This window comes from Rhineura floridana, chromosome 4 (assembly GCF_030035675.1).
Source record: "Rhineura floridana isolate rRhiFlo1 chromosome 4, rRhiFlo1.hap2, whole genome shotgun sequence".
Lineage (NCBI taxonomy): Eukaryota > Metazoa > Chordata > Lepidosauria > Squamata > Rhineuridae > Rhineura > Rhineura floridana.
The window spans coordinates 25,668,408-25,956,765 of NC_084483.1; the positions used below are offsets into that span (position 1 = coordinate 25,668,408).

A 288,358-nucleotide genomic window follows, 5' to 3' on the forward strand; every position below is an offset into this window, starting at 1 on the left:
GCTGGACTACAACTCCCATCATCCCTGACCTATGGCCAAGCTGACTGGGGCTGATGGGAGTTACAGCCCAAGAAATATCTAGAAGGCTACAGGTTCCTCCTATTTGTTCTATGGAGATTAATTTTCCACAGCCCAAAACCAAAAGAACTACATTTGTCATTGGTTCTCCAAGGAATCCTGGGGAATGTATTTCTGTGAAAGGGACAGAGCTCCTTAACAGGACAGGGAACCTGTTGGACTCCAGTTCCCATCAGCCCTGGCCACCATGGTGGAAGGGCAGGGATGATGGGAGTTGTATTCCAGCAATACCTGTAGGGCCATAGGCTCTTCATCTCTGTTCTATGATAAGTAATCTCTGCAGTATCAGAACTGCAGTTGCCCACATTCCTTGGAGAAGCAACCAGCCTAGTTTGTAATATTGATGTACCCTAGATCCAGGAGCCATAGCCCAACATACGGAGGCCTGACTGGTTCTCGCTGGGTGTAAAAAACAGGAATGTCCCATTTCATCGGCAGTGGCAGATGTCAGGATTTATTTGTCCTCATGCCTTTTCGATTCAGGAGAGGGTGGGGGGAATCCTTCAAAACTGTAAGTGCCTGGCCGCTGATCCCCACTAAGGGCGGCGTACCGGTACGTTTTATTGCCCTCTCTCCGTCTGTAATGGAAGCATTTCGGTGGAATTGGTTAGAAAAAGGCCGCAGCCATGTGTGTGTGTGAGAGAGAGAGAGAGAGAGAGACAGAGAAAGAGAGGATACGCTGTTCTCCTCTCGCCGCCGTCCTCCCTCAGGACGCTCCTCCGAAGGCTCCAGTCAGCCTTTGGCGCCCTTTTTTTCACCAGCATGCGCTGAGCCTCTTCTGCCTCCCTCTCCACCTAGCGTCGGAGGACCAGGCATGCGCGACGCCTCGCTTCGAGCCAGCGGCGGGCAGGAGGCAGTGGGACCTGTCGGGGGCGGGAATCTCGCGATGATAATGAAACGATAATGAAAGGAGCGGCCCGGCTGCGTCGATCTCTGTCGCGCTGAAGGGGGAAAGCGCGTGAGATTCTCGGCGATACGAGAGCGGGGAAGCCCCAGTCACCCCTGCCCCTCTGATGATTTTGATGAAGAAGACGAAGAAAGCGCCCAACTTGCGAACAACTCGTGCAGCGCGGGAGGCCTCCTGAGTGACGGTGACAGCCGCCTCAGTTACCTCGTGGACTTTTCTCTTGTCACTGGCAGGGCACAGTTGCGCTTGGCAATCCAAAGCCGCTCGGGTCTCCTTCTTCCGGCAACCCTCTTTCCGCGAACACCCCTCCATTCTCCGTTTCTTTCATATGGATGTGTTCTAACCGTTGAAGAGGGTTGTAGGAGGAAGACTGACGACTTTCTCTCCACGTATACCGCTATAACAGTAGAACCATAGAGAGAAAGTGTGTGGTGTAGCTGTAGAGTGTCAGATTGGGACTCAGGAGTCCAGGGTTCAAATCCTCGCTGGGCTGTGAAGCTTACTGGGTGACCTTGGGCCAGTCACTGTGCCTCTCAGCCCAACCTACCTCACAGGGTGGTTGTGTGGATAAAATCAGGAGGGTGAGAACCATGTTTGTATGTCACCTTGAGCTCCTTGGAGGAAAGGTGGGATATAAAGGTAATAATTGTTGGAATATTTGTGGTTCAACTCCAGCTTGTGGGCTGAGGCTGCATGTGGTTAAAAAGGGTAGCTAGAGAGGAGACCCTCTTGCTAGGCTATACCTGTTTGATCTCCTGCTGTCTCTTCCTTCCTGCTAGACTGATATGCAAAGGATGTTGATCACAGTTCCTTCCCTCCTTCTTTCTCTTGAGAGGGGAGCAGACATATTCCTTTGTCTCGCCCACTCCTCCAAAGCATGAGGGCAAGCACTGGGCTCAGTGTTTGCAGCTCCAAGTTAGCTAGTTAGCTAGATAGAGGACTCTTTCCTATTAAGCATGTACCAGAATAAAGTAGTTATTTCTTATTTTAAAGCTTAAAGTCTCTGTCTGACTAATTTGCAGGGAAGGTATAATATTTAGCAAAGATTCAAACACACACACATAAGCTCGCTCAGAAACTCTCCTGTTCCCAGCATCGCGACTCTCCGACAATAATTAAATAAAAATAAATAAATAAATATTGGGTAGAAGTAAAAAGCAGCGGTGAAGGGCAGTGCCCCGCCTCTGCGGGACTTAAAACCTGCTATTCCAGTGAGAACAGATATCCCAGGTCAATCGCATTTTGGACTGCCTGTGTAAACTACAACCGCGACTTTTCCTGCACCTTAGAGGACTAGCAACCATGTCAAGCCCTACTGAATTCAATGGGCCTTACTCCCAGATAAGTGGGGTTAGAACTGTAAGCTGCAATAATCGTTCTCTCCTCCCCGTTTACCTGGGAGAAAGCCCCACTGAACTCAGTGAAACTTCTGAATAGACATGGTTCGGATTGCACAGCCAAGCTGCGATGTTACCTTTTCACACTGACTTGGAAGTAAATTCCACTGAAGCCAGCGGGACTTACTTCCCAGTGAGCATGCTGTAATAGATCTGCTGCGGCATGAGCATCCATGTACGGTACTGTATAGTGACATTTCAAGCCAGCCCCTCGCCCAGTCTTTTACGAATTTACTAAGAAGTTGCCCATCGCGTCACTTCAGAAGCAACTTTTAAGTACAATGTTCTCTGGTCTGAAATGAACTGCGTTCGCTCCAATTTGTTCAGGATTACTCGAAAGGAAGTTCCAAGGTGTCCAGGTACGCGTGCATAGGACTGTCTTGAACCGACAGGCTGCTCAACTGAAAACCAATTTTGCTGAACTAACTTTGAAGCTCCCTGATTCCAGCAGAGGAAGTTCTCTCACAACCACGGTGTTGGCTGCCGTTGCCGCTTGAATGTGGAGCCGAAGCCGGCCGTCTAGGCTCGGGTTTCACGTGCAAAAGTAAATGTTATTGAAATCGGCGAAGTTGAATGAATGAATGGATTCATATGCTGCCCTTTCAGGATTACTACTGCAGGGCTGCGTACACACCATACTTTCAAAGCACCTCCTATCCCCCCCCCAAAAAAATCCTGGAATCGGTAGTTGATCTCTCTCACAGAACTACGATTCCCAGCACTCTTAACCAACTACAGTTTCCAGGATTCTTTGAGAGGAAAAATGTGTTCTGCATTCTCTGGGACGGGCTCTAAATCGTGTGGAAAATCAAGCACTTCCGTTCTGGATTGCGAACTGGGTTAGGAGGCTGGGATCGTCTACACAGGCTGGAAAAGCGTGATGGGACTGTCGGCAAAAGTGGCTGGCAGCCCAAACCTCAACTCTGTTTAGCAAAAAGGCTGTTCTGGGATTCTAGCCGACGTGGTCTTGGTGCCTTCAACCGGGCCGGGACTATCCTGAATCCAGTCATGTCGGTTTTGCTGGATATGGGATTGTGGGCTGCAATCCTTTGTCCCTGGCTCCCTAATTGAATTGAGTGGGAGGCTGCCCAAACTGGTTTGTGGGCGGACTGCGATCCGGAGCGCGTGAAAATGAAGCCGTAGGTTATCAAGACGCTGAAAGGCGTTCACACGTGAGGGCTGCTGCCCCTCAATTTATAAGGGAGAGATCTGAGGCGACGTTTCTGGGGTGTCGTTCAGCACCGTTTCGTTTGCTGGGTTTCAGTTTAGGACTGAAATGTGACGGGTCTCGCTTTGTTCTTCCTCTGCGATATTCCGCAGGGTATGGTCTGAAAGCAAGCGAGCCCGCCCTGTTGCTGAAGCTAAGCTGCTCTGGGTCTGGTCCAGCCCTGGGATGGGAGACCTCTTGAAAGCCGCGTGTATGTCATCCTGAGTTCCATGGTGGAAGAAAGGTGAGAGATGGAAATGGAAGGCAGGGATAATAGTAAAAAGCCCCGACTCTTGTCATTCTGTGGGGCCGTGGCAGCAATCTCTTGCCTTCTTGAAGCCCGTAGCTTTGCCCCAAAGAGGAAAGCGCAGAGCTGATGGTGGCACACCCAGTGAAACACACTGAAGGATTTTTTGGAGTAAATGAATTTAACTCGGAAACCGCTTCAACCTCCATGTTAATAACAAGCTCCCCGCCCCACTCCACCCCCAAACCCTTTGCCTTTCCAGCTGTCATTTTTCACCAGACTGCCAATTACGCAGCAATCCAAGCAGACGAACAAACGAACAAAAACAGACGCAGAGCAAATGATTTTCCGAGGATGCAGCCCTCAACCACTACCACGCGGCTGGGCACGGAAGGAAGCGCTATCGAAATCAGTCGATTACTACCCAATGAAATGAAATTTGGTTGTGTGTGTTTAGGGTGAACGGGCTGGAAGGAAATTCTCCCCACCCTTCAAACCTCCCATCACCTCTCTTATTACTGACTGGCCTGCATTTTTTCAATCGTTCGGCACCCTTTCACCGGGAGCTCGACTCCGGAGCTGCTTCGGAGTTAAGGAATCCAATCCCGGCTGCCAGATCGGGGTTGAGAAAACAACAAAACCAGCACCAGCAGCCACGGAACCGCACTGTGGCGAAAGGGCTGGCAGAAGAAAAGGAATTACGGTATCTCAGATATGTTCGTGAGCGGCGCATTAGATAAACGATTGATTATGTTGGCTGCACAACCACATTCCCTTCAAATAAATCACCGCCGATCTTGAGAGCCTGGGTGTTATTTTATTATTTGTGGAGAAAACAGACATCCCCTCCTCTGTCCCCCACAACCCCACAAAAGGCTGAGAAAACTTGAAATAACATCCTAGTCAATATCGTGGTTTGTTATTTTAATCAGGATCCAAGGAAACATCTGAATTTTACCAAGGAAGGCCTCCGGAGAAGAGAAAAAACAGAAGATTAACACTCAGGAAGGCGGGAGGGCGGGTGCGTGGGTCGGCAGACATGGGGAGAGAGAGGGTCGCTTGGCTTCATTTCCCCCCTCTCCATTTCCAGCGAAGATCCTGAAGCTCTATCCTAAAGTAAGATAAACGACCCTTTTCTGCAAAGGGCTTTCCATTTGGGGACGGTGCCTTAATAAGCCTTGGAAGCCTGGTGGTGCCGAACGGGGAGGGTACCTTCCGAAGTACTTTCTTCTGGTGGAGGACTTTAATGATCCCTTTCTCAGTCCGATCCTAAACGTGTATAGTCGAAAGGAAATTGGTTCCACTGGATTCAAGTGGGAGTATATTTATGACAGCAGCTTCAGGGTGGGTGAAAGAGGAGGAGGAGACAGTCAGCCCACTTGATCTTACACTGGACTGGTCTGAGGCCATTGAAACGAATTAGCTTTATTAAGTGGGCCAGCCCATCGTAGGATTGGGCTCCTGATCTCCCTGAACACATCTTTCAGGGATGGGGCACCTGTGCTTCTCCAGATGTTGTGGGATTCCGACTCCCATCGGTCTGGCCAGCATGGGCAGGGATGATGGGACCTGTACTCCAGCAACCTTTGGAGGGCCACAGGTCCCCCAGCCCTAAAGGATGTCCCCCAACCCTGCTAAAACACACCGAGTATGGTCTCAGGCTGTAATCCTGACCTCTACGCCACAGTAATCGCATTGCTGGGGACAGTAATGCCAGGAGCAAGAGTTTCTTTCTTTCTTTCATGGCAAAGCCTTCCCCAGGCGGCTCACAAAGGAGAATTCAAACCACAAAACAGGTGGTTGTTTCTTTCTCTTTTTTTAAAAAAAGACAAAATAAAACTATCCAGTCGCAAAAACGAAAAACAGCAACGGTTGAAAGCGAGTAGCGCCTCTCCTACTATGCATGCTAGAAGCGCTGCTCTGACACAGCTGCTCATTCTGATGGCGTTTACTCGGGAGTGACTCCCAGTGGGGCTTCCCTCCCATAGGGCTACAATATATGTACTGTAGCAGAGAGGGGTAGTGCTTTTGCTTGCCGCCCTGGGCTCCTTCTAGGAGGAAGGGCGGGATACAAACAAACAAATAAATAATACTAACATCACCGCTGCTGCTCCTGTCTCTCTCCCCCCCTTCTTTTTTCTTTTAACACCCTTTGCTGTCGTTGGCAGTGACATTATCTCTGATATCTATCCAAAGGGACAGAGAGAGAGAGAGAGAGAAAGCGAAAGGGGGAAATCAGCTGAGGGAGCGAGTTTCCTCTGCGAGTTCAGAGACGTTTATCAAGTCTGTGCAACTTCCTCTTGGGTGAGTTCAATTCCTGTCACCTTGAGAGAAGCGGGACCCCCGCCCACTCGTGGAGAAACCCCTCTCTCGACTTCCCCGCCGCCTCTTTCTCTCACACAGCCACGTTTCCAAAGTGTCCGCGCTCCTGGCACCAAGCGCTGCTCTGTCGAGTTGGCAAAGCAGCCTGTCAAAAAGCCTCGGGCCAAGTTCTGCGCGGACTGAGGTTATTTCCGACGGATTTAATCAAAGCATTTTTTAAAAAAATAAATAACTAAAAGAGAGAAATTAAAACCAGGGGGTAGGAAGGAAGGAGATCTTGAAAAAGTCAATATATGACTCAACTTTTTTTGCGCTTGGGGAGATTTTGTTTTGTTTTTTGCGCGCAGCGAGCAAAAGCCCCAAAAGAGGACTTGAGCGTCGTTGCCAAGCGGCGGCCGCTCGGCAGGGGGCGCTGCGCGGGGTCCGAACAAGCCTCCTGCCGCTGTCGGCTAGTCGGCGTTCGATTCTTAACACAATGTTAAAAAGCGGCCGGGGAGTTCGAGGAGCCGTCAAAGCCCCTGCGCGAGCCGCCCGGAGCCCGCCGAGCTGCGTGCGCTGCTGCTGCTGCTGCAGACGACGGAGACGACGACTACGAGGAGGAGGGCATGGAGCTGGTGAGGGCGGCCGCGGCGCTTTGCCTCTGCTGCCTCTGGAGCGCCTGCCGCCTTCGCCACGGGCAGTTGGACGCCGCAGCCGTCCGGCCCTTGGCAGCAGCAGCAGCACAGGAGGACGCCGCCGCCGCCGCTTCAGCCTCAGCCTGGAAGCAGAAGGAGAGCGGGCGCCGCAGCAGCGCTTTCCGCAATGGCACGGTGGTGCCTCACGACTACATGGTGGCCCTTTACCACAGCCTGGCCAGGAGCAAGGAGCCGCCGGCGCCCGCCGCCTCTGCAGCAGCCGAGGAAGAAGAGGCCCGCGCCGACACTGTCACGGGCTTTGCAGACCAGTCGCAGCCGCGAGGTGAGCCGACGGGGGCGCGGGGGTTGCTTTCTCCGCGCGCGAGCACCTGCGCTCTTGCGCTCCTACGCAGGGCGCATCCCGATGCGCTCGCGAGGGATTCTTCTGAACTCCACCTAATCAAGTCCCGCTCTGGATGGGACGCTCCAATCCGCATTAGATCCGTTTCGAGGGAGTCGGTTCTAGGCCTGTTTGCTAAGAAGTAAGCCCGCAAAGGTTTAGACGCTTCCTTCCTTCCTTCCTTCCTTCCTATGTGGTGTACCCCTAACCCCAAGGGAGCGGCTTGCGTAGGATTGCCAGGTTTACCCTCCCCTCACCAATCTCTCTAGGATTGTCCCCGTTCAGCCGAGGCTCTTGCTTTGCAGATGTGGGGGCGGATGGGGGATTTGGGGGGGGGAGAGGAAGGACCGTGATTTGCCTTCGCTCATGGAAAGAATTCAGCTCAGTCCAGTCCAGACTTCAGGGCTGGCCCTCAGTTTTGCCGGGGGTTCTAATTCGGATAGGATCATCTGGGCGAATTCCAGTCTACCGCAATAATTCAGGATTCTTCCTCAGGACGATCAATTTAAAGTGAAGATTCGGGTCCATTCTCAGCCTCGTGAGATAATGTAGTCAAAATGTGACGTGAAGTGATTGAAAAAGTCCCTCTCAGTTTTCCCAGTCTCCAACTAATCCGATTTCATTTAAACGGTTTAAAATATTAATTCCAATTTAACTCCAAACGACAAACGACCCACAATTGTCTAGCGTTTCCTTCGCCTAATCCAATTTGACCGATCCCATTCTCTGTCTGAACTCTGCGAGTGAGCGATTGCTTTAACTGCACATCCGATCCTAATTCAAAAGAAAGAGAATCGCTGCTTGAGGGGTTTTGGGGGGGCGGCGGGGGAAGGGGAGGTTTAAAATAGCGACACATTAGGAAAAAAGTACGTTTTATTTAAAAAATAATAACTCAACCCATATATTTTGAGAAAAGTGTACCGCTTTACCCGCAGACTGAGGGGGAAAACATCTTAATGTGAACCGAAGTTTAATGTTGACCCCAAGCAAAGAATTATAAGGGGATGGATCTAGAGAACTCACTAACTGGCACAATCGTAACAGGGTGTTATTCGACCATACAAAAAAAGGCCAGTGTCAGAGAAAAAATGGCAGCGCTGGAAGTAGTCTTGAGTTCATTCCAAGCCTGCCAAAGCCCTTCTGTAAACCCAGAAAAATATATTGAAATCTGCGGCCAACCAAACGCTGTTTGCGACACAGCCCCCAAACTGGCGAAACGTTACAGACCCTCGCCCTCCCCAAGTTCGAGTGATTGAATGTGAAGTCAAAACGTGGGAGCGCCACGCATGGCTCCAGATGACCCGGTGTAACTGGGCTCTGACAATCGGCCACTGTTGAGATATCTGAGCCAAAGGAAATGGCAGGGGGGGAAGAAAGAAAGAAAGAAAGAAAGAAAGAAAGAAAGAAACTAGACTCACTTTTTTAAGAAAAGGAACAACGAGAGAGAGAAAGAGAGAGAGAGAAAAGACCAGGTTTGTCAGGAGGGGAGGAAAACAAGAACAATGTGTGATCGATTTTGCGCCTCGATCAGCGGCAGAATGAAGAACACCGACCACCGCCCCAATCCCCTTTCCCGGCCCTCTCATTGACCGGTGGGCGGGCCACGTTTGGGCATTTGGCAGTGCCTGGAGAGGCCACCTGGCGTCGGGCAAAGAGGGTGGAGGTGAATGGCTGGCGGATGGAGGGGGTGGGGATAGCAGGTGTAAGGCAAGAGAAGGAGGGGCAGGCTCCTGCCTGGCGACCAATCCTCGGAGGCATGCAAATCCAACTCCACTGCGGGACAGAAAACAACCTGCCGCGGAGGACTCCCCGCGCAGATCAGGAGGGTTTACCGCCTCCTTCCCCAGCACCTCGTTTGGCAGGCGTGGCTCTTGTCCCGCGCTTTCTCCACTCCTCCCACCCCCACCCCATGGTCGCGCGCGCATGTAAAACATGCTCTGCTCCAGCAGCCCAGTTAGGCTCACTCAGCTCATTCCTGTGTGCCCTCCTTCTTCCTGGGCTGGAGCTACCCAACTGGAGGGGGGGGGAGAGGTATCCTTCTTTGCCAGTCGCGGGTATTGCCTGGACAGTCACGCAGAACCACTATCTCCTCGCCCGCCCATCGCCTTCACCCCTCCTCGCTTCCCTTCCCTCGCCTAGGGGAATCCTAGCCTTGGGTGGTGGCACTCCTGTTTTCCCGACCCTGGCAAGGTAGGGAATCGGTACGGTTGGGGTGTGTTTTGCTTTACCGTTTGGGTCATCTGGTTCGCATTAATCTCCGCCGGAGGAGCCATTAAGTGGGGCGAGGTGGAAAGCGCCGTAAACGCGCTTCAAGTTGCAGAGGCCGCAGAAGGCGCTTCGGCCTCCCCCTCTCGCCTGCCCTGCCTGGAGCCATTTGGTGCGCGACCCCTCTCGGGAAGAAGAAGACCGAAGAACCGAATCGAGCAGCCTTTTTTCTACCAAAAAACCAAAACAAAACCCCACAACCGCGCCTGCTCTGGGGTTGAAATTGACGAACTAGCGTCAGAATTTCGTTTTGAGTGCTCCGCTCTGCTCTTGTTGCTGTTCGTAGCTATTTACTCGTTAGGGCCACGATCCAGCTAGTTTTAAAAACGAATAGATTTAAGCGGGATAGATGCGAGCATGTGCATTAACCGTGGCTGGTTTGCTATACTGTACTACTTATTGGGTCTCCTAATAAATTTGTGCTGAGGTTGACGCGTAAAACCACACACACACGTCAAAAGACAAATATACATACTGTATATGGTAAAACCATAGCCACGAAAGAGAGAAAGAAGGCATGTTAAGCATTTGTATGCGAGTGCTTTTCCTTGGGATGTATCGTGCCCTTCCGTAGGCCACTCCGTCAAAGGAGTCCCGGACCATAAAAATGTTACCAGTAGATCCGCGTTCATCCGACCGAGCCCTTCGGTCTTAATTCATCTTTCTGTAGTACTCAGCTGCAGTACTAAACATACACTTATTGGGAAGTAAGCCGCACTGAACACAGTGGGACATAACTTGCCAGTGAACACGCGCAGGATCGCGCAGTTCAGCTCCACGATATTTTTAAACGAATTTCCTCGGGAGGGGTGCCGTAGCTGGGGAGAGAAGAGACAAATACGTCCGTCATGAATTCGGACTGCGGGGAAGGAAGCGTCCGAGCTGCCCGTTATTTCTAGCGGATCGAAAACCACCGTTTTTCGGGCTGATTGAGGGCGTTTGCACGCAGGCAGCTGGCTTGTGGAGAGACAGAACCATCAGGAGAGTTAACTGTGCTTTAAAACAGATCATATGCAAGGGGAAAAATGGATCCCAGGCCATGGAGCTGAAAAGAAATGCGCTGAATTAGTCTGGCGAAGTCTGTTGACTTTTGCAAGCGCGCGCGCATGGTGCCTCCCCCGCCCCCCCTTAATGAAGACGATCTGCCGCAGGGAGGCAGAGCCCCGGGCTGCCCAAGGGAGCAGAGCTGGCGATTCCCTGGAGACGCAGGAAAGGGCCCTTCCCAGGTTCGACCTCCCTTGCAAAACTAGGGCGTCTCAACAATGACCATATCTCCGCCGCGTTGCTTTTTTTTTTTTTAAGGAAAAAAAAACCGAGGGCCGTTGGCTTTTTGCAGGAAAACTGAGTTAGGAGACTCTCCCCTCAAAAAAAAAAAATTCCTTCCAAAATTCTCCTATCGTGGAAAAAAACCGGCAGTTGTTGTTATGTGCCTTCAAGTCGACTACGATTTATGGCGACCCCACGAATCAGCGATCTCCAACAGCATCTGTAGTGAACCACCCTGTTCAGATCGTGTAAGTTCAGGTCTGTGGCTTCCTTAGTAGGACATCAAATAAGAATTACATGTACATCTAGCAAAGACCCCAATTTACACTTGCCTTACAGTCTAGCAATCAGTGTGTTTGTGGTGTGTGTATGTGTGCTCGTCCCTGCTTAGTCAAACAAGCGCAATCCTAACCGTGTCTACCCAGGAGTAAACCCTGTTGAATGGGGCTTACTTCCAGATAAATGGGATTAAGATTGCAGCCCCAGATTGTTTAGCTGTGTTTTTAATTCACAGTCCCACGTTCACGAATGATAATACAGATATCTAGAGGTCAAATCCAGCTCTGAGTTATGCATGGAGGGTAATTTCCATGGAGCTCAACTTCCTAGTGAGTATGTTCAGGAATGCAGCCTAAGGCTATATTTATGGATGTAACCGAAGGATCTATTTGCGGTAGTTTTTATAAAAGTTGTCACTATTAAGGATGCAAGCCAGGGGGTCTGAAATGCTCCTGTTAAATCTGTTCCTGTGAAGGCTGCAGCGCTGAAGTCAACGAAATCAGACTGATTCATGTTCTGGAACTTCATTAGAATCCGTGGTGCTCTGACCTGATAAAAAGGGATCTTAAGTCACACGATCTAGTCGTTCGATCGATAGATTTAATTATGTTTAGATATGCATATGAATAAAACAATACATGTGAAGAAGAAAAACAAAATTAGTTTTTAGAGGATGCAAGCGGGCGTGATCACAGGCACCATCTTAGAAATTCTTTGCCTCCTCGGTGAAGAAGGGGGAAAGCCTCTTCCGAGATGGGAACTGCCACCCACATTTTGTGGGTGGGGGAACTGTATTAAAAACAGATAGGCATTTTTTTAAAAATGAGTCTGCTGCCTGATTAATGGGACACTTTAAAGTCTAATCATTTTTTAAAAAATGATTAACAGCTAAATCCAGGGGACACGTTGGGAACACGTGCCCCCTCCAGATGTTGTTGGACTACCTGACCATTGGCCATGCTGGCCGGGGCTGATGAGAGATGGAGCCCAAACATCTACCACATGCTCCCCACCCCTGTATACATGTCTAATAAACCGGCTGCCTGGCCGAACATGCCTGTTAGGAAATATCGCAAGAACCAATTTATTTTTGCAGGAAGGTAAACACAAAGATGTGGATCTATTTGTATTCCGGTTTGCGAGTTCACACTCACTCACACCTCCCCCCAAAACTGAATCTCATTGATTCAATGAGGGAGTTGAATAAATGTTCACATCTCTCCCACTGAAATCAATAACTACTTAGTCTTGTGGCACTTTAAAGACGAACAAATTTATTACAGCAAAAGCTTTGGTGGGCAAAGTGGACCGCGATTCACCAAATCTTGTACCACAGTACATTTGTTAGCCTTCCAGGTACCACAAGACTTTTTGCTAATGAAAGCAGTACTTAAGAGTGCATGATTTTGGTTGAATTGTGGCCACTTTCATCAGTTCCAACTGTCAAAAAAAAAGCGTCTTCAGAAACGGGAATTGACGTTTTTGGTTTGAGGCCTAATCGTGCTTTCGTGGCAGCCGAGCCTATCCAGTGGTGCTGAAACTGAAAGGCCCTGGGCAGACCCGCTGCCTTCCGACTCTCCTCGATAGGAAGGACTTCGCGGTTCCGCCAAAGGTTTATCGGGCTGGGCTGCCCGCGTTGCCTGCAGATGCCCTCTTGGGACTGCGCTGCAAGATTGAGCGCAGCGAAGGGTCCCGACACATCCGCCCGGCCCCGGTCTCCGGGGGTTTGACAGCAAAGCTGAAACCAGCGCCGTTCTTCAAGGGGCTCTCCTCCTCTCGCCGTATCTGCGCCTCTCAGGACTTTCAGATAGGCTGGGAGGGGTGGGGAAAAAACCGAAGAACAAGCCCGGCGTCCGCGGCGTGGCTGGCCTGGAGCGGGAGAGAATCCGGAAAGGGGTGTCGTCGTGGAGGGCGGCAGGCAGAAGTCAAGACAACCTGGGAAAGCATTTAGGCCCCAGCGGAGAATTGCTTTCAGCATAGTCGCTATTCTGAGCTCCCCAGGAAAGCCACACCTACGTCCTGGGGTATGGGGTACGTACAATAATATTAAGAGGGTGCTGCTGAGCATGCACAGAGTGCCTTTTTGCCGCACCGAGCAATCGCCCCCATCCTGTATTAAAGAGCCCGGCGGAGAAGGTTCAGCTTTCGGGTATCTTCTAAGCCAGGCTGTCTTTGACAAACGCTCGGCGCCTCCCATTCTTTCCCGCGTCGAAACCGAGCGAAGTCTAATCTGAGGGGCAAGGATGGGCTACCACGCCCTCCTAAGCGAAAGCTGATTGGCTGGCAAAGGGGGGAGTGGAGGAGCGGTGCCCACAGGGAACGAGTCGGCCTCGAACAGGCACTCTCCCAGCCGCTCGGGAAGCCGCTTCAGCTGAAGCACTGATGGCGGAGGGGCGTAAACAGCGGCTTCACTCCCTCCGGGTGGGAGTGACTTAGCTTAGGATGGGGACCCGGAGGCGAGAGCCCATTGGAGTCAATGGAGCTTGCTTCTAAGTAGACGTGCATAGGATTGCCCTGCAAGAATGCGTTCCATGGCCGCCCACCACATTTGTCAGGGGAGGATTCCTTTTCTTCAGCGACGCGTTGTGTTGCCCGGCTTAGGGAGCCGCGTTTGAGAATCAAGATTTTTTAAAAATCCCCCTTCTTCCTTTTACTTCGTCTCCTCCCTCCTTTTATTTATTTTAATTCAATTGTGTTTATGTATTGCCACGTCTGATCGGTTTAATCAAGCCCAGGAAAAGCTCACCTCCGGCTTGGGACAGAAAAGCCGCCCTGGGCTCCTGCTGGAAGGGCGGGATATAAATCAAATAAATAATAAATAAATAATAAATAAATAAATGGGCTGGGAAGGGGTTAATAGGCGAGGGATTCAACAACCAGAATGCGAACCCTTTGCTAACTTCGCCCCCTTCTCTGTCTCCCCTCTCCGCTTCCCAAGAATACAGATGAACACACAACACACGTGAACAAAATGATCCTTGACAGATTGGGAAAATGTTTAACTTGGCTCCGAGTATGGAGCGGCGGTTGGGGGGAGGGGGGAGAGAAGAAAGACATGAAACAATCTTCCCGAACCTGCTCAGTCCAAGGGCTGAGAAATAAATACAGATGGTTACTGTAAAGGTCTTTCCGAGTTTTCTCTCTTTGACGGAAGGCGGGGGAAGGGAGCGTTCCAGGCTCCTCAGTTTCAAAGGCAACCCTCTCCAGTGCTTCATTTCGGAAATGAGACGAAAAGCAGGTCCTAACTGCTGTGAAAAAGTTAAGACTTACGGACTTGAAGGCCCTCTTTTCCCAGCCAGCTTCAGCGGTGAGGAAGAGGCACTTTGCACACGCTCCATGGCACTATTTTTATGGCGACAGGGCTGTGCAGTGAAGAAGAGCTGATCTTTCATAGGTCGCGTGTCCTACAAGCGCCCGGCGAGCCCACTCCGTCTATATACGTTAGAAGAGTGGCGCTTAATCAAATTGCGCTGTCAGGGCTAATTCCGTTTCCTTCCTCAGAAGGCTTTTAGAAAAACCCTGGCAGCAGTGACCGAAGCGCCTCTGGGCGTGTTCAGAACGCACTTCTTTCCTCAACGACAGAAAACCACGGACAACACTAAGCTACTGGGATCGTTAGACTGGTGGTTTAGAGCTCGCAAAGGAGAAAGTAGAGCTCACCTCATGGGCTGCAGCTGCCTCCAGCTGCTGGGAGTAGCCAGGGCCAATGACAGTGGCAGCTGGGAAATGACCAGCGCCTGATTAAGGTGATGTCAGGCCAGGAACGGGGGCCCTGACGCCCTTTACACGTTGTTGGATGACAGCTCTGTCATCATCCTTGATCGTTGACCATGCTAGCTGAGGCTGATGGGAAGTCCCACAACATCTGCAAGGTTTCCCCCATCCTTGTTTCAGGCGTTCCCAGACTGGGCGGGTAGATCGCGCTGGAGGGAAGGAGGGAGAGGCCCAGTCCCATTTGGCGAGCTGGCGAGCAGCTTCTTGCGCCAGCTAGCCGCTGATCTTAGGGCGCAGCTAACCAGAGCAGGCAAGACATCCGCCACCTATTCATCCGCGTTTCTTTCTGCTCTACTCTTCTCTTTCCAGATGACTCTCGCTCAGAGGCCGGGGAGCGATACCTCTTCGATATCTCCAGCCTGCCCGAGCTGGACGAGGTGGTGGGTGCCGAGCTGCGGATCTTGCGGAAAGCCCCCGAAAACAGGAGCCTGGCTTCGTCTCCGGAAGGCCTCCTCCATCGGCTGCTGCTCTCCACTTGCGTAGGCCGAGAAGAAGGCCGTGAGCCGGATCTCTTGGATTCCAGGGTTGGCGACCTCTTGGACTCCGCCGTCATTTCTTCGCCCCAATGGGAAGTGTTCGACGTCTGGGCAGCCTTGAGGCGCAGGGCTGAGAAAGCCAGCCAGCAGCGAGTGCTTTGCTTCCTCCTGAGGGTGGTCTCGGATCAGTCCGGAAGGCTTTTACCCCCCGGGCAGTTAGGGTTCCGTAAGGAGCAGCCCTCGCAGCCCCACGAGAGAGCCCTCCTGGTCGTGTTCTCTCGCACCAAACGGAAGGAGAACCTTTTCAAGGAGATCCGCGAGAAGATCAAGGCTCTCAGTGGGGGGCCCGGTCTCCTGCTGGAACTCCCCAATTCAGGCCAAGACTCCCTGGCCAAACAGAGGCGGCGGCGGAGGAGGACCACGCTGGCGGGCAGGGCGGCTGGGGGACGAGGCCACGGCAAAAAGGCCAAGAGTCGCTGCAGCCGGAAAGTCCTGCATGTCAATTTCAAGGACCTGGGCTGGGACGACTGGATCATTGCGCCCCTGGATTACGAGGCGTATCACTGCGACGGCGTGTGCGATTTTCCGCTACGCTCCCACCTGGAGCCCACCAACCACGCCATCATCCAGACGCTCATGAACTCCATGGACCCCGAGGCCACGCCACCCAGCTGCTGTGTCCCTTCCAAACTCAGCCCCATCAGCATCCTTTACATAGACTCCGGCAACAACGTGGTTTACAAACAGTACGAGGACATGGTGGTGGAGACGTGCGGCTGCAGGTAGCGGTGTCTTTAGAGCGCGCCCCCTTCTGGTTCCTAAGTGAAATCCTCTCCTCCTTGCCTTGTTTCCCCGCCCCCGCCTGCGCCCCCCTCTCTGTGTGTTCCTTCAATCGCAGCAAGTTAGAGGATGCATTGCATTTCCAGCAACCTGCTGAGGCCTACCTTGGTTGCTAGGCCTGCTATTTCATAGGGGAACTCCTGATCACTTGTGGAAAAGAGAGATGGGTGGATTCTGCAGTCTCTCTCTCTCCCTTTCTGGACGTGCTAGAGACTTTCTCCCCTAGACAGTGACCTGGGCATGCTGCATCCTTCAATAAGTCTGCTTCCCACCAAAATGGGCACTTTAAGAGAAAGAAAGAAATGGAATTACAGTCTCCAGAATACTTTTGCAAACATTTGCTTTATCACCACTCTAGGTGGTTAGCTAAGGTGAAAGACTTGTGGCAATAATTTAAAGTGGTGGTTTTCAACCATTTTATCTTCAGTGAACCCATTTAACACCAATTTTCCCTCCACACGGTTCAATCCCGTTCACTTTGGTCATGATTTTTTTTTTTGGCGGGAAATGATATTCTAGGTGGCACACAGTTCTCATTAGTCAGTGGGCAAGCCACTGAAACTCCACTATGTTTCCTATGTGAACTGAATGTGTGTGTCCTGGTACCCACCAAACATATCACTGTGGCTGCATATTATGGGGAAAGATTGGGAATGATGGACCAGCTGTCTTTAGAGGTGTTTGTCTGTCATTACTATTCCATGATAAATTTCTGAAGAACGCCTGAATAGAGTTTGGATACCACTGCTCTGTGGCATCTCACTTTCACTCTGCTCTTTACTCATCACTTCTGTTGCTCTTTCCTCCTACTCTTTTTGACTTTTTCTTTTGGAAGACAGCTTACCACAATCTGTTCCTCTAGTGCAGCCTTTCCCAACCGGTGTGCCTCCAGATGTTGTTGGACCACAACTCCCATCAGCCTCAGCCATTGGCAATGCTGGCTGAGGCTGATGGGAGTTGTGGTCCAACAACATCTGGAGGTACACTGGTTGGGAAAGGCTGCTGTAGTGCCATATCAAAGAAACACCAACTAATTATCAAACAGCACAGTCTTATGCATATTTACTAAGAAGTAAATCCCTCTGTGTTTAGTATGTAGAGTGTGTTGGATACTACACATTGGTCTGCTCCCAGGTGAAGTGTGCTTAAGATTGCTGCAATTTTAAACTCACTTGCATGGGAGCAAATCCCATTTTTTCAAGGAGGTCTTACTTAAGTACAAACATTTAGGCTTGCACTGTATGGCTGACATTCTGTATGCACATAACTGAGTGGGAATAAGTACCATTGAATTTGGTGGGACTTCTGAGTAAACACGCATTAAGACTGGCCTGCATGTGAATCAACAAATCCTTGCATACAGAATCCCCAACACAGTGGGTTTCAAGCAAAATCAGTCTGATTCTGTTCCCCTTGTCTTTTCGTAGGGTTTATTTTGGGATGAAAATCTATTGGCCATGCTTCGTGGGTGGCCAGTTTCTGAATTCTCAGGGCTGCTCTGTTCTCCAGATGATTGTCCTGGCCTGGACGTGTATTTTGTGTATAACCCTTACTCCTTTTTAGGTATAAAGTTGCTACTTGTCAACAAGTATTTGACAGTTATGGAGCACATGTATTGAATATTCAGGCATGCCTGGGGAATGACTTACAACATGCAAAGACAGTAACAATGAAGTGCAGAATCTTTGTCTGCCTATTTGTCAACTTTGAAAGCTATTTCCTTTTTCATATACAGTAAGTGATATATGTTACCACATTTTAGTAAAAAGACTGCCAGAATGGGCAAAAGCTACAAGTGACCAGAGAAAATTACTACATGGGCTACATTTGGTTCATAGGGTGCTGGCTGGCTATTCCTACTTTAACTCCTGGACTATATGCCAGTTTACAATTGCTAGATGCTTGATTACTAATCACTGCCCTATACAGAGATTAGTAATTAAATATTACAGGTAAAATAGGAACACATTAAACAGTTCTTGGGGCTGAGGGCACAAGTTACTGCTCAGGGTCCTCCAGATGTTGTTGGTTTCCCATCAGCCCCAGCCAGCATGGCTAATCGGCAGCGATGATGGGATGTGTAGTCCAACAATATCTGAATGGCTGCAGGCTTCCCATCCCTACCATAAGACATCCCTCTCATCTTGGTGTTGACAAAACTGTATAACAAATTGTATAACTAACAGCAAAATGCCTGCCATTGTGACTGATAGGGTCTATGTGGGGGGGGTAATGGAGGTGTGCCACATTTTGGTGTGTGTGTTGCAACCTCACCATCCCACCTACAGGATCCCTCCCTAAGCACTGCCAGGGCTGGAGGGGAGGTTTTGCCCTCTCAGCAACAGTGTTGGCTACTGCACTCCATGTCCCCACCCCTGTGGACTGACATCTATTCACTTATCAGGGAGAAAGTCAAGTGGTGAGAGTGGTGGGAGCTAAACAATGTTCTTTGGCCCCAGGTGACCTCAGCTATTGTTAATAGCTTTATCTGCCTAGCCTCATCTTGGTTTTCTGTTTCTTGGCTATGCTAAAGCAGTTTTCAACCAGACCCAGACCCACTTTCAACCCAAACATGAATTTGGGGACGCATTTTGTTTTACCATATATTTGTATGGTGGTAGTGCTGCTGTTGCAACCCACCTTAGATCAGGCTGTGACCATGTACTGGGTCCCAAACCACCAGCTGAGAGCAATGCGCTGAGTGTGATGGATTATTAGGAAATTACTCTTATCTTACTTATCCATTGATATTGATATAGCAGAAAACCCACATTCATGGCTATATTTATTGTCATGTTGTTAAGAGGAATGTGTTTGATAGCCCTGATAGCTTTTAAATCTAGTAGCCCTCTCTTCTTAAATTCTATTAAACAAATAGATGAAGACGTTTAGATAGAGACTTGGATGATTTCCCCAGTTGAAGAAGTAGAGGGTCTGTTGGTTATCCTCTCCTGCTTATACGTAAATGTTACAGAGGACCAAACATGTTCTTCCATCTAGAACAAGCGATGTCTTGATGGTTCTGTCCTTTTAACAGTGAGTGGGTTTTAAACACAAGACACTGAAAAGATATGCATGAGTTATGTAGTAGTGGGATTGCACTGCATCTCTGTACTCATGTTAACAGTTGCAGAGTACTTAATTTATACTTAGTTTGAAGTACACATCATTTGCCCATGCTAATGGGCCAGGGAAGATAGACTTATAGCAGTTCAGCCCTTTGAGGACAAGAAAAGACTTCCCTAAGTATTTGGAGGTGTGGAAAGTAGTGGCCAATCTGATCAACAAGCCAGTGTACTGGTAGATATTGGGATTTAATTAAGCTAGAAACATTGGAAGCTGAGATAGCAAGTTAGCTCATTGGTCCACCTCACTCAGCACTGCCTATAGTCAACACCAGGGATGGGGAACCTTTGGCCCTCCTGTTGGGACTACAACTTCCATCAGCCTTGGCCATGCTTGCTGGGACTGATGGGAGATGTAGTTTAGTAACATCTGGAGCACATGTTCCCCACCCTTACCTGAAAATGTGGAGATTAAACCTGGGACTTCTGGCATGCAAAGCATGTGCTCTGCCACTGGACTACATGGCCCTTCCATTAGCTGCAACTAAGAGCTCATCTGCACAAGTAGGAGGAGATGTGGTAAAACTATTACTGGAGGACTGGACCACTTAGGCGGCCGGAGGAGAATTGCAGGCGTGAATGTTTCCATAATTGTTTCTTATGAAAATAAATCCTTTTTTATGGCAAGAGAAAAAGATCCCACCCTTGTGTTTTCTGGGATATGCTAGTCTTCTAGGGGAAAATATTTTTATTTTAGTTTTGGTGGATAATCAGAGAAATATGTAGCTCTGACTGCTGCTGTAGCTTGGTTCTCAGACTGCAACCCTTAAGAATACTTACTAGGAAGTATGGGGCTTACTTTAGAATAAACATGTTTATGATTCAGAATGTTTTCCACAAATCCTGACATGCTTCCCTTGTCAGTCTATTAAAATCAACAGATGTACTTCCACATATATTTGGAATTAGGGTTTTTGGAATGCAAACTTTATATTTTGATCTCCTAGCCACCCAAACAGGAATACTTAAGATTTTCAGCTGACTCAATGCAGCTATGGATGTAAGTCGATTTACTGAGGGCTGCACTTTGGAGCTTTGTGGTTCAGGCTGTTGGTTTTCCAAGGACTTGGATCTCATTTGCATTACACTCATTTGCACTGCCAAAATCAGGCAATGTTAGTCTCTGTACTTAATGATGTTATGCAGCCCCCCCACATATTTCATGGTCTTCCACTGTGGAGCGCCCTCTTTAGGTGATTGGTGGTAGAGCACATGCTTTGCAGCAAAAGGTCCCAGGTTTAATCCCTGGAATCACCAGGCAAGGTGGGGAAGCTGCTGCTGCTGGGTGCTGAGTACGCAATACTAATCTCGAAGGGCCAAGGGTCTGATGCGGTATGAGGCAGCTTCATATGTTCCAGAATATTACTTGTGGTAGTAGAGGGATGTCCTGTTTTAAACTGGGCAATTTAAAAGTCTTTTAATGTTTTTTTTAAAGCTGGAGCATGTTAATTTCATTGGGTGCATTCTACTTCTAGAATTACGTGAAAGGGTAAATCACATTTTACTATTCACGATTCATTATGATATGACAGAAAATAAAAAATATTTTTTTGGATCAGAATTAATATGCATGTGGTAGATAGAAAGACACATGGTGATCTATTGTCCTTTGTGTGCTGGCAGGGGATGTACCAGGATCATGAAGGTGGTTTTCCCAGGGTGAGGCTCATCCATTGCACTCTGGGTGTGTTCATCCCTGCGATTTCCCCATATGTGGGAAACTCAACTGCATAATTTGTGGTAATGGGTGAAGGGGGCAGTTCTTAACATACGTCTCTTCGCACAGTGGTGGGAAACCTATGGCCTTCCAGATTTGACTCAACTACATCTTCCATCATCCCTGATCACTGGGCATGGTGGCAGGTGGTTGATGGGAGTTAAAAGAGTACAACAACATCTGAAGGGCCGCAGCTCCCCATCCCTATCTTAGCAGGCCAGGAGTTGCCATCTCAGTTAAGAGGAAGGAAAGTGCTTATGCGTCCTTTGAACAGGAGTGCTTGCATCTCTAAGGGCTGCTGGAGAGGAGTGATAAGTCTTTTGACAAGATTCTTCTGAAACACAGGGGAAGGTTTGCTCGATTAGGTGCTTGGCTTCAAACTTCTGCTTGGCGTTATGATCTTTTCCTGCTAGTTCTGAGTCTTGGTGTTTCAAGACACCTAATTAATGCTTTACTAGGGAAGGTGGTTTTTTTTCAGGAGGAGAGAAACAAATTGTAGCAAGCATTTCCATGGAAGAATTTACAAATTTGTTTTGACGCTTCCATGTGAGGCAAGAGATGGTGCAGAACACCCACATCAAGGAAAGTAGCCAATGCAGATAGGAAGCCTCTGTAGATGAGTTATGTTTGTGCCACATATACTGAACACTACTTATTGCAGGGCTGTCACAAGATATTTTACTGCCAGAAGCATAATAGCCACTACCACCCCGCCACGTAAGCCAAGGTGCATAATATCCAAGGCTTGTCAAGTAATTTTGGCACCTGACACAGGAAATCTCAAAAGTACTTCTGCCTCGGAGTAAAAATACAACAAAAATAAATGAAGTAACTCCCACTTTGTCTTTTCATGACATCAGCAGCCTGAGGCAGCTGCCTCACTCTGCCTAATGACAGGCTACTCCTGATTGATCCCTCAGTTTCCCTCCCCTTCCCTTCCTGATCCAAGAAAGTTTTTTTCTTTTTTTGTCCCAATTTCTTCTTTGTGACAAAGACGTGCAGATTTCAAAAAAGCTTCATGACATCGTTATGAGTTTCCAAGGACACTGTGGCATAAGAGGGCTGTGCCCTGTAGAGCTGCATTAGCAACGTTTTAACATAATCCCATTCTAGTGAAGATAATATAACTTGGGCTCCTTCAGATGGCTGCTTGTCAGCTGGTCTGCCAGACAGCTTCTAAGGTTGAGACCCAGCAGCATGACAGGCTTGAAGTTAAGCTTGAAGCTTATACCATCACTGCAGCTGCATTCCAGGAAACATGGCAACCTTCACTGGCCCAGATGCATTTAATTTCAAAAGCAGGAATATATCAAGCACTTTCAGAATTTTATATGTGCTTGGTCCCTTCAGACTTTCCCTGACACTAATTGGGTAACTGGATTGCAAAACCGTCTTAAGGTTATTGACAGATGGAAGCAAGCCCTGGCATATGCTTATTATTTGTGTCTCTGCCTGCATCATAATGCTCATCCAGTCCTTCTCACTGATCTGCCTACATCATAAGGTAGATCAGGGTCTGATAGTAGATCTCTGGGTGATTTTAAGTAGATGAGCAAGGGTTTCTGCTTTCCAATTGTTTAATAATAGCAACAGCAAAAAAGTTTCGCCTCCCCAATTTGTGATTAAAAACCCCAATTAGTAGAAACTCAGATGTAGATTTGTACTTACATATTGACCATTCCAGTGCGGTAGATAATTGTTGCTGTACCTCGTAGACCATCATTTTACATCTGGCTGGTTTGGTCCACCATCCCAGCCACTAGTTTGCGCCTGGCTTTGGCTGGTGGATCTCAGGTTTCTAATAAAACCCCCCAAAGTAGATCCTGTGAGCCTAAAGTCTGCCTATCCCTGAATTGAGTCATTAGATATGGGTGGTAATGGACTTCTTTGCACTACTCACTTGTACATGACTAGTTGCACCAGTTAGAGCTGGATCTGGGTCAATGTGTGAATTCTCACATATTCCTTTTCACTCCAGGTCTGCATGAATATTTTTTGTTCTTGCCAAACCCTTGCAGAGCTAATAAATCTGAATTGAGAATAAAGATGTGCACATAGCCATACATTACTTATATTTTATAAACTTTTACTAGTACACTATTCTCCCTGTTGGAATACAAAACACATGGAGGTACAATGAAACCTAAGGCTTAGTGTGACTCCCTAAAAATGAGATTTTTCACTAAAGGCCTTCTGGCAGTTGTATACCAAAAATTTGTCCATACATTACCAGAATTTGGGATAAAATTGTTGGCTATAATGGCTGGTAGACCAGTTAGAGTTTTAGTAAATTAGCAGAGTTTAGCTTAGTGTTGCTTGCCATATGGGTATGATTTTACCTGAGAGAAAACAAGCTTTTACTATGCTTTGTATCACTGAAGTTTAGACTTGGTTTCAAAACAAGAAAATACTACTTTATTAATAGAAATACATACTGGATAGGAAAGATGCTGCTTCTATCTTGATAACTAAGTTGGTGGATGCAATGACCATGCTTGGACATTACCCCTCATGGTAGAGGAGAGGAGACAAAGAGAACATGGCTCTTTCTCCTCCGATGGTCAGCAGAGAAGAGTAAACAGGATGGTGAGTCAGAGGTGAGAACAGTGGTGAGCTCCCTGGGATACATCAGTTTACACATGGAAGGAAGACAGACAGAAAAGATGAGTACATGTCAGTGGCAATCTAGCCACCTAGGAGGACGGACTCTCTCCATGCAAAGAGAACCAAATGGAGTTGGGGCTCATCTACACGGTGGTTTACTGTGTGTTTGGTGCTACTCACATCTTTAAATTTGCATAGTTCACATGACATTACCGGCAAACAAAAGCTGTCACATCATTTCCCCCCTGTAAATCTGTACTAACCTAATTCACTGATAATATGAAAAGGGAAGAAAAAAAGTCTTCAATCCATTTCTCTAGTGCTACCAGATGCTTTGCTCTGATGCTTTTAGGTGGGTGTGTCAATCATTCCCCTCTCTTTGTGCACTATCTCCTCCCCCCTTTCGTTTCCTATAGGCTAACAACTTCCAGCTGCTCTCCTCCGTTCTGCTGGCCTTTTTTTCTGTTGCCACAAATTGTGCCTTTATTTTCTTTTCCTCCTAACTTCCCTCCTTCCACTGTTTGAGCATAACACTGCTCAAACAAAGATTTGTATTTCAGCTGTATCCTACAAGGGAAAACTCAGATATTTGCACTTTCATGATTTTCTTTAAAGGAACCTACTGCAGCTGGTAGAACAGACTGAGCATGCTCAGTCACCTAACACCCAGAGGGAGTGGAAATGTATAATTAGAGGGCAGGGCCACAAGGAAAAAGCAAGACTAATCCTCTCCAGAGGAATGCTTACTGTGTGAATGGGAAAAACCGATTGGAACTTAACATTGAGCAGGAAGTGTGGAAAGTGTAAATCTATTATGAAGGTAAATGCAGTGTATTTCCTATGAAGAAATGCTCCCTTGTAGATGAGCCCTTGCTCTTGTCACACTTCTGACAAAAACAACCATTGGTTAAGGAAACTCAACTCTTCCTTTCTGTTAAGAATGTTTTGATGGTGGTTATTTGCTCTAATTTAACAAATCCCTCTTTGATCACTCTGAATAGAACTGGAAATTACAATTTGTACATTTTATGAATATATTTACTATTTGCACACTTGCAAAGGAGTATGGGGTTAGATATGATACACACTCCTGCCTTCTATACCTTCCTCCTGCTTTATCACCAGGACAGCATAAAAATGATTAACTAACTCCCCAATTATGGTACTAGTAGTCATGTAAACATATGGAAAGGACCTGATATTGATCCGAAAAGCTGTCTTAGTATCATTAAGTTCTACTGATTTTATGCTGAAATCCTACATACTAGGCGTAGCCAACATGCTGCCCTCCAGATGCTGGGCTGCAACTCCCGTTGGACCTACCCAGCATGGACAACAGACAGGGATAATGGGAGCTGTATTCTAGCAACATCTGGAGGGTACCACATTGGCTATCTCTGATACACACCTTTACCAGGAGTATATCCCATTGAATTCAACAGGACTGACTTCTGAGTAGACACATATAGGATTGTTAGGAGGTTCTATGTGTGATCATAGAAGTGAATGGTAAAATTTCTCTTGACAAAGTTGGATTGCATCCCCCAGAATTTAAATCCCTGCTTGAACAAATCTTTATTTTCTTGCTATAAAATTGGATCTAGACCTTTTGGCGTGGGTATGCGTGTGTTCCATGTGGCATGCTCATTCTGCAAGACAGAGGCCTGCCAGGCTCACACCTCTGAGACACAGCCTGGCCATAGCCCCTCCTGGACACATAGCAGATAAAGGGTATTCTAGGATGTGCACACAGATAATGCAGTACACACAAAGAAAAACAGCATTGCAGGTGTCCACAAATTGGTACTTTTTCACATCAGAATTCTTTTCTACACGAGGCGAGAGGAGGCAGCCAGCAAGCCTGTGTGCACCCCAAATTTGGGGAAGGGGAGAGGCCTTTATCTATGCCTTGAAGCCAGCATTGGAATTCACATCTTGTCAGCTTGTTTGATGCCAGCCAGTTGGTTCCAACAGCAATACTATAGTAGGTGAAGGGACAACTTTTTTCAATCATGTTCCACCAGCAAAGTCATACAACCTTTTGACATATGGACCCCTTGGTGTGGATGCCTTTAGAATCACTGTCCATATTCTTATATAATTATAGAGGTTTGTTTATCAGTACTTTTGAAATATCAAGTACAGTGTGGCCATTCTTTGCAGGCATAAACACAGCATGGTCTGTACTAGAAACTGATCCTAATGCAGCAAAGCTGAGGGTGGATCCAAGTGATCTGACTGAGAGGGGAAAACTGCCCAAAGAGCTAGAACTTGTTGCCTTGTGTGTGTGTAAAATAACATGTTTTGCAAATGGTACGACAGCCCGTGAGAAAGTACTAAGAGGGAGTAACATATTGGTAGGCTGGTGATGGAGGAGAATGGGACAAAGCTGGTTTGGATGAAACATTACTGGTAAGCTAAAACCTGTGATAAGGAAAGGAAGAATGACAATAAGGATTATTTAACTTTTAAAAAACGTTCCCAGTAGGAAAATAATTTTAGGATAAGTCTCTGTTTTGAAGAACCACTTTGGAGTATGAGCAATGTTTCATTTTGTCATGACACTTAGAGCTCTATCATACTGAAGGGTGCTGGAGTCCTAAAAGCTAGAGGGCACCAGGTTGGAGAAGTATGGGTGTTGCATATAGCATGTTCATTGCTAGTATGAAGTTGTTGTGGTTGAAAGCCTGCTTCTGATGAAGGGCAGAATCCCCACTGAGTTCCAAAGGGTCCAAGAATTCGTCGAGTGTGTGTCCATATACACACAACCCACAAAGCTCAGTTCTCACATAAATGGCCTAGAGAAAGTTAGGTGTATGTAAAGGCTGCTCCACACAGTATGAATTTCCTACATAGGTGTCGTGTCAATATAGATTGATTTATCCTCACCAATGATGAACAGGTTTTACACAATGTCTCATGTTAAAGAGTTATCAGTCTCACAGAAATCATTGGAACTCAACTGTGCTTAACTTTTTTCCCTTGACCATGCCCATTGAAATGAATGGGAATCATCTAGAGCTCAGAAGAAGCCTGTGATTGCAATCTGGAGAATTATGCAGCCCACTCCACACAGGCACACACAATGGAGATTTGCCTTTTTAAAAGCAGCAACCTTTCATGCCACATAATAAGCAAGCTGCTTTTGAAATTTGGCAGGTTAACAAAAACCTACCCAGAAAAACAGTTTGAGATGTGGCTTGGGGATCAGGGGGAATTGCCGTTCAAAGTAAGCCATGCTAGGTTCACTTATGGCACATGCATATGCTCCTTGGACATGCCTAAAGAAGCCATAAAGAAATGACAGGATTGCAGCCTGTATATTTTCTGAAGACACCTGTGATGTACTTAATCTTGCCGCCTCAGTGAGTGTTACAGGCAATATTTTGAAGGACCTTTTAAAAAAATGTTAAACATACTCCATCCTCATAGAGTATGTATAAACGTGTGCAGAGATACTGACATGGGTGCCCCCACCCTGCTTCCCTCACACACACACAGTGGTTGGAATCCATCATAATTTTATTGACTTTGGTGGAGATACGCCTGATTTACTGTGAGATTGGAATCAGGTCCCATGAATGTAACTTATCTCAAAATATGACTAGAGGGTGAAAATATCTAAAATTAAAAATAGTGTTGCACATCTTGACATTTTTTACATTGTTGGGTTCCAAATAGTTTTAACTGTAACTGTGGTCAGACCTCAGGAATGCCTCCTCAGTTAAGAACTCCTGTTTCAGGGCTTTGGCAACTCTCCTGTGTTTTTATCAGCATTTTCTCCTGTATCTTTTTATACATTCATGGTTTCTTTTTTGCAATGAGTGCAGCTACTGTTCACTGGAAAAGCTGCACAAAGGGCTAAGCAGGTTTGGAAGCCAAGCCATCGGCAAGTGGGTTCTAAAACTCAGTATTAGGACCCAAGTCATTAGCATCCACATCTGACAACTGTGGCCAAAGTTTAGACTGTTACTCTTTGTGTTTTTCTTTCCTCCTTATCAAGAAACTAGATTCCATTTTTGCAGGAAACAGGCTGCATTCTCGTTGCTCCGTAATTTTAATGACCCCGAGAGAAATATTGTCGGAACATATTTATCCAACTGGCTAAGGCAAATGCATTTACTACCGCCATTGTTTTGCAGTTTTACCAAGAAAACAAGCTCTGTGCCCACCAACCCACATTTTAATTTATACATTTCCTTCTCTCATGTGTAGAAAACCACAAAGAATTTTCTTTTTCTCCATCTGTCCTATATTTCATTCCCAAGAACTATCATTCACTGTATTTCCACATGTGTCTGTGCATAAAAATAAATGCCTATTTTTTTTCTGGATTTTTTAAAAAAACTATTTGGGTCTAAATGTGTGAAATGTTCTATGGAAGACAGCTCTGTTAAGTAATGATGTAAATGCATTGTGTGTATCTATTCTAAAATTTAAATAGATTGTACATATTGGATTGTAAATGAACTGTAAACAATATATATTTTCTGGAACATATATAGTGGTATATATTTGTTAAATAAGTAATCTTGTATACTCTTAACCTTTTAAATATTTTGTACAGATAAGTTTATTAAATATTTTATTGATATGTTTTTATTGAATGTTTTCTTTGGAATTTGTTTCTGATGCCAGAAGCAACAGCTGATTTTAGTTTCTGACTAGAAATGCAATTTCTTTTTATTGATTGCTACGTTTTCCCAATAGGAGCCTCTTAATAATTATCCATTTTAGACCATTTTTCATGTCCAAGCTGCTTTACAATTGTTTACCTTGCCAACAACCCTGTGAGGTCAGACACTGTTTTTATCATTTTACAAGTAGGGGACAGAGCCTAAAAAAGTATTACCCAGTTTAACTATTTGCAGGGTTGCATGTCTAGGAGTCTAGTACTAAGCTACACCAGTTGTAAAGATCCTGCCCCTTATGTGTTCTTGAGGGAAGGATGAAGACTTGCCACAAAGTAAGTTCCACTCTAACTACCTCACATGAGCTCATTGCTACAATTATGGGTGTGGCCCAGGCAATTCACAGCGGTTGACATTCATCTCCTTCCTGGTCTCATTCATTCTAGTTCTCAGGGCCAAGTGTGACATTATGTAACTTCTACATCTGTGCCTGTAAGTAACATTTTATACATTTTATATGATCCCTTTACCCCCTGCTATGGTCCGGATTCAGATCCCACACACAGAGGGCCTAGTTCCAGGGCTCCTTACCTCTTTCCTCCTCAAATCACACTCCTCCTCTCTCTTGGCCTCAGCCCTTTTAAGTTAAACAAATCTTGACCAATATAGAAACCTCCATTGTCAAAATAAAGTACAAGCTTTTGAATATCACTGGTTGCCTTTTTAACCTTTTTTGTGGACAATGTAATTTGGAGGCATAGCTTAATCAGTAATCCTATACTTCCTTACCTGGGAGTAAGTCCCATTGAAGTCAGTGGGGCTTACTTCTGTTTAGGCATGTCATTTATTGGGATTATTTACTTCTCTTAGAAAACCAAATTGGGGGGCAACATGAAGATGACCTCCTTCTCTGTAGCAGAGTCTCAATTGTCCCAAAATCATTTTGAGAAAGGGCCATAGCTCAGCGGCAGAGCACCTGCTTTGCGTGCAAAAAGCCCCAGGTTTAGTCATTGGCATCTCCAGGTAGGGCTGGGAATGCCCTAGTCTGAAACCCTGGACAGCTGCTGCAAGTCAGTGTTGACAATATTGAGCTAGGTCTAACTGGTTATAAAGCAGCTTCTGTGCTCCCGTGTCCCTATTTCTTTTAAAAAATATGGTTATTACTTTTAAAATGCAGATAATCTCCCTGGTTTCTCTAATTTGGGAAAGTGGGAGGGCTGAACAGAGAGGATGGAAAAGATGGAAATTAAAAATATAAAATGATGAGGAAGAAGGCAAGGCAGGGGGAACACGCTAGAAAATTAAAATGTCTACATAGAGCTGAGTGTTTGATGGACTTTGCAGTATAGGCAGAAGTGATTTTGGGAAGCATCAGCCACCAGCTCCAAAGTCCCCTCCCCCTTCCCCTCTGCTAACCATTCTGGCCCCACCCCTTAGACTCACATCAGTTGCCAGTTAACAGCAGCACCACCTCCTTCTTCTCCCCACCATATTCTGTGACTTTCAGCGCCTGCACACTGCCAATTGGGGCCCAGACTGAGAGTCAGTCGGAGACTGGACTCATTGCCTGGGCAGCCAGGGGGCAGAAAGCAAGGCCTGTGAGGGTGAAGAGCTCCTGTAAGCTCCTGGGCCCTCAGCCAGTGCCCACCTGGCTGCCCGCTAGTGCTAGGACTACATACAAACCCTGATGGTTTATATATGGGAAGTTACTTTCCTATGCAAATTGTTGGTGTGCCCTCCCATTCTCTATCTGAACCATAGTAGAGGGTTAACCCCCTAATTCCCTATGCTGGGTCCCTAATCCAGATCAGGACTTCGCTACTAGCAATTTGTAGTAACACCCCCTCCCCCCCCAGTTGGCACAGATGGCCTTCATCTGTCTTAACAGCTTTGCGTGGTGCCACTATACTACATCAGGTCTGAACAGTGCTGTGCTATGATTTTATGCATTTCAGCACTGGTTCGCTTTTGTTTTATGGGCACAGGTGTTATTATCTCTGTGTTGCTTGCTGGCACAGAGGCTCTTAGGGTTGGCCAATATGAAAAATACCAACATACATGCAAGTCTGCACTGGCCAGTTTTCCAGTCATATTCTCCATGCTGACACTGAATCTTGCCATCTTCCTATGTCCACCCCCAAGTTAGCACTGAACATCTGGGTCTTCAGAACAGCAAATCTGAAAAGATGTACCAGCCTTTTTGATATTCCTTTGTATTTCCACAGGATGTTTGGAATCCGCAAAAAGGCGATTCCTCCACCTGCATACTCTTACTTGCACTTCCTTTTAAGGAATTAAGTACATAGATCCAGAGGTGGTGGTGGTGCACCCAAAACATATGGATCCACTGTGATTATATGATGGTCAAGGAACACAGCAAGATTATAGAGTAACTTCAACACAAGTGAATGGTAATTTATGATTGTACTCCAGGCAGGCATAACATAATACAACTAATCTATGGAATGGCTAGTATATGATAAAGTTGTTCCTAGATTGTGCCAATCAAGACTGCAAGTATGGGTATGGTTGTAGCCTGTATTATTTAGGAAACTAGGCATCAGGAAGAAATTTGAGAGTGAAGTGAAAGGTGATATAGTGCCAGCAGTTTTTTTTTAATTTTAAAAATGGTTCCTAGCTTGGCAACTTCTTCTAATTTTGCTAAATTTGTACAGTTAAGCATCCTTGAACTCAAATAAAAGTGAAGCTCAGAGAACCTGTTATAAGAATGTCTTTACCAGTTGTTGAGCAAGTCAATTCAAGGCACAGTAAAAGGTAGTGGTGGGACCTGTGCAATGGGATAGTGGAAAATTCTGAAGCGCAGATGCTCTTCATGATAACCTCCATGCCTCCCTTCTAAGACTATACAACAAAAATGCATTTTGACCAACGCAGACAGTATGGCTTCAATAGGAAGCTAGCTTTCCCCCCCCTCACACCCTCCTTCTTTTGTTGAACAGCCAGCCTGATCTTGCTCACTATTTTGTGATGTTTTGGTTGGGGATAATAAAGGGACTTTGGAATTTTTCAAAATAAAACTTGCAGTTTAACCCTTAGCTATGCATGCTAATGTAACCTACCTCTTCGTCCCTTCAGTGGATTTTGAGAAAAGAGTATTTATGCAGAGGACTGGCATACAGCACCCCAGGAGATTACATCATTATCCCTTCTGTGAAATAAGTGGTGGCACTTTATCCCTGCTCCACTATACCATTGGCCTCCAGGTGTTGCTGGACTAGAACTCCCATCATCTCTGATCATTGGCCATGTTGGCTAGGACTGATGGTAGCTGGAGTCCAATAACAACTGGAAGGCCAAAGGTAAGGCTTGTAAGGAAACTGAATCAATGTTGGAGAGAGGCAGACAATAGTTTTAAAAAGCATTGAAAGTGCTTAGATTCTCAGTGTGTACTCATGTATATCTGTTATCCTGCGTCTCCTATATTAAAATATGGTTTTTGAAACAATATCAAAGCCCAGAAACGCTGTTTACTAGGAGCAAAAACGAGATGATGGTTCAGTAGTCATACCAAGAGTGGTGGACCCTCTTTCAAACCATCTTAATATCTTTGGAAAAACAACTGTTGTTTAAAATATCTAATGGGGATTTCCATTTTCCCATCCAAATAAGACTAGGCCTGCCTCTGTTTATTTTCTGAGACTGGACATGTTCAGGATTGCTCAGACCAGGACTATTTCAATTCTGAGTAACTTTGCAGATGACCTTTTATAATGGACCAAAAAGAGTGAAAGAAAAATAATAATTAAAGCACAAAAACTGAATTCTAGGATTTGCCCACCCCAAGTCTATAAGCAACATTTAAATGTTTATTAATATTAATAATTATTAAATTTTCACAGTGATATGAAATAACATTTTAGTCTCTTGCAAACACTTTGGTACAATACACAAAATGGTGAAATCCATTCCTCTTATCAGGAGCACCAGCAGACAAACTCAGATATTTATCATGCCTCGCTCTATAGCGCCAGTGCTGAACGCCAACAGTTTTTTGAAATTATGCCTCCCTTATAGCAAAGGCAATGGCATTTTTTCCTCAGTGTTTCACTTACAGACACATGCTGTCCTGCTCCATAAACTCTGCATTAGCACTGCTTAGAGAGCTGCCACTTCTGGCAACTACCTGGTATTCTTACTATATAGCTTTCTCTTTCCGTCTTATGCACTGGCTTAATCATTCTTGGTCACTAGGAAACTCTCCATGGATTCTTATTTTGTCTAAGCTCCAAGAAAGAGGCTCAGGGGCTCATGGTAATTGCTAGGCTTAGCTTGACCCTATGACACTGAGAGTAAAATGACAGTCTCCAGGGCATAGCAGGTCTGTACCATTCCAAAAAAAGTTTTAAGCAACTCTACTAACAAAAATTCTACTCTTGTCTCTTACTCAAGCAAATGTTTCTTGGTGGACAACTTTGAGGTGGGGAGGGGGGAAGAATCAAATGTGTAATGTATATACAAAATGAAATAGGTAAATGGGAACAACTGCAACTGATAAGTTACCTGTTGAATGTCCTTCCTGCAGAGGGAATCTTTGTTTTGTTGATAAATATTGTATCTCAGTCACATCTCTTGGGCATATATACTATATATTAACAGCATGCCCTGTAACCATTTTAAAAGTTGCAGAGGACACAGATTGTGAAATATACAGCATCTACACTTACACCTTTCCCACAGTTTTGAGAATATTGTGGGGGGGTTTCGCTCTCAAAATCAAGTTTCTCATCCCCTGTAATTGCAAAGATAATCAGAAGTTGTGTGAATGAACATAAGAAGAGACCAAAGTTCCATCAAGTCTAGCATCCTGCTTCCCACAAGTTAAGCCAGCCAGACGCCTCTGGAAAGTTCACAATCAGAAGATGAAGGCAGCAGCCCCCTCCCACAGCTGAATTCCATCAACTGGTATTCAGTGACAAACTGCCTCTGAACATGGAAGTTTAGAAATTCCTTCATGAATTAGTGGAGTAGTCCCTTTTTAAAGCCATCTCTATTAGCTACCATCACTATATCATGTGGCCTCTTGGCCAACTGAGGAGATCTTGTATTGGTTTCTCTGAAAGACTCAGAACTTTTGGGGGAGTGAGTGGATAAGAGGGGGCTAAAGACCCTCTCTTGGGCTGTGAACACACTAGTCACGAGAGCAAAGCTTTTCCATTAGCCACACCTGGAGGGGGAATGGGTTGATCTGCCAATCAGTTGCAAAATCTCTTTGAAGCTGAATTTTAAAAAAGCACTCAAGCTGTTCCCACCAGGTTTTACAATAAAAAAGGGCAGGGCTTGACTAGTGTCATATACCCCCATTTTCAGAAAAGAGGTGGAGACACACTGGAACCGGCAGAACAATGAGTGTGTCAGACTGTCTCTCTACCCTTAGTCCCTGTCCCCCTTCTCTAAACACTGACTGCCACTAAGCTCTAAATACCACATTCCTTCTTTTTAAACCATTATGAAAACAATTTCCATATTAAGGTAGATTTTAAAACTAAATTAAATAGGACACAGGGTGTATCACCAATGAATGAGAACTCCAAGAGCATATAAATATTTTACATCAAACATTTAGCATTTTTTGTGCAAGTTTTGCAAAATTGTATTTAATCTATGAACAATCCAATATGCGTAACTTGAAACATCTGAATAGCTCAATTCCTAGCAAGAATAACATTCAGCTGTGCTTCAAGTCAAGACAACAGAAGTTCTCCTATGATTAAATTAGTGTTGGAAAACTTAGATGCATAGGGGCTTAAAGTAAAACTCCTGTGATTATTCCAAGTTAAGCTTACTGAGATGATGGAGAACAAGGACTGTAGCAAAATGCACGCCTTGAGTAAGGCTTCTTGGCCATTGTTGCAAATGGATAAGATTTCATTGCATTAAAGTGTCAGAATGACATTCTACGTAGGCAGGATGTTTTCACCTAATTGCTGAACGTTTTAAAGACTGGATTTCCCTCTTCTATTACAGTACTGTAGGTAGGCAACTCTGTTCCTATAAACACACAAATATTTCTCTGCCGACCACATCTAACGCACAGAAATATTGTAGGAATGTTTTTTTAAAAGGCTGAGGAACATGAGTGCCTAATGAGGTCACACTGAATAGAATAGGACACACAATGTGCTATGCAGCTATGTAAATATCAATTCCTACACAGAAGAAAAACATGCTTAAATTCCAAAAACCCTCCTTAAAATTAAAATAACATATTAGTCAATACATTTTTCTAGCACCCAGATTTCACTAAAACCAACCAATCACATTCTTATTTGCACAAGCAACAAATATTTACTTACATGAATCAAGACACTTAAGACAGCAAACAAACTACTTGGCCCAACACTGTGCCCCCTTGAAGCACTGATGCAAAGGTATCATCTTAAATATTCTAGCACTGATACAAAGGGACAAGCTACCCCTCTTTCTCCTTGCTGATGCTTATGAACATAGGAATATGACTTATACAGACTAGAGTCAGGCCATGTAGCTCAGTATTGTCAACACTTGTCCAGGGGTGAAGTTTCCTGGGGTGATAGGGGGATGCAAACCCCTCCTTCTTTGGGAGCACTGTCCCAGCCAGGTCCCTGTGTATGAGCCAATGAGCATGAAAGGGGAGTGTATTAGTCACTGAGAAGAGCCCTTGTCCTTTCATGCTGACTGGAGCCAATCAGAGTGAAAGGGAGTGAGTCAGCCACTCAGAAGACACTTCTCAGTAGCTAACATACAGCCTCCCCTTTCATGCTCATTGGCTCCTAGAGACATCTATTGTAGAGCAAGGGAGATGAGGGAAAGTGGAAAAGGGGGTGTGGCTTTGAGGAGGTGTGGTGTGACTATCATGAAGGGATCCCACATTTCTGAAATTGCCACTAAGCTACTGCACTTGACTAGCAATGGGTTTCCAGAGTTTTGAGACGGGCTGGTCTCAGCCCTTCTTGGAGATGTTGGGGACTGAACCTTTTGTATGCAAAATCTGTGCTCTCCCACTGAGCTGACACTGCTCTCCCCAACTGGTACAGCATTGGCCAGCAATGCTGCTGTCTGTCAAGTGCTTTTGTGCTATGTGGCTTTTCCAGAGCTGGGACCCGGACGCAGGAGGAGACAGATGTTATGTTCCTGTTCACAGCATTCTAAAAGCCCTCTTCCCCCACCACATGGCTGTATTGGTTGTGGCAGTGGTAAGCATAAAACAGTCCTTGATTCCACAGTACAGGATACTGCTTTAAGCTGCTGCATAGACAGACCTTTGCTTGACATAGCATCTAAAGTGGCACGCTGCCCAGTAGCTCTGTTAAATCTGCTTGCATGGAAACCAGTGGGACCAACGGCGAAGTAAAAGTGTTTTAGGGATTAGGATGTCAATTCCTGTTCTAAAAGCAGCCCCAGCATGGTGCAGTCTCCAGATATACTTCTCTGCTTGAGGCACAAGACTGTCCATACTGTGGAAAACATTATGCAGGTCATCAGGAGTTTTTAGGGATGAAGGGCTTTGCTTCAATGCAAGGAGCTGGATTAGATAGAATGTGTATTAGGTATAAACCGAATCCTTGTGATGCTGTTGTTACATGTTCATTATGCTAATCACTGCTGGTTGCTTTGTTCTGGTTAGGTTTAAGGATTCCATCACTTGAAGTGACCATAGAACATTCCTTATATATATGTATGAGAGCCAATTTGGTGTAGCGGTTAAGGTGTTGGACTACAACCTGGGAGACCACATAGCCATGAAGCTCACTGGGTGACTTTGGGCCACTCACTGCCTCTCAGCCTCAGAGGAAGGCAATGGTAAACCCCCTCTGAAAACGCTTACCATGAAAACCCTATTCATAGGGTCGCCCATAAGTCAGAATCGACTTTAAGGCAATCCATTTCATTTTTCCATATATATATGGAACTGTCTTATATATATATATATATATATATATATATATATATATATATATATATATATATATATATATATATATATACAGATAGATATAGATATGAAAGATTCAATAATATAATATTGACAGTGTAAGCTGAAACAGCTTGAGTTGATTGCTGCTAGAGTTCTGAATGTGCCAGTTCCAAACACTTAAAATAGCCTTCTTTGATGCCATTCTATGTTTCATTTCAGAAGTGACATTGCACATATGAGAAAATTCATGAGAATGGCTTCAACACAGGCTGGTTCTATGGTCCACTTGAGCAACAGATAGGATAGGACACAATTATTGCAATACTATTATAATGTCCTTGTGGATTGAACTGTACTAGTAGGTAGGTTGTTACTACTATGTCAGAACATTCCAGCAGCGGCTACACCATTGTGTCTCCTCATACCACTGTGAAGTGGCACAATAATAGCTGAAAATGGGGCATGGGATGGATGAGTCATGAATGGAATCATTTTATGCACTGATGTAAGCGAATCTAAGGGCCAATTCACACTCATGTGGCAACAAACCCACATTTTCCACCAAATGTACATTTGATAAGAAGCCATGACCCATCCTGACTCCATGTCCTGGAGAAAAGTGTCAGTCACTATTACCTCTTTATATTTCTAAATATACAATGGAAAAAATAAACATGTAATGTGTGAAAAGTGCACCATAGCAGCGCACACGTTTGATATGAGGAGTAAACATTTGGAATTTTATGGAGTATTGACAAAAAGGGACACAGATGCCTTGATTGCTTCACACAGAATCCTGGGCTTGTAATATCACTACCTGCCATTTTGAGTGCCACTGTTGGCAACTAATTAAAAATATTTGGTCTTCACTTAATAATCTTAAAAACTACTCTCTTTCTCAGAATCCCTATTCCTTGTGTCCAGAATTATTTTCATTCTCATTTTTAATAGCATCTTGGTTATCATAAATACTTGTACAAGATTTTAAGGTTATTTTTGTGTATTGTATTAGGGAAATACATTTTTAGGGCCTACATCTATATAATAGTAGCAAACATAATGCATTCCAGAGATAACCACTGACTAGTGGTTATTTTTCCCCAGATGAATGAGTAATGATATACAAAGTCAGGTATCAATTGGTCAATGTCATTAGCATTTTGAAACTGGAAAGAGTGATCTGGAAGGTATAGTGAATCACAGCCTGGTCTGAGGAGGCAACCATTCAGCATCCATATCTTTTAGGCCTGCTTGCACTTAGACAGATATTAGAAAGGCCTGTTGATGAAACTGACAGCGGAACTAATAAACATCTATTCATTTAATGCCCAGTTATCACAGCAGATGAGGAGGTAAACTTGTTTCTGAGTAAAACCACTTTACACTTCCGATGAAGGCTCACATGATTGAATGCTCAACAATAAAAAAAAATACAACTTCCACCCTGCATTTGGAAAATTAGCATGTACGAAAAAACTAGGCTAAAGATCCCCAATGTCTATTTGCTGGCCATGTTTTTTGTATGGAGGAGCATTCAATCAATCATGTGACCCTTTGCACAGTCTCAAGTAGTATGATCCAGAAAGAGGCTTACCTTTTCACAAGCAGTGAGAAATAGGCCTTTAGGAACTGAGGGCTTAAAGATACTCTCTCATCCAACTCATTTTCTTTCTTCTGCCTCGTGAAAAGTGAATATTTGTAAAGGTAGTTTGATACAAAAGAGATGGGAAAGGAAATAGCAGACTTTTAAAATGGTTTATATGAACTCTGAACTGTTTCAAATACTTTGAATATGTATGTATTAAAGTTTCCCCCGTGTCTGTTTTTTATATTTAAAAAACCTTTTCAATAAAGCATTTGTAGAAAAATTAACCTTACTGGAATTCTTTGAGAATAACATTTTAAAACATGAGCTATAAAGGAATTTAGAGCTTAGTGCTGCAAGCAGATGGTCATCATCAGCACATTAGTTTTAAGCATTTCAGTGTTTTGCTACTTCATACTGAAGTATTTTAACACTCTGTACTTATGCCTGCTTCACACATGCATATACATCCACTGACATCCCCTCACACTCAATGGGTTGTATTCAGCTAAATCCTACTCAGAGTAGATCCAGTGAAATTAATGAACCTAAGTTAGTCACGTCTATTAACTTCAATGAGTCTACTCTGAACAGGACTAGCACTGAATACCACCCAATGATTTGCTGCTGAATGCATAAATTCCCAGTATTGCATTTGAGGGGACACAGCTTTATCTGCAATGGCTTTCTCACTCAAGTCTATTGAGGTTGAAAATACCCCTAATTGCATATGCATGTGTGGATTCAAATTTAGTCACTCCTTCCACCAGTGGGAAATTGCCCATAATTGGTAGCACTGATTAGTCACATGCTACTTTAGTGTTTAGAAGCCACAGCCAGCATCTTATATGTAAATATGTAAATAATAAATATGTTTGTAAGGTCCAGTTTTACATTTGACAAAATCCATTCAAGGCACTTAGAACCACATCTTGGGCATTCAGTAGGGACTGCAACGTGGGCCACAAAATCAAGCCACATCCTTCAGAGGAAACAAGCCAAAATGCACAGACAAAATTAGGGACACACCTTTTCAAGTACAATTACACATCCCCAATACAGTTGAACATTTCCCACCCTGTTTTTTATTTACAGTCTGGCCAGATCATCCTGTACCCAGTCTGTAATCATTTCAGCAACCTCCTTGCTGGCGTCCAGGACAAATGCATGGCGAATCCCTTTCTCACACAAACGGATGTCTCCATCTGGGAACTCCATCTTCATCTCTTCATAGTACTGCATAGGACACCACATGTCTGTAACTCCGTAATAAAAAGTCAACTAAAAAAGTGGAGGTAGTAAACAAAACAAAACAAAACAAAACAAAACACAAAAAAACCAAGTAAGAATCTTAGAAGAAGAAAAGACAGAGATAAATCCAACTGTCAGATGGAAAACAAAAACTTGGCAGTGGGATACCACTGTGACTCATTGGACTGCCTTAGCCTCAGTTTCTATTTAATGAACAGACATAACAATGACCTATACAACAGCACTAGGGCAGATTATAAAGCATTATATATATTAGAAATACTATACAAATTATTACTTATAAATGATGCTGCTCAAGATTCCTTAAATGAAGAAGACCAACTCTATAGAGCACTTTTCAACAAAGGTCCCAACCAAAAGCTAATCACAAGTTGCACATGGCCAATAGCCAGGAATGGCAAGTGGGAATGCACAGCTGCATTGTAAGTCAGTTAAGAATCTAGACCTGAAATTTTTGTAACTAGTTACCTTAAAAATAATTCACTTAAAAGAAATATGCTGCTCAAATAACCAGGAGCCTATTTTCAGTTGATCAAACATTCATTTAGACTGATTGTCAAAACTCTGTAGCCCTAGAAAGGTTATGGTGAAGGAGATCCATGTCACACCCCGAGCTTCTCTGAAACATGCAGAAATGCCCTTAAAGTTTATATAGCAAAATACATAATAGAAAATTAATATAAACAACATCTCAGCAGAAGCCCATGCAGTCAGCAAAGTTCATGATTCTGTACTGAGATGAGAAAAAAAACCATTCAATTTTAATCTTAGTGAACTTGACTGAGCCCCTCCATCATTACTGAAAAATCAAATAAATGCATAATAGAATAAAAGCTAAAGCTGCAATCCTAATGATGTCTACTCAGATATAAGTTCACTTGACCTCAGCAGAGCTTGTTCTCAGGTAAGGGGGGTTAGGATTGCAGCCTAAATCTTCAAAGTATGCCATTAGTTCTACAAACCCAGCCATGTGGATACCTAATTTGTGAATTAGGATTCATAAGAATAGCCAGACATACTTTCAATCTGTACAACATTTCATGATTCAGGGCCACCAATATAAATTAGCTAGCGAAAGAATACTTTTCATTTTAGACCTCTTATATCCCAGTTATTCCCATCTACTTTATGCCTTAACCCAATTCCGAACCCTCCCCCCCTTTTTAGTCTTGGACACATTATCAAATGCAATTTCCATAAACTATGGAATGGGGATTGAGATATACACAGTGATGGCAGGTGCTGTGAAAACACTGGAGGAATCTGAGATTGCTATCAACAGGATGTTTACATTTAAAGTGTTTCTAAGAAAATAATGAAGATTTCCTGCAGTTCATTCTTTAGGCATTAGTGTTACAACAACTCTAACAAAGTGTAAATTACAGACAAAATATTTCCTTCTGCCACAGATCCAAGGTGGAAAAAGAAAGCAACCATTTAAATGTATGGCAAGCATAGCCCTAAGTCTTATGTCCTCAGTTCAGATATGGCAACTAGATGAAACAGCATCTGTGACTGGGTGGTCAGTTTTTAAAATAGGAAACCTAGCTGGGGGTTTCAGATAGGAACTGTGGCATGGAAATAGGGTTTTTACAAGCACTTTCCTCCTGCAGCTGCACTTTGCATTTTAAAGACATGTGGGTGATCCAGTCATGAACCTCTTCCTGATTCATCAAGTTGTAACCAACATTTCCAACCTTGGATCTACCTTTTAACCACAGCAAAACCCATTTATCTCTGCCCTTCTTTCATCTGATTTCTGGTTGCTGGGAATAGCAGGTGAGGAGAGTACTGTTGCACTCAGGTTCTGTTTCCAGGCTCCCCATGGGCATCTGGTTGGTCACTGTGGGAACTGAATATTAGACTAGAAGGACCTTTGCCCTGGTCTGGTAGGGGTAATTCTTATGATGTTCCTCCAATCTTTCTTCTTGCTCTTCCTTTCTCTTATGTAAAAGAACCCAAGCAAACACACTAAATACTTTACCAGCAATGAAAATGGGCTTCTTAATTTGGGGAAACCCAGTTGTGGCTCACAACCAACGACATAAAGGATGATGCCTTATATATAGCACTCATAGGCTGTTTTCACACTGCACTTTATTCTGTTATTCTGATGATTTCTTATCTGGTAATTTGAGCATTACATTTGATCTTTCACACAATGTACAAGCTAGTTCTGGAATTCTAGTGGAATATAGTGGAAGTTTAGTGATCATTTTTGGGATAAATGATATCAGAAATAATCCGTTTGCAAGCTTGGGAACGCGGAAAATCACTGGAGTTTTTCGCTAGCTGTGGCCACTCACGCAACAGGCATCCCAGCATGCAGTAAGTTCTCATCCTTAAGGTGCACTTTTTTTTGCCTGACAAAAATTGTACTGATATTCCGGCATAGGTGTGGGTAGCAGCAACATTTCCCACACACTCCCCTGTGTCTATACAACTAAAACAAAAAAGTCAGATGCTAAAGGGAGAGGGGTTGTATGGTGCCGGACGGGATAGTAGACCTCCTACACAGTGGGGGACTACAGTGCATATGTGTTCATTGCAGCTGTGTGAAAGACATTTGCACGAAATGCCAATATATTGGCTGGAAAAACTACTGTTCCTTAACGCTACAGGTACTGCGGTGTGACAGAAATTTTAGGGAAAGAAGTGCTACCATTTTAATCTGTTAAATTAACGCAATAAGCCCCATGTGTGAAAGCAGCCATAGCTAACAGGAGCCACTCCATATTATTATATATTAATCCTGTCAAAGGCCTGATGAAATCTGCTTCATGAAGCTTTAGCAAGGAATAACTTTCCCTTTTTTCAATAAAGATATCTAACATATATCTTTAGCTATTTTATCATTGTGGGATTCTCTCTTCTTTCTCCTTATAGAATAATGAAATAATAATAATAATAATAATAATAATGAAAATGAAAGAAATCTGCTGCTTTTGGAGATTCTACTTACTGTATTTTGGGCTCAATGTAAGCCGTACTTTGGCATTACGAGTTGGATGTGAGTTGAAATGCTGGTGTTAGTGCAAGAACACTTGACATAACAATCCTCTTCTAAAATACCTCTGCCATATGGAGATCAGCTGGTGATATCTTTTTTCTGTCTTCCTTAAACTGCCAAGTCCAATTTGTTCATTAAACACACAAAACAACTAATGCATGATATCCAATGGTGTCTGATCCTCTGGTAGAATGAACACACTTTTGGAATGGACTCTCCCTCCTCTTGCAGATCCCCACATGTCCCGCAAATCTGTTCTAAAGTGTCGGGGGACTCTTTGGAGCAGATCTGTGAGAACACAAGGGGCTACAGGGGGTGGGGAGGAGATGAAAGGGAAGTCATGTTGTGCTAGCATAAGTCTGCCTGTACAAGATTGGATATTAGACAATCAAGTCCCGTAAATGTAATTTAATTTCCAGGTTCAACGCCACATTGACTTTTTCTTCCATGCTCTGAAGGGAGAGAGGGGGAAGATTACTCATGGATCAGGTGAGAGATGGGGTGGGGCCTTTGGATGTTTGAAGTCTAAGTCTTACATCCAAACTATTGGATACATCTGCATTGTCTGGAACACTGTGATGCTTTGTAAATAATAAATAAATAAATAAATAAATTTAATTTATGCGTCGCCTATCTGACCCATGGCCACTCTAGGCGACTTACATGTGAAAAATTAAAACACAATACAATAATACAAAATAGAACAGTGCGACAGCAAAAGCAATAATAATACAGGGCACGAGGCATTTAATCATAGCATTTAGCCCTCCCCGGAAATCCCGAAGGCCTGTTGAAAGAGCCAGGTCTTTAAGGCTTTTCGGAAGACATTTAGGGAAGAGGCGTGCCGTCGATCTTGTGGGAGGGAGTTCCAGAAGGTGGGGGCCGCCACTGAGAAAGCCCTCTCTCTAGTTCCCGCCAATCTAGCTGTTTTTGTTGGCGGGATTGAGAGAAGGCCCTGTGTGGCTGATCGAGTCGGGCGGCATAATTGGTGGCGTTGAAGGCGCTCCGTGAGATAAACTGGGCCGAAACCGTATAGGTTGTATACTACTATTCTATTTTTGTGTTGGTATTATTCTTTCTTCTGTTTAGTTCAAGCTACTAAATCAGGTGACGTTATTCATATCGATATATAAAGCAGTCAGTCTGCAAGCACCTTGAAAACAACAGAGTGATTACCAGAAGCCAATATGGATGTATCAAGAACGAATCCTGCTAGACTAATCTTACCTTATTTTTTGATCGAGTCACTGCCCTGACAGACTGTGGGAATGCTGTGGACATAATATATCTCGACTTCAGCAAAGCTTTTGACAAAGTGCCCAATGATATTCTGATTAGCAAGCTAGCTAAATGTGGGCTGGATAGAACAACTATCAGGTGGATCCACAGTTGGCTACGGAATCGTACTCAAAGAGTGCTTATTAATGGCTCCTGCTCAAACTGGGGGAAGTAAAAAGCAGGGTACCACAGGGCTCGGTCCTGAGCCCGGTGCTCTTCAATATTTTTATTAATGACTTGGATGAGGAGATGAGAGAATGCTTATCAAATTTGCAGATGATACAAAATTGGGAGGCATAGCTAATACCGTGGAAGACAGAAACAAATTCCAGAGTGATCTTGATGGGCTGAAGCATTGGGCTGAAAACAACAGAATGAAATTCAACAGTGATAAGTGCAAAGTTCTACACCTAGGACAAATAAACTAAGTGCACAGTTATGAGATGGGGTATACTTGGCTCAGCAATACTACATGCGAGAAGGATCTTGGAATTGTTGTTGATCACAAGCTGAATATGAGCCAACAGTGCTATGTGGCTGCAAAAAAAGGCAAATGCTATTTTAGGCTGCATCAACGGAAGTATAGTTTCCAAATTGTGTGAAGTACTACTTACCCTCTATTCGGCACTGTTTAGGCCTCATCTTGAGTACTGCATCTAGTTCTGGACACTGCACTTTAGGAAGGATGCGGACAAACTGGAACAGGTTTAGAGGAGGGCAACAAGGATGATCAAGGGGCTGGGAAAAAAGCCCTGTGAGGACAGACTGAAAGAACCGGGCATGTTTAGCCTTGAGAAGACTGAGAGGAGATATGATAGCACTCTTCAAGTACTCAAAATGTTGTCACACAGAGGAGGGCCAGGATCTCTTCTTGATTGCCCAGAGTGTAGGACAAGGAATAGTGGGCTCAAGTTACAGGAAGCCAGATTTTGACTGAACATCAGGAAAAACTTCCTAACTGTTAGAGTGGTACAACAATGGAACCAATTATCTAAGGAGGTGGTGGGATCTTCGATACTGGAAGCATTCAAGAGGCAGCAGGAGAGCCACCTGTCAGGTGCATGCTTTAAGTTGCATTCCTGCTCAGGGGCTGAACTCAATGGCCTTATAGGCCACTTCCAACCCTAGTTTTCTATGATTCTATACAATGTTATTTAGCTTAAGCTGTTAATTAGGTCAGCTTACATGTATTGCTTCATATGATGTTACATGGATTGATTTTTTGTATTTACTTATTGATACTATGATTATTTCTAATGTGTTTTTTAATTGTTATACTTACTGTTTATTTGATATGTTGTGAGCCACTTTGGGCACAATTCTGTGGCAAAGTGGTATACAAATAAACTGATTATAATGATGATGATTTTGAAACCTATTTTGATTCAATAGGCATATCAACCAAGACTCTAGTTTAGGATATCGCTTTGGACTAAGCAAGGCAGCCATATTTGACCAAAGATATTAGAAATAAAAATCAACCCCATTAAAGTCTTGGAATATCAGTTCATGTGAGAGAGGAGACCCCGGAGATTGGAACAAACGTGGAACAGGAAAAAGATTTGGAGTCTATGGACTTTAGAAACAAAATCTATTGTTTGGAGACACAGGAGATTAAAGACATAGGGGTCCTTGTGAGAGAGGAGACCCTGGAGACTGGAACAGGGGTCCCTGTGAGAGAGGAGACCCTGGAGACTGGAACAGGGGTCCCTGTGAGAGAGGAGATCCCGGAGATTGGAACAAACGTGGAACAGGAACAAGATTCGGAGTCTATGGACTTTAGAAATAAAATCTATTGTTTGGAACTCAATGTTATCTCTGAAGAAATTAATGAAGATTCTAGAGATAAAGTTATCAATGGCATGGATAATCTTCTGGACTGGAATGATGTGATGGAGCCCAATATAGAGAAAATCTATGGAATTAACTGCAGCCATGTGACAATGGAAAAACTTTCAAGAGATGACCCAGTGTATTTTGAAAAAAAGAACAGAGATATGATTTTACAGCAGTATTTCAGCAACCTATTCAGAATGGATGGCAAGAAAATATTTGGGATAGAGGTAATTCCCATCAGACTCTTACTATATGACTATGGCTTTGACAGCAAGATTATTATGGAATACTGATAATGGAAGATTGGATACTGAAATTACTGGACTTAACAAGACTACTGAAGATGGAAGATGGAAAATGGAACTAATAGGGATAATAGAACAATGGCTACTGAAATTACTGAACCTAACAGATTCTGATGTGATGGATTAATTGAAATGTTTATTTTGACTATGGTTATGACAATAAGATTATCATAATTAGTAATGAGATGGATTAATCGATATGCTTATCTGGAAAAAAAAATTGATAGATATATTTCTTAAAGAATTGAAACCTCTCTTTGACTTTTTGTGGAAAGAATAAAGTAATGTTTATGAGATTTGATGATTAAGTAAGATAACTACTGGAGGAAAGTGATTTTATAATATGACTTAAGAGACAGGATTGTTATATATTATAGACTTATAACTGATTTGATCTTTGACAAATGGGAAGTCAATATTTTACTCTTTATTTTTTATTTTTTTTTTTATTTTTTTCTTTTTGTTTAACTATTTTTGATTTTGTTTTTTGTCTTTGAATGTTTTATGATTTTGTCTTGTATGTTTTATGAAAATCTGAATAAAAATTATTGAAAAAAAAAAGGAATATCAGTTCATGACTTGTGTTTTAGTTTCACTATCAAACAGGTTCACCAGGCCATGCCATTTATCATTGGTCCATAACTTGGTTTGTTTAGATGGACAACACAATTATTTTGCCTGTGCTGTAGATTTTGTTTCCTGTTTATTCCATGAATAGGCGTTATTAATTTTTATGTGTATTGCAGTCCATGTTTATGCTATTTTAAGTTTGTTTTTTTTAATGTGAAAACTGTAAAAAAATCCTTTACAAATAGAGGGCATAAAAAGAGTTCTTTCTCTCTGAAAGATTTGCAAATAAGAAAAAAGCTGTAAAGCTTGAAAAAGCTGTAAAGCTCTTCAACATTTTTATTAACGACTTGGATGAGGAGGTACAGAGCATGCTTATCAAATCTGCAGACGATACAAAATTGGGGGGCAGAGCTAATACTGTGGAAGATAGAAACAAAATTCAAAGGGATCTCAATAGGCTGCAGCAGTGAATGAAATTCAACAGGAATAAATGCAAAGTTTTACACTTAGGAAAAAGAAACCAAATGCACAGTTATAAGATGGGGGATACTTGGCTCAGCAATAAGACATGTGAGAAGGATCTTGGAATTGTCATTGATCAGAAGCTGAATATGAGCCAACAGTGTGATATGGCTGCATTAACAGAAGTATAGTTTCCAAATACTTCCAAATCAAAGTATTAGTTCTCCCCTCTATTCAGCACTGGTTAGGCCTCATCCAGTACTGCATCCAGTTCTGGTCTCCACACTTCAAGGAAGATGCAGACAAACTGGAACAGGTTCAGAGGAGGGCAGCAAGGATGATCAGGGGACTGGAAACCAAGCCCTATGAGGAGAGACTAAAAGAACTAGGCATGTTTAGCCTGGAGAAGAGAAGACTGAGGGGAGATATGACAGCACTCTTCAAGTACATGAAAGGTTGTCACATGGAGGGCCGGGATCTCTTCTTGATTGTCCCAGAGTGCAGGGCACGGAATAATGGGCTCAAGTTGCAGGGAGCCAGATTTCAACTGGACATCAGGAAAAACTTCCTAACTGTTAGAGCCATATGACAATGGAATCAATTACCTAGAGAGGTAGTGGGCTCTCCGACACATTCAAGAGGCAGCTGGACAGCCATCTGTTGGGAATGCTTTGATTTGGATTCCAGCATTGCGCAGGTGGTTGGACTTGATGGACTTATAGGCTCCTTCCAACTCTACTAATCTATGATTCTATGAAATGTTTATCATGCTATTTTGTAAAGATATACATAATGCATTCATTGACTTCTGAGCACTGCTGTGCATGTACAGACTCCTAAACATGTAGATTTCTCCATTTGTTTCAACAGAGAATGCAGATCTCTGCATGTATCCTACTCCATGTGCAAAACTGCTATTATCGTTAAAATGAATGAGAATCTTTAGGAGTGAGGAACCTTGGGACTTTGTGCTCATAGCAGATGGCTGGATCATAGGTCCAATGTTTACAAAGAGTAGTTATTCTTGATATCAAAAAGGCACTCAGTGTAACAACATCAGAGCCTCACCTAAGACAGGTCGCACCAGTGGCACCAGAACACATGCCTTAAATACATACACAAACAGGGCAGGGGTGTCATGCCCTCCACTGTCCCAACCCCTGAACTAAATACCCATGAAATTGTGGTTAGTGAGAGTCTGAAAAATTCTTTGTTAGAGATCTACTCTCCAAACTACAATTGCCAAGATTCCCTAGGGAGAAGTAATATTAGGCCAGTATCTGAGCAGTGTAGATATGCCATGAGAAAGACAGACTGAGAAGGAAGCGGGGAAGTTGGAAGCTGATAGACGGTATTGTGCAAGTTCTCTCCTTGTATATTACATTTCTTATGTGAATAAACCACTGGGCCTGAGCTATTAAATACACACTCAAGTGGCCGAAGGTAACGTATGAATCACCACTTCTTTTGTAACTGAACAACAGTCACTTTTTTTTTCATCTTCTATTTTTCAAGACCTCAGTTTCTGCCTACTCTTGTGTTTCAATGCTATTTTTCAAATCTTGTGTATGTCACAGAAGGACTAATTTGAGCATATGGGAGAGAACGTTTGGATACTGCGACGTGTGCCAGAGCATGGTTAAATGCTATGTACAGTAAAATCCTCATGTGCAGCTTTCCTAACTTCCACTCTGAACTTCATCAGAATGGAGTCCAAAAAGCATACAGGGCCTGCCAAAATAAAAGGTGTTCCTGGCTATGGAGGGCATTTTAGACCTATTCATACAGTGTATTTGGAAGATTTTCCACAACTGGAGGCAAGTAATTTACTTTGGCTGCGGGCAGAGAATCAGCATCTGTGGTGTCTTCCGTACTGCTGCATTCCAGATTATGATCCTTTCAAGGGCAATAACTATTAAACCACTATGGACAGCTTTGGACACTGGGTCAAGAAAACTGGGCAACACCAGACCAGCTGTTTCAATAAAACTAGCTCAAGATTGGTTTTGGCTGTTTCAGTTTGCAATTTTCTTCAAGCTGGTTGAACAAAATGAGCCCGTGCTTTAAAAAGAACAGAGAGACGTTAATATGAAAAAAGGGAGGCTTCTTCAAAGGCATTTGACTTAATTTTTGCATTGCTAAATAGAGTCATCTTTATGAAAGGCCTGGGGTCATGATTGAGAAGAGTCCCTTAGCTGCTGGGGAACATAGGAAGCTGCCTGATATGGAGTCAAACCATTGGTTCATCTAGCTCAGTATTTTCTACATTGACTGGCAGGAACTCCCCTGGGTTTCAGAAAGACTGGACCTGAAAATAAAGGGCTTCTATACATGCAGCAGGGGTTCATCCTTTTCCTTCTACTAGCTGCTGATCACAGGAACATGCCTTATATAGACTCAGACCATTGGCCTATCTAGCTCAGTATTGTTTACACTGGCTGGCTGCTCTTAAAAGAAAATGGCAGGGACTAAACCTGGGATCTTCTGCATACACAGCATGTGCTCTGTCACTGAGCTACACTGGAAACCATTTTTCAAGTTCCTTCAAATCCTTTGTGGAGGGGTAGTGGTGGTGAAAGGAGGTTTCCTCCAGAAAGGAAGAAACCAGAAGCCTAGCTGCGTGCATGATGTTGGAAGTGGGGCAAGAGCAACTCCTGTTTTGTTCTTTTGTTTATGTTCCAGAAGGGAGATAAAGTTAGGGTCCTCCAGATGGATAGGCTTGATTACCTTTACCTGTGATGCTCTGGCTGACTCCCTTCCGTCGCTAGACTGATATTATTTATTTATTTATTTTATTACATTTTTAGACCGCCCTATAGCAATAAGCTCCCAGGGCGGTGTACAGCATAATAAAACAGGTTAAAATACAAGTGGATGTAAATACAATACACAATAAAACATAATTAAAAATTTTCAATTTTAAATTCAAATTTTTAAATTTTTAAAATGCCTGGGCGAAGAGGTAGGTCTTTACCTGGCGCCGAAAAGATAACAAAGAAGGCGCCAGGTGTATCTCATCAGGGAGGGCGTTCCATAGTTCGGGGGCCACCACTGAGAAGGCCCTAGCTCTAGTTATCGTTCTCCGTGCCTCCCTATGCGTTGGGACACAGAGAAGGGCCTTCGACGTTGAGCGCAGCGACCGGGTAGGTACATAGCGGGACAGGCGTTCCGCCAGGTATTGCGGTCCGATGCCGTTAAGGGCTTTATAGGTAAGAACCAACACTTTGAATCTGGCCCGGAAACATATTGGTAGCCAGTGCAGCTGGGTCAGGACAGGTGTTATATGATCAATTTTTTTTGTCCCAGTAAGAACTCTGGCCGCAGCATTCTGCACCAGCTGAAGTTTCCGAACCGTCTTCAGAGGTAACCCTACGTAGAGTGCATTACAGTAGTCCAATCTAGAGGTTACCAGAGCATGGATAACTGTGGCAAGGTTCTCCCTATCCAGATAGGGTCGTAGTTGGGCTACCAGCCGAAGCTGGTAGAACGCATTCCGTGCCACCGAGGCTACTTGAGCCTCCAGTGACAGGAGCGGATCTAATAAGACCCCCAAACTACGGACCTGCTCCTTTAGGGGGAGTGTAACCCCATCTAGGGCAGGTCGGACATCAACCATCTGGGCACAGAGTCCCCCCACCAACAGCATCTCAGTCTTGTCAGTCCATTATCGCGGCCAGGCAGTGGTTTAGTACATTAACAGCCTCACCTGAAGAAGATGAAAAGGAGAAGTAGAGCTGCGTATCATCAGCATATTGCTGGAAACGCACTCCAAATCTCCTAATGACCTCGCCCAGCGGCTTCATATAGATATTAAAGAGCATGGGGGACAGAACTGAACCCTGTGGGACCCCATATTGGAGTATCCAGGGACTCAAGTAATTCTTAGGGAAGCTTATCTGCCCCTCCTCCTTCCGTTCTTTCCCCTCTTCTCTTCTTCGACTGTCCGAGAGAAAGGAGACACCTTTGTCTCTGCTCTCTCTCTCCTAGCCATGAGGTCAACTCCCATGCCTGGGCATTGCACCTCTAACTTAGTTAGTTACTTAGAACTAGGTATGCCTTTCTATCTACTATGTATTTCTATAAATAAAGTAGCTTTATTTATTTTACTAAGTCTTAAGTCTCAGTGATCTCAACGCAGGGTAAAAGCCTGCTTTCTTACACTGGCATACTCGCATTTCAGACTGCTGTTACTCTGCTTAACTAATTTCTAGCACCACAACACATGAAGGCAACTGTATCGCACTATGAATCAGGAGAGAATGTTTACATTCTACATCCATGGTGACATTATCCACAAAATAATGAACCTAATGAAGATTAAACCTGCTCAGCTCATGCCTGGGAATTCAGAAGACTTGCAGGCTGAGTACTTCTTCACTCGTTTGCTACCTGGGGATCCTATACATGCAGTTTGAGTGGCAGATGCACCTAATACTATGTATACATAATAATGTACATCCATATATATTTGTAAACTTAATTACCATCATCACTGAAACATTTTTTTAAAATGAGTATCACAATTGTGAAAATTTGAAGCGCAACCAACTAGCTACATTTGTACATTGCTCATTTTGCAGGCTACCTCCATACGCCTTGCGGGGGCACATTGTTGCCCATTGAGTGGACAGGATCCCCACTTAAAGAGGGCAGGAAATGGTTTGGAGCATATGAGTCAATATGTCTCACATTACTTGTTTCGAGTTTTGTGTTTTATCAGAGTTTGTCATAATGCAGAAAATGGTGGATCTCCATGAGTTAGGAATCAACGTTTGGGCTTTAAATGGTCTACTTTCATGCTAAAAAACAGGGAGGCAACTCTTCCGTTTTGCATATTTGATGCAAATAGTTTCTGACTTTAAACCGAGTGACCCACTTCTGCTACTGGCTTAAGGATGGCCCCAGCCTCCTTACCTGACAGCATTGCTGTGCCTGAGACACCCAACTTTGCAAAGGCCCACATTTTCTCTTACTCCTTGACTTGTACTAATTATGCTGTAAAAACTGGGCTTGAAAAGACAGGAATAATTTAGTGTCTCTTCTCTCACCTCCTTCAGCACAAAACATGCAAATGGGCTCCAGAAACAACTTTTCTCTTCCCCAGCAACTGGCACAGTCAGGTGTTAAGATTGGCTTTACACTTATGATCACACTGACTAGTAAGCAGCATAAATTTTTCAAAGCGACAACTTGCCAACTCTATAGCAAGTTGGGCTCCAGGTCCTGTTCTCGTACGCTTCCAACCTTGTATTAGTCAAGCCCTGCTTTTACTGTCCCCTTCAGGTTGAACTCTGTGCCAACTCACATTTCACCCCTAATTTTCACATTCCCATAAATTATTAAAAGGAAGAATTAGGAAAAAAGAAGTAAAGGCAGTGGGTGGGGTGGAAGGAGGAAAGGAGAGAAGAAGAGGCATTTAACTTTTCACTTGCTTCTGCTCTGTCATGGATTTGCCAGCTTTCTATACATTTGCCTCAACTTAAAAAAAAATTCCCTAGGTACAGCACACCACTTTAAAAGTGCAATGACATAAACGAACCAATAAAACACAAGTTTTCAAAGTAGACCTCCAGGTGCGAAATCACTCCTTAGATTGACATAGATAAGAAAAACAGATGGAAATAGACAAAAGCACCTGCAAGGTACTTGCTGCTTACCATAGCCTTTAATTTAGAAAGGGAAGTAAGCATATTTCACAACTATAATGAGTGCAAGGTGAATCACACTGAAGTTAAATTGCCTTACACATTATGTATAGAGATATTATGAGAACATATTGAGAAAGTAGAGCTGGAGCAATTGTTAATCAAATCATATCAGGCAAATGTGAGTGTTTTAAAATATTCATAGCAACCCCCCTCCGCAAATTCTGTTCTCTTGCAAATCTTGCTTTGAACTTACGGTATCAACAGAACACCAAAGAAATGTGCTATTAAAATATTTGTATCCTGCTTTTTGCCCAATGGGTGTATAAGGAGATATACAAATTTAACTTATTTTAATATATTTAATATATTTTTAAAAGCAGTCAGAAAATGCAATGCATTATAACAAATGGACATCAAAAGGACAACTCAAGCATAAGCAATGAGACTGTACACCACATCTTTTTGAAAAAGGACAGATTTAGCCAGCAATTTAAAAACCAGGAACAAAGACGTAGAGCAGAAGTCCCCTGGGAACTAAGGTGGCTGGTGCCCACTGGGACTGGCAAGATGGAAAGCAAGGAGTCCAAACAGCAGGTGAGCCACAGCCAATGACAGGGAGAGCCAACCAATTCTAGTTTTGTTTCCATCCTCTTCCCTGCTGCGTTATTGGTGTTATTACTGAGACTGAGGAAAAGGGAGCTGACAGCCAGTGCCACCCCCTGGCATGCGGGTAAGTAAGAAGGCAGGCAGGTGGGGGTGGGCTGAGGGCAGACTGAGGTTGGTGGGGCAGGGCCCCGTTTGCACTAATGGATTAGGCTTCACTGTCTGGAAGGGAGTTCCTGAACACGAGTTCCCCCGCCATAAATGCTCTGTTTTGGGTCACCATCCACTGTACTTCACATGATAGAGGAACATGGAAGAAGACAGAACTGTTGGGAGACAGACCTCCCCAGTAGTAATTCATTACAGCAGACCAGAAGGATGCCACAATGTAGTTCACAGGTACTAGTCAAATCAACTTTAATTAAATACTATCAGTAGCAGTGTAATGCTCTGTGCGTGGGGCTGCCTTTGAAGACAATTCAGAGGCTTCATCTTAAGAACATGAGGTTCTTGACAGCTTTTTATTAGCTTCCAGGCCCAATTCAAAGTGCTGGAATGAATCTATAATGCACTTCTCAGATTTGGCTCTTTCCGCTTAGGAGCTCTTCTGCCTTTTAAGAACTTCCAGAAAAGTAATTCCCATAGCCTATCCTTTGAGGGAGGTGAGAATAGCAAGGAGTAGAAGCAGGGACTGTGGTGGCCCAGAATCTCTGGTTCCTTATTGAAGTCCACCAGTACTCATCCCTGCTATAGGGTGGCTGGATGAAAAAGAGGATGGCTCTCCAGCACCTTTAACAAGTTGTGTAGAAGTCCTTTAGAAAGCAGTATAAAGCACTGCTGATTAGGCTGGCTTTCCAAGATTTCTTTTCCTTAAAAAATGGGTAGTATAGCAGCTGACAGTTTCAGATAAATTATCTAAATACATTTAGCTAACCTTTCTGGAATTCGTTAGATATTTGTGTTATGTTGTTTTTATGCTGTGATATTTTAAAATATCTATTATATCTATAAAATATCTATTGAATATTACAAGATAAGGGGCGGTATTCAACTACTTTGTCCCATCAGTGCAAAGATTTCCACTTACACAGTGGGACTTCTGCCCTTCCTCCCCTGCAACCTCTCAAATGTGCTCCAGAGGGTTGGGAGAATCCCTAGAACAGATTTAGGGGGGAAGGCAGGGGGAGGCACAGGGAAGAATGTTCCATTTCACAAGTAGAAATAATTGCGCTGATGGGACAAGAGATTTAGCTCTACATTGAATTCTAACCAAGGTGAGGAACACAAAATCTTTCTAACCAATAAACACAGACAAACTACACAAAACTGGTGCAGGATCAGAATAGAATAGTTTTGATTTTCAGAAGTGTAGAATCTGCAAATGGATAACTCCTTTAAGATGGGAAGAGTAAAGAATTACCTTCTTTAAATGTTGTCTTATAGTAGTGCTATCTCTCTCTAAAACCTTCCTCATCTCCTGACTTGCCAAGTACATGATGTTTGCTGCAAAGAAGAGACAGAGAGAGAGAATAAAAACAGTTTGTGCAGAACATGAAAGACGCTAGCTACAGTCTCCAAATGAAGCTACGTGAGGCCCACTGCGTTAACATGTCCACCCTCAGACAAGCTGTTTTGAGACCTGGAGTTCTATATGAGATTGTCCCATTAGCAGTCCAACTGAATCCTTTATCTATTAACAATAGCCAAGTTCAGAGACTCACCTAAAGCAGACCCTCTGTACTGAGAGTAGGGAAGTGCAAATGCTGGCACAATGTCTATAACATAATGTGTACCATGGCAAATTCATATGACCCTTTCCCCTCATGGACAGGGGTGTATGAAGATGACACAAATCATCAATGGATAAAAGCTTCATGAAACCTAATGCAATGGGGGAGTGCTTTCCCACCAGGCCTGGTTTTTGACACTTCTTGCATGTGAAGTGTGGTTTTCCCATTGTCAACCAGTGAGAGGTAAGAACCTTGTGCACTTCCCAGAGCTCAACTTACTGTGGTTGGCAACGAGAGGTGGTGTGATTTGCCCTCTGGATGGCAGACAACTACACACAAGGACACCATGTGCCAGTTTTGATCTAGAAAGTCCTAAATGTCTTTTGCCTACGCTCCTCATAGATCAAGTTACTTTATAACATTTGAAAACAACAGACAGCATCATCTGCAAGTCTATGTTTGAACAGCAAGGCTACTTCAAAAGATGTTTTGGCAATTGCCCCTCAGTTATGGAACTTCACATGTGTCTAAATTTTATGACTATTTGATAGTGAAGGAAAACTTTCTGTTTATACAGCCACGAGAGTGGCTGTATACTATAGCCAGTGTGGATTTTTTCACATTCCGCAATGTTAAATTGAAAATACCCCCCAAGACATTCTGATGCTTCCCATAAGCTCATTTCAAAACAAAACCTTACAAAACCTATAGTCCTGAACTCAGAAACGCTTGCTTAACAACACCCTCAATTTTCATGGTGATACACAAAACAGTCAGAGAGAATCGAGAGTTCAAAGTCTGAAAAGAGAGAAAAAAAACCCAGAGCCCTTTTGGACTTTTTTCTCTTAGAGTTCTCATAATCTGTTGAAATTCATTAAAAATCAGCCATCTTCACAGAGGACCTGTAATCCTAATACTGACCTTGCCCCATACTCTGACCTTCATCTTCTGCAGTTTAAAAGGTAAAAAAATGCCTGGCTGATTTTTAATTAATTTAAGAAATTTTGGCTGGCACCCTATGATAACGCAGGGCATGCTCAGTAAGAACCAACTGTCAAGAGTTCTAAAAGCCAGACTCACAGCTGCTGGGCTTGGCTAATCAGGGGGCCACACCCACACCAGACTTGGATTTCACTTGAGACAGGCATTGCTTCCCTCAGAGAATCCTAGGAAGTGTAGTTTGTGAAGGGTGCTGAGAGGAGACTCCTGTTCCACTGTTCCACATCCTGAAAACATGCATCCTTTCCCCCCAACAGCTAAGAGTCATTGCTGAAGTAGTAACATATTATAATCAGTCTGATTTTACATCAAACTGCAGTTTCAGATTCAACTGTTAATTCAGCCAAAACAGAAATAGAGCATAACCTCCTATTTGAATCACAAAAGGCTGTCTTCACCATCATATGACATTGACCAATAAAAAGGCTTTGAAATTAATAAAAATAAATTTGACACAGATTTCTAGGATGAACAATGAGGGAAATAAAATTTTCTCGTTTAGATTCTCTGTAGAAACATTAGTAACACAGGAAAGAAGCAAAGTAAGAAGAACACCAACGAACATACAAAAATATAATTCTCTATCTTTGGAGTTGGCAGGTGTTGCCACCACTCACCATATGCTCAGAGGCACGTGTTACCATATTCTTGCAAGCTACACAGCAAGTGGATTGGACTGTGAAAGACCAACCCAAATGGTGTTTGCATTTTGACCAATTTGTAGGGCAGTACAGTATCTCAGAGAGGAGGTCAGGTCTCCTGCACCCCGGTGCATTCACTATAGCCATCCAATTTCCCTGGTTTTTAAAGTTTGATAGAAATATCTGTGGGCTATACGTATGTTCTTAAACCACAAGGATTTTTGCCTATTAGTGAATTAGGCTTATATTCAGTAACCAAGATAAGAAATATGGTTGATGAATTTATAATTTGGGAAGCTCAAAATATCACCCCCCTCCATTTGAAAGGCCTCATTCAATTGCAAGCCAGGTGCAGGTCCCTTTGAATTTAGGCCTCTTTAGAATGGCGTGTGATCCCATTCCTTCTGCCAGGTTCCAATTTTTCCTAAGCAAACACCACTTAGCACTGCGTAAGGTTTGGAAAGGGCTGAGAGAGAGAAGACATCTCAGTGGCAGAGCACATACTTTGTATGTAGAAGGTCCCAGATTCAATTCCCTAGCAAAGGAAACCTTTTTGGCCTGGTGGACTAGATTTTTATCTCCCCTGACTCCGGAGGCCGACCTTGGCAGTTGGGTGGGGGCCACCCACCTGTCAATCATCTGGCATAATAAAGGCATCATGTGACTACTAGGTGAGTGATCCTGACCACCTGTCAAAGTTGGCCCACACAGCAGTAAGAGGAGTTCGCTTTGCCAGCACATTCCCTGCAGGGAGTGTACTGGCAAAGCAGCACTAAGCACCCAGCAGCATTGAACCCCACCCACCAGCTGACATCACCCAGCTGATTGACAGGTGGGAGTGGTTTGGGAATCTGGCCTCATGGGCCAAACTGGACCCCTGGTGGCCAAGATTGGCCTGCAGTCTGGAAGTTCCCCACTCCTATTCTAGCATCTCCAGTTAAGTGACTCAAGTACAGTAGGGCCCCGCTTTTGGCATTCCGCTAATACAGCAGCTTTTAATTAGAGTAAGACCCCACTCATACGGTGCTTGTTCCGCTTTTATGGCATTTTTTGGGTGTCAGGCACCATTTTATTGACGGAGTTCCGCTTTTTGGAGGGTTTCGCTTTTAGAAGTTGGTCTGGAACGTAACCTGCCGTATGAGTGGGGCCCTACTGTAGTAGGTGATGTGAAAGACCTCTCTTTTTCTGATGCTCTGCAGAGCCACTAGTAGCCATAGTACACAATTCCAGACCTAGATGGCTAAATAGTTTTACTTGTCATAAGGCAGCTTTTCTAGTGTGAGTTCACCCATCATTATTTTAAATCAGTTTTGATATATATTCTTTTTTTAACAGATAGTTTTGTATTAACACTTATGTACTCCAAGCCCTATAGATGTATAGACAGATGTATGGACAGAAACTGAAATAAATAAATGAAATAAATCTGAGTTGTACCCAACACTGCAGTTCTGTTAGTGGAACAGATAATAAATTTAAAGAAGAAACAGAAGTAAATAGTGAAAGGTGATCAAACCCTTTAATTCCTATCAATTAGTTCCCTTCAGAAAACAAAATTTCTTAATTTCTCATCTAAGTAATGGAATACGTGGTTTAGGTGATAAACTTAGATTACTTAGATGAGAAATTAAGAAATTCTGTTCCCCCAACCCCTGGGAGCAGATTTTGAGGGTGCACTGGGGGATGCAGGAGAGGAAGGGGAAGTTCCGTTGCTCACATGGACATCTGTTCTGTTTCTTCTTTAAATTTATTATCTGCCCTTTCACCCAAAAGTCCCAGGGCAGGTTATAACAGTTTTAAAATACATTTAAATGTAACTAGCCTCCCACAAGTCTCTTGTGCCATGTAATGGCTAACTGTGCCTTGGAACATTAAGATTTCTGATGGATTTCTCCACTGATAGGCAAAGGGAACTTTCACTCCATGTGTCTTGTGCCTGGGACTAGCAGGTAGTGGAGTTTCAAATCACATGCCTCTGGCATGGATAAAAGCAACATACACTCTCAACAGGCAGAGAAAAAGGAAACAGCAATCAGACAGATCCTTGTTAGTGACCCCAAAACATTACAATGGTCAAATTCCTGCAGCACTTTGAGGAAATGGAAGCAAATAACACTATGGAGGGAGAGATGGCAGCTCAAGAGATCTGCATGCCGTAAGTTAACTCTGTAGGTAGACACACAGTCTACAGAACCCAAATCCAAAGCTAAATTAACAAATTGCTTGGAACTACTGTGGCATCAGAAAACTGAATAACTATGTTTGAGCATACACATTGACACTAAGGAAGAACTTTGATACTATTCTCCTGAATGTTCCTTCCCCAACCCTGAAAAGCATCCTAGGATTGTGACTGAGCAGGGAGTTAAGATGACACCATTAGCTTAATATCCCTATTTACTTAAAAATTTGACAGCTACACAATAGTGATTTTTATTTTTTTTAATCGTATAGCCTAATTATAAGCCTAAATTTCTTTACAAAATAATTTCAAAACAGCTCAAAGAAAAAAAAGAACACAGCACCAGAAGCAATACAGCAGCGATAATAGACCAAACCTAACAACAAGGATGGGAAATCTGTAGCCCTCCAGATACTGCTGGACTACAACTCTCATTAACCTTGACCACTGGCCATGCTGGCTGGAGGTTGATGGAAGTTGAAGTCAAAAGCATCCGTAAGGCCACAAGTGCCTCATCACACATAACAAGAAAAGCAGCAACAGGAAATTGGCACCCAGAGATAGCCTCAATTCCTCCCAAAAGTCTTCTGGAAAAGCCAGATTTTCATTTGGCACATGAAGGCATACAAGTGTTGGGGTCAGATGGGCCTTCCTGGGGAGGCAATATCTATTTATATGTATACAGATTTTTTTTCCATGGGGCTTGGTCCCACAGAAGTGTTGTGAAGATTAGGATTTTAATATAATGATTACTCAGCCTGTGGATAATGATTAATCAGTGTTTCGCTTGGGCACTTCAACAACTTAATAAATTTATCTTAAACTGACAAGACCCATGAAAACCACATATTTCTAGTCATTCATACATGTCATATGGAAGAAGGCAATGAAAGGCTAGCGACATGAAGGCTTTCATTTGCTCGTAGGTCAGGTCCAGTGCACTTAGCTACAGAGAAAACTTCACTCCATGGTCCTGCCAGTGACCTTTCTCCTGACCTGGAAGATGAGATTGCTGGTTTCCACCTCTCCCCCTCCCCCCAAGTAGAGGTGATTAAGCATTTGTGTCAGTTTAGTCACATGCCTTTGCTAAACAGAGACTGCTAACTGTGCCAAAATGTGTTTGATTTATTTGCGATGGCGCAACATTGATGGGACTCAAAATCAAGGACCAAGAGAAGAAAAGAAGGCTTTATATCACCAGTAGCTCTTTAACCTGAAGTGTCACAGCCAAAGCTTAATATCCACATCAGCTAAATTAATAGTTTTTCTACTCCCTCCCTCCAACAAAGCATAATGACCAAAATCAATCAAGTTCCCCCCTCCCCCGTCAGTCTTTAGGGCTATCTGACACTGATTCAATTAACCACCAATTGTCAGACAAAAATACTTGCACATACCCCACTGAAGTTCAAAACCATTCATACGCCCAGACTACACAAGGCGGCAAGGAAACAAAACAAAACAAAATTAAACAAAAGATGGCCTGTGCTTTGACACAAGTCTGGTATAGAAAGATTTAGCAGTCCAATCTTCAGTTGGCATATCTCTAATGAGCTTTTATAAGAACTAATAGAGATACACTGAAGGACTGGCTTTTTTAATTTTTGTTTTCATGTTCTTATCCAGAAAGCAAACAAGAAATCCATTACATTTCAATTTAACATTCCCTCTAAGCAGAGCTTGGAAAAGTTACTTTTTTGAACTACAACTCCCATCAGCCCCAGCCAGCATGGCCACTGGACTGGGCTGATGGGAGTTGTAGTTCAAAAAAGTAACTTTTCCAAGCTCTGCCTCTAAGGCTGCATTTCCCCTCCCTAAACTTGAAAGTTTGCCAATGGATAGTTTTCAACTTGCATACTGTACATTAGAGCGACTTGTGCAAGAGAGCAGTCACCATTTCTCTTCCTCTGGAAGAAGTGGTAACTTCCATTCCCTCTACCGAAGGATTCGTCCAGCCATTTAATCTACAGTCTGAACTCGCTCACATGGTCCATAGTTATATCAGCCGCAGTATACATGTCATTCTCTGGAAGCCCTCAGGTTTTTGCTTGATTACAGCAATGTCCAAATGCCACCTGGTTGCTGGTTTGCAGCAGAGAAAAATTGTGTTAGCAGAGAAGTTAACTGAAAACTCTCATTGGAAGCTGAACAGTCATAATGTGTTGCTTGCGGCTATGTGCACTGTAAGTTAGAAGCTTGTCAGTTAACAGGAAAAAAAATCCAAACAAATGTGGTCTACACATGTCAAACCACTTTAGGAATACAGGAGGGTTAAGTATGACAGACTTAACTCAGTTAAATTTAGAAGTGGACATAAGCCTTGAGTTAGACAAAAATAAAGAATGTTCACTACCACAATCCTTGCTCTTGCTCTACACAGTATAGCAGCGCAGGAGACAATAAATAAATGAATAGACAAACAATATCATATCCAATTGCTAAGTCAAGCCTCTGGGGTCCTCTTTGACATAAAACATAGATACAAAGTGATGTCACGCTCATGGAACAATACAGAAGTTCCAAGCAAGATTGTTTTCCAGTTTGTTAGTCAAGCATTTCGGGGGGGGGGGGGGAAGAAAAACACAAAGAAAATTCTTTTCTGACAAAGATGATCACGATTGCTCCAGTTTTCTCTCTTGGTATTCAATAACTAAATTATAGCACCTTTTAGAAGTCATTCTCGCAGATATAGGCACACTTGACAGTTTTCTCCATAGACTAAAGGAATTTGGAGGACCAAAGAGCTACAACAGCATAGTGACTCCCCGTTGAGCAAGAGTGGTTTTTGGAGTTTCTGAGGCTGGTATTCCTAGGCAGCCAAGACGTATTGAGGAGGTTTTCATTATTTTTTCATATTTATAATCAGTTGTGTCCAAAGGGATTTCCTTAAGTTGTATAATATATATTCATCAAATTTTGTTGCTGGGTTGACTAGCACAGATATGAGTTTAGCGCTCAGTCAGAGTGGGTCAAATGATGGTCAAAATGTTGGGAAGTAATGATGGTGATATTGACAGCATCCTAATGACAAAACGCACCAGTCCCTGGGAAGAAAATATTGCATACACACAGAAATGATGAAAGATTTTTCAAAGATGAAAGGAACAGTTAAAATGGCATCACTCTTCCATTCTTTCTTCTGACTTATAGATATGGAAGTCACAGGAAGGGAAATGGCACTCCCTCCACTATACAATGCTTTGTTGAGAAGGTGGCCTCTGTGCACACAGAATTAGGAGTCCTGAATTATACGTTGCACTGAAGGCTATAGTATACTGACAGGTAGCTAGCGGGCTGTTGGTGGACATTTGGCATAGGACTGCACATTTCAAAAATGTTCTTCCTTAGTGGAATGTACCACAATCTGCTAACTTTTTTGCCTGGTAAGCTGCCCATCTTATTGAACATTCAGAGAGTAACACCAGTTTCCTTTCCAGATTGTCTTTCAATTCCAAGAAGACATGCTCTGTAATTCCTCAGAAAACCTTAGACTCCCCCCCCCATATATAGAAAACTAGCATGTCAGAAAGTCAAGGATCCTTCCCTCTGACATGCTAGCTTTCCAAAAGTTTTTGATGTGGGGAGGTATATATGATCCCCCCCCCCAATCTACATTGAGAAGTGGCACAGTCTCAGGAATATTGCAAATGTTTTATAAGTGCTATAATTTAGTTATTGAATACCAAGAGAGAAAACTGAAGCATTCACTGGATTCATTCTGGGCCTGTTTGAATTTTTATCTGTACTAACATGGAATTTGTACTTTTCTTGACAACTTTCTAGCTAAGTACTGATTCACATTGCTATTTTCACATGGTCAAAGTCAACAGAAGTTGACAGGTTTAATGGATAATTTTTAATCCAATCCAGAGCTGTAAATGTTCCCACTTTCTGGGTCACCACTTAGCATACCCAGAGTAGTGAGGTAGAGCCATGGAGCCACCCTCCTAACACCAGGGTCACTACAGCTTGCCTGGACAGAGTTGGGGCAGAGCAGGGAGACAGTGAGGTCAAGGATGGGTGGGTGCACCAGTGGAAGGCATCTGCTGCTCTTGCGGGTATGTCCATGTTGCCCTGACCTTACCCCCACCCTACTCTTTCCCATCCCAGGCCCATACAGGTAAGGTGTAATGATGCTGGTGCTGAGAGGCAGGGCTGTGGAGTCAGAGTTGTGGAGTCAGAGCAATTTTGGGTGGAGTTGGAGTCGGTAGAAATGTACCGACTCCAACTCCGATTCCTTCATAAATGGCAAATGTATATTAACTAGTAATAACAAATTTACTGTAGTAAAATGGTAGCACAAGGCATTTCATCACCACCACGTGAATCCAGAGCTTGGAAAAGTTACTTTTTTGAACTACAACCCCCACGAGCCCAATCCCTGGGGCTGACGGGAGTTGTAGTTTAAAAAAGCAACTTTTCCAAGCTCTGGATTCATGTGGTGGTGATGAAGTGCTACCATTTTACTACAGTAAATTTGTTATTACTAGTTAATATACATTTGCCATTTATGGTCGGAGTCGGACAGTAGAAAAATAGAGAAGGTCTGGCGTACCGACTCCACAGCCCTGCTGAGAGGGTGACTCCACAGCTCTACTTCTCCACACCAGATGCTACTGTCCTGGTTTAACAGGGATTCTGAATATTTTTTTCAGAACTAAGCAAGTCACATGATATAAACTGAGTATTCAGAAGATTGGATCAACATCAGATGGTGGAAGGAAACTATATAATTGAGCTGCTATATTTAAAATCCTTTGTGTGAATCAGCCTTGCATTATTCATTTAGCTCCAAAGTTCAGAGTTACCATCTGGGTCATTGCTGTCCTGAAGATGTCCTGGGATAAACACTTTGAGTGGCCATGCTCATCCTTACTGGTTCTTTTAGTAGTTAAAATACTGGCTGGTGGTAAAGGCATTTTACATTTCCTCCCTGAAAGCTCATGTGTTATGTGAAAGCTCCCTGAAAGCTCACATGTGTTAAATAGCTTGTTTGATACCAGGGTTTGTGGTAATATGGACTATATTTGCCCGTTTTTGCAGCTTAAAGGAAGACCAGGGCCACCTTGTGCTTCACTTGAACCTTCACAAACCTCAATTGAGCTGGATGGCCCTAATGGGGCTTTTTGTGGTTGATCAAACAATGAACCCAGTGTCCAACTGGTTTTGTCACCTGGTGGCTTGGGCTTCTAGGAAGGACTAAGCTGCCACTGTCATAGAAAATGAGATTGACATTCCTTTCTGTCTCTCCCTCTTGAGCTCTCTGTCTCTGCTGATGTGAAACTTACGATACTTGGAGGAGAAGGGATAGGGTGAGCCTCAAGGCTTCCAGTTGGAAACAGACATTCTTCCAACGAGTCATTCTTCCAACAAACTCCTTCTCCATCCTAGGAAATTTGAGATGCCGGAAAGGAGGCCTTATACACATTGGCTATGCCAGTGGCAGCAGCAAAGGTGAACTGGGGTCTGCTCTAACACTCCTCCCTCTCATACTTGAGCATTGAGAATAGCTGCTTGCCCTGCTCTGATAACTAGGGCCAATCTCAAAATTTAACTCAGGTAAATAAAGCCTTGAACATAATGTTCAATTGTTGCCAACACGATTCATTATTTATTTTGTTTAGAAAGATTTATATACTGCTTAATTAAGAAATAACAATCTCCGAGTTGTACTTGAGTTCTTGATCTTAAAGGAAGCAAAAGCTGAGTGTAGCCACATGCGTACCTTGAACTTTAGGAAAGCCAATTTTAATAAACTTAGAACAATGATATGTAAGGTCCTATGGCAAGTGACCCTAATGAGAAAAGGAGTCCAAGATGGGTAGGAAGTGGAAGGAAGACCAGGCCAGAAAGGAAGAATACAAAATTGCAGCGATGCTCTCAGCAAGCCTACACCTGAGAATGAGCTGAGGTTAGCAAGGTATGCTAAAAGCAACAAAAAAAGCTTTTTTCAGGTATATCCATAGTAAAAGACAAAGAAATGGTGGTACAGCTACTCAATGAGAATGACAAGATAACAGATGACATAGAAAAGGAATCAGTGCTCAATTCTTACTTTGGCTCAGTATTCTCCCAAAAGAGCGTCTATGATACTCCTGGCAAACGTTAAGCTGAAGGAGCAGCATTGGAGCTTGAGACTGATACACAAATGGTCAAGGAATACCTAATTACTTTGAACGAGTCCAAATCTCCAGGGCCTGATAAATTCCATCCTAGAGTAATTAAGGAACTAGCTGTCTAATGTTGTCCCCATCTTCTAAAAGGGCAAAAGGGAGGAAATGTGGAGCTACAGAGCAGCCAGTCTGACATTAATCCCTAGGAAAATTCTGGAGCAGATTATAAAGCAGTCAAAAAGCAAACACCTTGAAAACTATGCAGTGATTACCAGAAGCCAACATAGATTTGTCAAGAAAAAATTCTGCCAGATTAATCTTATCTCATGATCGGATAACCTCCTTGGTAGACTGTGTGAATGCTGTGAGTATAATATATCTTGACTTCAGCACAACCTTTGACAAAGTGCCTCATGATATTCTGAGTAGCAAGTGAGCTAAATGTGGGCTGGATGGACAACTGTCAGGTGGATCCATGGTTGGCTACAGAATCGTACTCAAAGAGTGCTTATCAATGGTGCCTTCCTAAAATGGGGGGAGGTAATAGAGGGGTACCACAGGGCTTTGTCCTGGGCTCAGTGCTCTTCAACATTTTTATTAATGACCTGGATGAGGAGGTGCAGGGAATGCCTATCAGATTTGTAGATAATACAAAACTGGAAGGGATAGCTATTACTCTGGAAGAAAGAAACAAAATTCAAGGGGATCTTGATAGGCTGGAACATTGGGCTGAAAACAACAGAATGAAATTTAACAGAGATAAGTGCAAAGTTCTGCACTTAGGAAAAAGAAACCAAATGCACAGCCTCTTAGCCTCAGAGGAAGACAATGGTAAAACCACGTCTGAATACCATTTACCATGTAAACCCTATTCAAAGGGTCACCATAAGTCAGGATCGACTTGAAGGCAGTCCATTTTCATTTTCAAAAGTGACTGCACAGAAATAAATCCCATTGAACTCCAAAAGTATGGAAATGATCCCTCTCATTCTGATCTCTCTTATTCCCTCCCTCTTGCCCCTCCCCCTTCCTTTGCCCCTCCCCCATCCCCTTCCTTCCTTCCCCTTCCCCCTCCCCCCCATGGTCAGTTGTACCTATCTTAAGCATGATTGTACCTTTGAACTCTATAAGCATGCAAATGATTAAACCTGCCCTCCCTTCCCCCTTTCTTTGCCCCCCTCCAATCCACTCCTTCCCCCTTCTCAGTCAGTTTTATCTATCCTAACCATGATTGCATAGGAGTAAATCCCACTGAACTCAATAAGCATGCAAATGATCAGACCTGCCTTTCCCCTCCTTCCCATCTCCTCTCCCTTCCTCCTCCCCTCCCTTCTTCTTTCTTCCTCCTCCCCTGCCCACTCCAGCCTTCCCTCTCTCCCCCCCTGGTCAGTTTCACCCATGATTTTTAACCATGATTGCAGGGAATTAAATCCCACTGAACTCAATAAGCATGCAAATGATCAATCCATTCTCAGCAAACTTGCACAGGATCCCATTTGTTACCTCCCTGATTAAAAAGCAGAGAAATTCATTCACTAATAGGCAAAAAAATTTGCACTTTAAGAACGTACCTATAGCCCACATATATTTCTATCAAACTTTAAAAAGCAGGGAAATTGGGCAGCTATAGTGAATGCACCAGGGAAGCAGGAGACCTGACCTACTGTACTGCTCTACATACTGCTCTGAGATACTGTACTGCTCTACAAATGCAAACACAATTTGGGTTGGTCTTTCACAGTCCAATCCACTTCCTGTGTAGCTTAGAAGAATTTGGCAATACGTGTCTCTGAGCATATGGTGAGTGGTGGCAACACCTGCAATCAGACCAAATAAGAGAAACAAGACATATGTTGTGCTGATCTTGTTTTAGCAGGGAGGAAGCAACGTTATTAAGACAGTTGATATAGTTCAGATGGTCACTTTAAATATGTCTGATTTACTTTGCAATCTTAGTGACGTTTCCTATAGGAAATCATTTTCTTTTGTTTCTGTTTCTGTATATATGTGAAGTACAGCAACACTGCAAAATTTACACTAAAAAAACTCCAAAAATAATTTTGGAATACTGGCACTGACTATTCTGCAGAATAGCCTCCAGTGGACATCAGGAGTGTCTCAATTTGCACAAGATGAAACAGTGGGAGGTGAAATATATTCTAGCAAAATTCTAGGTGTGCTCTATGTTTTTAATTGACTGTGCCCACCTTGCCTTAAATAAAGTGGTTTAAACACAGCAGGCTGAAAACACACATCCCCTTTTTTCCAACAGCTAGAGTCATTGCTGAAGTAGTAACATATTGTAATCAGTCTGATTTTACATCAAACTGCAGTTTCAGATTCAATTGTTAATGCACCCAAAATAGAAATAGAGCATAACCTCCTATTTGAAACAGAAAAGGCTGTCTTCACCATCATATGACACTGACCAATAAAAAGGCTTTGACATTATTAAAAATAAATGTGACACAGATTTCTAGGATGAATAATGAGGGAAATAAAATTTTCTAGATTAGATTCTCTGTAGAAACATTAGTAACACAGGAAAGAAGCAAAGTAAGAACACCAACAAACATACAAAAATATAATTCTGTTCTGTCAAAAATGTAATTCTCACCATATGCTCAGAGGCACATGTTACCAAATTCTTCCAAGCTGCACAGGAAGTGGATTGGACTGTGAAAGACCAACCCAAATTGTGTTTGCATTTTTACAATTTTGTAGGGCAGTACAATATCTCAGAGAGAAGGTCAGGTCTGCTGCTCCCATGGTACATTCACTACAGCTGCCAAATTTCCCTGCTTTTTAAAGTTTGATAGAAATATCTGTGGACTACAGGTACGTTCTTAAACCGCAAGGTTTATTTGCCTATTAGTGAATTTGTCTATGTTTGGATACATTTGGATGCTATTTTGCAACAAGATGGCAGACCTGTCCTTGTAAAACAGTATTGATTTAACCACTGATTTCAAAACTGCATTTTTTTTGTTTCTTAGAATTTCAGTTGAAAATAATTAAAAAGCAGTAGAGATAATGAAATTATCAAAATATAGATAAAATAATAAGATTTTGGAACAAATGTACATAATAAAATTAATCAATATTAGGAGCAGTGGCTCTACAAAACTCAGAAATGTTAAATCAGCGTATGCTTATTTCAGGATTTGCATGCTTTGAATTAGTCATTCTATTATTCCTCCCTGGGCTAGGGAGGAACAGCAGGATATACATTTCGATAGACGGAAAGACAGACAGATGGATAGTACTACCAAGAAATTCAGGAGTCAAAATGTGAAAGTTGGAACCTATGCATTCAGGGCTAGATAGGTACATTTTGGTGCTTTGCAGATGTGCTGCCTCAGGACTTCTTACAGTTTTGGAGCTATCCTGGCACATACACTCTCAGATGACATGTTACTCCACTGGGACCCCCTAATACTACTGCCCCAAGAGGGTGCTTGATGTGGTTAGGCTGGTCCTGCCTAATGACCCTTATTTGACAGAAGCCTTTTTGCATATGGGTATTTTTCAATATCTTCTCAATCTCACCTCTCTCTCTCCTTCCTTCCAGTTTCTAAACAGCACATTGCATGAGTCACTGCAAGTGTGTTCTCCTTCAAATGAGAACCTCAGGAAGGATGTTAGAAGCCCCCAAACTGTGCTTCGTATTTCTTGGAAGTTATGAAGAGTTTTCATTATCAAAGCATTCATGCTTCATGAGTAATATTTATGATGGAAATAAAACTGACAGCTTTTAATATTTTTTATTTGAAGAAAAAAACCCTAATTATGGAAACCAAACCAAAATGGATTTTTTTTCCACACAGGGCATCTGTAGGGAAATCAAAGCTCTTACCAGCAATAAAGTGACCTTGTTAAACTTTTCCCCCTTTCTCTCTTTCGGAAACAGGGCAAATTATAAAGCAGAGTCACTTTGACAAATGAATAGGTCTGTAAACATAATAAATCCTTTTACAGTCATTCGTTTCTCTCCACTAAGTGAATGTGAGCAGCATACCCTTAAATAAGGAAAACTTTAGTTCACTTGCAAAAAAATAAAGGGGGGGGATGACAACGACATAACAGATGTGCAGTTCTTTCAAGCCATGCTTAAGTGCCTTCTTGGGAAGGTGAGTTGTCCGACAACATTAAGTAAACATTTTAGTCAGGCATCACACAGGAAAATAAACAGTAGCAGAGGAAATGTGAAAATAGTAAAGGTTGTTATTCCTTGGTCTCCTTTCCTGGAAGGCAGGTGATAAAATATGTGTTTCCACAGGTAAGGAAAAACCCTCCTTTGAAAATATATATTATGGAATATCATTTCTAATGTCAAACAGCATAGGTAACAACAACTGTGCAAGAACAGGAACATTCAAACCATGCGGATATGGATTTGGGCCTTCTAGCTAGCAACGCATTAGATAGAGATGCTCTGATAAAGATGCAGAGGTACTCTAATAAGGCCAATCTAATTTGTAGAAGACCATGGGCATATCTGAATGTTGCTTTTTTTTTGAGATGGGTGGAACTGGGTGTATTTATATAACTGCTCAGATGAGGTTTGGAGGATAAGTATATGGGCTCCAACTGGGAGCAAGGGCAGGATATAAATCAAGCACATAAATAAATAAATATACGCCATGACATTCTGAAAGCACAGAGCATGTTAAGTGAGAGGGCACCCTTGGTTATCTGAGTGGAACACACATGAAGAACAACAACATGGGAATGCTTTTACATTACCATGGGAAGGGCCCTTTATAGCAAGATTATGAAAACATTTCCTGAGTTTGTGTCTTTTTCCAAATGTAAACTCATGAAACCTTTGTAGCAGGTTATCTGAAGCTCGGCTCCTTGCTTAGATACTTTTCTAGAACTTCCGTTTGGGGGTGAGGGGTGAGATTAGTTGTCATTACACAAGAATACAATCTGTATAAGCCCATAGTCTGAGTCACTAGTCCTGTATTTTCCTTACAATGGAATAGAGACTGTGGTTGGTTACCTTATTTTAAACCATGAACCTGGACTCAACCTTAATAAAAGTGTGATTGGAGAGAGAAAAGGATTAGGGAAAGTGTTGTATCATCAAGCTGTGATCCTAAATTTACACAGTTCTAAATTCTTCTTTCATTCTTCATTGTTCTAATGAAATGAGCAAAATGTTCTTCCAAGTAAATTTTCTGAAGACCAGAGTTTTACTATCTCATATTGCAAAGGATTTAATTAACATGCACTCTTCTTTTTACAGTTCTCCTTTGTGAGCTCTCAGTGTCACACAAATGACATATTTTTTCTGCACTAGACCCACCTATTTTTCATACAAATAAACTGCTGCTGTGCAGATGAAGTTAACAAAAGTTAAGACTGTGTGTTACTGAGCCATGCATAAACCACAGTGCTATCTAATGAACTTCATCATGATTAACACATATAAAAATACACACCCAGATAAACTTGCATTCCCCCCACCCTTATTTTTTTTTGGGGGGGGGGAATCAGTTACAATAAACAAATAAAAGACCTATACTGAAAATACAAGGTTTAAAATGTTATTTTCCCAAGTTAGTTTTTCAGGCTTTAAAATAAAAATGAAAGTATCTGCTACTATAATCACCTTGACCTTATACTAATGGTGGCAACAGTAATGTCACTGTATGATTATTATTTTTAACCAACTCTTAAACAAATATTTCTCCTGATAAATGCCACTTCCATAATGATAGCTGAACCTTAAAATCGTATCTGAGGACTGGCAGTGTTTAAAAAGCTCTGAACTAGAAATGATAACATTCACCCACCATTGTTTTGCTCTCAGCAGAGCTATCTGCACATAACGTTGGGTCAGCGAGACAGACTGGGAATACTGTTGGTGTACCGTCCACCCTGCTGCCCAACAGCCTCCCTAACTGAGCTGACAGAGGTGGTCTCGGATCTATTGTTGCGTTCCCCCAAACTTTTGGTATTGGGGGATCTCAACATTCATGCTGAGGCCGCTTTATCTGGAGCAGCTCAGGACTTCATGACCTCCATGACAGCCATGGGGCTGTCTCAATTTGCTACTGGCCCTACGCATGTGTTGGGGCACACTCTGGACTTGATTTTCGCCACTGGATTAGGGGATGGTGATCTGAGAGTGAGGAATTTTACATCTATTCCTTTGTCATGGTCAGATCACCGCCTATTAAGGGTTAGACTCACATTGTCTTCTCCCCTCTGCAAGGGTGGAGGACCAATTAAGATGGTCCGTCCCCGGAGACTAATGAATCCTGAGGGTTTTCTGATGGCTCTAGGGAATTTTCCGGCTGATAGAATTGACGGTCCTGTCGAAACCCTGGCCACGCTGTGGAATACGGAAATGGCCCGGGCAGTTGACACGATCGCCCCGGTGCGCCCTCTCCGTTGCAGAGCTCAGTTGGCTCCCTGGTTTACCTCGGAGCTAAGAGTGATGAAGCAAGAAAGGAGATGGCTTGAGTGCAAATGGAGGCGAACTCCCGACGGCTGTAATCATGCACTTGTGAGGGTCTCTACCAAACTCTATGTGAAGGCAGTGAGAGCAGCAAAGAAGCAATACTTTGCTGTCTCTATTCAGTCATCCCTTAACCGCCCAGCGGAACTTTATAATGTTGTCCGGGGACTTTTACACTCTGGTCCCCAGGATGCAATAACACCATCAATTGCCCGCTGTAATGAGTTTGCGCGACACTTTCGTGATAAGATCATGAACATCCGCTGGGACCTTGACTCCATTATTGTAGCAGTTGATCCTAATGAGGTGTCCAGAGCACAGTCTTGTCCTGTTTTACTGGATGAGTTTCAGTTGGTACAGCTCGAGGATGTGGACAAGGTGCTTGGACAGGTGCGGGCGACCACTTCTGCTCTGGATCCTTGCCCCTCATGGCTAATAAAAGCTAGCAGGAATGGAACAGCCGGCTGGGCCAAGGAGGTGATTAATGCCTCTTTACGAGAGGGAGTGGTCCCACCCTGCCTGAAACAGGCGGTGGTGAGACCGCTCCTAAAAAAACCCTCCTTGGACCCTGATAATTTGGACAACTATAGGCCGGTAGCAAATGTTCCATTCCTGGGCAAGGTCCTAGAGCGTGTGGTCGCTCGCCAACTCCAGGCTCTCTTGGATGAAACTGATTATCTAGATCCATTTCAATCGGGCTTTCGGCCGGGGTTTGGTACAGAAACGGCCTTCGTCGCCCTGTATGATGACCTCTGTCGGGAGAAAGACAGAGGGAGTGTAACTCTGTTGGTTCTCCTTGATCTCTCAGCGGCGTTTGATACCATCGACCATGGTATCCTTCTGAAGCGACTTACGGATTTAGGAGTGGGAGGCACTGCTTGGCGGTGGCTCTGCTCCTATCTCCGGAATCGTCTCCAGAAGGTGATGCTGGGGGAACATTACTCGAGTCCCTGGGTACTCCAATATGGGGTCCCGCAGGGTTCAGTTCTGTCCCCCATGCTTTTTAATATCTATATGAAGCCGCTGGGTGAGGTCATCAGGAGTTTTGGAGTGCGTTTCCAGCAATATGCTGATGATACGCAGCTCTACTACTCCTTTTCATCTTCGTCAGGTGAGGCTGTTGATGTACTAGACCGCTGCCTGGCCGCGATAATGGGCTGGATGAGAGCTAATAAACTGAAACTCAATCCTAACAAGACTGAGATGCTGTTGGTGGGAGGGCCCTCTGCCCAGATGGTTGACGTTCGACCTGCCCTAGATGGGGTTACACTCCCCCTAAAGGAGCAGGTACGTAGTTTGGGGGTCTTATTAGATCCGCTCCTGTCACTTGAGGCTCAGGTAGCCTCGGTGGCACGGAATGCATTCTACCAGCTTCGGCTGGTAGCCCAACTACGACCCTATCTGAACAGGGAGAATCCTGCCTCAGTTATCCATGCTATGGTAACCTCTAGATTGGACTACTGTAATGCACTCTACGTGGGGCTACCTGTGAAGACGGTTCGGAAACTTCAGCTAGTACAAAATGCTGCGGCCAGAGTTCTCACTGGGAGAAAGAAATTTGACCATATAACGCCTGTCCTGGCGCAGCTGCACTGGCTACCAGTATGTTTCCGGGCCAGATTCAAAGTGTTGGTTCTTACCTATAAAGCCCTAAACGGCATCGGACCGCAATACCTGGTGGAACGCCTCTCTCGCTATGTACCTACCCGTTCACTACGCTCGACGTCGAAGGCCCTTCTCCGGGTCCCAACTCATATAGAGGCCCGGAGATCAACAACTAGATCTAGGGCCTTCTCGGTGGTGGCCCCCGAACTATGGAATGCCCTCCCAGACGAGATACGCCTGGCGCCTTCTCTGTTATCTTTTCGGCGCCAGGTAAAAACCTACCTTTTCGCCCAGCAATTTAAACATTTTAAATTTAATATTTTAAACCAAATATGGATCTTAATTTATAAACTCAATGGCAATTCTATTTCAGACTTTTATCATGTTTAATGTTTTTATAATTGTACTATATTTTTCACACTTGCTCATATTTTAATTGTGATTTTATTTGTTGTACACCGCCCTGAGAGCTTTCTGCTATAGGGCGGTCTAGAAATGTAATTAAATAAATAAAATAAATAAATAAATCTGTACTTGAAGTACTTGAATTACAAAAGTACCAGCTTACATGACAAAACTGTCATATTCAACATGGGCTGAATGGATCAACTCAGAGATGGCTATCTGGTGAAGCAGTCATCTACTTGCCTTGCCTCATCTTCAACACATAAGTTAACCCACATGTATTATGGAAGTTCTGCCAAATGTGTATAAAGTAGTGGCATATTAAGAACATAGGAATCTGCCTTAAATTGAGCCAGACCACTTGGAGCCACCTGAAGACATTTTGCGACCTGTGGTAAAGAGCAAAATGCCCTCCCATTTTCCATGTAGAGACGTGAACTCGACAGGCACTAGAATCTTACTTCAATACTGGCAACAAGACAGCATCTCCAGCACACTTGAGGGCAGCAGGCTTGTTTAAGAGATGAAGGACAGGCTGTGTGGCAGGAGTCTTTCCTTGTCCTACCTGGAGATGCCAGGCACTGAACTGTGTGCTCTAATCTACAGCCCTTCACACAAATGAACTTTAAATCCACATTGAATATGGCATCGTGCAGGTTGTAAATTGGCCTGCTGTACTATTCTGAACTGCCACTTTCATGTACAAACTTTATGTAGCACGTTGCCAATGACTTGTGTATATGCAAAGACATATTTTCCACAGGCATGAAAGGGTTTCCATCACTTTAACCTTCGGATCCACGATTTTTCATATTTTTTTTATCATTGAACATAATTTTCTATCTCCTTTCCAACTACTCCCACCCCTTTTAATACTTGGCAATAATTTATTTTATGCCTATGTATTTTCATAGTCCAACATCTAACTCATCTGTACTCAACACACTAGGTTGGAAAGTCTCTGTAAAAAAAAAAAAAGTACAGTTGTAGCAACTTATCTCAATGTGCCCACAAATCCTTTGCTTCAAGGGTCTTACATTACACATCACCAGCATTTGAACGATTTAGAGTTAAGCCGATCCCAAGTGGACATTTATGATGTCTCTCACACATCCTTCAATATTAAAATAAAACCAGACCCCCAACTGTGTAACAAGTTCCACTCCTGCGTAAATGTAGATCACATCCTTCTCTTAATGTCATCAACAGGAAAACAGCAGTCTGTGTACCACCCACCCACCTGTCCCACCACTAAATCATGCCCTGAAACAAATGAAAGGGACATTTTAGCCTCAGCTAATCTCTTAACTGTACAGCTGGTATAGCCCAGTGGGGAGGAGAGCCTGGCTGGGAATCCAGAGTCTGTGAGTTCAAATCCCTGCTCGTGTCTCCCGGGTATCAAGGGCCAGCTAAAGATCAACCGCATAGTGAGTGGCTCAGAGGTTACGTGCCCTGCCACCTGTGCAGCTGTGGGCAAGCTGCATAGTCCCAAGGAGCCCAGTTGCCCCCCAGCTGGCAGTTGCAGACATGGAAGGGGCTGGCTTGCGCAGCTGTGGCAAGCTGAGCAGGCCCTAGCCAGCTGGGGAGGACTAGCCTCAGAGGGAGGCAATGGTAAACCTCCTCTGAATACCACTTAACATGAAAACCCTGTTCATAGGATCTCCATAAGTTAGGATCGACTTGAAGGCAGTCCATTTCCATTTCAATCTCTTAACTACAGGCATGTAGGCTTTCTGAAGTCTCTACCTGCAGCCTGGAAAAGTGGTGCACTGGCTTTTAACCTCACCACAATGCTTAAAGGCAAAAAAGAAGAAAAGGAAATGAGAAGGGGCTTTGCCCCTTGCCCCTGCCCAATATAGCCAGCAACTAGATTTGTTTTACACCCATCATTATGCTTTTCTTAATGTAAAGTAGGAAGAGGACTGTTATTTAAAAATGGAGTAAAAATCTATTTCAAATGCTGTTTCCCAAGATAAGATTTCCCTCCCCCACAGTCCCTTCCACAATTTCCAAGTATCATAAAATAAACCGTCTCCATTACTCCCCTGGTCAATAAACAGGTTATACAAACAAGGAAATTCCTCAAGAGAAGCCACAGATTCAAGATTGCAAAGAACAACCACATATAGGCTATTCAGAGGGAGGTGTTTTTTTTTTTTTGCTTACTGTGCTTATCTGTATCTTCATTGTCATCCAGACGTTAACCTCTGACCTACAAGCCTGCCTCTCTAAAAAAGACTTGCAATGTTTACCCATTATGTAATGTCTGTGCTTTTGTGGAAATTTTACAGAAACAAATGGAGGAAGTTTGCCAGTCAAGCTAGTGGACAATAAATTCTGGGCTGTATAGATACAGACCCGTCTGCCTTCACCTGAAAATGAAGACCTACATGTCTGCTGAAAAAGATTTGTTAAAGATGGTAAATTATGAAAATTGATAAGAATATTTATTGCTCTTTTAAAAGATACTGCAAGTAACAATGAATTGCATCCAACTATGTCATACTCAGAATAGACTCATTGCAATCAATTGACACAACCAATTATGGTCCATTGATTACACTAGATCTACTTGGTCAGATGCAACCCAAACTATTTTTGCTTCTTGATTTCTTTTTGTGGAAGCTTACTTTCTAGCTTGTATGTAAGAATTTATACACAACTGGAGAAAAATCTTAAGTTGTCCATTTTTCTCTTTCACCGGCTTCATTCCTTTTGTGTTCTATATGACAATGAGAATTTGTTGGTGCTCAATAAATGTTTTACCAATATTAACAGCAACAGTAACATGGTATATCACTGTTTTCTAAACGTTTAGGGCTTCTCACTGAATCCATTTTGATTGGGATTAATGCTGGTTTTGGTACTGAGACTGCCATGGCCATCCTATGACTTTTACTGGGAGAGAGACAGGGAGAGTACGACCTTACAGATTCTCTCAGGGACTTTCAAGACCACTGACCATAGTATCCTTCTGGAGCAGCTTTCCAAGTTGGAGTGGGCAGTAAAATGTAAGAAATATATAATTTGTATATGGTTTGAAGAAATAATCATTTTAATGTAAACATTATCTGGATTAGCATCAAAGTAGGTAATGAGCAGCACAGGGATTTTCTCCTAATACAGGAGAGTGATTTCAATTGTTGACTCTTCTTACACACCTAGGAGCAAAATCTTGATTCCAGTGAAACTCTCCCATTAACTACAACACAACCAGAATTTTGCTTTGGGCCCTGCTCCTTCTTAATGGGGCTTTGCTTTTTGGCCTTGGTGGAAACAGGGCTGGGTGCTTAGGTCTTGTTATAATTAAGTTTTCTAAATCTCATTTCCTTTCACGAGGAGAGAAAACATATTGTTGTGAGCAAGCTCCGGACGTGGTAACAAGTCCCTGGCAGGTTAGTTTGTGCTAACAGATGCATAACTTTTAAGGAAACTTTTACCATCTATTCTGCCCTTCCTCACCGTCTTTATTGCAATTACAGCAATGAGACAGATGCTAATGCCAAAGGTAACATACACACATTTTTAATGAGTTGACACAAACTTCCTGGAGAGGAGGAATAAATTCATTTGCTGAATATTTCTGAACCATACCTAACGGGTTCTTAAAGGGCAAGAGGATATGCTTCTAACAAAGTTTGTTCCCATTTTCTTTCACCGTACAAACTCACAGAAAGGCTAAACCCGAGCTAAAATAGGCAAGATTGCTGACCAAGATAGTGTCAGTTATTCTAATCTGAAGCATATGCTACAGGCCATGCCACTTCCTAGATTACTTACCTATACAGGAAGGTCTAAGAGTTTGTTACTATATAAAACTTTTTCACTCTCAAAGTCTTAATGATTGTGGGCATTTCCTTTGAACTCAGTCAACCGCAATGATTCATTTCCAGGGAAGGCCATTCATTGAAATCAACGAGTACTTAATTTTATTTAAAGGCAGCTAGTGAAGTACAGCCAAATAAAACCAGTCACTCTCAATATGGGCTAATTACATAAAGAGATTTCGAAATCCGTCAGAGAGAGGACCAAATCCTGAAATGGTGCAATGCTACTAGATTCAAATGAGCTTTCACTGTATTGCACAGGCTAAGTTTCCAGTGCTTCAACCAAATACTATAGCGTTCCTTCTCCTTGTGTCTGAAACCATTCCCTTAATCAGAACAAAACAATTTCTGCCCTTGCTTTGGATTCCACTGTGCTACAATGAGGACCATCAATGAACAAGGGCATGTTTGGGCTCTGAAAAGTATCTCAGGCATGGACTACTGTCAACCTGCGGGCCCAGTACAGTCACCAAAGAACCATTATCTGGTCATCCAGGTTTTATCTTGTCCTTCCTACTAAATTAATCAAGCTGTGTTTAAAAAAAATATGTTCATAATCTCACTTGAGCAGTAAGTCTGCATGCATGTTGTTCAGTCAATATGACACATGAAGGGGTCTTTCAGGATACATGTTTGTTCCTTTGCCATCCCAATGGATGATCTAATACTAAGTGAGTGTATTTGGACATATTTAGGCTTGTATCCAAAGTAGCTCCAAGTCTCTTGTTCCATCAGTGCAAGGATTTTCAACTGGGCAATGGAACTTTCTCCCTTCTGCTCCCCGCATGTGCCCCCTAAATCTGTTCTGGATTTTCTCCAAACACTCCAGAGCAGATTTGGGGAAAGCATGGGGCGTGGACAGGAGGAGGAGAGGGGGTGAAGTTCCATTGCGCAAGCACAAATCCTTATGTTAATGGAACAAGGGCAATGGATACTGCCCAAAACACAGTTGGATGAGCTTTTTCTGGTCTCTATACTAGTGACTGGAGAATATAGACTCTTGCAGTTGTCCAAGCCTGCTCAAGTATGAAAGTTTAGCTGCTCAAATATATTTTTAAAAAATGTATTGGCTTTTGTGAAAAGCACCTTTGCATACAATCTGCAGTATGAGAAGGAGCAACACATTACAAAAGATAAATCAATAGCTAACTTTCCCTCATGACTATAGGCTATACAGAAGTATAGATAATTATCCTAGTAGACTGATATCACAAGTTATAGCCCTTTCAACCACACATTTAACTGAGAAAAAATAATCAGCAAGGGTTGAGGGGTGGAAATATAAATTAGGGAGGTAAAAGGACCAGAGAGTCCTAGAGAACAGGTGTAGTAAAGATATGATAAATAAAAGATAAAGGAATCTTCTGGCTTAATATTTGCAAAATAAATAAACAATCCTTCAACACATGCAGTTTTTTAGGTGAATTCCACATCTCCCTCAAAGTGTTTATTTTTCCATTTCCCCTAAAAAAACCCCACCACATTTTTACTTACCGCTAATTTTCTTACATCCTCTAGCCAGTTATAAGTCTCCATAATGGTAGTGGTTGAAATTTCTAATTGCATATATCAAGCTATTCAACTATAATACAAAGGCTCAGGCAGAGCTTGGAAAAGTTACTTTTTTGAACTACACCTCCCATCAGCCCAATCCAGTGGCCATGCTGGCTGGGACTAATGGGAGCTGTAGTTCAAAACGTAAGTTTCCCAAGCTCTGGGCTCAGGAAAGCCCTTCTGTTGAATAGACAAACTATACTGGCAAAAAATGTTAACTTTAAGGCAGTTTTTTTGAACCTTTGGGTACCCGCAAGTTGCTGGACTACAGTTCCCATAATTCCTGGCCATTGGCCATTCTGGCTGGGACTGATTGGAGTTGTAGTCTAGTTCCAAAGACTGCTCTAAGGGCAAGGAACAGTGTTCTTTTCATCCCCTGAATTAACTGATTTCTCAAGGTATCAATGGTACTACTGAGGTTTACCTGAACACTAGTAGTACACTGGGTCAAACAGACAGCTGAAATTGTGGTTGTTCCACAGCTACCCATAAAGCACTGGTGAGGAGAGAAGTTCAGGTTGAAGACACTGGCCTGGTTTACACAGAACACTAAGCTAAACCATGTCTAAGCGCAAATAAGTAAATGTATGGGTAGTCACAGTAAAGTTGTGGCCACTTTATTTCTTCCTTGGTTGTCCTGCTGCTGCACTATCCAGAACTAAGCCATAGTTTGGCTTAGTGTTACATGTGAACAGAGTCTCATGGTTTGTGTCACTCTAAGCAAACAATGAGCATAGCCAAGTTTTGTTCTTGGCTTACCAATTGTAATTTGTCTGGAGAAGACAAACCATGAGCCTGGGTTTGGATGTAATGCTAAGCCAAACCATGGCTTAGCTTTGGGTAGCATGGCACAGGACAACCAGCATGAAGTGAGCACAGTCTTTACTGTGAGTACCCTCACACACACATACTCACGTTTAGCCATGATGCGAACTGGGCCACTGTAGGTTGCAGAGGCTGGATATGTAGAGGGAAAAGTGCTAAAGAGAAAGAGATTAATATCTTCTCCAAGATTCCAAAACCTGATAGGTTGCAACCTCTCATCAGTTTCCATGGCTACATTGTATTATAAGGAATTTGAACCCAGAGCAACTAAGAGTTAAACAACAATCACAGCCTGAAGCCAGCAAGTCACACCTTGTATGCTATGGGGTTTAAAAACTTTGTAGGCCACAGACAACTGATTGGCCACTGTGGGAATATAATGCTGGACTAGATATACTTCGGTCTGATTCATAGGCCCCTTCCAACTCTACTATTCAATCAGTCTTATGTTCTTAATTAAATATTGTAGATCATTTTACATACGGAAAGAATGGCCCTAAAAATCTATTTTGTAAATCTATCATTTTGCCATCCACTAATTAAGTATTCTTTTTTTGAAGACAAGGCATTTTCATTTCCCCTCAATTCTGTATTGGTGAACAACCAGAACCATTAAATAAATCATTTAAAAATCTTATCACTAGATTATTGTCAGCAAAACATCCATCTCCTGCAAAACAGCATGTTAGACAGGAATATTTAGGGGGGAAAGAAGAAGTATTGTGCACTGACTCTACTCACCAACACAATCCATATTAATCAGATCTATAGACGTTGCAATTGAAGATTCATCGTATTTCGGTCCTTGTAGTGCGAAACGCAGCAGGGAGCTTTTGACTCTTTCTGGCAGAAGAGTCATCAGGAATATGGGCATGTACAGAATGTAACGTAGCTGGCAGAGCAGAGGTGTCATGAACTTGCCTTGTGGGGATTGAGCCATGCGCTCTATTGTAGGGAACAGCAGCATACTGCGGAGAATCTGAAAAGCCAGAAACGGGAACACTGTCAAACAATGTACAACTCAGAAAAGCTAAAATTCATATTATTTGAGTAGTCCTCCACCCTGAGTTGTGTATTCCTGAACTGAAGCCTATTACTTAAGGTGCAATCCTATATATACTTACCTGGGAGTAAGCACAATTGAGATCCATGGGACTTACTTCTGAGTAGACAAGAATAGCATTGTGCTGTAAAGCAACTATAGGTTATCCAACTTTGAGATATAAGTGATCACAGTACAGCTTGAATTTTTAGAAAAAAGCCATTCCGAAACTTAAGTTCACTTTCCCCTAAGAAAAAAACTAATATAAAATTACATATATTTGCTTGTGATGTTATTCATCCCTTTACTGCTCTATTAAAAAACACCTTCTGTATTCAGAAGTTCAGGAACAAACACGAATGCATGAGTGCAGATCATTGTCGTATCTCCCCTGCCAACACTCTGCCTTGAGCAGGTAGAGATACTTTATTGCACTAAGGGTTAAATAAAGCTGTTACTAGGGTCCTTATTTATTCCTCCCAGCTCTTGCTTACAGACGGCTCTGGCAAGAGAATGCCCCAACCCCTCTAGATACTTTACTGCCAATAAAGATCCCAGCTATGGGTTGCTCCTCTGAAACCAGTAACTATTTCACTCCACTGGGTAGTTAGCTGCCACCATAAATAACTGTATCCGCTTATATTCACTCTTTATCATCCTGCTTGTTCTCTATGATAGCTAAGCCAAGAATCAGACATGTGTTAAAATAAAATAGAATTTATTTATGAAACAGAAGGAACAAATATAAACAGGATTACTTAATATGTTGGTTCTGAAAGCACATGGCTACAGCACAGTGTTGACTAGTTTCTTATTTGTTGCACTTGGTAAATTCTCCTCGGGCAACGACATTAAAATCCTACCTAACCTACCCTTCCAACCATCACCCTATATAATCCAAACCTTTCTCTCTCAAGTACTCAGCCCCAACTGTCAGGTCTCTAACACCAACAGACACCCATACCCCATTCAGCACATAGCATTCCTCAACATTCTAACTCGCTGTCAGGCCCAGGATGCGATTCAGGAACCAGACCAGAGGTTGTAGTTAATTCGTGTTTTATTAGAGTAATGTCCAACAAAGACTGCGCTTTCTCATGAAGCAATACAGGGATACAGGTCCTGTGACATTGGGAGAAAGTTGACAGAGCAAGGGGCTGCTTCCCGCCTGTTCTTTAAGAAGGGGCTAAACGGGCGTGCAACCTTTCGCTCCTCCTTAACTCCCCCTCAGGTACTGCCCGCCTTCCCCCCCTTCTCTCCTGTCTTTTCAACCGTCTGCGTGTGCGTGGTGAGGGGGGAGGCATCACCTCCTCCTCTTCTGAAGTGTCCGATTCCCCTATGGGTGATAAAGGAGGAGCTGAGGGTAAACCATCTCTCCGCCTTTCTGCTGTGATCAGCCCTCCCTCTTGCTCTGAGCTGCGGAGAAGGGAGGGCCTGGGAATGTCTGGGGGGGATTCTAAAACTTCAAGGCTCTCAGGCTCCCCGTTGCTAGGCGACCCTATCTCTGGCATGTCCTCTGTTTCGGCTTCGCTCCACAGAGGGTAAGTTCCTCCCTCCTCCCTCTGCCAGCCATTTGAATCCTCTTCTGACAACCCCCCAGGAGCCCAGCTCATCCTCCCGACACTCGCTCACTCCCCCCTCCTTATCATACGTACTCTAACCCCATACAAAGCCTTACCTTATTAACTGTTTATACAACCCAAGTAACAATGAAACATCACAATCATCCCCTGAGTGTTTAAAACAGTGTCTCCTCCCTGTTTAACAGAACTCTACTTCCTTGATCTAATAACCTAAATCTCCTTCTTCAATATAACAATGCAAATTCTGGTGACCTCGTTGCTCACTGGAAGGGAAAAATGGTATGGAAAAATGCAATATAATTTTCATTTATTATAAACAGTATTTTCCATTTGTTCCATAGGTTCTTCCCAATAGGCTTCAGTCCCTGATATGCCAGGAGTCACCTCTTAGCTCCCATGTTGCACACCTAGTATTTTAGGATCCAAAGGAGCCATGCCAACACAAAGGAGAGTAGCTTGCCAAAGGCCACTCACGGCTCCTTCAAATCTTAGTGGTATGGAAGCCATTGCAATTTTATGTCCTTGGACCACAAGAGGCTCCATGTAACAAAGATGGAGCCCAAGTTTGGTTCCTTCTAGCTCCTTTTGCCTTAATACGTGGGAGGGGCAAGCCTGGCGTGGGTAGGAGCCACATTGCTACTTCTTCCCATATTACCAGTGACTTATTTATTTATTTAGTTTATTTATTATTACATTTATATCCCACGTTTTCTTCAAGGAGCTCAAGGTGGTGTACAAACATAGTTCTTCCCCTCCCCATGTTATCCTCGCAACCATCCTGTGAGGTGGGTTAGGCTGAGAGAAAGTGACTAGCCCATGGTCATCCAGTGGCTTCATGGTTGAGCAGGGATTTGAACTCTGGTCTCCCAGGTCCCAGTCTGACACTCTAATCACTACAACGCACTGGCTCTTCCAACATGATCAGACCGGGTTTGGCCAGACATGCTGCAGCAGCTCTGATGCCACAAAGGGTCTCATCAGAATGAGCCACTGAAGAATTACGTCACTAATGATCAGGAGATGGAGCCCTCTTGGTAGTTCCAATGCCTTCAGAAGCATAGGTGGTGGCGGCCTAGGAGTGGGTGTTCTCTGTGGCAGCCCCTAAGCTGTGGAATTCCCTCCCTACACAGGGGTGTATGGCACCTTCACTATACAGTTTTTGTTGTATGCTGAAGACACACTTCTTTACCCTGGCCTTTGACACCTGAGATGCATTTTTTTAGGACCCACCCTATTCTTGTGATTGTAATTTGCTTTAAACTCTGTTTGATGTTGCATTTTAAATTGCTGTGACATGTCCTGGGTGGGTAATATATCATGATGCTGTTGTTGTTGAGCTGTCTTTTTTCTTGTTTTGCATGGTGCTTGGTTTTCTGAATGATTCTGAATACACGGATGTCAAAGCTCCTCATTTCTTTGCTAACCCACATTTCAAATATTTGTCTCCCCAGAAACTCAATCGATGCAGGAGTAATCAGCCACGTAAATATCCTTGCTCAAATCACTGTAAGCAGAATTGAGGCTAGCACAGCCCACCCCCTGCCTCAATTCTGTTAGTGCCATTGCTCTGTGCTGACTATTGCCCCTCCCCCAAGGACAAAAGACCTCCTTTACCTTGAGGAAGAGGGACAGGATAGTAGATACCAGACGGCTCCAAATGATGAGAGGGGCCCAGTTCATCTCCTCTCCTGGGAGAAATGTTGATCACAGGGGATGAGGAGTCTGGACTACAATCCCCCCATCATGCCATCTCCAGTTGGGGAATCATTTGTTTTTAAGATTATTAAGCCAGCCATAGGGCTTGAAGTACAGCCCATGATTCTACCATGGAAACAGATACTCCTGCTGCCATGTGCTTTGTAAAGAATGTAGCAAGTGCCCCTGGGAATGATGGAACTTGAAGATGTCCCATTGCTCTCAGGGGAAATGCAGGGGGGAGGAAGAGAATGGCTGGCCCCATAGGGCAAACATGTTTTTTTTTTAATTTGTACAGTATACCCTGAGAGTGATAGCACATCATGATGCCGCCCTGGGCTCCTACTGGGAGGAAGGGCGATATAAATCAAATAATAAATAAATACATAATAAATCATCAGGTCCCGTCACCCACAAAGTGCATTCTCCACCAGTTAGGAAATCTATGTCCCAATGCAAGCTGAGCTCAACCTTTGCCCTACTGCCATGCCAACCCCGCTTTACTTGCTCTTATCAATAAAGTTGTGGCCTTACTTCACCCATAAACCTGTGTCTGGCTGTGTTATTCCCATTGCTAAAGGGGGCGCAACATGCTCCTACCACACAATTGGTAATCTCTGTTGGAATGACTACAAAACTGATCAAGTAGGAGAGCATGTTATTAGGGAGTTTGGGCACCAAGGGCAGATTGTTGATCAAGGTTCAGGAGCTGCATTCATGTGTGCTGACAGTGAGAACATGGTGTGTTTATGTGTGTCCTATTCTCTTCTATAAGAGCAAACTGTTTTGAATATGAAATAAAAAACATCTGTGGGTGTGCAGATCATTTCCCTCTCATAGAAGGGAATGCAGAGCCCTGCTTTTGTTACAAGTTGGCTTGGTGGGGGAAGGGATACATAAAAATGCTTGAAGATTGATATGAATTCCTAACATTTGCAGATTTCTGAATCTGCATGAAGATTTTGTTGAGATCTTGCTTGTTCAGAACTCTTGGCTTGTGGCCACCACTTTGGGAAAACAACCCAGTCCAGTTTCTGCCCTCTACAGTAGGGCCCCACTCATACGGCGGATTACGTTCCAGACCCCACCTAAAAGCGAGACCCATCAAAAAGTGGAACTCCGTCAATAAAATAGTGCCCGATGCCCGAAAAATGCCGCAAAAGTGGAACAAGCGCCGTATGAGTGGGGCCTACTCTAATTGAAAACTGCTGTATTAGTGGGCCGCTGAAAAGCAGAGCCCTACTGTATATGTTATCTTGCCCGTTCTTCTAATATTGGGTGGCAAATTCTTGAAAATACCAGCATTTATCCAATACACATTTATTAATAACTAGGGGTATTGCCCCTGCACGCTTTGCACCTCACCCCTCAGCACCCACCCCACAGGCCTTGCCCCACAGGCACTCCCACAGAAACACACACATTCACAGGTATTCCCAAACACAAGCACCCCTGACTGGAGATGGCATGATGGGAGTGTTGTAGACCAGACCCCCCAGGCAACCTGCTCTCCCCACAATACCCTGGTGCCTCCAGGCATTGGCACATGCTGAAGCTTCCTCTTCTCCTCCCTGCTTCCAAATGGGTTGTGAAAATTCCTCCTCTTCCCAACAGGCCACCAACTAGCAGGCCTTGTGGTTGCTCTCCCTCTGGCTGTGGTGCCCCCCCCAATGGTCTCCAAGCTCCCCATCCCATCCCAAACAGGTCTCCAAGTTCCCCACTCCCCATGGACGGACAGACTGTCTTCAAGTTGGTCCCGACTTATGGCTACCCTATGAATAGGGTTTTCATGATAAGCGGTATTCAGAGGACGTTTACCATTGCCTCCCTCTGAGGCTAGTCCTCCCCAGCTGGCTAGGGCCTGCTCAGCTTGCCACAGCTGCACAAGCCAGTCCCTTCCTTGTCCGCAACTGCCAGCTGGGGGGCAACTGGACTTCTTGGGACTATGCAGCTTGCCCATGGCTGCACAGGTGGCAGGGCATATAACCCCTGAGCCACTCACCATGGGGGTGATCTTTAGCTGGCCCTTTACACCCAGGAGACACAAGCGGGAATTTGAACTCACAGACTGGATTCCCAGCCAGGCTCTCCTCCCCACTGTGCTATACCAGCTGTTACCCCACCCCACAAGGAGTCTCCAAGTTCCCCCCACTCCACATGGGTCTCCAGGCTCCCAACGCATCGCACACAGTTCTCCAGGCTCTCCCACAAACCCTTAAAGGGTCCCCAAGTTCCTTCCCCACCCCCACAAGTCTCCAAGCTCCTCCCTACAACCCAAATGGGTCTCCAAGCTCCCCCTTCACATCTTAAATGAGTTTCTTAGCTCCCCACCTACCCCACATGGGTCACCAAGCTCCCTGCTTTGGTGAACACTTGCTGCCCAGGCCAGCAGCTGGCACTTCCTGCTCACTCATTCTCTCACTCGCCACTGCCCAGGTCATCACGCTGTAGGTCACAGCGCCATCTGGGTGCTGTGATGCAAACTGGAGCATTAATGCTTACAAAAATATAATATAGTAGATAATGTCATTTATTCAACCAAGATTGACACATTTTAAACTTGTCATTGTTAGGGAGCACTCATACTTAAGAGTGAGCAGGGGCCTCCAGGATAACAGACGTTTAGTAGATACCCTGCTTGGTGATTCACCTTTCAAGAAACAGGTCTTATAATTAGGCAAAAGAAAAAAGAAAATAGAAAATGCACACAGCCTATGCCGTATCATGCTTTAGGAGAGAAATATTTTTGCAGGACTTAATTTTGTCAGCACAAAGAAGGAGGACAATTATATCTGAATAACTCTGTACAATATCCAACACACACTATGATGGTTCTGGATGAAGAAAAATGCATTCTGGATGAAAAAAATCTATCTTGGGCCTCCTTTTCTTCCTTCAAGACATCCAACAGCTGAAGTAGAGGAATGCAATACTGGTATTAGATTACACTGTAGTTTTGTACCACTACAGCTAGAAGCAGGTCTGCTTCTGGCAGAGGCAGATTTTGTCCTGTTCTTAGGCACATCATGGTCTACAGATGTAGTGACTAGCATGCTGCAGTTACCATTGGGAAAAAACTATCAGACATTCAAAGAAATGAAGGCTACTGAATACTAGTAAGCCCTAAAGTGGTCTGTTGTAGCACCTTATTTTCCACATATTTGGGGTGATGTCCAACTAATGCATCCTGTCAGTGCAAAGATTTCTGTGTACTTTCCCCATCTTTCCCTCCCCCACCCCACAGGCCCTTCCCAAATCTGCTCTGGAGGGCTGAGGGAACTCTTAGAACAGATTTAGGGGGTGAATGAAGGGAGGGGGAGAGTCTTGTTGCAGAAGTGGAAATCTTTGCATTGATGGGATATGATACTCAACACTACTTTGGATACAAACCTTGGATTCATAGCTGATTCCTTCCAAAACGTTTGCAAGAGACCTCAGTAACATAAATGTAAAACCAACTCACAAACAATAGTTCACAATAAATCTTGAATGACTGAAATCCTCTGGCATCCATTTAACTATGCTCATTAAAAGCCAGTTGCACAAGATGGGCTTTGGCAAGTCTTTATCAGGAGAGATTCCATAATAACAGAGTAACAAAATGAGAATTAACTTTTTATGTTCCCTAATTCAGTGATTCCCAGTCTTCCTCCCCCCCAACCACTTGAAAATTACTGATGGTCTTGGCAAACCACTTAATGATTTTTCTGTCTTGTTGTAGCAATTGTAATGCACTGTGCTAGGTACAGTATGATTTTTAATTGCATTTTTATTTCTTCTTTTAGTTCTTATTATACAGCTACGAGAATCAGTGTGGAATTGCATTCCGCAATGTTAAATCAAAAATACCCCCATGCCATTCTGATGCTTTCCATAAGCTCATTTCAAAACAAAACCTTACAAAACTTAAGTCCTGAACTCAGAAAAGCTTGCTTAACAACCCTCTCAATTTTCATGGCGATACACAAAACAGTCAGAGAGAATCAAGAGTTCAAAGTGTAAAAAGAGGAAAAAACCAGTTCTCATAATGTGTTGAAATTCATTAAAAATCAGCCATGTCCACAGAGTACCTGAATCCTATTACTGACCTTGCCTCATCCACTGACCTTCATCTTTTGCAGTTTAAAAGTTTAAAAAATGCCTGGCTGATCTGTAATTAATTTAAGAAATTTAGCATTGAACTCAATGATAAGGCCGGGCATGCTCAGTAAGAACCAACTGTCAGTGTTCTAAAACCAGACTCACAGCTGCTTGGCTTGGCTGATTAGGGAGCCACACCCACACCAGACCTTTATTTTACTTTAGAAAGTCATGGCTTCCCCCAAAGAACCCTGGGAAGTGTAGTTTGTGAAGGGTGCTGAGAGGAGACTCCTATTCCCCTGACAGCCGCTCTGGTTAAAGCTCTGTGAGAATAGGGCATCACCTAGCAACTCTCAGCATTGTATTAAATTATAGCAATTATTCCTAAAGTTCCATTTATACATATAAATTAGCATGTGCAAATATTATGCAGATCATCTCCCTCTTTTGTCCTTTTTTGTGATGATGCATTCCCCCCCTTTTTTTGGTGATGTACAAGTTGCCACCCTATTGTTAGGGATTGGGGGGCTCAATGAACCCTCCAGGCCTCTCCATCCGGCCCTCAGGACTCTCCCCAGCCACATCCTCTAACTTCAGGCCACAACCCATACTGGACCTGCTTTGCATATCTCTTGAGTATTTTTGCCTGGCTGGAATGTGTTCTTGAACTCTGATAATGCCTCTTGTTTGCCCAGATAGAGGATACAGAGTAGTCTGTGAGTGTGTGTAGAAACAAGTGGACTGTACAAAGGTAAAATTCAGATTCATTGCTCTGCCTGCTTTTGCTTCTGGCCCTGCAGACCATTGCCATGCCCCCCTTCCCCGGTTGTTCAGGACCCTTAGTCTAGAACATGTGATGCCCCTCCTGAAATCCCAGACAGGTTCTCCATCTGCTACTGCATCCTGCTCAAACTCCCTTTCCTCATCTTTACACTTTTCCATGTCATTGCCCTACTTTATTTTTCTGCCCTTATTTCCTGTCTATCTTTCGTGCAACACATATTATTCTCATTAATCTTGCTTCTCCCTTTCCTCCTATTCCCCATGCTATGTAACCCATTGTCACAATTTACAACATGAACTCTTCAGGGTGGGATCCAGTTTTTTGTTTGTTTTTTGCTTATCTCCTTTACAAAACTCCATGAATAGTGGTACTGCTAAAAAAAAAAACAGAAAAGTGACAACAACGTGCTATGCATAGAAAGACAGGCCCCTGCCTATAGGCCTTAAATGGCAGAGCAGACAAGGATGCAGGGAGATGTCAGGCAATGACTGAAAAACAGATGCTCGTTTCTAATGTTTTGAGGCCTGAGCTATACATTGCTTCTGAGCAATGAAAACATTCAATCAAAATTCAAACAAAAACCTGAACTTAAGCAAATAAACCAACAGAGTGTCTTGCGGCACCTTAAAGACTAACAAATTTATTATGACATACACTTTTGTGCACCACAGTCCACTTTATCGTATACATGAAGTATAATCCTAAATTGGCAAGGACATGTACACATGGCTGGGTCAGAGGATGAGTGGGAAGGAAAGGAAGGGGAGTGAGGTCAGACGGAGATGAAATTAAAGAAACACTGTCATGAAAGCAGTTTTTGAACATGTTTAATTTTAAATGATAAAGTTTATAAAGATATTTTAATGTGTTTCATTTAATTATGAACATATATAGCTAGAACTGCAAGCATACGTACTGATTACTACAGAACTCTCCCCTCATAGAATCAGAGAATAGTAGAGTTGGAAGGGACCTATAAGGCCATCAAGTCTGACCCTCTGCTCAATGCAGAAATCCAAAACAAAGCATTCCCGACAGATGGCTGTCCAGCTGCCTCTTGAATGCCTCCAGTGTCAGAGAGCCCACTACCTCTCTAGGTGATTGGTTCCACTGTCGTATGGCTCTAACAGTTAGGAAGGTTTTCCTGATGTTCAGTTGAAATTTGGCTTCCTGCAACTTGAGCCCGTTATTCCGTGTCCTGCATTCTGGGACGATCAAGATGAGATCCTGGTCCTCCTCTGTGTGACAACCTTTCATGTACTTGAAGAGTGCTATCATATCTCCCCTCAGTTTTCTCTTCTCCAGGCTAAACATGCCCAGTTTCTTTCAGTCTCTCCTCATAGGGCTTGGTTTCCAGTCCCCTGATCATCCTTGTTGCCCTCCTCTGAACCTGTTCCAGTTTCTCTGCATCCTTCTTGAAGTGCGGAGACCAGAACTGGACGCAGTATTCAAGATGAGGCCTAACCAGTGCTGAATAGGGGGAAACTAATACTTCACGTGATTTGAAAACTATATTTCTGTTAATGCAGCCTAATACAGCATTTGCCTTTTTTGCAGCCACATTGCACTGTTTGCTTATATTCAGCTTGTGATCAACGACACTTCCAAGATCCTTCTCACATGTTGTACTGCTGAGCCAAGTATCTCCCATCTTATAATTGTGCTTTTGGTTTCTTTTTCCTAAGTGTAGAACTGTGCATTTACCCCTGTTGAATTTCATTCTGTTGTTTTCAGCCCAATGCTCCAGCCTATCAAGGTTCCTTTGAATTTTGTTTCTGTCTTCTACAGTATTAGCTGTGCCCTCCCAATTTTGTATCACCTGCAGATTTGATAAGCGTGCTCTGTATCTCCTCACCAAGTCAATAAAAATGTTGAAGAGCACGGGGCCCAGGACCGAGCCCTGTGGTACCCCACTCGTTACTTCTGCCCAGTTTGAGAAGGAACCATTGATAAGCACTCTTTGAGTACGATTCTGGAGCTAACTATGGATCCACCTGATAGTTGTTCCATCCAGCCCACATTTAGCTAGTTTGCTAATCAGAATATCGTGGGGCACTTTGTCAAAAGCTTTGCTGAAGTCAAGGTATATTATGTCCACATCATTCCCCCAGTCTACAAGGGAGATTACCCAATCAAAAAACAATGTAAGATTAGTTTTGCAGGATTTGTTCTTCATAAATCCATGTTGACTCCTATCATTTTGTCATCATTTTGCGATCTTCACAGAGTAGCTGTGCCACCATTTCTTTTATCTGTTTTTTTTACTAGGGACGTATCTGAAGAAAGCTTTTTTGTTGCTTTTAGCATCCCTTGCTAACCTCAGCTCATTCTCAGCTTTAGCCTTCCTGACGCTATCCCTGCAATTCCGTGATACCTGCCTGTACTCTTCCTTTGTGGCCTGGCCTTCTTTCCACTTCTTGTATGTGTCCTTTTCTGTTTTCAGGTCAGCTTTAAACTTTTTGTGAAGCCACATTGGCTTCTTCTGCTGTTTCCCCCCTTTTCTCCTTGTTGGAATTGCTTACCATTGTGCTTTTAGAATTTCCTTTTTTAGAAACTCTCAGAGATCTTCGACTCCTTTTCTCATTAGGGTCGCTTGCCATGGAACCGTACTTACAATTGTTCTGAGTTTATTAAAATCAGCTTTCCTGAAGTCCAGGGTGCGCGTATGGCTACTCTCAGCTTTTGCTTCTGTTAAAATCAAGAATTCAAGTATGATGTGGTCACTTTCCCCAGAGTTCCTGTAACTGCCATTTCATCCACCAGATCATCTCTATTGGTTAGAATCAAGTCCAGGATAGTGATCCTCTAGTTGCTTCCTCCACTTCCTGTAGGGGAAAGTTATCTCCAACACAAGTCAGAAATTTCTTGGAGGGGCCGTGTTTGGCAGAGTTTGTCTCCCAATAGATATTGCGATAATTGAAGGCCCCCATTACTACTACATCATGCCTCCTTGAAACATTGACATTTTGCTTTTCAAAAGTTACATTCTCATCTTCTCCTTGATTGGGTGATCAGTAATAGACTCCAGGCACTTGTTGCACATGTATGCCATGTTGTTCTCAGGCAAGAAAACAAACATGACACACACCTTGCAGGTCACAACCACTGGAGTATCCTTCCCGTTCATACTCTCTTCTACCTTTTGTTTCTGACTGCTTGTTTTGGAGTGGCCTGTGCTTTGTCCTGTCCTACTTCAGGGTAAACTGGAGAGTCCCACTGGTATGTGATGCACTGTACAAGGAGAATTTTTTTTTTTAGGGACCTCCCCCTTGACCTCCTTTGTCAAACTCCTGTTTGCTCTCCCTGTTCGCTCGCTCTCTGAAAGCTGGCTTGCTTATATGTCCTCACCTGTGGACCAACTGGGACAGCTCGCTCTGCTCTGCTCTACTCAGTTAGGAGTCAGGAAACAGAATTAAAGTCCCAGCACACACAGCTGCTTATTGCTCTCAGCAGTTCTCAGGCCACGCCCTTAAGCCAATAGCTATCAGACCATACCCCTTCCAATCAAGCTGCTATGGAGCCCTTTGTGACGCCCTTCCCTGGCTCTCCCTGTCAGGTTCCTACCTGCTCGTGGCTACTGCCTTTCACTAGGCACCACCAGGGACTCCACCAGTCCAGACTGTCCTTTTTTATGGTTTCTCTCTCCGCTCTAGCACAGATCTCAATAGATCCCCCTGCTAGGCAGCACCACCAGTCACGTTCTACAACCAATGTTCCCAGAGACCTTGCCTGAGTCTCTCTATCCGGTTACATTCGTGACTGCGTGCCTATGCTGTTCCCAACCCCCTTGTATCAATGCAGATAACTCATAACTCGGGGTTGCTCTGGATACTTATAATGTTATCTTCTCCTCTTCACCGCTGCCACCATTTGTTACTGTTTCCCTTCAGCCTTGGTTATTACCTTACCCTCCCTTCTGGTCTGTGAAACCCCAGCCAAGGATCAGGCCTTCGGTAAACCAAAATAGCATTTATTAAATAACATTAATAACAAGATAACTTTGATAATGATCTACAAGCTTATGGTTTCATCTATTACTGTGATATTTGACTTATTACTAATCCGAACTCCACCTCCCTCTTTCTCCACACTCTCCTGACATACACCAACTCACACCCACCTCCAAACTCCACCAAAACAACCCACTCACGTCCACCAAACACCTCTCAAACAACCCACTCACGTCCACCCAGATTCAACTGTCATCCTTCCATTTATACTCTCAGCCATCCAGACACTCAGCCAATCATCCAGCATTCTACTGCTCATTTACTCCCCCCTCCTCTTTCATTCCACTTACCACATATCTTCTATACAAACAGCACTTACCATATATACATTAATACAGGAACATCACACCCTTCAGAGCACATGGCTTAGAGCACACGGCTTCACAGCCCTCTTGGCCTTTTTCCTTTCCTCGCTACAGCTTCGTCAAACTCCTGTTTGCTCTCCCTGTTCGCTCGCTCTCTGAAAGCTGGCTTGCTTATATCTCCTCACCTGTGGACCAACTGAGACAGCTCCCTCTGCTCTGCTCTGCTCAGTTAGGAGTCAGGAAACGGATGTTTCCATGGATGTTTCAATTAAGTAAAAGGAGAAGTCACACACCACTGCAACCCGTCTCATATGTTGCCTTGGTGTTTGCTGGAGTGCCCAGATGCCATTATGAGGTAGACTTTGGACAGTGTATTTTGACTATTAAATGCAGAAATGTTTCAATTAGTAATTTTGAAATATATGTATATCAGATTTTAGCTTTTTGTATGTTATGGATGTAGCCCTAAAATTTTTGATAAGCAGTGAGACCCAAGTGTCTTTAAAGACATGTCTGTTAATAACAGACATATATTTATATGCTCATTTTAGGGATACCAGACCTCCGGCCTTCGACCAGAGACTCTGGTTTTTGAGGGTCCTCTCTGGGCCTCCAGGTGACTCTCCTTAATCTCCGGACTTTCAGCTTTCATTTAAAAAAATTAAGTTTCTAGTTGGTCTGGTTCCCGAGATATACACCAAAATGTCAGCCCCCCCCCGCAACTTCTGTTCTAAGTTCTGCTCTAATCTCTGCCCTTTCAGGTTTTTAGCCAATAAGAAGTTAGAGTTGTGATGGACAATAGTAAGAGCTAAATGCATTTCAGGTTCTGAGAACAGTTTCCTTTTCCTGTTTCCTTTCACATCAGGAATTCAGGAAATATATACCTTTCAGCAGTATAAAGAGTACTTTCTCTGAGGATTGGGACTTGCTTCTGAGTAAACATATATAAGATTGCACTACAACAGAAGATCACAGAAGGATCTTGGTAGGCATAAAAGGGTACACGTAAGGTTTTTTTTAATTATCTACAAAAATGGTATATTATACATTTTATTTTTCAAATAACTTTTGAACAAGTTTTAAAAAGTGCACATGCTTCAGTGTTATACTTTTCTAATTAAGGAGTCAAACAAAGTTTAAATTTGTCACTAGAGGCCCAGGTGACCTCCGTGGCTAGGAGTGCGTTTTACCAGCTTCAGCTGATAAGACAGCTGTGGCTGTTTCGGGATAGCCTGACCACTGTTGTCCACACACTGGTAACCTGCAGGCTGGATTACTGTAATGTGCTCTATGTGGGGCTGCCCTTGAGGTTGGTCTGGAAGTTGCACCTAGTGCAAAATGCAGCGGCAAGTTTACTCATTGGGGCAGGGTATTGCCAACATGTCACTCTCTGCTGACAGAATTGCACTGTCTGCTCATTTGCTACCGGGCCAAGTTCAAGGTTCTAGTTTTGGTGTACAAAGCCCTATACAGCTTGGGACCAGGATACCTGAAAGACCGTCTTACCCCTTATATACCCAGTCGAACACTGCACTCTGCAGGTGAGGGCCTCCTGCATATACCATCTTATCAGGAGGTCCATTCTGCATAACATAGGAAACAGACCTTTAGTGCGGCAGTGTTGAGCCCAGCCTCTCTCCTGAGGATCAAGGAGGGGGAAGGCATGAGTTGCAGGCGCCTCAGCTGTCAGCGGGCATGGATGATCCAGCTGTTGTTGAGTCTAGCCCAGACCTTGAGGAAGAGAGCGAGCTAGCCGCCCCGCCAGTTCCCACGGATGGCCCTGTCCTTCAATGGGACAGCGCTCAGCCATCAAGCACCCCAACGGAACCGTTAGGGGAGGATTCCGAAAGAGCAGTAACTCCTCCTGTGCCAAGCAGTATCCCAGAGACGCCCGATGCTTCCCAGCCCTCTGCTTCCCCGCCTGCAGATGAGAACCCTATTCAGTCAGATGAGCCCGTGGAGGCTCGCCCCCCTTCACCACGCTCACAACGTAGAGAGAAGCGGACAGGGCAGAGGGGGTGTGTGCGAAGGAGTGAGAGGTTACTCTCCAAGACCTCTCCTATTTAAGACTGCCGTGCTGTGAATGGGGTGCTGAGTCAACTTTCATCACACATTGCAGAGCATGTCTAGAGGGTAGTTAGGGACTTGTAGTGAGTTAGCATAGGGTTTTTTTATGAGGCGCTCAGCCTTTGATGTATCCATTACATTAATAAAGCAAGAGTTCCTTGCACCCTCATCTCCGACTTGTGGTTTCCACTCTGAACCTGTCAGGATGCAGGATTGGGATCCTGGCACTTCAGACGATGAGGAGATCATTTTCCCAGAGCTGTGTGAAGAGGGGGAGGGAGGCCTTGAAACTCCAGCAGACACAGATACAGACTCTGCTCAGGAATTTCCCATGCTCACCCCCCTTCCCGAGCCAGAGCAGTTAGAACAAGAAGGAGGGGGACTTCAACTCCCTCATCAGCCAGAGAAAAGCCCGCCTGATGGGCATGACGTTCACCCCCCTCTTTCCCCAATACCAGAGGTAGAATCTTCAGAAGGGGAGGGGGCAGAACTTCCCACTTCACCACGAACCCGGAGAAAACAAAAACGAGCAAAGGGGAGAGAGAGGAGGGGCGGGGAAGAGAACACCCTAAGGCGGAGTGAGAGAATTTGCGCCAGAAAGCCCCCTTTATAAGGAAAGGGGGGGCTGGGATTCCTTGTTCTGTCAACTCTCTTGCATGTCACTGGACACGTGTTATTGTGTTTCTTCATGAGAAGGTGCAGCCTCTGTTTGGATATTACTCTAATAAAGACTGAATTGCTTTCACAACCTGGTCTGGTTTCTGAGTCCAGTCCGGGACACGACAGAACCGGACAGGCAGCAGCTACACTGTGGCATTCCCTCCCTTAAATATTAGGCAGGTGTCATCTCTGTTATCTTTTCAGCGCCTATTGAAGACTTTCCTCTTTCAACAAGCCTTTTAAGTTGAGATCTATCCCAGTTTGTGTTAGAATTGCTTTTTCAGATTCTTTTTTAACCTTTTTGTTCTAAACAATATGTTTTTTTAACCCTTTTTATTTAAGGTGTTTTTAAAGCTTTAAAAAAAATGTTTTTAAAGTTGTTTTGTTTTAATGTTTTTTAAGGTCTGTTTTTATGATATTTTAAAGTGTTTTTAGTGCTTTTGTTTGCCACCTTGGGCTCCTGCTGGGAGGAAGGGAGGGATATAAATCAAATAATAAATCAAATAAAAATAAATAAAATAAAAAGGGCTGTAGCTCAGTGGTAGGGCACATGCTTTGCATGCAAAGGTCCAAAATTCAATCTCTAGAAGAGACTATTGCCTGGAATCCTGGAGAGTAAATGCTAGTCCATGCTATCAGTACTGAGCTAGATGTTAGTAAATGGCCCAACTCGGTACAAAAAAGGAAAGAGACCCACGTGTCACAGTGACTCCAAAATTTATTTATTAATTTTATTTACAACATTTATATACCGCTTTATTGTAAAAAACCTCAAAGTGGTTTATAGCAGGAATTAAAACAATAAAATTATTGGCAAAAAACGTTAAAGACAGGTTTTTTAAGACATTCCAAATAATAAAACCAACAATGAGTTAAAAATAGATAAAAAATAATAGCTTCTACATGCCTGGGTACACTTGCCTAAACAAAAATGTTTTAGCAGGTGCTGAAAAGAGTACAATGATGGCATCTGCCTAATGTTAATAGGCAGGGAGTTCCAAAGCGTAGGTGCTGCCACTTTACAGGACTGATTTCTTACAAGAGCAGAACAAGTACTATGTGGCACCCCTAACATGGAAAGCACACCTTGAACTTGGCCTGGCAGCCAATCAACAACCAGTGCAGGTTTCAGAACAGAGGTATTATGTGCTGATAGGCTCTCCCTTATGTCAGCAATCGTGCTACAGCACACTGTGCTAACTGCAGCCCCTGGGTCAGGTTGTGCTGCATGAGGCTTTCTCTGACCGAATCCTGACTGGTGATGGGATGCTTAGTTTTCTGCCTTACTCATAGGAATCATAGGAATCTTGTTGTGGTTGGTACGGTATTGCATTTAAGAAATCACTGTCTTTTCTTTTTCTTTTTGCATTTCATTTACCTTTATCCTCACTCCCTTTCATCCATAGAAGCAACAACAGTGGTTCCCTGCGCTCTGCTCAACAGAATTCACATATTGGGCAGCGTGGCTGCAGTTGTTGTTCCCAAGCTACTGCCTATGAAGGTAGACCAAATCATGTGTGCTTTCTCTCTGTCAATTATATTCACTGAAATCGGGTTGGCTGACGAAGTAAGTTTATAGCAGCCCGCAGGGGAGACGGAAAAGGGTAGAGAATCTTCTTACTCATTTCTCAAACCTCTGTCTGAAGTAAAGGGTCAAATCTGTAAAGAAATTTGGATGTTAAAAGGCAGGGGTTGCCAACCCTAACTTGATATGGATATCTTTGCAGAGGATCCCAAGTCAAGCTTTACCAACAGCACAATCCAAACCATATCTACTCAGAAGTAAGTCCTATCGAGTTCTATTGGGCTTAGTCCCTTAGTAAGTGTGTTTAGAATTGCAGCCTTTAGGGCATCCATCTTTACTCCTGAGTGCTCCCATCTCCACAACACAAGGCTCCTTTCTTCCTACAGTGGCCTTCTGGTGACTGGCCTGGCCTGAGGGCATTTAAACCCTTTTTGCCAGAAGCGAGTTGGCTAGATTAAATGTTCCCTACCCAGGCTCCATCTTTTAGCTAAGATTTCTATCTTAAATTTCCAATCAGAGAAATGTTTTTGTATGAATTGTATGCACCAAACAACTGTGGTTGATGCTTAATGTATCATTCTTAATGACATCACTTGGGCCTGCCCCATGACATCACTCAGGTATGCCCCATGGCATTGCTTGGGCCCACCCCCCAAAATCTCAGGGTTTGGAATGCTTCTGACCTGGCATCCCTAGTTCATTTCCATCTCTTTACAGATGAATCGAGAAGAACACAAGTCTATACAATATCCTAAGCAGATACTCCAAAATTGTATTTTTTTTTAGAACCCTACACATTCTTTTAATATTTGCAAATATAGGTTAGCCAGCTATCTGCCAATTCTAAAATCCAACCCTTTCAGGAAATAACATTTTTTTGTTACATCTAATGTTCAGAGGCATACAAAATAAAGTCCTACCATACCACATGAAATGCATCCAATTTAGCTCTGCCTTAAATCAATTGTAAAGAAAGTGTAATTTTTTCCAAAGTGGCATCATTCCAGGTATTGTTATACTAAAGGGAAATGTTCAAATTATCCAAAGTTTTCCATGTTTGAACAAGTGAAAGACAAGCAGCACATAAAAGATTCATTACAAGTTCTTTAAATAAAATATCAGTTACAATCACATCATTGACTACATACCAGGTTTTTGTTCACAATACCTAAGAAGAATTATCAGAACTCTAATAACAAACTCTAAGGATTGTACACTATGACTCTGAGCCCACATTGTCCGAAGAAGTGTCTACCTTAAAGATACTGATGAAAAAATAACTTACCTTCATTCTTACATCTAAGACTCATTGTAAGACAATTGTTTATTTGAAGAAGTCACCTATTCTAAGGGTGGAATGAAATTCCCACATTTTAAAAAACCCCAATTTCTTATTCAAATTAACCTGCTGATATTTCTGAAACTATCAGAGTACTTGATTTTAATCATATCTATCCTTTTTCTCTAATGCGGCCACAGTGCTGGTTCCCTTTAATTTGCAGTGAATTGTGCTTTTAAAAATTATCTAGGGCAAGTTTGCAACAGTATAAAAATCGTAACTTGCTTAAACTTCAGCTAAGATACATTATCAGCTTTACTAACAATTATAAATGATAAAGGTGAATTTGGAAAATTTATTCTCTTTGCATTGGTCTTATATAGCTTGTCTCTAAAGCATATTCTATGGATTTCAGCCAAAGAGATTTCAGAGGCATTTTAGAAGCCCCACAGCCCCAATAATTTGATTTCTCTAAATTCTATCAATATGGTCAAATTCCTGAAAGACGATGGAAGGGGGAAGGATCTGAAGCCTACTGATATCATTTTGGTGTAAGCATGTCTTTCTGGCTCACAAATTACTCCTTTCACATGAACGTGAGGATGGATATTAATGCATACCCTAATTACATTCAACAGTAGCATGAAATGTGTGAAAATATAAACTTTGGAACTGTTTCAAAGCATTGTTGTATTTTTGGTTGTATTTTCCTGCTCTTCATTTCTATGGCTACACCTTACAGAAATTTTAGCATAAGGAATTCCTAGTACCACCTACTTTCTTATGAACAATGTTCTGCAGTCTGTATGCATAGGATGAATAGTGGGATATGTCATATACAAGTAAGACCTATGCAGGTGAGATATGTGATCAATTTTCCTTTATAGACTAATAAATAAATCAAAATTTGTCAAGGCTGCAAGACTGACATTCAATTGTAGCATAATTTATCTCCATTCATCCGATTTCCTTGCACTAGTACTTTGACAAAACCTTCTTCTCTTCTGACTGTGCTTTCTCACCTTAGAAAAATTGGCAGAGTCCGATTTTCTTTCTGCTAACCTTATCTCACAGATGCCAATTTAGAGATATCTGGACTGAAATTTAGACCTGCCAGTTTCTTGAGTTCACTGACAAAACCTAACTACTCCCTACATTGTCAGAACCTGGAGCCAAATAGCTTGCTGGCTCACAGAATATCAGCAACAGACTCAATGGTGGTTGAGGTTCACTTCCATTCCTCAGGAAGAAATTATTTTGGAGCTTGGTTGCTTTTGCTGAATAACCTGCTTTGAATTATTTTTTGGTGTGTGTGCATGCACAAACTGTAATAATCATCAACCCAAAAGAATGTATGACTTGGACTCTATGCTATGTATGTAACTTGCAGTTCCCAATAAACTTCAGGCGCTGATCAAATCAGCTGGCAGAAACAGGAAGCAATCCATTATTTTTATAACTGATCCACTGTGATGACCCCTAGGAAAAAAGCTTCCTCCAAATACAGTTCTTATAGCTGCAGAGCACTGATCCATATCAAAAAAACTCTAGCATGTAAAATGAAGGCATAATTCAAAATCAGACAGAGGAGGAAACATAGTGAGGAAATTTTATAAGCGCTCATAATAGATCACTAGTGATTGCTGACTCTTTGAAGAAACTATGGAAACCAAAAGGTTGTTTCTGTCAGCTATAATGCTTAATTTTGATATATTTCCATTCACTTCCATGTTCACCAGCTGTGCTGGCAATAGGAAAGTTCTTATCTGTCAGGTGAAATCTGCTGTTTTAAAGATAACATAATGATGCATTTAATGGTAGTTTATGGACTACTTTTGACTTAGGGTGTCACATGAATCACCTTTTTGTTTAAAGCATACAGAAACCAGTAGCCAAAATCATTAGGAACAAGTAAACATACTTTTGTTCTAGTATGAGAGCTGTGTGATGAAAGTTTCTACACTTTAAAATATTATCTAACACTGATCTTTTATCAGGTCAAGATTACTGTTGGTCACAACAAGATTAAAATGTGATCTACAATTCATATATGGTTGAAAGTATACTGACTACAACCCAATAAACCAGTCCAACCAGTTAGGAAACAAATCACTTCACAATGAACCCATTCTATCCCGCAATACAGCACATTTTCTGTACTACAGTTCACACCCTACCTCACATTGGTCACAGATACACCTACAACTACTAGCTAATAGACATCCAAGGTCAATCAAGTTCGAGCAAGGGAAGTAACTTGGAGGTTCATCTCATCCACTAATCTAACAGTTCAGGTCAACAAACCTACTGGCCAGTGACCAGATCCCCTGCCCACTGAACAATAACTATGGAGAAGCAGTCCACATCTCTATCCTCCTCAGCAATAGGTTATCTAATGGATGCTAAAGAGCAGACAGTGTCCTAGAGAAACTAGACCATATGGCCTGGAGTAATGGCTTCTGTACAGGACAGCAATGCTACATCACGGGGAGTAAGAAGGGGCACAGGGTGTCAGCTCATGCACTTGCATAAGGATTGGGTGTTGAGTTTTAGTGGTGTTGCAAGTCCATCTGCTATGCCCTTGTACCTGTGCTGGGAACAGCAGCACTCTTTTTCATGATGCCCTTGAGCAGCAGTGCACAACATAAGAAACAAAGCAACTAGATTCTCATCTAATTTGTACCAGTATATAAGCATAAAATGAACACCCCATTCCATTCTTATAATGTATTTCTCAAAATCAATCATGTCAGAGAAGCAATATAGTTGACATGGAAGAAGACGTCCAAGAAGGGCAAATTAGCATGTCCTTCCAAGTCAGGATCTAAATGAATGTGTGAAGAAACTTAAACGATTGTTCTCAAGTAGCAAGACTACAAATACAAGTGGTGGACAGATTGCATGGGTAAGAATCATACATTTAAGATTTTTGCATGTAGGACTGAAAAATGCTTTATGCTCTAAATGTATGCATGGGGCCAAAAATATACTCCCTTATTTCATTGCACATTGAACATACAAGTCAGGATCATGTGTCCATAGGCTTACAATGTGCAGCAAATATTACTAAGGTAATGATACATTACTTTAATAACTACAGTTTTTATGTGAAAACTTTCAATGTCAAACTAGCAATGAAAATATTGTCAGATTTTTGTTCTCTCTCATGCAGCTCTTAAGAATATGCATTCCTTATACTGGCTGTCTTCACTTTACATATGATGTGCGAAACCAGCAGAATGGTGCCTCTGTGTACATAAACAAATCAATACCACCCCACAAGCATAAATTGAAAAATTGTATTTGCATCTGGGTTTGTATGCTAGGCTATCAAGACATGTTTATAAACAGTAAGTCAACCAAATCTTACTCTGCCAATGAGTGATCCAAATGTTAATATGCTCAGAACATGTTCATCCAACTAAAGAAATTTTGTTTGTTTTTCAAAAGCAATCAGTGAAGATTTCCATAAAAAGAGAAACTACTGTTAAGACTATACAAGCCAGTTAACAAACTTAGTCATTCTCAATTATCCACGCAGTTGTTTCTCTTGTGTTTCTAGAAGGTGCAGCTATTTGATTTTCTTTCAGCCCATCTTTGTACAATATGTAAAACTTAGATTAGCTCTCTCGGGATACCCTTAGGACATACACACCTGTGATTCTGTGGACCTTTGACAATACATTTGCTGCTCTGTGTTAGTATACTTGAAAGAAAAATATTTGGCATAAAATCAACTTTCTTTGGATCTGACAGAAAGCCTGAAACCTTTCAATTCCGATTTCAGTACTAACTTAAAATGACTATGATTTATTTCACAGAAGAAGCAAATCTTTTATTGGAAAGGTCTCCCTGCAAACCACAAATGTATTTTGTTACCAAACTCAAGGAGATATGCTGCACTGTGGCATTTTACATGTTATTACCTCGTTTTACTTAGTGATGCACCAAAACTTGAAATTAGGCAGTTTGTAAGTTGCATTTAGTAGGCTCATAATTCCTGGATATATTCCTGGTTTTGTTCCAATTATCTTTTAATATTTTTGTACTTCAAACCAAGATGGATTTTGAGTTCATGTATATTTTCTGTGTCTGTGTGGCAGGGGCGTCACTACAGCGGTGACGGGGTGACACCACAAGCCACCCCCCGCCCTAGGCACTGCTGCCGGGAAGCGGCAGGCACGGCCAAGGAGAAGAGAGAGAGAGAGGAGCGAGCGCGGCGACTGCCCTCTTCACTCAGCACCCGCCCTGCCGCCTCAAAGGCTGGCAGAATGGTGCGATCTCTCTCCCTCTCCGCAGTTCCAGCAGCCTGAGGCCGGGCATGCTGCCAAGCAACCCAGAAAATCCATCCGGGCTTTAGGCTGTGTGTGGCGGCTGCTGCTGCTGCTGAGGGCTGGTTGGCTGGACGCCGGCCTCTTGGCGGGCCAGCCAACAAGCCAGCCAACGTTCAGCCGCCCACGTGGGGCCGGGCAGTGGAGAGGCGGGAGTGACGCAGTTCTCTCCTTCCTTGGCGCAATTGCCGGCCAGGTGGCCCTGCCTGGCCCCGCTGAAAGGAAGGAGGTGGTGGGGGGATGGGAAGCGTGAGAAGGATGCACTGGCGTTGGGAGCTACCGGTTAGGGACAGCCCCGAGCAAGCAGCCGGCCAGCTCAGGTAAGTCATGATTCCCCAAAGCTGCTGCTTGCCTAGTCTCACTTTCCCTGGTGGGGAGCCCCGTTGAGCTCCACAGGGGCTTACTCTTAGTGGAAGGGTGCGTAGCAGCCCTACTCAGAGTAGAGGCATTGAAATAAATGGTTTGAAAAGAGCCCAGGGCGGCAAGCGCATCAGCAATAAAGCACTGGGTTGTGTTTTATTTAGCCAATTCACTTCTACTCAAAGTAGGGCCATTGAATTGAACTGAATGGATCAAGTCATGCCCCATATTTTCAATGGGTCTACTGCTCAGGCTGCAAACCTAGGTACACTTACGTGGGAGCAGTGCTGGAAATTTTGGAGGGGGAGTGCCGTAATGGAATCTCAAAGCCCTTCCCCCCCCCATTTTAGCCAAATCCTTCTTCCAAACAAGATTCTAAACATACTTGTAGTTGTTTCAATTGTTTTAAATGTTTTATTTTGTTTTTAATTGTATTGGGTGGTATTCAGTGCTAGTCTTTACTCAGTGCAGACCCATTGAAGTTAATGGACATGACTAAGGCTGCAATCCAGTACACACTTGTTGTTGTTGTTATGTGCCTTCAAGTCAATTACGATTTATGGCGACCCTATGAATCAGCTACCTCCAAGAGCATCTGTCATGAACCACCCTGTTCAGATCTTGTAAGTTCAGGTCTGTGGCTTCCTTTACGGAATCAATCCATCTCTTGTTTGGCCTTCCTTTTTTTCTACTCCCTTCTGTTTTTCCCAGCATTATTGTCTTTTCTAATGAATCATGTCTTCTCATTATGTGTCCAAAGTAGAAAAACCTCAGTTTCATCATTTTAGCTTCTAGTGAGAGTTCTGGTTTAATTTGTTCTAACGTCCAATTATTTGTCTTTTTTGTAGTCCATGGTATGCGCAAAACTCTCCTCCAGCACCACATTTCAAATGAGTTGATTTTTCTCTTATCCACACTTACATAGGAGTAAGTCCCATTGAACCTAATGGAGCTTACTTCTGAGTAGACATATATTGGATTGCACTGTAACTTGGGTCCATTAATTTCAGTGGGCCTCCTCTGAGTAAGACTGAGTTGAGTACCACCCATAGAAGGCTGCCTTATGTCATCTGGTCCATCTAGCTCAGGATTGTCTACACTGACTGGCAGCGGCTCTCCATGGTTTCAGACCGGAGTCCTTCCCAGCCCTAACGGTTACATGAGGTTCAGGTTTCGTTATCAGCGTCGAGGAAAGCTCTAAATATTTCTAAAGTCTTCCTAGGAAGGGAGCAATTAAGGGACAAAATAAGCCTGGCTCTTTCACCTCTATAAAAATTACACAACAGTAAAAGTTCCTAAATCTGCACTACTGCAGGGTGTATGTGTGGAACCATGGTTCTCATATGGAATGCGATTAACTCCCAAAATAACTGAGGGGACGACACTGAAGTTCCACTGGAGGCTGATTCATTAATTAGGGCAAGTAGGGCACCACCCCACCAAGCTAAGTCTGCCCTCAGCCAACCCCCATCTGCCAGTCTGGCCTGCCTACCTCTTTACTTACAACCAGTCTAGCGACGGCCCTGCTTGCCATATTCCTTCTGCTCCCTAATCTCAGTGGTGAATTTTCACTTTAACCACATGAAACTATGTATAAATGTAAATACATTTAGGCTGTGCGTATGATATTGTAATTTAAAGGTGTAATTTTAATTTTGCTAGTTGTTTATGTCACTACTATTGCTATTACATTCAGTGATATACTGGAATTACGATTTACGAGTAACAGTAGTACAAAAAACATTACTAAGGATTCTGTATGGTCTAGTACAGGAGGAGATCCATGGGGTGACACCATGAGTTACCGCACCGGGTGACACCAACCCTAGTGACGCCACTGCTGTGTGGCATACAAACTCTACCATTTTTGTGCATGCTCAGACGTTAAATGCTATAACCCTTTACTTTCCAAAGGAAATGAAAAAGTCCTGTTTGCAATGCAAATGCACATGGAATGATTCTTCTTGAATCCCATAGATACTATTTATCGAGAGAACCAATCAGTTTAACCGTTTGGATCTGAAACTATAAAGGAAGCTATCACATTCTTGGTGGGGGGAACCTGGTCATGTAGATTGGTATGCACCCCTTGTTCTACATTTCTCTCTCACTCGTGGTTGGACATTCATTTCTAATCTAGATAGCAGACATTTAGGTGACACTTCCTTTAAGTATTATGCAGAAAGACTTCTGTTGGTTTAGATAAAGCTTATAGGTCTTTTATAAATATGTTTAATTGTGGAGAAAAACAACTAGTTTTCTGTGTTTCTGACACAACTTCATATCTGTGGGGAGAGAATAGCACTTTATGGTTTGGGGTCCTGAGGTTGAAGAACTGTGATCTAAAGCAGGGCTGGGGAGCTTGTCTTCCACCTTTGATGTTGTCAGACTCCAACTCCCATCAGCCCTATCCAACATGGCCCATGGTCAGGGATGATGAGACTTTAACATCTGGAGGACCACAAGTTTCCCTTCCTTGATCTAAAGGCTTGAAATGATCTTTTGCAGTAGAACATGACAACCAAAAAGTAAAATGCATGTTCTCTGAGCATAAAATGAATGATATCCAACTAAATCACACTCAGAGCAGACTCATTGAAATAAACAGGCTTAAGCCCACTCTATGACTAACAATGGATATTAACCAAGTCGACTGAAAGGATGCAGAATGTTGTTCAAAGAGGATAAGTAACTAGCACTCCAGTCCGAAGATGTCTGCCTGATGCACCATTGTTACATCAGTTTTGACAACGCAACTGCACAGCATGTCTCCTTCCAAAGCAGCATGTAAACTGTTATAGTAGCTGAAGAATAATTTTCAATGATCACTTTCAGAGTGTGCTAAAACTGGAGCAAGGGTTATTACTGAAGCCTTACTCTGAATTATCTCATGGCTCAGGGTCCCCAGGCTGCTTGGTTTATAGCCTCCATAATGTCCTTCCTTAGCTCTTCAACCTTGGGTCCCCAGATGTGGTTGGACTACAGCTCCCATAATCCTTGGCCACTGGCTAAAATAGTTGGGATTGATACGAGTTGCAGTCCAACAACATCTGGTAACAGGCCTCTAGCTGGAGGGGTGTGCAAACGGGGGCACGCACCAGAGCTGTGCTCTCCCCCTAGAATACATGACAGACAATGACAATCTCCAATAAAAGTATGATAGCTTGTTTTAAGAACAGGAGCAATTTAAGAATAGGATCCTCTGAAAAATTCAGTGAATAAGACAAGGCAAGTGCACAACAAAAGTCTCATCTGGAAGACCCCCAAAAGTCTGCTCACTCAAGACTTTCCCTGACTGAAGGTGAATTTTCCATAATCTCAATCACCCTATAATAATCTAAATGATCCTGAAAAAAATCCTGTATTATAGCAATATGACCCTTGAAGAGTTAAATATTAGAACTCTGTATTATGGGCTACAGTTAGACTCCACCCCTTGGACTTTCCTTTGCTCTGCTTTTCAGTTTCAGATGTGCTGTCTACTCAGCCAGCAATAAAGAAGCATGTTTGCTTGCCTGCAGTAAGATGAAGTACAATATTGTTTATTCTGCAGTTATAATAAGTAGACCAGGATTGGGTGCTTATTGCTAAAGGATGAAATAAAGAGATAACTTAAAGTGATCTCAAAAAATGGCTATCTTTTACTATTTTATTCACTATACTCACAATCATAGTGGCTATTTCTTTTCTTCTTTTTCTTGATTACTTGATGGCAAAGGATGCAAACAGCACTAGGGGAATAGAAACACTGCTGTGCGTGCTACAGTTAGCTGGTTGGCGGGCCACCTAGGCTGTAACTCAGGCCTAATTTCTGATTTTCCCAAAATGTGCCTCTCAGCATGAGGCCTTTTCAGAGTTTCTGGACAGAAAAGTCAACCCAGCAACCAATTTTTAAAAAATCCAATTGCTTTCCACAGTTAGTTTCCTATTGCTTAGTCTGTCCTTTATATCGCAGTCAGTTAAAAAGTTTTCCCTTGCTTGTCAAACAGGAAGGAAAATCTAAAGGCCAGGAACAAGACTAGAAGGACTGTCAAGGAGGAGCAAACAAACATACCCTAAAGTATTTATTTTCCCTCTGCCATTCCCTAAAATTGTAGTATGGACAAACAGCAGATAAATTCAAATGATGTAGCACTATATTGAGAATCTAGACAATGCATTTGGTTGAACTGATAAACTAGATAGAAAATTAGCTCTCATTTCCAGTTTATATGTGAGGGAAGTTCTGCAGAATATATTTCAAAATCTCTCTGCAGCAAAATAAATCAACAGCTTTAATAGATCTCTACACTTGATTTTAGGTAGCAAATCTGGTTGCTACTCGTATCTATTAGTCACTATTTCCTCCAGTGCCTCTAATGTACATACATACAAATGCTTCAGGTGAAAGTGAACATGCATCCAACATCTGAGGGCAGCTACAGTTACAACATCATCATGGTGAGCCAGTATTTAAACAATATTGAAATAATCCATTTCCTTTGATTCTATTTTCTCATTTGCAGGAGTTGGCTCATTGCCTCATGCACTTGCAAAAGCTGCTGTCCCACCTTGCAGAGCTTAGTATTTTTGAGCAGGGCTAGCCCTCCCATACAGACAAGCAATAAAATCCATGTGGGATTTCTCCACCCACCTATAACCTAAACAGATAAGACTATGATGTGCAGGGAGAATATATATGCAATAATAAGCTGCCATGTTTCCTTCATCCTCCTCATCTCTGTTGCAGATTTTTTAAAAATTCAACCAGCCTTTAGCATCTTTCAATAGGCAAACAACAAGCCAGTATATATCTTACAAATGCAAAGCTGAAATGATGACCATCTTCACAAACTTTCCACTGTTTTTCTTTGGCAAGGCTGTCACTTAAGGGTCAAACAAGAGCAAACTCAACTAGAGCCAAGGGAAAGGGAAGATGGTAGCCAAATGCAGGTCAATTGCTCCTCTCGAGATTTGAAAAGATAAGTAACATGGAATGCACAACATGCTTTTAACAAAAGAAAAAGAAGTACTCCTCTGCTATGTTGCACAGCACACACAGTCAGCTGGCTCTTTCTGGGCAATCTATGTTTTGCCTGGTGTCAGAGATAGGAACACAGAGAACTCTCTTACACCACATCAGACCATTGGTCCATCTAGCTCAATATTGAGGTTGGGGATTTGTAGCTAGATGTTGTTGGACCCCAACTTCCATCATCCTAGACCAATGGTCATTGAACCTGGACTGATGGGAGTAGTAGATCAGCAACATCTGAAGAGCCACAGGTTACCTACTCCTGATCTTCACTGACAGGCAGGAGCTCTCTAGAATTTTGGACAATGCACTGCCCTACTCAGAGATACCAGGAATTGAACCTGGGAACTTCTGCATGCAAAAAGCATCTGCTCTGCCACCCCCTTCACATAAGCAGAGATGTCTGTTTTTTGGTATTGCATATATACTGTTTTGTCTCACACCTAACTAAAAATTGAGTAACGTTACCTCTCAGGGTAAATGTCGAGTAACTAGACTAAAACAACTTTTACTGTTAGGTGAAAAATGATGAGGCCTGTTTTCAAGCTGTCCTTGAAAGCTTATCAGATGTTTAGATCAGGAATAATGGGCAACGTTCTCCAAAAGGAGAGAGAACATCAAAGCTGTGTAAAAATAAATGTATTGCCCAGTGCATTCTGAACATTATTCAGTTTTTTTTTCAAAGACAAAACAGAAATGTTTTCCATGCTATCTCTACAATGTTGCTTTGTCTTTGAATAGGCTGAATCAGAGTCACTTCTATGGAAAGGTTATAAGACTTGAAATACTCTGGCAGTAAATTACCTCTTGTGTACCTTTAGGTTTCCTCCCCTGTTGTTCCTGTCATTTGGTGCCTTCCTTTCTTCCCTTTCAAGCATTCCTGCAAAACAGCTTGCCCATCACTACCAATCTTGTGCTGTAATGGATGGCAGCAGCGGGAAAGCACCAGCTGTGTTCTAAGGTACCTTCTCAGTTTGCACAGACTAACTAAAAAAGCCCAATATGCCTGGCTTTGATTTCTGTGAACAGACCATAGTAAATGCTCCAGAATGTTCTACAGTGCACAGGGACACCATGGTAAGCATACAAAGTCTCCTCATTTGAGATAAAACTAAGTTCAGTCATGACTAAACATGAATTAGCAAGAATGTTGATACTCAAGAGACAAAACTGGGGGAGGAACAAGGCAGACATGATTTTTCTACTGAGTACCTGCTTGTTTGTTTTCACTAAACTAGGGTTTGGCTTAGCATTATGTGAAAACTGGGCCATAGTGGACAGGCAAAATAACTTGATAATCACTGCAGAAAATAAACAGATGAAATAATACTAATCCATAGTGGTTTCCGGTTGGAACACATGTTTTTCCAGGGCACTTAAGGCTCTGTCCCCAGGATGGGGAGAAGCCAAGAAGACATGCACCTGGAAAGATAGTGTAGGAGGAGACACTTGGGAGATCCAAACTGGCAGTATGGAAGCTGTGGTAACCTTTGTCTGTTCCCAAGAGCAAAATGCAGCCCCCACTGCTTATTGGAGAAGGCACGAAGGAATTGTCCAAGGGTTCACCAGGGACAAGGGAGAGAAGCAAGAAACTCAGCAAGAGCTAGAAAGTGCATCCTTTCTCACATCCTTCACTGGAGCTTCCCCTGTCTTTCCAGCTTGCTGGAGGATCAGACAGCTCTCGCCAGTAGCAACATGTGCAAATGTGATGGAACAGTCAGGTACATGACATTCACACACAGGAATGTACACCCCTTCTTTCCATGAAGGTAAAAAAACATGTATGTAGCAATTTATAACAATCTATTCATATCAAAATCTGAAATAAAAAAATTAGGATGGTGTAATCATACACGAAGAGAAGGGGGTGGGTGAGTAGGGACGAGAATCTAAAGAGCAACAATTTTAAAACCTTGTAAATGAGAGCACCTGGTGCACAGTCAATTTAGCTTTTAATATCCAAGACATTTTGATACATTAAACCATGTGCTGACTTATCAGATGATCTTACTCCATAACTGCAGAATTTGGCTAACTAAATCAAAATTTTGTACATATATTTATCATATATTAACTCATTCCTAATGGAAAACTACAGACCCTCCGTGGCGCAGAGTGGTAAGCGGCGGTAATGCAGCCGAAGCTCTGCTCATGGCCGGAGTTTGATTCCAACGGAAGGAGGAAGTCAAATCTCCGGTAAAAGGGGTCGAGGTCCACTCAGCCTTCCATCCATCCGTGGTCAGTAAAATGAGTACCCCGCATATGCTGGGGGGTAAAGAAAGGCTGGGGATGGAACTGGCAATCCCACCCCATATATACGGTCTGCCTAGTAAACGTCGCAAGATGTCACCCTAAGAGTCGGAAACAACTCGCACTACAAGTGCGGGGACACCTTACCTTCTTTAATGGAAAACTGACTTTTATTATTAAATGCTTAAAAGAATCTATCTGATAAAAGAAGCCAGTAAGTAGCATCCTGTTGAGAAATCTTCACAAAAACATTGAAGATTTTTGTCCTCCAAGAGCTCATTGGATGATTTTTTTCAATCAGGCCAGAATTGGCCAATGTGAAAAAGGAAGTGTTTCTCCCTTGGTCACCTCTCGGGTTAGTTTTCCAACAATGGATATTAACCTTTACAAAAGATGCAAAAATAATTGTAACTTTGCTTCAAATACAATTCATGGGGATTGGTTTTTGGTTTTGGAGGTTAGATTGTTATCTGCCCACCCACCTCCAGCCAACTTCGACAGGAGAATGGAGCAACCCGCCTGTCAATCACATGGCATCATTATGGCATCACATGATCAACAAGAAGGTTGTCCCGTCTACATGTCAAAATTCTTTGTACTTGCAAAGCCCACCTCACACCAGTCCTTTCAACCTCTAGTTTCAAAATCTCTAGTTCCAATTCAGAGGTTAAAAGTATCAGTATGGGGAAGCTTCACAGAGCAGCTCTAGCAAGGTGCACTCCTACTGCTCGTCAGCTGATGGGCAGTTGGGAGCAGACTTGCTCCAGCAAAGGAGGAATCAGAAGCCCACTCTAAGCTCCTGATTGCTCCTTTGAAGCTCCACCCTTACCTGCCCTATACCTGATGTCATATATGATGACAGGTGAAGGGCAGATGGGCATGGCTTCTCCTAAACAGAGGAAGTGGGGAGACCTGGCAGGTCAGCTTTGGCCCACAGGCTGGAGGTTCTTGTCCTTGTTTAAGGTTAACATTAAGAACATAAGAAGATTTTGGTGGATCAGGCCAGTAGCTCATCTAGTCCAGCATCCTGTTCTTATGGTGGCCACCCAGATTAAAGAGCACTCTCCCTTCCTGCAGTTTTCAGCAACTGGTGTTTCGTTATTGCTGCGTCACAGGTGACTGAAGTTACTAGCTGGGCTTGCCACTTTTGTTGCCTTATTTACATGGCTATGGTCTATGGTTCTTTGTTATATATGGTTCTTACAGCAAAGGAGCACAGGCCAAAATAAGGGTGCCTGAATCCTGGCTGTAGGATATTTGCTTATAAAAATCCTCACAATGTGGGCAGTTTGAAGATTTATATAAGGAGATGCTTCCACCTTGTGCTAGAGCTTCAAAGGTAAGTTCAGGTAAGGTTTCTTCCCAGGGCTACATGGTAATACTGTTGTGTGTGGTGCTTAGAGAAGAATTAAACACCTTTTTATGCCAATACAATTGAAATCTGTTCTCTTTACCCAAAATGCCAGTACCATTTTATTTGCAGTCTGTAAGAAAATGTGAACTATTTAATACAGATTGATAAGCAACAGATTATGAAACTGGATAAGAAAATACAAAAGCAAAATTTGTACAAAGAAACCCACAAAAGAAAAAGAATTCCTTGATGCTCTTGTGAGTCTGATTTTTTTTATGAAACTTGTTCCAAATTGCTATGCATGCTGAAGAACTGCTGCATTTCTGCCACAGTCATATGATGCAGCTCCACTATTGGTGTGCATTGCAGGGAAAAAGGGACAATGGTGGGCAAAGCCACGTTATAAGGAAGGTTACCTGCAATTATTGATTTTTTGTTGACTTATTGTCAACTTCTGAAGGCCCCAAGGGCTTGTTGGAACACACTGAAAATGTACTTGGCATCACACTATTGGGGGGGGAGAGTATATTGAACTACTGGCAGAGTTCTTAAAATAGGTTTTGGTTTTTTTAAATTCAATATTCCTGCGTGTGAGTAGCATGGATGGAAAGATCTGTTAATTTCAGTTCTCTGAGTTTCTTATTCTTCCAATCTTAAATTCAGTTCTCCACCTTTCTGCAGCTATTCCTGGTTTTTTTGTTTTAAAAAGAACCTCATGAAAATTCTCCAGCATTTTAGTGGGAATTTCTCCTAATCAACACATTTTTGCACAGCAGTTTCGACTAACATTCACCTTTTTTCAAGCAATTTCTCTTCATCTACTGCATTTTTGCATGTTATTTTCACTCATATTCATTCTTATGCACACTTTCCTCTAATATATTCATTTCTGTAAGCACTGATTGGCAAACTGCATTGCAAAATTCCAATAAGTGCAAATTTCAAAAGAAGGCTATGTTTCGGCTCTCATTTTGGAAAGTATGAATTTGATAAGATTTGTCTTGAAATGCAAACTAAATCAAATTTCTCGCCCATCCCTAGTGGGTGGGCACACATATATATTAACAGGTTTCCTGTTCACTTCAGAAGGGAAGGAAGCTCCATATATGCGAATGAAGAGGCTTGGGGCCTTACTACTGCAACAGACTGCTTTAATGGAGCAAGAAACTAAACCAGATCACATGCATACTGGCTTCCCATCACTGGCTGTGTAAAATGGCAGAATCACTTCAATGCATTGTGTACTTTTCATCCCCAACCCCATTCCAGAATGAAGACATGAGGCATGAATAAATGGGTCACAGCTTTATTAATAATGATCTGCAACAAGCAAGGCATGTTAGTAATAGACTAAGCCACTGGGGAGAACCATGTACACCACTTTGAGCTCCTTGGAGGAAAACGTGGGATATCAATGTAAGAAATAAATAATCTATGGGGGGAGTGTGGAGGTGGACAGGGCTGCCTGAGGAGGTGACAACAGCTACTTTTTCAGGGAGCCCTAAACCTTCCCTCTTACCACTATGTGCCAGCATTCTGGCACCTCACCAGTGATGGCTGGTGCCATTTGTGACTGACAGGTGGAAGGTAGGGAGCCCAAACAGTATATGGAGCCAGAGCCGACAACAGGCAGAGCCAGCTAATTCTAATCTCATCCACATCCTCTTGCCTGCTGGATTCTACAAGAGACAATTATGTATCCCCCTGCTATTACTCTGCTTTAAACAGGAAAGGATATTATTTATTTATTTATTTTATTATTTATTTAATTTAATTTATATACCGCCCTAAGCCCGGAGGCTCTCTGGGCGGTGTACAAAACGATAAAAACCAGCACAATATATAAATACAATAAATACAATAAATCAAGAAACAAAACAAACAAACAACAAAAGAACCAAACAACGTCCAAAATACAGAAATGCTGTTAAAATACACTTTAAAATGCCTGGGAGTATAAAAAGGTTTTCACCTGGCGCCAAAAAGATAGTAGCGTCGGCGCCAGGCGCACCTCATCGGGAAGATTGTTCCACAGTTCGGGGGCCACCACTGAAAAGGCCCTAGCTCTAGTCACCACCCTCCGAGCTTCTCGATGGGATGGTACTCGGAGGAGGGCCTTAGACGTTCCGTGCCACCGAGGCCACCTGGGCCTCAAGAGACAAGGAAGGATCGAAAAGAACTCCCAAGCTACGAACCTGTTCCTTCAAGGGGAGTGTAACCCCATCAAGAACAGGATGAACATCCACCATCTGAGCAGAGAAGGCACTCACCAACAGCGTCTCGGTCTTGTCTGGATTGAGCTTCAGTCTGTTAGCTCCCATCCAGTCCATTATCGCGGCCAGGCAACGGTTTAGCACGTTAACAGCCTCACCTGAAGAGGATGAAAAGGAGAAATAGAGCTGCGTGTCATCAGCGTACTGATGACAACGCACCCCAAAACTCCTGATGACCGCACCCAGCGGCTTCATGTAGATGTTAAAAAGCATGGGGGACAGTACTGATCCCTGCGGGACTCCACAATGGAGAGTCCAGGGTATCGAGCAATGTTCCCCAAGCACTACCTTCTGGTGACGACCCACCAAGTAGGAGCGGAGCCACTGCCAAGCAGTACCCACAACTCCCAACTCCGTGAGTCTTCCCAGAAGGTACCATGGTCGATGGTATCAAAAGCAGCTGAGAGATCAAGGAGAATCAACAGAGTCACACTCCCCGGTCCCTCTCCCGACAAAGGTCATCATACAGGGCGACCAAGGCTGTTTCTGTGCCAAAACCGGGCCTAAAACCGGATTGAAATGGATCAAGATAATCAGTGTCATCCAAGAGCCCCTGGAGCTGGCCGGCAACCACCCGTTCCAGTACCTTGCCCAAGAACGGAACATTTGCCACAGGTCTATAGTTGTTCAGGTTATCTGGGTCCAAGGAGGGTTTCTTCAGGTGCGGTCTCACTATTGCCTCTTTTAGGCAGTCAGGGACCACTCCCTCTCTCAAAGAGGTGTTTATTATCTCCTTGGCCCAGCCGGCGGTTCTGGTCCTGCCAGCTTTCACCAGCCAAGAGGGGCAAGGGTCCAGAACAGATGCGGTCGCGCGCACCATTCCAAGGATCTTGTCAACATCCTCAAGCTGTACAGACTGAAACTCATCCAATAAATAAGGACAAGACCGTGTTCTGGATGCTTCATTAGATCTCACTGCCATAACATTGGAGTCTAAGTCCCGGCGAATGCATGCGATCTTATCCTGGAAGTGCCTCGTGAACTCATCACAGCGGGCTGTACTTCCTTACACAATACTGTTAAAGCAATACCTCTGCTTGCTACTTGGTTCAGGCAATAGATAGCCACAATCTCTCTGGTTCCTTTATTGCCCTTACAAAACCCAGCTATGGATTGCTTCCCTGAAACTGTTTCTCTCACTGGGGAAAAACTGGCTGCCATCATAAGTTACTGTTTCAACCTTTGTGTTCTGTTTGCCAATGTGTGTGTTCTTTCTGATAGCTCGTCAAGAACCAGGCATGTGTTTAAACAAAGCAGAATTCATTCAACAGATGTTGCAAACAAAAATACTTAATGCTCAGGTTTTAAAAGCAAGTGCTTACAGATTAAAGTTCCATAGTATCCTTTAAATTACAATTATTTTTTCCCAAATGATGTAATTAAATCCTCCCTACTCTACCTTCTGCTAATCTCCCTCCCAAACTAACCCTCTCTTCCCAAGATCAAGCCCTGTCAAATGTCATACACAGAGAAAAGACACCAACCTGCATTCACTCAGCCAATCCTAAACATTCCAGCTCCCTCACTTTACTTCCCCCACTCTCTGCTTACCAAATTTAACCCAATACAAACCTTTATCAAACTTTACTGTATAATAGCATATATTATTACATTTTTTTAAAACTTTACAATCATAGATCCAAATACATACAAAAAGGAGTTTAAAATCACATGAAATCTAAAATAATTTACTCGGTAGAGCCAAGGGATAATACCTGGATTTTTTGAATGGATTGGGCTATATATAGAAATTTTGCTACTTGTACAGTCTTAGTTTTATCATTGTCTGACAGAAGATATTGTAATAGCCACTCTGTAGTACTACATATAACAATAAATCATCACAGACAACACAGACTAAGGAGAAGGAAGATGACAGGCAGCGCTGACCCCTGCAGTGGTTGTACGTAGAAAGACAATCAGGTGGGGGTTGGCCAAGGGGAGTCTGTGTTTGGTGGGGCAGAGCCCCATTTGCCCTACTAGACCAGCCTCAACAGTACCTCACTCTCCCTTCCTCCAAGAAGGGAAGGACAACAATCACTCCTGACCACAAGACATGGATTGAGGGAACATGATTTCCCCAGTCAACCACAAAAAACCTCCAATTATGCATGTAGATCTGTGTTGCTGAATGGCAGACAGAGTGCACATTACAAAAGTCACATATGAAAATCGCACTACATAGCATGTGCTTGGGAAACTGTGAGGAATTGGTGGGATTTTATTGCTTTTTATTCTTCTATAGTGCAAACGATACAATAAAGAAAATCTATTCTGAAAAATTCTGACCAGGATTGAAAAAATATTTTATTAGAGACAGCATTTAATAACTGAGAAGCATTTGACATCCAGAGTTAAATTCCCTTAAAAAAGTGAGCATTATCATGCTGAGGAATGTGGGGGAAAGGACCAGAATTCACAATGGTATGATAACATCAACTGCGAAGGACTTGTTGCTGTTATAACTAAACATATAAACAGTAAAAGATTAGAAGGCGGCAGAATGAGAAAGGGGAAGGACAGTAGTGCATGGCTGGAAGACGGACACAGAGAAGCTTATGTTGGAATGTGGTGTCACAGTTACATGCCATAAACCTTTCAGTCACTCCCATTACAGAAGTCCAAAAAAGAAAGAAAATCAACCATCACTTTCCAGGAGGCATTCTGTCCATTTTCATTTTGAAAGTACATGATGGGATTTTATTCTCCCACCAAGTGCAGCACTCCCACAGGATGGCTGTCCTGGATTTTTAACATTACCAGGACATCCCCTTTCTGGGTAAGACAGAACATACTTGCACTGCTCCCTGTAGGGTCTAGAGCCTCTCCAGTGCACCCAATGGAAAAGATGAGTGATATACTTTTGCAAGGAGACACATTTAAGCAGGGGTAGGGAACCCTTTTGGCCCCACGGCTCAGATCCTTATTAGGATTGGCCTTGTGAGCTAAATGTGACAGATGGAGAGGACTGCCCACTGTCAATCAAATGATGACATCACATACGGACAGGCAGATTGTCCTCCACCTGTCAAAATCCCTTGTGCAGGGTTCCCAAGTGTCCAACAGCCAGCTGGCTGGCAGGCATTTGGGAACCATAGCACAAGAGGCATTGCTAGCCTGGGGTACAGAGAGAGAAAGAAGCCTGCATTTAAAAGTCCTTACTCGACTGCAAGTGCCTATTCTCAGCACAGAACAGACACACCCAGTCAAAGGACACCTTTCAAATACAGGCTTCTTTCTCTTCTCGTGGGGTGGTGACAAGTGCTGATCCTTGCAAAAGGGATTCTTTTTCTCCTCCCCCTGGGAGCAGAACCTAGCAGAGCAAACTTTAACCCCTGCTTGGCACATGTCTCCCAGCTTTGGGAAACACTGATCCAAGCAGAAGGCAGGCATGCGTGCATGCGTGTGTAGCGCCTGCATGTGGCTTTCTTTGGCTGTGCATGCCTGTTCCCTACTGAGCAGAATTTAACCCTTGCTCATCAGCTAATGAGCAGGGATTAAATCCTGCTGCAGGTGCCTGCTCACTGCTGGTAACACACACCTGCTGAGAACATGCACCTGAAGCTAAATGGCGGGTGGGATGATTTGGGAAAAATGGCCTTGTAGGCCAACTTGCACCCCTTTGCAGACCACGACTGAGCTGTGTGCCAGAAGTACCCCATCCCTACATTTAAGTATCAGTTCTGTGTCACAATTATTATTTTTTTGTACTCATTCCTTTCACCACTGTAGTGAGCATAGATGGTACAGAACGTTAATGCTACTCAGCTTCCTGTAGATGGGTGCACAGTCCATTTATGGACAGCTACTTTCAGGCTTAAGCCCTCAAACTTGCTTTCAGTGCCTGGACCAAGCATGTGAAACAATACTGAAGACAAAAGAGAATGCTTTGAACATGCAAAGAACGTCTTTCCTTCATCATGAGCATCACATACAGCCTATTCCTATTTGAAACTGGAACCAAATAATTCATTAAATACAGCTAGCTGGAAGGAATACAGAGAACAGGAAAGTTCTGAAATACTGAAGGAGATAGGTTTGTTTAGCCTTGGGAAGGGAAGACCGATGCAAGCAACCAAAAAGCTGCCTTTCAAAGGATCAGGATCACTTGCTTTTCTCCTCATCTGGAGATATCAATAATTAATTATTTCAAACTGCAATTAAATAGGCCACTAGGAGTACTGGGGCAACGGAAAAGACTGTTATGAAAAGAATCCCAGTAACGTTGATTTTAAAGTCACCGGAGTAATCGCCTGACAGAGGAGCCCAGCAGGTACAACACAATCAAATATGTGTCCCAACTTATTCTTGGGTCCAACCCATACATTAGGCAATTGTTGTGGTTGTTATTTCTTCATGGCTGCACCCCATAATGCTCCAGTAACATCTGAAGGCCAGCATCACATGTTTAAAAGCCAAGCCAGCTTTCCTGCAAAATTCTGTCTTCTTCGTGCCTTTTACCTTCCGGTGAAGCCAAAAAACTAATTGTTGAGCACATATGTTCTCATTGACTCAAACAAGGAAGCTGGCATAATCGTAATTTAAGTATAATTGCGGGCTGCATTTCCCCCCTTTGACCTTTTTCCAAAAAGCTTTGATGGAAAATAATGTTAGATGCTTTTACTATTGGCTACTTCTCTCTGCTTCTCCCAGTCCACTGAAAATGGGAAAACCCACCTGGAGTTGCCATGGACATTTTCAGGGCTACAGGATGGAGGGCAGGAGGAGTTTGAGCAACAGAAGAGTTTCATTCAGTTCTTCACTCACTCCATTATTTAACTGATAAATTACATCAAGAAGAACAACATTTAAAAATGAAAAAGTGTCTTCCATTGTGCTGTTGAGCTATTGCAATGGATTCACTGACTGTTCTTGGCCCAGTCATTTGTTGCCGCGTCAGTGTTCCTTTTCTGTAAAATGGGACCAATGCCTTATAAATGATATATAAGTGCTTATATTTTATTCATTATTTATACCCCACCATGTCTCACTGCTTTTGTCATTTGGAGTCATCTGTTTGTATGCACTTTTAATTCCTACTTTCTGCTTTCGATATATTCTGTTGGTCTTGCCAACTTGCCACTGCTGCTGGGCTATGAACTGTGTAGGGTAGTATGATATGCATGAATACCCAACTGTATGTACCCCCACCACACACACATGATTTTCAGTTTAGGAAAATGTGTGAATCAGCCCTATGATTCTATCAAAAATAAAGGCAAATAGATTTCCAACTTTAAGAAAAAGAGATAAGCAGAAAGAATATGACAATCATGTGTCAGTTGGGGAAAATCCTCTTGTGCTTTGGGAAGCGTTTCTCTCATTTGAGCATAAACTTTTATTCTTTCCCTCCTGGTTAAAATAGCTAGTTTGGGAGGCTTATTTTCTGAATAAAAAACAGCTTCCTTATGCATCTGATTCAAATTAATCTCCACTTATTTATTTATTTTGCTACTCTGTGCTTTGCATTAAAATGTCCAGTGGCATCTCCCTTTTTTTCTATTCCGACATACATTCTATGCCTGTTCTGGTTCTCTCTTCCATTCTTCTGCTATATATTTTGGAAAGTTATTTACCAGTTAGCTATGCAGTTGGACAGCTCTTAAGATACTGTAATCAATTTTTGCATGATGGTTCCTGAGATCAAGGAGGAGCTCTTCTTTTCCGCTTGGATACAATTGGACACCACTTGAATCGAGATGATAGATGAAACCTTTCAAAACTGCACTGATTTTAACCACCAATTTCTAAACTGCATTGATCTTAGGTAGAATGCCCAAGCAGCACTGAATACGCTGCTGCTAGTTTTTTATATATTTTAAAGTCACAGAGATTGTCAAATACAGGGAATATAGTTCATGGTATGAAAATGAATTTAAAAAATCCAGTAATTTAATTAGCATCCCTATACAATTTTATTGTGTAAGCAGGCTAAATGGCATGTTTTAGTAAACAGGCAATTTAATAGCCCAATCCACAAGAGATATTTTCCTTGCTATGGCCTAAACTCTCTTTTTTAATGTATATATTTAGATCCTGGATATTACAGTGTTGCAACTAATTATTTTTAGCCACCAACCCACATGAGGGACCTTTATGGAATTGTATCTTGCTACTTAGAATGTGCATCAATGAAATTTGACAGAAATGTCAAGATGCAGAGGAGCATCCAAACTTTGTGGAATTCTTTTGAAATATTTCACCCACATTTATTAGTACATCTACAGCACCAGAACAACATTATGGAAGTCCAAATATAACCCCAAGTCAGCCAGTGTGATTTTTTTTTTTGGCCTGGTCTGCATTATGGTTGTTAAGAGAGATTTACAGTCTGAGTACCCCTGATCAATGCTCTCATATTTCTGAATTACAAAAGGTACATTGTAATTTCATTCTGTATGATATTTTATTTTGAAACACTGAAACTCAAAATCAATTATTGTAAGGTGACATTGGCTTTATGTTGGGAAATGTTTGTAAAAAATTATTAAAAATAAAATATATAGAAAAAATTACAATGTACCATTTATAATTCAGTAATATGACAGCATTGGTCAGGGGTCTGAGTACTTTTGCAAGGCACTGTATCTGGCAATACCAGTTACCTTTACTGCATCACGGTGAAGACCTTTTTCTTTGCCTGGGCTTTTTAGATGTCCTCACAGAGTTATTTTACAGGATTGGGTTTTACTACTGAACATCCAGTCATTTTCTGCTGTGTTATTTTAATGCAATCAATGTGGATTGTATCATGTAATATCCCTCGTGCAGGCAGAAGCTTCCATCAGTGGAATGGGTGAGGGGTGGTTTTTCTTGATCCCCACCTGCACACTGCCAAAATCAGCTCCAGAGTGCTGGCAGAGTCTTTCGAACAGCATTGGAGATGGCAGAGGGGACTCCACAGGGAAGTCCCTCCCTCTCCACCCTGCGCTGCACTGATGGATGCCTCTGCTAAATCAAAGAATCTTCAGTCAGTGCACACAATACCAATGGTTGCACCAATGGCTGTAACCCAATGGTTTCAACTGTTAGCCACTCTGGAAACTCTTTTAGAGTTGAAGAGTGGGGTAAAAACATTTGCTGATTTTCTGCTTTCATCTTTCTAATATGAGGAATATATAAATGTGAAGATGAAGGGAAGGGTGGGTTCATAAAAGGAAGACTCATGGAAGACTAGAACGAACAGTTCTCTCCACTGTGCCCCACTCCTGCATCATCTTTCCTTTCTCTCCCACTACTTCCATGAACTTTAGCAATGTCTTAGGGGAAGTATCAGGGGTCACTTAATTCCATGCTCCCTCACACAATCCAAAGACACACGTGCAAGATAAAGAGCTGAGAGGCATGTCACTGTTGCCAATACCAACTTAACAACAGAAACATAGAATGGTAACTATTTTCCAATTGCTAGTTTTGGGAGGAAACTTCACGTGTTGCATTGGCTACCTCATCTCCAATATATACACTAATCTATGCTCAGTTCACTAACCTTTTGGTGACAATCAATCTGCCATTCCAAAAAAACCAGGCTTTCTCTAGAGCATGCACTGTCTGATTGCCCAGATGTCAACTGTGTCATGTCACAATGGCCACAGCTTAAGTTCAATCTTTTCACGTGTTTTGTTACATGCGTGTCTATCGAATTATTTTGACATTACAAAGACTCGTTTTTAAACATTTGCTCTTGTGCATTTTGAAATGCATTTTCTAGCCCAGCCACCCGTAAGTTGTAGTTTTTATTTATTTATTTTAAATGTCACTATATGCACACACACACATATATGTTATAAAAAGTGGTTTATAACATATCTTAAATCATCATAAATAAATATCAAATAAAAAGTATTGGAGAAAAATTAAGTGTGATAGAACACCACAATTAACAGCTAAAATGGGCATTCTCATACTTTCCAATAAAAAAAGGACACACGAGAATGACAGACAAGTATGACCACACCATACTTGAATTTGTGATTTTAACAGAAGCAAAAGCTGAGAGTAGCCATACACGCACCCTGGACTTCAGGAAAGCTGATTTTAACACAATTGTTCTGAGTTTAAGTATGGTTAAGTATGGTTCCATGGCAAACGACCCTAATGACAGGAGTCCAAGATGGGTGGTGTTTCTAAAAAAGGAAATTCTAAAAGCGCAGTGGCAAGCAATTCCAATAAGGAAACAAGGGGGGAAACAGTAGAAGAAGCCAATGTGGCTTCACAAAAAGCTTAGAGATGACCTGAAAACAAAAAAGGACAAATATAGGAAGTAGAAAGGCCAGGCCACAAAGGAAGAATACAGGCAGGTATCACGGAATTGCAGGGATGGCGTCAGGAAGGCTAAAGCTGAGAATGAGCAGAGGTTAGCAAGAGATGCTAAAGGCAGCAAAAAAGCTTTCTTCAGGTACGTCCATAATAAAAGACAGAGAAAAGAAATGGTGGCACAACTGCTCAATGAGGATGGCAAAATGACAACAGATGACAAAGAAAAGGCAGAAAGAAGAGTGCCCAATTCCTACTTTGGCTCAGTCTTCCCTCAAAAAAGGGTCTATGACCCTCCCGGGAAATATGAAGTAGAAGGGGCAGGACTGGAGCTTGAGATTGATAGACAAATGGTCATGGAATGCCTAATCACTCTGAACGAGTTCAAATTGGCAGGGCCCGATAAACTGCATCCTAGAGTATTGAAGGAACTGGCTGAAGAACTCTCAGAACCACTGTCTATTATCTTTACAAAATCGTGGAGGACTGGTGAAGTGCCGGATGACTGGAGAGCTAATGTTGTCCCTATCTTCAAAAGGCAAAAAGGAAGAACTGGGGAACTACAGACCAATCAGCCTAACATCAATCCCTGGAAAAACTCTGGAGCAGATTATAAAGCAGTCAATCTGTAAGCACCTTGAAAACAATGCAGTGATTACTAGGAACCAACATGGATTTATGAAGAACAAATCTTGCCAAACTAATCTCATTTTTTGATTGGGTAACCTCCCTTGTAGACTGTGGGAATGCTGTGGACATAATGTATCTCGACTTCAGCAAAGCTTTTGACAAAGTGCCCCATGATATTCTGATTAGCAAGCTAGCTAAATGTGGACTGGATGGAACAACTATCAGGTGGATCCACAGTTGGCTCCAGAATCGTACTCAAACTGCTTATCAATGGTTCCTTCTCAAACTGGGCGGAAGTAACGAGTGGGGTGCCACAGGGCTTGGTCCTGGGTCCAGTGCTCTTCAACATTTTTATTAACGACTTGGATGAAAAGGTACAGAGCATGCCTATCAAATTTGCAGATGATACAAAATTGGGGGCACAGCTAATATAGTGGAAGACAGAAAGAAAATTCAAAGGCACCTTGACAGGCTGGAGCATTGGGCTGAAAACAACAGATTGAAATTCAACAGGGATAAATGCACAGTTCTACACTTAGGAAAAATAAACCAAAAGCACAGTTATAAGATGGGGGATACTTGGCTCAGCAATACGACATGTGAGAAGGATCTTGGAATTGTCATTGATCACAAGCTGAATATGAGCCAACAGTGCAATGTGGCTGCAAAAAGGGCAAATGATATATTAGGCTGCATTAACAGAAGTATAGTTTCCAAATCGCATGAAGTATTAGTTTCCCTCTATTCAGCACTGGTTAGGCCTCATCTTGAGTACTGCGTCCAGTTCTTGTCCCCACAGAAGGATGCAGACAAACTGGAACAGAGGAGGGCAACAAGGATGATCAGGGGACCAGAAACAAAGCCCTATGAGGAGAAACTGGAAGAACTGGGTATGTTTAGTCTGGAGAAGAGAAGATTAAGGGGAGATATGATAGCACTCTTCAAGTACATGAAAGGTTGTCACACAGAGGACTGGGATCTCTTCTCGATCGTCCCAGAGTGCAGGACACGGAATAATGGACTCATCTTTAGATGTGTGTGGAAGGAGATTATAAAATAGAATTACTGACAGCTAAGTAAAAGAAAAATAAACTCACTCTTCCCAAGCCATTATATGCCCAATGATACAATTAAACAAGGCAATCCCCAAGTTAAATTCCCAGCCCCCTTTACAAGCTTAATTTTATTTATTTATTTAATTACATTTCTAAACCGCCCTATAGCAACAAGCTCTCAGGGCGGTGTACAACAAGATAAAACCACAATTAAAATACAAGCAAGTGTAGATTATAAAACATATTAAAAACAAAATTAAAATAAAACTTAAAAATAAAAATACAATAAATACAATAAAAATTAATGTAACTCCAAGGACTCAGTTCCACTCAAGCATACTCTTACATAGCCACACTTAGGGTTGTATTCAACGAGATTCCACTCAGAGTAGACCCTCTGAAATTAATGAATCTACATTAGTCATGTCTATTAACTTCAGTAGGTTTACTCCGAGTAGGACTAGCATTGAATACCACCCTGAATAATTAAACATATATATGATATAAACCTATATACTCATACTTCTCTCTTCTAGCACATCCTTCCATCATACTATCCATACTCTGCAATTGCTTCCGTAATTCAATCTCACATCCAGATAGTGACATACAAAGCAAGCAACAATGCACAAATACCCCTCTAAATAAAGCACTCTTATTAACCATTCCTCCTCACCTCTCAATCAGGGGAGGGGAAGATTCTATTTATTTTATTTAAGATATTTATATACCTTTAAATCATTAGCATTTCTAAATGGTGTACATAAAAATAAACCACACAGAAAACAAAAAAAAATTAATCATAAAACCAAACTACCTTAAAATGCCCACTGAAAGCCACAAGAAAGTCTTAGTCATATGCCTGAAGTTCAGCAAAGAGGGGCCTGTTTAATCACAGCTGGAAGGGAGTTCCACAGGCTATACCCAACAGCAGACTTATATTCTGGGGAAGGGATATATTCCTATTCTGGGGCGAGGATATAGCAATCACTATTTTCAACTATGTAACAGTGAGGCAAAAGCACTTTATTTATTCCCCTTTCAAAAAAACTGCTGCAAAAATGAGTGCCTCATATAAATACCACCCACTTTCCTCGTCTCTTAACCTGGTGGACCCCAAGCTACCTGAATATCAGACTACTGCCCTTGGAAAGTGTAGAATTCACTACAAATAAATGTAAAGACAGGGTGCATAATAAAAACACTGCTATAGATTTTGGAAGTATTTCATTTTAAAATTTATGGTGTTTGTAAAGACTAATAACGAAGGAGAAAGACCTTTGAAATAGCAAATATATATTTGAACTCTACTTACTTACTTACTGACCTGAGCGATAGGGTTTTTGTCTGAACCAGCAGGGTGGTTCTTAACTGGAGGATCATGGGCTAGATGCCATTGACAAAGCAACGTTATCTGATTCTAGTGGCCCCTGCCAAATTTTAAACCAGGTGTGGCTTGTGGATTCACTCATAGGGATAAGATGAATGTATTAAAAGCTATGTGTGAGTGAGTGAGTGAGAGAGAGGGAGAGAGAGAGAGACTGCCTTTCTCTTCTCCCAGGCATTTTAGCATGTGTTTTTAAATTGCTTTTTAAAAAATGTGTTTTTAAATTTGTATATTTGTTTTTAATGTGTTTAATTGTTGTAAACTGCCCACAGAGCTTCGGCTATGGGGCGGTGTACAAATGCAATCAATCAATCAATCAGTCAATCAATATTTCTTGTCTTTTGTCTGAATCTTATTTTCAATAATTATTTATTGACCATATTTCTTAACCAGACTTCATCAAAAGATTCCAGGGCAGTATCCAAAAGCGTGGATAAAAATTCACACAACAAATAAACTCTTAATATAAAACCAGCAAACATACGTAAGAGAATACAAGACAAAATAAAAAAGCTAAGAGTTAAAAACGGAATAAAAATTCAAAAAATCATATATAATCTAAAATGCCTGGATGAATAGGAAGGTTTTCACCTGACACCAAAAAGGTTCTATTGTCAGTACCAGGCCTTAGGGAGGACATTCCAAAGCTGAGGCACCACCAGAGAAAGTCTTGCTCCTTTGTGGAAGAATAATGTACCACTATTAAAGAAGGTACTTGGAGCAGGGAGTCTCCAGAAGACCTTAAATCAGGTGTGGGGAATTTTTGGCCCTCCAGATGTTGTAGAACTACAACTCCCATCAGCCCCAGCAAGCATGGTCAATGGCCAGGGATGATGAGATTTGTAGTTCAGCAACATCTGTAGGGACAAAGGTTCCCCACACCTGTCTTAAAGACATGGACAGGCTGATCTATGCCTAACACTCCTAAGGAATCACCAAAAGCTGAATACAATTGGTTCCATAGCAAAATATGCATCGGGCATTCGTGCACTGAGGGAAAATGTTGAGGAGCTTAGTATTTGACTGTTACATTGGTCAAACAATCTAAACTTTAATTAAAAGGTTCATTGCTGATGCCAGATAGTGTCTTAGGAATTCAAGCAAAATCCTAGTTTCAACCTAGCTGGAACAAAATTGGACCAGACTCACCATCTTTAACACTGTGAACCATGGGCAAATATTATCCATGGGAAACTAAGATCTATTTCCCAAAATCTACTAAATTAATAGGGGTGAAGCAAAAACATCCTGTCTCAGTACTTAGGAACATGGGAACAACCACTGTGTTTCTTAGTAGAACTCAAGGTCTTCAAAACAGGCTTGAGATCCACTAGCAGGCAACCAAACAAGAAGCCTTGGCCCATGTTCTATGACGACTTTGTAGAATCCATAGTTAACCAGCTATCTACTTCAAAACAACAACAGATGAGAGGAATAAGGCAGGAAATACAATCTGAACCTTGTGGAAATTATTCTGGGAAACAACATAACCTTTGATTAGCCTTAGTGGCTCATAGTCTATATAACACAAAATGGATTTAAGCAAACACAGAGACTAATTGGCTAAAAAGGTTTGAACAAAGGAATAGAATGTTAATAGACATGACAATTGGCACCAATGCGTAGGAGGCAGGAAAAAACAGCAGGCTGCAGAGCAATGGAATGACTCTAACCACCACCAAAACGACTTCTAATACAGTTGAAACAGATACATTCTAACAGCAAAATGCATGAATCCATTTTGCCACAAATTATTATTATTTATTACATTTGTATACCGCCCCATAGCCGAAGCTCTCTGGGCGGTTTACAACAAGTAAAAACATTAAAAACAAATATACAAATTTAAAAACACATTGTTAAAAACAATTTAAAAACACATGCTAAAATGCCTGGGAGAAGAGGAAATGACACTCAGAAAGAGAACTGTTTAAGATAAATGCTTGAACTAAAATGTAAAGGATTCCCTAAAGCTTTGGCTTTTTATACTCTGTGCCTCCTTTATCCTCCCATCTGTGGTTTGATCACTTTAATGGGCAAGGGGAACAGATTTGAGATTCACTAGCTGCTGTGACTAGATTCTCATTTTTAGACATTTATACATTTTGCTCAGCAGCTAAAATAATAGCATTAATTAACATCACCCCCCCTCTAGGATGCACACCTTAACATGGTGAGGGGGTTTGAGTGTGTTCAAGAAGCTAAAAGCAATGCCGTCAGGAGTCTAGACCAAGAGGCTAGACTCCAGACTAAGATGCATCCAAACTCAGAGGAAGGCAATGGTAAACCACCTCTGAATACCTCTTACCACGAAAACCCTATGAACAGAGTATCCAAAATGCAACACGAGATAGTGCTGGAAGATGAGACCCCCAGGTCAGAAGGCACTCAACGAGCTACGGGGGAAGAACAAAGGACAAGTACGAGTAGCGCTGTGACTAATGACGCAGCTGGGTCAAAGCCAAAAGGAAGCCCAGAGGCTGATGCGCACAGATGCGAAAGGAGAGTCCAGAGTTGTATGACGCACACAATAGGAACATGGAATGTGAGAAGCATGAACCAGGGAAAGTTAGAAATTGTCAAGCAAGAAATGGAACGCATCAACATTACAATACTTGGTGTGAGAGAACTAAAATAGACAGGAATGGGACATTTTCAATCAGGCAACTACAAAATATTTTATGCAGGAAGTGAGAAATTAAGAAGAAATGGGGTTGCTTTAATAGTGAGAAGTGATGTAGCAAGAGCAATTAGGAACTACAATGCAAGGTCTGAGCAAGTTATATCAATAAGATTAAATGGGAAACCTATCAACATAACCATCATCCAAGTCTATGCTCCAATGGCAAACGCAGAAGAAGAAGAATTGGAGAGATCTTACGCAGAAGTACAGGAGGAAATTGATCACACACCAAAACAAGATGTGCTGATAATCGTGGGAGACTGGAACAGAGACGAATTAGGAATTGTGGGGAAATGGGGCCTAGGAGACAGAAATGAAGCAGGAGAAAGACTTATTGAATTCTCTGAAGCCAACAGTTTGTTTCTTGCAAACACATTTTTTGAGCAACCGAAAAGACGACTGTACACGTGGACATCACCAAATGGTCAATATAGGAATCAAATTAATTATATAATTGGTAGCAGAAGATGGAGAAGTTCCATACTTTCTGCGAAAACAAGACCAGGAGCAGACTGCGGTACAGATCATGAACTGGTCGTATTGAAAATCAGAGTAAAGCTAAAGAAGAACAACAAAGCACTCATAATGCCAAAATACAATTTAAATAACATCCCAGAAGAATATAAAGATCAAATAAGGAACAGGTTTGAGGCTTTAAACTTTGTTGACAGAGAACCAGAAGAACTATGGAATGAAGTCAGAGACGTTATCAGGGAAGAATGCAAAAAGACAATACCTCTTGTTAAAAAGAAAGAAAGACCTCAATGGATGACGGAAGAAACTCTTAAAATGGTTAAAGAGAGAAGGAAAGCAAAAGGGGACAGAAACACGGTTAGAACCCTAAATGCAACAATACAGCGACTAGTACATAGGGACAAAGAGAACTATTACTACTGTATAGAAATAGAAGAGGACAACAAAAAGGGTAGAACAAAAGCCCTGTTCCAAAAGATTAGAGAAATGAAAGGGAAATTTAAACAAAGAGTAGGGATGTTGAATAACCAACAGGAAAACACACTGACTGACCGAAATGAAATAAAAGGAAGATGGAAGCAATACACTGAAGAACGCTATAAAAGAGATGCAAAAATGACAGATTCATTCATGGAGGAACCGTATGAGGAAGAACCAGAAATTTTAGAATGTGAGGTGAAAGCTGCTCTTAAAATACTTGGAAGAAACAAATCACCAGGAATAGACAGCATACCAATAGAGGTGCTACAAGCTACTGAGACTGAATCTGTCCACATTTTGACAGAAATCTGTCAAGAAATATGAAAACTAAACAATGGCCCACACACTGGAAGCGTTCCATATACATCCCACTTCCAAAGAAAGGAGATCCCAGGGAATGCAGTAATTTTTGAACTATTGCCTTAATATCCCATGCAAGTGAAGTAATGCTCAAGATTCTACAACAAAGGCTCTTACCATATATGGAGCGAGAAATGCCAGACGTCCAAGCTGGATTTAGAAAGGGAAGAGGCACCAGAGATCATATGGCAAACATACGTTGGATAATGGAATGGACCAAGGAATTTCAGAAGAAAATCACCATGTAATTTATAGACTGCAGCAAACCCTTTGACTGTGGAGATCATGAAAAACTATGGAATGCTTTAAAAGAAATGGGGGTGCCACACCATCTGATTGTCCTGATGCACAACCTATATTCTGCATAAGAGGCTACTGTAAGGACAGAATATGGAGAAACCGATTGGTTCCCAATAGGAAAGGGTGTGAGACAGGGGTGTATTTTATCACCCTATTTATTTAATCTGTACGCAGAACATATACCGAAAGCATGATTGGACCAAGATGAAGGAGGTGTGAAAATTGGAGGGAGAAATATCAGTAATTTAAGATATGCAGACGGCACCATACTACTAGCAGAAACCAGTAATGATTTGAAATGAATGCTGATGAAAGTTAAAGAGGAAAGCACAAAAGCAGGACTACAGCTGAACGTCAAAAAGACTAAAGTGATGACAACAGAAGATTTATGTAACTTTACAGTTGACAATGAGGACATTGAACTTGTCAAGGATCAATACCTTGGCACAGTCTTTAACCAAAATGGAGACAATAGTCAAGAAATCAGAAGAAGGCTAGGACTGGGGAGGGCAGCTGTGAGAGAACTAGAAAAGGTCCTCAAATGCAAAGATGTATCACTGAACACTAAAGTCAGGATCATTCAGACCATGGTATTTCCAATATCTATGTATGGATGTGAAAGTTAGACAGTGAAAAAAGAGGATAAGAAAAAAATCAACTGATTTGAAATGTGGTGTTGGAGGAGAGCTTTGCAGATACTATGGACTGCGAAAAAGACAAATAATTGGGTGTTGGAACAAATTAAACCAGAACTATCACTAGAAGCTAAAATGATTGAGGTTATACTTTGGACACATGAGAAGACATGATTCATTAGAAAAGATAATGCTGGGAAAAACAGAAGGGAGTCGAAAAAGAGGAAGGCCAAACAAGCGATGGATTGATTCCATAAAGGAAGCCACAGACCTGAACTTACCAGATCTGAACAGGGTGGTTGATGACAGACACTCTTGGAGGTTGCTGATTCATAGGGTTGCCATAAGTCGTAGTCGACTTAAAGGCACATAACAACAACAAGAACAACATCATCACTGCATAACTAAGCTCACACTTCACTGAAACTAATGGGATCAATTCACACTCAAATGTCATCCTTTTCTAAAAAAAAATGCAAGCCCCATAAGAACCCTAGGCCAAGAACAGGCGTAAAATGTATTTCTGCAGCGAATACAGGTATACATTTTTTAAAGGTGAAACCTGTGGTTCTGAGTTGCAACCCTGTAGGAGGACAGGATACTTTTATAATCCTTTTACACTGGTTTAGATTCCTGGGTTTTAAAATGACAGAATTTAATTGATGAGGAAAGGGGATCAATGCTCATAAACACAATGAACACTTCCGGGAAGGGTGACTTAGCCTGTGCCTGCTTTTGAGACGGGCTCCTGCCTCAAAAGAAGCTTATTCAGATATATCAGTCAGATTTTTTCTTTTTTTGACTGATTAAACTTCTCCCGGGTAGGGAGAAACGAAGAGATTAACCTCAAAGCCTATTTTTGTTGGGACGACCAGATCTCATTAATTTATGGGACGAGGTCCAGCCGACGAAGGTGGGACGGATTTTTAACAACAAGCTCTATCTGGAAAAGCGAACGTTCATCTTATCTTCTAAGAGAGAACGCACTAACAGGCAAGCACCCTTCTTTCTATATTTTTCTTTTACTTGACTTAAATTGTTGCTGTTTAAAAGAGATTTGCCAGATTGATCGGTTTTTGACATCTCACTGGGGAGCCATAACTTCTCTCTGCTACTCACTAATTAATAGCTTATCTCTGTTTTTGTTGCAAAAAGCTGTCCTGGATTTGCATTCTAAAGATATACACAGAAGAGGGATTTCTATTCCAGATTTTTATTTTGAAGAATATTATATTGTCTGAGACTACTCTCTTTTTGGTTTATTTTATTTTGACGAATCTGTTTTCTGACGACCGCCATTAATTGTTTCGATCCTGGGAACTGCATTTTGTTTACTTTAGCATGGAGAGATAAGGCTGTCTGCTCTGTTTATACTGTGATGTCACCAAGTTTGGAGTATTAACCCAATTGTTGCTGAAATAAGAAGTGGTTTTCCTATATTTTTCTTTTAAAATGGCAATTAAGAAAGTGGCTGAGAAGCTGGAAATAACTATGTTTCAGAAAATAATGGATGAGATTGAGATAACGAAACAAAACCTGCGACAGGGTTGTAAGGAGCTGAAAATTGAATTGAGTAAAATGAAGCAGGAGATTAAAGATATAGGGGTCCCTGTGAGAGAGGTGACCCTGGAAGGGGTCCCTGTGAGAGAGGAGACCCCGGAGATTGGAACAAACGTGGAACAGGAAAAAGATTTGGAGTCTATGGACTTTAGAAACAAAATTTATTGTTTGGAGACACAGGAGATTAAAGACATAGGGGTCCTTGTGAGAGAGGAGACCCTGGAGACTGGAACAGGGGTCCCTGTGAGAGAGGAGACCCTGGAGACTGGAACAGGGGTCCCTGTGAGAGAGGAGATCCCGGAGATTGGAACAAACGTGGAACAGGAACAAGATTTGGAGTCTATGGACTTTAGAAATAAAATCTATTGTTTGGAACTCAATGTTATCTCTGAAGAAATTAATGAAGATTCTAGAGATAAAGTTATCAATGGCATGGATAATCTTCTGGACTGGAATGATGTGATGGAGCCCAATATAGAGAAAATCTATGGAATTAACTGCAGCCATGTGACAATGGAAAAACTTTCAAGAGATGACCCAGTGTATTTTGAAAAAAAGAACAGAGATATGATTTTACAGCAGTATTTCAGCAACCTATTCAGAATGGATGGCAAGAAAATATTTGGGATAGAGGTAATTCCCATCAGACTCTTACTATATGACTATGGCTTTGACAGCAAGATTATTATGGAATACTGATAATGGAAGATTGGATACTGAAATTACTGGACTTAACAAGACTACTGAAGATGGAAGATGGAAAATGGAACTAATAGGGATAATAGAACAATGGCTACTGAAATTATTGAACCTAACAGATTCTGATGTGATGGATTAATTGAAATGTTTATTTTGACTATGGTTATGACAACAAGATTATCATAATTAGTAATGAGATGGATTAATCGATATGCTTATCTGGAAAAAAAATTGATAGATATATTTCTTAAAGAATTGAAACCTCTCTTTGACTTTTTGTGGAAAGAATAAAGTAATGTTTATGAGATTTGATGATTAAGTAAGATAACTATTGGAGGAAAGTGATTTTATAATATGACTTAAGAGACAGGATTGTTATATATTATAGACTTATAACTGATTTGATCTTTGACAAATGGGAAGTCAATATTTTACTCTTTATTTTTTATTTTTTTTTTTTCTTTTTTTCTTTTTGTTTAACTATTTTTGATTTTGTTTTTTGTCTTTGAATGTTTTATGATTTTGTCTTGTATGTTTTATGAAAATCTGAATAAAAATTATTGAAAAAAAAAAATAAACACAATGAACACTTTTGATCAGACACATAGGAACAGTGATATGTCTCAAATGCTGCTCCTTCTAGACTAGTGTCCTCTCTTTTGACTGTAGTCACCCCTTAATTCAATACAGATAGTCCGATATCCTGATCCAAAAGATATGCTAGCCTATGAACTTGGCATCTAATACCATCTTTTTTGTAACTCATCTGGCTTACAATGCTTACACATTAGCAGCTATCACACTAACTTCCTTCAAGAGATCTATGGAGCTAACTGTACCACGCTGAAGAAATATGGCAGGGCCTGACCTCAAACTTATTCTGCCACAATTCCAGGGCTGTGGAGTCGATATGTCAAACCTTTGACTCCGACTCCTCTATTTTTCTACTGTCCGACTCCAACTCCTTCATAAATGGCAAGTGTATATTAATTTTTCTACTGTCTGACTCCGACTCTGACTCCTTCATAAATGGCAAATGTATATTAATGTATTAATATCAATAAATTAATATTAATATTAAAATATTAATTTTATTTTGAAGTCGGAGTGAGTACATTTCTACCGACTCTGACTCCACCCAAAATTGCTTCCGACTCCATGACTCCAACTCCACAGCCCTGCACAATTCACATGCCAGTATTCACAACAATAGTTAAAGATAATTTTGAAAAACCTATTTTGCTACATTTGTATTGTATCCTCCTTTCACAAGAAAGTCAGAGCAGCATTGCAGTTTCCTAAAAAAAGGAAAAAGGAAAACCCTTGAAATATAGTGATTTACCCTAGGCCACTACCAGTTTATCCATCCATTCAACCAGGGTTTCCTATATCCAAACCTTGGCGACTACATCATACCTAATCTTCCTCACTCTGATTGTACTGCATTAAAGCTCTATGGATGAAAGCAGCTAAAACTGTGTTTTTTACTTTGCAACTGTTATGTCAAGAGTTCTGATATTACATTTGGTCCACATGATACCCACATTCTGGACATCACATTTGCACAAGGGCCTACAGGTGTAAACTCCAATGTATGTAAAGCTTCACCTGTGTATCCCTGAAGGGTATTGATTGCACAACTGGAGGCTACTCTAGGGATGTTCTAGAATTCCACCCAACTTAGATTTGGCGCCAAATTTTTCGTTAATTCACTTATTCTCAATTGTTGAGGATTGGATTTCAATGTAGTGAATTTTCGCGGCTATTTGTGAAAACAGACTTTTAAAAAAAAAAAACCTAGCCTCTCTAAACATTGATTGTAAGAATGTTAATTTATCAACATTTCCTTCAAAATATCAATAAAATATAAATAATGTTGATACTTTTTCAAAGGGAAAAAACCTCAGATCAGTAAAAGTGACTAGCAGATAAAGAACGAACTCAAAAAAATTCCAATGTTAGGTTGACGGAATGCTTTTGAACCGGCATCAGCCAACGGATCCCATCCCTAGGCGACCCCAATGTCCCCTATATAGATACTGTATACGCAACATGGGCAGCTGTCAGGTGAAATGACGGGGCAGAGTCAACTGACATGATTATAACTCCCAAAGCATTCAGTTAGAACATTTGCATAGAGTGTGCATGTATCTCAGAGCAAACATGGGATTGCTTTCTTTTACCCTAACTGGTAAGAATTGTTTTCTTCCACATAGTCCACTGAAGGATTCTGAATTTTAAGACACTCTCAAATAAAACTTTTTAATAGGTGCACAATGAGGATAACAACATAGAGAGTGACTAAAATAATCAATATAACACATCACATTCTAGTTCAGAACATTAAAACCTAACATTGAAAGTCTCACAGTGCATTTAAGAGTAAAACAAAAACTGGACTCCTATAATAAAAGAATATAGTGAAAGTACTCACAAGCACACACACAAATAATCCAGCTACTAAACTATACACATGAGCTTGAAACCTCCTGGGAATAAAATATTCCAGTAAAAATAAGAGAAGAGATGGAAACACAAGTTTCTTATTATCAGACTTCATATGTCATAAAACATAACAGTTAACTTATTTTTGGCAAATGGACAGAACTTGCGTAACAATTTGGCTTACACAAATATTTTCTATTGTTGAACACATCTTAAATGCAGCGTGTCATAAGTTAACTTCAAGCACAGTGCTCTCTCAAATCACCTAAACATACCTATAGTTTCAACACACTAACAAATCATTACTCTGCCAGCAACATGCATGGGGCCAAGTGAAAAAAACAAAAAGGAAAGAAAAGAGGCAACTCAATAATTCAAATATAATTGAAACCAGGTAATACTATTTGAGCAAAAGATCCTGACCAAAGAAACATTCCTATTTTCTAGATTACTCCATTCTTTCATATTGAATATAATTAAGTTCCCAACCCCTTAAAGATTAAAAGTTTAACTCTTTTGTGAAAAATGAGCTTTTGAGTTGGACTGCCTATAATATATTTTAAGGTCTAAGGATATATGACATCACCACCTTGCTGAAGCTAAGCAGGTCTAGATCAGTGACCCCTGCAAACCACATGTACACTGCCATGGGTTCCGTGAGGGAAGGAAGGCAGTCAAATGCAATAAATAAATAAATAAAATAAAATTTATTTAATAAATTTAATAAATAATAAATAATATAAATAGTTGGTCTACTTTGCATGCTCAGTTACAACAAAATGTAAATCTTCACCTTTGGGCTTGCTGGAGGGGGGAAATAAATGCTACATTGTATTTTATAAGTTTGTAGTTTCAATTGGGGAGGGAAGGAAGATTTAAGAAGAGAATGGTTTACAAGGATAAATTATTTTATATATATGTATGCTTATCTTACAGCTAAATGGAATATTTGGTGAAGCCAACATACTTTTTTTTTTAAAGCCACTTATTTTAGTGAACAAGCAACAACATAAAAAGGCATATTTAGTAGACTAGGACTTCCCAAACTATTGTCCATGGACCACCAGTGATCTGTGAGCTTCATTCAGGTAGTCTGCAGCAAGTCCACATTAAATATTCATATTGATTTTCAATTGTATTTCTATTCCTTCATTTCTTACATTGTATTTTATTGTATTACTATTTGAATTCTATGGAATACAAATTATAATACTATAAGAATAAATATGAAATTAAAGAAGCAATAAAACAATTAAAAATCATACAGCATCTAGCATAGAGCATACCAATGGCTACAACAGGCAGCGAAACCATAAAGTCTGTCAGCAGTTTTCAAACGGTCCGTGGCAGGGAAAGGTTTGGGAACCGCTGGCTTAGACAAACGTTTTTGCCATACCGTCCTGAGTTTTCTCACCATTCTCTCCTGCTTCCAACCCACTTGGCCTGTTTGTGGAAACCTTCTTTCATACAGGCAAGTTTTTTTGTCTGTGTGACAGTACCCACTGACAGCACCTCTTTTTTTGCTACCCATGGCAAGCATTTTGTTCTGGCACCCCCAGCACTTTTACTAAGATATGAGTAATGGCCCCTCATTTTATTATTATTATTATTATTATTACTACTATTACTACTACTACTACTACTACTACCAAAAAAGCACCACATAGAGGTATTGCATAAGAGGATCAATTGGCTGGGGTTAAAGGATATCCAAGGTTGTTTTAATAAGTGATCCTTCCCCCCTCACCACCAATCTCTCACCCAACTCCAGACCCACCTGAACTGGTAATTAAAATCCACTTCAGACAGCACACAGTGGCTTAAGAGTTTCCTCTTGGACCAATCACTGTGATAGTGTCAAGGTACCCCAGATGGGCAACTGAGGTCATTGTGATAGTGCCAAGTACCCCAGATGGGCAATTGGGGTCATACAGACTGTGGCACAAGCACACACACCGCAAAGAAGACTGAACAAGGCTTATGGTCAGGGGCTAGATAAGCGAAACCCATTTTTGTGCTCAAATTCTGGGACTGACCACAGAAAACTGGAGGCAGTATTGTGTTCCTTGAAATGACACCAGTGCTGCCAAATGAATCTGAAAGACAAAGAAGCCACCTTTCTCCAGGCGGGGAGGCAGATTTGCTGTGGGGCTGGGAGGGCAAAGGCACTGAGATTGACAGAACCTACTGCTCTTCAGGCCAGTTCCCAGTGCAGTTAACTGAGCACCTTTTCTTTCAGCTGCTACTTGTAGTCTCAGAAAGAGAGAGGGTGAAGAGAGCATGCCCATACATACGTGCAGGAATGTCTGTGTGTGAGTGAGAGAGTTCCCCCAACCACTTATTTTCTGATGGATGCATATTGCAGATGCAGAAACTGTGATCCCTCCCCTCCCCACTGTTTAATGTCTCTCACACGTTGCAGAATAGACTGTAAAATGAGACACAGCCCTGAGCCTGAAGAACTGAGCACTTTGGAGGGCAGCCTTGCTGTCTTAGAGCCAAGGCATGGCTTGAAAAAATGGAAATGCCTTCAAGTCGATTCCAACTTATGGCAGCCCTATGAATAGGGTTTTAATGGTAAACGGTATTCAGAGGGGGTTTACCATTGCTTTCCTCTGAGGCTGAGAGGCAGTGACTGGCCCAAAGTCACCCAGTGAGCTTCATGACTGTGTGGGGATTCAAATCCTGGTCTCCCAGGTTGTAGTCCAACACCTTAACCACTACACCACACTGGCTTACTTTACTTAAAAACAAAGTAAATTGCTACTGATTGTGAATGGTGCACACCCATTTAAATAGCCAGGCTTTCCTCCATTAAGCACAGATGCAGTGATCTGCAAAGCAACAGACCCCTTGTTTTAATATTTATGCTAGGGAACCTGACCCTTTAGACAGATGTGTGCTTCTCAAATGAAACCTGTATGGACTCCCAAGTAGTAGTACAGTTTGAATCAGCTTCCAGTCCCCACAGTAACTCTCATGATATTTATTTTTCAGATTTATATCCTACATAATAGTCAGTTTGAAATAAGCATTACCAAACCATTAAATAAACCAAAAGGTTCTTCAACCAGTGCTACAAAAATACACAGTCAGTGTTGGAGGGGTTGTGTTGAGGGGATGGGAAGAGCTCAGCAAGTTTAGGCATCTCTCACATACCTCCAGTTCTGGTTCATGCTTCATCATTTCAAGGGCAATATAACAACCAATGGAATGGCCAACAAGCACAAGCTTCACATCCTTGGGCACATTCTTTCGAAGAAAGTTCAACTTGTGTTTGATTTGCCCTTCAAGTCCGAAGACGTCATCTAGTTTGTTAACATCCGTCTCTATAAACAACCCAAAAACATCTTTTATTTCCTTTGCTTTGAAGAGGTTTCATTTCATTCAGACTTCTTATACTTTTTTTAAAAAAATCAAAACTTTTCAAAACTTATTTTAAGACTACATTAGTGATATATATGCTCCTCCATCAATAATTGATTAAGGGATGAAAAGACTGAGTTCCATGGGCTTCAATATACAGCAGAGGCAGCCAATGTGGTGTCCTCTATATGTTGTGGACTACATAAGAACATAAGAAGAGCCTGCTGGATCAGGCCAGTGGCCCATCTAGTCCAGCATCCTGTTCTCACAGTGGCCAACCAGGTGCCTGGGAGAAGCCCGCAAGCAGGACCCGAGTGCAAGAACACTCTCTCCTCCTGAGGCTTCCGGGCTACAACTCCCACCAGCAGAGTCAACAGTCAGGGATGAGGGAAGTTGTAATCCAAAACATCTGAAAGGCACACACTACTCCCAATATACAGTAGTTCCTGAAATGATGCCACTTCCATGCTGTGGCTTCTCCCCCATTCAATTACATTTAATATGTGTGTGTGTAAAAAAAGGTAAAGGTGTCCCTGCACTTATAGTGCGAGTCGTTTCCGATTCTTAGGGTGACGTCTTGCGACTTTTACTAGGCAGCCTTCCATCCATCCGTGGTCGGTAAAATGAGTACCCGGCATATGCTGGGGGGTAAAGAAAGGTTGGGGAAGGAACTTTTTTGTGTGTGTGTGTGAGGGCGCCAATTCATGAACTCTCTCGTTAGCCCAGCGAAAACTCTCACCCTGCTTTAGCAGTGTTCAAACAATATATATCCAGTGTGGTGTAATGGATAGAATGCCAGACTAAGGCTATAATCCTATACCTGCTTAGCTGGAGTAAGCCGCACTGAATTCAAAAGGATATACTTCTGAGCAGCCACACATAGATTTGTGCTGCAAGACCTAGGGTCAAATCCTCACTAAGCTATGAATCTCACAGACAGGAACTTGGGCTAGTCATCATCTCTTGGTTTTTCAGCAGGAAAAGGAAATTGCATATACTGCCCTTGGACAAATTGCTGCAACCAACTGTATAGGTCTGCCTGTGATACAGTGTACAGAAATGTTAATATGATGTTCAGCACATGAAGAATTATAATTATTATGTATTCTTTCACTTCTAATCTTCTGCATGAAATGAGCGACCCCGTCTATAATCTAGTACTTTTAAAAATTAGCATATAAAATGCAACTGTAGGGTATAATTGCTTCAAGAATTATTCTGATGATTGATTTTCAGCTTTTTGTTCAAATCTTAAGCAAATGAAGCCAGCAATTGGCACAGAAAGAGCTTTGAGCAGACCAATTAATATGGGTAGTAAAGCTTTCTTAGTCACATCCCAGCATGATTGTTGTTTTGTTAAATGAGAATTGGCAAGGTGAAGAAGTTGAAGGGGAAAGTGAAGCATATAGATGTATGCAACCACCATACCCCCCCCAAACAAAGATATATGAGAAGCAATATTTCACCTATAAGGCTTTAAAGCAGGTAATAGAAAATGAGGAAGTTAGTTCTGTAACAAAGAACAAGACCAAAACATTGGTTTCAAATTGTCTATTTTTAGTTCAAGTTGCTTTATTTTTTAATCTATTCTATAGCCTAGTCTTGTACATGAGTTAGCTGACCATCTAATTCATCCCATTAAAAGTATATGTGCTGATGGAAGTTAAATTATACATGAGGCTTGTAGAAGTAAGGCATTGGCGTAAGAACCATGAAATAATTTTTCTACTCACATGCTTTATTAATGATGACATCTTGCTTGATCAACCCAGCATTATCATGTATCTGAATGGTATGTGGTTTATCCATGGAATTTGAAGTCTGGGTGAAAAGGAGTTTTAAGCTGCAGTCCTATGCACATTGCCCTACTGAACGCTGTGGCTCTTGCTTTCAAATTAATATGCTTAGGATTGTACCATTAAGCTACACACAATGACAATTACATGAAAAGGAAACGAGCCATGAATGATAGCACTGGAAGAGTTGAATAGTTGATACTTTTAATGGAAGCACTACTGTACCTAAACTGGAAATCCTTCAAGACAGGGGAATGGAAAATCTAGAATATTAGTCGTCAGCTGGTAGGCTGCGACCCACAACTTGGACATATTCCACTGAAGGTGGGTCCCAACAGCTATGCCCTTTTTTAGGAAAAGAAGAAGACACACATAGTAATAAATTAAAGGTGGAGTCCATGTTGGAGTTAGAGTTAAACACAGATCTGCTCCAGATTATAAACAAAGCAGGGGATCATCCTCAGAAAATACTTAATCCCCCCCTTCATCTCTTTTCCCCAACCAACAGTCATGGTACACGAGAATTCTCTACACTTGATTACTGCAGCTGAATGTATGAAGTGGCTCACTGAAAAGCCCTGTGTTTGCCATGGAGATACATTAAAGTTCAATTTGTGGCAATTTCCCAAGCTTTTAAAATAAAAGTGTGATCCAGCTGACTGTTTTATGCTGCATTTATGATTTTGTGGCTTTTAGTTCGTGTGTGTGTGTCTGAATGCACAAACTTACATTTTAAGTGTTTTATTCGTTTTGTAAATTGCCCTAGGAATATAATTGAATAGAGATAAAAATATACCTCAGCAACTCTAGCGCTAAATCCAGAAGTAGAGAAAAAGATATATTACCCCTGTGGTTTTGGGGTGTCAATCAATTCAATCTAATTGATCAACAATTAGAAAATCTTCTGCTTGGGAACACTTTTAAGTACAAGAGAGTCCAGTAGACAGTAATTCATTCAAACGGTCTGGGCATTCCTTAGAGGTATGTTTCAGAAAGTGACGCTGGATAACTTTTCTTTGGCCCCTTGGCCATTGGTGTATGGTGTTCTTCAGGGTTTGAGCTTGTCCTGCATACTATTTAATATCCACATGAAACTATTGGAAGAGCTCATCCATGGATTTGGGTGTGCTGTTACCAAAATGTAGATTACACATAACTCTATTTCTGCTTTTCATCTACCACAAGGAAAAGTATCAATGTTCTGAATTGATGTCTAGAGGCACTAATGGACTGGATGAGGACTAATAAATTGAAACTTAATCCAGACAAGACAGACGTGTTCCTGGTCAGTAGCAGGGACAGACAAATCTGTCAATTTTGATTATTCTCGGTTGCTCATTTTTCCAGTCAAGTTTGGTCTGCCCCATTTCAACTAACTTTTGTTATGTTTTGAAAAACATCTGTATAAAAAATTGTATTCATTTTTGGGTGCATTTCTTCCATGATTCAACTTATTGTTGAATTCAGTTTTTCCTCGTATATGCATTTTTGTAAGCTATTTCCCCTAAATTGCAGTTGTGTATGTTATTCTCGAGAGCCAGTGTGGCATAGTGGTTAGAGTGTTGGACTAAGACCTGGGAGGCCAGGGTTCGAATCCCCACACAGCCATGAAGCTCACTGGGTGACCTTGGGCCAGTCACTGCCTCTCAGCCTCAGAGGAAGGCAATGGTAAACCCCCTCTGAATACCGTTACCATGAAAGCCCTATTCATAGGGTTGCCGTAAGTCGGCATCGACTTGAAGGCAGGCCATTTCCATTTTTTCATGTCATTCTCACTAATACACATTCTTTGGTTGGAGAACTGCATTGCAGAATTTGGAGAAGTGCAAATTTAGAACGAGAGCTGCACTTCAGTTTGTGTATTGGTTCAGCAACTGCAGATTTGGCAAGTTCACATTAAAATGCCAACTGAATGAATTTATCTCCCAGTCTGGTTTAGGAATTCAACCTATTTTGGATGGGGTAGCATTCCCCTTGAAGGATCAGGTTCTTTTTATTTAATCCTCAGTTTAATTATTTAATGCTAATTAATTTCTATCCATCAAGCAGGAGTTGGGTGAGGATGAAGAGAAATAACCATGAAAGAATGTTTAATAAATAAACTTTTAAAAACTCCTTACTGATATCAGAGAACAAGTCTAAAAGCACTGTTTTAAATTAACCCTTTGACCTTAGAAGAGTCCTCTCACCCTTGGGAAATGTTCTTGTGACTTTCAATGTAAACACACTCTTCATTAGTGTTTACTGAACTAATTACTTTTTGTAAAGGTATCCTCCACAAATAAATGAACATGTGCTCAGGATTCTGAAACAGAGTGCCATGTGAATCCTCATGTTCACCGATGAATGCAGACCTTCTTTTCCTAACCTCTATTATTATTAACCATAAAGTTTAGTTTTCAATATTGGTGACAAAATTGTGCAGCACCAACAGTTACTTCACACATGGAGATTCAAAACTGTTCGTACTACTTTGGATTTATATTAAATGCTTTCCCTATGTGCTCAGAACACCCGGATTAGCACAGCATTCCATACAGCGATACAGTAAAGGATTGACAGATAATGGCTTATATTACACCCAATTAGTTTAGGGCTGAGATTTGAGCAGAGGATGTCTTGACTGGATCTCAGTCTGTATGCTGCACACCAGTTCTAGCAAATTAAATGCCAAGACTTATACAAATGTTCAGCAAACAAATTAAGAGCTAACAAAAAATTACACCATAACTGTATGCAATGGTAACCATCCTTCCTTGCAAAAGTGCCTTCAGGACAAGATGATCAGCACATAATGGACAGAAGTCCAAATTCATATGACGTTCTCTCCATCAGCTGCTCCCTCTCATCCTTGACTTGCAAACTTGGATGCGGGAGAAAGTGTTTCAAATGAAAAATGGATCTGGTAGAGAAAGTGTTAAGTACCTTCTCCTATCCCCCTCCCACTGAAAATTGCTGCCCTGCACCAGGGTGCTTTGTGAAGAAGAAAAAGCCATGAGGCCAGTATGTACAGCCACATTTTCATATGTAGTGTGGGGTAAAGGCTTCAAATCTGACACTTCCACAAGCAAGTACACACATTCTTATTTTTATTACCATTACAAGCAAATGGAATGGGGGGCAGAGAGAAAGAGGAATAAATTTAAAATTAAGGATGGTATTCAATGCTACCCCCTTTAGGATGCACACCTTAACATGGTGAGGGGGTTTGAGAGTGTTGAAGAAGCTGAGAGCAATGCCATCAGGAGTCTAGACCAAGAGGCATTTTCCTAGCAGGGGCACCCATGGCGGAATGGTCAAAGCTGAGACACCAGACTAAGATGCATCCAAACTCAGAGGAAGGCAATGGTAAACTACCTCTGAATACCTCTTACCACAAAAACCCTATGAATAGAGTATCCAAAATGCAACACAAGATAGTGCTGGAAGATGAGACCCCCAAGTCAGAAGGCACTCAACGAGCTACGGGGGAAGAACAAAGGACAAGTACGAGTAGCGCTGTGACTAATGATGCAGCTGGGTCAAAGTCGAAAGGAAGCCCAGAGGCTGATGCGCACAGATGCGAAAGGAGAGTCCAGAGTTGTACGACGCACACAATAGGAACACGGAATGTGAGAAGCATGAACCAGGGAAAGTTAGAAATTGTCAAGCAAGAAATGGAGTGTATCAACATTACAATACTTGGTGTGAGTGAATTAAAATGGACTGGAATGGGACATTTTCAATCAGGCAACTACAAAATATTTTATGCAGGAAATGAGAAATCAAGAAAAAACGGGGTTGCTTTAATAGTGAGAAGTGATGTAGCAAAAGCAATTAGGAGCTATAACGCAAGGTCTGAGCGAGTGATATCAATGAGATTAAACGGGAAACCTATTAACATAACCATCATACAAGTCTACTCTCCAACGACAAACACAGAAGAAGAATTGGAGAGATATTACGCAGAAGTACAGGAGGAAATTGATCACACACCAAAACAAGAAATGATGATAAACATGGAGGACTGGAATGCAAAAGTAGGGAACAGAGAAGAACTAGGTATTGTGGGGAAACAGGGCTTAGGTGATAGAAATGAAGCAGGAGAAAGACTTATTGAATTCTGTGAAGCCAATTTGTTTCTTGCCAACACATTTTTTTGAACAACCAAAAAGACGACTGTACACGTGGACATCACCTGATGGTCAATATAGGAACCAAATTGATTATATAATTGGAATACCTTCTGCAAAAAACAAGACCAGGAGCAGACTGTGGTACAGATCATGAACTGGTCGTATCGAAAATCAGAGTAAAGCTAAAGAAGAACAACAAAGCAATCATAATGCCAAAATAAAATTTAAATAACATCCCAGAAGAATATAAAGACCAAATAAGGATCAGATTTGAGGCTTTAAACTTTGTTGACAGAGAACCAGAAGAACTATGGAATGAAGTCAGGGACATTATCAGGGAAGAATGCAAAAAGACAATACCTCTTGTTAAAAAGAAAGAAAGACCTCAATGGATGACTGAAGAAACTCTTAAAACGATTAAAGAGAGAAGGAAAGCAAAAGCAAATGAAGACAGAAACACGGACAGAACCCTAAATGCAACAATACAGTGACTAGTACGTAGGGACAAAGAAAACTATTACAATAGTTATTGTATAGAAATAGAAAAGGACAACAAAATGGGAAGAACAAGAGCCCTATTCCAAAAGATTAGAGAAATTAAAGGGAAATTTAAACCACGAGTAGAGATGTTAAATAATCAACAGGGGAACACACTGACTGACCGAGATGAAATAAAAGGAAGATGGAAGCAATACACTGAAGAGCTCTATAAAAGAGATGACAGGATGACAGATTCATTCATGGAGGAACCATATGATGAAGAACCAGAAATTTTAGAATGTGAGGTGAAAGCTGCTCTTAAAATTCTTGGAAGAAACAAATCACCAGGAACAGACGGCATACCAATAGAGGTGCTACAAGCTACTGAGACTGAATCTGTCCAAATTTTGACAAAAAATTGTCAAGAAATATAGAAAACTAAACAATGGCCCACACACTGGAAGCGTTCAATATATATCCCACTTCCAAAGAAAGGGGATCCCAGAGAATGCAGTAATTACCGAACTATTGCCTTAATATCCCATGCAAGTGAAGTAATGCTCAAGATTCTACAACAAAGGCTCTTACCATATATGGAGCGAGAAATGCCAGACATCCAAGCTGGATTTCGAAAGGGAAGAGGCACCAGAGATCTTATCGCAAACATACATTGGATAATGGAATGGAGCAAGGAATTCCAGAAGAAAATCACCCTGTACTTTATATGATGAGTTTCCGCTGGGCCTTGAAGACCTGGCTCTTCAGGCAGGCTTTTGGGGTGGGCTAGATTTTATCTTCATTGTTTTTAGATTTTCAATGTCTAGGTATTATATGCCTATGTTGTATGTCGCCCAGAGTAGCTGGACAGCCAGCCAGATGGGCGACTAATAAATTCTATAAATAAATAAATATAGACTACAGCAAAGCCTTTGACTGTGTAGATCATGAAAAACTACGGAATGCTTTAAAAGAAATGTGGGTGCCACACCATTGTGGACATCTGATTGTCCTATACTCTGCACAAGAGGCTACTGTAAGGACAGAATATGGAGAAACCGATTGGTTCCCAATAGGAAAGGGTGTGAGTCAGGGGTGTATTTTATCACCCTATTTGTTTAATCTATACACAGAACATATCATACGGAAAGTGGGATTGGACCAAGATGAAGGAGGTGTGAAAACTGGAGGGAGAAATATCAATAATTTAAGACATGTAGACGATACCATACTCTTAGCAGAAACCAGTAATGATCTGAAACGAACGCTGATGAAAGTTAAAGAGGAAAGCACAAAAGCAGGACTATAGCTGAACGTCAAAAAGACTAAAGTAATGACAAAAGAAGATTTATGCAACTTTAAAGTTGACAATGAGGACATTGAACTTGTCAAGGATTATTAACACCTCGGCACAGTCATTAACCAAAATGGAGACAATAGTCAAGAAATCAGAAGAAGGCTAGGACTGGGGAGGGCAGCTGTGAGAGAACTAGAAAAGGTCCTCAAATGCAAAGATGTATCACTGAGCACCAAAGTCAGGATCATTCAGACCATGGTATTCCCGATCTCTATGCATGGATGTGAAAGTTGGACAATGAAAAAGGTGGATAAGAGAAAAATCAACTCATTTGAAATGTAGGGCTGGAGGAGAGCTTTGTGGATACCATGGACTGTGAATAAGACAAATAATTTGGTGTTAGAACAAATTAAACCAGAACTGTCACTAGAAGCTAAAATGATGAAACTGAGGTTATCATACTTTGGACACATCATGAGAAGACATGATTCACTAGAAAAGACAATAATGCTGGGAAAAACAGAAGGGAGTAGAAAAAGAAGAAGGCCAAACAAGAGATGGATTGATTCCATAAAGGAAGCCACAGACCTGAACTTACAAGATCTGAACAGGGTGGTTGACAGATGCTCTTGGAGGTTGCTGATTCATAGGGTCGCCATAAGTCGTAATCGACTTGAAGGCACATAAGAACAACAAATTCAATGCTAATCCTACTCAGAGTAGATTGACTTACAGGTTCATTAATTTCAATAGGTCTACTTTGAGTAGGCCTTCACTGAATAAAACATTTAGTCTAGTAAATCTTGTTTGGTCATAAGCAGTTACAAATTTCTAAAAATAAAACAAACAACTCAACACAAGGTGAGTACAGGTTCAATCGTGGATGGCATCCAAAACAGATTAGTTCTCCCTCTCTAGTGCTGCTTGTCTCACATCTTTTTCAAATGGCTGGAAGCCACCATTTATATATTACCGATATAGAGTCCAATTTAACCATACTAGCAGGGCAAAGAAATGACATTAAGGATGCTGTTGTCATTAAAGCATAGGAGGGGACAGGACATGAGGTGGACATTGTTCCTATCTCAGAAACAGCCTTCCTGAGTAATTGTGTGAAGGCAATAAATCTGTTTGTCCCAGTCCACTTTTTTTTTTAAAAAAATATGGTGTTAATTGTGCTTCCTTTATCTCAATTATCTGCTTAGAAAGTAGATAAGTACAGGAATTGCACACCAAGTATCTGGCTCAGCAATTTGGGTGCAGCTACCAGATAGTAAAGTAATAGAAAAAGAAATCATACAGCTAAAATGACATGTTTTGTCATTCTTCTATCTTATTACCTCCACTTGAAAAGAATAGTTTTCATTTGGTATCTCGTTACATGGGTAACTTGCCAGAGGAGTTATTTAAACCAGCTGGATGAAGAAGAAGAGAAGAAAATAAATTATCTCCTAGCTTCAGCTCCTGAATCTGACTTTGGAATTCAAGGTTCAGTAGGAATTTAGTTTATTTATTATCCTATACAATTCCTTTAGGAACCATCCAGTGTACTTGTTCTCTCTCCCTGCTAGACTAACATAAGCACACCCCTGTTTTAGCAGATAAATTTATATCTTTGCTATCTATCTTTGCTATCATTTATCATTAAGGCATGGAATACATTATTCCAGCAGCAATTGTCTCCAACTAGATATATATACACATGCACAGTGCAGACACTCTCACCCCATCCTTAAGAAATTTTCTGGTTAGAATAGAGGAAATGTAAGATGAGAGATAACAAGGTATAAGGCTGCACTTCAAAGTAACAGATGAATGCATCAATGTGAAGATGAAGTTTAACACTTTCTGTTTCACTCTAACGCCCAATGGGCACATATAAAGATATCTATATATTAGTAAACATCAGGAGAACTTAAAGATGGCAAGTGCTTGCTATCAAGTGGATGTGATCAACCTCATCTCACCAGACCATTAGCTTGATTTTTGTTTGCTGCTTTTTACTCACTACTGAAGTAGCCAAATGCAAACAGGTAACCAGAGTTCAGCACTTAATTTTGTAAACTCATGTTTCTTAACTCAGAAGTTAGCAAATTATGGTCCATGAATAATCTGAATTGCTTTTTTGAGATATCTGTGAAAATAACTAATTTAAAGATCAAACCCAGTTTTGGAGGACTATCCTGTAGTGAACTTGAACTCTTAATACAGGAGGGCAATTATGACTTGATAGGTATAACTGAAACTTGGTGGGATGACTCCCGTGACTGGAATACAGCAATTGAAGGATATAACTTGTTCAAAAAGAACAGAAGGAATAAAAAGGGAGGTGGAGTCACGCTATATGTTAAAAATATATATCCCTGCACAGAAACACAGGAAAATGAGCTTGGTAGCTCCACCGAGAGTATCTGGATTAAAATTAATGGAGCAAGTAATAAAAGGAATGTGGTGCTTGGAGTCTATTACCAACCACCCAATGAAGGAGAAGACGAGAATGTAACTTTTGAAAAGCAAACTGCCAATGTTTCGAGGAGTCATGATGCAGTAGCAATGGGGGACTTCATTATCCCGATATCCCGAGGGAGACAAATTCTGCCAAACACGGCCCTTCCAAGAAATTTCTGACTTGTGTTGGAGGTAACTTTCTCCCACAGGAAGTGGAGGAAGCAACTAGAGGATCAGCTATCCTGGACTTGATTCTAACCAATAGAGATGATTTGGTGGATGAAGGGGCAGTTATAGGAACTCTGGGGGAAAGTGACCACACCATACTTGAATTCTTGATTTTAACAGAAGCGAAAGCTGAGAGTAGCCATACGTGCACCCTGGACTTCTGGAAAGCTTATTTCAATAAACTCAGAACAATTGTAAGTATGGTTCCATGGCAAGCGACCCTAATGAGAAAAGGAGTCGAAGATCTCTGAGAGTTTCTAAAAAAGGAAATTCTAAAAGTGCAATGGCAAGCAATTCCAACAAGGAAAAAGGGGGGAAACAGCAGAAGCAGCCAATGTGGATTCACAAAAAGTTTAAAGCTGACCGGAAAACAGAAAAGGACATATACAGGAAGTGGAAAGAAGGCCAGGCCACAAAGGAAGAGTACAGGCAGGTATCACGGAATTGCAGGGATAGCGTCAGGAAGGCTAAAGCTGAGGTTAGCGAGGGATGCTAAAAGCAACAAAAAAGCTTTCTTCAGGTACGTCCATAGTAAAAGACAGAGAAAAGAAATGGTGGCACAGCTACTCAATGAGGATCGCAAAATGATAACAGATGACAAAGAAAAGGCAGAAGTGCTCAATTCCTACTTTGGCTCAGTCTTCTCCCAGAAAAGGGTCTATGACCCTCCCAGGAAACACGAAGTAGAAGGATTGGGGCTTGAGCTTGACAGACAAACGTTCAAAGAATACCTAATTACTTTGAATGAGTTCAAATTGGCAGGTCCCAATAAACTACATCCTAGAGTATTGAAGGAACTGGCTGAAGAACTCTCAGAACCACTGTCTATTATCTTTGCGAAATCATGGAGGACTGGTGAAATGCCGGATGGCTGTCCCTATCTTCAAAATGTTGTCCCTATCTTCAAAAAGGACAAAAAGCAGGAACTGGGGAACTATAGACCAGTCAGCCTAACATCAATCCCTGGAAAAACTCTGGAGCGGATTATAAAGCAGTCAATCTGTAAGCACCTTGAAAACAATGCAGTGATCACTAGGAGCCAACATGGAGTTATGAACAGCAAATCCTGCCAAACTAATCTTGTCTCATTTTTTGATTGGGTAATCTCCCTTGTAGACTGGGGGAATGATGTGGGCATAATATATCTCGACTTCAGCAAAGCTTTTGACAAAGTGCCCCATGATATTCTGATTTGCAAGCTAGCTAAATGTGGGGTGGATGGAACAACTATCAGGTGGATCCATAGTTAGCTCCAGAATCGTACTCAAAGAGTGCTTATCAATGGTTCCTTCTCAAACTGGGCAGAAGTAATGAGTGGGGTACCACAGGGCTCGGTCTTGGGCCCAGTGCTCTTCAACATTTTTATTAACGACTTGGATGAGGAGGTACAGAGCATGCTTATTGAATTTGCAGATGATAAAAAATTGTGGGGCACAGCTAATACCGTGGAAGACAGAAACAAAATTCAAAGGGACCTTGATAGGCTGGAGCATTGGGCTGAAAACAACAGAATGAAATTCAACAGGGACAAATGCAAATTTCTACACTTAATCAAATGCACAGTTATAAGATGGGGGATACTTGGCTCAGCAATAAGACATGTGAGAAGGATCTTGGAATTGTCGTTGATCACAAGCTGAATATGAGCCAACAGTGTGAGGTGGCTGCAAATGCTATTTTAGGCTGCATTAACAGAAGTATATATTCAAATTGTGTGAAGTATTAGTTCCTCTCTATTCAGCACTGGTTAGGCCTCATCTTGAGTACTGCGTCCAGTTCTGGTCTCCGCACTTCAAGAAGGATGCAGACAAACTGGAAGAGGTTCAGAGGAGGGCAACAAGGATGATCAGGGGACTGGAAACCAAGCCCTATGAGAAGAGACTGAAAGAACTAGGCATGTTTAGCCTGGAGAAGAGAAGACTGAGGGGAGATATGATAGCACTCTTCAAGTACATGAAAGGTTGCCACACAGAGGAGGGCCAGGATCTCTTCTCGATCGTCCCAGAGTGCAGAACACAGAATAATGGGCTCAAGTTGCAGGAAGCCAGATTTCGACTGGACATCAGGAAAAACTTCCTAACTGTTAGAGCCATACGACAATGGAACCAATTACCTAGAGAGGTAGTGGGCTCTCTGACACTGGAGATATTCAAGAGACAACTGGACAGTCATCTGTCGGGAATGCTTTGATTTGGATTCCTACATTGAGCAGGGGGTTGGACTTGATGGCCTTATAGGCCCCTTCCAACTCTACTATTCTCTGATTCTATGATAAATAAAGAGGCACAAGTGCAGAAGTGATGGGGAAGGAAGCACCAGTGGGGAGACAACATTGTCTGTGTGGATGACATGAGATTCTATAGAAAACTGTTTCAAGTTTCTAACAATTGACCGCAATGAAGTCAAAACAGATATTGACTCTTGTGGATCTTTCCTGGGATTCATGCACGGCTTGATAAGTACTGAATTGCAAGTAGGACACCTTAGCCAAGAGCAACAAATGCAATCCTGCATTTAAGCAGATTCCTAGAGACTGGACTTTGTAACAATACTACTTCAGGTTCTTTAGACTTCAAGACATGAAAACTAACACATTCTCTATATATGCAGTCTTTGCTGAGGTTTGAAGCCTCCTCTAATGTGCATAACTGCATAATTTTTGCAACCTAATTCTACTTCAACAGAAATGAATTTTAAAAAATGGGGATTTGCATAATGCTTTTAAAATACCCTAAACATGGCTCAGAAAAAAAAAAGAACACTCCAAACAAACTTTCAACTCAACAGATAAGGAAAGTGAAGTATCCAATGTGCAATGCCTTAATGTGCAAAGATTTTGGAGTAGTAGGCAAGACAAAGCTAAGAAAAGGCCATTTTTGTAGAACTAATGACACTTGAGGAGGAATTTAATTAGGAAAGTGAAGGAGATTAATAGAGGCACAAACGTCAATACATCCATTGGCAACAAGTACAAAAAAAGCACAAATGCGGGAATGGACAAGAAAAGTGACAGCAAATCATGTGTAAAGCAGGGGGGGGAGGAACCAAATCTTCCTCATCCTCTGTGGGACACCCTATCTGTCAATCACCTGATATTACAATGATATCACGTAATTCACTTGTCTGCATGGTTTGAAATCAAACGGTGGGCAAAGACACAGGCTGCAAACACTGATGATCAGCTAATGGTTGGATCTCGTAAAGCGCTGTGTGCTGGGCTCTGCATGACCTGGTGATCAGCTGATTGTCACTGCTTAGCAGGCTGTGCCTTGCCCATATGGTTGAAGCCTGTGCATAGTTCTCCATAAGACTTGGCAATCAACTGGAGAGGAAATAAAAGGATATCAGACGACAAAAGAGATGAAAGATCAAGTATGTGGAGGATTAAACAACATGCTTTAAAGTCATAGTGCTTCAATATTATTTACAGCGTTTCTAAAATAAAATGTGCTCAAGGAGTCTTTACACACAGGAAGACAGGCCAATTCCTTTGTATGCGTGGATAGCCCACAACATGCCGTTGATTTGCCATTAATTATCTGGACCGGAAGAATATTGGGGTGGTTGATCTTCCAAAAGGCTCCCACGGTACTTAGAATTAGTGGCATATTATACTTTAGCATTAGTACGTCTCAGACATACTAACTTGACATTTAAGCTCTTTAAGGGTTTACTGTCCTAATGTGAACATAAACATATATTTGTAAATATATTGGTATTGCTATATTCTTGTAAAGCAGGAATGTTAGGAATTTCTTTTTTTTTTTTTAATGGTCAATTTATTCGCTATGGTTGCAGTCCTGCACAGAGAAAAGTTTCCTTAAGCCCTATTGACTTCATTGGGATTAAAGCAGTCCAGTCACACGGAACAGTGGAGTCTGCACAGTCCTCAATCCATTCTAGTCTTGGTGCAAGTCTAAGACAGACATTATGATTATGTATACAGGTGATTTACAGACCTTATGGCAATACTGCATGCTTGACATTGAAATAATTTTACACACACAGAAATGAATGAATGTGGAAAATGAAGTTCTGTAGCATTTCCCTGACTGTTTGCTTTCACACATCTCAGCTTAATACTTAGGACAAAGTATCTGACCATTTCCTTAAAAATAGACATTGGGTAATGAAGTCCAACAAGAAAGTGAAAGGTGGCGGCAAACAAATATTTGGATCAGTACTAATGATTTCCTATGATGCTTTGAAGTATTCTTTAAACTTCAGAAGGGACAAATTGCCCAGCAGAGACTGAAGAAGGGCAAAAACAACTGCTAAGACAGTTCCTGACACATTCTATGAAAACAACCAGTTCCTTTACACACATATTGATGTGGGATACCTTATTGTTGATGAATATCTTGCAAAATGCTCAAAGCGAATAATTGCTCATTGCAGACAGTTTTATAAACAGGAAGCTCACCCTCTGTATTGAAATACCAGAAATATTTTGCAGTAAAAAAACATTTTCAATTATTTGTGGCACACTATGTAAAAGCAGACATTTCACTATAAAAAAGTGATACAATACTTATTAATGTACTAAGAATAGCACCATTAGGAACATATAAAGTTCAGGAAAAGGTAGGGGGATCTATAAAATGGGAGCCTTAAGCATGAGGACCAGCACAGTATATTGTTAGGCATTAATATATATTATAAATAGTTTGTTTATTATTTGATTTATATCTTGTCCTTCCTCCCAGCAGGAGCCCAGAACTAGTATATATGCACTTATATATTTATATATTTTTTGGGTGCTTATAGGTAGCAAACTCTCTTCCTACCTTCTCATCATCTGTTCCATCAGGGTCAAAGTCAAGGTGATGGTAAACATAGGTCTGCTGCCAGTGTACCTACATGTTCAACACAATGTTCCAGGCTTCCCTGCCCCCTGCTGGTGGTAACCAATGATATGGAATGGGGAAGGAAAATTATATCGAGACGCACTTATGTTCTATTAGAGGTCCTGAGGGATGAAGGAGTTAAACATGCTGTTTTCAGAGTTTGCCACCTTCAGTGTCAGATGCATGTTTAACATCTAGTAAGTTTAACATCACATCTAGTATGGCCAACCTTATCAGCTTCTTTCCTTTCTAATTAATTCCCCTGTTCAAAGAGGGCTGCTGCGTGCATAGTCCTACTTGTGTGATTTCCATATGCACGCAATTGGCCACTGTGGGAAATTGGATTCTGGATAGTCCTTTGGTCTGATCCAGCAGGGCTCTTTTGAGGTCCCGACTGCACAAGCTCTAATAGTGTAACAATACGTGTATCCATACTTTATGTCATGCTGAGTGTCATATCTGAAATTTATTTAAATAAATTACTATGTATTTTACAGCAATAAGACATCCATTTGATTTCAATTGGAGGTCATGGGTTATATTCAATATTAGTCCTATTCACAGTAGACCCATTAAAATGAATGACCACAACTACTTTAATTTTAATGGGTCTACCCTGAGTGGGTATGACCCTCCGTGGTGCAGAGTGGTAAGCAGCGGTAATGCAGCCGAAGCTCTGCTCACGGCCGGAGTTCGATTCCAACGGAAGGAGGAAGTTGAATCTCCGGTAAAAGGGGTCGAGGTCCACTCAGCCTTCCATCCATCCATGGTCAGTAAAATGAGTACCCGGCATACGCTGGGGGGTAAAGAAAAGCCGGGGAAGGAACTGGCAATCCCACCCCATATATACGGCCTTTCTTATTGCACACAAACAAGATATATTCATTTTAAGTGTTAATGCAAACATTCTGAAGAAGAAAACATAAGCTGACAGTAAAGGCAACTGAACCCTGAGAACTGCTTCATTTTTACAAAGGAAAGTAATGAGGCTTCCTACAAAACTAATTTAAAAAGCAGGGACACAGGTCAGGATAACAAAAGATTATTATAAAAAAGAAATATGCACAACCTGAATGAAGTCTTTGGTGGTCTGAAAGTGAAAGAATCAGCTGGGTTGAGTTCAGAAACACAAGGTTATATTTTTGAAGACTAAAGAAAAGGGGAAGAGGAGATGACAGCACAGACCCGAGCAACAGAACTGTTAGCTTGACATCTAGGCGTGAAAGCAGATTTGATGGCGGCCACAGGTTTTCTAAAAGGTTCCACATAATTGAGTCCATCCAGATGTAAATGGATACATGTGGTATCTTTCTTCAGTTTCTCATTTTTCCAGTCTTGATTTCAGTTTTTCACATTTCTGCAGCACTTTGTGATTTTTTTTAAAAAAAAATACTCATGAAAAATCTTCAGCATTTTAGTGCAAACTTCTAACACACACATTTTTGTACGCAGTTTTGACTAATATATACATTTTGCAAGCAATTTTTCCTAATATAATGCATATTTGCATGTTATTTTCACGAACATATTCATTTTTATGCACCTTTTCCCTTAATATATGCATTTTTGTAAACATTGTTTGAATGGAGAACTGCATAACAACTTTCACGTGAGTGTAAATTTTGAAGGACAGTTCTGCTCACATATTGTTTCAGAAAGCACAAAATTGATAGATTCAGCTTTAATGGGAACTGAAATGGGTTTCTCCCCCAACACTAGTCCCAGATTAGTGCATACTGATTACCATAACTGTGCATACATGGCCAATGGAAATATCTACACCTACTCTTAATGTTGAAGAGAAATGACAAACTTGCAAAATTTGTTAGAAGTTAGAAAACAGGCAGGAAAAGGCTGAACTACATTAGCATTGAGCAATTAGTTCTCTGTGGCAGCTAACATACCCCGTCATGGCCACTCATGGAATGCTATTTAAAATAAGCATCTTACACCATTTGTTATTTTTCACTCTAATATTTTGTTGGACAACACTGTCAACTATATGCATATAGCAGTAGATGTACTTATATACCCTTTTTGATATTCATGTCATGTTTAATTTTTGTCATTTGGTAAGCAGAAGCAGGATTTTTCTGTGGCTGGTCAAATACAGCAGTGAAGGTTATAGAGCAGCCTCACGAACTCCAATTAAAATGACTCTGGCTTTATGTTCCTATAAAGCAAGACAGTATTTTGGGCCAGTACTGTGTGTATACAGTGAATTTGGAAATGTAACTGAAAGTACTATTTCAGATGATGGCACACACAAGTATATTTCAGAGGTATTTAGTTAAATAACTTTTACAGCAACTAATTTACAATCCAAAACTTGAAATAATTAATAGTTCAACTTTTATTGGCCCAAAGGCTATATTTGGTATTGACCAGTCTTCCAAGGGCTGCATCCAGGGTGAATGTAGCCAAAGAAACAAGTGGGCATGACCACCTCCACCCTCCCACACACACACACTCACACACCCAATCTCTCAGGAATCGCTTAGGAAGGTGGCAGCAGCAACAGAACCAGCATGCTTTAAAATTTATTTTTACATTTATATCCCATCTTTCCTTCCAAAGAGCTCAACATGGCATACATGACTCTCCCACTCCCTTTTTTATCCTCATGACAACCCTGTCTCCCAAGTCCTAGTCTGAAACTCTAACCACTACACTACATTGACCATGGTCTCCACAGCAAAGACACCCGTTCCCTCGAAATTGATCCATGAATGCTGATCCTTAGACTGGGAGTTAGACTTCCATGCAGCTACAGTGGGATTTTGTGCTGTGCGGCAGCCAGCAATTTCTTGAGTAGAGCACATAAATTCACTCAGGGAGCTGGATCAGGCTCCTAAGCTAGGGGTTCACCATCCCTGGTTTAGGCTATACGGTGCCATCAAATCCCAATGTATGACTAGTTTGACACTTTTTTACAGTGACTTTCTCTAATGGTTAGTAACAGCTAATAACAGTTAATCCTATGATATGGCTGGTTTATGGCCACTGTATAAGACTTGCAATGCGGTTGCTTGAGCACAAAGCACCTGACATTCCAATCCCTCTGAGCAAGTATTAATAAATAAGAGTTCCAAAATGGGAGCATTAAGTTAGGAAGAAGCTTCATATTCACAAAAGTACTGTGCTAACACAGAAGAAAATGAAAGGACTAGGTCTACCAAACAACAACAAGCAATCCTTCTAAACTTCAATAACACTACTTCAAAAACAAACTAATCCTTACATTTCAATCTTGATGTGTACCAAAGTTGTCAAACATGGGACTTACAGAGGTCTTCTTGAGCTGATCATATCAAAATTTCACATACATCACCTTTGAATATACTGATAAAGGTTTTGAGGATAATGACAGAAAGTAAGTCTACTTAAAGAAGCACACACAGACAAAAGGAAGATTAACACCTCCTCTGACTTTAATCAGTGCATGCATGCTAGGTAGGTATAATTTAAACCTCCACAGGCGCACACACACTCTATTAATTAATGCGACAGAAAGGCTACCCATTCAATCCCTAGGGATGAACATTAGTTTACTGACACCCATTCGTGATCAGTAGCCTCTGTTTTGATAGCAAGGGTTCTGAGTGGCAATTTATTTTTAAAAGCCTCTGACAGGAAGTACTAACCTGCAGTTTAAATAAACTTTTGCCAAGCCGCTATCCCAAGTTTAATAGTAAGAGAGCAGATTACTTCACCACCATCACCCAAACTAAATGCGACTCGAATTCTCCAAGAAAGGTAGTGACAGTTTTTCCAAATGTTAAGAGGCATGTTAAAAGAAACCTTACAATCTTGCAAAAACTAATGCACTGTGGACAAGCTTTGGTTTCTTATTTTAAGTCAGGAGGACAGGAATTGCTATATTGTGCTTATAATAAAATCCAAGAGATGACAATAACTTTGCTCCCTTTGGTTTCTTAAGTCTTCCAAAAGAAGCCTCTAAATGCTTTAACATCTGATGAAGGAGTGACACATAAAAAATAATAATACACTGGTCGTAATGGACAAAACTACAGGATATAAATAAGAACTCAGTGTTTATAAGATTATAAAAGAAGCTGTTCATAAGTAGCATCTGCACACTGAGTCAAGCAACTAACCCATAGGAAAACGTATGAGTCAAAGTGTCAATATTGGGCAATGAAAAGGAAAAAGCAACATTTAAAGATTCTGCTAATGTTTATTCAGGATGTATAGATGGTTGATTTTTAAGCAGGATAACAAAGCGTTGGCAACTTCCTCTCTTCCCTGTCATCTTAAATACTTTAATACAAGCATGTGTGTGCAGATAGAAGTTTACAGATGCATATACAGACTTAAAAATGTAACTAATCTATAATATAGCTGTGTATAGCAATAGCACACACCGCAGGTCAAGCAAGAAGATCCATTTGGGATAGAAACTGGGAGGGTAACTGGCTGAATAGTCAGTGGTAAATTAATTATTCTCTTTGGAATGACAAGCATAATTTGTATTTACTTGGCCTTAAACTCTGAAATTGATTAAAAAATAAAAAGCTGGTTAAGGAAAAGGTGCTGGATAACAGTAGATCAGCTGCCACTTAAAAAAAAAATCAAAATCAAATCATAATATATAAATCAAATAATAAATAAATAAATAAAATCTTGCTACTGAATTTCCATCAAATTATTACACTAATTATTTTGAAAAAGGTTGAACATGTGGTTACTTGGCATCTTCCAATACATCTGGACACTTTTTCATTATCTACAACAGCGAAATGGCACTTTGTGGGTTGACTGCTCTCAATATGACAGGACACAATTAGTCCTATCAAATTTTCATTTGACTTTTTTCTGAAGCGCTTATAAGTGGGGATAGATTTTTCAGGTGTTATCAAGACCTCTTCCAAAATATTCGAACAGGAAGGTCATCCAGGATGTCAATACAGGGCTGCTTATCAGCTTTCTTGGGGCATTTTCTGGGCTCAGTTGAATTTGTGATCAAGTTTCTAGAAAGCAATGAGAGAATTAGGAGGACATTATGGACACAGTGAGTGAAGCAAATTATCTCCTATGAGTTATTAAAACAGAGTAAACAAGAAAGGCACCACTAAAAACAAATCTCCAGCAAATAACCTACTGTACAACTGTAAAAGCTTTCATGCAAAGCTGAACAAAGAACAGAGCTATTCAAACAGGCATAAGCCCAAGGGCTGACAATGTGAACTAAAGACACATCACATGAAAAGAAAGCTACAGAGGTGCAAGATTCAACTGTTACAGAATCGACATGAATCTAGCCAGTTTGGATTACATTTGTATATGGAAGCATTTGTGCATCTGCATCAGAGTACTTACAGCGTGGATAGGGAACCTGTGGCCCTCCAGTCATGGCTGAACTCTAGCCCTCATCAGTCCCAGCCAGAGATTATGAGAGTTATAGTACCGCAACATCTACAGCAGCCTTTCCCAACCTTTGGGTCCCCAGATGTTGTTGGACTACAACTCACATGAGCCCCAGCCAGCATGGCCAGTGGTCACGAAAAATAGGAACTGTAGTCCAGCAACATCTGGGGACCCAAAGGTTGGGAAAGGCTGATTGAGAGGGCCACAGCTTCATTATCCTTGTTTTACAGTGGAATCCTAACTGTGGGAGTAAGTCCTAGGGTATTTAATGGGGCTTGCCCCAGGTAAGCAGAGTTAACTGAGCCATCAACTAATACACGATGACAATGTTAGGGGTGAAAATATTAGTAATTGTGGACTGTCTACATGCAGATACTTTTACCAAGATAAATTGTGGGTTGGCTTTAAAGTGTATTAGTAGGTTGTGTATTCTTGTTTAATTTGACAAACATTTTTAATGTGTACTTGGGGCAGAGCTTGGAAAAGTTACTTTTTTTGGACTACAACTCCCATCAACCCATTCCAGTGGCCATGCTGGCTGGGGCTGATGGGAGTTGTAGTTTAAAAAAAGTAACTTTTCCAAGCTCTGACTAGGGGCTACTGCCCCTGATTGCTTTGCTCACCAACCCCATCTGCTATCGCCAGAGAAAGAGCTCTCCTTCCCACAGGTGTTGCCAGAATCCTCTCCTCGTCCCCCACAGGTTGCTGAAGCTCCACCTTTTGTAAGTGTGACACAAAATGTATATATAGGAAGATATTTAGTATGAATACACAGAATTATCTTTGCTAGGATTGTAAACTTAGGAACTTTCACCTGACTGACAGAAGTTGTATACCTGCACTACGTGGGGTAACCCCTTTTTAGAATCTTGGGAAGGGGAAGAAGCTGGTATAGTGAGTTGAGAAGAGTCAGCTGGTGAGGGGTAAAGGGCATGGTGCGAAGGTACATGAGGCCACCACCTTGCTGAAGCTAAGTGGGTTTGGGTCTGGTTAGTGCCTGGATGGAAGACCACCTGGGAACCCCATATATGCCGCCTTGAGTTCTATGATGAAAGAAAGGTGGGGTAGAAATGTAAGGAAATATATAAATAATAAACAAATAAAGGTTAGAAAAGAAAGATTTAGTCTTATGGTATGGAAGACGTTTTATGTTAAAGAGAAAGATGTAGTATCTGAAATGGTTATATGTAAAAAACAAATTGAAAAACTGCAACAAAATAAAAAAAAGTTATTTTCTTCTTCTGCCATTGCAGCAGCATGGACACGCTAAGGCTCTCATAGATGTCAAATGCCTTCTTCTGAGATAAAGGACCCCAGGGGACATGTGGCCATTCCAGAGTGCAGTATGTGGGGTGAGGAGGCTCAGAAGAGTGCCTGATCCGCTGCCACTTTGCCTCAGCTGATGAACAGGACAGGACAGGACAGATATATAGATATATATATATATATCACACACACACACACACAATGTTTTTAACCATTGTTTTGTTTTAATGTATTTTAAGGTCTGTTTTTATTATGTTTTAAAGTGTTTTTAATGCTTTTTTTTGCTGCCCTGGGCTCCTGCTCGGAGGAAGGGTGGGACATAAATCAATCAATCAATAAAAAAATATACATTTAATAAATAAATAAATAACTACCTGGACAAGAATGAACAGCACTTCAGTCAGCCACTGCCTATTTTGCCACAAGATAATTTACTACCCTTTCCCCTTTGCTGGCAATATGAGGGTGAGCAGAGAAAGAAAGCTCATAGAAAATGCTTGTGTGCACCTATTCTTGTGTTTACATTCATTTTAAAGTTACCAATCAAGCAAAGAGTGGATACACAAGGGTACATGCACAAGCATTTTCTATCAGCTTTCTTCCTCCAAGAGCACCTAACAGTTTATTTCTCTGAACAACCCACAAAATTTGGAAAGATTCTTTTAAGGAAATTATTTCCCCATTGAGGTATTTCGGAGGATTGACACAAATAACAAATACAGGCAAACAAGCTAAAAGCTTTCAGGCATATGAAGTAAAAAAAAAAAATCAAAATTTTGCTTAAAGATACCATTCCATGCTTTTCTACACTGTGTGGGGCCATGGGTTTGCCAGCAAGTACTAATTCTCAAGTTCTACTAACAGTCTGAAAATCCTAGGGGATGTCCCCCCCCCCCGTGCCAAAGTACTAATGTTTGCCTTAGAGTCTGACATTTGACCACAATGATTAGTGGCAATTTGACTAAAATACCAGGAGCTCTCAGGTTTCACTTGTCAGCCTTGAAGCCACAGGAGGTGGGGGTGTTAAAAAGGATTTAAGAGTTCAGGTGCAAAAGCTGGCGATAAAGAAAAAGTTAATGGCAAATATTAATGCTTCACTTCAAAAATTGGATCTCGTAAATGGTTTGTACAAGACACTAGTTCTAAGAGTTACACCAATTCTAATAGTAACAGTAAGATAACACTAATTCTAGTAATAACAGTAAGATAACACCTTTATTAGGACCAACTGTCAAAGTAGTGAGCAAATTCACTCAATATAATGTTTAGACATCATTCTGGTATTTATGGGTTTTTTTCTAATGGCTTCCCCCCCAATACAACTATGCAACATTTTTGAGAGGATTATAGCAAGATGTCTGACAAGCAATATACATCAATGAGTCAAAGTAGCTTCTACAATGGTGACTTAGATAGTGGCAATGTACTGACAGAAAGCTATTTCACAATAGATAGCCAGCATTTCTGGGTGCTAGGTTCTACTGTGGAACATACTGAATTCATTTTCCCCCAGACATTACAATGATTGCCTCGTGGAGGGAGCGAACAGAAGAAAAGGGACAAAGTGCTGCAGAACCTTAGAGAAACCAACAATGAAATCCTATCCGTGCCTCCTCACAGTGGTGGCTGGTGCCTACTAGACCTGGTGGGGCTACTGACAGGTCATGGGGGCATGGCCAATGAGAGGTCACAGGGGCAGTGCCAAGCTGTTCTGGTTTTCTCTCCATCCTCCTCCCTTACAAATATACTGTAGATACGTAAGCATTCCTGTTTTACAAATAGTTAGCACCTACCTAAACTGAACTATTTCTCACTTTGGTTTAAAAGGGGTCCCTGTTGTCCCACAGGTCCCTGGGAGAGAAGTCATGTGCCTCCAACTGTTTATTTATTTATTTATATCCCTCCCTTCCTCCCAGCAGCCCAGAGCCCTTGACTTTCCTTGACTCCTCCTTAACTAGCTAGAGTGGCTGTGTTAGACAGGCCTCAAAACAGATGAACAGGAGCCTGACAAGCAGACAGACCAAAAACAGACGTTTTTGTCATACCTATACTTTGGGATTAGAATTGGCTGAGTAGTGCAGAGAGCTGATTGACCAGGCAACAGTAGATTGTCAGAAATGTTTGTAGAGGTTCTCCGAGTTCAAATAGAAGTATAAACTGTGTGAGACATAGAAAACTGCATGTGGCTTTGAGATTTTGGGGGGGATTTTTAAAAGAAATTGCTTCACATTCTCATTGGGAGGCTGTGCCCCAGTGGATCAGCCTCCATTGCTTACTCAGAAGCAAGACACATTGAGTTTACTTGAATTTACACCCATGAGATAGTGGCCTGTTTCCTTAAACTCAGTTGTTTTAAGTGCAACTCTGAAAGAGGTAGTTATTAGGTTTGTGCATCAGGTTCAGACAAATCCCAAACCAAAGTGCGGCGCCTCAGAGGGATTTGGGCTTGTCAGAAGAAAGCAGAATCTGTACAAGGTGGCATAAACTGGAGCAGGGAACCCAGAAGCATTTCACAGCACCTGAGCAATTTAAAAAGGTGAAGCAAGCATCTGTTGAAAGTGAAAGTATGTCTCCTAAGGTTACCATAAATAACACTGGGGGTGAGGTGGGGGGGTGATGGCAGGAGAAGGGAGAGTGAACACCAGAGAAGGCAGAGGGAAAGTTCTGTTATGATTGACAGGCAAAGCAAATCCCTTTTAGTTCTTTCCTGCAGAAAAATCAACTTTTAAAAAGGTGTCTAGCACAAAAGCCCGTATACTTATCTGTTTGAAATTTGGCAGAAATTTCTTATCCATTCCCACTTCTCCACATCTGCAATGCGCAGACCAACTACCCACAAAACACTAGGGGAAATCAAAGTGATTCTGTACTTTACTCATCCCAAAACTTTAAAAGTTGCCCATGACAGAAAACTACTGCAGTTATCCTTCTGAAAATTGGTAGGATTCACGCCCTCAGAAGGTGCAACCTTGCCTGCAAATTTCATACAATTCTGCCCCAAAATAATTTTTTTTAAAAAAGGAAATCTCTAACTTTAATGGCGCCCAGCACAAAAAACCCTGAACCTTTTTGTCTGAAATTTGATAAGCTTTATCTATTCTGAAGTGGCTTGTATGCCTTCAACTTGCCTCCACCTCTGTCAAAAGGAAAAAACCTTATAGCTGTTTTACGATTTCCCAATAGTGAATGGGGCAGGGGGCAAAGTAGACTTGGATGGACGCCGCTGAACTGGTCAGCCTATGAAGCACCTCAGACTGAGATGGGCTGTTTCCAAAATGCTGAATCAGGATCTGAACCAAAATGGTTGGGGGTAGACCCTTAGTAGTTATATACATGTACAGAGTTTAGGAAACAAAGATGTTTTTTAAAAAAAATTCAAAGCAGTATGATGAATAGGTTTTCCTCCACCTTCTCAGATCAAGAAGGTATCCATAAATTCAAATGTGCAAGTTATGAAGTATAGCATCCCTGCATGTTTTTAGAATATAAACTATTTTTCAACAGAAAGGGAAATTGTTGATATTGGGGAGTGGGTGCTCACATACCCTTCTTAACATGTTAGTTTTTCTACACAGTTCTCAACTCACAGTCTGAAGTGGTGCAACTCCAAAGAACTCTATTATACAGATATCTGAATGAATATACCGCATAGGCTGTAGCTGGTCTTTGCATGTATGTATCAGTTGTAGCAGATCACCACGTATGTACTCAAATCAATAAATCCTTGGATTTTTAAAAATTTAATTTTACTATCTACTGCCAAGCATCCCCAGTACCAGTAATTTGGGTCTCTCTGTGCTGTATGACGTTTTACATGATGCACTGGTTTGTTACTGCTAACTCTAGCATGCTGCTCCTTGGATTGTATAAGTTAACATGCAAAAAGGACTAACATGCAAAGAACTCTGCATTGGGGCTTGGATTAGACTTTCCAGTACATTGCAGCCAAGAGCCTACTACTTTATCATGGGTCAGTGCCAAATACAAGTTCACTAAGCCCATAGCTAGGAAATTCTGTAGATAACCATACAAAAATTGATTTGCTTGGTTAGACTTTTGAAAGTCTAAACAACACACACACAGACCTAGAAAGGAAGAGATTTCTCCTACAAGCTATCCTAGTTGTTTTGCTTTCTACAATTCCAGCTATTCCTACAAGGCATAAAAAGCTATGTGAATCCCCAAATATGTATTATCCCTAGCTGGTATCTAGGTACCCTTTCCCAGTTATTTTATGCACAACTGTGCACATCTGATTCAGTACTAATAGCTACATACTTACACCATAAATATATGGAAGAAAAGGGAATAATGCCATCACACTGTTATCAACCTACTATAAGGCAACTGCTACTATCAACCTGCAGGCAATTCAGCACTTTTGCACCATGCTACCTTTTGCTGATGTTCTATTTTTTTTTTTAAAAAAAACCACCATGTTCCACAGGTCTCTAAGGTGATCCAATTCCATCATATTTTAATGTTGCTTATGAGGGTACGGTACCCTCTTTCCTTGGAATACCAATACCAAAGGGTGTCCTTTCTTTGGAACATATAATCTAAATTGTTATGTTCACAAAGGAGCATAGTCTTAGGCATACAAACAGGACCAACAATAAGATCTACTATACACTGCAAATCAGCTGGGAGGCGCGATTGCAATCAGCTGAGAGGCGCAGCAGTGCAACAGCAGAGGCTTTAGCACGGGGCTTTGAAGCTCCGCATGAAGGAGAGGTAAAAAAAGTTTTAAAAGGTAGTGCTTCACTTTAAGGACATTTTCGGTTTACGTACTCGCTCTGGTCCCATTGAGTACGTTAATGCAAGGTATTACTGTACCTACTGTTCCGCACATGTAAATTTCTGATTGTTGCCAAGTAGTTTTAGAGCAGCAAGTACAAACATTACAAAAAGGCAGCAAGTTAACTGCATAGTACCTTCCATCATTTCCATGCCATGGGGGACTTTACAGTGTCCAGCATGACTCACAACCCAAACTGGATACTGCCGATTCAGGCCAGAGTACAAAGTTTGTATAAATGTCCGGTAATAGCCGGCCAATCCTGGATTACCTGGAGAGAGAAAAGAGGAAAGTCTATTAAGGATATAGGCCATAAACTTAAGCACAATAGTAAAAAGACTGAAAAATTAGAAACATCACTGCCAATTAATACTTCCAGCCAACACATGCATTTTTATCAAATATTCTACACTATGCTGACCTTGTGTACTTTATATTTGAATTCAACTATCAAGGTAAGAACAACCTAAAATGTATGCTGTCACACACAGAGGACAGGATTTTTCACTTAAGCTTAAATGGCCTACTATGCGCAAAGAATAAAAGCCTGGGCTTAATTGACATCTTTTCCCTTACTATGGGGACACATAACATTGATTTCCACCACCTCTTTTACAATAGCCTCCATTAATTTTTTTTTAATATAAAAGGCTATGACATACTGGTTGATTTAGACAAGGCAAATAATCTATTTTAAAAAGTCACACCTTTCAAAAAACTACTATTTAACCAAATGTGCTTGGTCTGAAGAAGAAAGATGTTCCCAGATCTATCACCAATATCTGACAAAACCTTTGAATTTGTGTAATACTGAGAAAATTTCTATTTCAACAGCATTTAATATCAAACTGTGTACCTAGAGCACAATGCACTTTTATTTTTGAAATATAACGCATTACAAGTGCATCACTGCCAAATTTCTTGTACAGGAAACAAGCATATTATTCTGATAAAATACCCCACATCTCTAGAAATTACTTATTTTTACATTCATATTCCTTTGAAAGCAGCACCTGAGGTGAATATAAAAGTTTACATTGCCAAAGCTTTCACATAAGTTCACTCTTCACCATTAATTCTATCAGGTGGTATATTGAATATGGTCTCACTTCCATAATAGCTGAACAGTGAATGTAAAAAGTGCTTACATAGCTCTCTAATTAAGCTTTGTGTTCAGTGTTGCAGGTTGCTTCTGGCACCTGTGACTTTTTTTTTAAGATAAAATACTTCTGTACTCTGATAGTCACCACCCAAATTTGTAGCGCATGATCCAAATATAAATTTGGGATGATATTTATTACTTCTTGTTCCATTAAAGGTGTTTCTAGCTTGTCTAATTCAGTATAACTTGGGGGGAAATCATTAACATGTTAATATTGTTTTGTCTGAGTTGTATAAATCTTCATAAAATTGTTGAAATTGAAATGAATTTTCTTGTGGTATTTTGCTAAGATTTTACTTTAGACAGGAAACAGATAAGATCATATAAAAACAGACCCCAGGGAACAGCACCTGCTTAAGCAAAAAAAAAAAGTTCATCAGAACTGCTACTGACACTGAAAAATGCCTTTAAGCAGTAGAAACAAGAGCCAATGCCAGCAGAGACAACAAAAAATGCTGTCAGAAAACTGAAAGAGCCTACAATACATTGCTTATTGAATTACCAGACTGTTTATTTAGGTCAGACATGCGTTTTCCAACATTTCTGCCACATATCTACAGTCAATATGTGAGCAAATCTTCAGCGTTTGGAAGCATGATATACAGCTTAATCCAAAGAAAGTTCATCCTACAGTAGTTTAGGCATCAGTGTGGGGCCTTATTCTGGAAAGGTTCAAGAGCAATACAATTTGAGTTACCCTGTTCTATAAGACTAAATCCGAGCCCCACAGTTCAGAGTCCTCTGCACACAAGGAACTCTTAAATGTTTTGTTTCCTACCCATATCCAACAGTCTACCACGACAGATGAAACAGTTTGTTATACTGGGTTCAAAACATTTTTAAAAAAGAAATTAGTAAGTAACTAATTATTGCATTTATATAGCGATGTACAGTATTTAAAGTTCATCACATACAGGGTTGTATCCAGCAAAGTAGTTCCGTTAGTGCAAAGATTTCCATTTGCGCAACAGAACTTCCTCTTGCTCTCCACTCCCTGCATGCCCTCATCAAATTTGCTCCTGAAACAGATTTAGGGCATGTGCTGGGAGAGGAGAGGGAGGGGGAGTTGCGCTGTGCAGCCAGAAGTCTTTGTGCAAACACTGGAACAGCCAACCTGGTGGCCTCCAGGTGTTTTGCACTACAGCTCCTATCATCTCTGACTATCAGCCATGCTGGCTGCAGCTGATGAGAGTTTTAGTCCATAACATTTGGAGAGCACCATGCTGGCTACACTTGTGCTAATGGAACGTTTTCTTTGCATACTGCCCACAGTCACAGCAATCCTTACAACAGTAAAGCATGTGCAATATTATCCCCATATCAGAGATGAAGGATGAGGGAACCATGGGTTGTTCTAAGTCTACTTAGTGAGTTCATGGCAGAAGCAAGATTCAAACTTGGCCCTTCCCAGTTCAAAGTTCAATCTCTTAGCCACCTCCAAGAAATAAAGTTTTTGAAATGCTATAGTACAATGAAAGGACAGGCTCGCTATGTCATTGTCAAAGACACTGCTTTTCATAAGGTGAAATCAAGCCAAAATGAGAATAGATGACTTGACAGACAGCAGTTATTCTCCATTTTGTGTCATTGGATAAGCTTGTCCCTGAAGTAACCTTTCTGCCCACTTGATGCTTGGCACTACTGTGGAAGGGCAAAGGAGTTACCTATCAATGTCTTATGTGGCAGAAGTAATGGGCAGAGGGTCAAAGAGAACGTTTTTGTAAAATTAAGCTAAACACAAAAGACACCAGTTAAAAAAGGTTAACAGACTACTTGGGCAGGTGGGTCGGCAAGTGATGTTTCTATGTCATACATCCGGCATAGACTGACATTTGCAGGGAGCAATACAAAAGCGAAAGGTATATATTCCAAAGGGCTCCGAATTAAAAATGGGCCAAAATTGCTCCCCAATTTCACGGGCCCATTTATCCCCTGAAAAAGCAGAAAGCAAATTTCTGCAGCTTTCAGAAGAAATTCCTTTTTATATTATTAACTGTACAAGGTGGCCCAGGGGGGTAGTGACCACACTTAAAGTTTCAGAAAAACTGCAAGCACTCTCAACAACCAGAGGTCTCCATTGATAATCTCCCAGCAAGACAGAATTTCCTGTAACACCCATGTGATCATGCAATGTTGTGTGGTCACATGGGTGCTCCAAGGAGTCGTGCTGGGCTGGAAGCTTGCAAGTGGAGGCCCTCATGCTGTTGCAAGTACACACACAGCTGTTAAAAATGGTTTAAGAGCAATAAAAGTCCCTCAGCCAGTTAATACATACAGTTAATAAGGAAAGCACAAAAAATTCTGCCCCTTGAAAACCCTCTTGAAGGGCATCTTTGATTGATTGATTGATTATCATTATTTTTACCCCGCCCTTTTTCCAGAACTGGAACTCACTGCGGCTTCCAGATAAAAGCACACATATAATTAAAAACATACAAAAGTCTAGATTAAGATCGAATTAAACAATTTACAGTATTAAAACCATTCATACATACAGTTAAAATAATTCAAACTCAGTTTAAAATAATACAATTAGACAATAGCAATGCAGCACCCTTCAAGTCCTGTCCTTAACAGCTTTCAGTTCCAAAGGCTTGTTGAAATAAAAAAGTCTTTGCTTGCCGACGGAAGGACTGCAAGGAGGGGGCCATTCTTGCTTCCTTAGGAAGGGAGTTCCAAAGCCTCGGGGCAGCCACCAAGCACCAAGTCGTGCTTGTGAGGACATAGGTATTGAGAGAAGGGCGTCTCCTGAGGATCTCAGGGCCCGGGCAGGCTCATATAGGGAGATACGGTCTGATAGCCTGGACCTAAGCTTCACCCCAACTCCCCTCAAATGACCGAAAAAGGTCTGATGAAAGGTCCACCCCAGCTCTTCCCTAAATACATGGAAACAGTTGCAAAGTCACCAATGGCTTGTGAGAAGGTTTGAAGTTTGTTTTTAAAGGCAAAGTAAATATGGAAATTCTTATAGATCACCCCCCCCAAAAGCCACCATAACGTTGGACTTACAAGAATTACTACTGCAGCACGTTTGTAAAACAATTTCATTTCAAACAAAATCAGAATGCAGAATATTTTAAAGGTGAAGGTTCAAATCTTGATCTTGGGATCTATTGCAGACTGCACAGAAAATTCTAGAGGTTTTTTTGGTGGCAAAGATTTCAATAGCCTTCTCAAGATACCAGGAATTTCAGTTTGAATAAAAACTGAAATTTCCGCGCTTTAGAAAAGCTAATCTGTTTCTGGCTACAAATCAAGAATCAAAGCAGCAAATTCCAACTCTTCTACGCTAATGTATGGAAGCCAGCCCATACAGATGTCAAAAAGGTTTAAATGGAGCAGTGATGTTCTCACACAATAAAAAAAAATATTTTAAATTTGAAATAAATAAATAAATAAATTACTAATTCTCCTTGTACAGTGCACCACATTCCAGTGGCACTCTGACGTTTACCCTGACGTAGGATAGGACAAAGCACAGGCCACTCCAAACCAGGCAGTTAAAAAAAAAAGGTAGAAGAGATTATGAATGGGAAGAATACTCCAGTGCTTGTGACCTGCTAGGTGGGTGCCATGTTTGTTTTCTTGCCTGAGAACATGGCGTACATGTGCAACAAGTGCAAGCTCGTGGCACTGTTGGAAGAAATAGTGAGAGGCCTGGAATGGCGGGTGGCCACACTACGGACTATAAGAGAAGATGAAGAATTCTTAAGACAGAACGCTGGAACAACAGCAGCAAAGAGAAGTGGAGGTGGAAGAACAACAGCATGTGGTAGCAGAAGAGGAGACTGCTTTGGAGAGGAACAACGAAGTGAAGGAAACTCAATGGGAAAGGATGACAGGAGCAGAAGAGCTAGAAGACACCCTTCACCAGTGGAACTATGGAACCGCATTCAACCACTCGAGGATGAGACTGGAGAACAGCCTGTGGTGGAAGAATTACAGGAGACCCCACGCGACAACGAGCAACAGGCTGAAGCTCAATCAAGCAGGGGCAATGAAATCACGCCCCACAACAAGAAGAGTACTAGTCGTGGGAGACTCCCTACTGCGTAAGATTGAGACCCAAGTATGCCGAGAAGATCTGTGGACTCGCCAGGTATGCTATTTACCAGGAGGATGGATTAGAGATGTGACAGAAGGGTTGCCAATCACTCATCAAGCCCAGCGACAGGTATCCCTTTCTCATCCATGTGGGAACAAATACTACTTCCAAATGAAGCTATGAAGAAATCACATCAGACTTGGAAGCTCTGGGAATGAAACTCAAGGACTTTGGGGCCCAGATAGTTTTTTCATCCATCCTTCCAGTACTTAGGAGAGGGGTAGAAAGGGAAAGAAAAATACTCCATGTGAATGAATGGCTACGAAGGTGGTGCCGACGTGAGATTTGGATTCTGGGACCATGGGCTATGGTTCCTGGAAGAGGGACTGCTGGCAAGTGATGGGTTGCATCTCACAAGGACTAGGAAGAATGTGTTTGGCCACATCAGGAGGGCTTTAAACTGAATCCTAAGGGGGAGGGAGACGTAAACTTGGTGGTAATGACTGATGAAGGCTTGTGCACAGTAATGGGAACAGAGAGATCGGCTCTAATAGGGCCCAGTAACAGTCCTCAGAAAAACGTAATAATAATAATAATAATATTAATATAATAATAATAAATTTATTACAGTCATAGACCAGCAAACATTAATACATCTATACAAACAACGATTGTTATTAGAAATCGGCTTTAAAAGTCCAAGAAGTTCTAAAAAGTTCTATTTAAAAAAGGAAAGTGAGACGCATTACCATATCCCTGAGAATAATTTAGAGGGCAAGCTTCTCCAACAACTTAAGGCAGTTACACCCTATAGATGAAAAGGCCAATTCAAGTTCTTATGTAGGTTGAGAAGCTACCAAAGACTTTCTGGAGCGGATGGCGGCAGCACAGAAGCTGTCTACCTTAGCTGATACATGGGAACTATGGTCTGACAGGAGGTGGTCCACATAAAAAGTTTCATCTCTAATAGAGATTCTTGGGAGAATTGGGGTAATTAAAGCAGCTCGGACGTCACGATAAAATGGACAGTGGAGTAAAACATGGCCAACCGACTCCACTGCTCCATTATCGCAAGGGCATACCCGCTCAGCGTATTCGATTTTCTTAAACCTGCCCTCCAAAAGTGCCGAGGGTAATATGTTAAATTTTGCAAGCGTAAATGCCAATCTGAGTTTAGGAACGGTCAGATTAAACAAATAGCGAGCAGAAGCAAATGGCCTTGTATTATACCTGAAGTCGGGATATGCTGCCGCTCGAGCTAAATAGGCTTGCAATTCAGTGTCATAAATTTGTTGGAGTATGTGAGATTTTGCTTTGGAATAGCCCAATGTCAAGATCATAGAGGGGGAGAACCCTAAGGATAGTAATGTAGTAGTTAAGGACTTTTTCCATTTTGAGCAAAAAACATCAGTTAACGTTAATGGGGCCAATCCCACAGGTACAAACAGCAGTTTTAGCCAAAATTTAAATTTGAGCAACCATATACGGGCTTCTATCGTAGTAAGCCCCGCTTCTAAACGTAGGATAGCACTGGGGACGCAAGATGGAATGCCAAAAATCGATCTCAAAAATTTTGTCTGAACTATTTCAAAGGGCGCGTAATTATCATAAGCACCTATTTGCGCGCCATAAAATAATTGGGCAATGACTTTGGCCACGAAGATCTGAATAGCAGAAGGAACATGCTGTCCTTTATTATAATAAAAAGAGAGGAGCGCCTTTGCAGTTCTGTGTGCATTGGCAGTAGCATTTTTTATTTGAGGTCGCCATGATCCTGAGGAATGAAATATCATCCCAAGGTATCTATAAGTTGTGACCTGCTCTATAGGGTGATCATTGATCTGCCATCGATGTTATAATCTCCTCCTGGTAAAAACCATGACTTTTGATTTGTCATAGTTAATTTCCAGGAGTTCTTTTTTTACAGTAACTAGCAAGGGCACTCAACAATCGTCTCAGTCCAATAGGTGTCAGCGAAAGAAGGACAACATCATCAGCATACATGAGAATGGATAAAGGCCTCTTTGACAGACTAGGATAATGAGTTCCTATAGGTGATAAGAGTTTTAACCAGGTGGTTGATATATAAATTAAACAACATGGGGGCTAAAATGCATCCCTGTTTAACACCCTTAAAAGTTGGGATGGACCTGGATAGGTGGCCAGTTTTATTGCACCTAATATGTAGATGGGTAGATTCATATAAGCAGCGTATTAGTGCAAGCAGGCGTCTATCAATATTAGTAGACTCAAATTTCTCCCAAAGTTTATGTCTAGGTATCAAATCAAAGGCTGATTTAAAGTCAATAAAGGCTGTATAAAGGGCTCCTCCAGGGATCGCTGTATATTTTTCTATCAGGTGTTGTAAGACAAGACCATGATCCATCGTGGAGTGGCCAGCTCTAAATCCCACCTGCCCCTCAGCCAGGATGTTTTCTTATTCCATCCAGGTTTGAAGTTTCTCACTTAAGTGGCTAGCGTAAATCTTGCCGATAATGTTTAACAAGCTAATTGGTCTGTAGTTGGCCGGATCAGATCTAGTACCTTTTTTAAAAATAGGGATGATTATTGCCAGGCCCCAATCTTCTGGAACAGAAACATCAGAATGTGATACATGTGAATAAGGTAGCTAAAACCGGTGCCCACCAGTCAGCATTAGTTTTTAAAACCTCAGATGGAATATTATCCAACCCAGGTGCTTTGCCTGTTTTCAGTTTGGCAATTAGACTGATAATTTCTTTAGGTGTGACATGGGGCCAATCAGGGAAATTATGGCCATTAGACTTGGGTGATTGATGGTGTATCTGTTCTCTAGCATAAATTTTAGTAAAATGGTCTTCCCAAGTAGTCACAGATATATGATAATCCAGGTTAATTGAAGGGTTAGCCCATCCCTTTGCAACCATTTCCCAAAAGGTAGATGTATCCTTTGATCTAGATGCTTTCAACAGGCTTTGCCAGCCTTCTTTTTGTGCTAGAGACTTTTTGCTTTAATTAGGTGTTTATAGCGTTTCTCCTCCTCCAGCTATTTTATGAGTAGCGGTGGAGAGTTATTATCTCTATACGCTCTATACTTTGCAATAAGAAGTTTCTTCTGAGCTACACATTCGTGATCAAACCAAGGTTTGGATTGGTAAACAGATCTGAAGGGCTTAGTTACAGATTTGGAGAATAAGCTCTTTTGTAGGACCAAAATCAATTGCTGAAAAGTATCTAGAGCGAAATTGGCAGAGGTTGCAGCTATGAGCGCTTCACACAGTAGAAGACAGCTGTCAGAATTTAATAACCCTTTTAGGTCATTTTCTAAGTAAGCCGACCATCTGATACGTGTTGCTTGTACTTCAATTTCTTCATCCAGAATTGGTTCTTGTTCAGCATATATGATTTGATTGCCACAAGACAAGGCGAGAACTAGCAGTAAGTGGTTGCTTTCAGGGCGATTGTCCACTAAACAGGTAGATACTGCGTATAGGAGTTCCTGGGAGACGATGAAAAAATCGATGGTAGAAGCTCTAGCACCAAATAGAAAAGTAAGTTCTCCATTGTTATCTCCTTCAACTCGCCCATTTACCGATATCAAGCTCAGATTATTCAGCATCTGCATCAGGCAAAGCCCGAGATAATTGGTGCCTTGATCTTTTGAATGTCTAACTGGAATATCAAAAGTTCCCTCTGTTGTTGGAAGAGATTCTTTAAAGGACTTCATCACTCGGACCTATTCTGGCATTATAATCTCCCGCTAGAATCACCATAGCAGCCGGGAATAAAGCTGTCAACTTGGCAATATATTCCGCTACTCTTAACATCGCGGCCTTGGCAGATTTTTTTTGTCGGCAAGGAGGTAAATAGACTTTTACAAGTAGTATCCAAGCCCACTTGAAATTGATTGCTATCGAAGCAGCCAACCCACCAGGGAGTCTGGGTTAATGATAGATGCTCATAGGTTGGTAGTAATGAGCAAACTCAGTCCTCCTTTAGGACATCCACCTTTAGTGCTTGGGGTTGCAGCTAGAGAGTAAGACGCATACCCGTTCAGGTGGATTTCCCCACATGACCAAGTCTCCTGGAGAAGGATGATATCATGTTTTTTGAGATAGTCCAGGAAAGATGGATCAGAAGATTTGTTCTTCCAGCCAGAGATATTCCAAGACAGAATTACTAATTGTGAGATAAGATGCTTAGGTGATTGTCAAGTTGAGACAGATTGAAAAAATGGAGAGTTCAGCCTTGTCATTGAGGCAGGTGGTAACTCCAGAAAAGACTCAATAGGGGTAATTTTTTCTAAGATTGGGTCGATTCTACTAACATTAGATATTATTGGCTTCAAGGAATTTGGCAAGCAATTCTTAAAGCTGTCTATCTTCTGAGGGAACCCCTCTTCATTTTCATTAAGCCGTCTCCATGAAGGAGTTACACGAAAAACAGCTTCCACATTGGGGGAAGCAAGCAGTTCCTGCTTGGAGAGGATCTGTGTCATATTTAAAGCTGTTAAATTCATTTCAGCAGAAATCTGGACGGGGCAGATTTTTTAGGTTCAATTGGTCCAATTGTTACATCCTTTAGATCTATAGGGTGATCAGCATACAAAATCGCAGGATCTTCCTTCTTGGTATGTACTATCTCATTATGGCCCTCGTTCACAGGAGAGATCAGTCTGCTTTCTAAGAGAGTTTTTAAAGTATTGAGCCTTGTTATAATTTCAGTTTGGGCTACTGGAGGTAAGATAGAGAAGGGATTAAGTAGCATTTTCTCCTCTTCAATGAGAAGTATCATCTCATTTCAGTTCCCTGTCCCAGATTTTGTCTCTAAGAGCCGTGGACCATGGAATTTGGCAGGAGAGCAGCATTCCTCCATTTCAAGGTCAATTAGATTTATTTCCGGCACTCTGTCAGGGTTTGTCAATATTCCATTCTCACCGGTTAGAGAGTGAGTGAATGAATAGCGCTTGGAGTAGCACAAGGTTCTCATTCTTGAAGTTAATATGCCTCCGGCGTATGCGTCTCTATCATCATAAAGCATTTTGGCTTTGCACGGCTCATTGAAAGTCACCACCATACGGGCGGTGGCGTAGTCGTAAAATAGATATTCTATTTGAGATATATCTTCGATGGTAATTGGAGCAAAGGTAGTGCTTTCAATGATTGTTAAAAGATGGATTTTGTGCTCTTTTTGAGATGAAAAACCTATGGGTTTGGGATAATTCGATAAGACCAGTTTGCATTTATTAAGTACTAGACACCAATTCGAATCTTTCAGCGACTTCGGAGCTATTATCAGTTCCGGCGGTGTGAACGACCCAGGGTCTTGTTGATCCAGCTCCTGTGACAGAGGAATGGTATTGATAATAGGGGGTGACGGGGGGGCTACGATGTCCTTGCAAGGCGTATTATTATTCCCACCCTTGCTTTGTTTAGGCTTAATTTGTTTAGGCTTGGCTGCATTCCTGGAGGCCAGCTTCTCATCCCACTTTAGGGTGGTATCCAGTAGTTTAAACAGCTTTCAAAAGAATAATTTATTGGTATTATGACGGATTTTTAGATGTTTAACGTTTTTGCTTTTCTTATTCATCTTTGAATGGTTACTCCGGTTCGTTATAATTTTCCTCTTGGATTTTTTATTATCCCTCAGGGTTGGATTTTTGATTTGCCTAGATTGCGAGGGGGCAACAGAGGAAAGTGACCTTGAGTTTTCGTCCTTACTCATTCGCCCAGATTTTATATACGCCTCAGCCAGTGTAGTTAATAGTTGGTTAGATTTGGCTAAAAATGCTTTAATGAGTTCTATTTCTCTTGCAATCATAAAAATCCACGATTCAATTAAAGGGGCAATTCCTTCGTGAGGGGCGGTTGGGTCCTTAGACGGCTCACTATGAGCAGAAGGTTTACTACTTGAATTAGTTTCCCATCCAGTATGATCCGGGGCTTTTGAAGAATGATTAAGACTTAATCCAGTTTCTTCAATTTCTTCAATTGGACAGTCATTCTTGGACAAGTTAGTTGTACCTTGCAGATCCATACATTCCGCCCTAGCTATTTCTTGTGCCAAGTTTGTGGAAGCCATCAGTTTGCAGACCCCCAAAGTTGTCCAATGACCAGTCCAATACTGGGATTGAATGTTGAGAATTTTCTCTGTCTGGCTCTTTATCTTTCTTTCTTTTATTCTTTCTTTCAATACTCTCTTTAGGGGGATAGAAATGAGTAGTTTTCGACTGCTTAGGTCGTCCCTTTCCAGCAGTAAGTTCGAGTGAGGGAACAATCCCCAAGTTCCTATAATCATTTCTGGTAAACACCATATTTCAGCGCTACCACCTTAAGAGTTACTTTAGAGGCTGGTTTAAGAGCCATTTCTGCAACACAGCGGCAAGCAACGTATAATGAGTAAACACTCATAAATATCAAGTAGCGACAGCTTGAAAACTTAGCAATGTTATTGACATCCAGTGATAAATGAAGAAATTTATGATGGTAACTTACTTGGTGCAACTCTGAATGACGCCAGGCCGAAATGAGGAAAGCAGATATCAACAAGGCGCTATCATAAAGAAAACAATCTTCCAAGGTCAGCAGTCGCCTCAAGTAAGTATAGAGTTGTCTCCAGCAGAAATAGAATATAGAATATAGCTGCTTGTTCTTAAAATAAGGGTCCTTGGGAGATAAAGTGTGGAGCTCCAGACTAAGCGTCCTTCTGGCTCGCCATCTTGGCCCCCAGTCTTTTCAGTTGGTGAGAATTGCAGCTAGAAATCGAAAATAATATTTGGAACAGACCAACAACAATAATCATGGAACAATAATAAGCTAATTCCAGCACTGGATCTCAATAGCCCTCTGTTCATTCTCCCACAAACAATAAAAATTATTTGGGGCACATAATGCTTTACGTTCCTCCAACAAGAGTCTCCCCTCTAGTGACCTGAGTGGGTCATAAATATGAGATCCAGCTTGAGGTTGTTTGTACAGAAAAATGTAGTAAGGAAACCAAGCCACAAATCACATGGTCTTCGATGTCTGTATACTAATGCGCAGAGCATGGGAAACAAGCAGGACAAACCTGAACTCTTAATACAGGAGGGTAATTACGACTTGATAGGTATAGCTGAAACTTGGTTGGATGATTCACATGACTGGAATACAGCCATTGAAGGATATAACTTGTTCAAAAAGAACAGAAGGAATAAAAAGGGAGGTGGAGTCACACTATATGTTAAAAATATATATTCCTGCACGAAATACAGGAAAATGAGCTTGGTAGCTCCACCGAGAGTATCTGGATTAAAATTAATGGAGCGAGTAATAAAAGGAATGTGGTACTTGGAGTCTACTTCCAACCACCCAATCAAGGAGAAGATCAGAATGTAACTTTTGAAAAGCAAAATGCCAATGTTTCAAGGAGGCATGATGTTGTAGTAATGGGGGACTTCAATTATCCCAATATCTGCAGGAAGACAAATTCTGCCAAATACTGTCCCTCCAAGAAATTTCTGACTTGTGTTGGAGATAACTTTCTCTTACAGAAAGTGGAGGAAGCAACCAGAGGATCAGCTATCCTGGATTTGATTCTAACCAATAGAGATGATCTGGTGGATGAAGTGGCAGTTATGGGAACTCTGGGGGAAAGTGACCACACCATACTTGAATTCTTGATTTTAACAGAAGCAAAAGCTGGGAGTAGCCATACGCGCACCCTGGGCTTCAGGAAAGCTGATTTTAATAAACTCAGAACAATTTTAAGTACGGTTCCATGGCAAGCCACCCTAATGAGAAAAGGAGTCGAAGATGGCTGGGAGTTTCTCAAAAAGGAAATTCTAAAAGTGCAATGGCAAGCAATTCCAACAAGGAAAAAAGGGGGGAAACAGCAGAAGCAGCTAATGTGGCTTCACAAAAAGCTTAGAGAGGACCTGAAAACAAAGGAGGACACATACAGGAAGGGAAAAGAAGGCGAGGCCACAAAGGAAGAGTACAGGCAGGTATCACGGAATTGCAGGGATGGCATCAGGAAGCCTAAAGCTGAAAATGAGCAGAGGTTAGCAAGAGATGCTAAAGGCAACAAAAAAGCTTTCTTCAGGTACGTCCATAGTAAAAGACAGAGAAAAGAAATGGTGGCACAGCTACTCAATGAGGATGGCAAAATGACAACAGATGACAAAGAAAAAGCAGAAGTGCTCAATTCCTACTTTGGCTCAGTCTTCTCCCAGAAAAGGGTCTATGACCCTCCCGGGAAACATGAAGTAGAAGGGGCAGGATTGGAGCTTGAGTCTGATAGTCAAATGGTCAAGGAATACCTAATCACTTTGAATAAGTTCAAATTGGCAGGGCCCGATGAACTACATCCTACAGTATTGAGGGAACTGGCTAAAAAACTCTCAGAACCGCTGTCTATTATCTTTGCGAAATCACGACGGGTGAAGTGCCGGATGACTGGACAGCTAATGTTGTCCCTATCTTCAAAAAAGGCAAAAAGGAGGAACTGGGGAACTACAGACCAGTCAGCCTAACATCAATCCCTGGAAAAACTCTGAAGCAGATTATAAAGCAGTCAATCTGTAAACACCTTGAAAACAATGCAGTGATTACTAGGAGCCAACATGGAGTTATGAAGAACAAATCCTGCCAAACTAATCTTATCTCGTTATTTCATCGGGTGACCTCCCTTGTAGACTGTGGGAATGCTGTGGACAAAATATATCTCAACTTCAGCAAAGCTTTTGACAAAGTGTCCCATGATATTCTGATTAGCAAACTAGCTAAATGTGGGCTGGATGAAACAACTATCAGGTGGATCCACAGTTGGCTCCAGAATCATACTCAAGGGGTGATTATCAATGGTTCCTTTTCAAACTGGGCGGAAGTAACGAGTGGGGTACCACAGGGCTCGGTCCTGGGTCCAGTGCTCTTCAACACTTTTATTAACGACTTGCATGAGGAGGTACAGAGCATGCTTATCATATTTGCAGATGATACAAAATTGGGGGCACAGCTAATATAGTGGAAGACAGAAAGAAAATTCAAAGGCACCTTGACAGGCTGGAGCATTGGGCTGAAAACAACAGATTGAAATTCAACAGGGATAAATGCACAGTTCTACACTTAGGAAAAATAAACCAAAAGCACGGTTATAAGATGGGGGATACTTGGCTCAGCAGTACGACATGTGAGAAGGATCTTGGAATTGTCATTGATCACAAGCTGAATATGAGCCAACAGTGTGATGTGGCTGCAAAAAAGGGAAATGCTATTTTAGGCTGCATTAACAGAAGTATAGTTTCCAAATCGTGTGAAGCATTAGTTCCCCTCTATTTAACACTGGTTAGGCATCCAGTTCTGGTCACTGCACTTCAGGAAGGATGCAGACAAACTGGAACAGGTTCAGAGGAGGGCAACAAGGATGATCAGAGGACTGGAAACCAAGCCCTATGAGGAGAGACTGAAAGAACTGGGCATGTTTAGCCTGGAGAAGAGAAGACTGAGGGGAGATATGATAGCACTCTTCAAGTACATGAAAGGTTGTGACACAGAGGAGAGCCAGGATCTCTTCTAGATTGTTCCAGAGTGCAGGACACGGAATAATGGGCTCAAGTTGCAGGAAGCTAGATTTCTACTGAACATAAGGAAAACCTTCCTAACTGTTAGAGCCATACAACAATGGAACCAATTACCTAGAGAGGTAGTGGGCTCTCTGACACTGGAGGCATTCAGGAGGCAGCTTGGACAGCCATCTGTTGGGAATGCTTTGATATGGATTCCTGCATTGAGCAGGGGGTTCGACTTGATGGCCTTATAGGCCCCTTCCAACTCTACTATTCTACTAAGTTTGGGATGCTGACTGACTTATTAAAAATGACTGATAATCAGAGCTTAAAATGAAACATGTGGTTTTCCATGACGGGCTTATGGAGTAACCTGAAGGCCACTCACATGTTTTGCTCCACAACACATATACAGAGAAACTACACGTAGGGAAAACTGTATGGTGTCAGACGTGAAGAATGCATGTCTGTTTTGCTTAGTTTCCCTGGCAGAGTTGCGGCAAGAATAAAAATTGAAAACCCCCAGGGCACTATGAACTCTTTGGACAAAAAATGGATTTAAAGTATTAAAGACAAGACGACATCATCCTAAATGTCAAGAGCCACACACAAGACGGAACTATCAGCAGACCCGGGGGGAATATCAAGGTTTGCAGAAGTCCAAAAAAAGCTTTAGAAAAACCCAAAAGGGGCAGACAAATCTCAAAATAACCAAATGAGGACAGAGCATGCTCAGAGCCCATGGAATATTGTCTGTTGAAAGCAAAAGACAGAAAAGAGGGTGGAAGGGGAAACTGGATAGAATGGCTGGCGAAGGAGGACAGACACAGATATAAAAGAACAGAGATAACCATCTCATTGTCTAGATAAGTCCTTCATGATTCACACCAAGACATTTTTGGGGGAAAGGGGCCCAAGGATGCAAGTAAGAGCTGTCTGTTCAAACCAATGGAAAAAATCCAAGACTGTAATGTAGTTGGGACTGGGCACCCTGTGTGTCCACGCTACCTCAAAAGCAGCCCAATGAGATCTGAGCATTCTGTGCCTCTAAGCATGCTGACTGTTGTGGGGAGGGGGGAGAACACAAAAACAATGAGGGATGGAATGACTAGAACCCTAAACAGAAACACTCTACTCTGACTTTTGTTCCCTGCTCCCCCCCAAAGTTTTTCTCTAGTCTGCTTCATTCCAAAGTGTTCCTCCATTGGCTTGGGAAGCCAGTACCTTTCATCCTTCTTCAAAACATTACTAGTCATTGCCCACTTTAGTCTTTAGGAAGCATATTACTTTACATATGAAGGACTGCTCAAGTCCCCATTTGTAACCTTGATCGGAATGACATTTATCCACCTCTAAAACAGAAGGCCACCAGATTCATAGATGGAACACTGATCACAAACAGCTGATTCAAGTTCAGTAAGCACAATTAAAATAATTTCTTGTTCTATATATACATATGGCTCCTTTGTATGTCAAACATATATCACTTGAGCAAGATGAAATAATGCTGTCGCTTGGACAAGAATAGCACAACCATTTGAGACAGCCATGTCAATGAGATATGGCTACTTAAGCAGCATCTACACCAGCGGTTCCCAAACTTTTCCCCCCATGGACCACTTGAAAATTGCTGAGGTTCTTGACTAAGGATTGAAGGATCAGTCAATTTTGGTTCTTTCCATTTATTATTTTTCCAATCTTAAAATCAGTTCTCCAAAATTCTTTAGCAATTTGCAAATTTTTTAAAAAATCCTCGTGAAAATTCTTCAGCATTTTGGTGCAAATTTCTCCTAATGAACCCATATCTGTATGCACTTTTTTTATTAATGCACACATTTCTGCAAGCAATTTCTCCTTCAGTTATATATTAATCTTTATGGACATTTCTTCCTAATGTATGCAGTTTTGTAAACATTGTTTGGGTGGAGAAGTGCATCGCAAAATTTGGAAAAGTGTGAAATTTGAAGGATGGCTATGTTTCTGTTCTCATATTGTTTCAGAAAGTGTGGATTTGATAGATTTGACTTTAAATGTGAACTGAATTTCTCCGTTATCCCTAGTCTTGGCAGACCACTTAATGATTTTTCTGCCTGTTATAGCAACTGTAACATGCTATTCTACATGTATTATTTTGTTTCTTTTCTTTCTTATATATGTTATATTTTACTGGATTACAATTTGAATTCTATAGAATTCAAACTGTAATGCAATAAAATACAATCCAAGAAATAAAAGAAGCAATAGAAATACAATTAAAAATATATGAATATTGAACATGATGAATGTGCCATCTCCTACACAGATTAGCCCATTTCAACACAGAAGCAGCAAAGCAGCTTCCAATCTGAAGATCTATTACTACTCAGGAGTGATTTGTTCAGTAACCAACTCCCAACAATCAATTTGGAAGACTTTTTAAGAACATAAGAAGAGCCTGCTGGATCAGGCCAGTGGCCCATCTAGTCCAGCATCCTGTTCTCACAGCGGCCAACCAGGTGCCTGGGGGAAGCCCGCAAGCAGGACCCGAGTGCAAGAACACTCTCCCCTCCTGGGGCTTCCGGCAACTGGTTTTCAGAAGCATGCTGCCTCTGACTAGGGTGGCAGAGCACAGCCATCACAGCTAGTAGCCATTGATAGCCCTGTCCTCCATGAATTTGTCTAATCTTCTTTTAAAGCCGTCCAAGCTGGTGGCCATTACTGCATCTTGTGGCAGCAAATTCCATAGTTTAACTATGCGCTGAGTAAAGAAGTACTTCCTTTTGTCTGTCCTGAATCTTCCAACATTCAGCTTCTTTGAATGTCCACGAGTTCTAGTATTATGAGAGAGGGAGAAGAACCTTTCTCTATCCACTTCCTCAATGCCATGCATAATTTTATACACTTCTATCATGTCTCCTCTGACCCGCCTTTCTCTAAACTAAAAAGCCCCAAATGCTGCAACCTTTCCTCATAAGGGAGTCGCTCCATCCCCTTGATCATTCTGGTTGCCCACTTCTGAACCTTTTCCAACTCTATAATATCCTTTTTGAGATGAGGCGACCAGAACTGTACACAGTATTCCAAATGCAGCCGCACCATAGATTTATACAATGGCATTATGATATCGGCTCTTTTATTTTCAATACCTTTCCTAATTATCGCTAGCATGGAATTTGCCTTTTTCACAGCTGCCGCACACTGGGTCGACATTTTCATCATGCTGTCCACTACAACCCCGAGGTCTCTCTCCTGGTCGGTCACCGCCAGTTCAGACCCCATGAGCGTATATGTGAAATTAAGATTTTTTTGCTCCAATATGCATAATTTTACACTTGTTTATATTGAATTGCATTTGCCATTTTTCCGCCCATTCACTCAGTTTGGAGAGGTCTTTTTGGAGCTCTTCGCAATCCCTTTTTGTTTTAACAACCCTGAACAATTTAGTGTTGTCAGCAAACTTGGCCACTTCACTGCTCACTCCTAATTCTAGGTCATTAATGAACAAGTTGAAAAGTACAGGTCCCAATACCGATCCTTGAGGGACTCCACTTTCTACAGCCCTCCATTGGGAGAACTGTCCGTTTATTCCTACTCTCTGCTTTCTGCTTCTTAACCAATTCCTTATCCACAAGAGGACCTCTCCTCTTATTCCATGACTGCTAAGCTTCCTCAGAAGTCTTTGGTGAGGTACCTTGTCAAACGCTTTTTGAAAGTCTAAGTACACTATGTCCACTGGATCACCTCTATCTATATGCTTGTTGACACTCTCAAAGAATTCTAGTAGGTTACTGAGACAGGACTTTCCCTTGCAGAAGCCATGCTGGCTCTGCTTCAGCAAGGCTTGTTCTTCTATGTGCTTAGTTAATCTAGCTTTAATCATACTTTCTACCAGTTTCCCAGGGACAGAAGTTAAGCTAACTGGCCTGTAATTTCCGGGATCCCCTCTGGATCCCTTTTTGAAGATTGGTGTTACATTTGCCACTTCCCAGTCCTCAGGCACAGAGGAGGACCCAAGGGACAAGTTACATATTTTAGTTAGTCTATTGTGGATAATGGCCCAATAAGGCAAGTAATTAAAATTGTAATTGCTACTCATGCAGACTGAAAATTACATGAACATATGATATATTATTTTCAACCCTTTTTATTTAAGATGTTTTTAAAGTTTTTTTAAAGTATGTTTTTAAAGCTGTTTTGTTTTAATGTATTTAAGGTCTGTTTTTATGATGTTTTAAATTGTTTTTACTGCTTTTGTTTGCCGGCCTGGGCTCCTGCTGGGATGAAGGGTGGGATATAAATTAAATAATAAATACATAAATAAAATATAGCTGATGCTGTAATGCATTTCGGCAGAGTTACAACATCAGTTATAACATACCACAGATGAAAGTGGCCTTCCACCCTTATTAAAGAACAAGTACAATCTTGTGCACTGCCATCCATCAGTCTGCACAGACTTCTTGAGGGAACATGGATCACCTTCCTCATGCCAGTTTACAATACAAAGCCAAATGCCCTTATCACATCTTACTCATTACTGAATGAACTTCACAGTCCTCTTCATCATTCTTTTTCCTCATATAAATGCTGCACCTTTTTCTTACACTTAGGACCAGGATACAGACTAACAGGCACGGTTTACAGAAAGGAAGCTTTGTGTATACTTTCCATTTTCTCCCAGATTTCCCACCCCCTGCACTGGCCCCCTGCATGCATACCTGCTTATACTGAGCCCTGTGGAAATGTTTTGCAGTGAGGCACTGCACCCATGCTCCAATTCCATCAAACCCTTAGGAGACTGGCATATATGAATGTAAAATAGACTAATTGGGGTTCTGGGACAAGAGATGCTCCTGATAATCCAAAGATGTTTAATGGTCCTTCAGGAGTTTTTTTGCTAAAACCAGCAGGGCAAAGGCCTCCAAGGTACAGTTCCACATTGTTTTCATTTTCTTTTTTTTTAGTTACATTTTTGTCACTAAAACCCATTTTCCTTCTGATACAACACTTTTGAAAAGCAGGACACTAGAGTTTGGAAGCAGCACACTTTGTTCTGTGCCCATGCTAAGCCACACTACAGCTACCAACCAACTGCATAGAACAGTGGTTCCCAAACTTTTTTTCACCACCTGAAAACTGATGGTCTTGGCAGACCACTTAATGATTTTTCTGCCTGCTGTAGCAATTGTAATTCCACAGAATTCAAATGGTAAAACAACATAAGATATAAAAGCAATAAAATGAATATGAATACTTAATGTGATGGATGCTCCATCCCCATCTTCATCCACAGATCCGCAGACACACCATGGACCTCCTGAATGAAACTCATGAACCACTGGTGATCCACAGCTCACAATTTAGGAACCCCTGCTATAGAAATAGCCAGTGCTTTTTTTGTGATGCTAATCACCAGTACAGAGTACCAACATCGCTTTTACTGGCAAACATTTTGTGCTGGCACCCACAACACTTTTATCAAAATATGAGCCGACTCATGATTTTTTTTTTAACAAAAGCACTGGAAACAACCAATGATCTGGGACTGAGAAAGCCCTCCAGACAATCTAGCCTAAATTCCTATCGTCCTGTAATCCCAATCAAACAAACAAGAATGTACATATCGGGGACACTTCCAATTTCGGTACATAAAGGTTTATGGAAGAGAGTGTCAAGAGCAGCACATCATACTTTAAGTATATTCAATAATGAACTACAACCCCTTCCCATTTATTTCAGAACATATGCTGCAATTTATTATACCTCAAAATTAACCAGAGATTAACTAAAGATTCTAAAAACAAGCTCATCAAAACAATATGGAAAAGATATTCCTGCTTATCTTTAAAAGAGCACCATCTTCTGGCACATCTGTTTCCATGCTACAGTCAGAAAGCACAATTGCTTTCATTACATTCTACTTGGTTTGTAATAAATGCTGCCTGCAAAGCCTGTATGGCAAGAACTGTGTACATTAAATGCATCAAATTCCAACATCGAGAGCTTCTGCAGCAATTTTTTTTTAAAAAAGGAAAGAGTGGTTATTGTTCTGTTTTTCCCCTCCTATAACGCTAGAGCTTCCCCACAGAGAGCAATTGAACTAATAAAATAGCTCTGAATAGAAAAAGAAGATTTGTGCAGGCTCGCAAAAGAAAGCCTAGATCATGGGTAGCCATTCTGGTGCCTTCTTCCCGATGTTGTTGGACTACAACTCCAGTCATCCCTAATCTTGGACTGGGGATGATGAGCTGTAATCCATCCAACAACCAGAGGGCTACAGGGAGGTTAGTCACTCTTAGTCTAGATCCTTATATTCCTCTCCCCTATTTTCCAAGAAACAATGGCCAAGTGATACTTCCTGCTTTCGGAACTGGATTATGAAAATCTTTTTGCATTGTCCACTCCTGTCCCACTTTGTCCACCCCCCCCTTATGATTTTCTATGTCCCTGCTGCTCCCATTCTGTTCTGCTCTTAAGCATTCTGACTCTTGGCTTCCAGGATATCCTGACAGTGCTTCCCATTTTGGCCATGGGGAGATTGGAAACTTCAGCTTCTCTTTAGATTAACCATAGTTTAGTGGGCCAGCTGAACCATGAACTGTGGTTAATATTAACTATAAATCAGATCCACAAGTTATAGTTAAGATAAATCACAGTTTACACACCTTTGGCCAAGACACTAAACTGGACAATCAAAAACAAAAGCAGAAGCTTTCAAATACCACCTTGCTACTGCATCAGAGGAGGAGCTGCACAAATCCGAGGTATGCTGAAGCTAGTTCTCATAACACTAAATTATGGCTTAGTGATAAGACATCTTAATATAGGATATAAACATTAAAGAAATCTTGTTTTAATAGTACAGTAGGGCTCCACTCATACAATGGGTTACATTCCAGACCCCCGCCTAAAAGCGAAACCCACCGAAAAGCGAAACTCAGTCAATAAAATGGCGCCCGCCTGAAAAACACTGTTAAAGCGGAACAACCACTGTATGAGTGGGGCCTTACTTTAATTGAAAGCTGTCGTATTAGCAAAACGCCGAAAAGCGGGCTGCCGAAAAGCGGGGCTCTGCTGTAATGCCAGACAACTAAACATTAAGGCTGCAATCCTATGCACATTAACCTAGGACTAAATCCCATTTCACTCAGTAGGCCTTACGTCTTGTAGATAGGCATAGAATTGTACAGCTAGTTGCTCATTTGTCTCACATTAAACCAATTAATTAGATTTAGGTTGTGTACACACCATGCCTTTATAGCATATTCAACCCACACACATAAGGAATCCTGGAAACTGTCATTTGTTAGGGGTTTGGGGAACTGTAGCTCAGTGAGGGTTAACTGCAGTTCCCAGGATATTTGGATGTGCTTTGAATGTGCTTTAAAAGTGTGGTATGTATGCAACTTTAGATACAATAGCAGATTTCAAAACAATGAATGCATCTGTTTGAAAGTCCTCAAACAATTTTTCTATCACTATCCATTCTTTTCTGATCACACAAAAACTTTTCAGATCCACATATGCTTCCCCCTTTTTAATTTGTTTTATGTAACTGTATCCAAGTCCTTCTCCCTCCAGATCTTCCACTTCTCAGAATATGTTCTAACAAGAAAATACACATGGTAAACCAGGGGTTCCAAACTGTGGTCCATGGACCACCAGTGGTCTGCAAACTTCATTCAAGTGGTCTGCAGTTTGTCTGTGGATTTGTGACAGAAGGTGGGACACAGCACATTCATCCCATTAAATATTCATGTTGATTTTTAATTGTATTTTTATTGCTTCTTTTATTTCTTTTATTTTATTGGACCCCAATTTGAATTCTATGGAATTCAAACTGTCGCATAATAAAATACAATATATAAGAAAGAAAAGCACCAACAATACATTTAAAAGTCATGCAGCATCTAGCACAACAGGCAGAAAAGTTGTCTACCAAGACTGTCAGCAATTTTCAAGTCGTCCATGGGGGAAAAGTTGGGAACCGCTGCAGTAAACAAAAAAGTCACAAAACTTACCTGGGATAACTAGAAATAAGAGTCTGGGAGCATTTTCATTTTTCCAGAGATCTTTCCCAGGGCCACACTTTAAAACCTGTGTAGCTGCTCCATAAATGTAAGTGAATTCTTCATGCACCAGAACTTGTTCTTCAGATTCTGCTTTCATGCCTGTTGCTGAAGAGAATAAGAAAGTCTTAAAATGTAAATAGTTAGGCATGAATAATTAGTATATGAGCTTCTTCATAAGCATAGAGAGAAATTCCTCAACTCCTGTGTGGCCAAGCTACAAACAGAACAAGAGTTTTAACAAACATTCACATCCCACTGCTTTTTGGAAAGCTCAGAGCAGCCTGCGGAGGCTCCCACCCAGGCAATGATAAAGTTCACAGACATTAAACTTCAGCAGTGTTACAGCAGAATATGTTTCCAGATCATTCACCATCCTCTTACCAGCAAATAAAAACATTGAGGTTTATCAGAGTTGCAGCTATTGATTAAAATACCACAGAGACAGATTATGGCAAGACTAGAATGTTACCTGCCAAACATTTCATTTAGAAAATTGGAGCAGGAAACACTGCCAGATTGAAAGCATCATGTTACAAGATCTATTGCACTTTTATAATCACTTACTGGTTTCCATCCAACATGCAAGGGAGGTCAATGAGCATTTTCCACTCATTTTGATGGGTACCAGTTCAAGCACCAACTTTCCCATCTCCTGTGGTCAGTTTCACCTATCCTAAGCATGATTGCAGGGGAGTAAATCCCACTGAACTCAGTAAGCGTGCAAATGATCGATCATTCTCAGCAAACTTGCACAGGATCCCATTTTTTACCTCCTGGATTAAAAAGCAGAGAAATTCACTAATAGGCAAAGAAACCTTGTGTTTTAAGAACAAACCTATAGCCAACAGATATTATCAAACTCTAAAAAGCAGGGAAAATGGGCAGCTATAGTGAATGCACCAGGGGAGCAGGAGACCTGACTGCCTCTGAGATATTGTACTGCCCTACAAATTTGTAAAGCTACAAACACAATTTGGCCTCATCTTTCACAGTCCAATCCATTTCCTGTGTAGCATGGAAGAATTTGGTAATATGTGCCTCTGAGCATATGGTGAGTGGTGGCAACACCTGCAATCATCCCAAATAACAGAAACAAGACATGTGCTGTGCTGATCTTGTTTTAACATGGAAGAAGCAGCAATATTAAGATAGTTGATATAGTTTACAGTCACTTTAAATATGCTTGATCTGCTTTGCAATAGTGAAGTTTCCTATAGCAAATCATTTTCTTTTGCTTCTGTTTCTGTGAATATGTGAAGTACAGCAACATTTTGCATAATTTACACTAAAAAAACTCCAAAAACAATTGTGGAATAATGGCACTGACTATTTTGCAATATAGCCTCCAATGGACATTAGTGCCTCAGTCAGCACAAGATAAGACAGTGGGAGGTAAAATATATTCTAGCAAATTTCAAGGTGTATTCTATATTTTTAATTGACCATGCTCACCTTTCCTTAAGTGGAGTGGTTTAAGCATAGCAGGCTGAAAACATGCATCTTGGGCAAGCCAAGTTTCTTTTTTCCAACAGCTAGATTCATTCCTTAAGTTACAACATATTGTAATCAGTCTGATTTTACATCAAACTGCAGCTTCAGATTCAACTGTTAATGCACCCAAAATAGAAATAGAACATAACCTTCAGTTTGAAACACAAAAGGCTGTCTTCACCATCATATGACACTGACCAATAAAAAGGCTTTGAAATTAATAAGAATAAATCTGACAGATTTCTACGATGAATAATGAGAGAAATATAATTGTCTAGGTTAGATTTTCTGTAGAAACATTAGTAACACAGGAAAGAAGCAAAGTACACCAACAAACATACAAAAATGTAATTCTCCATCTTTGGAAATGGCAGGTGTTGTCGCTACTCACCATATGCTCAGAGGCATGTTACCAAATTCTTCCAAGCTACACAGGAAGTGGATTGGACTGTGTTTGCATTTTTACAGATTTGTAGGGCAGGGTAATATCTCAGAGAGGAAGTCAGGTCTGGTGCATTCACTATAGGTGCCCGTTTTCCCTGTTTTTTCAAGTTTGATAGAAATATCTATTGGCTATAGGTACATTCTTAAACCACAAGGTTTTTTTGTCAGCTAGTGAATAACTGTTTAGAAGCAGTTATTAGAAGCAGCAGTAATACGACACAAACTTGGATTGTGCATCTCACCGTCTGGGCCTTATCTCTAATCAAATATATACAGTAGACCAGTAGTTCCCAACCTGGGGCCCGTGACCCCCAGGGGGCCCGTGAAGTAATCCAGAGGGGCCACAAACAGTAAATAAATGATTTTTTTTAAAAAAGTCTTCATTCCCTGGATGCTGTCTGTTCCCCACTGCCACTGCAGATGACACCTCCCCCTTGTTCCAAACAAGAGGGGAGGACTTTTGCTGAGGCACCAGAGCATCTTTCAGATGTGCTGAAGGCAGGTATCTGCCTATGAAACATGTGGCAGATGCCAAAGGAGGTTGAGGGAGGTGCTACCAGGAAGAAGAAGGGATTACTATCACTGACTCCCATCTCCTCAAACTGCCACTGCTGATGACACCCTTACTCAGAATGAGAGGAGAGGACTTTTCATGAAGCAAAAAGAAGCAAGGCTACTTTCCCTCTTCCTTCCTGGCAGCCAGCCAGCCTGCCTGTCTGCCTTTCTTGGTTCCTGATTTACTGCCATCTCCTTTTTAAAAAAAATCTTATTTGTGAGGTGGCCTAGATCTTGACTTCGGCCCGGATGGAGCCAAGGAGCAGTGAGGAAGCTGAGGACTTGCTTACCCCCCATCTCTAAGGCTAAGTGTGTGTGCCAACATCCCCCCTTTCTTCCACCTACATTCTGTCCCCAACCTCTCTCTCCAAGACGCTTCAGCACTTGAGGGCTTCCTCCCTCCCATGTGCCCAAATGCATGCACGCCTGCAGATGCTTGCAGGAGGGGCAGGTGTGTTTGTGTGTGTGTGCGCTGATCTGTCTTCTGCTCCACTCATTCCCCAAGTGTATGCTAACCAGGTCATCCGTTCTGTTGATCATTCCAAGGCCTAAAAGTCCCCTACTCAATCTATCCACCCTTCTGTCTTCATAATCTAGCATCCCCACCACTACCACATTGCTGCTATTATTTGTTGTTGTTATAAAAGCTCAGCAGATTGGCTGAGGTTAGGGTCCACATACTTCAGCTGAAATGAATTTATTTAATTATTACTGCATTTATATCCCACTTTTCCTCCAAGCTGCTCAAGGTGGTGCACATAGTCCCCCCCTTTCCATTTTATCCTTACGCCAACCCTGTGAGGTCAGGCTGAGAGACTGTGTCTGGCCTAAGGTCACCCAGTCGGCTTAATGGCTAGATGGGGATTTGAACCTGGATCTTAGTACAACACTGTAACCCACTGGTGTTGGGAGACAGGACTGTAAATCTTCAGACGGGGGGGGGGGGAGAGGGATATCAATTTGATGATCCTTTGCATTAAAAAAAGAAGGCAACACCTCCCTGTCTGCAGGGAGCTTTTTACGGAAAGGGGTGTTTGCAGATGTTATTTTGCCACCCACCATTTTTTCACTTAACAGAGGCTAAAATTACAATTAGCGTGGGGGGGGGGTCATGGCATTTTTTGAGCTTATAAAGGGGGTCCTGTACAGTAGGGCCCTGCTTTACGGCGTGCTCTTTTGTGTCATTTTTGCGTCATTTTTGCGCAACACGGCCCATTATAGTGAATGGGGTTCTGCTTTACGGCAGGGGTCCAGAACGAAACCTGCTGTATAAGCGGGGCCTACCTGTACTCATAAAGGTTGGGAACCACTGCAGTAGACCACTGCATGCTTCAAAACAAATAGGTTTGGTTGCAAGGAGGATAACAATAATCCTGCAGAGATTTGATGCATGACAGAGTAATTATACTGAAAACATGGGGGAGGAAATGCAGAGGTGAGGACTGGGAGGGGAGGAGGCAGGATGGAGAAGGAAGGAGAAGGACAGGTTTGATCATTTGCATGTTTATTAAATTCAGTGCTATTTACTCCTGCGCAATCATGCTTAGGATAGGTAAAACTGACCGGGGAGGCAGGGGGGGAGGCAGGGAGAGGAGAGGAGAGGGGGAAAGCAGGTCTGATCATTTGCATGCTTATTTTCAATGGGATTTACTCCTATGCAATCTTGGTTAGGATAGGAAACACTCACCATGGGGGGGGGGAGCGGGAAGGAGCGGGAAGGAGCGGGAAGGTGGAGGGGAGAGAAGGTTTGATCACTTGCATGCTTATAGAGTTCAATGGTATTTACTTCCATGCAATCATGTTTAAGATAGGTAAAACTGACCATGGGGAGGAGGAAGGGGAGAAAGGGGAAGGAGAAAGAGGGGATCGGAAGGGGATGGGGAGGGAAGGGGCAAGAGGAGGGGATAGGAGGAAAGAGAAGGGAGGGTGGGTTTGATCATTTGCATATTTTTTGAGTTCAGTGGGATTTATTTCTATGCAATCATGTTTGAAAATGAAAATGGACTGCCTTCAAGTCAATCCCCACCTATTGCGACCATCTGAATAGGGTTTTCATGGTAAACGGTATTCAGAGGTGATTTCATCATTGCCTTCCTCTGAGGCTGAGAGGCAGTGACTGGCCCAAGGTCACCCAGTGAGCTTCATGGCTGTGTGGGGATTTGGACCCTGGTCTCCCAGGTCGTAGTCCAACACTGACCCAGGGAAGGGGCAGGGAGTGGGAGGGGAGGAGATTGGGTGGGTGGGCACTAGGCAGAAGGGAAGCCCCTTTCCTTTCCAAAAGGAAAACATTGTAAACAGAATCATTCTTTTTCAGGCTTTCCCCCACCTTTTTATTCTATAGCAGGCACATGTAGCCTCCCACCCAAATTTAAACCAAAGCTTTTCCTGGCCACATCCACACCAGGCATTATTTCAATTTGGACAGTCATGGCTTCTCTCAAAGAATCCTGGGAAGTGTAGTTAGTGAAGGGAGCTGAGAGTTGCTAGGAGACGCCCTGTTCCCCTCACAGACCTTCAATCAGAGTGCCTGACTGTTAAACCATTCTCTCAGGGGAATAGGAGTCTCTTAGCACCCTTCACAAACTACACTTCCCAGGATTCGAAGGAAGCCATGACTGTCTCACATGAAATCAAAGTCTGGTGTGGGTGTGGCCCTCTGATTAGGCAAGCCCAGCAGCTGTGAGGCTTTTAGAACTCTGACAGTTGGTTCTTACTGAACATGCTCCGCGCTATCATTGGGTCCCAGCCAAAATTTATTAAATTAACTAAAAATCAGCCAGGCATTTTTTAAACTTTTAAACTGCAGCAGATGAAGGTCAGAGTATGGGGCAATGTCAGTATTAGGATTACAGGTACTCTGTGAACATGGCTGATTTTTAATGAATTTCAACAGATTATGAGAACAGAGAAAAAAGTCCAAAAGGGCTCTGAGGTTTTTCTCTCTCTTTTTACACTTTGAACTGTCTATTCTCTCTGACTGTTTTGTGTATTGCCATGAAAATTGACAGGGTTGTTAAGCAAGCGTTTCTGAGTTCAGGACTATAAGTTATGTAAGGTTTTGTTTTGAAATGAGCTTATGGGAAGCATCAGAATGGCACGGGGGTATTTTCAATTTAACATTGCGGAATGTGAAAAATCCCTGCTGGCTATAGTATACAGCCACTCTTGTGGCGGTGTAATAAGTGGTGCATCTTATTACGCCTTTCTTTATTGAAGCAAACCCTGCAGGTTGCCTTGGCCTATGGGAGATGCAATGGCATACCTTACCTATCTTATGAGGTTAGTAGAAGACATGTGGGCCAGACTACACTCTTTAGAGTTAACATGCAGGGTTTTGAGAATTGCAGCAGCTGAGGAGAGCTGAGCAGAGCAGCTGCAGTCTGAAGCTTAGGGTCTGCTTTGAAAGCAAATCTCCCACTCATACCAGTGGGGTTTTCCTCCCCAGAGCAAGTAACACCTTCAGAGGGGGGGCGAGGGGGGTTCATCAGGACCACAGCACAGGAAAGAATGAAATTCCCTTCCACACTATTTTGATCCCATTAATTATCAGCACTCTCCATTAATGAAAATGGACTGCCTTCAAGTGGATCCTGACTTATGGCAACCGTATGAATAGGGTTTTAACGGAAAGCAGTATTCAGAGAGGGTTTACTATTGCCTTCCTCTGAGGCTGAGAAGCAGTGACTGGCCCAAGATCACCCAGTGAGCTTCATGGCTGTGTGGGGATTTGAACCTTGGTCTCCCAGGTCATAGTCCAACACCTTAACCACAACACCACACTGGAAAACTCATACAGATTGGCTTTATCTCTAGCAATAGAATGGAAGATGAAACTTACATGATATGTTAACTCATAACCTGTATTTTCTATCTCTTGCAGACATAAGAAGTCCAAGAGAGATGGGAGGGAAAAGTGGAAATAAGCCCGTGCGTCTCTCGAAAGCGGGGCCACTACCAATTAAGCAGGACAAACTATTGCTTGTTCTCTTTCGCTGTGGACTTTTCGCGCCAGGCTGCTTTATCTGGTCTTGGTTGGCCTCGTTGCAATATTGTCCTTTACTACCAAACGTGACTTTTCCCATTCTACACCGGGGAGAGAGAGCGGTCAGGATCAGAGAGGAAACATGATTAACCAGAACAAACCCAAAGACCAAAAACAATAAAGGAGGCCTGAGCTCGGAGGACACCGACATCAGCACCACCAGCCCGGGGAAGAAGAAAACGGCGGCAAGAATCTAGCCAGCCCCTCTCCAGCACGTACCTTCCCCATTCGGCTGCTGGAGGCCGGCTCCCGACATTTCTGAGACAGAAACCAGGTATAGCCGCTCTCGCACGGAAGAAGCAACAGCACCTTTGGCGCAGCACCAGGCGCAGATGTTTTAACACCAGTGAGACGAAAGAAGCTGCTCGTGGGCACTTCCGCCAGGCTAGGAAATCGTAACATGCAGGGCGGGCCGATTACCACATGAAGCAGCCTATACCGAGTTTCTTGCGTCACGAGAGCCCCGTCCCCGCTGACTGGAGGAGGTAACTGGAAGGGAGAGCGCAGATCTTGCCGGGTAGGCTGGCCGCCTCTTTGCTGCGCTTCTGAGTTTTTCTCAGCGTGTCTTCTCTGCTGTCTCGCCATGTTGGGAAAAGTTTGATTGGTTGAATTTCTGCCTTTCAGGGGTGGAGTGGGTCACCAGCGGTAATATATGGAGAGGAAACGTTCAGAGTGCATACACTCCACACATTGTTCGGCCCGCTGCAAGTATAAATTAAAATAGCAAAGCTCGGATGAGTATGTTTTCACCAGTTACTGCTGCTGAGCATTGTCATTTTACAGTATTTTAACCTGTCTTGGGGCACAGCAGTCACAGTTAAAAACAGCTTAAAATAAATGCATACAGCACTAGAGACAGTTTATCTTAGGTTACCTCCAGACTGTCAGTATTGTGTAGGAGGGTTTGAAGCACACTATTTAAATTAGTTATATATTTAAATTGAATTAAAGTGCACACTATATATTTAAAGCAGTATTACAGCACTTTAAACAGTCATGGCTCCAAAGAATCCTGGATATTGTTTGTTAAAGGTGTTGAGAATTGTTTGGAGACCCCTATTCCCTTAATAGAGCGGTTTTAACAGTTACATCCTGCTTTCCAGGGGGACTCCGAAAATTGTAGCTCTGATGGGAATAGGGGCCTCCCAACACCTCAAATGCAAAGATGTATCAGGATCATTCAGACCATGGTATTCCCGATCTTTATGTATGGATGTGAAAGTTGGACAGTGAAAAAAACAGATAAGAGAAAAATCCACTCATTTGAAATGTAGTGTTGGAGGAGAGCTTTGTGCATACCATGGACTGTGAAAAAGACCAATAATTGGGTGTTAGAACAAATTAAACCAGAACTATCATTAGAAGCTAAAATGATGAAACTGAGGTTATCATACATAATGAGAAGACATGATTCACTAGGAAAGACAATAATGCTGGGAAAAACAGAAGGGAGTAGAAAAAGAGGAAGGCCAAAGAAGCAATGGATTGATTCCATAAAGGAAGCCACAGACCTGAACTTACAAGATCTGAACAGGGTGGTTCATGACAGATGCTCTTGGAGGTCACCGATTCATAGGGTCGCCATAAGTCGTAATTGACTTGAAGGCATATAACAACAACAACAGCTCTCAGCACTCTTGACAAACTACAGTTCCTAGGATACTTTGGGGGAAGCCATGATTGTTTAAAGTGCTATAATACTACTTTAAGTGCTATAATACTACTTTAAATGTCCAGTGTGGATGCGCCAACAAATCTACTGTAAAAAAACCCAGAATTTTTGTTATTGGGAAAGTAATAGGGAATTGAACTGTAAAGCGTGGGATGAAAAAATGATTAATGGGAAGATATTGCTTATATGGCATAAGCAAATGAGGATGAATGTTCATTGTCATATAACCTTCCCATAAACAGATCAGAAAATTGGACGTAGTTTAACCACTGTGTAACCTTTGTGCAAGCAAATCAGGATGAATGGTCAATAAACAGGGTGTCTGGAGAAGCCCCCAAGATTTACATAGAACAAGGTATTTTCTACGCTACATGGCATTATGATCTTACCATGCATTATGGCATGCATTACGGAAACCTGGCTGGATGAGGCCACGGCTCCCATCCTTGAGGCCATGTGTCCAGCTGGGTACTATATGCGCAGCAACCGAGGGTTGGAAGTCGGGGAGGGGGAGTGGCGGTCATCTATCGGGGGTCCCTGATTCTCACCAGACCTCCTTTTCATGAGACCAAGGTTGCTGATTGCATGTACTGGAGGTTGGGCCCAAAGGGCAGCTTAGGGATTCTGCTCGTGTACCGCCCACCCGGCTGGATGACTGACTCCCTGGCCAAGGTGCTGGAGGTGGCCTCGGATGTGCGGGTGCAATCCCCAAACTTGCTGGTACTGGGGGATTTCAATGTACATGCTGAGGCCATCCTCACAGGGGCACCTCGGGATTTCATGGAAACCATGGCTTCCTGGGAGCTGCACCTTATTCCCATGGGGCCCACCCATGTAGCTGGTCATGCACTTGACCTTGTATTTGCCTCGGGAGAGGAGGAGAGTGATCTGAAAATGGGGGCTACATCTCTTACCCCCTTGTCATGGTCAGACCACTACTTGGTGAGAGTAGACCTTTTGATGCCACACGCCCTCTGTGGGGGTAAAGGACCCATTAGGATGGTCCACCCCAGGCGCTTGATGGATCCTGATGGATTCCTGAATGCGCTTGGGGACTTTATGGAGCCTGCAGATGGGCACTCGGTCGAGGCCCTGGTGGAGGAGTGGAATAAGGCGATCACCGGGGCATTAGACCAAGTGGCTCCGAAACGCCCTCTCCCCCTGAATAGAGCTCAGACGGCACCGTGGTATACTCCATGGTTGCGAACTCTGAGGCGGGAGGTGAGACAGCTAGAGCGCCGGTGGCGGAAATCTCGTTCTGATGACGATCGGACACGGGTTAGAACAGCTGCTGCAGCCTACCATGTTGCCTCTATTGCGTCCGCAGAGTGCTGTCCCAGGAGGCTGTTCCAAGTGGTCCGAAGCCTGGTCGGTCCAGATGCTTCGGAACCTGTGGAACATTCTAAGACCTCCTGTGATGAGTTTACAAAGCGCTTTGTGGATAAAATCGATCGTCTAAAGAGTGAGATTCCGCATGCCATGGATACAGTGAGTGAGCCAGAGTCAGCCAGTGGTTCTCTGGTGGTGTGGGATCGGTTCCAGCTTCTTCCTGCTGATGAAGTGGACAAGGTGCTTTCACCCTTAAGGCCAACCACCTGATTACTCGACCCTTGCCCGTCGTGGCTCATTATGAGCTGCAAGAACAGATTGGGTGAGGGGATCAAGGTGGTGGTAAATGCATCCTTGGAAGAGGGCATAATGCCATCAGCCATCAAGGAGGCAGTAATAAAATCAATTTTAAAGAAGCCCTCCTTGGATCCCCAAGATTTGAACAACTTTCGCCCAATCTCAAACTTACCATTCTTGGGCAAGGCGGTTGAGGGGGTGGTGGTGAAGCAGTTGCAAGCGCATTTGGAGGAAGCGAATTATCTGGATCCATTTCAGTCAGGCTTCAGGCCTGGATATGGGACTGAAACAGCCTTGGTTGCCTTGGTGGATGATATGAGGAGAGCTTTGGATAGGGGTGAGTGCACCTTCCTCGTCCTCCTGGACCTCTCAGCAGCTTTTGATACCGTTGATCACGGTATCCTGGATCGCCTGGTGGGGTTAGGCATAGGGGGCACTGTATTGCAGTGGTTCCATTCCTTCCTTTCTGATAGGCACCAAAGAGTAGCATTGGGGGATGAGGTTTCGGACCCTTGGCCTCTCACTTGTGGGGTGCCACAGGGCTCCATCCTCTCCCTGATGCTATCTAACATCTATATAAAGCCAGTGGGGACTATCATCAGGAGATTTGGGCTGCAGTGTCACCAATATGCGGATGACACGCAGCTCTATCTCTCATTTAAATCTTCACCGAGGTTGGCTGTAGAAACCCTATCCAAGTGCCTGGAATCGGTGAGTGGCTGGATGGGAAGGAATAAGCTGAAGCTGAACCCTGACAAAACCGAGGTACTGTTCGTGGGAGACAAGGGAAGGTTAGGGGATTTGGACCTGGTGCTCAATGGGGTACAATTGCCCCTAAAAGACCAGGTCTGTAGCCTTGGGGTCATTCTTGACTCCCAACTGTCCATGGAAGCTCAAGTTTCGGCTGTGAGCCGGGCAGTGCTGTATCAACTCCATCTGATACGGAGGCTACACCCCTACCTTCCCAATCATCTGCTCCCATGGGTGGTACATGCCCTGGTCTCCTCTCGCCTAGACTACTGTAATGCGCTCTACGTGGGGCTACCCTTGAAAACGGTCCGGCAGCTGCAACTGGTACAGAACGCGGCGGCGTGCCTGATTAAAGGCAGCCGCCGGCGAGATCATATCACTCCAGTGCTAAAAGAGCTGCACTGGTTACCAGTTGCTTACCGGGCCAAATGCAAGGTGTTGGTTTTGACCTTTAAAACCCTATACGGTTGTGGCCCAGTTTATCTAAAGGAGCGCCTCCAGCAGCATCAGCTATGCTGCCCAACAAGATCAGGCTCAAAAGACCTTCTCTCCATCCCATCAGTCAAAACAGCCAAACTGGTGAGGACTAGAGAGAGGGCTTTTTCAATTGTGGCCCCCACCCTATGGAACTCCCTCCCAAATAATCTCCGCCATGCCCCTTCTATGATGAGTTTCCGCTGGGCCTTGAAGACCTGGCTCTTCAGGCAGGCTTTTGGGGTGGGCTAGATTTTATCTTCATTGTTTTTAGATTTTCAGTGTCTATGTATTATATGCCTATGTTGTACGTCGCCCAGAGTGGCTGGACAGCCAGCCAGATGGGCGACTAATAAATTCTATAAATAAATAAATAAAATTACCACAATATATATGGTTAACAATGTGTATGCATATAGATAGATAATCTACCTCCTCTGTCCTAAGTGAGAATAATACGCATCTGATGAAATGGGCTCCAGTCCATGAAAACTTACAGCCACTTAAGTCTTTGGTGCTAAAAAGACTCTGTTGTTTATCCTACAAGAGACTAACAAGACTACTTCCCTGAAAGTTGTTACACATACATATAGCACTTGATTAGAGCCAGGAGTTAGCCTGTGAGCTCAACTGAATTGCCTATATTATAGGGTGTGAAGAACAACCATTGTTGTTGATGTTATTCATTGTTCTCCCAATATGCTTTGGTGCAAATACCTGCCAGCTCACAAATCAAATCATACAATAAAAAGAAGGCGCTTTTTGTTATCACTGGGTAAGTGCAGTCTACAATCACATATGTTAAGGTGTCAGCTTCTGACGCAGAAGTTATAAGTTTTTTGGGGGGATGCTGTAAGTGGGGCCCCTGTGTAGTACACTCACTCACCTTCTCACCACCTCTGTTGCTGCTTCCCCATTTGCTTGCCTCTCTTTCAAGGCCCAATCTGTACAACTTCACAGGGGAAAGAGAACAGCGTGGAAATGTTTCTTCTTCTCTTTGTTCTTGTCATTGGTTGGTCACTTGGAGATGGAAGGTGAACAGCAAGGAGGGAGGGGGGACAGGAGGTTCTAGTGGTTGGCAGTGGGCCCTCTATTAGGGCATGGACCTCAGCAATTACCCAGTGATGCCAACCTCTTGATGCTGGCCTTAACAGCTATCTGTGGAGTTCTTGCACAGTGGAATTCCCCCACCCCACACACTTAGTTTGATGTTTTTGCCTGTTTGTTTTTAAGGAATTAAACATTCCATGGCTGTTGGTGACCATAAAGATATGAATCTCTTTTGCATGCTCAAAGTTAGTCAACAGACATCAATTCCTAATTCCTGACGTGCCTTTAATTTTAGATTCCAATCCGGGAGGAAGGGGCTATTTTTATTTTTAATTTCTCTACAATACCTAATGATTTTAAGTACTTATTAATAAAACAATTTAAAAGAAAGAGAGCAAGAAAAAAGATAAGAAAATGTCCATGTGTGCCTTGATGTCAGTATTGAAAATTGAATCCAGGAAACTCAACACAAAGTTAATATTAAAATAGTGTATCAGAGATTTTAAAAATGATAAAACTTGAGGTTTTACAATAACAACATTCCCTTTTCGTAAGCAGCATAATTCTAGAATGACAAATTTAAAAGTCTACTGTTACGAGTGCTCGACTAACCCCCACTTTGGTTCATGTGAAGTCGAAGGGGTGGCAAGGCCCTGGAGCATTTTGGACTACAATTCCCACCCCACACCCCCTGTTTTCTGACTCTGTGTGCCTTCCTAAATACTGTGAAATGAGGACAAGAAGCAAGGATCATCTTTTGGCACTTTGGAGGAATGTGAAGACTTTGAATTAAATGTTATCTTTTTTCTTGGCAGGCTTCCCTCAAACTCAGCAGAATGATCCCATTGTTTAAAGAAAGCATTAGAAAGTAGCCTGTGTTTCTCTGAGTGTCAGCAAGAAACACACAAACAACATGAGATCACCTCATACCTGGGCCCCTCCTTTTCATGTTGATTAGTAAAAGGGAAAGTGTATTTAAAAGCAGGGCTTGAGACCTGGGGGCTGGCGGCGATGGTGATCTGAGCTCCAAAATGTGTAACTATGTTCTCAAGGAATGCAGTGCAGGACTACAAGCCACAGTTCAGGAAGGGAGTCTTGGTTTTGGTGCAAACCTTGAGACAAAGAGATTCCTTCCTACTTTTTGGTCAGAGCTCCTTCACATCCCTTCAGCTTTATTCCACTGCTCACTCCTGGGCCTAGGATAGGTAATCTCTGCTATCTGTCATTCCTTATAGCAATAGGGACCTTTGATCTCTTTTAGTTTATAATTATGAATGAGTTAGTGTATTAATGATTAATGCTGCCACACAGCCAGTAATTTTGTAATGCTATTCTTTTCTCTAAATAAATGAAAGCTTTGCTTTAGTCTGGTTTGGACCTGCATTTTGGGGATTATACACACACACTATTTAGGCACACTTCAGAGCAAAGTGCTTGTTTCATCTCTAGCAAAAGATCCCGCTCCTGTCGAGGTGTTTAATGGGACATGTGCATGGTAGATACACACACACTCAGGCCCAATAGATACGTGTCTTAACACTGTTATTTCACAACTGAAAATTGCCAATCTGCTCATATTAGAGTATTACAAGGGAGTCAAAAGCAATAATGAAATTCAGTTGTAGCCCAACCAGTTGCCAAATTTAAACTAAAAATCTAAAGCATACTGCCCATTCAGTCCTTCCGTTCTCAATAACTGAAGGCAGGCTGAGACACCAATTTATCTAAGTGCCTCTAGGTTACCAAATGTACTTGTCAGCAGAACGATCAAGGTTTCAAACTTGTACCCCATAAATTGCCATGTAAATAACCTTTTGGTCTCTAACGTTATTTTGTTTTCAAAAGCAACAGTTCAAAATTCCATTTCCGATACCATGAATGTGGCCTGTGTCATACAAACACCCAGCAGGCAAGTCTAGCAACAGGGGAAACAACTGCAAACTTATATCCCCAGATATTAAAATATGTCAAGTTTTTTATAGCCAAAAGAATTCACTTCTAAGTGTTTTCACTTAGCCCCACTGAATTCTCTCCCAAAATATATTATGTGGTGCCACTTCCATAACAATATCCCCTACTGGGCTCCTATTGAGAGGAAGGGTGGGATATGATTTAATAAATCATTTAAAAAATACTCTCTGTTCCTTCAAACCACCTCTCAAAACCTACCTTTCCATGAAGCCTTTAGCTAAACTGTTTTTGGGCCAAACTGTGGGATATATTAAATGCGTGATCACGCTTAACATGTCCGTTTTAATGTTGTTAAAACAGCAACTACAGGCAGTGGCAGTTCATGGTTCCATGTTAGTGTGGCAATAGAATCCACTCCAGGCTTTAGTAAGAACTGTCCATTGTGCTGAAATGCATTCCCAAACAGGTTCAGCACTTTGGATGGCTCTGTGAAAGTCTGGATGAAAACTCGGAGCAGTTTCCACTGCCCCACTGACATGGAGTCACCAACCACCACTGACTGCAGGGAAATCAGTGTTGGGACCACAGTGTAAGCGAAGGAGGGATAACAATTAGCAAATATGTTCCTCATGGCCACTATGAAGGAAGACAGAAAGAGACATACTCAATGTGATCACATATTTAATATATCATGGATTTTTGCCCTCATTCCTTATCCACAGCTGAGAGCCATACTTCCCCCTGGTAGCCATCTGTTTTACTTTGCTTGGCTGGGAGCACCCAGAAGGAGTCTAGGGAAGAGGGTTGACAATAGTCAGGGTCAAATCAGGCAGGGAGCGGGAGTTTAACCCTTTACTCCTCAATTGCGGTCCTGGCAAAAATAATTCCTCTGAAGCTGCTGTTTGCATTGGGAGAAAATTCTCTACCACCAGCAGTTATTAGCCACCCTCTGGCAGCTAATTACATTTAAAAAAAAACAAATGTGCACATTAAATGGAAATACACATTTAACATCATGTGTAGTTTGGCCCTGAAATGAAGCATATCTTGTAGGCATAACAACATTTCCTCACATAGCTCTCACTTTTAAAATGGGTGTGAACCCTTGCAGATATATATCGGGGACGGGTTGAAATGATCACCCATCCAAACTCTAAAACCTAGCTGAGGACAATCTTGGTGCATGCTTGCTTGGTCCCCTCATGCTGTTCAATTATGCAGATACAAGTGCTGCCAGTTGCTGGAAACTGCAGGAGTGGTCTTGCACACAGGTCCTGCTTTCAGGCTTCCCATGGGCATCTGGATGGCCACTGCAAGAACAGGACGCTGAACAAGATGGCCTGATCCATCAGGCTCATCTTATGTTCTTATAAGCTGAAAGGAAGGAAGTGGCCTGCCCAGCCTTCCTGTCTCTGCAAAGGATCCTTTCAGCTGCAAGACGAGTAAGACTAAACTCTTAGGGTTGTATCTAATAGTTGCATGAGTGGAAGGCAGTTCACAAAATTGCTCCTTGTCTTCCTCTTTACCTTTGTAGCTGCTGCACCACACCCCAAAAAAGTCCTGGACACTAGGCTGTATTGTATGGGATGCAGTAGGTGGGGCGAGTTGCCTGAAATTGGGGGGAGGGACAATTTTCATCAGCATCACATGGTGAAGAAAGGGTTAACCCTCTCCTCCCAACCCTCTCCTCCCCCGCTACCATCCCTGTCAAAATACACATGAACATAGAGCAATTAGGCTTATGGAAAAGCTCCCACTGACACACATTTCCAAGCTTAATCGCAACCAAGATGGAGAGACCATGAGCTGGATCCAAAGGTGCTGGAGGCCAGAACAGGCCTGCAGGCTGGTGGTTCCCCATTCCTATCCTATGTCTTTGTAAGATGGTGGCATTTTGCATCATAAACAAACTTTTTGCTGGGAAATTGTTGTTATTATTAGATTTATATCCCGCCCTTCCCCAGCAGGAGCCCAAGGCGTTAAATTGTTAAAGAGATCACTAAGATTAAGCAAATGTAGGCTGGAATCCTTGGCACACTTCCTTGTGAGTAATCTCCACTGAGACTTATTTCGAGTAAATATGCATATGTTTTCTCTTAAGCAGTCTACAGCTTAGAGATGAATTTCACCTAGTATGACTGACTCATTGTATGGGCTCTTTTTATCAAAGTCTAGAAAAATTAGAAATCCTTAGCATGTGTCTCCTGAAGCTCTATAAAAGTATATATGAGACACAGTTTAAACTAAGCTTATTTCAGAGCACCAGGATATACCTGTATTTTGAAATGATGCAGTGTAAAATGCAGTGTCAGTGGAAAGAGGTTACTTGAAGTTGTGCCCTCATAATTTTTCCAGCGTGATTCTGACAATGATTGCTAAAAGAACATAGATTTGCAGGAGTCCAAAGTTCTTTCTAGGCCTGAATAGGCATTTCTGTTTAGAATCAGAACAGAAAAATGAAATTTTACAGCAGGGTGAGGGAACCTTTTATGGCTTTACAGCCACATTCCCTTCTGGGGACTTCAAGGACTGTGTGCCCACTGTGAAGATGGCCAAGACAAAGGTGAACAACCACACAACCACACACATATGCAGTAACTGACAAAAGACAACCTCTCACACACATAGTATGCACGCATGCACAAACACACATGCTCACCCCCCCAGCAATTAGGTTTGAAAAAATAATTTTTGCTTTTTTAAAGCCTAGTTATATGTGTGGTCCTAGAGACTGCAACCATGGAGAGAGGGTTAACCCTTTCCTCCCCAGCTGCACTTTTCAGGAAGTTTCTGCTCCCCCATCCCTTACCGGAAACAATTAGGCTTGAAAAATGCCTGCTTGCAGTGGGGGCTTGGGCTTGGGGAGTGGTTGCAGTGCATACAGAGAGTTAACTCTTCCCTCCACAACTGCGGACATATGCACCCTGCCACAATTAAGGATGAAGAAAGCCTTCTATTGACTCCAGTAGAAGACTTTTGCAAAGCCTGACTGCAGTGGGGGAGAGGAGGGATGAGGAGGAGATACTGCAGACCAGATGGGGAGGACCCAGGAGGAGCTGCATCCCCACTCCTACTTTCCAAGGGGAAAAAAATATTATTTTACTTGGCGATGGAGAAAGATAACTGAACCTGACAGTACTGTGATTACACTTCCTATACTGTGGCATTACCTGAAGACATAAACACTTTCAAATTAGTATATTTGTGGTAACCTCCACTAGTCTTAACACGTGAGTAGGTTTCAGTTAAAACTAGGTTTTGAGCTAAAAATGAAACTGTTAAGTACAATTATAATTTTAATTGGCCTGTCTTTTACAGTCTTAATTGGTGTATTTACAGGGGCCTGTTGTAAGTTAAAGGCTGGATTCAAATATATTCCCATTTTCCCTGTTATAATTGATAGTCACCCCTGATTTTCCCTGGTAAATCATTGGTCTCACTGTCCTTGTTTTTGCCTCTAGATGCTAATGGGCACACACCTGAATCAAAGTTCTTCAGGTTTCATCCTTCTCCCATGGGTCAGTTTCTGTGCAGAGAGCAGTTACCTCTTGAATCTAGTGTGCATGCAATGCAAATGTATTCATGGACATAAAATGCCAGTACATTGCATTCTTTCCATACCCTAATACAGCTTTTGCCAATCTGGGCCTTTCCAGATATTTTGGACTACAACTCCCATCAGCCCCAGTCAGCATGACCAATGGTAGGGGTTGATGGGAGTTATAGTACAATTTTTGTGAAACTTAAATTAGAGTATGTGATTCTCAAAGTATTTGCCACACATTGCACGGGGCAGGTAAAAACATGACTTGGCCAAAAGGGGGTGAGCAAAGCCCTCTGCAAAGCACTATGAACATGGCATTTCAGGCCCAATAACCAGCTGATCTTTGGTGTTTTATGGGCTATGCTTTTGCCTGCAGGCCAGATTGATTTCCCCATCCCTGTTCTAGTATGTGATTTCTAAAATGAGTACTGGCTACCATTCAGACATCTTACTTACCTGTTCAGTATTTTTGCCTCTGATTTGGTATCAGGTAGTCTGGCTAATAAACCAGGTATCTTCAGTTGCAGAGTGTTTTTATTGTCCCCACAGACTTCATCTGTTGGGCACCATCCCTTGACCCACCAAAATCTTACCACGCTTTGCCCCTGGCTCACCACCAATCATCAGATTCAGACCACACTCTTGCCTAGTCAAAGCCGGTCAGTAGGTCCCCTGTCCGACTTACTGCATGCTTCATCCACTGCCCAGGTATTTTTAAAATCACCAGGAGGCAACTCTAAAAAATGAGAGATGCTAGGACTGAGTAATAGCCAATATTAAGAGTAAGACTCAAAGCGTTTGCTACTAATATTTATGTATCACCATCTTTGGTTTTCTTCCCTGTCCCAACCTTTCATCCTCAAATAACACTTTTAAGAAGTCATTGGGTCTTTTTTTTTTAACCACAATTGAAGAAAGCTAATCTCTTCCTTTTAAGAATAAATGACCATCTCAGAGGATTCTAGGTGGGGATGTGCCGTCCTGGCCTTGGAGAGATGAAGCTTAGCTTACGTTTTTCAAATTTATTTATTTATTTATTGCATTTGTATACCGCCCATAGCCGAAGCTCTCTGGGCAGTTTACAACAATTAAAAACATTAAAAACAAATATACAAATTTAAAAACACATTTTTTAAAAGCAATTTAAAAACACATGCTAAAATGCCTGGGAGAAGAGGAAAGTCTTGACCTGGCGCCGAAAATATAGCAGTGTTGGCGCCAGGTGCACCTCATCAGGGAGATCATTCCATAATTTGGGGGCCAAATGCTGACAGGTTTGCCATTGTACTTGTTTATAAGAGTTTTACCGCCTGCCTTTTCTTCCAGACACATATAGTCCCCAAACTGTTTTCTCTCCATTGTTCTCTAGCTTAAGCAGGGCTGTTGAGTTCTTTGTTCCCAAGCTTTAATGCAACAGCTGTCAAAAACAGAGAGGCAACAGGAATTTTCACATGAGACTAAAAGCATCGAGGCTCTTTTGTGCTACTTGTGTGCGCATATGTGAACACTGTTGATGTAGGACAGAAAGCAGAAGAGAAATTTTTTAAACTATGTATGCATTCTGGCCAAGACATGTTTTACATTGGTATTGCACATGTGGGAAACTAGAAAATGCAATTTCAGGATCGTGAGTGAAAATATGCTCCCTGGCCCAATCCTGTGTTATGACACCCAGTCTTGTACTTGCCCCTGGGTAGCTGAGTGTAACATTTCAACCTTAGCTACAGTTCGAAGAACACTTCCTTGAAGGAAGCCCTGCTGCAATCAAAGAGGTTTGCTTCGCTTAAGTTGGGTGTCCTCAGGTGGTTTAAGAACGGGGCTTTTGTTAATTTTTTTAAAAGTGGCGGCAGCTTCAACAGGGTTAATATTTCCATGTCTGCAGCTCTCTGGCATAGCTATTTGCAAAGATTTCCTCTTGTACAGAACTATCTGAGAGATGACTTCTATATTATTGCTTCAGATCATCCCAATTATTGTTAAAATCTAAGGACTTGGGAATCTACGGGTCCCTATCTGAGGCTTCTGTTTTCAGCAGTGTCCACTCTTCCTGTTCCTGTTCTCAGTTAATAACCCTTCCACATCTCTCTGTGTGTAGCCCTGAGGTATGGCCCTTTAATTAAGGGAACAGCCCTTTGAGCTGCACATGCTCAGGGAGACTTTTATTTTCTTTTTTGTTAGTTTGCATAGAGGTCTTCTGAGAGTCTTCTTTACCTCGCATCTGTTGCTATGAGATCAAGTGCTGGTTGGCTGAGAGGCCTGGGAGACCTTCTGCCTGCAGGAAGAGGAACATTGCGCTGCCAGGGAGCGAGAGCCCCTTGTCATCTGCTGCTGCTGTGCTGCTTCCCCTGGCTGTCACCACCACCACCCTTCCTGCTGGACTGCTGCTATTAACAGCTGCCATGCCCTGCAGGACCAGGTCCCAGGTACTCAGCCAGCTGTGGCTAACCTTTTCCACCTGTCCCTCCTTGGAGGGATATATAGGCTGGCTGGCTGAGAGGCCTGGGAGACCTTCTGCCTGCAGGAAGAGGAACATTGCGCTGCCAGGGAGGGAGAGCCCCTTGTCATCTGCTGCTGTTGTGCTGCTTCCCCTGGCGGTCACCACCACCACCCTTCCTGCTGGACTGCTGCTATTGTATTTTATTGTATTTTAATGCTATTTAATTACTTGTTCTGTTGAGTTTGCTATTTATTTCTATGTTTTTGTATTTTATGCTGTTTTACTCTTATGTACACCGCCCAGAGAGCCTTTTGGCTTTGGGCGGTATAGAAATTAAATAAAATAAATAAATAAATAAATAAATAGTAAGGAAGATTAGGCCTAGCTGAGAAGAATGGGCAACTGGGGTCAGGGTTTCCCTCTCCTCTTCCTTCCCCTCTAGCCATCATACCTTTTTGTGACGCTGCTTTGAGGAATGGGAGGGAATTGTATCTCTATAACTCCTGTGTGGAAGACATGGACAGAGAGTTCCTCTGCATAGTGACTGCAGAAACCATGTATTGTTGCTGATCTTCAGAAAGGAGGAGTGATGGAGTGTTGGAACTTTTACCATTTTTAAAATTAAAATAATACTGTGTTATTTTAAAAATTGTACATAAAATAATATTGGGATTGTTGTTTTGTTATTGTGTCATTTTCTTTTGTGTACCTAGTACAGGAGGCGGTGACATCAAAATATTACATGGATTGATAACAGAAATTGTCGCTCATTTGATTTAATTGCTTCTGAGCCCTAGACAAGATGTTACTGTTGCCTCTTCTACCGCCACCGCCGCTGCCTCTTCTGCATTTGTGTGTATTTAATTTTTGCCCCTGCATTAGCATCGGCGGCACAGTCATTACAGAGTCTCCAGGCCATCTCACCCCACAATATCTCTCTGACGAAGGATCCTTTCTTGAGCGAAGCATTGTGGGTGAGCTGGCTCCAGAGAGTGCCTGAACCACTGCTGCAGCATTGTAGCAAATACTGCTTAAAGGTCACATCCGCACCATACATTTCAAGCGCACGGCTCTCCCCTAGAATCCCGGCAATTGTAGTTTGTTAAGGGGGCTGGGAAATGTAACTGTGAAAAACAACTACAGTTTCCAGGATTCTTTGGGGGAAGCCATCTGATTTAAATGTCCTTTAAATGTATGGTTTGGATGTGACCAAAGTTTCACAGTAGTAAAACTGGCTCTTTTAAAACAGGCACTCTCTTGGCCAACTTGCCCACAGTGCCACGCTCTTCCTCAGACTGAGGCATAAGCGACATCCCAGAGAGCAGTTTAGGAGTGCCACTGCCATTTTGCCACAGCAGCACAATGATGACGGTGCCCCTAGGTATTGGGGGGAGTAGCAGCAGGAAACAAGAGATGGCAGTGGCTGACAGAGGCAGGTAGTGGGAGGCAGTGGTAGATAGGCTGAAGCCCACTGATCCACCACCTCTTTCAGTCCACTGCCTAATTAGATGGCCAACCCTGCCCTTGATCCATCATTTCTTTCTTTCTCGTGCATTTTCCTTCTAGTGGTCACCTAACGCTTTTTAGGCACTGTGCAAAGACTAAGAAAACAAGATAATCCCTGCCTACAGGATTAAAAAGTCTATAGCTCAGTGACAGTGCACAGGTTTTTGCATGCTGAAGGTCCAGCATCTCTAGGTAGGGCTGGGAAAGACCTCTACCTGACATTTGGGAGAGCCACTGCCGATCAGCATAGTCCATACTGAACAAGGTGGACCAATGGTCTGATTTGGTATAAGATACCTTTCAGTGTTGAAAGGCATGATACCAAAGGGATGAGGAGGGAATAGGAACAAGCCAATTCTTAAGCACCAGTCTTTCCATAAATGTGCCATGATCAGGTGGAATGGTGACTTATAGAGACCATTCTGAGAGCAGCAGAGCCAAATGGCAGTTGATCGCAGCTGAACCAATGGAATAGACCAGGGAGCAGGAAACCTGTGGGTCACTCGGTGTTGCTGGACTACAACTCCCGTCATCCCTGACCATTGGCTATGTTGGCTTGGACTGATGAAAGTTGAACTCCAACACTCCAGCCAATTGGAATGACTGTTCATTGATTATTATTTTGGGAGAGGTGGAGTCAAATGGCAGTTAATGCCAGCTGAGCCAGCAGAGTGGGCCATGCAATCGTGCCTCTCCCTCCATTACATCACTTCTTCAGCCCCGCACAAATATCTTTGGAAACTGTAACTAGCTCACCTCAGCTGTGTCAGGACAGATATGAAAATAGATTTATTTTTCTAATCAGTGAAGTTAGTCATAGTCTACATGAGCAGCAGAACACGGTGGGACTGAGAGACTGTACAGTTGGCTATACCTCTTCAAGCTGGAGATGGGAATTGGGATCCTGTATTTGAATGCTTCCCTAAATAAATTCTCCTTGTAAGTAGAAACATAGGATAGTAGAGTTGGAAGGAGACTAAAGTCCAACCCCTTGCTCAATGCAGGAATCCAAGTTAAAGCATACCTGACAGGTGGCTGTCCTGCTGCCTCTTGAATGCCTCTAGTATTGGATAGCCCACCACCTCCCTAGGAAATTGGTTCTGTTGTTGTACTGCTCTAATAGTCTGGAAGTTTTTCCTGCTGTTCAGCCAAAATCTGGCTTCCTGGAACTTGAGTCCATTATTCCATGTCCTTCACTTTGGGATGATGGTGGAGAGATCCCGGCTTTCCTCTGTGTGACAACTTTTCAAGAACTTGGACAGTGCCTGAAAGTACAAAACTAGCACTTCAGGGAGCAAGACAAGGCTACAACTTTTCTCTGTGGTCTGACCATGTTGTTGGGTTTGTTCTTGTTTAGTTTTTTGTTTGAACATGGGAGAGCATTCCAAACTAGCATCCTGTATGTGTGGTCTGAAGTGGTACTGCCCCCTTTAACACCTCAATATTCTACTCTCTTTTTCTGTCATCTAGGTCCACATCACTTCTCAAGGTGCAAAAGCCATATGGAACACAACATTAGACTAGAAATGAAACAAGAACAACCTAATCTCCTTGATCAACCATTCCTGCTACATCAACCCAGTGGGATTTCTGCATGACTTCAGTGTCAACAGGGCTCAGTGTGAACATTTTCAATGCTCCACTACCAATGAAGGCATGAGAAACATCAATGTCCTAACAAACTGCTTTGGGGTGTTTTTCCTGGCAACAAACCATAGGCACAGTGGCATACAGAACACTTTCAGAAGTTTGCTGGTAGTATCTCAAAGCATCGAATCTACAGGAGATGGGTTATTCTGGCCAAAGCTCTGGGGGCAACAGGTTCTGTATGTTTGTAGTTTAGTAATGTAAATAATGCATTAATTGCTACAACCTATACATTTAACTCTATTTTTACAGTTCAGCTCAAAATACCTAATCCAAAGAAAGCAGAAGCAGTATCCAAGCAAAATACAAAATTCCCTTTACATGTCAACAGTTGTGACAGAAAACTCCATCTGGGCACAGATGGCAGTCTCTTTGTTAATCTTGCCCCATGGATGTGTGGAAACTTTAAAAGCAACTTGGGCAGGGAGAGAATCGAACACATGTGGTAAGAAACATGCGGAATGAGCTAGAACTGAGTAAATACATAATAAAAGAGCAGCAGAGAGAAGCCTTTGGTGCTTCAAAGCGTCCAGGGCTTGAAAATGTTATGTGGAGATTGCTGTTTAATTAACACAGCTGCGTGTGCTGGAAAAACTCATATATTAACTTTTCTGAATTTATACCAAGGAACTGCTGAATGAAATAAGACACTGCATGCTTTAGAAACAACACCTTGCTTTCAGCAGATTTGGGCTTTAGCATTTCCTCTGGGGCAAGACTGATTCCCATGAGCAGAACTGGTTTTGTTGGATTTTAGGTGTGCTTGGAAAAACTCAAACATTTTTCTCTTCTTGGTTTCAGGTGACTCAAGATAGCCCCACACATTGTGACTACTGTGGGAAACATCAGTGTCACACCAGTTTTTCCTGCAGCAAATGCATAATGCATAGTGGTTTGAACACATGCATTTATAGTTTGACACAACAATGGCTTCTACAGTGGTTTGTTAATGGTTCCCTACCAAACTTCCACTTCTGAGCACTGCTATATGTGCAAGGGGGATCCGGCATGGCAGGGTACCATAAGGCAGGGGTGGATGAACCAGAGCTGCTACTGGATAGATATATGGGGATAGGTGTATGGCTGCTGAACTGGTAGTGGAGTTCAGTGGAGTCCAGGGGCAGAAACCACCATTGTTTCCAACCATATGTTCACAGTGGTGGCTTCTGTCCCTGAATTCCATTGAAAGGAGGATCCAATATTTTACTAACCAGTGGTGCGGAACCTGTAGCCTGTGGGCCCAGTTAAACAGGTATTTAAAGATGCAAGTATACATATGGATGACATCCACTCTACATATTGTGAGAATGTAACCAGTGTAACATAGGTGGTGGTGTGGTTTACAATGTTGATCTGAAAATCTAATAGGGCTGGGGGAGGAACCTTTAGTGTGGTGGCACCTACCCTGTGGAATTCCTTCCCTTTGAATATTAGGCAGGTGCCATCTCTGCTATCTTTTCGGTGCCTATTGAAGATCTTCCTCTTTCAACAAGCCTTTTAAGTTGAGACTTATCCCAGTCTGCATCTATGTCAGAATTGTTTAATATGTTTTTTAATAATGTTTTCAACCCTTTTAAAAGTTTTTTTAAATGTTTTTAATGCTGTTTTGTTTTAATGTATTTTAAGATCTGTTTTTTATGATGTTTTAAAGTGTTTTAGTGCTTTGTTTGCCACCCTGGGCTACTGCTGGGAGGAAGGGTGGGATACAAATTAATTAATTAAATAAATAATAAAGGCAGAGAACATGCTTCAGATGCTGAAGGCCCCAAATTCCGTTGTTGTTGTTGTTATGTGCCTTCAAGTCAACTACAACTTATGGCGACCCTATGAATCAGCGACCTCCAACAGCATCTGTCGTGAACCACCTTGTTCAGATCTTGTAAGTTCAGGTCTGTGGCTTCCTTTATGGAATCAATCCATCGCTTGTTTGGCCTTCCTCTTTTTCGACTCCCTTCTGTTTTTCCCAGCATTATTGTCTTTTCTAGTGAATCATATCTTCTCATGATGTGTCCAAAGTATGATAACTTCAGTTTCATCATTTTAGCTTCTAATGATAGTTCTGGTTTAATTTGTTCTAACACCCAATTATTTGTCTTTTTCACAGTCCATGGTATGCACAAAGCTCTTCTCCAACACCACATTTCAAATGAGTTGATTTTTTTCTTATCCTCTTTTTTCACTGTCCAACTTTCATATCCATACATAGAGATCGGGAATACCATGGTCTGAATGATCCTGACTTTACTGTTAAATTTGAGGACCTTTTCACAGCTGCCCTCCCCAGTCCTAGCCTTCTTCTGATTTCTTGACTACTGTCCACATTTTGGTTACTGACTGTGCCGAGGTATTGATAATCCTTGACAAGTTCAATGTCCTCATTGTCAACTTTAAAGTTGCATAAATCTTCTGTTGTCATTACTTTAGTCTTTTTGATGTTCAGCTGTAGTCCTGCTTTTGTGCTTTCCTCTTTAACTTTCATCAGCATTCATTTCAAATCATTACTGGTTTCTGCTAGTAGTATGATATCGTCTGCATATCTTAAATTATTGATATTTCTCCCTCCAATTTTCACACCTCCTTCATCTTGGTCCAATCCCGCTTTCCGTATGATATGTTCTGCGTATAGATTAAATAAATAGGGTGATAAAATACACCCCTGTCTAACACCCTTTCCGATTGGAAACCAATCAGTTTCTCCATACTCTGTCCTTACAGTTGCCTCTTTTCCAGAGTATAGGTTACACATCAGGACAATCAGATGCTGTGGCACCCTCATTTCTTTTAAAGCATTCCATAGTTTTTCATGATCTCCACAGTCAAAGGGTTTGCGGTAATCTATAAAGCACAGGGTGATTTTCTTTTGAAATTCCTTGGTCTGTTCCATTGTCCAACGTATGTTTGCGATATGATCTCTGGTGCCTCTTCCCTTTCTAAATCCAGCTTGGACATCTGGCATTTCTCGCTCCATATATGGTAAGAGCCTTTGTTGTAGAATCTTGAGCATTACTTGCATGGGATATTAAGGCAATAGTTCAATAATTACTGCATTCCCTGGGATCCCCTTTCTTTGCAATTGGGATGTATATTGAACGCTTCCAGTCTGTGGGCCATTGTTTAGTTTTCCATATTTCTTGACCGATTTTTGTCAGAATTGGGACAGATTCAGTAGCTTGTAGCAACTCTGTTAGTATGCCATCTGTTCCTGGTGATTTGTTTCTTCCAAGTATTTTAAGAGCAGCTTTTACCTCACATTCTAAAACTTATGGTTCTTCATCATATGGTTCTTCCATGAATGAATCTGTCATCCTTGCATCTCTTTTACAGAGTTCTTCAGTGTATTGCTTCCATCTTCCTTTTATTTCATCTCGGTCAGTCAGTGTGTTCCCCTGTTGATTGTTCAACATCCCTACTCTTGGATTAAATTTCCCTTTCATTTCTCTAATCTTTTGGAATAGGGCGTTGTTCTTCCCTTTTCATTGTCCTCTTCTATTTCTACTGTAATAGTTCTCTTTGTCCCTAAGTACTAGTCACTGTATTGTTGCATTTAGGGTTCTGAATGTATTTGTATCTCCTTTTGCTTTTGCTTTCCTTCTCTCTCGAACTATTTTAAGAGTTTCTTCAGTCATCCATTGAGGTCTTTCTCTCTTTTTAACAAGAGGTATTGTCTTTTTGCATTCTTTCCTGATAATGTCTCTGACTTCATTCCATTGTTCTTCTGGTTCTCTGTCAACTAAATTTAAAGCCTCAAACCTGTTCTTTATTTGATCTTTATATTCTTTTGAGATGTTATTTAAATTGTATTTTGGCATTATGATGGCTTTGTTGTTCTTCTTTAGCTTTACTCTGTACCACAGTCTGCTCCTGGTCTTGTTTTTGCAGAAACTATGGAACTTCTACATCTTCTGCTCCCAATTATATAATCAGTTTGATTCCTATATTGACCATTTGATGATGTCCACATGCACAGTCGTCTTTTCGATTGCTCAAAAAATGTGCTCACAAGAAACAAATTATTGGCTTCACAGAATTCAGTAAGTCTTTCCCCTGCTTCATTTCTATCTCCTAAGCCCCATTTCTCCAAGATTACTAGTTCTTCTCTGTTCCGTACTTTTGCATCCCAGTCCCCCATGATTATAAGCACATCTTGTTTTGGTACTTGATCAGCCTCAAGTAACACATCATTGGCTGGCAGCAGTAGCTGGGAGGAACCAGCCACACATATAAAGTCAGAGCACCTAGCGAGGGAGCCTGCTCCACGAGCTAGAGGGAGCCCCAGCTGACGAAGCGTCAAGGCCCCAGCTGACAAAGCGTCAAGGCGAGTTAAGCAGCAGAGCGAGTTCGGCAGCAGGGTGAGGAGGCCAGGGCCCCCCACTCTGCCCTTCTGATCCCTGACCTCAACTAAACCACAGTCTCCAACCTATTGATGTAATAAACCTCAAACAAAACTATGCAGGTAAGAAGCCAGCAGGCGTGTGGGGGCTTTCCAGTGTTTTGCACAGCCTGAAGCATGTACGACTATCTGCCTGCTGGACAGCAGTCGTGGGTGTGCTCTCGGTGCAATGAGCTCCTGGCTCTCCGGGAACAACTTCATTTCCTTGAGGCCAAGGTGGCAGACCTGGAAAAGCTGAGAGAGGCAGAGAGGTGTGTGGAGGAGGCCTCAAGGGACGTTATAGCTGTGTCCCACTCCAGCGATGATAGCTCTCCTGCTATCATGGAGAACGATGGTCTCGGGGAAGGAGAGCATCCAGCTGAGGAAGAGGGAAACGATCCCTTAGAAGGGACCCATTCCTTGGGGGATGAGCAGCTATCCTCTCGTGCCGAGGATATATCTCCAGGGGGTGGAGGGATCCTTGTAGTGCGTGATTCGATCATTAGGAACATAGACAGTGGGGTGTGTGATGGGCGTGTAGACTGCAAGGTGTTTTGCCTGCCTGGTGCGAAGGTTGCGGATATCGCCTGTCGTTTAGATAGTTTGGTAGACAGTGCTGGGGAGGAGTCAGTGGTCGTGGTGCACGTTGGCACCAACGACATCGGGAAATGCAGCCGTGAGGTCCTGGAAGCAAAATTTAGGTTGCTAGGTAGGATGCTGAAAGCCAGGACCTCCAAGGTGGCTTTCTCTGAAATGCTACCGGTTCCACGCGCAGGACCAGCCAGACAGGCCCAGCTTTGCAGTCTCAATACGTGGATGAGATGATGGTGTCGGGTGGAAGGGTTTAGATTTGTTAGGCACTGGGGAACATTTTGGGACAAGCCGGGCCTGTACAAAAGGGACGGGCTCCACTTGAACCAGAATGGAACCAGACTGCTGGCACTTAAAATTAAAAAGATAGCAGAGCAGCTTTTAAACTGACTGAGGGGGAAAACCTGACAGGAGCTGAGAAAGGTCCGGTTCGGAATAAACCTCCCCCCTGGGATAAAAACCAAAGAAATGATGAAATTTTAAAAGGGGTAGGCCTAGAAGTAGGCATTGTGAGAGCAGGGGCACAGGATATAAATTCAGAAGAGCAAAATTACCACAGGCCAAACCACAAGTGCCAAAGACACTTGAAGAGAGACACTGCTTACAAGTGCCTGTACGCTAATGCTAGGAGCCTCCGAACCAAGATGGGAGAACTGGATTGCTTGGTCTTAGAGAGAGCATTGATATAGTGAGCATAACGGAGACCTGGTGGAATGGAGAAAACCAGTGGGATATGGTTATCCCTGGATATAAACTATATCGGAAGGACAGGGAAGGACGTATTGGTGGCGGAGTCGCTCTATACATGAAAGAAGGCATTGAATCCAGCAAGCTCGAAACCCCAAAAGAGGCAGACTCCTCCACAGAATCGTTGTGGGTGGTGATACCATGCCCCAGGAGGGACTTAATACTGGGAACGATCTATCGTCCCCCTGATCAAAATGCTCAGGGAGACCTTGAGATGAGATATGAAATTGAGGAAGCATCCAAACTAGGAAATGTGGTAGTAATGGGTGACTTCAACTACCCGGACATAGACTGGCCGCATATGTGTTCCAGTCATGACAAAGAAGCAAAGTTTCTAGATATTCTAAATGACTATTCCCTAGACCAGTTGGTCATGGAACTGACCAGAGGGACGGCAACCCTGGACTTAATCCTCAGTGGGGACCGGGACCTGGTGCGAGATGTAAGTGTTGTTGAACCGATTGGGAGCAGTGACCACAGTGCTATTAAATTAAACATACATGTAACTGGCCAATTGCCAAGAAAATCCAACACGGTCACATTTGACTTCAAAAGAGGAAACTTCACAAAAATGAGGGGATTGGTAAAAAGAAAGCTGAAAAACAAAGTCCAGAGGGTCACATCACTCAAAAATGCTTGGAAGTTGTTTAAAAACACTCTATTAGAAGCTCAACTGGAGTGCATACCGCAGATCAGAAAAGGTACCGCCAGGGCAAGAAGATGCCAGCATGGTTAACGAGCAAAGTCAAGGAAGCTCTTAGAGGCAAAAAGTCTTCCTTCAGAAAATGGAAGTCTTGTCCGAATGAAGAAAATAAAAAAGAACACAAACTCTGGCAAAACAAATGCAAGAAAACAATAAGGGATGCTAAAAAAGAATTTGAGGAGCACATTGCTAAGAACATAAAAACCAACAACAAAAAATTCTATAAATACATTCAAAGCAGGAGACCATCTAGGGAGGCGATTGGACCCTTGGATGATAAGGGAGTCAAAGGTGTACTAAAGAACGATAAGGAGATTGCAGAGAAGCTAAATGAATTCTTTGCATCTGTCTTCACAGTGGAAGATATAGGGCAGATCCCTGAACCTGAACTAACATTTGCAGGAAGGGATTCTGAGAAACTGAGACAAATAGTGGTAACGAGAGAGGAAGTTCTAGGCTTAATGGACAATATAAAAACTGACAAATCACCGGGCCCGGATGGCATCCACCTGAGAGTTCTCAAAGAACTCAAATGTGAAATTGCTGATCTGCTAACTAAAATATGTAACTTGTCCCTCGGGTCCTCCTCCGTGCCTGAGGACTGGAAAGTGGCAAATGTAACGCCAATCCTCAAAAAGGGATCCAGAGGGGATCCCGGAAATTACAGGCCAGTTAGCTTAACTTCTGTCCCTGGGAAACTGGTAGAAAGTATGATTAAAGCTAGATTAACTAAGCACATAGAAGAACAAGCCTTGCTGAAGCAGAGCCAGCATGGCTTCTGCAAGGGAAAGTCCTGTCTCAGTAACCTATTAGAATTCTTTGAGAGTGTCAACAAGCATATAGATAGAGGTGATCCAGTGGACATAGTATACTTAGACTTTCAAAAAGCATTTGACAAGGTACCTCACCAAAGACTTCTGAGGAAGCTTAGCAGTCATGGAATAAGAGGAGAGGTCCTCTTGTGGATAAGGAATTGGTTAAGAAGCAGAAAGCAGAGAGTAGGAATAAACGGACAGTTCTCCCAATGGAGGGCTGTAGAAAGTGGAGTCCCTCAAGGATCGGTATTGGGACCTGTACTTTTCAACTTGTTCATTAATGACCTAGAATTAGGAGTGAGCAGTGAAGTGGCCAAGTTTGCTGACAACACTAAATTGTTCAGGGTTGTTAAAACAAAAAGGGATTGTGAAGAGCTCCAAAAAGATCTCTCCAAACTGAGTGAATGGGCGGAAAAATGGCAAATGCAATTCAATATAAACAAGTGTAAAATTATGCATATTGGAGCAAAAAATCTTAATTTCACATATACGCTCATGGGGTCTGAACTGGCGGTGACCAACCAGGAGAGAGACCTCGGGGTTGTAGTGGACAGCACGATGAAAATGTCGACCCAGTGTGCGGCAGCTGTGAAAAAGGCAAATTCCATGCTAGCGATAATTAGGAAAGGTATTGAAAATAAAACAGCCGATATCATAATGCCGTTGTATAAATCTATGGTGTGGCCGCATTTGGAATACTGTGTACAGTTCTGGTCGCCTCATCTCAAAAAGGATATTATAGAGTTGGAAAAGGTTCAGAAGAGGGCAACCAGAATGATCAAGGGGATGGAGCGACTCCCTTACGAGGAAAGGTTGCAGCATTTGGGGCTTTTTAGTTTAGAGAAAAGGCGGGTCAGAGGAGACATGATAGAAGTGTATAAAATTATGCATGGCATTGAGAAAGTGGATAGAGAAAAGTTCTTCTCCCTCTCTCATAATACTAGAACTCGTGGACATTCAAAGAAGCTGAATGTTGGAAGATTCAGGACAGACAAAAGGAAGTACTTCTTTACTCAGCGCATAGTTAAACTATGGAATTTGCTCCCACAAGATGCAGTAATGGCCACCAGGTTGGATGGCTTTAAAAGAAGATTAGACAAATTCATGGAGGACAGGGCTATCAATGGCTACTAGCCGTGATGGTTGTGCTCTGCCACCCTAGTCAGAGGCAGCATGCTTCTGAAAACCAGTTGCCGGAAGCCTCAGGAGGGAAGAGTGTTCTTGCACTCGGGTCCTGCTTGCGGGCTTCCCCCAGGCACCTGGTTGGCCACTGTGAGAACAGGATGCTGGACTAGATGGGCCACTGGCCTGATCCAGCAGGCTCTTCTTATGTTCTTATGGTATCCTTAAAAAGATCAGGTATCAGATAATGGAAAAGACCTCTGTCTGAAGGTGCGGAGAGCTACTGCCAATCAGAGCAGACAATAATGGCCTAGGATGGACAAATAGTCTGATCTAATATAAGGCAACTTCCTATGTGTTTAATACCACTACAAACAACAGATTAAACTTTAGTGAAGGATTAGTGACTTATGTTTCTTTTTACAACCCTTTAATTTTAGCAGTTGAAACATAAGTGGAATGAATGCAAATACCACAGCTGACCTACTTTTCACATACCAATGAATATGGGAAAACCAGGTCCTTGACGCTTCAGGCCTATACACGCTTATTCTGGGAGTAAGTTCCACTGAACTCATTGGAATTTACTTCTGAGTAGACATGCATATGTTTATGCTGTATACCTGCTAAATACAGTAACTTCAGTATTTCCTGCAGCAATTGTAATGGGTAGAGCTGTCTCGACAATGGCTAAGATGGAGATCACTGGTGTTCACACAAAATAAATTACCACCACCATCATCAAAGATTACCCTTTGGGGGCTGTATTGCAAGCACTTGGTGACTGATGAGACATGTTAAACGTCTGGAGATAATTTTATGGCATGTTTTATTTCAGATCAGATTTAGGACCATTCCTTAGTCCTAATCTAAACTGATAGATAGCCCTAGTTAGATTCTCTGAATCCCACCAATTAGCTATTCATTAGGCAGGGGAGAGCAGGAGGTGGCGTAATCCACTTCTCCTCATTCCAAACAACCAATTTGTTGGGATGGATGAAAGTGCTGATTCTGGTTTCTCACGGTTTCTCATTTTTCCAGTCTTTTCAGTTGCACTTATTTCCACATAAGTTTGTAATTTTTTTAAAAAAGGTCTACATGCAAAATCATACACATTTTTGTGCACATTCCTGCTGAATATATGTGTTTAATGCAGATTTGCCTTATATACACAGTTTTGCAAATGTTTTCCCTTAATATAATGCACGTTTGTTTTTTTCACTTCTGTGCACATGCTAGTATACACTTCTTCTTAATCAATGCAGTTCCAGATACTTCCCCCTAATATACACATTTTTGTATGCTTGTTGTTGGAGAATTGCATCGCAAAATATGGAGACTTTTGCATTTTGAAGACTATCTGCATTCCAGTTCACATATTGGTTTGGGATTTGGAACTGAAAGTCTTCTCATCTTGAAGCTTTATCTTAGGATGTCATAAAAAGAAAGGTCGGGTATAAATGTAATAAATAAACAAATAAATAAATGCACATAAGAAGTGGAAGGGGGGAAATCATGTTTTCAGATTCAGTACTTTTTGTTTATATTCTCTTTGTCCCCTTAATAAGAAGTTGTTTTTGTGTCACAGTGAGACAGGGTCCTTTAAGCTGGCACACACATTATGCTCACTCACAAGTTTGCTGGCAAAACGGGGATCCTTACAACAAACAAACTTGGTCCCAGATGTAGTGTTACTGCCATACTGATTAGGAAAAAGTGTGATAGAAATATTACTAGTAGTAAACAAGTGTTATCTATTCAAGCCTGGATGGCCCTGAAAAATATGTTAGAAAACAAACAAAATGGAACCTTTCTGTGATAGAAATGTGCTGTCCTTGCAGTGTATGTGTTTTGTAGAATATAAGAAGAGCCCTGCTAGATCAGGACTTCTGCCTGGCAGGACCAGGCCCCAGGTACCCAGCCAGCCAGGACTGATTCTTACCACCTGTCCCTCTTTGGAGGGATACATAAGCCGGCTGGCTGAGGTGGCCTGGGAGACCCAGGCCCTGCAGGAGAAAGAAAGCATCGCCCCAAGGGAAGGAGAGGCTGCTGCTGCTGTGCTGCTCCTTTCTTTTTCTTTTTTTTTTACTTTTTGTTGGTGTGTTGATGCAATTTGAGATGAATGGGTGCCTGATTATATGAATGTATGTTTGTTTATATGCTGTATATATGGCTGTATATATAGCTGTTTTTATACGTTTAATTGTTGTATATTTTAGTTGTATTATGTGCTTCAGAGAGAGTTTTATCCATCAGGCGGGGAGACTTGAGGGGGCCCCAATTGCTGTAGTGACGGGCAAAGGAAGGTATGGCGCTGTGAGAAGGACGTGCCAGGTAAGGGGAACGCGGTCCAGACATGTTGTGGCTGTGCCTTGTTCCGGTCCTTCCCACACCCGCAAGGTCGTTGGTAGTCCTATCAGCCAACTCTCAGATCTCCAGTTGCTGTTATTAAATGCCAGATCGGTATATAATAAAACCTCCCTCGTCCACGATTTGATTGTGGATGAGGCAGCCGATCTGGCATGTATAACCGAGACCTGGGTGGGTGAGCAGGGAGGAGTTGGTCTCTCTCAGCTCTGCCCACCGGGGTACCTGGTCCAGCATCATGGTAGATCTGAGGGTCGGGGAGGTGGGGTTGCTGTCGTCTATAAGAGTTCCATCTCACTCACCAAGCACCATGTTCATTCAGTTACTGGCCTGGAGTGTTTACACCTTGTGTTGGGCCAGAGGGACAGGCTGGGAATCCTTTTGGTGTACCGCCCACCTTGCTGCCCAATGGCTTCCCTAACTGAGCTGGCGGAAGTGGTCTCGGATATATTGTTGAGGTCCCCCAGACTAATAGTACTGGGGGATTTCAACATTCAGGCCGAGACCACTTTGTCTGGCGCGGCTCAGGACTTCATGGCTTCCATGACAGCCATGGGGCTGTCTCAATATGTTAGTGGTCCAACACATGTATCGGGGCACACTCTAGACCTTGTTTTTGCTACTGAGCATGGGGAAAGTGATCTGGATGTGGGGAGTTTTACAACACTCCCTTTGTCATGGACAGACCACTGCTTGCTGAAGTTTAGACTTTCAGTAACCTCTTCCCTCTGCAAGGGTGGGGGACTTATTAAAATGGTCCGCCCCCGGAGACTAATGGATCCTGAAGGTTTTCAAAGGGCTCTGGGGGATTTTCCGGCTGATAGGACTGGCGCTCCTGCTGAAGCCCTGGTCGCTCTGTGGAATACGGAGATGACCCGGGCTGTAAACACGATCGCTCCTGCACGCCCTCTCCTGTGTAGAGCTCATACAGCTCCATGGTATACTCCAGAGCTGAGAGCGATGAAGCAAGATAGGAGGAGGCTTGAGCGGAAATGGAGACGAACTCCCGACGGATACAATTATGCGCTGGTTAGTGCTTCGACTAAGCTCTATGTAGGAGCAGTGAAGGCAGCTAAAAAACATCATTTTGCTGCCACTATTAAATCATCTCTTTGCCGCCCAGCGGAGCTCTTTCGAGTTGTCCGGGGGCTTCTCCATTCAAATCCTCCGGACAGGGTGGAATCATCGGAGGCCCGCTGTAATCAGTTTGCCGATCACTTCCAGAATAAGATCTCATGTATCCGCCGGGACCTAGACTCTCAAGTTATAGCAGTAGATCCTAGTGAGGTGTCCGGAGCACAGTCTTGTCCTGTTTTGTTGGATGAGCTTCAGTTGGTTCAACTCGAGGACGTGGACAAGGTGCTTGGACAGGTACGTGCAACCACTTCGGTACTGGATCCTTGCCCCTCCTGGCTGATAAAAACTAGCAGGAATGGAACAGGTAGCTGGGCCAAGGAAGTGATAAATGCCTCTTTACGAGAGGGAGTGGTCCCGGGCTGTCTGAAAGAGGCAGTGGTGAGACCACTCCTGAAAAAGCCTTCCTTGGACCCAGACAATTTTAACAGCTACAGGCCAGTGGCGAATGTTCCATTCCTGGACAAGGTCTTGGAACGGGTGGTTGCTGGCCAGCTCCAGGCGCTATTGGATGAAACTGATTATCTAGATCCATTTCAATCGGGTTTTAGGCCCGGTTTTGGCACTGAGACAGCCTTGGTCGCCCTGTACGATGACCTATGTCGGGAAAGAGACAGAGGGAGTGTAACTCTGTTGATTCTCCTTGATCTCTCAGCGGCTTTTGATACCATCGACCATGGTATCCTTCTGGAGAGGCTCGCGGAGTTGGGAGTTGGAGGTACTGCTTGGCAGTGGTTCCGCTCCTACTTGGCGGGTCGTCTCCAGAAGGTAGTGCTTGGGGAACATTGCTCGACACCGCGGGCTCTCCAATATGGGGTCCCGCAGGGGTCAGTTTTGTCCCCCCTGCTTTTTAATATCTACATGAAGCCGTTGGGAGAGGTCATCAGGAGTTTTGGAGTGCGTTGTCATCAGTATGCTGATGACACGCAGCTCTACTTCTCCTTTTCATCTTCTTCAGGTGAGGCTGTCGATTTGCTGAACCGTTGCCTGGCCTCGACAATGGACTGGATGAGAGTTAACAAACTGAAGCTCAATCCAGACAAGACTGAGATGCTGTTGGTGGACGGGTTCTCTGATCGGATGGTGGATATATACCCTGTCCTGGATGGGGTTACACTCCCCCTAAAGGACCGGGTTCGTAGTCTGGGAGTCTTTTTAGACTCTTCCCTCTCACTTGAGGCTCAAGTAGCCTCGGTGGTTAGGAATGCGTTTTACCAACTTCGGTTGGTAGCCCAGCTACGTCCCTATTTGAGTAAAGAGGACCTAACATCAGTGGTACATGCTCTGGTAACCTCACGTTTGGATTACTGTAATGCGCTTTACGTAGGGCTACCTTTGAAGACAGTTCGGAAGCTACAACTAGTGCAAAATGCGGCGGCCAGATTGCTGACAAGGACCAAGCGGTCCGAGCATATAACACCTGTTCTGGCCAGCTTGCACTGGTTGCCAATATGTTTCCGGGCTAGATTCAAAGTGTTGGTATTAACCTATAAAGCCTTATACGGTGCGGGACCACGATACCTTGCGGAACGCCTCTTCCGATATGAACCGGCCCGTGCACTACGTTCTGCTATGAAGGCCCTCCTCCGGGTTCCAACTCACAGGGAGGCCCGGAGGGTGATGACAAGATCTAGGGCCTTCTCAGTGGTGGCCCCCGAACTATGGAACAGTCTCCCTGAGGAAGTACGCCTGGCGCCGACTCTGCTCTCCTTCCGGCGCCAGGTCAAAACCTTCCTATTCTCTGAAGCATTTTAAGTTACATTGATCTAATTTTAATAATGTTTATTGTATTGTTGATTGTATTTTAATATTATTTTGTTATTCATTGTATTTTTATAATATTTTATGTTCACCGCCCAGAGAGCTATCGCTAGTCGGGCGGTATATAAATTTAATAAATAATAATAATAAAAATAGAACAAAGGCCCATCTAATCCAGCGATCTGTTCTCACGCTGGCTAATCAAATCCCTATTGGTTGTTTTTATGCACCTTCAAGTGGATTACGACTTATGGCGACCCCATGAATGAGTGACCTCCAATAGCATCTGTCATGAACCACCCTGTTCAGATCTTGTAAGTTCAGGTCTGTGGCTTCCTTTATGGAATCAATCCATCCCTATAGGAAGCCCATAAGCAGCCAATCAGCTGAGAAATATGTGGTTTGGTAGTTGCAATGCAGTATTCATGTACACATTTGAGAATTTTATTGTAAGACTGAGGAGCACAAACATGTTGATGATTATTAGTATTGTAGTATGGGGAAATGGGTGGGTTCAAGCCATGTTGTTTGCCTGGAGTGAACACAGAATCTTATTAACTCCACTGACTTTCCAGGAGAGGCTCATGGGAAGAAATTTGGCAGGTCATTGGGTTGCTGACAGCTGTACTGAAAAGAATTTCCTGCTTTAGATTTAAGAGATCTCTTGGAACTGCTCACTTCAGTGAGCATGTACATTGTTCAGGAGATGTGAGGGCAATGCAGAGGATAGCTTTGTTTATAACTCTTTACCAGTTGATGGTTTCAAGAGAGTGTGGGGCGTGGTTAAAATGTGGTATTAGAGGCACTTTTAATTCAAGTTCAGGAATTAGACTTTTGGTGTGTCCTATTTATTATGCCATGTATCAGGCTTTTATTATCAGTATTTATTATACTGATAAAATATTTGAACAGCATTAGAGTTGTCTATTGTGTGCCAGATTACTCAGTACTCGCTGCTATTATATAACCACATTTTAGAGGTAGGAAGAGCTGAAACAAAGAGTCATAAAGATTCTTTAGATGGTTTTGATTTTGGCAGGCTCCAAATATAAAATCTCATTAACTATCAGCTGTTAATTATTGTTCATCATTGCTGTTTGTGTTTTATAGATGTTTAAGTTACTTTGAGATATTTTCCGTGCAGAAAGTGAATAATGATAATGATAATGATAATAATAATCTATTATTGTTGTTATTATTAATATCTATGAAATGAACAATAATTAAAAGTGATCACAGCTTGTCAGTTTTGGATGCCATAACAAGCCGTGGTTACATGAAAATATCTGAGAAATGGAAGTGAAAACTTCTTGAAACACTCCTTGTGGCCATGCCCAGAGGAGAGTGGGCAATCTTTTTCCTGTTAAAGGTCGCATTCCCACATAGGCAATCTGTTAGAGGCCAGAGTCCAAAGTGAGTGTGGCCAGACAGAACAAAATGACCTCTGCCCTTTCTCTCTCACCCTACTATCCCCCTTTTTTACTCCCTTTCTGCCATTCCTTATTTTTACACCTACCTCCCTCCTTTCTCTTTCTGCCCCCCTCTTTTCCATTTTCCCTTCCTTGACACCCACATGAAATTGATCAAGGGCTGCAAGAAATTCGCCTTTGGGCCACTGGTTGCCCACCCCTAACACAATATCTGAATATCTAATGGGCATCTTTTCATTTGGAGAAGTTTGTCTGCCATTGATCTTCTTAATAAGGACCTGAATACAATTCCAAAGAACCTAAGATTTTCAGAAGACATTTTGAAAACCACTATTATGTTTGATAGTATTTTTAGCTGACATGCAACAGAATTAAATGTGTGATAGCAATTGCAGAAGCAATTGCTTTTTCATCTTATAGCATTTGATAGATATCAATAACAATAATAGCATATTATTATATTTTGAGAAGATCAATTTCTCAAATGAAAACTTGCCCAGTAGTAATAATTTTCTTTGGTAATACACATCAACATCACTCATCCCATAAAGCTCAGTGGGTGATGTTGGGTCAATCACTATCTCTCACCCTGACCTACCCCACAGTGTTGTTGTGTAAGCAAGAATCTTGAATGCCATACTAAGCCCATTTGAGAAAGAGTGAGATCATTTTTATTTATTTCATTTATGAATCAATTCCCATTTGTTTATTAATAATACTAATAATAAATTAATATTAACACATTTATTATATAAATTCATATATAATGGATACCATGGATAACTACTATGCATCTTCTCAGATGACACAGATGCAAGCTTGTTTTGGTCTGCTTTGCTATATGTTTGTTCTTCTATGGGAAATGCAGGGATATAATTTCCTGATTGCATTGAGGAATTTACAGTATAGGCCAGCCTTAACCATCTAGGATTTCCTGGCATCTAGCTGTATATATAGAGAGAGAGAATATCACCATACTGGCTGGGGAAGAATACGTCATTAAATATAATAATAATATTCAGGGGAAAGTTTTGTGTATGTATGAAACCTAAGGAAGAAACAAACTTAAAACAACATATTCTGTTATGAAAGATGTTCGATAAGTTCTCGTAAACATTGTGATTATAAATGTATTTCATTAAGAGATCATTAGGACAATAAAAGCAATCCTTCCTAATCTATGCATGATCTAAAGCTGGCGAGCAACACAGCCCAGATTTACTGTATAAATAAGGTAGCTTCCCTAGCCAAAAATGTGCTCGGATTTCACATGGTAGCATTTCAATTTTCAGCAATATTACAGATGAAATACAAACTTTGATTTTTAGAAAATATCCCTTTCTAGTTGCATTACATTTTCCTGAGTTTGATCTAGTGCAGTTGTTGTTTCTGGCATTTATACCTTTGAGATCAACTTCATACATATTACTTTGAGTTTGAGGAGGTCTTTGTACATAAAGTGCAAAAGATTTTTAGCAGGCTGTCCAGAAAAGATGCTTGGATGTGCATCAGTTGATTTGCAGGGTGGAAATCCTTTTGGTAAACATAGTTCTTTGGTAAACTCGAGGGTTTTTTTAAGCAGTTCTGAACACAAGATGCAGACTGCAGTAGGGCCCTGCTTTTCGGCGGTCCACTTTTCGGTGTTCTGCTAATATGGCGGCTTTCAATTAAAGCCCCACTCATACGGCACTTGTTCCGCTTTTACAGTGTTTTTTTGGGCATCGGGCACCATTTAATTGATGGAGTTCCACTTTTTGACAGGTTTTGCTTTTCGATGGGTGTCTGGAACGTAACCCGCCATATGAGTGGGGCCCTACTGTATAATATGTAAAACAGTAAGACTTGTATTGGACTAAATCAGAATAGACCCATTAAAATCAGTGGGCTTAAGTTCTCCCCCATTCTGTTCAGCATCTATATGAAGCCATTGGGAGAGATCATCTGGGGATTTGGGGCACAGTGTCATCAGAATGCTGATGATATCCAGCGTTTCCTCTCCATACCATCAGGTATGGCTGTGCAGTGTCTGGAGGCAGTGATGGACTAGATGGATGGGGCCAATAAACTGATGGTGAATCCTGTTAAGGTGGAAACACTGTTCCTGTGCCCGGGAGGGGAAGAAAACCTGTTCTGGATGGTGTCACACTTACCCTGAAGGAGCAAACTCACACCTTGGCAGTACATCTTGATCCAACATTTGTCATTTGAGGCCCATGGCTAGGAGTGCCTACTTCCAGCTTTGGCTGGTACACTAAATGCACCCCTTCTTAGATTGGGATACCAAGGCTGTGGTTATTCATACTCAGTGGCCCCAAGACCTCTATACGGGGCTGCGCTTGAAGATAGTCCAGAAGTTGTAGCTAGTGCAGAATGCTACTGGCCAGGCAGACTACTTAATGGAATAACAAGGTGGAACACATAACTATCCTAACACCTATTTACTATTGGTCCCAATCCAAGGATTTGACAGTAGCATATAAAGCCCTAAAATGACTTGAAAAATAAAATGAACTGCCTTCAAGTCAGTTCTGACATATGGCCACCCTATGAATAGGGTTTTCATGGTAAGCGGCATTCAGAGGTGGTTTACCATTGCCTTCCTCTGAGGCTGAGAGGCAGTGACTGGCCCAAGGTCACCCAGTGAGCTTCATGGCTGTGTGGGGATTCGAACGCTGGTCTCCCAGGTGGTAGTCTAGCACCTTAACCACTACACCACACTGACTTAGGGCCCAAATATTTCAAGGCATGCCTCCTCCTGTATCTTCCAGTCAGGCCCTGTGCTCCATGTGTGACCCCTGACTTCCAGTCCCATCAACAAGCTGACCTCAATGTGATGCAGGAAGGGCCTTGGCCATGGCTGTGGAGCTCCCTCTCTCTTGAGGTACAACTGCCCCTGAGGGTCCCTTCAGTGATGAACTTTGGAAGGCAATTAAAGATGCATCTTTTCATGTGGACATTTGCAGCAGTGCAGTATGTTGGATTTTCTTCCTTTCAGCTGTGCTGCTGACTTGTTTTATGGGTGGATCTCTTTCATCTATGTTTGATTTTATGTGCTGTTTTCTATGTTTTGTGCACTTCCCTGAGATTCTTCTGGATGAAGAATTGTGTAGAAAAATCAATAAATTAGTAAATGGGTGCAAGGATTTCTGCTTGCAAAATGGAACTTCCCCTCCTCCTGCGTCCTCCCAAATCTGTTCTAGGAGTTTCCCCAACCCTTCCTTTGCAGCTGATTTGGGGAGGATGCGGAGCATGTACATGGGGGAGGAGAGGGGGGAAGGTCCCATTGAGCTAGCAGCAATCCTAGCACCCATTTACTAACAGGTTAGTTGAATACTGTCCATTATGATCAGGGCAGGGCCTTAATAACTCAATAGTAGAGCACATATTTTGCATGCAAAAAGCCCCAGGCATCCCCCAGTTGGGCTGTGTGACTGATTGTCATTTCACTGGAACATGATCTTAGCATTCTGGAAATAGGTGTTGGGTGAGATGCTGGGAATGCAGTGTACCTAAGCTGCAGTGGCTCCTATATATACAGTAAACAACATGGGGAATCAAGCAGAAAGGAGACAGTGAAGAAGCTGGGAGCCTGTGTGATAAAGGATCAGGAGTGATGAAGGAGGATCATCAAGACCAGTGTTTTTCTGAGGAACGCTTTGGGGGAATTCATGGAACCAGGAGGTAGAATTATTGAGCTGCAGAGTGGGAATAGTGAAAGGGTTGACCTCTTCTTGAATCAGCCCTCTTAAGCCATGGGTGAATCTGGGAAAAATTTAGTTCTCTCAGAGATTGCAGAGATGCTAAATAGGCTCTGAGTGGTCTAATAATAAAGGGAGCTTTTCACAGGGTGTGGATTTTTGTCAGTACTGTGGCTAGGAAGAGAAAACCAAAACCTTCCCTCCTTATGGCACTGTGATGCTGGCAAAAATCATGTCTCCTACCTGGTATTTAATTTTAAAATCACAGGTGTGGTTAGCAACCACTCTATTAAAGTAATGTCTGGTTTTTCCCTGAATATAGAAAAATAAAATTTCCAGCTGGTTTCTTAGTTAGCAGGTAACTCTTCCTTTTTAATAATATTAATGATAAATTTACGATTATTATTTATAACCCATCCTTCAATCTGAAGGTTCCCGGGGCAGGATGCAAACAAGTGAATAAAATATACACAGCAATATCACATACAGGTATAAAAATGATAAAACTCATTAATAGCATCTTAAATAACATCTTAAAATAGTTTTATGAATGAGAAAGCCAATTTTTAAATCTGCTCTTTCCATGCATATTGAATTGCATATATCCAGTGCAGCTCAGGAAATATATTAACTTCTATATTCCAACAAAATCTGATCCTGTACAGTAATCAATGAGTGTTGTTTGTGCATGGCTAGCTTCTGATGAAGCTGACATACACTTTGCAGACATTCTCTGTAAGTGCAGAAATAAGGAAAATATTTAAAGAAGCCATGGATTTTGCCAACTCAGTTCAAGGGCATCTTGACCGACTGTAAGTCTGGAACTCCATGAAACAAATCATAAACCTCTGGGCCTTGAGATTATGCATTCTGGCAATACCCACTCAGCCAGATTTGATGCTTCAGAGCGGTATTTCCCATCTCCACTTCAGGAGTGAAGATAAATTACCACCATAAATTTGTGACAGGTAAGTGTAAATGGAAAGGCATGTTAGTATTTTGTAATCAGTGAATTGTATGATGAATGTTCAGAGGTAACATGTATGTTGTATGTGGGAAAACTGTGGAAACAATAAAATAGGTCACTTTGGGTTTTAACGGGAATTGCGGGTTGTTGTTATGTGCTGTCTGAGAATGTGAACCAAGGAGTCCCTGGTTCAGATTGTCATTTCACCTAAGATTTTACTAGGTGACCTTAGGCAAGGTATATCTTTCACACATGGGCTCATCTGCAATACTGAGATAAAGGCTGTTGTAAGATTAGTGAGATAAGATACAGGAAGCCTGTTAAACACTTTTGAAGGAATGCCTGCTCCATTATTTATTATTATTATTTATTACATTTGTATACCGCCCCATAGCCGAAGCTCTCATATGTATGTGCCTTGAGGTAATCTTTTCCGCCTGTCTTCCATGTTAACAGAAAATCTGAGGCAAGGCAGGTGGCAACTAGAAAGAGGCTGCAGATCACCAGATGCATGGTGTTAACTTATATTGGTTGGCTGCAGAGAGCAAAAAAAAGGGGGGGGAAGTAAGCAGTGAGGTCAGAGGGTAATGAAATGCAAAAAGTACAGACAATCAAGTTGAAGCTTAAATGTATGTAAAATTATTACATTGACTATATATGCCAAATAGTAACAGTGGCCATTTGAAAAACTGTGTTGAAGATAACAAAAACATCCTGCCATTGGTGAGTTACTTAGCACCCATAGTGGGATAAAAATCAATTATCTCAACTCAGGCCACAGGTGATAGCACTTAACTTCTTGATAAGGTGTAATTCAGTGATTTCAGGCTGGAGCCTCCCTTTGAAGTTCTTTTGATAAAGAATGGCTACTTGAAGGCCAGAACTGTCCTGACCTTTGAATCCAGCAGGAGTCAGAGGCTGCAGAGGTACCAGCTAAAGAGCTGAGACAGGTTCAGGGCTTTGAGCTTGCTTCTGGAGATCAGGAGACCACTGGGGCTGCAGCTGACAGACCACCAACAGAAGATGGCCAGCCACAGCTAGGATCCTCATGCCATGGGCATCTTCCCCTGAGTTGGAGGAACCCAATACTTTCCACAGTATCTCACCAGTCCAGCAGCACAGGGAGCGCACCAGGCAGGAGGTCATGGAATGTGGGAGGAGCACCTGTCTTTAGGCCAGAGGGCTGGCCCTTTAAGGTTCCAAGTTCTCAACAAGGGGCTGGAGCCTGGAAGAGGTAGTTGGTGTGTGTGCGTGCAGTGGCTTAAAAGAGGCTCAATTTGCTTTCAACCTGTCAGAGCAAATTGCTTACTTGGAGATATCCATGGTTCCAGAACTCCTGTCCTCCCTTGGGTAGTGTGAAGTTTGAAAAATCTAAAGGTCACAGTATTGCCTATTTGCCTAAATACTGCTTGTATCTGTCTGTTTGCTTAAAAGCGTAAGGCTCACATTTTGAAATAAGCATTGTCAGTGGACTGTGACCCACTGTTTAACATATGCTTGCAAAAGTAAGGATCAACCGTTTGACCTTAGGAAAGAGTAACTATACTATTGATTAAGCAGAGCATAATAAATGATGGGTGTAAAATTAACCAGCTTGTTTTGTAAAGAGTATAAAAATCCCTGTTTTGGGGGGCTCTCACATGCCTCACCCCTTGTGTGAAGTGTATGGTTTGCCTTTACTGCAGTAAATAAATAAGGAGCCTTGAACTCATTTTACCCGCGTGTGTGTTATTATTCTCCACCTGGGAGAACTTGTAGCATTTTTGCTACAACAGGTAGTAACAGAGTGTCCCAGGAGGCTCCATTGTGGAATCCCTCAGGGGTCGGTTTTGTCCCCCATGCTTTTTAACATCTACATGCAGCCTCTGGGTGCCATCATCAGGAGTTTTGGAGTGCGTTGCCACCAGTACACTGATGACACGCAGCTCTATTTCTCCTTTTCATCCTCTACAGGTGAGTCTGTGGATGTGCTGAACCACTGCCTGACCGCGATAACGGACTGGATGAGAGCTAATAAACTGAGACTCAATCCAGACAAGACTGAGACACTGTTGGTGAGTGCCTTCCCTGTTCAGATGGTGAATGTTTACCGTGTTCTAGATGGGGTTACACTCCCCTTGAAGGAACAGGTTCGTAGTCTGGGGGTGCTTTTCAATCCTTCCCTGTCTCTTGAGGCGCAAGTGGCCTCGGTGGCAAGGAATGCGTTCTACCATCTTCGGTTGGTAGCCCAGCTACGCCCCTATCTTGACAGGGATGACCTCGCCTCAGTTGTCCATGCTCTGGTAACTTCTAGGCTGGATTACTGTAATGCGCTCTACGTAGGGCTGCCCTTGAAGACAGTTCGGAAACTTCAGCTAGTGCAAAGTGCAGCAGCCAGACTGCTGACGAGGACCAGCCGGTCAGCACATATAACACCTGTTCTGGCCCATTTGCACTGGCTAACTATCTGTTTCCGAGCCAGATTCAAGGTGCTGGTTATGACCTATAAAGCCTTACACGGCGTGGGACCGCAATATCTTGTGGAACGCCTCTCCCACTACGAACCTACCCGGTCACTTTGCTCAGCAGCTAAGGCCCTCCTCCGGGTACCAACTCATCAGGAAGCCCGGAGGACAGTTACTCGATCTAGGGCCTTTTCTGTAGTGGCCCCCGAACTGTGGAATAGCCTCCCTGAAGAAATACGCCTGGCGCCTACGCTTCTATCTTTTCGGCGCCAGGTTAAGACCTGGCTATGCTCCCAGGCATTTTAATGTGTTAACTTCTATATTTCTGTTGTTCCTTGTTTGTGTTTACTATTGTTTGGTTGTTTTTATTATGATATTTTGTATTTTAATCTTTTTGTACACCGCCCAGAGAGCTATTTGCTATGGGCGGTTTAAAAATGAAACAAATAAAAATAAAATAAAAATGTTCTTGTACCAGTTTCTGAATATTGCCCTTTCTGGTGTCAAATTTGTGTCCATTTATTCTGTGGAATAAGACCGAACTGTTTGTAGAATGCCAAAGGACTCTTTGAAGGAAACACAGAACATTAGTATAATAACAATGGGTTAGATTTATAGTTTCCTTGAGCAAACCTCTCCTGGAGGAAGTGCGGGAGGTCAATTTCACCAATTCTTCTTTCCCCTTCAGGCCCCTGTGCCCCCTGAGAAGCTGTCCAGAGGATTTGCATGGGAAATGGCACTGGGGGCTGCTGCGGGAATGAATGAAAATTATCTCTACTGCTTCCTCCAGCAGGAGTCTCTGCTGTATGTCTCAGTGAGAACGGACAGCAGGGCTCATCTGGATCCAGCCCAATAATGTCCTTAACCCTTCCACTGAAATCAATGTGTCAAACATACTAAGTTTGGGATGGAGCCTACTGATATTTGCATATCTTCAACCTGAGATTTATCATATAGTTGGTGAACAGGAAGCGATGCAACCACGGTTGGTCTCCAGACATCCACCCCAGAGCTGTTTTTGCTCAATGGGCCCATGAGCAGCCCCACTGCCAAATATTCTTAAATATTAAACAATTTGGAAGTATTTTCATTACCTGGTGCTGAAGAGACATAATCTGATGATCTGGACCAAGATGTCTCATGTTGTGAATAGAAATGGAAAAAAGAAATGTTGCAGAAGAACTGTATCTGTTTCTCATCAGAAAAGTTACAAAACCTCTCCATAAATATCATACAAGACCTTTTATGTGTTACATCGTCTTGTATTCTATGCAACACTGTTGCAATTATATGTAATACATGCCATCTTTTATTAAAATTAGAAATTCAGTCCAAACATCCTGTGTTCTGCAAAACTGCATGAAACTGCATGTCGTAACACTTCCTTCCGTTTTCAAAGCTAATTTAGGATTCCCATGTTTGTTTAATTTGCTAACCTCATTTGGCTTTTGCATATTGATTAGGACATTGGGTGCATTTTAGTTTAGGAGATGCCTAGAGGTGTGCTCTTTGCCCAGTACTTTTAGAATACAAAAGTTGGGCTTATTATCCTTGGTCCAATAAAGGAAATGGCTGTATGAATCAGTTTAAAGCTACAGAGCAGATTTGGCCTTATTCAGTCATATAAATAGCTGATGGAAATTAGTAATATCAGGTGCATGTATACTGAAAAATTGAGTATTGAATGTATTATGATGAGCCAGTTGTCTGAGAGAAGAACTGTGTGACAGGTGCAACCCCTATCTGTGGTGGCAGCTGGTGTCAGTGGGGCAGTGGAATCTGCTCTGGGTTTTAGTCCAAGCTGCCCAAGGTGTTTCAGTGGATTCTATTGCCCCACTGACATGGAACCACCAGCCACCACCATCTACCTGCTTTACTCCAAGATTTTTGGGACGGGGGAGAGAGAGGCGAGGACAGAGGTGGGGAGAGAGAGCGAGAGAGAGCATGAGGAAAGTTGCTGCTTTTCCACAAAGCCAGAATCTGCATAGTCAGAACTATATAACTGCATTATCAGAATTGTAGCCTGCTTTCCCCCTCCTCTCTCCCAGTTCTTTTCCCTCATGTGTCCTTTTAGGTAGTCAGCCAGAGGGGTGGGACTGTCTTATTCCTGGTTTTAGCCCAGTGGCAGCTAGTTGGTAGTGGAATTGGCTCCAGTGCAATCCACTCCTTGAAACACCTTGGACAGCTGCTTGAAAGTTTGGACTAAAACCTGGAATGGATTCTACTGCCCCACTGACATGGAGCCACCAGCCGCCCCTGCTTTAGCCTATTGTCTAAAGGGCAGTATATAAATGCCTTAAATAAATAACTATTATTTAAAATAATGTTTACACATATTTAATATTTTATATACACACATAAATACATATTTTATGTATCCAGCAACATAGCCACTAACTGTGATCCATAGGCTGTGAATTCTCAAGAACTGTTAACTGCTAACATTTGTGGATACAATATTAAATAATGCATAAGATCCTGATGTTCTTTAACAGGGGTTACTGAAACTCATAATCCCGCAGGTCCCACCAATCTGGATCTGAATATTTCGAATTTGGTGAAAAAGTATAGGTTTAGGTTAAAACAATTGACATATCTTTAAGGTAAGCACTCTAAATCTCAGTTAAGGAAAGTCAAAGGCTAACCAAAGGTACTATATTTTAGAATATAAACTAGCTTTTCACAAGAATTAATCATATAGTTCTGCATAATACAGTGATATTCCAGTGGAACCTCTTCCACATCACAAAACATGACTCCTGGGCAGAGCTTGGAAGTAATTAGGTACAAGTAACAAATTACTTGTAATTCATTACTTTTTTGAGGAACGAGTGGGTAATTCCTTTACATTTTGATTATAATAGAACTAGGAGTAATTTTATTACTTTTGTGGAGTAATTGTAATGTTTCCAGCATTACTTTTGGGGATTACTTGGGGGGGGAGCAGGGGAAGTCTGCTCCTGATTTGTGGGTGAAAATCATGTCTCTCAAACTGGGCTTCTGTGCAACATCGCTCTTCCCTCGTGCTCTGTGGGTGTTTAGGAGGCAACGAGGGAGGAGGTGGAGAGTGAGATGGGGTGGAGTGGAGAAAGGAGCCAGAGGGCAAGAATATGGATAAAGGAGGAGAAGAAGGCAGCAGCAGAATGGAGAAAAAGAACTGTGGAAGTGAAAGATGATGACGTGTGTGTGTGTGTGTGTGTGTGTGTGTGTGTGTGTGAGAGAGAGAGAGAGAGAGAGAGAGAGAGAGAGAGAATACTGTGTCTGCACTTGGCACACAAAGTGGCCTCCACCACCCTCTCTGGCTATTGTGCTGCATTTGCAGTATTTGAACTTTTTTGCATCTCAGGGAAAAATGTTTGCTTGGGTGAGTGTCCCTTAGTTGGTGGCTGGGCAGGGTCCAGGAGGCAGTTAAGTGAGAAAGATTCAGTGCTTGCTGGCTGAGTGGGGGGGGTGCACTTGATTTGATGTGCAAAGATCTGAGCTGTGGCCTCTGCCTCCCTCCCCACCACCCTTACCAGCGGAGAGACCACCATAGCTACCTTATGAATAAGAAGAATTATTCTACTACCTCTGTATGTGTGTGTTTATTTTTAATGTTGTTTTAGGCTACTTAGATGTGCAGCAGCCAAGGCCAGCACCTTGTAGGCTTTTTTTAAAAAAAAGTAACTGAAATGTAATTGTAGTGATTACTTCTGAGAAAAAGTAATCAGTTACTTTTACAGCGATTGCAACTGTAACGGTAATTATTACCTTTTTGGGCCATGTAATTGTAACTGTAATTTATTACTTTTCAAAAGTAATCTTCCAAGCTGTGCTCCTGGGGCTGAACTCCTGTTCTTCACCCAGGCCTGGTTTTGTATCCCTGAACTCCTGGATCCAATATTGTCACTACAGGCTCAGGCGGCCTCCATGGTTAGGAGTGCCTTTTTCCAGCTCTGGCTGGTTTGCCAGCTTTAGCCCTTTTGGATGGAGATTACTTGACCACAGTACTCCATGCTTTGGTCACTTCTAGATTGGGTTATTGCAATGTGCTGTATGTGGGACTGCCCTTGAAGACGACTCAAAAACTTGAACTGGTCCAAAATGCAGCCGCCAGATCAATTTAAGGTACTCACCCCAGTGTTTAAAGCTCTAAACGACTTGGTTCCAAATATCTGAGATACTGCCTCTTTCCCTACAGACCCTCTTGGGTGCTGAGATCAGCAGAGGGGGCCCTTTGGGTAGTTATGCCACCCTCAGAAGCTCTGAGAGGGGTGGCCCAGGAGAGGGAATTCTCTTTGACTTGAATTCTCTAAGTTGTGGAACTCCCTCCCCACAGAGGCGCATCTGGCGTCTTCGCTGTACAGCTTTTACTGTATGCTGAAGATGAAACTCTTTACCCTGGCCTTTCACACCTGAGATGTGTATTTTAAGGACCCAGACTATTTTTTATGACATTGTCATTTTAGGTTTTCTTAAATTGCTTTTAATGATGTATTTTAAAATGGTTGTAACCAGCCCTGGGACTCCTGGTTGAAGCTTGGTTAATTAATGATGATGATGATGATGTAGAATATGAAGCAATCAGTTAGACCATTGGTCTAGCTAGCCCACCATTGGCTACTGTGGCTCACTCTTCAAGTGAGTTCTTCATGCAGAGGTCTACTCCAGGCCTGCTACCTGACTTTTATTAGAGATACCAGGGACTGAACTTAGGACTTTGTCTAAAATATGTCCCATTGAGGTAAGGTCAGGCTTCCAGCGGCAGCTGGTAACATTTTTACTTGGTAGGGCTGCAGTTGTTCACCTTACTGATTTCATCACAATAGGACTTGCACAGCACTTACTTGGGAAAATGTGCCATTAAACATTTGCAAAGTGTCGCTGTCTCCTCACGAAAAATATATAAGTTCTCTGCACATGTATGGACAGTGTAAGAACCATGTAAGAAGGCCAAGTTTGATTTCCAGAAAAAAATGATTCCACACCTCTTATTTAGAAATTAAGCCATACCGCATGGCAAAGGTTTTGAAGTCATGTATTGATTACACCTACAGATCCATTGCCAAAAAACTAAACACACACACACACAAACATTTAAAATGTGAGGAATACTTGCTTCCAGTTCCATGCAGTTTCCTCACCCCAAAATTTAACTTCTTACAATCACAAACACTTTTTCTCTAAATTAATGTATTCCAACCGACCAAAAATTGCTTCATTTGAACTAGGGCACATCAGAGCACCACAGAATGTATTTGCAATGCATGGTTCAGTCCTGAAAATGTGAAATAATAATCTCTGCTCATGTGTAGAATACATAATACCAGACTAATCATAATCAGTCTCTGTTATATCTGAGATTAGGGAGAATATCTTCCAGTTTTGGGGAAGGATGTGGAGTTATATTCAGACAGGCACAGAGCCCAAACTTTTTATATTAGAAATCACTGACAAAACTGACAAAAAAGCAAGCGAGAAATAATAGCACCAGCATTTTCCTCTTTCCTTTGCATTGAAACTATCCTGAACATAAGCAAGGAGAGGGACTTGTGGAAGCAGATCCACACATCTTTTCTGGAAATATTCTGGAATTGCAAGTGGCTCAGATCAATCTGCCCTGCTCCATCCAGCTTTTAATAAGTAAATGCAGGGAAATGGTTAATACAGAGTTTATTGCAACACATACACAAGCCATCCACTATTTCTCCCAATTCCCCAATTTACAAAAATAAATGCACACACACATGACAATGTACTAATAAAGAAAGACACAGAAGACGGAAGACAGTTGTAAAATATGAAAATCTAATATAAAAAAGTAGGACCAAAATGTGGGGGGAGTATAAGGAAAGTGACCCTGTGTAAGTAACTAAAGCTGCAGTCCAATCAGTGCCGGTGCCAGGCTATTTTGCACCCTAGGCAAGGCTAACTACTTGCACCCCCCCAAATTGCTAACTTCAATTTTCAAAAACAGATGTCTTGTAGAAAAAATGAAAAGCACAAAACTTGAAACTGCTAAATTTATTTTAGTTGCATTTTTTCCAAGGGTTAAAAAACCTAATCTATATAAAACTGTGCCCCTCAAAGCTCAGTACTGCGCCCCTCTGAGGTCTGCGCCCTAGGCGGCTGCCTAGTTGGCCTAATGATAGCACCGGCCCTGAGTCCAATACATGTCTACTCAGAAGTAAACTCCATTGGGTTCAATGGGAATTTCTCCAAGATAAGTGTGTATTGGATTGCAACCTAAGACTACACAAACCTTTTTTTTTTGTATAAAATTGGGATTGGGATTGGGATTGATTGGGAAAAGATAGAAAACAAACAGATATAAGCCTAAATAGGGCCCTGTGAAGGACCCAAAACAAAGGCTGAACACACATCACCAACTCCACAAGTTATTTCTAAGAGGCAGAACTTACAAAAGAATGAAGGCAGTATAGGTTTGCTGCATTTTCAGACTTCACCCCCACAAGCACTGTTATTGGAGAGTGTTTGTTGAGATTCTAGCCCTGGATTGGAAGCTAGGCTCTAAATCAGCCTTTCCCAACCAGTGTGCCTCCAGATGTTGTTGGACCACAACTCCCATCAGCCTCAGCAAGCATTGTCAATGGTCAGGAACAGAGCTTGGAAAAGTTACTTTTTTGAACTGTAACTCCCATCAGCCCAATCCAGTGGCCATGCTGGCTGGGGCTGATGGGAGTTGTAGTTCAAAAAAGTAATTTTCCAAGCTCTGGTCAGGAAAGATGGGAATTGTGGTCCAACAACATCTGGAGGCACACTGGTTGGGAAAGGCTGCTCTAAATGAGCAAAATCTAGCTCCTCCTCCTTCTCTCCTCACCCTGATGTTCTACTTACATGCTGTAATTAATAACTGCAACACTTTGGAGACAGACTGTCTGGCATTAGAAACTGTTTTTTAGTTCCAGATTGGCACAAATTGCTTCAAACCAATTCTGGTCCACCTGACCCATTCTGTAGCAATTTGTAGCTGCTTTGACTCGATCCAGATTGGGCACAAATTGACCTGATTTGGTTTGTAATGATTCAGACAAATTGAATACTCTCTTGTTCATTCATTTGATGCTGCAAAATTCAGTCATCAAGTAGTTAATATGCATGAGTGAGCCAGACTTTAGGTCATGCCTTGTGAATTTCTTCCATCCCAATCACCAATGGTATATATTTTTCCTGGGATTTATGCAGCAGTGGTTTGTTGGTTTGTTTCATGACAATTGATCGTTTCTGAAACGGAGCAATTACGTTGTGGCTCTTTCAAGATAGGGATCCGGATGCAGAGCAACCACTGGCTTCTATAGAAGACCCTGGCCTGAAGAGTAGAACTCTATACACATTTTAGTATTTTCTAAGACACACTGAACTTAAGATGTGTTGACAGATCTTGAAAAGCAGCATTCTGAACCACCTTGTGGTTCCCACTTAGCTGAAGAGAGAAGGAAGAGCTCTACCTCCAAAATGCCTCTTTTGAAAATATCATGGTGTGTGTTTCCCCTCTCTTAACAAAATAAAAGTCTGGCTTATCCCTGTTTATCTTAGGAAATCTAATGAGACCTCAGCACATTAAAAATGACTGCAGAGCAACAGCTGTTCAAAAGGAGGAACAGTTCAGCATTATGATCTGTATACAAGCTTTGCCACATATGTTAAACAGTTATTGTGCGCAATGGAATGGATTTAATTGTATTTAGCTATGCTGTAATTTGCAAAAGAATTGTTCAAACGTGCTGCAAGATGTCAAACTCATATTTTTAATATGCTGGGCAAGCTATCAAATAGTGTTCCTTGCTTCAGCCTTTTTTGATTAGTAGCCTTGCAGACAGCTTTGGAAAGGTATATGGAAACAATACGGAGATGAACAAAGAAGGAAATGGAGTGATAATCTGAGAGAGAAACAGAGGAATCGTTTAACTGGGACAGGGGAATGGGAATCATAATCTAGATGGGATACAGCATGTCTTCTTTAAAAAAGAAATATTTTAAGACACGGTGTGCTTTATGGTCAGTCAAAGCCAGTTCATTTCTAATGATATCTGATTCCTAAACTCAGGAAATTCTAAATAAGTTTTATATTGATACCATGTACTGATAAAAAATGGAAATGGACTGCCTTCAAGTCGATCCCGACTTATTTCATAGTAAGCGGTATTCAGAGGGGGTTTACCATTGCCTCCCTCTGAGGCTAGTTCTCCCCAGCTGGCTAGGGCCTGCTCAGCTTGCCACAGCTGCACAAGCCAGACCCTTTCTTGTCTGCAACTGCCAGCTGGGGGCAACTGAGCTCCTTGGGACTCTGCAGCTTGCCCATGGCTGCACAGGTGGCAGGGCACGTAACCCCTGAGCCACTCCCTGTCGGGATAATCTTTAGCTGGCCCTTGACACCCAGGAGGCATGAGCAGGGATTTGAAGTCACAGACTCTGGACTCCCAGCCAGGCTCTCCTCCCTACTGTGTAAAAAATGAAGTTCACAAGGGATTTTTATTCAAATTTCTTCTTAGATACCTGTCTAGCTACAACCTTCCCAACCTTACCATTATGTGTGTGTGTTTGTGCATGCATCCATGCATGCACACACACACACACTCTCACACACACAGGCTGCCCATCAACCCATCCTCCCTGGGTACCTTATAGGTCAAATAATAAAGTACAATATTAATATTCAAGGTAATAATTAAAAAATGTAAATGTACTGCCTTCAAGTCGATTCCGACTTATGGTGACCCTATGAATAGGGTTTTCATGAGGCCGAGAGGCAGTGACTGGCCCAAGGTCACCCAGTGAGCTTCATGGCTGTGTGAGGATTCGAATCCTGGTGTCCCGGGTCATAGTCCAGCACCTAAACCACTACACCACACTGGCTCTAATAATTAAAAGCATCATCCAAAACAAAAAATAAAAAACTTTCATTTTCTTGGCAGAGAGAAACACAGTCAATTAGCACCTCAATGAAAGAAAACACAGGTTACACAATAAGAGTGCAGATTTATTTTTTTAAAATGCTGTTTAAACTCTCAGTGTGCTTTCCAGCAGGGTGAGCAGGAGGTAGATTGGGAAATACTAGACTGGGAAGGATTTCCTACTCCCAAGATAACAATGACAACAGCAATATGATGCATGCACACACTCATGAATTATATTGCTGAAATGTTGGAGGTAACCAGGAGTAGATTTTTGTATGGGAGGACAGTGAACTCAGTTTAGTTCTGGGGCTCAGAACAAATTCCTGGATTCAGAATTCTTTAAAACTAAGACTATGTCTTTTGCACCTGGCTCTAGTTGGTGGATCTTGAGGTTCTAGCAAAGCAAACAAAAGAGAACCCACAAGCTTGAAGTCTACCTACCCTTGCTTTACATAATTTATCTCAGTGATTCTTACCACAGATCTTTAAGGCAGCTTAACACATAGTCTCAGCTGGCCCAATTCATTTGGCTCACTGGGGCAAAGAACAAGACAGTGGCCTTCCCATACCACCTACAGCAGCTGACTGAACTGGCAGTTGAATCTTACTTCGACACTAGTAAGCAGACCCTGTTCTCCACAACACCTGAAGTCAGCAGGCTAGGTTAGAGGGTGCAGACCAGGCTGTGCAGCACACACATCTTGATCCTCCAGCAGAGGGAGCGCGGGGAAGCTGAAGAGGAACTGCCAAAGCAGATACTGCTACTGTTCCCCCAGCTCCCAGTGTTTGCCATCTACATAATGATATCATTATCTGCATAATAGTAGGGCTGGTCCATAGTGCAGATGAGAAGCTGAAACATCTAGTGGCTTGCTTAGGCCACGTAGTAAGCTCATGGTGAGGTGAAACGTCAATCAGAGACTTTTCAGTTCACACTTCTGCAGCTTTATCCTGAGCATAGAGATACTCAGAGATACACCTCATTGAATTCATTGGGAGCTTGCTTCCGAATGTAAAGGGCTGTAACCTTAGGATGTAATCCTACCTAAACAGCTAGCCTTAGTAAACATGCTGAAGATCTTGATGTTAGAACTAAATTCAGCTGTAGTTCAGTGATAGAACACATTGCTTTGCTTGCAAAAAGTCCCTGGTTCAATCCTTGGCAACTTCACGTACGGCTGGAAAAGACTCCTGTCTCAAATTCTGAATAGCTGCTGCTCGTCAGTGTAGCCAGTTGTTGAGCTAGATGGACCAATGGCTTGACTAAGTATGAGGCAGCTTCCCACTAGGGCTGTGCACTGTATTTGTACAAATCACATAAACCAAATGGGGCCTATTTGTATCCTGTCCAAAACAGGCTGAAGTAGCTACAAATCTCTATAGAGTAGAGCAGCTAGTCCCAGATCAATTTTTAGATATTTGTACAGATCTGTAGCTCAAAACAGCCTCTGATGAACCCAGACAGGATGTCTCTGTAATGGAGCAATTACAACACCTTAAAAGAGAACACCAGGGTGGGGAGAGACAGAGGAAGGACAGAATGCTGTCACCCCACCCAGCACTCTCTAATCACAGTGCTTGGAAGGAGTAAAGTCTTAAAATGCAGAAATCTTTTGTAAGTTCTGCCTCTTAGAAACGTTTGATGGCATTTGTTCAGCTTGTATACGTTTTCTGTTCTTTCCAAATCAATCCTAGTCCTATCCTTATTTACATATATTTTTTTAAAAAGTTTGTATTTTGTTAAATAAAATGATTCTGACTGCTAAGAATTATGATTAAACCTTGTGGGCATACTTAGCCACAGCTTTCTGAATTTTATTATTCTTATTTTTATTTATTCTTATTATTATTATCCCAGTTGCCACCCACAAACAAAAGTGTGTTGTTACACTTATTATTATTATTAGCCAGTCCAGCATATTAGCCAGCATTCTGGGATGATGATGATAATTTAAAATTGCGAACCACAGTGAATATTTTTAATATTAAATCGTATTTTTATTTTCCCCTCACTTGCTACTGCTGTTGGCAATCTGCCCCTTATATGACAGGGTCTTTATAAAAAATATATATATTATTGGAAAAAGCAAGTTTTAAAGGTGGCTAGCATGACAGCCCTTGGAGCTACTCACCTGAAATTCTGCAGGGTTAATCGTCTCTATGGGGGCTACCATGTTTCCAAATTGCATGTCCCTATGTGCATAATATCTCCATGGTGCTGCTAGCCCATGCCTGCTTGATGCTACGTACATGTGTCTAGTATTGCAAACCTAATCTTTAAGAACCTTAACATTATTTCAAAATCTGGAAGGAAGAAACGGGAAACACAGGAGAATGGCATGACTGAGTGCTTACAGTCTTTTAAAAAAATCTTTTTTAGAAAAAGCAATCTTTACAGGTGATTAGCATAATACCCCCTGGAGTTACTCACCTAAAATTTTGCAAGGTTAATCTCCTATATAGGAGCTACCAGGTCCCTTAAATTTCATGTCTCTATGTGCATATTTCCTCCATGGCGCTGCCAGCCCATGCCTGCCTAATGCTACCTACTCATGTCTAGTATCACAAACCTCATTTTTAAAAACCCTCAATTTTTTCCCAAACTTTTGAAGAAAGGAACAGAAGAAACACAGGAGCATGAGAATTGGCATGATTGAACACTCAAAATCCTTTAAAATATTTTTAAAGGTGGCTAGCATGAAAACCTTTGGAGGTACCCACCTGAAATTTGACAGGGTTAATTCGCTCTATAGAGGCCACCATGTCGCCAAATTTTATGTCCCTGTGTGAAAAAACAAAGCTCTTATCTCCATTTTAATTTTAAAACATTTGCTTATTTAAATATGGCTAGCATGAAAACCTCTGGAGCTACCCATCTGCAACATGGCAGGTTTACTTCCCTATGTAGCAGCTACAATGTCTCCAAATTCCATGTCTCTAGGGCAAAAAGCGAGAAAGTTATAGCTGTTTCAGTTTTGTAATGTAAGTCAATGGGATTTCTGAAGATTTTGTAATATCCGGATTGTGATCTGGATTCAGATCCGAACTGGGTTGGATCAGGTCCGAATCTATCCAGACTGGATTGGGCCTGATCTGTATTTAAAATCAGAGCCACAAATCAGATCGGGAAGTACATGCAAATGTGTATTTCCCACATTCCTTAATTGTAAGTATAAGAAGTTGGAATTACCCACACGCCAAATGATGATAGATGCTGTCTAACCTGTGTTATATCTGTATCAGGATTGTGCAGCACCATGGAGTCATAAAACTGGGTTTCTGAAGACTATTTGGCCTGAGTTCTCATGCTTGGCTATAACAGGTGCAGAAAGCTATATTTTGCCATCATAATGATGAATTGTCTGTGAATGTGAAAAGTTTCCTGAAGAGCTTTCAGAATGTCTCAACTTTTAAAATCATTGGGCTCCTTTCTGTTGGAAACATATAGGCTCTCTGTTCAAATCCAAACTACTGTATAAAAGGGGGGGTATTTGCCTTTGGAGAGGTTTGCTATCTTCTTCATCTGGGCTTGGCTCCCGGTTTTCATGTTGTCTAGTCTGAAGTACCACTACATGAACAGAAATTGCTCCTACAGTATAACAGAGGATCTTGAGATAGCCCGCTTACAGAGAAAGCCTATCATGAACTTGAATTCAGGCACTGTTTCTGGAAAGTTGGACACCCCTTGAACTGTGCCACCCAAAGGTAGATATTATCCGTTTGCTTTTAAGCAGGATTTTGTGGCTGAAATGTCAAGTCACCTCTGTCTCTATCAGAATGCACATTTCAGCAGCCCAAATGCCCTGTGTGGCAATAGCCAAATCATCAGTCTGTTGCCTACAGCTGAGGCTCACAGCTTTCTGCTCTGTATTTGGCCAGTAAACATTAAACCACAATAGAAGACGGTACTAGATGCTGAAGATGGATTCCATTGTGATTCCTGGTTTGCTGTGTGTCTGTTGGACACTGTTGGATAAAGGGCTTATCCACAATAAGTGTTCAAATTAAGAAAATGGGACAGCAGTGCAATCTTCATAGATACAGAGAGCCTTGCACTACTCTCTTTTTAAAAGGAGAATGACTTGGGGATTTTTTTGGAAGAGTTTTGAGAATGCTTTGTACGGATACGCACACACACAAGACAACTTTAATCTGATTTGATACTTTTTGAGTTAAGGCTTGAGTGTTCTCCAGAATTTGGTTCACATGGTTAGGGCCATTTCAGATATTACACAAGGGTAAATCCAGGTTTGCTACCAACTCAAAAATGAGCTGCAGCTAATCATGACTCTCTGACAAGCGTACCTGTTTGCAAACGTGTTTCCAAACATGTTTTTGTCATAATCACACTTTACACCTAAAACACACACACATACAGTACCAGAAACACCATAATGAACTGTATAAAAATGTAGTGTGTGAATTGCCTTTCTGGATTAGACTGAGAAGTCCATCTGGTCCATTACATTGTCTATGGTAAGCCACATTTCTTGAGGATGCTCATAGATACAATATGATGATGGCGGTAATCCTCTGTTGCTCATCTCAGTATACCAACCTTTTTTCTGTTGAGGGCAGCATTCCCTCAGAAGTAAACTCCATGTGTGTGTTTGTGGGGGCACATACCAGCAGTGGGCAGGGATGGAGCCAAAAGTAGACGAGGCCAAATTGAAAGGTAGGTGGGGCCACCTCTTTTCTTTCTTTTCCTCCTACCCACTTTTCTCTCTGCCAACCCCTTTTCTCTCTTTCTTTGTGCCACCCTTATGAAATTAGGCCAAGGGCCACATGGAATTGGGGCGAGGGCTGCAGACTGCCTACCTGTACAGTAAGTTGTAATTAAAGATATATTATCTCTGCATAGGAAGGTTTCATTTTTAGTGATCATGGAAAGTAGCAATTGATAGAGAGCCATCCTCGATGAAAGACTTGATTGTATCTTTGATACAGGTGAAAGCCCATAGTTTTAATTAATGTTAAGAGTGGCAGCAAAATATCCTAGTGTACACTAAAATCCTATGCATTTAAAACACTAGGCTATTTTCCCCCCACCATTCACAAGGGGCATCAAACAGGAAGATAAAAATGTGATGTGACATTTAATTTGCTGCAATTGGCATAAAACTTACATCACCTCATTTTCTAAGCTCATGTGTTTGGAAGGATGATATAATAACACCTGAATTGAGCTCTCTGTGATTGGATTGTTTCTACCTACCTGTGCTGTACAGCTTGCAGCAGTGCTGAAGGTTGGTGTCAGACCAGTGGTACAGTTCACAGCCTTTAATACATGCAATACTGAGAGAAGAGAATGGAGCTATTGCAGAGCCTCGCCAGTGGAAAGCAAAGTTCTTCATAGCTGATTGGATAATTAAAACTCTGATGCTGCTTACCCCTTGCTGACATTTTTATAGTCTTTTCATGAAACAACCTTTAGGGATGGTAGGAAAGAGAGATAATGTTTGTGGGGAGGACCACTGGCACTTGATCACAGAAAAAGAAGGGCTTATATTTTCTTTGGGCTGTGCTAAAACTTACCATATGAACATAAACCAGTGGCCTAAAAATAAACATCAATGAGCATTTCGTACATTGGAAAGCCACGAGGAAAGCAACATGTGAAACGGCAAGTATCAGAGCAGATTTATCATATATAAATGCTGTTGTAGATAACCAAGGACAGCTGGCTAGATCATTAAGGGAAGAGGCAAATAGAGGGCATGTTACCTCTAAGACAGGGATGGGAGAATCTGTGGCCCTCCAGATGTTGCTGGACAGCCCCATGATCCCTGGCTGGGTCTGGTGGAAATTGGAGTCCAATGATATTTGGAGGGCCACCGGTTTCCCATCCCTGCTCTAAGCCTTACTACAGCCCACAGAATCCTGTTCTTTCACAACAATAATGAATGCCGAATATCATGTTTTATACACATATATCCCACTGAAATTGGTGATTGGATGAAGATCTAATGTGGGATTACCACTGGCAAACTCAATGTGGGATTTATGTAAGGCTGTTCCACTTGAAAGTGAGTTCTGAACCGAAGCTCCTCCCCACGTGGTCAGTCAGGTTTTACCACATCCCTTTCAACCAATCAGAAATGTAAATGGGCATTTCTCTTCACCATGTGGGCAAATTGTAAGGCTGACCAAACCCCTGCATGTTTGCCTTCTCATCATTGCTGTGTCTCTCTCCACTCAGCGAGGCTAACAGTGCAAGCCTAACAGTGCACGTTGACTCAAAAGCAGGTTCTTCTGAGTTCAGTGGGGCTTACTCCCCATTGTGTGCTTAAAATCGGTACAACCGTGCATAACACCTCAGCCGTATTTTGGAAAACTAAAGTGCTATAAAAACGGCACAAGCTCTGGACATTCTCTGTAATGAGAAACATAAATTGATTGGCATTTTTCTAATGGAAAATTGACTTAAGAAGTAACCTTGCCTGTCTAAACCATAAATTCAGACGTGGAGGCCTGGGGTGGGGAAGTGGACTCCTGAAAGGTGTGTGTTTGTTGTAGTATTGGCATTGCTGAATGAATGGGTTGCCTTCCTTATTTGGTCCCTACCCTAGTACCTAGGTAACAGCAGTATCTTTCTTCATGTGACAGGCTATCAGTGACAAGGGTTCTAGGCTAGCCTTCTCCCTAGTGTCTTAGTCTTCTGTATGCAGGATCCTTTGATGTATCAAATAGTACCTTTGATCCGATGTCCGCTTCTGCTCTAAAGAGATGCTCCAGCTCTCAGGCTGTACATGGATGAACTGCATATGCCTACATCAGATCAGGCAATTTGTACATTGAGCCTAGCTTTGTGCTACTGTTACTCACAGTGGCACTCCAGGGTGACAGGAAGAGGTTTTTGGCATCCCCTTCTGTCTTATCCTTTTAAACTCCAGATGCCAGGGGTTGAACCTGGGACCTTCTGCAGGCAGGCAATGTCCCCGCCCCTGCAGAAGAGATGTTGGTTACCCAACCACTTTATTATTCAGACAAAATATGTAAGGAAACAAACAAGTAGAAGGTAGGTCAAACCTTGCTGAATGCAAGGTGAGTTTTGGTTACGGCAGAGGTGGGGAAACTTTGGCCCTCCCATCAACCTTGACTACTAGCCATGCTGGCTGGGGCTCATGGGTTACAGGAAGGATCATCATCATCATCATAACAACAGCGAGAAAAGCAATGTATATATTTTAAAAAGAGGCTTGAAGGGTTGGAGTGCAAGGAGGGCAATTCACCTCTGAACTAACGGCACTGCTAAGGGTTTAGTTGCCAGAATTATCAACAGCTTAACTGACAGTCTATCAGGGCCCAGTTACATATTCGGGGAAAGCATATGGTACAGTTCTATTGGGATCTAAAGATAGCTGGGAGTGTATGATTGAATGTACCTCCAAGTCAGCAATTCTTTGCTAGCATGTGTCAGAGACAGAAAGTTTCTAGCCCCACCTAACATTCTCTCCCATGTAGTTTTCTATGTGCCAGAGCGTTTCTTTAAAAAAGGGGTGGTGGTGGAGAGAAACAGTAGTATGGGGGAGCACTGAAATCTCATTCCATTCCTGAACTTTGAAGTGGGAGTGTTTGCCCAAGTGCTTTTTCTCATCATGGTGATTGGTTTACAAACGCTAGCTGATATGCATTTTGAAGCAGCTAGGAGCCCTGCCGAAATTTGCCTATAATGTGATTCAGGGCACTTCTACTGGCTTCAGTGAAGCTGGTTGTCAAAAATCTATGAAACTGGCTGGAACGCTACTTCCATTCATGCATGCCATTGTGATATGTTTCTTAACAGTATTAATCAACTTCTCAACTAGTAAAAAATGTGGAAAATTAGACAGAGGCTGGATCTCGAGAAAATTACATGAATTAGCTTCATCCCATGTGGAAAATTGGGGAGAAGCATGCATGCATTATGGAAATGTGTGCACTAATGATCTAGCTGTTTATTGTTTCCATGTGCTTATTTCTAAACAGCATAATTCAAGGAATATGCACTGCTGGACTTCTTACAGATGTGAAACAATGAATGAAATATTGGGAGTCCTGAATATACTCAGTTTGCTTTTCTAAAAACCAGTTTCTGGGGATTCTATATTTATAGAAAAAAAGCCACTTCCTGAGTTCTGTCTCTTTGTCACATTTGTCTGGTATAACCCAGAAATGGAACTGCATGGGACTATCCAGGTGAAGGGGCAGCAGTCTGTGCCTATAGGGCTGGATTTTTAGTTGTCGGTGGATCTAAAGATGCTGCTCAGTGGGGCTACTGCTGTCCTAGGCAGGGGTAGTTTTAGCATCCCTTCAATATTTCATTACCAATTAGGGTACAGACACACTCACTGTTCTGCCAGTGCATCTCTATCTCTCTCTTCTGAAAATGCTAGTCAAACCTCACCCCTTTTTACTGTAAAACCTGGAGGGTGTGGCTTGAGTGTTTTTTTTTTAATTCACTTCAAAGAGATTTAGCATCTGATTGGCAGATCAACCCAATCTCCCTCCAGGTGTGGCCAATGGAAATGCTTTGCTGTAGGGGTCTAGTGTGCTCACAGCCTTATATTCAGAGTCCGGAAACAGACATTCAAGACATGCAGTGCCATAGTGCAGTGCTGCAAAGTGTAAGCTATGTGCCAGGAAATTCCTGATTCAAAACGATACACTTACTAAATGGTTTTAGGGCCAAATTAGATGTGTATTTTATCCATGTGCCTCTCCCATTCATGTGTAAAGCAGGAGCAAGGGCAGAGAGGTATTCCTTATATGAAAAGGAGCTCATGGGATAGAGCAAGCAAAACCCATTCTTCCCACACTTTGCCTTGCTGCACTCTGTTGCTGTAAGCAATTTTCTCCTAGCTTGTGTCGCTTCTCTTGTTGGAGCTGGCTGGGAGAAAATCCCCCTCCCCAACCCTAGTATTCTCCTTCTTATGTAAATCAGGAGTTGCCAACTTTTGGGGGCCAGTGGACACATTTGGGCACCAGTCACAAAATGAGTGCATGGCATAACAAATCATGGCTGTCACATATAAAACTCCAGATTGACTGGCTTTTTGTGAGTCTTGAGTCATGTGTCTGGGAGAGAGGACTCAGAACCAAGCGGGGAGACTTGAGGGGCCCCCCAATTAGTGTAGTGATTGGTAGAGGGAGATATGGCATTGTGAGGAGGACATGCCAGGTAAGAGGAACGCGGCCCAGGCAGTTAATGACTGTACCTTCTTCTGGTCCTTTCCACACCCACAGGTTTGTTGGTTGCCCTATCAGCCAGCTCTCAGACCTCTGGATGCTGCTGTGAAACGCCAGATCGGTACATAATAAGATCTCCCTCATTCATGATTTAATTGTGGATGAGGCAGCCGATCTGGCATGTATAACCGAGACCTGGACTTGTGAGCAGGGAGGAGTCAGTCTCTCCCAGCTATGCCTGCCTGGGTACCTGGTCCAGCATCAGGGTAGACCTGAGGATTGGGGAGGGGGTTTGCTGTGGTCTATAGGAGCTCCATCTCCCTCTGCAAGCACCTTGTCCATGTGACTACTGGTCTGGAGTGTTTGCACCTTGTGTTGGGGCAGCGGGACAGACTGGGGATTCTATTGGTGTACAACCCACCCTGCTGCCCAGCAGACTTCCTAGCTCAGCTGACGGAGGTGGTCTTAGGTGTACTGTTGAGATCCCCTAGACTGTTGGTTCTGGGGGATGTCAACATCCATGCTGAAGCCACCTTATCCGGGGCGGCTCAGGATTTCATGGTCTCCATGACAACCATGGGACTGTCCCAATATGCCACTGGCCCAACACATGTAGCAGGGCATACTCCATACTTGGTTTTTGCAACTGGACCTGGAGATGTTGATCTGAATATGGGGGGGCTTACATCAGTCCCTCTGTCATGGACAGATCACTGCTTGCTGAAGTTTGGACTTACAGCGGCTTTTCCCCTCTGCAAGGGTGGGGGACCTATTAAGTTGGTCTGCCCCCAGAGACTAATGGATCCGGATGGTTTCCAAAGGGCTCTGGGGAGTTTTCCGGCTGATAGGGCTGGCGCTCCTGTTGAAACCCGGGTTGAAATGTGGAATACAGAAATGACCCGGCTGGTTGACACGATTGCTCCTGAGCACCCTCTCCTGTGTAGAGCTCGTACGGCTCCATGGTATACCTCAGAACTGAGAGCGATGAAACAATATAGGAGACAGCTTGAGTGCAAATGGAGATGAACTCCTGGTGGATGCAATTACACACTGGTAAGTGCTTATGGTAAGCTGTATTTAGGGGCAGTGAGGGCAGCAAAAAACCAATATTTTGCTGCCACTATCAAATCATCAATCTGCTGCCCAGTGGAGCTCTTCAGAATTGTCCAGGGGCTATTACACGCTGGCCCCAAGGGCATGGTAGAACCATCTGAGGCCCGCTGTAATGAATTTGATAGGCACTTCCAGGATAAAATCTTTAGCTTACACCAGGACTTAGACTCCAGTGTTATAGTAAGTGAATCAAGTGGGGTATCCAGAGCACAGCCTTTTCCCATTTTTTGGATGAGTTTCAGTTGGTGCAGCTTGAGGACGTTGACAAGGTGCTTGGACAGGTTCATGCAACCACTTCTATGCTGGATCCTTGCCCTTCTTGGCTAATAACAGCTAGCAGGGTTGGAACAGCCGGCTGGGCCAGGGAAGTGATTAATGCCTCTCTGCGAGAGGGGGTGGTCCCTGGCTGCCTGAAAGAGGCGGTAGTGAGACCACTCCTGAAAAGGCCCTCCATGGACCCAGAAAATCTTAATAACTATAGGCCGGTAGCAAATGTTCCATTCCTGGGCAAGGTCCTGGAACGAGTGGTTGCAGGCCAGCTCCAGACCCTCTTGGATGAGACCCATTATTTGGATCCATTTCAGTCGGGTTTCAGGCCTGGTTTTGGCACAGAAACAGCTTTGGTCGCTCTGTATGATGACCTCTGTCGAGAGAGAGACAGGGAGTGTGTGACTCTGTTGGTTCTCCTTGACCTCTCAGTGGCTTTCGATACCATCAACCATGGTATCCTTCTGGGAAGACTGGCTGGGCTGAGAGTGGGAAGGACTGCATGGTGGTGGTTCCGCCAACACTGTTATCTTTTCAGTGCCAGGTCAAGACTTTCCTCTTCTCACAGGCATTTTAGCATGTGTTTTTAAATTGCTTTTTAAAAATGTGTGTTTAAATTTGTATATTTGTTTTTAATGTTTTTAATTGTTGTAAACCACCCAGAGATCTTTGGCTATGGGGCGGTATACAAATGCAATCAATCAATCAATCAATCAATTGATAAAAACAGCAGAAAAAGAGACAGGGCCACGAAAATGGTATGGGCCTGCCCTCCTCATCAATGGGGAAAAGACACCTATGTTAGCCACTGTTTCGCTTGCTCACAAGGAGAAAATCTTTGCATCTGGCCTCTGCTCAGAATGGAATGGAAGGTCCTAATCTAATCCTGGCATCCAAATGTGGATGTGTTTCAGGGGGCATGTTCAATGTAGGAGAGGCTGGGCCAGTGGAAACAAGAGCTGGGCTGGAGGAACAAACAGTATCTTGTGTTTATGTGCACATTGGCACCCATTGGTGCTGTGTTGTGACCCTTGATAAGGATAGATCCATCACTCCTGCTTTATGAATGAAAGTGACAGACGTGGTGAGCTGCACCATTGCACCTAGTATGTCCTTCAAACATTCATATTCCAAGTTATAGGGTGTTCAAAGTGCTCAGCATGCTTCATTGTGTTGTGATCCTTACAGTAGGACATTATTATTATGCCCAAATTGCTGGTAGGAGGACTAACACTGAGAGAGTGGCATGCTTAAGGACACCTAGAGAGGCAAGATCAAAATCAGGGACTGTCTAATTCATAGCTTAGTGTCATAACCTGAGTACTTCTCCTTCTCCTATGCATGTGGATGATCATTGGGCATTTTAGTTCTACATACCCTGAGGGCATCCTCAGGAGAAACCTAGAAAGTTTAAACATATTGTTATATCTGTACAGAGCAAATTTTCTGGTTGTGTCTAGAAGTAATTAAAAAAACAAAATCAAAACCCTAATGCATACCTTAGATACATTGCATTTGCAGTAATAATTACCTATGCGTTGTCCAATAAGCCAATTTCAAAGAGTACTTGCCATTCCTGGTTTTGAAGACATTTTTTATTTTATTTTTCATTACAAATATATAATGTGTTCACATGATGTGTGCCTCTGTCTCCCTTTCCCTTTCCCTTCACAAGGTTGTTGAAAGTCTCAGGATAATAAAATGACACATTGTTTTTTGTGGTTGTTGCAGAGCACTGGCAGGAAAATCATGTGCTTGTTAGAACCAAGAATAACAGTTTGTTTCAAAATGGTCCAAGGAATGATTGCCCAGGGAGATAATTCAAAGAAAACTTCAAGCAGAATGCAATGGTAGATAGGAAGAGAGGAAGTTGCCTTATACTGAGTCAGACCATTGGTCTGTCTAGCTCAGCATTGTCTTCACTGATTGGCAGTGGCTCTCCAGGGCTTCATTTCAGGGAATCTTTCCCGGTCCTACCTGCAGATGCCAGGAATTGAACCTGGAAATTTCTGCATACACAGCAGATGCTCTACCACTACAGTAAAGATATAGAATGGTAATATACAAGAATTATATTTATTATATTTATTATTATTATTATTATTATTTATTACATTTGTATACTGCCCCATAGCCAAAGCTATGGGGGTGTAACTGAAAAATGACAGGCTCCATATGGAATCTTGATGCACGGAGTGCAGTGTGAATTTCCAAAAAGTTCCCTCTTCTAGTTACCCTGAATGTTTCAGAAGAAACATTAGCAGTTACCCATTTACTTATTCACTATTATTTTAACAGTCCTAGCAAATTGGTTTGGCCAAGCTTAAGAAATCTGGAGGACAAACTGCACAATAAAAAATAATTAGGACAGATATTAAGATCAAGCTGATATGGAGCTTTAGACCGAGTGTAATGCTTTGCTTTAGGAAGGTGCGGTTTGGACAATGTCGAGAGCCCATCCATCATGCCTTTAAAAATAGGCACTGGAATTTATTTACTTTTAAAAGCCAAGAAGAAACATGTTGCCATTGTGAATTCAAATCGTTGCATTTCACATGTGTTTCAAGATAGATTAAATGTGTAATCAGTCTTGCCTTTCATGAACTGTTGGTGATCTGAATCTCAGTGCTGAAGCCTCGCTGGAATACATTTTCAGCCTCATAAACCTTATGCAAGCCTTCCCCAATTTGGGGCTTCCAGATGTTTTGGGCTACAGTTCTCATCAGCCCCAGCACCCTGGCCAAATGGTCAGGGTTGATGGGAGTTGTAGTCTGAAGCATCTGGAGGGGAACAAGGTTCAGGAAGGCTTCCTTATGTGCACGCGCACACACGCACATGCTCACAGAATTGTTAAAGGAATGAGTTCTAACATATTGGTAGAGCACATTTTTTACATGCAGAAGGTTCCAGCTTCAATCCTTAGCATCTCTAGTTAAAAGGAGCAGGTAGAAATTGATGAGAAGAATCTCTTTCTGAAACTTGGGAGAGCAAACAATATAAGTCTAGAAGACTTCAGATTCAGCAGCTTCCAATGTTCCCTAATTGCCCTTTTACTATTAATATACCTCACCCTTTCCCAGGAAGTGCCCTCTGCACACATGACATGGCATGGTTCTGGCATGGTGGGCATGACTGGGAATTAACACAGAAGGGCTGGAAGTAAAGTGACACAAACGTTGGCCACCCAATGCATCCCATTGATGAGAGAGCAGCAGGAGGGCTGGAAATGGCATGCCTCTCCCCTGGCGAACACTGAGGTTGGAATATCAGCCAATATTTAACCTGGTGGCAAGCCTGGGCAGAGAGAACAGGAAGGAAGAGTGCATGGAGCAAGGCAGCAGAGGACTCTGGGGTGGAGGACAGAGGAGATTCTTTTGGAGGATATATTAGCTGCTCATGAATTCCCTCCATCATGAACTGAGCATCTCAGATTCCTGGTTATAGCTAATATTCAATGTTAGTCCTACTCAGAATAGCCCCACTGTAGTGAATAGACATGAGTAACTTAGGTTCATTAATTTCTACTCTACTGGGTTTAATTTAATCCTAAATTTCTAGGATTTAGTTGAATACAATGTTAAGTAACTAAAGAACTCCCCAAGCTTCCTGTGATATAAGAGTTGGGTTGGGACTCTGGATGCATTCTCTAATTGCTTTCCAAGGATACTGGACACATCCTTACACCTTTCTATTGCTACATCTCTCATCCATGGTGGAATCCAAGGTATCTGGTTATGCATCTTCCAACAGCAGTCTTCCCATCATCCCCAATGTCACACTGCAAACCTCTGTTGAAATCAAGGGTTTTGGGGTGACATGGGAAGCTGCTATTCAAAGAAAAATGCCATCCCTCCCCCCCTTAAAAAAAACCCAACAGCATCCTATGCAAAGCCTTGGATGAACCTAAAATACTTCTTTGGATTTTGGTCAATATACTTAGCTAACTTTGTGATCCTTCCCAGAGGACCAGACAGCTGCAGTGGCTTCTGAAATGGGCCCATATTTCACATTTCCCCAATCCCCTTCCTCCCTCTAGTGCGGAATGAGGGAACCTGTGATACTCCAGATGCTTCTAGATTCCAACTCCCATCAGCCTTTGCCAGCATGGACAATGATAACCAATTATGGGAGCTATAGTTCAACAACATCTGGAGGGCTACAGGTTCCACATCCCTGCTCCAGCACAACTAATTATTAACAGAGGCCATATTTTGGGTTGAGGAAGGGCTGAAGAACCAGGAGATATTGTCTTCTCATTGACCTACCACAATGTGATATTCAAGGCAAAGGGCTCTTTCAGGCTGATGAAGAGGAGCTAAAGAGTCCTTTGTGCGAGGAGGCCTTGGGATCATGGGATCTTCTGCCCCTAATGTCTCTTGTTGCTTCTTCCATTTTCTAGTGAGTTAGAATCCTCCCAAGAGTCTTCTTCATTAGGTGTCAAGAAACAAGGAGAAGGAAGCAAATAATGACAAGGGTGAGGTTGGTCATTGGCTAAAATGGACCAAATTGTAACCAGGAAGGAAAGAGGTAATTTAAAGCCCTTAAAACATTGTAATGTATGGGTGTTTCCAGGGCATCTAAGGGAGGGGTGAAACAGTGCTTTGATCTTGACTTTTATCTACTTCAAATAATATTGGAAGATGAGATAGTGTTTTAAAGGATGCATAATTGTAATTAATCTCCACTGTAGGATCACCTCAGGCTTCCAAAGAAGTGTCAAGGACATTTACATAAAGAAGAATGAAGTTTTGAAACTGTACAATATCTACTATTGACTTTATATGCTAGCGGTGTGCAGCAACCACAATATTCACCTTCCATCTGTATCTGTAATGTAGTGTCTCAAAGCACCATGTTCTGTTTCAGATCTGCTCTGTGTCATTCTGATTTGATTTGTTCTTTGGATCCAAATCTGTTAAAACTGAAACTTTGTTTCATCTCCATCTATAGCAGGGAATCTAAAAATTGCTATAACTATTTTTTCCCTTTACACATAAGTGGATGACATTTGCAGGCAAATGAAGCTCTCCGGAGTGGGTCGAGTCTTGCAATTGTCAGGCAGAACCATTAAGGGGGTGGTGGTTATACAGGAAACCCTTAAAAAATAAAAAAGAAGTCTCTAACTTCTAAACTTTCTACTAGAATTTGATGCAAGTTGTAAGCATTGACTCTCCTTCTGAGAGGTTGAAACCCGCCAAATTTCAGAAACATAAATGTATTGGTTTTCCCACAAGGGCAGACTTTATTGTTTTGGGTGGGAAAACAGAAATCATGATCCCTCCACTATTTTTTTGTGTGGGGAAAAGTTTGAAAACTGGAGACATGAGGAAGGTGGCCCTGGGTAAGAAACCTGCCAAAGTTCAGTTGAATAGTTATTGTCATTTTGAGTTTGATTGTTTATAGCCAATGACCATTACAATATGAACCCAGGATACTACACACACACACACACACACACACACACAGAGAGAGAGAGAGAGAGAGAGAGAGAGAGAGAGAGAGAGTCAATCCAATAAAACAGGCCTAAGACCCTGAAGATACAAATGAACAAAAATTAAAACAATTAATTTAAAAGCTCCTCTTATCATTTGACGCTAGCATGATTCAAAAAGGCCGCTCTTATCTTTATTGCAGCTAATGCAAATAAAGCTACTCTGTAGTCAGGGCTGGCTCTAAAGGGTGGCAAGGTTGGGCCCTGGCTGAGGGCCCTGTGGCTCAGGGCCCCCTGAAGGGCCCCTCTTTAGGGTGGGGGAGTAGCTCTCCCCTTCCACAATCCGCAGCAGATTCACTGCTGCAGATAGCACCGCCCGCCCGTTCCCTCGCTCCGCCTACCTTTCCTATGTTTTGTGGCTGTGCACGCAGTGCTGCCCTTAACCAAGATGGTGGCCGAGGTTTCCCTAAGAGGCTGAAGCATCCACCGCCATCTTGGTTGATGGCAGCCCTGCTTGTGCATAGCACGCACATGTGCCATCAACCAAACTGGCGGTGGAGGTTTCAGCCCCGTAGGGAAACCTTGGCTACCATTTTGGTTAAGGGCAGCGCTGTGCACACAGTCACAAAACACAGGACAGAAAGATAGGTGGAGGCAGTGTGATCTGCGGCAGCGTGTGCTGGGGTCCATGCCAGGCTGGAGCCCAAGGGCCCCAGCATGCCTGGAGCCAACCCTGTCTGTAGCTGACAAATTTATCTACATCAGCCAGCAACAATCTAATCTTAAAATCATCTGGTTGACCTTCTAAGAAGGTCTGAAAAGTGAGAAGAAACCTCGCCCTTGGGAATTATATAAAGGGCAGTATAAGGCACAATGTACAACATCTTCAGTTTGGCCTGATCCATATACACAGATAATCTTTTATTGTTCTGTTGGAAAAGTTTCCAGCCAGATATTCAGTAGGCATTGTTTGAAATCTGAGCTGGGTGAAAGCATGCCTAACAAGAAAAAAAAGTTAGTTCCGGCAAATATGTTTCCCTTTTATGATCTGATTTAGTTTTGATATACCAAATGGCAGAGTTGCAATTCTTCATATATTCAAGATCTCTTGGCATCTTCAGCAAAAACTGCATCCTGGATCTTACAATCAGATCCTGTCATTGCTAAGGGAATCGAAAATTGTACCCAGCCTTCTCTGTTCTGTAGATGATGATCTAAATAGTGTAATTTTACTAAGTGTTGCTCTGGTATTGATGATAGCTTTTTTCCCAATGCAACATAATGGATCTGTGAATAAGTACTTTTGGCGAAGGGAGACCTATTTCAGTTCTAAGTAATGCAGCAAAATGCAGTAATGCAGTTCTAAGTAATGCCAAACGCATATGCAAAAACTCTTTTTAAATAACATCAAGTTCATCTCTGCAATAACTACCCCAATTGCTGCACCATGTAAAAGGTGGGACACAATCTTGCCACCAAAAAACTTTTAATGTTGGTTCTAATAAGCCATTGGCCCTCAGTATAATAAAGCTTCTTTATGGGCCCCAGAGAACAGGCAACTGAAGATGTAAGACCACGGGCTATCATGCTGGGTGATTTTATCTTCATTATAAAAATTAGAAAAGTCACCGTTTTTTCTTACCACCACCCCTTCCTGGATGTACCATCAGTGAAGAAAAAAAAGCTATGATTTTTAATTGTTTGTTAGGGAAAAGAACAAATGGGAAAAGCAAGCCACCTGAATAGACAAACTCTGCTGTTTATTTCAACTCTCACAGCCTAACCTTAGAGGAGAATGATGACCCACATGAAGAGCAGCTGTTTCTTTACTTCAATTCACCTCCCCCAAATGGCTGTGACTGTAGTAGCCTCAGCAAATAATTCACTGTGATTAAAAGTTAGACCTGTCTGTCAGAATGAAAGATCCCTCCCCCCACCTCTCCACCATTCCCCTCTAGAGTTCTGGGCATTTCCCTAGTCAACTTGGTTTTGTTTCTCTAGAGGGAGAAAATGGCTGCATATTTCTGGGACAGACGAAGCCACTTGGAAGCTTCGGGAGTCCCTGACCACCTAGAGATGCCTTGCTAATGGTGCGATCTGACTCAGAAATATAAGATCTCCCCCAAATCGCCCCAATTGCCTCATAATTCAGGGTGCACACAGAACTGATGCACATCCCAACAATGTACCCTCAGCCAGTGTTTTTTTTTTTTTTATCTTGATAAAAGTGGTGTTGGTGCCAGCACAAAATGGTTGCCATGGACAGGAAAAAAAAAAAGAGATGCCGTACTTTGTACCGGTGAGTAGTGTCACAAGAAAAAGCACTGCCCTCCACTGTAATTACCTTGCTGTTTTAGATAAAGCATAAGAAGAAGCTGACTGAAGGATACATTTTAATAGCCTCGCTGTCAAAGAGAGTTAACAAACTTATGCTCAGAGTTGCCGCTTTTTAAATTAAACCTTCATAATGCATTTTGTGTGTGTGTTTTAAAATTTTTAAAAACTCTCCCTGTTCCATCAGCCCTCAGGTAGTTGTTTGATGCTTCATCCACCAATGAAATATTTATGAAGTTCTTTGTTTAGAAGTTTAATTGTAACTGTAAATGACTTTCATATGTTTACAGTGCTTTACAGTCCAATATAAATGCCATATGATGCTCTATCATACTGTCCGGAATAGTCATTACGCATTTCACCATCACAACTGTTACATAACAATAAGCAGAGAAAAAGGACAAAAGGACAACTTAATTTAAAACAGGCCCTATACATACTTATTTTGTTGGTAATACAGATCATATCTGCCGCAAAAATGTGCTTCCAATCAGGTAAAGTTGCAGTTATTTTAATACTTTCCACATTGAAAGTTTCAGTGAACACTGAACATGAAAAAAGGTAGTAAGACCTCCCGAACCTGTACACAGAGTAGGATGGGACTAAGGGTGGCCTAGCTTCAAAGAGGACCATGTTCCTTTGCTCCCGCACTGCAAACTGACTCAAACCTCTGCATTGAAACAGCTACCACAATTGGCATAAGTGGGAGACTGTTCATCCATACTCTGTCTTGATCTTCAGTCTTGGTCCAAACTAGCAATCTTATCCAGAGATCTTCTTAGTGTACATGAAACGGACAGAGCCCTAGGAATTTGTGAAACTGTGTGGAATGGGACTAGATATTTTCCTGCCTATGGCTCAGGTGAGGGATGGAGGAGAATTTGATTGACTCCACATTTTAAAGTGAGCTGACCTAGCTCATGCCTCCTTGATGAATACATGGATGAGAATGTGATTATTCTTCGGATTTTGTACTTCTCCAAATTTTACAATACAGTTCTCCACTCAAAAATGTAACAAAATGAATTAAAAATAAGTAATTTAGGATAAAATATGTTTCTAAACATATACATTGAGATAAAAGTATTTGATAAAATATACATTTAAATATGTGTTTTTGTATGGATCTTTTTAAAAAATTGACTGACATAAAAACAGGATGAAATGAATTTATGAATACATGAAAAACACACACATATAAACTGATCCATCCATCCCTAGCCCAATCACTGAAATCTTCGGGAAGTGTCTGTTAGTGGTCGTCAGTGGTTCATTTGTATCCACCAGAAGCCATGCATTCAGTATTGTGGGTCAAGTTCTGTGGAACTCACTTCTGGTTAATGTCAGACAGGCCCCATCCTTGTTGAACTTCCAGCACTTAATGAAGACCTTTCTATTTCAGCAGGCATTTTAAGTGTTGGAATGAAGCAACAACATTTGTAGTTAGTTACCTAAACCAGTGGGAGGTGCTAGACAGAAAGACTAATGTTTTGTGTTCCTCTCACTGACCACCTTGTAACTTGTTAGTTTGTTTGAGCACCTTCTTCCTGCTTCTTCTCAGACCGCACATTCTTCCTTTTGTTCTCCCTCCATATTGTGAGAATGCGTCTCTCTGAGCTCTTACTCAGAGAGACGGCTATGTATGTTCTTGGTGAATAAATCCTAACTTCTTTTTCACCTTTGTTGGTGTTCAGACTGCTTTGTTCTCTGCTGATCTTCCTATAGGTTATGGGCCCAGAAAGCAAAAAGCAAATTTAAAAGGTGTAGAAAAGATTATGTATGTGTGTGTGAATCTACAATGGCTTCACAAGCTGGGGGCACTAACATGCACAGTCTGTTCCCAAAGCTGCAACCAAGTAATTTTCATAAATGGCTGTATAGGTTTGAAGTCATTCTGGACCAAGAAGAGCTCCTGGAGGATTTGTATGGATTTGTATGGAAAGAGAGGCATACAAGATCAAATTCAACTGTATAAGCAGCTGTTTACTGCCCAGCTGAGACAAGGAGACTGCCCACTATCTCATTTAACTAAGCTGCTGGATCTAATGCAAAAAGTTTCTGATATTGGACATGTTTTAAATAACTAGCATTAAATCGCTATCTTGTTGGGATCTTTGCCAGATGAATATTCTGCTTTTATATCTGGAATTAACACTCAGAGAAGTCCAGAGTTTACTCAAGTAGTCTCTCGTTTCCGAAAGGAATCAGAACAGTGTCTTGTAGAAGTGAACAAGATAGTGGATCAAAGTACACTGCCCAGGAGAACAAAGGAAACAGGAGCTTTGCATGCAGCCAATGGGGAAGCAGAACCCAGAAATTTGCATGCAGCCAATCACAGTAGAAAGCCCAAATTTTGTGTTTTTGGTGTGGGGAAAGAGGGCATTTTCAAGCAGGAGTGTAGAAGCCTCACCCCTTTGAACAAGCAGTTGCAGAAACAAGAGACAGACAAAGAGAGATTTTAATAACAAGCCCAGAGGAGCTTCAGAAAGCCATAGAGACTTTACAATAAGCATGCAAAAACCACATGGCTAGTCGACTCTGGTGCAACCTCGTATATGAGCTGCAATGAAACATTTTTCAATGAAATCAACAGCAATGAAAGTGGGTCTGTTTCTGTAGCCAATGGAGAATGTATTAGGATGGTTGGATGTGTCACAGGTATTAAGAAAGGTTTCTGTTCTAATGATTAACTTTAATTCATTTTATCCACTGTATTTTTTGGGTAGCCTTTATGTACACCACTTAGAAATATTGGTGATTAAGCAGTATATAAATAGCTGGGATAAATTATTAAATGAAAATATATTTTGTGCCATCCTTAAGGTATACATCCATGAGATTTATGGACCATTAACCTGATTAAGGAATTTACAGCAAAGTGTCATTGTCTAGTTGTAGATACCTGCAGCTGGGTAGAAGTTCACACGTATAGTAACTGAACTATAGTTCAGTATAGTAACTGAACATGACAAAATGTGGCAACTTCCCACTTGTATCAGAAGATGAAACCACAGGCAAATATATTATGCTATGGTTTATTTTTATATACTGCTTTTTGGCCCAAAGGCCCCCAAAGTGATGAACAGCATATCTATACAAAAAAATACAATAAAAGTACCACAAACACACCAAAACAATATAAAATAGCAAAATCACAAAATGCCCATCAACCGCACTGGATATGCGTTTGTGACATGCATTCATGCTCTCACCACAGATAACAGGTTCCCTTGCATTCCACCTCTCACTTAGTAGCCAGGTTAACTCACATCTCCCCACACTAATTTGCCTCCCTTTGAAATATTTTGGCACGTAAACTTAGCAAAATGCACAATTTTTATAATGGGTGGAGTAGCGGCTGTGGAAAGAAGGGTCACTCAGTGAGACTTTGCCCCTGAATGAGAGCCATCCACTTATTTAACCAGGCCTTTATTTCCAATAGGACTCACGGCAGTTTGCATGGGATGCTCTCCCATCCTGACACTGACCACACTCAGATTTATTGATTTATTTATCAAACTTTATCACAAATCAAAATTTATATACCACTTGATTGTAATAAAGTTTCTAAGCAGTTTACAAGACATATTAAAATTATCAGTTAAAACAAGTAATTAAAACATTTCAAAGATAACTAAAAGTAACAGTGGACTAAAAACAGACTCGTGTTAGCCAGCGTACTAATGTAATGCTTCGTGCAGAGGAGGAGGAGGAGCCTATTCCCTATAAGGTGGAAGAGGAAAGAGAAGGAAGAGACAAGGTGGCAGAGGCTTCCCTGCAGCCAGGACAGCACTTCTGCCACTGCTACTTGGCCGAGATCATGCCGCATTTGCCAGATTTCATTTGCCTGAGGTGCAAATCTGGTTTTATTGAAGAGTTGCCAAAAGAACATAGGAATGTTGAAAATGGATCCAGCTCTTCCACGTCAACCAGCGATCACAGTAGACATTTATTCGAGAATGTGGATCCACTTATTCAGCCTGCTGCAAGATTAAGGCCAGTTTGCCTTTGGGATAATCAATGACAGCTTTGAGTTTCCAGCCTTTGGGTCCAATGTGCAGTCCAAAGACAAGGACACAGAGAACAGGCGCAAGAGAGAGCATCAGTCTCAGCATAGATATGACACCAGGTAGCCTTGGGTGTGCTTCATTGCACAATGTGCTGTTGGCAGGCACAAGGGGTCCTCACGCTAGAAGGGTGAGGGCTGTCTTCTGGGACCACACTCTGGAAGCTGCTGTTCTTTTTTTAGAGTGCAAAAAATTCTTTTGAAATTGAAGTGGTGAAGTCTTTGATTACATTCATATAGTTTTACTCAGCTGATTTTAGGATGTTTTTAACTGTTGTTAATGATGTATTTTAAATCTGTTGTGACCTGTCCCGGGAGCTTTGGATGAAGGGCAGGCAATAAATCTAAATCATCATCATTATCATCCATATCAAGACCTATGTGTCTGGACAGGCTTTCCTAAACAAATATGTTTTGAGCAGCTGCCAAAAAGAGTACAGTGAAGCCTCCAGCTTGATGTCAATAGGCAGGGAGTTCCAAAGTGTAGGTGCTCCCACACTAAAAGACTGATTTCTTTCAAGCGTAGGATGAGTATTATGTGGCATCAGTAACAGAGCCAGTTCTGCAGATCAAAGTGGGCATATATGGGGTAAGATGATCCAGCAAGTAAACTGATCCCAAGTTGTTAAGGGCTTTATAAATATTTTGAATTTGGCATGGTAACAAACTGGCAACCAGTGCAGATCTCTGAGCATAGGTGTAGTATGTTGATAGGGTTTGCTTGGCTTCACTCAGGATTGCTGAATCGTGTTCCTTCAGACCAAGCCCTGTTCTTTGTGAGAAAGTAAAGGTACTACACTCATCACAAACACTGGATGGGGGCTATATTACCCTGTTGTTCCTGGTGGCCCCAATTTTGGATGGCAGGTCCCCCCCTACTATGTTTCAAATGACGGTCTGTTGATTTTGTCCCATAGAACCATTTGAGAGCCACTGAGCTGTGTCAGTTCCTGTTCACTTGCATAGTTCCATCCCTTCGCCTGCATAGCCGTACAGTTCCATGTCTTGGTCATGCTAGAATGTGATAGAACTCAGGAAGGGCATTATACTTCATGCATGAGTCACGCTGCTGACGGCACACCTCACATCAGGTTATGATGCTGGCCTCACTCTCCAGCTGTCCATGTGTTGGCATAGACTGTTTGCATTGGAAAAACCTATGCATGAAAAGCTGCTCATGTGTATGCTCCTACACCATCAGAACCCCTCCACAATCAGCTGCTCACATTTAGGTTTTCCCTCTGCCAGCAGTGGGAAGCCTTCAGCTCACAAGCCTAATTAGATGCCTCCAGGCATCTCCATTTGGTCCACATCATGGTTTTCCCAAAACTATGCCCACCTGCTGATCATCTGACATCATGTGATATCAGGAATGGGACAGGTAAACACATGGGACAAATTGGAAAGGAAAAATCAGGAGCACATTCTAAAGTTGCACTTTATTCCATTTTCCTGACATTTCCTTACCTGTTCATTTTTGCATTTAATGTGATCTTTGTAGTGGAATCTAGCGGAAGTTTCGCATTCACTTCCATGTTGTTTCCAGAAAAAAAATCCAGGGTTCTACTTTGCAATCGTGACAGGGTTCTACTTTGCAATCTGAGGATAGCACACTAACTTAAGGGACATAGAGCAGGTGCAATGCAACACAATTCAGTGATCTGATCCCCTCCAAAAAATTTTTATCTACCACCATTTTGCTGCTGTTCTATCCCCTCCCCCCCCATCTGCTGCCTGATGCAACTACTTCGCTTTGCAACATTAAGAGAACTTGGGCTGCTTTCAGACATGGGGCTTAACTGTGTTAGTTTAATTGATTTAAATGGTAGCGCTGCTGTCCTGGTTTCTAAAATTCCTTTCAGAATTGTTAAGGAACAATAGCTTTTTCAGCCGATATATTGGCATTTTCCACAACTGTCTTTCACACGGCTGCAATTAATGTCTTGCTTTCATCCCTCACCCATTATACACAAGCACACTATTCCCCACGGTGTGTGGGAGGTCTAAGCTCTTGTCCACCCACAAGTATGCCGAGCTATTGGTACAATTTTTGTCAGGCAAAGCAAAAAAAAAAAAGTGCACCTAAAGGGTGGGAACACACTGTATGCTGGGATGCCTGGTGTTGTGTATTGGCCCTCCAGGCTTGCCGTACAAGGAACTGCTGAGTCTGCCCAAGGCTGTGGCAGTTTGTTTCAGTTCTGAGCAGAGCTTGGAAAAGTTACTTTTTTGAACTACAACTCCCATCAGCCCAATCCAGTGGCCATGCTGGCTGGGGCTGATGGGAGTTGTAGTTCAAAAAAGTAACTTTTCCAAGCTCTGGTTCTGAGTTGCAGTTTGGCCTACAAGCAGCAGCATGCTGTGGGCCTTGTTCTCTTCATATCTTCAGTGATAGTAAAGTCTTGTTGTTGTATATTATGCTTTTAACTCCACAGTCGAAGCAGTCATGTCTATTTTTCTACGCCGAATCTTTAGAATTCCGAATTGTGTTCAAAATGTGGCTTTAAGATTAGAAGCTGGCCTAAGCTCGGCTGAATGCCAAGCGTGGTCTTTTGCTTTTAATTATTGGGCCAAAATTGCTTCTGTCTGTCCTCCGGGTTATCTGTCATTCCTTGAGGAAGATGGGTTCCTTTCCACCTGGAAGATACCTTTTATAAATAAGCTTCCCTATCTAGGGCTTTCAATAGATTTCTTCTCTTCCCAAAACTTTAATAAGGCTAGACAGATGATCAGCTTTTGGCTCAAGGACATTGACAGACAAGCTACGATACAAGCAGCAGCTAAAGTTTGCTCTCCCCTTCATCATAACCTGAGCTTTAACCCCTTAAAGTACACGCCCTATCTGGATGTTCTCACTAATCCTAAATATCGATTAGCTTTTTCTAAGGCCCGCTTTAACTGTTTAGACTCGGCTCTTCTGGAGGGAAGATTTCAGGGTATCCCTCTGGATCAACGTCTCTGCCCGTGCAGGGGAGGACATATTGAAACGCTTGCCCATGTTCTCTTTGTCCACTTTATACTACGGAAAGGAACCAACTCATTTTACCCTATACCCAAAAGTACTCTAATAGCTCCTTAGAGCATTGGATGTCTAAGCTTCTGTCTGGTAACAACAGTTCACATTTGATACCAGTTGCTAAGTTTTTATATATAAGTCAGTGTAAACGTTTATCACTTGGTCAACAGTATTTTACTTAACTGTTTGTTACTACTATCCTAGTAGTCTCAATGTATAACTGACTTAATTGACTAGAACTTCTTTGTATCTGTTATTTTATCCTATTTTCTCTTGGACGGGTCATTGACCATAATAAAAATTATTGTATCGTATGTTGTTGTATATCCTCTGGGTGGCCTTTTCCTTCAGAATATGTTTTACTGGCGATGAGGATGGGATACCGTGAGGCACAGAGTGTTTTCTTCATGCATTAGAGGCTTAAAGGGAGAGAACATTTCTCCTCAGACTGGATTAGGACATCAGCTTGGGTCTTGTGGAAACCACTGCAAAGCACTCCAGGTCAGGGTGTATATTGTGGAATATGGCCACCCAAGGACATCTTGAAGAATTTAACCTTGCATGTCCCAGCAAGTGGGAAAGTTATGCAGCCAGGCTGGAGTTTTACTTGGCAGCAAATGGCATTACAGAGTCAGAGAAGAAGCGTTCTGTGTTACTCAGTGTCTGTGGGCCGGACACCTTTGACCTAGCCCAGGCCCTCCTAGCACCAGCAAAACTTGCTAATACATCTTGTGAGGATATCCTGAATGCTTTACAAGGACATTTCTCTCCAAAACTGTCTGACATAGCACAACATAATTCTTTCTACAAATGAAATCAGGGCCCAACAGAGAGTGTGTCACTATATGTTGCTGAACTTAGACGCATGGCAAAACACTGTAACTTCCCAAACCTTAAGGAGATGCTGCGTGATCTCCTGGTCTGTGGGTTGCATGATGAGGGCCTGCAAAAGTGTCTGTTTGCAAAAGGACAACTCACATTCAAGACTGCATTAGAGGAAGCTCTGGTTACAGAAGCAGCAGCAGCAAGCACCCAAGAAGTGCGCTTGGCAAGAAACTCACCCTGTTCAGAAACCCAGCTGGCTAAAGATTCAAATCAACAACTTCTAGAGATCCACAGGCTGCAGTGCAAATGCTCATCAACCATAGTAGGTGCTGCAGGACCTCTGAGATCCAGACAAGTTTCTCCAGTGAAAGTAAGAGCTGTGGCGGATCCCATGAACGTCGTGCCTGCCGTTTCAGAGGTGCACAGTGTTGGTATTATCAAAAGTTGGGCATATTGAGTGAGTATGCCAAGCCAAAGTGGAAGCAGCTGCCTCCAGGAGTGCGGTGGAAGGGAAAACACCATCAAGGACATAAAGCAGTACCACACACACTGTACAGAAGTTCTCCACATATGACAATGCAGAGGAGATGATTAACCACATCAAGCCAGGCTTGCAGTACTCTGCCAATGTGAGGAAGGTGAAGGTGACAGTCACCATCCAGGGCCTCCAACACCGCCTTGAGAACTCTCGTGAGGTGCCTATTGCTTTCTACTCCAGAACAATGTCTTCAACAGAATGGAATTATGCAAAAATTGATAAGGAGGCCCTGACTATTGTGGCTAGCATAAAAACATTCCATGACTATGTCTATGGTCGACCATTCACTCTTGGTACTGACCACAAGCTGTTATTGGGATTGTTTGCCCCTAACCAGCAGAAGCCTCAAATATTATCTCCATGCATGTTGCAGGGGGAGATTTTCCTGAACGTGTATGATTACACATTGCAACATTGGCCTGGCAGGAGCATTGCCCATGCTGGTGCTTTGAGCTGCCTCCCTCTCCCTTCTGCTGGGGTTTATGAAACCCCTCCGCTGGATGTGCTGTTGTTAGAGTCGTTACTGGAACCACCCCTCCATGCTGGGAATATTGCCACTGCATTGTCCAAGGACCCAGTTCTTGCCCGTGTTCTCAACTGGGTGTGGAGTGGATGGCCATTAGGGAAGCTTGAGGAGACATTCAGACCATTTGTATCGAAACAACATGAACTGTCAGTGCACAAGGGATGCCTCCTGTGGGGAAATAGAGTTGTCATTCCTACTGTGTTGAGACATGGGGTGTTGGAGGCCCCACATGTCGGACACCCTGGTATAGTGCGAATGAAGGCTCTGGAGTGCAGCTATGTATGGTGGCCCAAGATGGACAGTGAGATTGAAGAATGCATCAAGAGATTTGAGAAATGTCAGGTTTCAAGACCAGCTCCACTACATGCCTCAGTGCACAAATGGGAATCAACAAAAACGCCATGGTCATGGCTTCATATCAACTTTGCAGACTCCTTCCAGGGACAAACCTTTTTGATTGTTGTTGATTCATACTCTAAATGGTTAGAAGTGGTTCCTGTATCATCAATGACGTCCCATGTTGTTATCAAGACCTTACACAGGCTTTTCACAACACATGGGTTGCCAAATACCATTGTCTCAGACAATGGGGTCCAGTTCACATCTGCAGAATTCCACACATTCCTGGATAATGGACTAATTCGGCATGTCACTTCAGCCCCTTTTCAGCCAGCAACCAATGGCCAGGCTGAGAGGATGATCAGAACAACAAAGGATGCATTGAAATGGACTGTAGAAGGCGACTGGGAGTGATGCCTTGCAAGTTTTCTCCTGACACAACACATCATACCTTGTGCCACAACTGGAAGGAGCCCAGCTGAGCTATTAATGAACAAATAACTGATGACTCTGTTTGATCGGATACATCCTGACTTGACCGAGGACCGACCAAGGGAGTCCGCTGCAGTTCAAGAACCTGCATGGGTGTTCACCCCAGGTGACCCTGTGTATGTCAGGAACTACGGTGCTGGGGCCATTGTCCTACAGGGCTCAAACACCAGACGGCCATGTGTTACGTCGATATATGGACCAGATGAGAGGACAAAGCCCAGCTCCATCAGTTCTCTCTGAGAGTGCTGGAAATACTCTAGTGGGAAGAGAAAATGAGCCAGTGACTATTCCTGATGCCGGACAAGAGCAGTTGCACCCGGACTCTGAAGTGGACCAGCATGAACCAGAGCCAAATGGGGAACTAGGCTTGTGTGACCTTACAAATCATGTGCCCTCTCCTAGCTATATTTGCTTTAGACACATGGAGCTTCTCTTCTGGTTTTTCTTTCAATGTAAATATTGTTTTGCTGTTTGGTTTGAGCTGTGCCAACCTGGCATGATATATTTTCCAGCGTCCTTGCTTCTTAAACAGTCACTGTGAAGCCTGTTAGTCTACACATCATTCATTTGAACTGATTTATGCTGAGGTTTATCAGTCAGCCTTGAAGTTTGCATATAGCAGATAATTTGGAAAAAACACACCAGCATCTCTCTCTTTCTCTGATTTTATTTTGTACTTGTCATGTTCTACAAATCATAATGCGGGCTAGAAACATTTCATTAACAGTGAGTGTCTGAAACAGTCATTTAATGATTCAAAGAATATGATTTTTTAAACCAAAAACCTGCAACCTAACAAAACAGTGTTCCCCATTTTTTTTCAAAGAAGGTGATCATGTCTCAGTTAAAGATTCACTACTCATTCAAAATATATTAAGGATAATTACTTGACTTGTTTTAAAGTAATAGTCAAATATTTACAGAAAGATGGTAAGGTCTAACTACATGTTATACTTAAAAGTATCACCATCCTCTAAAAAAGGGCATACATTCAGTAATTGCTTATCAAATGGAACACTGGCTTAGAAAAATCTCTAGCTTAATATATTGTTTCATGATTACTAATAGATGAGGCACATTTTTTAAAAAACAAAAGAAAAATTATTGCATTTCAGAAGACATTTTATTTGCACAAATGGAATTCTACACAAGTCATTCTGAAATTTATACCACATAGGCAACCAACAGAAAGCACAAGGCAGATTTCTAGTGATGGCAGCTATCACTTTGTTGGGTGGAAAAGAAGGGGGAATACATCCAGTTCTCTTCCCCCCCCAACAAAGTTGATCAATACTTAGACTGATAATCTCTTCATATCTGCATTTTCACAACACAGGCTCCCAGAAGGGAATTTGACAGTAATCTTATGCATGTCTACTTAGAAATTAGATGCACTGAGTTCAGTGGGACTCTCAGATAAGTTTGTATAGGACTGCAGCCTTAGGTCACTTCCAGACAACTGTTGGAGCTTTCATTTCATTCTAATTAATTTGCCTGGCGGTTATATGACTTACCATCAATTGATCACCATCTCACACTTTCTAGGGCATTTTCTCATCACTTTCCTTACTGCAAATAGGTTTTTTTCAAAGTGGGTTTGCTCTGCTAGAATACTTTAAAGCACTTTAATCCATTTTAATTGTACAAACCTAGATTTGCCAGTATGTGATTGAAACCCTCTTGCCAAATAGTGACAGTCTAGAAGCAGCAGTCTTGGTACACGTGTGTGTGCCAGCTCAGCTTTGCATACACAAATATATGTATATATATTTGCCACCCTGGGCTCCTACTGGGAGGAAGGGCAGGATATAAATCTAATAATAACAATAATAATGTATATATGTGGATCTGGGCCAATTTTTCTATTATCCAAATACTACTTCCTGAACCCAAGGGCCTTTCCATATGCAAACTTTAAAAAATTGACATACACACACGCCTGCAAATTCTTCAAGGTTAGTGGGTTAACATACATGTAAGAATGAACATCTTCAGTGAAGAAGATGACATGAAGCAGGCTGTAACAGGTACTCAAGAAGTAGGGCTTTCCTCCTTTCTTGTTTTAATTAGTGATTAGGGAAGAAGGGGGTTGGGTGGGGAAATCATCTGACAACCCAAATAACACATGCCATAGAACACTGCCTAAATTACATGAGTTGAAGCATTTCTCCCCAGGGGAAATAAGCTGTCCCATCTTAAACTAAAGCCCTTTAAAACACAGTGTAAGTAACCTACTAACATCCCATACAAACGGTTCCGATATTGCATGCCTGTCATTTAAAACTTTTGCACTGTCTACTTTTATCTTACATTTTGTTCTCATCTTTTTTCCAAAGTCAAGACGTTCTTGACTAGGAAATTATATATGTAAATGATTGTAGCATTAATTACCTTAAGTTTCTCTTGTGTCCACTAGCTTAACTGAACTAATTTAGAGTATTCTCTTGAGTACCCTAGGCTTGCTAATGTGTTAATTAATTTCTGTTCCTGATGCTATGTTGAGAGTAGACAGAAATTGCCCTGTTATTCCTACAGTCACCAAGCAACTGCTTTATTTCTTACTTTCTGGAACTTGGATTTCTAGTTTTCCCTTCTCTGTCCTCTCATCAGCTGTTTTCCAAGTGCCTCATTAGTAGAGCTGACATCACCCCAGCTGGAATTTTGGCAGGGTGGCAATTTAAATGTTGGTTGCACCTGTACCAAAAGAGTGCTTTGAAGGTGGTTATTTTTTCCTTCACAGAGGGGGGAAAAACCCAACCCTTGAAGTGATTCCGCACTCCTCAGTTCAATTTATTTTTAAAACAAATTGTGGTTACATTTACTTTTCATATATGACTTTTTATGGGGTGTGAGTGCAATGCTGTTGATGCTTTCCTCTTTGCTTTTGAGCTGAGCCCAAATTTCAAGTTGTTGAAACCGATTGAAAAGCCTTATTGAGATCACTGAAAATTAATTGGGGGAGATCCACAACACATAGATAATACAGCACTTGAATATGTAGAACTTTGAATAACAGGAAGTACTACATAAAGAGGATTTACAAAATGAATGTAAATATCAAAGATTTGGGCTATTTTTCAGGCTTGTGTAGCATGAATTCTGTGCAAAGTCTATCTTGATCTGCTGTTCAGGATCTTTAGCAGATGTCCAGCAAATGCAAAAGTGTGTTGTTTCACCGCATTTCTGCTGATTACCTTTTCCCCCCCCTCCTGGCATGGCTTCTGTGTATTTAGCAGCTGCATGATATGCAAAGATTAAGAAGCAGATTATTGAATCCTTTGTAACAAAACCCGATGTAAGGGAATTCTCCCCCTTCTGCCAGCTGGACCAGTTTTCAGCTGTGATGGTCCTCTCACATGGTGCAACCTTTTTGGACTTCTTCCCAGTTTATGTGAAACTTGCTTGTTTTTCTCCTACAGGTACATTCCACCTTACCGCGTACAATGATGGGGACAGCAGCTGCTTCAGAGGCCCATTTGGTATCTTTTTCTTTTGTGAGGCAAGCACTTATACTCTGTTGCTAAGTGTCTCACTACGGTGGCACTAAGGAGTACAATACATTACATTGTGACAGAGCATGAACCCTCAAGAGATGGGCATTGCTGCCCCATATACCTGCACATTCTCATCTAGAATTACAGCCAATTTGCAAATATAATCCATGTATTATATCCAACTAACCAACCCCAAATCCAGAAGTTGATAATACAAATCCTGGAAACTAAACTAGGGTAAATTCCTAGGTCAGTTATTCAGATTCAAAGGAATGGAATTAAAATTTTGCACAAACATCTACACAACCTCATTTTGAAACTGCATCAGTTTCATGTATATGACGGCTATTAGTTTCAGCTGCAATAATAGGCAAGGCTAAAGTACTTAGTAAACTAATCTAGTTACAAGTCATACATTCTGTCCTGCAAAACTATTCTCTCTGCTGAATAAAGGGGAACAATCCCGCCCCCCGATGCTTGGATATTATGCTTCTTTTAGAGTTGCCAGATGTCAAGATTGACATGAACTGTTAAAGTTTTCTTTGCCCCCCGCCCGCCCCCAATGTGAAATTTCTGGGACAGAACTACAGAAGGATCTGGTGACATCTAGCAAGTCTAACTTCTGTTATTGCAACCTCAAATACCATTTGGTTTGTATTAACTTCTTCAACATTCTCTACCACAGCACAAGCCAAGCTCTACACAGATCTGTATGAAAGACTGACATAGAGCTGGTTGTGTTCATACATTCATGCTTATGCTTGATTACCACATTTGTGAATGAGCAACCATCAGTTAGTTACCACAAACAGAATGTTCACACCACCTTGTGTCAATTAAAACACAACATATTTGAATGGGAACAGTTCATACTTTTGGCTGAGAATCATCAAATGGTGAATCTGGGAGTTCACCAGAGATGTTGAGTAATAAACATGCACATGTGCACTGCTCTTTACACAAACAAAGCAGGAGGCATTCCTGCTCCCACCCACTGCTTGAAATGAGCCAGTTCAGTTGAACAAAGTTCACTGAATGAGTTCAGAAATCTCTGAACTACACTTGAAAGTAGTTCCCATAATTGCTGGATGAACAGTTGGGGTAGAACTTTGAAGAGTTTCTGGTTCATCTTCACATTCATTCTCTCCCTACCACCCACCAGCAGTGGGCCTAGACTCAGCTTTCATTTTTTTTTTTTAAAGTAAATAAATCAGACATCCATAAAGAAAGTTAGAAAGCAAAATGGAGGCAACATTCTAAGGCTTATTAGGCAGATACGGAAGCACTGCTTTTGCTAAGGATGCTTAATGACTTAATTAGTGTTACCTCAAGCATTTCCTATATCTTTCCTACTGAAGAGATTTGCTTCTTTCAACAGGAGCGAGAAGTACAGGTACATGGACAGAGTGAATGACGCCTTGTGCTTTTAACAGCTGTGTGGCTGGCACAAATTAAACAGGGCATGGAAATACAATTATGGGGAAAGCTTTGCTTGTTGGCAGTCTGTCTGTCAGACATCTTATTACTGATGTGTGGCCTCTGATTTAAGTTAGGACTCTACTGCAGCACACCAACTTGTAACATTCTAAAAACTGATTTTTTTTTTGCCAAGGATTAATTTTTGTATGAACTAAAAAAAAATATTTGGGTGAACTTGAACTGAGCTAGTTTATTTTGTAAAAGGATGAACTGGAACTGGAACTAGTCCCATTTTGGACAGAATGAACATGAACTCGTTCCTTTTTAAAATGAACTTTCCGAGCACTTCCCTGCTCCCGGTTATCTGACAACTACAGGTTGTTTTATTTAAACCAGGTGCTAATCCTTAATTCTTTAAACTGTAATTATTTACAATGAGAGATGCTATGCAATTCTTTTATGGCTCTCTGGGAGCTTGCAGTTGGACCACACTACTCTGCGCTATCATATGCTACTTGTGTTGCTTTTGTTCTGTACCTGGCTTCCAGCAGTAACACTATCACCCCAAAATAACATATATATGTTTTCTTGGTGGATGTTCAAATGACCTCAAGGACCAAGTGATATGATCAACAGAATCACGTGGTATACCTGTTTGCTGGACTGCATTTCGTATTGCAAGTGGGGGGTTTCATGCTAAAAATCCTGCCAACCCCTCCCAAAATTCCCATATGCAAAGGAAACAAGGATAGTAGGGGAAAGACCTAGCCTTTTCTGTAAAACGTACTCTTTTCTATGTGAAATCCATTGCATGCTGGAAGTGGTAATGTACAGGTATGGATAGAAACAATCTGTTTAGTTCTGGTGCATGTCACTTTTGCATGTTTTTTACCCATAATTCTGCTGTGTTTCTACATTAATCTGCAAATTTCAAAACATTCACCTCAAAATTTAAACATGTATTTAATATGTGTGTTTTCTCTCTAAATGCTTTTTCAGTGTATAGTATGGATTTTATAAATATATCTTAAATGTTGAAATTGCTGAGAACTGTATCACAGTATAGGAAGGAGACTGAAATGCAATGAATAGTTTAAGTTCCAATCTGCACACGAGGCCAAGAGGAGCAGATCTGGCTGTTTCATAAAGAAATCAACAATGACTGAATTCCTCAAGCATCCTGCTGTCCAGGAAAAGCTTCAACATTTACTTGGCCCTAAGTTACCATTTGGTAAGTATCCATGTGAAAAATCCCAGGCATTTTTCTCCCTGCAGGAAGATCCCCCACTTTTGTGCAATAAAAAAAAATGCAATAAAGAGAACAATAAAGGATTACAATATGTGTGCAATATCTTGCGTAGAAAAACAACCATTTTGCTATATAAAAACTGGGGAGTGCTAAGAGACTGAACATGACCTAACAAGCAGAATGTACAAAACTTATCTGAGAATATTAACATATCTATATTGTGTTATTAGTGTTCCAACCATAACAATTCTAAGGAGCACCCTAACTATTTTTCAATAGTATTTGTTACATAAATTTGTATTTTCATTCCTAAGCAACTTGTAGAGCCTGCTTAAAAAAGAAGATATGGTAATAACTCAATGATAATGGGTGCCATGTGCGGAAGAGGGGGAGGAAAAGGTGATATTACCTGCTTAAGAAACAGAAAATGTGGTTTATATTTTCAACAGTTTGAAAATGAAATGGAAACGGAATATTTTGTGCACCTGTAAAAACATATTTGATCATAACAGCAAGTACAGCATTCTTCGTATTGGATTCATATTTCATAAGTTGTGTTCAAGCAAGAAAAATGATGATAATATTAAGTATTTCCTGAGTTTATTTTGATGGATGGCAGCAGAGGTATCTTTTACTTATTAAAATACAGATTGGTATAATTTAATAGATGAGTGTAATAGATGTTCAAGGTTGTTTGAGTAGGGTGCTTATTAATCAACTTTTTAAACATAGCTTTTCTTTCATATTTTTAAAGATATATGCAGGAGCCAAATTTTTTATTAGACCTGCATGTTAAGGGCTGGCATCAGATATCAAGCGCCTTATTTGAATCATGTCAGGAGATCAAAGTGACTTTTGATTAATGCATCTCTAAACATCTCAGCACTTGTGCAGCTCTTACTTTTACTCCTGGTTAGTTATGTTGAAACATCCTTAAAAACAGCAGCAGTTTTTCAGAAGCCACCACCATTCATTGTGAAATATTCTCCTTCTTGGGGCTCCCAGCAGTATTTTATCCTCTCTGATCCACTCCCTCCGGTCTCCCAGATGATGCTGATGATTATGCTCTTTCTCCCAGTAGGAGTCCAGGGTGGCAAACAAAAATACTAAAACACTCTAAAACACCATAAAAACAGACATTAAAATACATTAAAACAAAACATCTTTAAAAACATATTAAAACAAAACACTTTAAAAAACATTTTAAAAAAGCTTTTAAAACATCCTAAAAAGCAATTCCAACACAGATGGAGACTGTAATAAGGTCTCAACTTAAAAGGCTTGTTGAAAGAGGAAGGTCTTCAGTAGGCGCCAAAAAGATAACAGAGATGGTGCCTGTCTAATATTTAAGGGGAGGGAATTCCAAAGTGTAGGTGCTACTACACTAAAGGTCCACTTCCTGTGTTGTGCGGAATGGACATCCTGATAAGATGGTATCTGCAGGAGGCCCTCACCTCCAGAGCACAATGATCAACTGGGTATATAAGGGGTTAGATGATCTTTCAGGTATCCTGGTTCCAAGCTGTATAGGGCTTTATAAACTAAAATCAGAACCTTGAACTTAGCCCGGCAGCTAACAAGCGGCCAGTGCAATTCTTTCAGCAGCTGAGTGACATGTTGGCAATACCCTGCCCCAGTGAGCAATTGAACCTGGACCAACTTCAAGGGTAGCCCCACATAGAGTGCATTACAGTAATCCAGCCTGGAGGTTACCAGTGCATGGACAACAGTAGTCACAGCGGCGTCACAAGTGGGAGTGTGGGGGGTGCGGACCTCCGGTGTGCGCCCTCCCAGGGGCATGGATGAGGTGGCTGGAGTTGCATGTGCGTGTGCGCACACGCGCACACTCGTGGCCAGCCACCCCATCTATGCCCCTGGGAGGGCGCGCGCCAGAGGGGCACCCAGCCGGAGAAGGCCTGGGAATGCCAGCGTGCCTCCCTCGCCCTGCCGACACTGCTCCCGGTCTCGCCCGCCTCCAAGGAGTTGGAACAGCCTTGCTGGGCAACGGCACATGGAGGGGTGGCTCTGGGTGTCACCCCCCTCATGGTGACACCCAGGTGCGGGCCGCACGCTCCGCACCCCAGTAGTGACTCCCCTGAGTAGTCAGGCTATCTCAGTCCACAAACGACCACAGCTGTCATACTAGGTAAAGCTGGTAAAAGGTACTCCTAGCCACTGAGCTCACCTGGGCCTCTAGTGACAAAGATGGATCCAGGGGCATCCCCAGACTACAAACCTGCTCTTTCAGAGGGAGTGCAACCCCATCCAAAGCAGGCAACTGATCACTTAACTGAACTCGGGAACCACCAACCCACAGCACCTCCATCTTGCTAGGATTCAGACTCAGTTTAATGACCCTCATCCCGCCCACCACCAAGTCCAGGCACTGGTCCAGGACTTGCATGGCCTCTCCTAATTCAGATGTTACAGAGAAATAGACCTGGGTATCATCAACGTATTGCTGACACCTCTCCCCAAATTTCCTGATGACCACTCCCAAGGGCTTCATACAGATGTTAAACAGCATGGGGGACAACTGTTAGGGGGCCAAAAGACAATCACCTAAAGCTATTCTCTGAAAACGACCCTGGAGGTAGGATTGGAACCACTGTAAAACAATGCCTCTGATACTCTTCTCACCAAGTCAGCTCAGAAGGATACCATGGTCAATAGTATCAAAAACTGCCAAGAGAACAAGTAAGAGTAACAGGATTGCACTCCCCCAGACTGGAATGGGTCAAGATAATCTGTTTCATCCAAGAGTACTTGCAAATGCTGTGCACAACACTCTCAATCACATTTCTTAGAAAAGGGGATATTTGCGACCAAGCAGTAGTTGTCACAAACCAATGGGTTCAGGGTGGACTTTTTGAGGAGCAGTCAGTTCACCGCCTTTTTCAGGGCAGCTGGGACCACTCCCTCCTGCAATGATGCGTTGACCACACCCTGGATCCAGTTGGTCAAACTCCCTCGGCAAGCTTTAATAAGTCAAGAAGGCAAGGGAAGAGAGGACACATTGCTGGCTGCATTGTCGCAAGCACCTTGCCGCATCAACTGAAATGAATCCCAAGAAGTTGCAGCAGACGTTGCACTGGACACCTCACTGGACTACAGTAGATGTGGTTGGGGCATCAAGATTGCTAGGGAGGCGAGCAACTTTACCCTCAAAGTGCCTTGCAAACAATTCACAGTGGGCCTCTGAAGGGTCTAAAACTCAATTTCCTGGAGCTGATGTCAACACACCCCTGACAATACGGAAATGCTCCACTGGACTGCTACTTGAGAATGTGATGGTGGCAGACAAGTGGGCCTTCTTCACTGCCCTCACCGCCACATAGTAGGCACCGTTATGATGTTTTACTTGTGCCCGATCAACCTCATAGCACGTCTTTTACAACTTGCTCTCTAGGGATTGCTCTTCTCCCCCCTGTGCTCAATACAAAAACCATAATACCTCTGAAAATAAAAAAAATGCACTTCCATTTCTGAATTTTCCTGCTCACATGCAGGCAGATTGGATGAGTAGCCTCCTCCCCTATGCTGAGCTATCCATATGGGAAAAGCACCATAGATTTTTGCAGATGGGGAAAAAAGGTCCTCCCCCACACCTCTGTCACTCATGTCTATGAGAGTGGTACTAAGTCCTGTTGGAATTTGCCTGGGAATAACAGGGGGCAAATTAAATTTGTGTGTGGAATTTGGAACAATAGTAATATTTTTCCAAAAGCAAGTAATTCTAGCAGAGCTATTTGAATGACCACATTCTTAGCAAGTTGCCATGGGAAATTAGCTCTTATTATATAATTACAGTACTCTTTTGTAAACTAGGTCTCCAGTAAACATCATCATCATCACCATCATCTTAAATTCTTAGCTGAATTTAGTTTTCCCTGCAACTGTATGAAGAGATAGAGCGTGCCAGAGGCCAAGACAGTATCTTACATGTTCTTCAACCCCATCATGGAACAACATGCACTGCCCCACCAACTTCAGACTGCTCTCAGCCAGCCTACACTTGCCCGCTTTGTTTACAACCAATCCAGGGGGTGGGCCTTCCTGTCAGCTTCCTCCTCCTCCTCAGTTTCAGTGTTGCCCTTGCAGAACTCAGCAGGGAGGTGGACAAAACTAGAATTAGGCCCCATCTGCAGCTCACATTTAAAGCAGTATCATACCACTTTAAACAGCGATGGGCTCCACCAAAGAATCTTGGGAACTGTTGTTAGTTGTTTGGTGCTGAGAGTTGTTAAGAGATCCCCACTCCCCTCCTAGAGCCACAGTTCCCAGAGTTCCTTGGGAAGAGGGATTGATTATTAAACTACTCTTGGAATTGTAGCTCCGGGAGGGCAATGGAATTTTTCTAACAACTCTCAGCACACTTAAGAAACTACGGTTACAGTTAAAATGTATAGTGTGGATGGGGCCTTAGTTGGCTCTGTCTGTCATTGGCTCTTGCTCCACGTACTATTCACTGCCCTGTCTTCTGCCCTAACCAGCCTAATGGGCACCAGCCACTACTGAATATTACATGTAACATGCAGTATATAACATGTGGAATTCCTATCTTGGCGCATTACATTACGTGGTCATGCATTGCCACTTCCCACAGTTGGGGGGGAAACAACGACTACATGTTTACAATAAAAATAGACCTACAATGTATTAGGGTCCAATCAGTACAATAAGAATAATAAAGACCCATTATTATTATTATTATTATTATTATTATTATTATTATTATTATTATTATTATTTACATTTGTATACTGCCCCACAGCCAAAGCTCTCTGGTAGGTTCTGTATTGAACTCAGTGAGAATATTATAAAGATCCAAAATACAATGAAGTCCAAAAGAAATAGAATTTATAAAGTAGTCATGTCTACTGGGACATTAGTAGATACAAATCAATTTCAACAAAATGTCTTCCTCAGATCTTGTTATAAATATACAGTCCTTGGCAGGAGTGATAAGAAGTCTTTTGCAAGTGTAGAATTCCTCTTATGATTGATATACATAGCTGTTTCCATATGGTGATTTGTTTTGTAATGTTAAATCACAATCCTGTTAAATTAATTGTTATAGGAACTTATTGTCACTCCTGCTAAGGACAGTATATTTATAACAAGATCCGAGGAAGACATTTAGTCGAAATGGATTTGCATCTACTAGTGTCTCAGTATACATGACTACTTTATAAACTCTGTTTCTTCTAGACTTCATTGTATTTTGGATCTTTATATTATACAGCCACGAGAGTGGTTGTATACTATAGCCAGCATGGATTTTTTGCATTCTGCCATGTTAAATTGAAAATACCCCCCGTGCCATTCTGCTGCTTCCCATAAGCACATTTCAAAACAAAACCTTACAAAACTTATAGCCCTGAACCCAGAAAAATTTGCTTAACAACCCTCTACTTTTTTTATGGCAATACACAAAACAGTCAGAGAGAATTGAGAGTTCAAAGTGCAAAACATGAGGGGGAAAATCCAGACTCCTGTTGGTCTTTTTTCTGTCAGAGTTCTCATAATCTGTTGAAATTGATTAAAAATCAGCCATGTTCACAGAGTACCTGTAATCCCATTACTGACCTTAACTCTGACCTTCATTTTCTGCAGCTTAAAAATTAAAAAAATACCTGGCTGATTTTTAATTAATTTAAGAAATTTTACATTGAGGTCTATTATAATGTTGGACATGCTCAGTAAGAACCAACTGTCAGTGTTCTAAAAGCCAGACTCACAGCTGCTTGGCTTGGTTAATAAGGTGGCCACATCCATGCCAGACATTTATTCCACTTTAGACAGTCATGGCTTCTCCCAGATAATTCTGGGAAGTGTAGTTTGTCACCTATCCTAAGCATGATTGTGCAGGAGTAAATCCCATTGAACTCAAAAAGCATGCAAATCATCAAACCTGCCCTCCCCTCCTCTTCTCTCCTATCCCCTCCCTTTTGCCCCTTCCCTTCCCCATGCTTCACCTCTCCCTCCCCATCCCCTTCCAATCCTCTTCCCCTCCTTCCTCCTTCCCTCTCCCGTCCCCTCCCCTCCTTCATGGTCAGTTTTACTTATTCTAAGCATGATTGCACGGGAATAAATCACATTGAATTCAATAAGCATGCAAATTATCAGACCTGCCTTTCCCCTCCCCTCTCCCCTCTCTCCTCTCCTTCCCTTTCTCCTTCCCCTCATCTCCTTCCCTTCTCCTCTCCCTTCCTCCTCTCCCCTCTTCCTTCTTCCTCCTCCCCTGGCCATTCCAGCCTCCCCTCCTGACTCCTGCTCCCTCATGGTCAGCTTCACCTATCCTAAGCATGATTGCAGGGGAGTAAATCCCACTGAACTCAATAAGCATGCAAACGATCCAAACTGCTCTTCCTCCTTCCGGCTGCTCCCATTCTCTCCACTCCTCTGCCCTTCTTCCTCCCCTCCCTCCTCCCCCCTACCCCTGCCATTCCTCCTCCCCCCTCCCCATCCTCTCATGGTCAGTTTCACCTATCCTAAGCATGATTGCAGGGGAGTAAATCCCACTGAACTCAATAAGCATGCAAACGATCCAAACTGCCCTCCTTCCCAACACCTCCCTCCTCCTCCCCTACCCCTCCATTCCTCCTCCCCCCTCCCTATCCTCTCATGGTCAGTTTCACCTATCCTAAGCATGATTGCAGGGGAGTAAATCCCATCAAACTCAATAAGCATGCAAATGATCAATCCATTCTCAGGAAACTTGCACATAATCCCATTTCGTACCTCCCAGATTAAAAAGCAGAGAAATTCACTAATAGGCAAAACCCCCCACCCCAAACAAAAAATATTGTGGTTTAAGAATGTATCTGTAGCCAACAAATATTTCTATCAAATTTTAAAAAGCAGGGAAATACTGTTTACCATGAAAACCCTATTCATAGGGTCACCATAAGTCGGGATCGACTTGAAGGCAGTCCATTTCCATTTTCAAACATGATTGTACAGAAGTAAATCCCATTGAACTCAAAAAGTATGCAACTAATCAAACCCAGCCTCCCTTCTCCTCCCTCCTATTCCCTCCCTCTTGCCCCTTCCCTATCCTCCCCTCCCTCCCCCTCCCCTCCTCCTCCCCATGGTCAGTTTTACCTATCTTAAGTATAATTGCATGGGTGTAAATACCAATGAACTCAATAAGCATGCAAATGATAAAACCTGCTCCCCTTCCTTTGCCCCCTCCAATCCTCTCCTTCCCCTCCCCCTCCTCCCTCTCCCCTTGCTCCTCCACCATGGTCAATTTTACCTATCTTAACCATGAATACACAGGAGTAAATTCCATTGAAATCACTAAGCATGCAAATAATCAGACCTGGCTTTCCCCTCCTTCCTTTCCCTCTCCCTTCCTCCTCCCCTCCCCTCTTCCTTCTTCTTCCTTCCCTGCCCACTCCAGCCATCACTCCCTCTGCCTCAGTCAGTTTTACCTATCCTAAGCGTGATTGCATGGGAGTAAATCCCACTGAACTCAATAAGCATGCAAATTATGAATTCATTCTCAGCAAGCTTGCACAGGATTCCTCCTGGATTAAAAACCAGAGAAATTCACTAATAGGCAAAAAACCTTGCGGTTTAAGAACGTACCTATAGCCCACAGATATTTCTATCAAACTTTAAAAAGCAGGGAAATTGGGCAGCTATAGTGAATGCACCAGGAAAGCAGGAGACCTGACCTCCTCTCTGACATCTTGTATTGCCCTACAAATTTGTAAAAATGCAAACACAATTTGGATTGGTCTTTCACAGTCCAATCCACTTCCTGTGTGGCTTGGAAGAATTTGATAAGGGAGAAAGGGGGAGGGGGAGGGGAAGAGATTGGGTGGGTGGGCACTGGGCAGAGGGAAAACCCCTTTCCTTTGCAAAAGGAAAACATTGTGAACAGTATCATTATTTTTCAGGGTTTCCCCCATCTTTTTATTCTACAGCAGGCACATGTAATCTCTCACACAAATTTAAACCAAAGCTGTCCCTGGCCATATCCACACTAGTGTAGTTTGTGAAGGGTGTAGATTGTTGAAGGTGCTGAGAGTTGCTAAGAGAGGCCCTATTCCCCTCACACAGCTACAATCCCAGAAGTGGGGCTGACTGTTAAACCACTCTGGCCACTGGAGCTCTGTCAGGGGAATAGGGGTCTCCTAACAACTCTCAGCACCATTCACAAATGCCAGTTTCCACTTTGGGGGAAGCCATGACTGTTTAAAGTGGAATAAATGTCTGGTGTGGGTGTGGCCACCTGTTTAGCCAAGGCAAACAGCTGTGTGTCTGTGTGACCGTTGGTTCTTACTGAGCATGCCCATGCTTATCATAGACTTCAATGTTAAATTAATTAAAAATCAGCCATGCATTTTTTTTAACGTTTAAACTGCAGAAGTTGACGGTCAGAGTATGGGGCAACAAGGTCTGTAATAGGATTACAGGTACTCTGTCAACATGACTGATTTTTAATTAATTTCAACAAACTGTGAGACCACTGACAGAAAAATGTCCAACTGGGGTCTGGATTTTTTCCCTCTTGTTTTAGACTTTGAACTCTTGATTCTCTCTGAGTGTTGTATGTATCACTATGAAAATGTAGATAGTGAGACAAATAATGTAGTATTTGGGGAAAATGAACTGCAGTAGAATGGAAACAGCACTGATTGTGACAAATACAGGTCAGAACAGAAATCTCTGCCTTCTTACATCCCTAGTCTTGGGTCAGCCCTGTTTCTAGAGTACACACTCCATTTGGATGAGACACCTTACCACCAGCAGTTGTGAAGTAAGCTTCAAATTATGCTATGTGGTGGGGGTTGCATTTGAATACAATGGCTAAGTGCAAAATACATTGTTCTCAGTTTGAACTGTGGATGTGTGTTTTAACTTGCTTTTTTCTTTAAGTTGCACAGATGCAGCAAGCTGGTAATGATTGAGGCCCAGCTCACATGGGTTTAATGCAGACAAGAAATTTAGAAATGTGTGTGTGTACTTCAAACTAAGACCAGCCAGGGATGGTCCAAGACATTTTACTGCCTGATGTGCAAGACACAATGTTGCTCCTCCTACCCCATTACACATACAGCTCTGCCTCTAACACCTTGCTGCATATTTCCATCTCCCAGCAAATGCTGCCTGAGGCGATCACTTCATTCTCTCTCTCATGGTAGGTATTGTGAAACTGGTAGGGTGCACAAAAGGGCAACCAAAATTATCAGAGGCCTGGAACACCTCCTTTACAAGGAAAGTTTCCAAAGTTTGGAGATTCTTAGTTCAGAAAAAAAGTAAGCATGTTGACCCAATAGAGATGTATAAAATGTCAGAATTTCTCTCTATTGAGATGCATAGCAGAATTGCGTAGCGCTACGGAACGGAGAGTATTGAGTGAGCTTAGTGTGTGTGTGTGTGAATCTTTGCTAAGATTCTACCTTCCCTGCAAATTAGTCAGACAGAGACTTTAAGCTTTAAAATAAGAAACAACTACTTTATTCTGGAAGTACATGCTTGATAGGAAAGAGTTCTATATCTAGCTAACTGGCTATGCTGGAGCAGCGAGCACTGGTCCCAGTACTCGCCCTCATCCTGGCTGAGAGGAGAGACAAAGAGAAGATGTCTACTCCCCTCTCGAGAGAAAAAGAAAACAGAGAAAGGCGGGAAGGAACTGGGATCAAACATCCTGTTGCTTATCAGTCTAGCAGGAAGGGAAGAGACGGCAGGATCAAAGGGATAGGTATAGCCTCAACCAGCAAGAGGTCTAGCTCTCTCTAGCTACCCTTATTAACCCCATGCAGCCTCAACCCACCAAGTTGGAGTTGAACCTCATACATTCCAACATAAAATGCATGGTGTGAAAAAGGTGGATAGAGAAAACTCTCTCTCTCTGAGTATTAGAACTCAGGGGTCATTCAATGAAGCTGAGTGGTGGGACAATCAGGATACACAAAAGGAGGTACTTCACATATTTGAACAATGGAATTCATTCTCTCCAAATGGTCACCAACTTACAGTAGATGGCGTTAAAAGGGGATTAGACCGATTCATGGCTATCATTGGCTACTAGTCATGATGGTTATTTCCTACCACTGAGGATCAGAGGCAGCATGTCTCTGAATAGCAAGGGGAGAGGGCTCTTGTCCTCATGACCTGCTTGTGGGCTTCCCATAGGCATCTAGTTTGCCACTCTGGGACTGAAGATGTTGGGACTAGATGTTGGGACTGCTCCAGCAGGGTTCTTCTTATATTCTTATCATACCCTAATCCAAAAGAAATTAATAAATGGGATTTTCATCCAAGAGGGCTAAAAGCCTAGCTTGTTAAACAGCAATTGTACTCTCATTGTACAATTTAATGCTCTAAACCCATTTAGTCCCTAGGGGGAAATATAACTCAGTTCTGGAGCACAGGCTTTGCATACAGAAGGTCCCAGGTTCAATCCCAGACATCTCCAACTTGGGAAGTCCAATTTCTCATCCCCTGGAGAGCCACTGCCAGTCAGTGTAGATAAGAATGGATTAAATGGACCAACGTTTCTTTTGATATAAGGCGGTTTCTTATATAATAGGCAGACCCATACAAATAAATTATTACATATTCCATTGCTAGACATTTGTGGCCCCAAAGGGGGGAGGGGAAAGGTAACTTAGTGGGTGATAGGGATGGAAAGATCTGTCAATTTCAGTTTTCTCAGTTTCTGGTTTTTCCAATCTTAAATTCAATTCCCACATTTCTGCAGCAATTTGCAATTTTTTTTTTAAAAAAATCCTCATGAAAATTGTCTAGCATTTTAGTGCTAATTTCTCCTAATAAACACATTTTTGTAGGCAGTTTTGACCAATCACATTTTTGCATGCAATTACTCATCATATAATGCATTTTTGTATATTATTTTCACTCATATATTCATTTTTATGCACACTTTACCCTACCACATGCATTTTTGTAAACCTTGTTTGGCAAACTCTATTGCAAAATTCAAATAAGTGTGAATTTTGAAGGATGACTGTGTTTCTGTGTTTGTATTGTTTCGGAAGGTGCGGATTTGATAAATTCAGCTTGAAATGCAAACTGAATCAAATTTCTCACCCATCCCCAGTGAGTGACAATTTAAAGCAGGGGTGGGGAACCTGTGTTCTTCCAGATGTTACTGGACTACAACTCCTAGCATCATTGACCATTGGCCATGCTGGCTGGAATTGTTGGAATTGATTCCCTACCTCTGGTTTAAAGCTTGATTAAAGTGCACAGCATTGGATAAAGGATACAAGTCTTTTAGACCAGTTTTAAACAAGCAAATTTACTCAGTCCCATTGAGTTCAGTGCTATCTATTTCCAAATACTGTACTTAGTCTTAGTGTTAGATGTTAGTGTTAGATGCAACAGTGGCTGTTTCAGAACCAGGTTGGAAGCAGATGATGTATGTTGGATGTCTTTAATCTGGTGTCCAGCATTCCTGCTATTCCAGTGGTGGGCCTCTAGGCATTGTGCATTGTTTTTAAATTAACTGAAAAGAAGATTGCTCTTGAAAGATGAAAGCATGAAGAATTATGTGCAACCTGATCGGCTCTGCTACATTTTTTAAAAAAAGTCCTCTTGCTCTCTGATAGCTCTAATTAATTTTGTTGGAGGAGTTTTAACTTTGCAGAGTAGCTATGGATTTCACTTTGCATCTGTTCAGTTTATCTGGAAGCCTCTCTTTCCCTTTGTCTCTTTGCATTTGACTCTTTCCTGCAAACGCTGGCTCTACTGACATCCACTGGTAGCTGCAGGAGAGCTGCAACAAGGCGGAAACGGCTCATAAGCCACCTGTGGTAATCCTGTCTGCTGTGCCAAGTCGTTGATTTAGTACTGCACTAGATGTCAACTCAAATGTAAGGTCAAAACACTGTAAGCCTTCCCATCTCTCTCTCTCTCTCTCCCACACACACCACCCTTTCCCCAGAGGAACAGCCCCTTTCCTCTTCTTTCTGGAGGATGGTAAATAAATTCAAGAGAGGAAAACCTGTTAGCAATTTCTGTGGCTATACTCACCAATTAGCAGTGCAGAAAAATCAAACTGTGTATGTACAGTAGGAATTATTTTAAAAAATAAAATAAAGGACACACACTATTGCTTGAAGAGGGGATTCGACAAATTCATGGAGGATTCAGATTATCACTGGCGACTAGTCATGGTGGCTCTTTGTAGCCTTCAAGTTCAGAAGTGGTATGCCACTGACTTAATACCAGCGGGCTTCCCAGAGGCATCTGGGTGGCCACTGTTGAAAACGGGGGGTGGTATTCAATACTAGTGTTACTCAGAGTAGACCCATTGAAGTGAATAGACATGACTTAACATCGGTTAATTAATTTCAATGGGTCTAGTCTGAGTAGGACTTAGACATTTATTCCACTTCAAACAGACAAGGCTTCCCCCAAAGAATCCTGGGAAGTGTAGTTTGTGAAGGGCACTAAGAGTTGTTAGGAGACACCCTATTCCCCTCACAGAGCTACAATCTCCAGAATTCTCTGGAAAGAGGGGCTGACTGTTAAACACTCTG

At 42.2% G+C, this 288,358-nt stretch overlaps 2 protein-coding genes and 1 non-coding gene across 3 annotated transcripts; 2 read left to right on the plus strand and 1 right to left on the minus strand.

Moving 5' to 3' along the window:
* Nucleotides 1-6,763: 6,763 nt before the first annotated feature.
* GDF7 (growth differentiation factor 7) lies at nucleotides 6,764-16,018 on the plus strand. Its single transcript, XM_061626211.1, has 2 exons — nucleotides 6,764-7,115; nucleotides 15,066-16,018. Exons 1-2 carry the CDS (start codon nucleotides 6,764-6,766, stop codon nucleotides 16,016-16,018), a joined length of 1,305 nt encoding a protein of 434 aa, XP_061482195.1.
* A 4,787-nt stretch (nucleotides 16,019-20,805) lies between these two features.
* Nucleotides 20,806-20,977, plus strand: LOC133384714 (U1 spliceosomal RNA). The gene has a single exon (XR_009762654.1). It is a non-coding gene; the product is annotated as a U1 spliceosomal RNA (small nuclear RNA).
* A 16,069-nt stretch (nucleotides 20,978-37,046) lies between these two features.
* Nucleotides 37,047-194,501, minus strand: LDAH (lipid droplet associated hydrolase). Its single transcript, XM_061622689.1, has 7 exons — nucleotides 194,118-194,501; nucleotides 187,316-187,471; nucleotides 164,722-164,856; nucleotides 137,719-137,888; nucleotides 79,725-79,962; nucleotides 54,054-54,136; nucleotides 37,047-38,930 (listed from the first exon to the last, which is right to left on the minus strand). Exons 1-7 carry the CDS (start codon nucleotides 194,152-194,154, stop codon nucleotides 38,739-38,741), a joined length of 1,011 nt encoding a protein of 336 aa, XP_061478673.1. The 5' UTR covers nucleotides 194,155-194,501; the 3' UTR covers nucleotides 37,047-38,738.
* Nucleotides 194,502-288,358: the final 93,857 nt, after the last annotated feature.

Excerpts from the sequence above, each read along its gene's own strand:
- GDF7 (XM_061626211.1), top strand. The coding sequence starts at position 6,764 with ATGGAGCTGGTGAGGGCGGCCGCGGCGCTTTGCCTCTGCTGCCTCTGG. Across the intron at positions 7,116-15,065 it reads AGACCAGTCGCAGCCGCGAG|ATGACTCTCGCTCAGAGGCC; the intron begins GTGAGCCGACGG and ends TTCTCTTTCCAG.
- LDAH (XM_061622689.1), bottom strand. The coding sequence starts at position 194,154 with ATGTCGGGAGCCGGCCTCCAGCAGCCGAATGGGGAAG. Across the intron at positions 164,857-187,315 it reads CTTATTTCTAGTTATCCCAG|GTAATCCAGGATTGGCCGGC; the intron begins GTAAGTTTTGTG and ends TTCTCTCTCCAG. Across the intron at positions 38,931-54,053 it reads TAAGACAACATTTAAAGAAG|TTGACTTTTTATTACGGAGT; the intron begins GTAATTCTTTAC and ends CCACTTTTTTAG.